The 284,435-nt window shown below is 47.3% G+C and overlaps 3 protein-coding genes and 1 long non-coding RNA gene across 9 annotated transcripts in view; 3 read left to right on the top strand and 1 right to left on the bottom strand.

Annotated features, from left to right (window-relative positions):
- The first annotated feature begins 51,680 nt into the window (after positions 1-51,680).
- GALNT10 (polypeptide N-acetylgalactosaminyltransferase 10) lies at positions 51,681-243,624 on the top strand. Of its 5 annotated transcripts, none has more exons than XM_036312544.1 (12): positions 51,681-51,804; positions 152,619-152,721; positions 155,274-155,412; positions 172,505-172,671; positions 215,318-215,503; positions 218,398-218,581; positions 222,113-222,230; positions 231,103-231,210; positions 236,297-236,518; positions 237,889-238,005; positions 239,154-239,303; positions 239,800-243,624. In XM_036312544.1, the coding sequence occupies exons 1-12, from the start codon at positions 51,781-51,783 to the stop codon at positions 239,956-239,958; spliced, it is 1,677 nt and encodes a 558-aa protein (XP_036168437.1). In that variant the 5' UTR covers positions 51,681-51,780; the 3' UTR covers positions 239,959-243,624. The 5 variants fall into 5 exon arrangements, with proteins under 5 accessions (XP_036168437.1, XP_036168436.1, XP_036168434.1 ...); XM_036312541.1 differs by lacking the exon at positions 51,681-51,804 and adding an exon at positions 69,817-69,975 and having other exon boundaries at positions 152,595-152,721; XM_036312542.1 differs by lacking the exon at positions 51,681-51,804 and adding an exon at positions 69,817-69,975 and having other exon boundaries at positions 239,800-239,958.
- On the top strand, positions 96,862-100,008 carry LOC118657863. Its single transcript, XR_004968134.1, has 3 exons — positions 96,862-98,477; positions 99,100-99,282; positions 99,918-100,008. It is a non-coding gene; the product is annotated as an uncharacterized LOC118657863 (long non-coding RNA).
- Positions 243,625-254,148: 10,524 nt separating the features above from the next.
- SAP30L (SAP30 like) lies at positions 254,149-268,415 on the top strand. 2 transcript variants are annotated; one of them, XM_036313136.1, is made up of 4 exons: positions 254,149-254,992; positions 259,321-259,443; positions 261,624-261,644; positions 263,239-268,415. In XM_036313136.1, the coding sequence occupies exons 1-4, from the start codon at positions 254,795-254,797 to the stop codon at positions 263,365-263,367; spliced, it is 471 nt and encodes a 156-aa protein (XP_036169029.1). In that variant the 5' UTR covers positions 254,149-254,794; the 3' UTR covers positions 263,368-268,415. The 2 variants fall into 2 exon arrangements, with proteins under 2 accessions (XP_036169029.1, XP_036169028.1); XM_036313135.1 differs by having other exon boundaries at positions 254,150-254,992; positions 261,624-261,722.
- A 13,041-nt stretch (positions 268,416-281,456) lies between these two features.
- Positions 281,457-284,435, bottom strand: part of HAND1 (heart and neural crest derivatives expressed 1) — a 3,329-nt gene continuing 350 nt past the window's right edge. The window contains exons 1-2 of the mRNA XM_036314115.1: positions 284,018-284,435; positions 281,457-282,423 (exon numbers count right to left, since the gene is read on the bottom strand). The exon at positions 284,018-284,435 is cut by the window's right edge and continues 350 nt beyond it. Coding sequence (XP_036170008.1) covers positions 282,319-282,423; positions 284,018-284,435 — 523 coding nt within the window. The 3' untranslated portion in view covers positions 281,457-282,318. The remainder of the gene's footprint in view (positions 282,424-284,017) is intronic.

Genomic DNA, 284,435 nt, shown 5'->3' with positions numbered 1-284,435 from the left:
CGTGCTTTAACTCAGCGGTTCTCAACCTGTGGGTCGCGACCCCTTTGGGGGTCGAACAACCCTTTCACAGGGGTCGCCTAAATACATCCTGCATATCAGATATTTACATTATGATTCATAACAGTGGCAAAATTACAGTTATGAAGTAGCAACGAAAATAATTTTATGGTTGGGGGCCACCACAACATGAGGAACTGTATTAAAGGGTCGCAGCATTAGGAAAGTTGAGAACCACTGCTTTAACTGGAGCCAAGATTAAATTAGACTTGTTAGAGATCCATCCTTTCAAATCCTGTAAACATAGAGGACTCGGCACCCCTGTGTCGCTCCCTCTTAGGGTGAGCCTATTAATCCCCACCTAGATTACTGCAGAAAAGGTGGAGAGACAGATGCGTAGGGTGCAGGATTCAATTTGTGCTTCTGGCCTAGAAATTAAACAGGTCCAGCTTGGTCCAAGGCATTTATCAGGAGAAAGAGAGGGTCTCTGACGTTTCCTCATTCATAGTTATCCCACCAGGCCCCAGCAGGAGTGGCCTGATGGGGTTTCTCTCCCTCCGGAGGCTGTGTCTGTTTACCCAGAGACACTGTGGTCATAAACTCGTGATGGCTGGAAGGAAAAGAGGATTCTTATTAGAAAACACAAGATGCAGCATTTCAGTGGGGCTCCGAGTCTATATGAAAAAGAACCTGGCCAGTACTGGCAAGAGCAGGAAGACCCATTCTTATCTTTAAGGAGACAGGGGGTGGAAGGGTGGCCGAGAAGCAACCTGTTTACAGCCTATTGATATACTTAGTTCTTAACCTGCCCACCCCCCACCCCCCACCACCACATCAGTTCTGAGAGGGTTATCAGCAACATTAGTAATTTTTTACACTTTATTATACAGATGAAGAAATTAAGACCCAGAAAGGTTGCAGTTCCCTCTCACTTCAATACAGTCCTATAAGGGGCAGGTATTATTATTATTCCCTATTATATATGTAGGGAACTTGAGACTTAGGGAGGTCAGTTTACTCAGCTAGTGACCTGACTCTCTCTCTCTCTAAGTCTTATCTCTGTGCTTCCTCTCATGCAGGCCTCAGGAAAACTGTGCTGTGCCTTATTGCCTTCTAGCACTTAGCAGGAGAAATGGGGAGGAAAGAGAAGGGAGGAGAGAGAGAGAGAGAGAGAGAGAGAGAGAGAGAGAGAGAGAGAGAGAAGAGCTTGATTCCAATGGAGATGATAAGCGAAAACAAGGAGAATTTCCCCCTTCTATCATATCCTCATAAAGGCATCTCCACTCAACAACATTGTCATTTTTCATTTCTCACTGTGTGTCAAGAATTCCTATGTGGTCGATATGATGCACATTTTTCCCAGACATCCGTGCAGATTTGAAACCATCTGTCAGTCCTTCCCAATGACAGCTGATAGAGGTATCTGTGGCCAAAAGCCACCTGGGTCCCTCCCACCACTGCCTGCAAGGAACAGGTTAAGAGTCACGTTGTCTGTCTTGATTAAATTCCCCCTCTCCCCCATGGGCTCATACTTAGGCTCTGTGCACAGTTTTCTGAAACCCCTGTCCCCAAGGAGTCTCCATCTGTAGTGGCCCATCCACACTGCACCCCTCTCCATTTCTGGGATCCCTTGGACAGCTTTGGTGCTCTGCTCCCAATGGCTCACCCCTGTGGCTTCCTCCAGAGGCTACCCTTGGCTGCCAGGTCTGCTCTACCCTCACGTTCAGAGAGCCGGAAGTGCTGGGGAGCCAATGACTGGCCAGGGAAGGAGTATGAACACCCAGCTTCCTTGCTTCAAGTCAAGGCCAACTCTAAGTTGTCCTTTTAGCTCCAGAGCTGTCCCTGGGAGGAGGCCGGGATTGAGCCTGAGATCACACCTTGGCTAGGCCTCTTCTCTACCATGTTTCTACTTGGAGCACTCCCTTAATAAACCACATGCAGATCAGTATCATCTCAGGGTCCCCCCCTGGGGAATCTTCCCAGACACCATCTCTCATCCATCATCTACCTTCTCTTCCTCCATGTCCACAGATTGTATTCCCTTCACCAAACATCCCCTCCCCATCATTTCCTGAATCAGTCTCCCTTATGGGAGGTTGTCTTATGAATATAAACATAGTAAGTGGGAACATCACTGATCAAAGTTATCCACTTGATGGGTCAGCAGATTTCTAGGCAACAATCTGGTAGTGTACATGTCCATCATATGTGTAAAGCCTTTTGGGTTTCACTACACATAATGGTGATCCATCCCATCTCTTTATTAGGAAGAAGTGAATAATTTAGAGTTGAGTTTCTTCTGGTCCATCTACTTACTAATCTTTGATAAATGAACTAACCTCTATTTTCTTTTTTTTATAAAAGCAAAAGGTTTTTGCCAATCCTTTCTTTTATGCAGATATCCTAATATATAAAAACCCTAGGTCCCTCAAGACTGGAGGCTCAACCAACCAGAAGTCAATCCTGCAGTCAGCATTGGGTTGCCATGGTGACCTAGCACTGACTGCTGAGGGGGCTGCAAATCAGGCCCGGAGAGAAGCCTGAAGAGAGAAGCAGGGTCTGATTCATAGCCTGTGTGGCAGCTGTTGATCAACACTTGCTTCTCTCTCTCTCCCAGCGGGGCCAACAGCTGGGCCTCCATTTCTCTCCAGGCCTCCACAGAGGCTGCTGATCAGCCCCGCCTTTCTGATCAGGCCCCGTTGATAGGCCCAGAGATGCTGACTGACATAGAAACTGACCAATTAGAACCAAATCTGGGTGAAGTGTGAGGAACCAATGGCTGCCTAGGAGGCGGAGCTTTTGACGCTGACTGGCATAGAAACCAACCAATCAGAACCAAACTGGCTGGCAGAGGAGGGCAGTTGGGGGCAAGATCAGGTCAGCAGGGGAGGGCAGTTAGGGGTGATCAGGCAGGCAGAGGCAGTTAGGGGCAATCAGGCTGGCAGAGAAGAGCAGTTGGGGGCAAGATCAGGCCAGCAGGGGAGGACAGTTAGGGGCCATCAGGCAGGCAGGCAGGCAGAGAGGTTAGGGATGATCAGGCAGGCAGGCAGAGGGGTTAGGGGCAATCAGGCAGGCAGGGAGAGGCAGTTAGGGGCAATCAGGCAGGCAGGCAGGTGAGTGGTTAGGAGCCAGCAGTCCCAGATTGTGAGAGGGATGTCTGACTGCCCTGTGGGATTGGGCCTAAACCGGCAGTGGGACATCCACCAAGGGGTCCCCGATTGGAGAGGGTGCAGGCTGGGCTGAGGGAAACCCCCCTCTGTGCAGGAATTTCATGCGCCGTTCCACTAGCTCTTAAATAATTGTGATATAATTAGTTGTGCCCCCTCATCTGGTTTTCTTCTCCTTGCAGGTAATAGAACAATTATACTTCCTTTCCCTCTTGATATTACACATGGTCATGTGACTTGATTTGGTCAATGAAATGTGAGCAGTGTATTTAAGAGCCGATGTGTCATTCTCTATGCCCTCTTCCCTTGCTAAGATGAACCCTGAAGCTTCAGTTTGAGCTGGTGGCTACTCCATCAGCATGGGAACCTGAAAGTTATGATAACAGAGCCCCCTGCCAATCCAAAATGGGTGTGTAGCACATGCAAGAAATAAACTGTTGTTTTAAGCCATTAGAATTCAGTGCATGTATTAGTTTGCTATGGCTGCTGTAACAAAATACATCAGAATCTTATCATTTCACAGTTCTGGAAGTTAAAGATCTAGGATCAAGATGTTGGCATGGCTTTGTCCCTTCTGAGGGTGGTGAAGGAGAATCTGTTCCAGGCCTCTCTGCTAGATTCTGATGGTTTACTACTCATTCCTTGGCCTGGGGAGGCATCACCCTGACCTGTGCCTTTATCTTCACCTGGCATCCTTCCGGTGTGCACATCTGTGTCCAAAATTCCCCCTTTCAGTAAGAACACTAGTCCTATTTGAATAGGGCCCCCCCTAACAACCTCACCTATTTAATCATGTATGTAATGATCCTATTTCCAAATAAGGGTACATTCTGGTGTCCAGGGGGCCAGGACTTCAACACATGAACTTTCAGAGGACACAGTTTCCCCACAATAGCAGATGTTTGTCACAACAGCGTATCTTCGCCTAAACTGGCCAATGTCAGGATCATCTTTCCCATGGTGCATTTTAGCCTCTTGTTTTCACTTTATGAGGGTAAATAACTTGCCCGTCGTCTCAAAATCAGCAAGAGGGAGAACTAATCCAGGTTTCCTGATTCAGTAAACTGTGCTTCCAACTAGTCTCCAGAGGGTGGTCCCTGACAGTCAAGAGCTTTGCAGTTCACCTCAGTCCCCACCACTCCCAAGTCAACCCCGACACTGAGGGTAAGTGTCGTTCGCCCTTATTTATATTCCTTGTTTTCCCTTGTGGACACTGCGTTTACAACCTTGCACTATGCTATACTTCCTCTGTAATAAAAATTAAAAGGGTAAGTCATGCCCTTTTAATTCAACCTCCAGGTCACCAAAAACCTGAGAGTCATTAAGACCATCTGTGCCACTCACCCTACACTGCATCTGCCCCCAACTCTCTGCTCCCACCTTCTGAGCACAGACCCATGGACTAGGTCCATCTTGTACTTGTTTTCTGCCAAGCAAATTTCCCCCACAAGGAACAAGCCAGGGATAAAAATATTGGGTTGATTAAAGCAAATGGGTTGTCGGGAAATGGCAGCTCCCCCCGGGGTACATCCTTGACGAAAGCATCTCCCCGTTACAAGGGACGCGATCAAATGGCAACTTTCTCTCATTCCTGACATTCGCATCTCACAGCGCAGATGAAAAAAGAAGCCCCACTTTGTGAAGCTTATGCCCAGGCAAAGATTCAGAAGCTCTTCAATCATTTATTGATTTTTCCCTCTTGCCATTCCTATTGAGCATGATGTCTTTTTTATCCCACACCGAGGGGCTTTGTGTGTGCGCTGCTCCTCGTTAATGTGATCACAGAGGGCAGATCTAAGATGTGATTCGAGTAAATGAAAGCTTCTTCAGAAGCCATCCAGGTAGAGGCATTCTTTTCTAAGCCCTCGCTCGTGCCTTTGAATTCATTAGCTCGGAGCACACGGCACCTCCAGAGAGGCGCGTTGGCCGCGTGTACATACCCCTGAGAGCCCGGCTCTGCAGGCTGGCACCGAGTCACCTTCTCCCAACCTGAGCAGACAAGGCACGCATTGTGTTTACTCCAACTTTCTCATTAATTTTGCTGGCTGCCTGACAGCTTCTGCCTCCTCAGATTAGATTTCTGGAATTAGACTGATCTTAGTGCTGCAAGAAAGATGCAGACCCAGCTCCCTCTGTCCAGGCAAAAATTCCCCGTCCCCATTTTGTAGATGAAGGCGGCTGACACTCTGCCAGGAAGGACCTCTCTTGTCTGGCAGTGCCAAGGAGAGGCCTCCCTGGGCAGGGCAGGGCAGGGCAGGCGACCTGCCTCACCAGGAAGCAAACCCCGCCCAAGGGCCGCCTGCCACTCTGCTGTAGCGTACAGCGTTGGTCCAGGATTTCCATGGCGTATTTTAACAGGCAGCACTTACCCTGAAGGATTGCTCTAATAATCCATTAATGCTTTAGTGCAAATGAGCTCGACTAAATTGACTCTAGCCACCTAACAGGGTCAGGAGGGACACAGAGAGATAAATTCTAGCAAAAGAAAGGAATTTAAAAAGGCAGCAGAGGCAGGACCCGGGACCATCAAATGGGCATTGGGCACCAGGTGGGGGGAATAAATGGAGCAAGGCCAAGGCAGCACAGGGAGAGAACTCCTAATCACCCAAAAGTCTTAGGGGGACTTGAGATGACGTCAAACACATTTTTTAATATCTAAGCTGTGTGACCGTGAATGAGATTCTGACCCCTTTGCAACTGTCAAAAGCAAAGAATAATGGCTTATCTCCCCAAAGGCAGAGGGGTGAATCAAAGGACCCGGGAGAGCCCTTCCTCCAGGAAGTTTCTGTGAAATACAGGGGACTCCAGTCAGTGAAGAAAGCCTCGGGTTTAACCCTTCGCAGCCTTAGCGTCATCGTCAAAGCCAGATAGACTTTGTTTTAATGCTGAGCTCTGCCATTGCACAACTCACTGAGCAACCTCGGATGAGTCCCTCTACCTCTCTGGGCCTCAAGTGTCTTGTCTATAAATAAATCATAAAACCCACCTCACTGGGTTGCTGGGAGGTTTCAATAGGACAATGTATGTGAATCATTTAGCACAATGTTGGGCACAAATTAGTGCTTAATAGTAATAATAATTTAGCTGCTGCGTATCATCATCATCATCACCACCACCAGCAGCATGGCACACCTACCAGTGATCTTGTGCAACACCATGGTGAAGGGGACCGGTCCTGGGGTCTGACCATCCTCTCAAATATGAGTTCTTATGGGGACCAGGTATCTTACCTTGAACAAGTTATTTATCTCAACTTTGGTTTCCTCATCTGTAAATGGGAATGATAAAAATACCTATCTCAAAGGTGGGACCATATAAATGAGTTGCTGAGGGTGGTGCCTGGCACACAGTGAGAGTGTAACACCTGGGAGGTAGGGACCCCAAAACACCCTTCCCCATCCTCTGTCTTCTGCTTCTGCATCTCTTGCTTTTGTGACAGACGTGATCGAGTAGGCTTAATGCAATCCAGTTCTGTGGATGATCAGAATAGACGCAGAAACCCACTCTCAGCCAGAGCGGCGAAGGCCCTGAGAGCCAGCTCAAGGAGCAGCTCTGGTTTCTTTCGGGTTTCATAGGAGTCGTCTAGCCTTTGGGCTGTGGTGCAGAAGGATTGCTTCCCCCGATGTTGTCCCCATCAGAGTAGAGCTGGGGAATGGAAGAGTGGCTGAGAGCTCTGAGCAGTGGCTAATCTCCCATTTCACGCTGCCGAGAGAGGTGATAACAGGAACCCGTTCTCAGCAATAAGCATTAGGGAACCGCAGGGTCTGATCAATGTTTTCGGAACCCACTCAAAGCCCCTGGCTCTTACCTTGTTAAGTTTGTGTTTTCCTCCTGGAGCATTACCTTCTGACCCTCTCCTTTGTTGTCCTCTTTTTTTTTTCTTTCTCTTCCCCCCTTTTTCTATCTTCCTGTTCCCTTCTGGCTTTCAGAACTCCCAAACCCCACTCCCAAATCTTCCATGTCTTTCTGTCATCACTGCCCTAATATGGGGAGCATGCAACCATTGGGTGTTCCTTTTATTTATGAGACATTTACTGAATACGTACTAGGGGCTGAGGTATAGAAAAGAATCAGACAACCTCTTTGTTCTCAAGGAGATGGGCTAACAAATAGTGGACATGCTTCCAAACAACTGCAATTGCTTCAGCAAGTGCTTTCCCAGAAGTGCACACGGAGTGGGTGTATACAGGAAGTGCCCAATTCTGGTTGGGTGGGGCAAAGAAAGCTGTTCTAGAGGAGCAGATGCTGGGCCTGAGGCTGAGGGATAAGTCTAGGTTTTCAAATAGTCTAATCATTCAGTCAACCGTCATTTTGAGTCTTCATTCAAACAGCTGTGACTTAGACATGCATTTATCAAACAAGAACCAACATTCCTCAACTAACCAGGTTGTTTCAACATTTGTATGACCCTCAGTCTCCCCCCACACACACACACACACACCCTCCTGGTGCCTCAGTGATCCAAGAAGGAAAAAGCTTCCCCTCTGGGGCTCCTTAATCCCAGCGGGTGACTAAGGTGGAGGTGAGTGGGGAACTGGACCATGGAATTGGCCAGGGAAGTCACTAATAAGGTCCTCACTCATATGTGAAGAATGAGGATTCTGTGCTTTGCCATCTCTAACGTTTATTCCTTGTGATTAAGCCAAGGTTTTCAAAATAACCCAGTGCCTTCCCTCCCCCATCCGTCTGCAAGGCCAGAGCTTACAAGTATGAGGAGCCTGGACTTGAAAGCCAGACCTCTTCCTACCCAACCATTGATCTGTCCTCCCTCTCACCAGATCAATGGTGGGAGCAATTTGTGAGTGACAGCTCACAGAGATAGCATGTTACATTTAAGCCATTTGGGGTTTGAAGCCTTTTACATCCTTCAAAACAATGCCATACCCTGCTGTGTCTCTGGCATAATAACAGGCTGAGCAGGGCAACTCTTGACTCAACTTCCATGTGACCATGTGAATGTGTGGGGATTAAAGGAAAGAGTTCTTTTATTCTTTCTTTTATTAATTCTTAGCAAATATAGGGACCTTTTGACCCAGTTTTCCCTCTGAGTTGATGCCATGCACCAGTAAATCTGGATCTGAGAAGGACCTGGTTTATCTTGAAGTGTTGAGGATTTAGTGAAGCAAAGAAACTTTACTCCCAGGGTATAGAGGAAGCTACATATCCAGTTACCTCTATGAAGGTGGGGACCACATTTGCTCTATTCACTGGTGTATTGCCTGGCTTTGGTTAGTGCCTGATGTGTAGTAGACATTCAAGAATATTTGTTGAAGCAATCCATGTTTTTAACAACACCATCTTCCACCCCTATGCCATACAAGCTTTCTCTCCACTACTTCATTCCTGGTAATGTTGTCATTCATGGCACCTCCTTGGGTTTCTAGGGAGCTACTTTGGATGTTCCATTCTCATTGCATCCCTGAGTGGATTTCAGTCTTGCAGCTGAAACCATTCATTTGCCAATCCTATCCTATATAATAAAAGGCTAATATGCAAATAGACCAAACAGCAGACCCACCAGCCACTATGACATGCACTGATTACCAGGGAGCAGACGCTCAATGCAGGATCTGCCCCCTGGTGGTCGGTGTACTCCCACAGGGGGAGCGCTGCTCAGCCAGAAGCCGGGCTCACAGCTGGCGAGCGCAGCAGTGGTGGCGGGAGCCTCTCCCACCTCTGCAGCAGCACTAAGGATGTCCGACTTTGGCCCACAGGGAGTGGGCCTAAGCTATCAGTCAGACATCCCCTGAGGGGTCCTGGACTGCAAGAGGGTGCAAGCCGGGCTGAGGGACACCCGCCCCTCCTCCTCCCGGCCCCAGTACATGAATGTTGTGCACCATGCCTCTAATATTTGTATGAAGGGCCTATTTTGGTCAAGCTTCCAATTAGTGACACAAGTACAAAGATAAGAGACATATGTGAGATGCAGTTGAGGAGATGCCAGTTTAGGAGAGGAGGCAGGGTGATAGACATCTGAAATCAAGGGCACAAGCCGGGACAGAGATGAGCAAAGATGGACACAGGAAAAAGAGGACAAATTCTCAAGGCAGCCCCATCTGAATTCAGAGAAATGAGAGGTGTCTAGTTTGTGGGGTTTGGTAGTTCAGAGTGTGGAACAGTGAGAGAATTCTAAAAGGAGTGGCTTTGGAGTTGGGTACGTGGGTTGTCTGGCAACTGGCTGGCTAGAACCAGGATCCCTCCCATTCACCCAGCTGGAGGGTCAGTACCCAAGCCCAGCTTTCCACAAGGACCATGGCTTCCCTCCTTTGGCAGGGAGGACTCTAACTTTCTATGGACATCCAATGTCAAGTATGGGCCAACTGGTGTCCCCCAAACTATTCCTGTAAGTTTGGACTAATGGCACCAAGTAGTCTGTGTATCCCTCTGTCACTTTTTCCCTATAAATTAGAGAAGAGCAGGGCCCCTGCTGGAAATCAGACTTCACTGTGGGCCCAGCAGTGGTTTCTCTCTGTGGGAATGGAAGCACCAACTTTGTATGGTTTCCCTTCCCCCAGTAAAACCTATTCCTTAACTCGTGCAATTCAACCCAAACCCTGACGCATGACAAGCAGAGACCAGGAAGGTGTCCACGTGACATGGACATTGGGACATGCAGCAATCAGCAGAAAGAGCATCCCAGAGTGAGCAGAGCATAAACTGGAAGAAACTGGGGGATATAGTGAAGAAGAGGAGACAGTGTATGTTGGGAGTCATGGGAAATGGCCAGCAGCCATGGCTGGAACCTTGTCACGCAGGGCCTTTGAGTAGACAGCTGCTGCTTTGTCAGCCTGCCTGCCTTCTTCCCTGTTTCTGGTAACAGTGAATGTTTATTGGCGAAACCTGCTTCCCCATACATAGCATGAAATCCTGTGGACCTGTCAATCCTGGCCATACACTGGCCAGGAGGGAGCAGATCTGCACCATCAGGATCTCTCAGGGGTTTAAATCCTGAGCAGAATGACACAGGGACAGAAAACCTCAGCACCAGATGTGGTCCTGAGGCCGTGAGTCTGTTTCTGCCTGGATCCTGCAGTTCCTACTGCTGGCCCTGCCCATTGTCTCCACTTTTCCTTTGCTTCTGTCAGCCCCACAGACTTCCATTAAATGCCCCCTTGGGCCTGAGTTAGCCTGAGTCAGTCTGGTGGCTTGCAAACAAAAAACCTTAACACAGTGATTTTCAACCTTTTTCATCTCATGGCACACAAAGTAATTACTAAAATTCTATAGCACACCAAAAAATATATTTTTTGCTGTTCTGACAAAAAGGTATAATTTTGATTCATTCACACCAGATAGCTGTTGTTGTGTTGGCTATTGTTGTGTTGGCTATTGTTGGTTATGTTTTGTTTTGGGTTTTTTTTATTGATTTTTAGAGAAGAAGGGAGAGGGAGAGAGAAAGAGAGAAACATCAATGATGAGAGAGAATCATTAATTGGCTGCCTCCTGCACACCCCACTCTGGGGTTTGAGTCCGAAACCCGGTCAAATGCCCTGACCATGGAATCGAACCCATGACCTCCTGGTTCATAGGTTGACGCTCAACCACTGAGCAACACCAGCCAGGCTGTTGTCTTTTTTATTATTATTATTTGACAATCTAAGAAAAAAGCGGTCAGTGCCCCTGTCTAAGTAGTCAGGTATGTAATGTTCTAAAAATTCTTGCTGCACACCAATTAAAAATCGTTGCCTTAACAGGACAGGTGGTCTTGAGCACCAGACTGAGGCAAAAGAATGCCAGCTCAGGGCACAAGTAACATCTAAATCCATGCCTTCTGTGTGTACGGTGCTGGGCAGTTCCTTCACCTTTGGCACCGTTGGAGCATTTTGCCCTCTAGAAATACTGAAAATTGAGATTCCGGGAATTGGGGCCCTCCAAGCTTACCATGGTGCCCTCAGTCTCCTGTGGGGGATGTTCAATTAAGGAGAGATGTGTGTGTCAGGAAGGGGTCTTCATCTTCTCCAATCCACCTCTGAAGCCTGATAAAGAAATGAAAGTTTCATGTGCACTATGGGTGTGTGTGTATGCCGAGGTGTTCCGAGAAGTCATGAAACTTATTCCACAGTGTCATTTGCAGCCATTGCTCTTACTGATAAAATTCACACCCACCGCATCATCCAGAGCCTGGTGACAACCATCCTTCCTGGAGCTCTGCCTGGGATCAGGCTCTCCCTGACTCTGCTCTCTGCTTTTCTCAGAGGATCCTGACATGGGAAGATGGCTAGTGTGGCCCTGGGACGAGGCCTCCCAAGCAGAAGCCCTTAATCTTCAAGTTCACCTGCCTGGAGGCCACAGGCCGCACACACATGCCGATCCCCTCCCCAGATTTTACTTCCCTGGGTAGAAAGAAGGAAGAAACTACAGGAGATGTTGATTTCAACCTCTTGAGGGAAAGGGCAAACTGAGCGCCCCTGGGTCTCTAGCCATCTGATTGCTAAGCCTCTCACTCCTTGATGGTGCACATAATCAGCAACAGGCGACCTGTTCCTTGCCACGGAGGCTTTGGCCATCAAGCATAGTTGTCTTCAAGCCCAGTTTCAGCTTCCCAGACATGCTTTCTGTGCGATGCATGCTGGGCAAGGAAATTAAATCTAAATCCAGGCGAGGGAAGACAACTTTGGTCTCTTGCTATTAAATATATGGTCTGATTAATGAGGAATTTCTTATCATCTTAGAATCTCAGAGCCAGGAGCAATTTTAAAGGTCATCTATTTCAAACCTTCGACTAATCCCCTCAAGTTAAAAAACATGTATACATAGATATGTGCCTACTGAATGCTTCCAGGCTCCGTGCTAAGTATTCTACATGCATTTCTCTCATGAATAGACTTTGAATCCTCACAACAACCCTCTGCAGTAGTTAACGGCGTTCTCTCCGCCGTCCAGACCAGGAACCTGACGCCACAGCTTTCTGTCTTTCACTGCAGGTCGTGAAGTGAGTAGGTAGCAGAACCTCTTCAAAGGTGGTGGCCTGGCAGCCCTTAGCCAAACCTTTAGGTGTATGCTTTAAAATTTTTCAATATATTGTTAGTAGTTTGAAATTGGGAGTTGGACATTTAAAAATAACCAGATTTCCAGTTTTCCCTGGCTGGCCATCCTCAGCCATATGCACGTTTCTCCATGGCAAGTATGGGCTGGAGCTGAGTAGTGGTCACCCCTTTGGAAACAAATCACATCACATTAGCAACCAGCTTTGGCTTTCCAGTGGCTCCTAATCACACTTGGAGTAAAATCCAAAGTCCTCACCACAACCCACAGCACCCACGGGTCTGGACCCTGCTGTCTGCTCCACCCTCCCCTTGTCTGCTCCCTGTGCTCCACACCTTGGGGTTCCCCGCAGTGTTCAGGCTTAAAAAGCTCTCCCCTTGGGGGGGCTTTTGCCTTTGCTGTTTCATGCACCAAGAAAGCTGTTTCTTCTCTTCTCATAACTGACTTGTGCTGAGTCTTTAGTTCAAATATTACTTCCTCAGAGTGGCCTTCTTGACCCCTATTTAACTGTTTTCTGTAAACACTCAAAAAGCCATTAAAATTTTATTTTTATTTTCTAAAGAATAGTTTATTGATTTTTTAAAAATTATATATATATATATATATATATATATATATATATAATTGATTTTTTACAGAGAGGAAGGGAGAGGGATAGGGAGTTAGAAACATCAATGAGAGAGAAACATCAATCAGCTGCCTCCTGCACACTCCCTACTGGGGATGTGCCCGCAACCAAGGTACGTGCCCTTGACCAGAATCGAACCTGGGACCCTTCATTCCGCAGGTTGACGCTCTATCCACTGAGCCAAACTGGTCAGGGCTATTGATTTTTTTAGAAAGAGGAAGGGAGTGGGAGAAAAGGGGAGAAACATGAATGTGAGACTGCAACATCAATCAGCTACCTCCTGCATGCCCCCTACCCGGGACTGACCCTGCAACTTGGGCAGGTGCCCTTGACTGGAATCAAACCCGCAACCTGCTGGCGCATGGGACCACACCCAACTATCTGAGCCAGCACCAGCCAGGGCAAACCATTGAAATTTTATATGCTGGGAAGCTGCTGCTCAAAATTACCTGTCTGCAATAGTCTTCAAATAGCAACTGCCTACAGAATAGATTGGCATACAGAGAAGTTAGAGGCAGGAAGATAAGTTAGGACCTTATTTCAAGAAGACCTGCCAATAGAGAAGGAGGAGAGGTAGTGACGGGGGCAGTGCTGATCAAGGGGGAGTAGGGATAGCGGCCATGGGAGGGGAATTGGTACCTTGTGTAAAGACTGGAAAGGTGAGGGTGGAGGGAGCCATCACTGGGATATTAAACCGGTCAAAGGATGGGCTACAAAACTGAAATTGTTAGCCTCTTCATCTGGTGGAAAGCCGTCCTCATGTCCAACTGCCACCAGAGAACTTTACATCATTTCCCTGCTCCAAAGCAGAAAGTGGATTTTTACACAGAAATTTACCTGCCAGCTGCACTGAAGCCTTGACATTTTAAGTGGTACCTGCTCTTTTGTGTCAGACATGTCCCACGAATAAGAAAGCGACAAGCTTCCCTAATGGGCATTCAGTGTTCAGTGGGGAAGTCTGGTGCCTGTGGAAAACAAAGGGAGCATCAGCAACAAATGTATTTTGAGCCATTATCTTCAGCCCTCCCACCCACTGTCTCTGTGCTCAGCCAAGCAAGGTCTTCAGGAGGAAGGCTGAGCAAGTGGGTGCCTCCTCCCGCCTCCTGCTGAGTCACTGTAGTAAATTGCAGCAGGCACATAGAGCTACCTTGCAATCAGTAGGATCAAGCCCCCCTTGAGCACAAAGTTGGCCTTCTAGATTTGAAAGCAGGTGCAAAAACATGTTGGCCTCAGACTCTCCTAGGAGGAAGAATTGTAAAGGTCACATGAACTCTAGCCATCCCGTGATGGAATGAATCCCTTCTAAGGTGATTTTGTTGGCATGTACTTCCCTAGCTATGACTCAAGCTTACTTCCAATAGCAGGGAGCTTACCACTAAACCAAGACTACCTGGTCAATTGAGGCCTTAGAGTGAGCCCACTAATTCAGCTGGGCATTTCAAGGCCCAGGTGAGAGAAGTGACTTTCTCTAAGTAACCTATTAAGCTGGAGGCTGATCTTCCTGGGTCTTCTAGACCCCAGTCCTGAGCACATTCACTGGGCATAACATGGTGGTTTAAAGAATGGTCCTGGGGTCAAAACCCAGCCCTTGCCTTGGGTCAAGCCATTTTTAAAAAAATATATTTTATTGATTTTTTACAGAGAGGAAGGGAGAGGGATAGACAGTTAGAAACATCAATGAGAGAGAAACATCAATCAGCTGCCTCCTGCACATTCCCTAATGGGTATGTGCCTGCAACCAAGGTACATGCCCTTGACTGGAATCGAATCTGGGACCCTTGAGTCCGCAGGCCGACGCTCTATTCACTGAGCCAAACCGGTTAGGGCAAGCCATTTTTTTTTAGTTCCAGTTTTTTTGGGCTAAAAAAAAAAAATAGGGACAATAGTAGTACCTAACTTAAGGAGTTATTGTAATGGTTAAATGAGGAAATGGATACCTAGTACTTGGGACAGTGCCTGGCATATAGCAATATGGAATGATTTTAGCTACTAAATGTAATTAACACTGATTCTTCCAATGTTTACCTACAAGCCTAGTTGAACATTAGAGAATCACATATACCATCCTGACTCTTGACTGCTCACTATTTGCTTCTGTGTGGATTCCAGGATCTCAGAGAGAGCCGAAATAGCTCTGGACTTCCAAAAAGACATGCTGACAGGAAAGGACTCAGGGTGGCTATGGATATCCCCTCTCTTCCAACCTTTACAGCTATGCACTCAGACCACCAACCACCCATCTCCCTGATTACACAAGGCAATCTTTGAGCTGGACCAAGACTTCTCTGAGATTTCTGTAAGAATACCATTTATCAGCACCTTGGACAGCATACAAATGAGTGCAAATATCAGGGAGGTGTCAATTCCTTGACAGTGCCAGGTGGATGGCATCTATAATATTTGGGAAGAAGGGTACAGCAATCTTATTTCCCTGAGGCAAATTCCAAGAAAAGTTTTACAGTGGAATAAAGCAAGCAAACCAAGAATAAAACCTTCTGGATGTATGGCATTCATTTTCCACTTCCCACAGAAAGCATCCTCCCTCCTCACACTCCCCTTCCCCCAGCCCCCTGCTCATTAAAAGTGTGGGATAGAAAAAAAATAAATAAATAAAGTTGGAACCCATTCCAAGGAGAGGGATTGGAACAAAGTAGGCACATTTCACGGGGCTGGCTGATTTGCCAGCTCCCGCTCTGCGGCATTGTTACAATTACAGCTATTCTTGGGGATGTAATTCATTATGGAACCATTATTCCCAAGAAGCAGAGAAGAGCAAAAATCAAAGGTTTATCATCTGGCTGCTGTGCATAGAACACAGCGGGCTGCCTACTGGGCACGTCCTGGGTGGCAAACAGAAAGCTCGGGGACAGATATACATTCCACTGAGCTCCTCAATCTGCCTGGATGAAATGATCCTATTTTCATCAAGGAGAGAAGGCTTCTGGCCTCTTGGTTGGCCTTCTGGTTTATTTTCAGTCAGTTGGCCAACAGAGAAGGACTTGCTGCCTGGAAAAGAGAGGGGGGTGGCCGCCATCACTCCCAATTACCAGTTGTGGAGCTCCCGCTATGTGCCAGCATTGTGCTAGACACCTTATGTGTATGGGAGAGATAGCATTAAACCCAAGTTAGCAGATGACAAACCTGAGACCTCAACTAACTCAAAAGTCTAGGGGTAAGTTGGTCTTCAAGATATCATCAGCTGACTGGAAGGACTCAAAGGTGCCATGGCTATATATCGCTTGTCTTGGCTTTCTTCCATATTGCCACCACCCCCTGACAGGCTTTTCCTCTTGGTTGTCAAATGGAGACCACAAACTCCTTGCTTCATCCTTCCAGCCTAGCAACCCCAACAGGGAAAGAGAGCTTCTCTTCCTTAATAGTTTCAGCAAAAGTCCCAGAACTGACACCCATTGGCTTGACATGAGTCATGTGCCTAGCTCCAAAGCAAGCCCTGTGGTCACGATGATGGAGTACCCTTGTTGGCCAAGGCTGACTTGAGGGCTCACAGTTGGATCTGAAAGAGAACCCACCCCTCAAAAATCACACAGACCGAGAGGTAGAGCAGGAATAATTCCTGATTAAAATTTGACTTGCAGCACCAAGAGAGGAAGGAAAAGATACAAGCAGGCTACTGACAAGTGGCCACTTTCTTCCCATTATCATGTATGTAAATCTCTCATCACACATCATGTGCTATATCAGGCTGCCACCCCGGAGCCATGCTGCATTTCTAGCAAAGATAATATTTTATGTTCCCACTGGGTCCCAAAGGAGAGGACCAGGAAATTATGGTAGGTCATCGAACTCCAAACTAACACCTTCTCAAAAATCAACTATTTCCCTACTTGGGGTGATTGGATGACCAGGAAGAAAGCCATCAGGGTTCTTCTGTGGAGAGGAAACATTCCTTACATGTTTCCCAAGGAACTCATAAAAATATGGGTGTCTACCATATGTAAAGCTTTATATAATGGACTGAGAACAGAAATAAATATAAGACATAATAAATAAGGTGTAAAGAGCTAATTAAGCCATTATTCTTGCCATCAAGAGTGTAGGAAATAATTTTTAAAAAATTTTATACAATTGCAATTGTTAAATTTGTACCAAGTGATTTATACACGTGGTTTCATTTACTCTTCACAACAACCCTGTGAGGTGTGTAATAGAAAGCAGCCATTTGATCCAGGCTTAGAGATATTAAGGGGCTTGCCAGGTACCTACAGCTAGCAAATGACAAACCCGAGATTTGAAGACACGCCTCCTGACTTGAAATTAGTGTTCTTGACAGAAATCTATAGGCACCTCCATTCTTGCGAGGAGATGAGGTACATTTCTTGTAAGAGGAAACACTTGAGTGGTGTATCAGAAATGTTTGGTTATAAACCACAGAGATCACATTCATACTGTATTAAACAGAAGTGTAGGATATTTTTGTCTTATGCAGTTGAAACACCCAAGGACTGTCGTGTACTGATCCAGGGGCACATGTAATGTCTGCAGGACTCGCTCTCTTCTGAGTGAGCTCTGTTCCCAGGCAGTCTCTCCTGTCAGGGTGGTAAGATTGCTGCCAGCTGCTCAAGGCTGGCATTCTCCTAGCTTAGCCACCTTGCAGGGAAAAAAAAGGCATCATTTTTCTAAGAATTTCAACAAAAGTCCCAGATCTGAGGCTTGTTGGACTGTGAATCATGTGTCCAGCCTGACAGCCAGGGATACACTAATTGACTGTCCCTAGAATCTGAGGAGCAGGTTGAATTAGCTTCAACAGAAGCATGTGCATAGACCAAGCATGGAAGGATGTTTATCAATATAAAATCAGGTTGTTCTTATTAACAGAAAGGGTAAGAGATACTAGGCTGATAAGAACAACTGATGGTTGTATTTGATTATCTATTGCCTACTCTGAATAATATCTGCAAAAGGAAAAAGGTGAAGTTCACACCATTCAAATCCTGGCTGTTGCCATGGAGTCCATCCAGACACCAGCAGGCCGGCAAACTCTGGCTGCCTTTGCAATGGAATCAAAGTGGGGGAGGTGGGGGGTAATCAGCAGGGGAGCAAACTCTTGTTTAAATGCAAATACCTTTGAGAGGAAGCAGTTGAGGGAAAAGAAATGATGAAAATGAAAGAACAGAGTTGGGGCTGAGGCTGCTAAGCCAGGGTACCCCAGCATGACAGTCTCTGCTCCATCTCCTGCCAAAGTGGGAAACACGTTTCTAGAAGTGATTTGCCGATGGTACACATTCTAATAAGGTTCTTAGAATGAAGCAGAGCAAGCTTCCTGATGGGCAGAGTCTGTCCTAGAAGACAGGCCATTTATCTGTTTTGCTGGTCATTTTGTCTGCAGTGCCTGGCCCAGCACACAACATAAAGTAGGTGCCAAATAAACATTCATTGAATGAATGAACATCTGACTTCAAAGCACATGCACTAACCACCATGCAAAGTAGAAAAGGCAAATGTTCATAAATGATTGTATCAATGAGAAAATAGATGGAGGACTGAGCAGCCACAAGACACCAGCTAGGAAATGTGGAGGCCCAACAGGCTGCTGGTTCACTTTTAACAAGTAGGCTTCCTGTTTGGCAAGAAAGAAAATGATTTGGCTTTCCACTTTCCCTTTTTAGTAACTGTTTGGGAACCCATGGCTGGAGCAGCCATCAGCTGCAAATGCAAGAGCAGGCCAGCTCAGACCAGAAATGAGTATTTATGGACATCACTATTACTTCCTCCCAAGCACTTCACCCTTGGCTTCTTGGAAGAGCTCCTCTACCAACCCAGCCCCTGAAGTCATGTGGAGGGCAGTCTATGTTTTTTCCCCAAATTGGGTTTTCAAACTTGCACTTAAAGGAAAATGGAGAGTGGGAGGGTATGACCTGAAGTGACAGAAAAATCAATAGTAGGGTTTCAAAGTCATTCTGGATGAAAGGCTCAGAGGCCATATGATAGGAAGGGAGGGGACAGTGGGGGAATCTCTTGTGGCCTCCCAGGTCTTCTCAAAAGACACACTCCGTTTCCCCTGGGAGTGGGCAGAAATGGGCACATGCAGATGAAGAGTCACTGGAGAGAACCCAAGCCTAAAGCTTGGATGTAGTCTGGCCTAAACAAACAGGAACACATGCTCTCACTATTCTGGGGCCACAGTCTGAAATCAGCATGTCTGGGGCTGTGCTCCCTCCATGTGCTTCAGGGGAGGGTCATTCCTGCCTCTTCAACTTCTGGGGGCTCCTGGCCACATCTCTTCAGTCTTCATGTGGGCCCTCCTCCATCCTCTCGGGACATCTCTCACATAATCACCTGCCCCTGCCCCACTCTTCACCTGCCCAATTCTGGATGCTCACAAGCCCCTGCACCCATGTTCTTGAGCCCACTTCTGGCTGATCACCTGCCCCCACCCCCCTGTTCAGGTGCCACTTCCAGCTGCTCACTTGCCCCTGCCCCCTTGTTCAGGAGCCTACTTCCAGCTGATCATGTGGCCATGCCTCCTTGGCAGCTGGTAGAGCCACCTGTCAGCTGGGCAGAGTTGAGGGGGAAGTGGGCCAAGGCTAAGGACCTCTGCTCCCCCTCTCTGAGCCTCAGTTTTGGCATCCAGAATCTGGGCACAAAAACCCAGTTGCTGGCTCCTGTCAACCCGGGTGCTTTAGCAAGGGGAGCCCTAGGCTGGACTCATTAGGGGAAAGGCCTGGGAGGTAAGGGTGGGGCTTTGGAGTACCCTGCATCATCTTACAGCCTGGGGCTCGGCAAGCGAAGGAGTCCCTGAGCCAAGGAAACTGCACTTCCCACCAAGCAGCCTGCCCTGGTGTGCCCACTGAACTGTCACAGCCGAGGAGTCCTTAGGGGTAGGGAGGCGGGAGACAGGGCCAAGGCACAGACACAGGGATGAATCTCCCTGTGAGCCCCTGCTGTCTCCAGAACCTGGCCAAAGCCCCAAAAGGAGGGGCAAGCAGAGATATATTACCTGAGGCTGCTGCTCCGATGAATACAGACTGGCTTAAACAAACAGGAACACATGCTCTCCCATTCTGGGGCCAGGGTGAAATCAGGGTCTCTGGGGCTGTGCTTCCTCCATGGGCTTCAGGGGAGGGTCCTTCCTGCCTCTTCAGCTTCTGGGGGCTCCTGGCCACATCCCTTCAGTCTTCATGTGTGTTTCAGTTAGTGTGTGTGTAGATATGCATAATGTGTATGTACTAGTAAAAGGTGGACATGTGGGTGTGTACATTTATATACATGATGTTATGTCTGATTGTGGGTAAGTTAATGTGTGAGAGGGACGGAGGGAGGAAGAAAGGAGAAGGAAGGAAAGGCTGGAGAAAGGAATTAGGGAGAAAAGGGGGAAGAGGGAAATGAGGCAGCACAAGACTGGATCTAGCTGTTCTTTGCAGAAGCCTCCGCCAGCTCCAGGAAAGCCGGTTGGATTTGCTTCTGACCTCAGGGACTCTCTCTGGAGCCTGTCCATCTGCTGGCTTCTCTGTCCCAGAATCACCTCTCGGCACTTAGACATTTTCCAGGAGGCTGGGACTGAAGGGGGGCGCAGTCAGAGTGGCAAGGTGCATTTCCTCGGCCTTCCCATGGGTAACAGACTGCTCAGTCCCTGGATGCTTTGTCCCTGACTACCAGGACCACCCCCAACGCCTGGCCCCCTTCTGCTAGCTCCCTATGATTTCCACAGCAGCACTCTTGCTGCCTCCCTTCCTCTGTTCCCCTCCATTCCACCAGGCCTCCCTGCACACTGCCACCAGACTTGCATTCATAAGATGCAGGGTGCCCATCACCCTCTGCATGGCTCTGGGCTGGGCCTGACCCTCTGATTATCCAAGCTGGGCTCGAATAGCCCCTCCTCAGAGAGGTCTCCTTCAACCTTCCAGTCTACAGCAACACTGTCCTCCTCCCCCAGCTATTCCATTAAAATTTGTACTTCACTTTTAGTTGTGAAAAATAACACACACAGCAAAGTACATAGGACATAGGTACCAGCATGGTGGGTGATTCTAAACCAAACACCCACGTGACTCCCCAAACCCCAAGTAAGAAATGAAATATTGCCTGCACCCTAGAAAGAAGCTCTCCTTCATCCCTAAATGGTTCCTCCCAGGCACACCCTCTCCTTCCTTCCTTAAGGTAACCACTACCTTCCCCTTTTGGTAATCTTGTCTGTGCTGATTAACAAGCTATTGCCTCCCTGCTTCAAGCCCACTGCTGTGATCTCCACATTAGGATGCTAAGGCTGGGACCCTGCAAGCCACTTTTCGCCTCTACCAGCTAGCTTCCTCTTCGATGCTGCCAAGAGGGAGATAGCGAGCCTGGAAGAGTAAGAAAGGACTTGCTTTTCCCTATTTGCTTTCTGTGCTTGTCAGCGTCACCACAGCAAGGCAGTTCGTTCCAGTAGCAGAGGTTGACTCCAATCTGTAGTTTTTCCAGCACTCACAGAAACAATCTCATGGTGCCCCTTCAGAGACATGAGCACCTGCCAGCTGGCCAGCACCCCCTGCTCACAGGTGCCAGTCCCAGCTCTAAGCTTCTAAGGTTCAATCATTCCAACCTCTATCCTCTGTTCCCCCAGAGAGCTGCTTCCTACAGTTACTACCTCTGTGAACTGCTTTTGCCTTTTCAGGTCTTGAATACCTGATGCGTGACTTTTAAAATTCTCTGTTAAAATTACTTGTGTGATGGTGTTTCTGCTTCATGAGTAGGCCCTGACTAATACAATTTCTTTGTTTTTTAAAAATATTTTTACTACCTAAGGATGCATCCCTGAACACTAAAATATGGTTTTGTCTAATATTAAACTTGAGCTAAACAGAATCATACAGCATATACAGCTTTTTTTCATTCAGCATGTTTGTTGCATGTGTTGTATTTTGGTTTACTCATTTCCATTGCCGTGATATTCTATTGGATGGACATGTCATAATTTGTTTATCTAGTTTTCTCTTGATAGACATTTGGATTGTTTATACTTTCTAGCTCTTATTAATAATAAATACAACCATGAATATTCTTATATATATGTAATGGTACAACTTTGCACAAATTTCTTTTGGACATATATGCGGGAAAGGAATTGTTAGGTCACTGGGTATGTCAATAGAGGTTTTCTAAAGGAGTTGTACCAATTTATACTCTCATTAGGAGTATAGGAGAGGTCTTATTACTCCATATCCTCATTAACTCTTGGTAGTATGAGTCTTTTAAAAAACATTAGCCATTCTGTTGGCTATACAGTGGTATCACGTATAGTATATGGTACTATTGCATTATTGTATTAATTTGCATTATCATGACTGATGAAATTGAGCAGCTTTTAAAACATTTCTTGGCCATTCACTCAACCTCTTTTGTGAGATTCCTGTTCAAGAATCTTGTCTGCTTTTCTATTGAATTGACTTTTATTTATTGATTTGTAGCAGCTTGTTGGGGAGCATATGAGACTTGGTTGGAAAGTTGTAAGGAGGACATTCTGAAAGAAAAGAAGTGTGTGGAAGGCCACCTGCCCTGTTTAACAGAATTCCGACTTAGGGGAGACTTAGGGGAGTGCCGAAGGCCTGATTATTCCTTGACCTTCCCAAGCAAGCCTGTGCATGTGCAGACTCCCGGGTTTTTACTGGAATCCTTATGCTTAATTCCTGGATGCCCTTTCCTAGAGGACAATGTAAACACATGTGTCCTCCCAAGATTACTCACCCTACTGATTGTATCTAAAAATTCCAATAAGAGCCTAATGAGACAGGCAATCGAGGCTGCCTGGCTTCATCAGCTGGGCCGTCCCTTAGCCTTCTCTTTCACAGTGAAACTGTGTCAGAGTAATCTGTTCATCTGTCGCTCAGGGTCTGCTGGTCAGCCCCAGCTGCAGCTCTTTATATATTCAGAATATGACCCCTTGACCAGTTACACATTTTGCAAATTTGTTCTCTCTGCAGGGCTGGCCTTTTTACTTTCTTAATAATATCATATGATGAACAGAGGTTCTGAATTTTAGTGTAGTCAAATTTTTACTTTCCCCCATTATGATTATTGCTTTTAAAAGTATTTTTAAATGATTTCTTCCTCAAAGAAAAATATTTTGTTATCTTTTGAAAACTCTGTTGTTTTGTTTTTCAGATTTATATCTGTAACCCACCTGATACTGATTTTTATATATTGCTGATGTATCAGTGGATTCCTATGAATTTTTTCATAGCAAATGTGAATTATATATTTTTTGTTCTTTCTTTTATTTATTTTGTTCTTTTTAGTCCTATGCCTTTAATTTCTTTTCTTACCTTACTACTCTGGCCAACATGTTCAGTATAAAGTTGAATAGAAGTGGGGATTGCAGGCATCCTTGTCATATGCACATCTGAAAAGGCATGTTCTCAGCATTTCATCATAAAGTAAGAGATTTCCACAAAGGTGTTTTTTTTTAGATATCTTTGATCAAATCAAGTAAATTCCCTTTTATTCCAGGTTTCCTAAAAGTTTTATATCATAACTAGAGGCCCGGTGCACAAAAATTTGTGCACTCAGGGGGGGGGGGAAGGGGGTCCCTCAGCCCAGCCTGTGCCCTCTCGCAGTCTGGGACCCCTTGGGAGATAACGACCTGCTGGCTTAGGCCTGCTCCTGGGTGGCAGAGGGCAGTCCAATCCCTAGATACAGCCCCTGGTTGGGCTCAGAGCAGGGCCAATCAGGGGGTTGGGGCGCTGCCCCCTGTCACACACAGAGCAGGGCCCATCAGGGGGTTGCAGCGCCACCCCCTGTCATGCACAGAGCAGGGCCAATCCGGGTTTGGGGTGCTGCCCCCTGTCACTAACAGAGTAGGGCCGATAGGGGAGTTGGCACACCGCCCCCGTCACACACAGAGCAGGGCGGATCAGGGGCTTGGGACGCCACCACTCTCACACTCAGGGCAGTGCCGATGGGGAGGTTATGGCTCTACCCTGTCACACACAGAGCAGGGCCCATGGGGGGGGGGAGGGGGTTGAGGCGCCGCACCCTGTCATACACAGAGCAGGGCCGATCAGGGGGTTGGGGCGCCTTCACCTGTCACGAACAGAGCAGGGCCGATAGGGAGGTTGTGGCCCTGCCCCCTGTCATGCACAGATCCGCAGGACAATCAGGGGGTTTGGGCGCTGCCCCCTGTCACACCGATCCTGGTGCCAGGAGGCCTCTCAGCTCCACTGATCCCGGTGCTTGGAGGCATATTACCCTTTTACTATATAGAATAGAGACCTGGTGCATGGGTGGGGGCCGGCTGGTTTTCCCTGAAGGGTGTCCTGGATCAGGATGGGGGGTCCCCACTGGGGTGCCTGGCCAGCCTGGGTGAGGGGATGATGGCTGTTTGCAGCTGGTCACACACCCTTCAGGGTGGGGGTCCCCACGGGGGGGCCTGGCCAGTCTGGGTGAAGGGGCTGAGGGCTGTTTTCAGGCTGGGACTGAAGCTCCCAACTGCTCCTTTTTTTCTTTTTTTTTTTTATTCTGGGCCAGCTTTAGCTCTGAGGCTCCAGCTCTCAGGCCTCCACTCCTGAAAGTAGGTATCTGGTTTGTTTCAGTTCTCAAAACTCTGTATCAACTCCAGCTCTGAGATCCCAGCTCGATGAAAGCTGGTTTCTGGGTTGTTGTTTTTTTTAGCATCTATATTTGTTACAATGTTTGAAACTGCAGGCTCAGAGGCCTGCAAGGCAGGTGGGGAACGTTGGAGTCCTCTGTCACTGAAGCAAGCAAGCCTCATGTCAGTTTCAAGCTGCCTGACTGCCGGCCGCCATCTTGGCTGACAGTTAATTTGCATATCTCCCTGATTAGCCAATGGGAAGGGTAGCGTTCGTACGCCAATTACCATGTTTCTTTTTTATTAGTGTAGACTAGATATTAAATTTTATCATATGTATTTTCTATATCTACTGTGAATATCATTTGATTTTTTCTTCTTCAGTTAATAATAATAATAATATAGTGAATAGTATAGGTTAACTTTTCAATGTTATACTAACCTTGCATCGAGGAACAAACCCAATTTAGTTAGCATGTAAATCCTAGTTATATGTTGCTGGGAATCATTTTCCTAATATTTCAATTAGGGTTTTTGCATTTATGTTCATAAGTGAGATAGGTCTGTAATTTTCCTTTCTGGTATTATCCTTGTCAGGGTTTGGCATCAAAACTATATATCGTAAAATGAGTTGAGAAGTATTTTGTCTCAAAAAAATGAGTTGAGAAATATTTCCTTTTTTTCTATTCTCTTGGAGAGTTTGTATAATACATTTGATAGAATCTGCCTGTGCAGCCATCTGGGCCTAGAATTTTCTTTGAGAGAGAGTTTTAATTATGAATTATGAATAGCCTTATTCAGATTTTCTATTTCTTCTTGCGTCTGTTTGGCAAGTTGTGTTTTACACAAAAAATGTGTTCATTTTACCTAATTTATTTCAAAGTTATTGGTGTATAATGTTGATACAGTTATTTTTCAATATTTTTAATTCTGTATATTATGTAGTGATATCCCCCTTTTCATTGGTTATTTGTTCCTACTCTCTCTTCTCCTTTGATTAGTCTTTCCAGCAGTTTATCAGTGTCCTCAGTTTTTTCAAGCACCAACCTCTGACTTTTTCCTGTAAAACAGGAGTGAGCCATTCTCATTGACTGTCCTGAGTATTGAAGTCAGGAGCCTAGCACATTACACATGGTGAGTGGTCCGAAAATGGGAACTCCTATTAGTGCTGTTATTACTGTTGTGAGTTGGTCCTGTTCCCATTGGACTTCTCCTTTAGGCCCAGTTGTTGGGAGGAAGGAGCAGGCCTCTTGGATCCACAGCCTTTGGGCAGTGAGCTTTGGGTGAGGGGAACAACGACCAGCCTGAGCCATAATCAGAGGCAGATGAGGAAACGGAGAATCAGGAAGAGAGAAAGACCAAGGAACAGAGTGAGTATGGGACAAGAGGCCCAGACAGCTCTCTGCCCTGAGCCTCTGACCACACATTGCCTTTCCAGAATCAGCCACAAATGCTCTCTAAGAAAGTCCCTCCCCCTTTTCCCCAGTGACCTCCAACACGCTCTCAGCAGGCCTCGTTATATTCTATATACTTGAATTTTATCAGAGTGTCAGTCAGTGTATTCTTGATCAGCTGCCCTGAAGTCACGCCGAGGCCAGTGAGGTCTTGCTTTGTGATCCTGTCTCGTTCCCTATCTGTGCCTCCCCAAGTGCCCTTGGAAAGTCTGATAACCTCGGAGAGCTTTCCGGAGCCTGCAGAGTCCTGTCAGAGCCCCGTGGAGACTGGCAGAGCAGCATGAGATTGGCAGTCGCCTTAGCAGGGAAAGTGGGTGTGCTCCCAGCTTTTTCACTCTGGGAAGTTTCTGCTGCTGTTCAGGCCACAAACAAAGCAGCAGTAAGTAAGCGGGCAGGCAAGACTGTGCTTTGTGGCAGTTTGCTTTGAGTGACTGGCCTGAGCAAGCCTAAGAGCCAGGACTGCGTGGGAAAGTCCAGGTGTGGGCTATCCCCGAGGGCCAGCGTCATCCAAAGGCCAAGCCACGGTGGTCCCTGGCACCCTCTGCATCTCTGGAGTGCTTATGGATCAATCAAGCCCTGGTCACTCCCTCCTGGAGCACTGCACTGCATTTCCCAGGTAGAGTAAATGGCCCATCAATAACAATAACAGTTTACACTCGGCAAACAGTTATTTAACCACACGCTGATTTCATTAAGGCTGGATCACAGTGATCCTCCTAATAACAGATAACAGTGTATGCTTCCCTCCGAAGAGAACATGGTTTGAAAGTGCAGCCCTTGTTTGATGGGCTGGCGGTTGAGTTGTGAGCTATTAGCTTTGTCATTTGGAGGAGGAAAGAAAAAGGAGTTGGGCAAATGTTGGATTCAAAGGACCATGCCATTATTCCGATAAATTAATTAAATCATTTATTTGCCAAATATTTTTGAGTACCTACCACGTGCCATGCACGACTGGTTAGATGCCAAGGATGTAGCAGCTGAATGAGACGCACTCTGGATTCATCAGCTATTGCCACATAACAATATTACCACGCATTTAGCAGCCTAAATAACACGCATTTGTGATTTCAGAGTGAAACAGGAATTTTGGGGGGTGAAAAAGATAGGCTTTAGGAAATTTTAGAAATTAAGGGGACCATGGAGGAAGCACAGGGCTGCAGAGCAGCAGAAGGTATATTTCCATAGAATAGGGAAGCTGAAAAGCTGCAACAGGTATATTTCCATAGAATGAGGGAGCTGGGAACAGCAAAAGGTCTATATTTACAAAATAAAGAAAAGGAAGCCCTTCATCCAGAAGGAGAAGAAGGAAGCCCAAAGGGACTAGGAAAACAATAAGGAAGAGGTGGGGAGAACTTCACATGTCCCATGTGAGGTTCCACCTTTGAGCCTAGGAGTTACAGTAGTAACCAGTCTATGGGAAGAGTGACCAATCAGAGGAGCACCAGGATCTGCAGCCTTTACTAGTATACACTATAGGGAAGAATAACTCAGTGGGACCCTTTTCCCCCTCCCCACGTGGGAGTCCATTCTGTGGGACTCTTTCCCTCTCCCCACGTAGGAGTCTGTACTTGTTCTTCAATAAATCTCCACCTTTGCTATACTACCCTCTATCCGTGGATTCATTCTTCGACTCTGGCGGACAGAGAATCCGGGTTCTAGTCCAAAAATTATGTTTCAAGAGTTTCTATGGGTCAGGAGTCCAGGCACAGCTTAGCTGGGTCCTCTACAAGATATCAATCAAAGTATCAGCCAGGGCTGGGTCCTCATCTTGAGGAGGAAACTGGTCTTGCAAGGCCTGCCAGGCCATAAAAACTGAACAATGCACTGCCCTTCGCGGGGAGGGGGGGGGGTGTCATTATCCTGGGAACCCCCAACACCTGGGGGCCTTCCTGTAAGCCCACAAGAGGGTGGAACGATATCTGCAAGACAAAGACCCCAGCGGTATATATATAGACAGGCTCTCTGCATGTTTCTTCACTCTGATTTGGAAATTATTCCGGGAGTCTGCCGGTGTAATTAAAACAGTGTTCCTCCACTTTAAAGTAAAGCATTGCTTGGTTTTTCTGGGGTCTTCTGAAACAATCTGAAGGTTTGGAGAAGGATCTATTTCTAAGCTCATGTAGTAGTTAGCGGACCCAGGTGCTTGCAGGCTAAGAGTAAGAGCATAAATTCCTAGCTAGTTGTTGACTAGAGGTAGCACCTTGTTCCTTGCCATGTGGCCCTTCCCAACACAGCCACTTGCTTCAATCAAAGCCAGCAAGATGGGAGGTTGTGTTGTCAATTGAGAGGAAGGAAAAGGCTCATCAAGAAGCCCAGATGGCCTGGTGACCTTCCTCAGCCTTCAGTGACCTTGCCTGAGAATGACACAGAGCTGAGTTGGGATGAGGCTGAAGGAAGCCACAGGACCTGGACCAGGATGTGGGTGTCCCCACCATCACAGTTCATGAGTGACAGTCAGGACTGTAACCAAACCCCACCCTCTTCCCCACTCCAGATTCAGGGCTGTTTCCCTTGGTTATAGGCTCCCATGACCCCATAGGAGGTGACCACTTATTAGAAATATTAGAGATACCCAGTGAGACATGGGGGCTAGGCCTGATGATCACTGAATTTCCCCTCTGGAATTAATTAATTATTTAATGCACTGAAGTTTAGTGACTAAACATTTCTTATTCTTCAGATACCCTGCCAAGCATTTTCCCCCAGACATTATTTATTTGGTTTACAAAGGTGTGCCAGATGCTGCTTATACAGTGGAAAACAAGACAGAAAAGGCCCTCACTGTACAGCCATCCCTACAGCTGGTTATGGTTTTCCCCATTTTATAGATGAAGAAACTGAGGCCCAACAGATTAACCGGCTTGTAAGTGGTGGAACTGAGATCTGAACCTGTCTGTCACTTCAGCATTTGGCCCCCTTTTGTAGCCCCCAGATTTATTCAGAGAGAAATTTGGTTTGGCTCTTTATTCCCAAAGCCAGACTCCCCCACAGTGTCTGCCCATGTTCCCATTACCAGCCAAATGTCACCTCCTTGCCATCAATTCTCTTTTTCTCCTGCCAGACTATCTCTGCATTTCACTCAGGTTGCTGTGAAAAGGTGTGATGTCACACCTTTCCACTCTTCCCCTTAGCACCACTTGCTTCTGCCAAAGTCTCCTTCCCTTCCCTTCCCTTTTCCAGCTTCAGAGTGTCTAGTCGTTTTTTAAGACTCAAGTCAGCCGCCCCCTTCTCTGGGAAGCCCCCCTGGATTCTCTGAGGCAGAGACTGTCCTCTGTGCTCCCCAACTCCTACCCCTTTGGAGCATTTTTCATGGGTGTGTTGGCATAATCACACACGTCTGTCTCTCCCACGTGCCTGTGAATTCTTTGGGATCAGGACCACCTACATAGCTCTTATTCCTGCCATATCCATAGTCCCTGGATATGTAAATGTGCTCAGTAAATGTCTGTGAAATGAATGCGCGAGGACAGCATGGCCTCTGTCTCCCCTGGTCTACATCCCAGCTACAGTCCAGCTCGGTCCTCACCCTTTATCCCAGCTGCTGACTCTGGGTTTAGGCCAGGGGTCCTCAAACTACGGCCCGCGGGCCACGTGCAAATACAAATATTGTATTTGTTCCCGTTTTGGTTTTTTACTTCAAAATAAGATATGTGCGGTGTGCATAGGAATTTGTTCATAGTTTTTTTTTTAAACTATAGTCGGACCCTCCAACGGTCTGAGGGACAGTGAACTGGCGCCCTGTTTAAAAAGTTTGAGGACCCCTGGTTTAGGCCTTAGATGCTTCATTAACTAATAATAATGAGTCACTGTACTAGCCTCGGGACCATTGGAAACGATACAGTGTCAGGAGAAGGCAGTGGGACGTGGAATTTCAATGAGGCTGGCATGGTTCTTGGAACAGAGGAAATGCCACGTGCAGCCTTTTTCTCCATTAGAGCTCACGTCAGGCCTCACACACTAACTTAGACTTATTCCTCCAGCTTTGATTCTAGGCTGATTGCAGGGATTGCAAATCGGTGTCATACATATGTCAGGTGACGAATGGGCCCCCCAAGACCTCCACTGTCCTAATCCCCAGGGCCCGTGACTGTGTTACTTCATATGGCAAAAGGAAAAGGGATTCTCTCCTCAGGCTTCCAGAGGGAACCAGCCCTGCCCAGTCTTTGACATCAGCCCAGTGAAACTGACTTCGGGTGTCTAACCTCCACAACCATCAGGGAATAAATTTGTGTTGTTTTAGGCCAGATTAAGTAATTTGTTACAGCAGCAAGAGAAAACTAATACATGAATCTGCACCCTCTTCTGGAGACCCTGATAAAATGCTATCCTAATTTGTGGATGTAGCCTCAGAATCATTCTTGACACAATACATCGGGCAATCGCTAACAACTGATCAAGGGGGGAACGGAACCCATTTAGTATTTTGTATTTGAACTGGTCCAAATGGAAGCCCAGAGAAATAAAGTCCTTTCCAAGGACAGGCAGCCCATTAGCGGCAGGACTATCTCCTGCATGCCCAGTTTTCCCCCCATGTCAGCCCCTTAAAAGCCCAGGTTGCTGGCAGAAGCATCAATGGTGATACAACATTGGCCTGAGCCCTCCTGCAGGAACCGTGCTTTTATTGTGCATTCAGGGCCCGGTAAAGGAATGGTCCTGCTCCACTCACTGCCCTCTCCCGGAAGGCTAGGCTCTGCAGCACAGGTTCTGGCAAGGACTGGCCTCTCATGGCAGATTTATTCATCAAAGCTTTCCGCGGAGGTTCCGGCCACCCCGCTAATGACTTACCTGGGGGATCTTTCTGCTTTGCTCAAATCTCTCCCTCGGGAAACCTAAGCTTATGAAATGAGAGTCCTTAGGGGAGATTGCTGTTACCTGAGAAGAAAAGATATCGGGACATTAGCCTCTGCAGCAGGTGGGGGAAGTTACGGCTTCAATGAAATGATCGCTTCTCTACCCAGATTTATTAGCTGGGTGTCGCCAAGGGTTCGGCTGTGGCTGAGCAGGTCGCTCCCTGCTCAAAGACCCGGAGGCTCCCACTGCCTTCCAAACAAAGGTTTGCTCACTGGGACGGTCCCAGTTCTGATTGGGCTCCTCCTTTTCTTTCCAGTCTTACCTGCCACTACTCTTCCTTTATGCTACAGGGAAATTCATGTTCTCTACAAAGAGCAGTGGGGAAATGGCTTGAGGCAGTGCTGAGGCCAGAGCGAGAACGCTTAAATCCTACCGTGCTTTCTGTCCTGCCTTCCACCACACCACGGGGCAGGGGACAAACATGAATGACATGCAAAACCTTAAATCCACGTTGTAGTCTTGTTGGTGTTTTAAATATATTTTTATTGATTTCAGAGAGGAAGGGAGAGGAAGAGAGTGATAGAAACATCAATGATGAGAGAGAATCATTGATTGGCTGCCTCCTGCACGCCCCCTACTGAGGATCAAGCCCACAACCCAGGCATGTGCCCTTGACCAAATCGAACCCAAGAGCCTTCAGTCTATAGGCTGGCACTCTATCCACTGAGCAAAAACAGCAGGGCTTGATTTTTATGATAGCAAAATCCCATGTAAACTAGCCTCAGAGTTTGGCTTTGTAAAGGGTGTCCCAAAATTCACGCAAGAAGTAATTTTGATAGAAAACACAGGTTTATAATTAAAAATTGTTTTATTGATTCATAAAGTATACAGTATAGGGTTATGTATGGAATAGCATATCGGGTAAATGGCCTCCACGGCTTTGCTAGCAGGCACATACGCACTCTTTTGTTGAAATTTTCCATGACCGTTTTGCTTAAATGTGGCTTTTGGGCCAGGAGGAGGGGAGAAGAGAGGGAAGAGCAGGAGCAGGAGCAGTGCTATCCTATACTTCTAAAAATAAACCTACGTTTCTATGAAAATTGAAGCTTGCTTTTTTTGTTTGTTTGTTTTGTTCTGTTTTTGCGGCCCACATAAACTTAAACCTTGTTTATTTGGCCGATATTAGCCTTTGAATTTGACATACTTGGTGTAGAGGAATAATATATGTGTGTGCATGTACTGATTGCTTCAACAAATACAAGCACCTACCATGTCAGGGATTGCTCTAGGCCCTGGGAACCACAGCAAAGAAGCTGTGCTAGGTTCTTGCATGCATGGAGCTTACAGTTTGTGTGTGTGTGTGGGCGGTGGGGCGGTGGGGCGGTGGGGGGGTGGGTTTAAGGTGAGATATGGGGATGGAAGGCACTGGGAGAGGGCGTATGCAGATAGGAGCATTCATCCCAACAGAGATGCCTTGCCCTGATTGTTGCTCCCCCAGCTTTGCTTCTTGATTTGTTCCCATAACCCACCCATACTTTTGTGGACCAGAGGGAAAGGCACAGACTCCTGGGAGCTGCCGATGGCTCAGAAGTCCCAGGTGCTGCAGGGGATGCACTGAGAATGAATTGCTTTGGCTCATCCTTCCAGGCTGTTCCCTTCTGGTGTGGATCTTTTATCTACTAGCTCAGTGCTGACAATCGATGCTAATTCAGTCTTCTGGGACCAAATGAAACAGCCGGCATTTAAAGGGCTCGAGCTCTCTTTTCTGATTACCAAACGACCTATGTAATCCCTCTCACCCCAGTCCGCGCGGGAGGCACTGTCCTTGACAAAGCCTGACCAGGCACTCTCTGCTGGGAACAGGCTGACTTCTCCTGGGCTTGCCAAATGGAGAGGGACATGGGGAGCAGATGCCTGGCCAAGAATTCCAGAACCAGTTCTTGCCCCTGATCTGTCATTAACTTCCTAAGTGACTCTGAATTTTTACCCCACCACTCCCATCCTCTGAACCTCAGTTTCCCCATTTGTAACACAAGGAGGTTAAACCAGAGCATCTCAGAGGTCCCTCCCCACTCTGAGATTCTAAATCAGATGCCAGATTGTACTGCTCCAGCCTTCAACAGTCCCCAGGGACTTCTCTGGAACCCACATGACTCATGAAGTACAGTGGTTAGTAGCACAGTAATTTGTGTGTGTGCAGATATATACTGATTTGAACATTTCCAAGACATAGTAAGGGGAAAATCAAGTTGCAGAATGGTTTCTATGGTGTGATACCATGTGCACACACACACACACACTCACACACATTACACACATGCTTATACAAGCCTACACATGCATGGAATATCTGAATATCTCTAAAATGGGTCTGTAAGAGCCTTGTAACGGTGGAGGAAGGGAACCGAATGTCTAGAAAGGAGATTTACATTTCACCGTGCCTTTTCATACTTCTGATTATTTTAACTATGTGCATTGCTGCTTTGAAAATTAACGATTTCTGAAATAGAGTGTGGACTTTACCATCGATTCATTTATTCACTTAACAAATATGTATAAAACATCAATTATGTGGCAGGTACTGATATAGGAAGTGGTGACTAAGTCATCCCTGCCCTCAGGAAAACCTCAGTCTAGACCAGCGGTTCTCAACCTGTGGGTCGCGACCGCTTTGGCGGTCGAACGACCCTTTCACAGGGGTCGCCTAAGAACATCCTGCTTATCAGATATTTACATTACGATTCATAACAGTAACAACATTACACTTATGAAGTAGCAATGAAAATAATTTTATGGTTGGGTCACAACATGAGGAACTGTATTTAAAGGGCCAGAAGGTTGAGAACCACTGTTCTAGACTAATGACATCAAAATCAATAAACATGTAATACTAGAGGCCTGGTGCACAAAATTCATGCACTGGGAGGGGAGCCCCTCAGCCCAGCCTGTGCCCTCTTGCAGTCTAGAACCCCTCTTCCCCCACCTCTGCAGAAGGTGTGGCACGCCGCCTCTGCAGCCTCTGCGGAAGGGGTGGTGCTGGGACTGCCATGGCTGGCCTGGTGGGGCAGGCTCGCTGGCCCTGCCCCCTGCCCACTGGTTATTCTGGAAGGTTGTTCTACCGTCAGGTCTAATTAGCATATTAGCTGTTTATTATATAGGACTAGAGGCCCGGTGCACAAAAATTTGTGCACTCGGGGGGGAAGGGGGGTCCCTCAGCCTGGCCTGTGCCCTCTCGCAGTCTGGGACTCCTCGGAAGATAACGCCCTGCTGGCTTAGGCCTGCTCCTGGGTGGCAGAGGGCAGGCCCAATTCCTAGGTGCAGCCCCTGGTCGGGCTCAGAGCAGGGCTGATTGGGGTGTTGGGGCGCCGCCCCCTGTCATGCACAGAGCAGGGCGGATCGGGAGGTTGCGATGCCACCCCCAGTCACGCTCAGGGTAGGACCGATTGGGGGGTTGGGGCACCGCCCCCTGTCACACTCAAGGCAGGGTCGATGGGGACGTTGCGGCGCCACCCCCTGTCACGCACAGAGCAGGGCCAATCGGGGTTGGGGCTCCTTACCCTGTCATGCACGGAGCAGGATCAATCAGAGGGTTGGGGAGCTCCCCCCTGTCATTCAGAGAGTAGGGCCAATAGGGGAGTTGGGGCGCTGCCCCCTGTCACACACAGAGCAGGGCGGATCAGGGGGTTGGGACACCTCCACTCTCACACTCAGGGCAGGGCCCGTGAGGGGGGGGGGTGCGGGTTAGGGCACCACACCCTGTCACACACAGAGCAGGGCCGATCAGGGGTTGGGGCGCCGCACCCTGTCACACACAGAGCCGCAGGGCGATCAGAGGTTGGGGAGCTCCCCCGTATCAGGCACAGAGCAGGGCTGATCAGGAGGTTGGGGCGCTTTCCCCTGTCACACACAGAGCTGCAGGGCGATCAGGGGGTTTGGGCGCTGCCCCCTGTCACACTGATCCCGGTGCTGGGAGGCATATTACCCTTTTACTATATAGAATAGAGACCTGGTGCATGGGTGGGGCTGGCTGGTTTGCCCTGAAGGGTGTCCTGGATCAGGGTGGGGGTCCCCACTGGGGTGCCTGGCCAGCCTGGGTAAGGGGATGATGGCTGTTTGCAGCTGGTCACACACCCTTCAGGGTGGGGGTCCCCACTGGGGTGCCTGGCCAGCCTGGGTGAGGGGCTGAGGGCTGTTTGCAGCTGGTCACACACCCTTCAGGGTGGGGGTCCCCACTGGGGTGCCTGGCCAGTCTGGGTGAGGGGCTGAGGGCTGTTTTCAGGCTGGCGGGTGACAGAAGCTCCCAACCGCTCCTTTTTTTCTTTCTTTTTTTAAAAATCTGGGCCAGCTTTAGCTCTGAGGCTCCAGCTCTTAGGCCTCCGCTGCTGAAAGTAGGTATCTGTTTTGTTTCAGTTCGAAACAATGCATAACTCCAGCTCTGACTCCAGCTCTGAGATCCCAGCTGGATGAAAGCTGGTTTCTGGGGTTTTTTTTTAGCTTCTATATTTGTTAAAATGTTTCAAACTGCAGGCTCAGAGGCCAGCAAGGCAGGTGGGGAACGTTGGTTTCCTCCGTCACTGAAGCAAGCAAGCCTCATGTTAGTTTCAAGCTGCCTGGCTGCCGGACGCCATCTTGGCTGACAGTTAATTTGCATATCGCCCTGATTAGCCAATAGGAAGGGTAGCGGTCGTACGCCAATTACCATGTTTCTCTTTTATTAGATAGGATAATGCCAGGTAGAGTTAAGGTCTGTGAAATACGCAAGACAGACATGAATGTGAAGCCTGGCTTTCCAACAAATCGTTTGACCCTAAGTCAATTGTTTTACCTTGTTGGTCCTCAGTTTCCTCATTTATCAAGTGCTAGTAATAATAAGACCTGTTTCATGAAGTTTTTGTGAGAAGTAATGAAATTAATAACAGTACCTAGGATATAATAGATACTTAATAAATGTCAGTTATTGTTGTGGTTAATATTACTAGGGAAGGGGTCTGGAGGGGAGTGAACAGACCACAAGTTGTGTAATGCCCGAGGAAGGAGGGGGTGAGCAGACACCTGAGACAGAGAAGGTAGGGGAGCTAGGAAGAGGTGAACAAACTGGGCTGATTAGGAGTAGGGGTAAGATGATATGGAAGAAGATGGGCTTGAGGGACCAAGCCCAGAAGACCGAAGTGGATTTGGAGCCTTAACCAGCAGGAAGCCCGTGCAGCTCCCCCTAAATGCCCAGTTCAGCCAGGAAATGGGTGGCAGGTGGGAAAGGTGGGAAGTCCATCCATGCCACCCTCAGGGCCCAAGGGCACAGCCATTTAGGTGTGTTAGCAGGCCTGGGTCTGAGTGAGTAGTAGATATCTCCATGTTATGCTGTTGGCTGGGAGGGTCCATTCAAAGCTTCCATCCCATTCCCTATGATGATGCTACACTTCTTACTATTGGGTGACACTATCTGGGTAACACTGTCTGAAGGTCTTTGTCAAGACTCTAGTTGCAACCTAGAGAGGGAGGATTTCCCAAGCAGCTGGCCTTTGGACTCCCAGAGATTCCAGGACAGACCTCTGGACCTTGGTCCCTGATTGCTGGCTCAGTGACACAGCGCAGGGCCTCAGAAATGTCTCTTTGGAGGCCACACCACCATGCCCAACCAATGACAGCTGCTTCTCAGGCACATAGGGCTGAGAGCTTTTCCTTGCACCCCAGCCAGATCTTACAGTGGGCCAGAGTCCCACTCTGAGATCCATCTGTGATAGAAAGAACACAGTCACGTATTCATGGACTTAAGTTTGCTGGGTGCCCATGCATGTGCGAGTGTGTGTGTGTGTGTGTGTGTGTGTGTGTGTGTGTGTGTGTATGTGTGTGTGATATGTAGGAACAGGGAAAAGAAAGGAGAGCAGGTCTAGGGAAGGGAGAAAGCCAAAGAAGTGAAGTCTTTGCTTCTCAAGAGAAAATGAAATTCAAAGACAAAATCATTGCCCTGGGGGCTCTGTGAATCACTTGCATTCAGTGGATCTCATTCAGTGAAGGCTTTTATGCAAATCCACGCACACAAATTCTGGGCCCTGCTGGAGCCCTGGGAGGGCCGGCTCCCTTGCAGAAGCTGTGGGAGGAGGTGCATCTCGCAGGAGGCCCCTCCTGAAAGCTGAAGATAAGAGACTGGCCACGGCCCACAGGACTCATTTGACAGTTCCTGGTGATAGCTTCGTAGCCACACACAAAATATATATCTATGGGTTTTTGACGCAAACTCAAATGTCAAATTTTTAAAAATTCTTTTGAGCAGCAAACTCCCCTTTTGCCCAACGGAGGTTTTAAGTGGAACACTGACACAGGAAAGATAAAAAGCCAAGAGGCTCTGTTCCCAATATGGAAATGAGGATGGAGTCCAGTGCCCCACCCACTCAGGCTATGCCCACCCCGCTTTATCAGGCCTCTCCTCAGGCAGCAGAGGTCTCCGTGCACATTTAAAACCCTGTTGCTCCCTCACATTCTCTACTTCACAGGTGGAGAACCTTCCCAGTCCCCTGCTGCTGTGACTACATCCCTTTGTGCTCCACCGGGGCCAGCAGGCCATCACCTGGAGCTCAGTGCTGTCCTAGGCGGGAGAACCAGTTCATTCTGGAAAAAGGAATCTTAAATAGGCTGTGGCCAGCAGCTTGGGAGATGATGTACTCATTCCTGTTTCTATGATTGTGTCACACTGCCAAGGTCATAGGTTCTGAGGTCATAGGTTCAAATCTGACTCTGCTGCTGAAAGCTGTGTGATTTTGGGTAAGTCCCCTAACCTTGCTGAGCCTTTATTTTCTAGTCCATAGTTTCTGCATCATTGCTTTGTGTAAGAAGTGAAGGGGCTATCAATGTCAGGGGTAGCAAAGGCATATGGCCACCTGACCCAAGGAAGTAATAGAGATGAGTGATCATTACATGGGGGCCAGCAGGGGAGCACAGACCCAAAGGGGAAGTTGCCATTCAGATTCAGCTTCCCCTGGCTATTCCCTGTGAGAAGGCAGGCCCAGAGAATGGCATTTCACCAGTTTTCCAACAAAAAACAGAAATTCAGATTTTATGTAAAAATTCCCAATTTTTTAGACCTTAACAACTAATTCTGGTTTTTTTAAACACTGTGGGTCAAACAAAACACACCTGGAGGTCCAGGAGCTTGTAACCTTGGACATCAAGTAACAATAACTGGTACCAAGCAGTCACTCACTAAGCTCCGCAACGAGCATGCCTCCTCTTCCTTCTCCCCTTTTTCCTCTGTCCCGATCCATCCCATTGCCTGAGTTCTTCCTCAGAGAAGATCAAGAGATCATAAACACCCCCAGCTGAGCCTGGTCTAGAGACTGCAGGTGTCTGTCCTGCCCTCCCTACAACCTGGCTCGTTTCCCCTCAGACACTTCCCTCTGGTCCATGGATGCCTTAGCAACTCTTTGCAGGTGGTTAAAGGCAGCTTGGCAGCTTCAGAGTGTGTGTGTGTGTGCGTGTGTGTGTGTGTGTGTGTGTGTGTGTGTGTGTGTATGTGTATGTGTATGTGTATGTGTATGTGGGGTGCGGGGAGAGGGCCTTCAAAGGTACCATCTCTGCTTCCTGCCTCTTAAAGTAAAGCTGGCCTCTCAAGGAGCCAAGGGTCTTTGCTCTGGGAGCCTGAGCCACATTGCAGCAGGATTATCCATCTTTCATTAGCCATCCTCTCCAAGAGGAACTCTCCAGGCCTCTGATGACGTCTTTGGAAGATACCACATCTGGAGCTGGTCCAGCTGCCTTTCATGTTCCTATGCTGGGGACCGTGTGTGGGTGTGTGGGGCAGGATTAGGGACACAGAGGGGTTGGTCTTTTATTTTCTTCCTTCCTTCCTTCTTTGCCTCTTCTTTGCCCCCTCCACCCCCCCTTTTTTTCACAAAAGTGACTAGACTTTCATATAAATGATACATACGCACTGAAAAAATTTAACTCAGCAAAGTTCAAAGAAAAAAAGTAAAAAAGCAAAAATAAACAAAAACCTTGATTCTCAGAAAAGTCACTGATAACAACCTAGTGAGCATCTTCCCAGATGTCTCTCCATATGAAGGTGAACTGATACAGGAATGCGTGTTCAATTTTACATGAAATAGCTGCACAGTTGTCTCTCAAACAGCATGTCGGGGATGTCTTTCCCTGGCAAGGTACTCTGGTCTGCACCATCGCTGAGGCTGCAGAATGTTTCATGGATGCACCATAAGTTATTTATCAGGTCCCTGTTGAGAAGGTGAACAGACTCCCCTTCCAAGGGCCCCCAGAGCCTCCATGGATCCAGAACACACCATCCCACCCACAGACATCGGGACAGCTTCCTAGCTCGCCTTCCAGCTTCCAGCTCCCCCCTGACAATCCCTGCCTACACAGCAGCTGGAGCTGCTTGCAACCATGCCCAATAGTTCTTGTCACTCCTCAGAACACTTAAATCTCTTCCCATCACTCAGCATAAATCCCAGACCGCTTCTCATAGCCTAATAAGGCTACCATGCTCATGATCTGGCCCTGCCCATCTGGCTCCCTCTGGCCTCCTCTCTGCTAGTCCATGACCATTCATTCCAACCTCAGCCTCTACTCTCACAATTTCCTTTGCCAGCAACCCTCCCCCTAGGTCTTTGCTAACTAGCTTTTCCACCACTCTGGTCTCAGCTCAGAGAGCTCCTTTCCAATTTACTCTCCACCTCCCTTCCATGCAGATCCCCTTGCTCCTGCCAGCCATGATGCCATTACTCGGCTTTTTTATTTTCTTCACAACACGCATCACTTGAAATTATCTTATTCGTTTGTTCCCATGTTTATTATTTGCCTATAAGAGTAGGGACCTTGCTCCCAGCACCTGGACCCCTGCCGGATACCCAGTGGCACCCAGTAATCCTTTGTTGAATAAAGGAGCCAACCACCCAGCCTCCACAAACTCCAACACCCCTAAAATCCCCATTCCCTCTTTTCCCTGGGTTTTCCTGCATTTCTTCCTTAAAATAACTCTGCTTTTCGAAGTGAGCTCAAGTGTCTCTCGGCTCCTTACACCCAAAAGAGTCCAATCCAGAAGCCAGCTCCAGCCTCTTCTCAGCTTTATCGCCCACACATCTCTCCCGAACCCCACTCTTCAGTCAAACGGGGTTCTTGATCTTGTCCATACACACCCCCTCTGCCAGGAGATCTCCTTGAGCTCCTACTCTCTCTTGCTCTTGCCATCAGACTTGACCCATCCTCAGTCCCATTCAAATGTCACCACCTCAGACGCTGTCCCATCTTTGGCTGCAGCAATGATTTCTTCAGTGCTCACGTGACACTATCTTTTCCACCACCCAGACATAAGCATTTTATGCCTTCCAATACTGCCATTTGTATCCCTGGCTTTGTCTTGCCTACTAGATTAGAAATTTCTTGCAAGCAGAGACTAGGGCTTGTTTACCTTTTTATAAACAGAAAACTTGGAGAAAGTGTCTTGCATACATTATTAGCTCTTTTAATCCTCACTAGGGCACTTGGAGTAACCTTGTTTTATCGATGAAGAGGCTCTGAACGTTTAAGAAACTTGCCAAAGGTAACACAGCTAAGAAGGGGTGAGGCTCAGATTTGAATCCACAGCCTGAAGCCTTAACCGTGAAGCCAAAGCAGTTCATCTTGGTGCCTGTGGCAAAACCCCCTTCTGCTGTTGTTCTCTCTGTGCAGTAGCTGCAGGCCCTCAGCTCTCAGATTCTCCGGCCTTTGAAGTGAAGGACCTGCAGGGATTCTGTTAGTGTTAACACAACAAATCAAAGGCCTGAACTCTCAAGTCCAAGTCTGAGTGTCTGCCTGCAGGGCTCTGCATCATTACTCACTGATGAGTCGAGAGTCAGGCTTGGGGAGCCAGGCAGCGATGGGGGGATTTCTATCACACTGTTGTACTGAATTGTTTCTCTAAATGATGCCCGTGCCTCCATCACTCCCTCTTCATCCATCTGGGAATACATTGGGCAGCTTCTCTGTTTGTTTCTCCTCTCCTCTTTCCTGAAGTTTACTGCTCAGTGATCTCTCAATGAAAACCATTCCTGATAAAATATGTGACCTTGGGCAAGTCTTTACCCTGGACTCCTCAGCATCCAGTTCTGTCTCTTCTGTAACTGAAAAGGTCAGACCACTGAGGAGGAAGTAGTGGCCCAGAGAGCAGATGGGATCTGCCCAAGGTCACATGGCCAGTGGATTGCTGGCGCTGAACCTACATAAACATACAAGGAGTATTAATGAACCTTCATGTACCCACTACCCAACCCCAACAATTAGCAACTTGTGGCCAATCTCATTTCACGACTCTCACCCACTTCCTCCCCCCAGATTACTTAGAAGGAATGGTTTCCTATGGTGCTCTTGCTTGGGCTTGGCCCTTGAGCAGAATAATAAAAGAAAAGTTGGCCTTGGTGGTGGTATGTCTCCCTTGCTGTGTCTCCTTCAGGGCCACCAAAATCTCACTGCTACTTGGTCCTTTGCTTGTAGTGATCCTTTCCATTCTCCCTGGTCTCCCCTTGAGTCCTTGTCAAGGGACTAGTAACACAAGATATTCTCCCAAATCCCTGATATGTAGAAATCTCCAGATAAAAGCCAACCCCCTTAGGAAGGATTTTCAGACCTAGACTGTGACAATTTCATCTTTCATAGAGAACATCTCAAACCCATACAAAAGTATAATGAGTATTAATGAACCTGCATGCACCTACCACACAGCCTGAACAATTAGCAACTCATGGCCAATCTTGTTCCATCACCCGCTTCCCCTCCCCGAACGCTTTGGGACTCTCAGAAGTCACACATTGATATATATTGCTATAAATGAGCCAAAGATGGCCTCTGTGTATTGGCTCCTAGATTGTTTATTTCACTGCAGGCTAAACCCATTATTTTAAAAGCCCATAGAAGCCAAACTCAAATTTTTAAACATCCATTTGTTTAAAAAAAAATCCCAAATAAGCAGATTTTTAGCCACTTGGAGCCTGTCTGCTTTGCACATCCCGGAAACCTCACCCAGCATCTGCTGACCATTGATGAGATGGAGCCTGTGGTTATGAGACCCCAGGCTGCCCTTCTGAGTTCTCTGACCCAGCGATTTTCCACCCTATGGATGAGTGACAGATGTCATCTAGACACCTAAGGCCCCTCTGTGATCTCCCCTCTCCTGTGTTCCCTTGCCCCCTCCCTGCCCTAAGCTCTGGATGAGTTGTGATGAAATTCCCCTCTCACGAAACTATCACCCAATAAAGCTTGTTGTACATTAATGCTTCTCATGGTCATGTTTTCTTTGATGTGTCCCCAAATCCCTTGAACCCTTACAATGACTCCATCTATAAAAATTTCAGTATGTATTTCTAAAAATAAAAACTCTTTTAAAAACTACAGTATATTACCACATGTAAAAAACTAATGTTTCCTTATTACTAAAGTTTTAGTCAGTGTTCATATTTCCAATAGTCTCATAAAGTCTTTTTTTTCTCCATTTATTTGGATTATAATCTAAATATGGTCCACATATTTGGTTTGGTTGATATGGCACTTAAACCTCTTCAATCTATATAGTCTCTCTCTCTCTCTCTCTCTCTCTCTCTCTCTCTCTCTCTCTCTCTCTCTCTCTCTCCTTGCATTTTGTTTGTTGAAGAAACCAACTTGTCCCGTAGAGTATCCCATAGATAAATAAAGTTTATAAGATTGCATCCCCATGATGTTGCCTAAAATGTCCCTCTGTCCTCTAAGACTTGATCAGATGGTTTCAATTTTTTTCAACACAACTGTTTCACAGATGGCACTATGTTCTTCCACTAGAAGGTTCATAATATCTGACTGGCTTGCCTGGGATGTTAACCACTGTTGCTGCCCATTGCCAGAGTCATTAATTTGGGGGGGATTACAAAGTGGTAATATTCTTCAGTTATGAGCTAGAATGTTTCCACAAAAACAAATGTAGGATTTACCAGAGAGAATGTAGGATAAATGCTTGATTCTTTCTGTTTCTTCACCAATTTTCAATTTTTAAAAGTTGATTTTTTCCATTCTCCAGGGTGTCCAATTAGCCTTATTTTGTTTTAATACCATAATGAACCCATGAACATATTGAAAGTGTTTTAAGTTAACCCATTGAAGTTATTGTCCTTACTGATACTCCAATTATCCCGTTTTTGGCCAATGGGACCCTCTTGTTCAGATTGATTACTGAGTCCTTTTTGATGTCTTTAGTAGTTGTTTGTGGTATTCTTGTTACCAAAGTTAAGATGTTCTAGGCTCATCTTGTATATTTTTGAAAATCTTAACTCTGACCTGATCATACCTATGTGATGAAGCCTCCATAAAAAATCCTAAAAGTTTGGGGCTCTGAAAGCTTCCTGGTTGGTGAACACATCCATGTGCCAGGAGGGTGGCCCACCCAACTCCATAGGGACAGACCTTCATCTGACTATTCATCCATATCCTTTACAATAAACTAGTCAACATAAGTAAGCGTTTCCTGAATTCTGTGAGCTGTGCTAACAAATTATTGAACCCAAAGATGAGGGGCATGGGAACTTGATTTATAGCCATTCTCTCATAAGTACAGGTGACAACCTAGGACTTATAATTGGCGTCTAAAGTGGGGGAAGCCTTGTGGGACTGAGTCCTTAACTTGTAGAATCACCTGACACTAACTCCAGGTAGATAGTGTCAGAACCTAATTGAATTGTAGGACACTCAGCTGGTATCGAAGAATTGGCTGGCTTAGGGAAAACCCACATTTCTTGTGTCAGAAATATTGTGAGTGTAAGAGTAAAGGAAAACACAGTGGGTTGTCCCTAGACACCATCTGTAATCCCCCACCCCCACCTCAAAGCAGCCACTGCTCTGATATGTTTCACCATGGGTCATTTGCCTGTGGAATCCTATATAATAAAAGCATAGTATGCAAATTGTCCCCTCAACCAGGAGTTGTCCAGGAGGCAAGGCCGGCTGGGGGGGAGAGAAGGGGGCCAGCTGCCAAGGGGGCGGGGCCACATGATGAGGTGGAAGTGGGCACTTGTACGAGGGGGTAGGGGCAAGTGAGCAGCCGGAAGTGGGCACGTGAACAGGGGTCAGGGCTTGTGATCATTTCTTTTTCCTGCTTATGGTCTCCTTTTCTTTTTTCTTCACATGTTTAATAACTTTTGCTTGTATGATGGAGATTGTGAATGCTCTGTTGTTGAGACTGAGACTTTAAAGAGTTTTGAATTTTTTTCTCACAAGTAGTTAATTTGCTAGCGGATCAGCTTAGTCATTTAAGGCCAAATCTGAGGCTCAGAGATGGGGAGCAGAGAACCCCCTCCCCCTCAACTCAGTCCAGCTGACAGGAGGCTCCACCAGCTGCCAAGGGTGTGGGGCCACATGATCAGGCAGAAGTGGGCACCTGAAGAAGGGGGCTGGGGCAAGTGAGCAGCCAAAAGTGGGCACAGCCAGAGGTGAGCAGGTGGACAGGGGTCGGGCTTGTGATCGACCAGAAGTGGTAATAGCTGGGAGTGGGCACGGGAATGTGGGGGCAGGGCTGTGATTAGCCAGAAATGGCCACATCTGGAGTTGGGCACATGAACAGAGGGATGGGGCCACGTGTTCTGCTGGAAGTGGGCACAGCCAGAAGTGGGCAGGTAGACAGAGGTCCGGGCTTGTGATAGGCCAGAAGTGGTTATAGCTGGAAGTCGGCATGGGATCGTGGGGACAGGGCTGTGATAAGCCAGAAGTGGGCCCCTGAACAGGGGGCCAGGGACATGTAATCAGCCAGAAGAAGGCTCCTTAACAGAGGGGTGGGGCTCCTGATCACTAGGAAGTGGGCAGGTGAAGACTGGGGCGGGGGCAGGTGAAGAGCGGGGTGGGGGTAGGTGATTGTGTGAGAGATGTCTCAGGAGGATGGACGAGGGCCCACATGAAGATTGAAGGGATGTGGCCAGGAGTCCCCAGAAGTTGAAGAGGTAGGAAGGACCCTCCCCTAAAGCCCTTGGAGGGAGCACAGCCCTAAACACCCTGAACGGGCCCAGAACGGGGAGAGCCTGTGTTCCTGTTTGTTTAAGGGAAGAGCCTGTGTTCCTGTTTGTTTAAGCCAGTCTGTATTCATCGGAGCAGCAGCCTCAGGAAATTTACACCTCCTTGCCCCTCCTTTTGGGGCTTTGACTGGGTTCTGGGGACAGCAGGGGCTCACAGGGAGATTCATCCCTGTGTCTGTGCCTCGGCCCTATCTCTTGCCCCCACACCACCCCTCTGGGCTCCTTGGCAGTGACAGTGCAGTGGGCACACCAGGGCAGGCTGCTTGTGTTAAGTGCAGTTAACTAGGCTCAGGGACTCCTCTGCTTGCCAAGCCCCAGGCTGTAGGATGATGCAGGGTACTCCAAAGCCCCACCCTTACCTCCCAGACCTTTCCCCTGATGAGTCCTGCCTGGGGCTCCCCTTTCCAAAGCACCTGTGTTGATAGGAGACAGCAAGTGGGTTTTCGTGCTCAGTTTCTAGATACCAAAACTGAGGCTCAGTGAGGGGGAGCAGAGGTCCCTATCCTTGGCCCACCTCCCCTTCAACTCAGCGGAGCTTACAGGTGGCTCTACCAGCTGCCAAGGGGGCATGGCCACACTATCATGTGGAAGTGGGCACCTGAACAAGGGGGCAGTGGCTAGTCAGCAGCCAGAGGTGGGTACATGAACAGGTGTGTGGGGCTTGTGATCAGTTGGAAGTGGACATAGCTGGAATTGGGCATGTGAACAGGGGGAGGGGCCGAGGGAGGTTGTCTGCTGGACCCACCCTCCAATTGAGCTGGTTAGCTGGCTGCAGTGGGCTTCATAGCCACCAGTTGTTTCCGTCATTATGGCATTCTGGTCGTTGGCTTTTTATATATATAGATGCAGTAGCTTAGTTGATTCAATCCTGGAGAATTTGTTCCTGAAAATGTGGATGGGAGAAAAGATAGACTGGGGGCATGGAAAAGAATAGTTAAGTTCTACCTCTGCTCATCTCTGCTGCTTCTGTCTTCTGGGATCAATGTGGAAGAAGGAAAGTATAAAAGTGACTTGCCCCACTGAATTGCAATCTATTGTTCAATTTCTTGAGTGTTTTGTGTGTGTTTTTAATTCTGGGAAATTTTAAAAGAACAGTATATACCAAGTAACTAAGTATCCACTATCTAAAAATGACCATTTGAAAACGATTTGCCAAATTTCTTAAAAATGCAACATATAATTCATCTAACCACTTTGGTTCTCCATTCTAGATTGTATTTCCTCCTAAGCTCATCCCCCAGCAACCTCAGTCATTAATTCAGGTTATTTCTGCCTAATCCATTTTATACTTGCATCTATAAGTATGTGTTAAATATGTGTATCATGAGCAAATAAAAGTTAAAAATTGAGTTTATATAGAAGGTATTATACTGTACTTATTATTCTGCTCTCTGCTTTTCTCCTCTTTAAGCTATACCACTGAGAGCTCTTTAAAAGTTAAGAATCATGTCTTATTTAATCTCTGCATCCCTTGTGGCCTTGTACATTCTAAATGCACAATAAATCACCAAGGAAGGAGAGGGGGGGGGGGGAAGGAGGGAAGGAGAGAAGAAGAGAGAAAGGAAGGGAGGGAGAGAGGAAAAGAGGGAGGGAGGAAGGTCTTTTGAATAAAAACTTTTTGTGTGGCTCCCAATTAAAAGTGAGGGTAATTCAAAGGCCTCTAAGTCCTCCATGCCATGAGTTCCCATTAGAGCAGTCATCCCTCCATCCTTTGATCTGCTCACTATCCTGTTCTCCTGGGAAGACCCAGCCGTGGCTCCAAGAAGTTCCAGGCCACACAGCTGCCTCATGTGCTCAGCTCCAGTGTGGCCCAACTCTTGCTGGTCATAAATCAACCAGCCAAGGCTGAAGCTTGCATTATCTCAGAAATCCTCAAGGATTTGGGGATTTGCTTCCAGTTGAATTTGCTTCCACTTGTCTTTCCTCCTTTCCTTCTCCCACTCCCTCTCTGTCTCTGTCAACCACAGAGCACCTTTCTCTCTGCCTCACTGTCTTTCTGAGTAGCTCACTCTGTCTCTGATTCAGAATTATGCCTCTGTCTTCCTTCCTTCAGCCCCAGCAACTACCTTCCTGCATTTCTCTCTCCCCTCCCATGAATCTAGCTGTAGCCATAGATTCAGGATCCCAGCTGGGCCATAGATCTCTCCCTCTCACTTTAAGAATGCTTTTTATGGTGGCCTCTAGCACAAACAGCTGTTGGAACTTGTTTGAGAAAACCTCTGGGAGCAGATGCTCCAGCAGGCCTTTAGATTCTTCTTTCTTCTGCAATCTGAGATGGATTTGGGGAGAAACTCACTCATTCATTAACCCATTAAACAAATACTTATCAAACTTTTATTTTATGCTGGTCACCAAGGTGGATGCTGGGAATATAGCAGTATGTAAAATAGTCCCTACAGAGTTTATAGTCTCATATGGGGGGGCGGGGGGGGGCACAGTTTGCAGATGTAAATCTAATAGCCATTTAAATATCTATATATATAAAAGCCTAAGCCACCAAACCACCGGTCGACCGGTCGCTATGATGCTCACTGACCACCAGGGAACAGATGCTCAATGCACAGGACCGGGCTCCTGTCTGGATTGGGCCTGCAGGGATTGGGCGAAACCGGCTATCCGACATCCCCTGAGGGGTCCTGGATTGCGAGAAAGTGCAGGCCAAGCTGAGGGATCCCACCGGTGCACGAAACTGTGCACCCGGCCTCTAGCATAACAATAAATGATGATCAATGCTATGAAAATATGGTCCACAGTGTTCTAGTAATGGTTAACGTCTATTAAGAGTTTATATAACTGGCACTATTGTAGGCAGTTCACATACATTTATATTAACAAAAGCTTCCATAATTCTCTTTTACATGTGATGAAACTGAGGAACAGAGTGGTTAAAAAAACTTGCTCTTGGGCACACAGCTTGTGAGTGGGAAGGCCAAGATTTAAACATGCCATGGGGTTAGGGGAGCAGGGGGAGGAAAGCCTGCTCTGAGGCTCAGTTTCGTTCCGCGTATGAATAGAATTTTCTTTCCCAAGAGCACATAGAAAACAGGAGGCGGGAAAAGGACTATTCTCTGACCTCTTGAATCACATACTAGTCCAGTTCTAAGGTCAAGTAGACTAGAATGTGAAATCTGACTTGGTCTCTCAAGCTATTAAGCCCCATTGAGTTTCCTGGAAAAATAAAGAGAAGTATGGGGATGGGAAGACAGTAAGGAATAGACACCTCCTGCTAAGATGGGCATGGAGGGGTTGAGCCTCCTACCCTGGGACATACTTGGGGATAGGAAGGTCCTTGAAAGAAGGACCCTTGCGTTCTCTATTGTATCTCCTGCACTTCATACACTGCCTGGTGCTTAATCATCATTCATTGAAAAGTGAATGCATGGATAAGTTGAATTAAATCTAAGTAAATTAAGTGGGGAAAGAAGAAGAAGAACAGATGGAAACTTCGTGTTTCTTCCAAGCTAGGGGTTTATGGTTCCAAAACGTCATTTCTTTCCTCTCTCACTAGCACCAGCCAAGAGTGCGGAGATACTCTGCCAGGTATCTGGGTCAGTTTCTCCTCTTTCTTTTCAATCTACATGTCCAAAATGTTTTCCTTCTGTTTCATAAAACTCCCGGTTTAATTTTTTTTTTTTTTTCAGTTTTTGCTGATTCAATGAAGAGCTAAGTTTGACTTAGAAACCTTACCTCTTAAGTCTCTTTTGATAAAACAATACCCAGAGGACCTGTCCCTTTAAAGCCTCTTTATGAGTTTTGGAGCTGAGTAAAATGCCGACCACTTTCAGGATAATTACACTGGAGCAGACACATTGTTCTTGGAATCTGTTTCCCAATCTGAGTAAACAGAGCCTGGTCCTTTTTATGTTCTTATAATATGCTCTGCTTTCTCCTTTAATTTTTTTTTTCTGTCTGGAGAGCTGCCTGAGGCTTATTTAATCTCTGGACCAGAGAAGAGGGAAGGATTTGTTTGAGAAAACATCTTCTACAGGAAATTTGGCTATGACGGGACATTTGGCTGGGGGGCTGATTCTTTGCTGATTCTGGCACATTCGATGGCTTTCTCTGTCCCACGAAGAGGACCGGGAAGCCAAGAACTGCTCAGCAACCATAGAAAAGAGTGAAGAACCAAATGTAACCACCAATTCAAGAGACTTTAGGCTGAAACAATCAAGTAAAGCAAAGCCCGCTGTCACCACTTTTTTACACGTGATGTGTTGGATTAAGGATACACATGGGAATCAATCCAATGAGTTCCAACTCTGTCACTAAAATTAACTGCGTGGTCCGGGACATGTGACCTAAGTTCTAATACTATCAGTTTTCCTCTCTGTGTAATGGGAATAAGAATGGTATTTTTCTCAAATGCTAATTATAGGAATAAAATTAGATAATACCTTGAGAACAGTGTCTGACAAATGGTGATGATCTGTGACATGTGCATTTTCACAATCCTACTTGCATGTGGTCACATTTTCTTTGCTTACCCATTAGAGGACCTGCATCAGAACCATATTCTTCTGACTCCCAACCTCAATGCTCTTTTATTCTGGGCCATTCCAAAGGAATTTGACTTGTTTTCTATGACTCCCAAGACAAGGAAGTAGAAGCTACAGGAAGAGAGATTTCATTGCAAAATAGGGAGATTTATTTTTAAAGGTTAGACGTATCAAAAATGACAGCCTTAGAAAAGGAGTGTGTTTTCTGTCCCTGGTGGCAAACATACAGAGCTGGCCAGGATGTTGTAAAGGGAACAGAGAAGTTAGACTTGGTGGCCTTCCAATCCAAAAAATCTAAGTTTCTCATAAGAAGGGGAGTGTTTCTATCTGCCAGCCCTCTACCCCATACTCATTATTTTTCTGGGAAATCCCGTGAGGCTTGAGAGTTTATCTGCCGATTCAGCCCTCACACTCCAGCCTGGTCAACTTAAGAACTGGATTTCTTTGGGATTCAAGAATCCGGATTCTAGTCCTATTTCAGCTTCCTCTTCTCTAAGTGCTTCTGGGGGAGAAGATTCTGTGGTTTGTGCCTACCCACTATCAAAACCATTCTCTGGAACAGCCCTTCCATTTCTCTTCAGGGACCACTCCTTCCCTACTGTGGCTCTAGTGACATTGTCTCAACTTCATGGTCAGCCCATGACCAAAATCTAAATTATGGGCTTTTCCAGCCCCCTGGCTACTGTACGTGCTTCAGGAAGGGGCATCTGATTCAAGTTAGACCAATCAGAATCCATCCCAAAACTTTTGCTAAAACTGTTGACAAGGAGATGCTGCTAAGCTTGATAACATGCAAGCTTGGATTTTCTGGGGTTCCCCACGTGGGAAGAGCCTCCCCGAAAATGAAGTCAACATAGAGAAAAGCAAAGCTGAAAGGTGATTAGAAAAAATCCTGATGATTCTTTTCAATGCCTGGCTCCAATAGTACCTCAAGTTAGACATGCAGTTAGCATGTTTCAGTTACACTAACCAATAAATTCTGGTTGTGTTTGGTTTTTATATATTTGGTTATTGCATTTATTTATTTATTTTTATTGATTTCAGAGAAGAAGGGAGAGGGATAGAGAGAGAGAGAGAAACATCAATGATGAGAGAGAATCATTGATTGGCTGCCTCCTGCACACTCCCTACTGGGGATTGAGCCTGCAACCCAGGCATGTGCCCTGGACCAGAATCAAACCTGGGACCCTTCAGTCCGCAGGCTGATGCTCTATCCACTGAGCCAAACCAGCTAGGGCGGTTATTGCATTTCTTTCTTTATTTACTTACTTATTTCTCAGATACATTTGACTTGAATTCCAACCACCTGCAACCAAGAGCTTCAACAAACACCTATCACAGTGCGCTACTGAAGGTATGTCTTGAGCTACACTGGTCTCTGCATCAAAATATACCTAGTAAAATATAGTAGGAGCTGTTATTTAGTGTGTCACTCTACAGAGAAGCATTAGGGTTTCACCCAGAGCCATGGGTACCTAAACGAGAGTGGGATTTGGGACCCCTTCAATCCCTCTCATAGTTATCTCCCAGACTCCGTATGAATAACCCCAGTCTTTACTACCATTTCCAGGGCCTGCCCCTCCCCTCCCTATTTTAGTGAATGAAATGGTCATTTATCCACCAAATACTGAAAGCACCTACTATATGCCAAGTGTCATAAGAGATTATGTTTGGAATACAAAGATGCGTAAGCTGGCACCCGGTAAATGCTCAGTAGGAACAGTGGCCACTATTCCTAAAACTGTCCAAGGTCTAAGGATGGCGGGGGCCTGAGGAGACAGATTCCATAGCCTTGAGCGGAGGAGGGGCTCTGTCCAAAGAGGACGTGCTCACCTTCGGCCGAGAATTGGGTGTCCAAGGACATCTGTGGGGCTCAGGTTGAGGGGAGGGGAAATGCTCTCTGCTGGCTTTTCTAACCAGGCTCCGACATCTGGGGGAGCAAGCCTAGGGCCAGCCAAGGCGGGGGTGAGAGGCTCTCACTGTGGATGGGTGGCAAGATGAGCAGATGATACAAAACTAACCATCCTCAACAATGGGCACGTCAGCCCTTCCACTCAAGACCAATTATTGGCCAGGCCGCACTTGGAGAGAATGTCCTTGGGAAGAAAGCACAGCCCAGCCCCCCAGAACTTGGCTGTCAGGTGTACCTTCCCCCTTGGCCCCCTGCTGAGCTGGTTTGCTGCAAGGGCCCTCTGACAGCAGAAGGACAGCAGGATTTATCACTGTCCTAACTTGTCCATCTGTCTTCGCTTGGAGGGTCCCGACAGGGGAGCTTCCAGGGACCGCACTGAAGCGCACTCGAGCCCTTGACAGAGACACATGGCGGTGATTACACGGGACGTTAGGCACAGTTACCGCGAGGCTCCGCAGCGCCAAGTCCTCTCTGGAGCACGGTCTCAAACAGACTCTACAGCCTTTTTTGCTTCCAGCTCCTTTTATACCTTATGTGTAGGGGGAGGGAGGGAGGGAAGGCAGGCTCCTCTTTCCCAGGGGTGGAGACGGGGTTCCCTCTGCTGGCACAATTGATGGGGCAGCCTGGATGGTCTTGTTCATCCCCAGCTTTCTGTCCTGGGATGCCAGAGCATTCGTTTCTTTATCAAGCAGGAGACTCAGACCAAGACCTCCCTGGGAAAGGGAGCATGGCGATGCAGCCCGAAGCACGGGCAGAGCGTTTCCTAAGATGAAGAAGGGTAGAGGAAAAAGAAGATGGAATCACAGAGGTGTTCACAGCCATGGACTCCAACTCCTGCGCTAAGGTTTGATTTCTCTCTTATCTCGGACAACTTTTTTAAAAAATATGTTTTTATTGATTTCAGAGGGGGAGAGTCAGAGACATCAATGATAAGAGAGAATCATCTGTTGGTTGCCTCCTGCACGCCCCTCCTGGGGACTGAGCCTGCAACCCTGGCATGTGCCCTGACTGGGAATCGAACCGTGACCTCCTGGTTCATAGGTCGATGCTGAACCACTGAGCCACACTGGCCAGGCTCTCTGCCAGCTTTTTATCTGGCATTTGCTCACACGCCTTCATTGACAGGGGCCCACCACTTCTTAGGGCAGCTTATTCTATTCTTGGGCACCTTGGACTCTTAGAAATGTGCTTCGGATGGAGCAGGAATCTGCCTTCCAGTGGCTGCTCTTGGCCCAGCCTTTCAGTCCACTTTCCCAGTCACTGTTTCTCCCAGAGTTGCCTCTTGCATGAGGATCATCTGGGGGAACTCCTCAAAATGCATAATCCTGAGCCCAGCCCCAACCTGATGAAACGAACGTCTAAGGCAGGGGTCTAGGAGCCTGCATGGATAAGGATGCCTGATCTGTAAGATAAGAGTGCAGGCCCCTGAAATGAATCAGAAGGCTACTCACAAGCAGAGACTATCCAACGGAAAAGCCAGGAACCTGGAGGACAAACTTCTCCAATTTATCAAACTCTGCCAAGGGTGGGGCGGATTGTGGAGGAATCCCCATCAGAAAGGGATGAACTACTCAGGAAATCACAAATAACAGCTGGCAGGCACAGTCCTGTGTACCCCTTCCTGCGCAGGCACCGCAGTGACCTCCAGTGAGCAAATAAGGAAACTGAGGTTGAGAGCGGTGACTTCCCCAAGGAAATACTGGAAAGTGACAGGACTGAGGTCTGTCTGACTCCACGCCCCTGAGAACCGGAACCCATATCTAAACCCCCCCAGGTCCAGGCTTCTTCCTGTATCTCAATGAGCAGACTCAAAATTGCTGTCATTTAACTGTGGAACCAGTTTTCACCCTAACTCCTAGGAGGAGAGAGGTCCCTGTAGGCACTTCTGAGCACTAGCCCGTCCCCAGGAGGCGAGGCTGCTTGGGGCTTCCAGGGGATGAGTCTGGCCCTGGGAAACCACACAGACCCTCAGGGAGCAGTCTTGCTTCCCTAGGCTGCTCACCTCACCGGGTCACTCCTGTGGTGAGGCCCATACCAAACATTTGCAGGGTCTGAGCAAGGGTATAAATAGAGGCCAAATAATATTAAATAAGTAAGTAAAAAAATAAATAAATAAATAAATAAATAAAGGCCCACATATTGCATGTTTGAATAGTTGACAGTTGTAAATTAAGGTAACAAACTACAAAAAGAAAAATTCATGTTCTATTATTATCTTGAAAAAACAATCTTTCATTGTGACCTGGAAGGCCAAGTTCAAATTTAGAAAGTGAAGGAGCTCCTTCTTACTACATGGCAGTGGGGGAGAGCTGACCCCCAGCCCTGGCTCCTGGAATGGCCCCCTTTCTTTCCACCCAACTCTTCCCACCACCCAAAGGCCTCATGTACATGTGTGTGTGGACACCCATAACCTGCACATCCCAGCTCTGCCCACATACCCTGCCAACAGCTGCACCGTGCCACCCCTCAGGCTGGGCAGAGTCATTTTCAGGAGCTATGTCTTGCCCTGCCTGCTCTGGTCACGGCCCCTGTCCAGCTATCTCTGCCCCCTGAATCCATCTGCTGCTGCAGCTAATCATGGGGGCTGGGATGGGAGCGGGCTCCGGACACGGCAGCTCCTCAGGCCACCTGCATTAGTATGTCACTCAACCGCCTGGGGGCTGCAGTTCCTGCTCCCAGCCTGGCACCAGCCCTGGCAGAGGGGGCTGGGAGGCAGCCCCTTCCACAGCAAATGAAGCAGCAGGCAAGGAAATGAAGTACAGTATTGAGCTATTGCTCCAGGTTGCAAATGAGAGAGAGAAAGAGGGGAGGAGATAGAGAACCTTATACTTTCAGAAGGGAAGCAGGTCACCTAGATCATGAGGCCACATCTGCTTCACATCTCACCTGAGATCTACCTATTAAGCCTTATTGTCTTTGGAGTTTAAAAATACTGTAAAGGGGATGCTATCGGTGGCAATCCTACAGGTCATTGATTATCAAAGTGCTGTCAGGATCAGCAGCATCAGCTTCACCTGTTGTTAGACATGAAGACTCTCAGGCCCCGATCTGACCTATTGAATCAGACACTCTGGAGGGGTCCCGGACTCTGCTTAACAAGCCCTCCTAATGGTTCCAGTGCTCACTGGGGTCGAAGACCACTGACGTAGGCGATGCAAAGTCATTGATTGTTTCAGAGCAGAGTACCTACTCCATGAGAGCCCTGTTCATCAATATGTACTCATTCAACAAGCATTTACTGAGAGCCAAACACTGTGTTAGTTGCTGGGGATTCAATCTACAGCCTCCACCCTTGAATTGCTCACAGTCAGCTCAGAAACAGGCAAGTAAACAGATCACTAGGATGTGACAAAGGCTAACACAGGACAGGCGGAGAGCACTGTGTGGTGAGGAGCATCAGATAAGACTTCCCAGAGGCAGCTCTGCCTTCACGGAAACCTGGAGAGGCAGGAATTGGAAACCTGGAGAGGCAGGAATTACCAGATGGGAGCGGGGCACAGCAGTGTGCCCCCCGGTGACAAAGGCTCTGCCCTTGATCACAGTTTAGGCAGGCTCCTCTAAGGTCCTCTTCTCCACTGGGCCTTGACCTTGGCCCCCATCCTGTCATCCATCCAGTCCAGACATAGCAAAGAACCCTGCTAAGTTACCCCCTCGCCCTTAGCTCTGATCAAATGCTTCATCCCTGGCCTATGGTGTCTAAGCCCTTGGATAATTCTATCATTATCTTGACAAATAGGCTTTCATTGTGGCCTGGAAGGCCAAATTCAAATTTAGAAATTGAAAGAGCTCCTCCTTACTACATGGCAATGGGGGAGAGCTGGCCCCCAGTGCTGGCTCCTGGCGTGCCCTCCCCCTCCACCACCACCACCCCCCCCCCCGCCCCCCATGCCTTTAGCAAGAATCCTGTTAAGCCAGTTAAGCAAGAATCCTCTACCCTTGAAGCTCCTCTTAATAACTTTCCACCATTGACCCCTTCACTCTGTTCATTGGCTATCAATCCCCAGCTGTCTTCTTGTACTATGAGCTGAGCCCTATGTCTCTCCCCTATTACAACACCCCTATTATAATAGTCCTGAATGAAGTCTTCTCGGCTGGTTTAACAAGTGTCAGAGTGAACATTTCTCTGACACTGAACAGGGGAGCACTTGTGCAGAGAGGCCCAGAGGAAGGAGAGAACATGTCCTGTCCAGTTCGGGCCCTTAGTATGGCTCACATGTTAGAACAGAGCAGGAGTGAGGGTCAAAGAGGAGGTGGATCTGGAGAAGTCTACAGGACGTGTGAGGCTCTCTTGGAGGTGGGATTTGTCCTGAAGGCAGAGGGGTGTAGGGGGAAGTTTAAAGCAGAAGAGTGTCATGATTAGGCTTGTGTTCTAGAAAGATCTCTCTGGCAGGGGCCCACACTCTTATCTTACAGATCATGGTGAGTAGATTGGGGAGCCCTAGCCTGGGGCCCCAAGAGATTGGTGAAAAGATTGCTGTGCCCAGAGAAGTGGGGTAGACAGAACTGGAGTAGACCGGGGGGGGGGGGGGGGCGGGCAGTAGACCTCTTTGAGACCAATGTAGAGAGGGGGCTGCACATCAGAATCACTTGAAATAATTTTTAAAGCCTCCCTGGTCATTCCGTTGTAGCCAAGGCTAAGAATCACTGAGGCAGTCTATACTCGTATATTCTTCCAATAAAAAAACTTAACTATGTTATGTACAGTTTTTGTATACTTATCTGTTCAGATTCCTGTGTTTAAACTTGTTCATCTTTGAACCCCAGTGCCTGTGTTCAGTGAATGAGGGAATGAATGAATATATAACCTGCATCCTTTTGCTGTGGCTCAGCCCTTTGGTTGCTCAGAAGAAATAGAAACCAATTTGTCACTCTACGTGGATTAGTCAGTTTAATCAACTACAGGGTGGTATGATGTATTTACTGAGCTAAGGAAATACCAAAAAACAATTCCACTGTTAATGCTGTGTCGTCAGTGCTTTTATACCCTTATCTGCCTCACTGCTCATCCTTCCTGCACTTACTCTGGAGGCCACCTGGGGGAGTGGACTGGGAGGGAGGAGACCTGGATTCCAGTGCCCACTCAGTTTCCTCCACAAATTTGTGGAGTCTCCTCATCTTCCTGATGAAGGGCCTGGACCAGACCAGGGGTTGAAACTTCCAAGACCCACAAGTGCCATCGTGACAATTGACCACTCAACCCCTGCTTGGTGTGCAGGAAAAGAGGCCCAGTGTTGCCACATCTTGCAATTTTTAAGAGAAGCTGCAAGTGTAGGTTTTAGATAAGATGCGTGCTTTGAAAAAATACTGTGTGGGCCCAGGCTGTGAAGAATCAAGGGCTCTCATACATTCGACCCCTATGACAGAGAATTAGGCGATATCTTTCAAAACTAAAGGAGTGGTTACGCTTTGATCCAGCCAATCCTAAATTCTAGAAATTTCCCCTGAAGATGCACCTCCAGTCATCACAGAACAAGAAACGCGCAAGGCTATTTATTCACTATAGCATGATTTTAATAGCCCCAAATTGAAGACAACTCCAAATGACTGTTTGAACCTTGGTTTATTCACACCGTGGAGTACCTTGTGACTTGAGACAAGATTGGACAATCTCTATGTGTTTTTATGGCGTGGTCTCCAGGGTCATTTACATGATCAAAGCCAAGTGCAGCACGGTGTACAGAAAGCGCTCGTCAAACTGAGGACAGAGGGAATTTGCAAAGCCCACTGCATTGACTCTCTGCCCTGGAGGTAAGGGTCAGCGGAGCTAAGAGAGAGAGAGAGAGAGAGAGAGAGAGAGAGAGAGAGAGAGAGAGAGAGAGAGAGAGAGATTGAGCCTGTGTGCTCAGGCCTCCTACAGTAAGTGGCAGGGACTTGTTTACTGCAGACCTCCTACAGGGACGAGCACTGCCATTGGCAAACCCAGGGTCTCTTTGGGAAGCCTGGGTGAGTCACGCAAGTGTAACTTTGCAGAAAGAGTGCTGGACTTGGATTCCAATAGTATTAGGTTCTAATACCAGCTCTGCCCCTAACATTGAGGACCTTTCTCTTTCCTCCCACCTCATACAATTGTTATTTGTGTGCTCATTTTTTTTTTTTTTTTTTAATATATTTTATTGGTTTTTTACAGAGAGGAAGGGATAGGGATAGAGAGTCAGAAACATCGATGAGAGAGAAACACCCATCAGCCGCCTCCTTCACAGCCGCCACTGGGCATGTGCCCGCAACCAAGGCACACGCCCCTGACCAGAATCGAACCCGGGACCCCTGAGTCCGCAGGCCGACGCTCCATCCACTGAGCCAAACCAGTTAGGGCTGTGCTCATTCTTATAATGCCTTTTCCACCACTAGAACTTGGGTTCTGTGAGCCTGAATGATCTGATTGCCCACCATTGAATCTAGCACTTCCCATGGTGCCTGGCATGTGGTGGGTTCTTAATAAATATCTCTTGAATGAATAACTAAAATGAAAAAATGGACCATGTCTATAATGAAACTTAACATGGTGCCTAGGAATGGTTAAGTGTTCAATTACAGCTAGTAGCAGTTTACTCATTGTGAAGGTGTTGGTGATTACAAATTGTATGACTTGAGACAAATTAATGAAATCTCTGAGCCTTGATTTTCTCATCTGTGTTATGGATACAGTTTCCTCCTCTGTATTATGGTGTTGTAAGCATTAATGAGATAACGTATGCAGATCACTCAGTATACGTTTTGGCATGTAAGAGATAATACCTGGTGGTTATTATTAAAGAGAAATAGTAAATAATAAATAGGAGAAGCAGGCAAATCCCTTGATTGATGTTAAAATACGAGAGAGTTGCATGCAGAGACTGTGCCTTGCACCTCCTGCTATCCTCTTACATAGGGTAGTCATCATCTTTTAGCAAGTGTTGGTTGAGCAGATACTATGTGCTGGGCACCACACCAAGAGGAGCATCAAAAAAATGAGCAATTAATAAGTATGAGCTTCTTTTGGGGGTGACAAAAATGTTCTAAAATTGTGTGGTAGACTCACACAACTCTATGAATATCCTAAAAAGCATTGCGTTATACAATTTAAGTGGGTGAATGAATGGTAAGCCATGTAAATTATATCTCAACTAGAGGCTTGATGCACAAAGATTCGTGCAAGAATGGGCCTTCCTTCCCCTGGCTGCCGGCACTGCCTTCGCTCCACCAGGAGCCACCTTTCTGCCTTTGTTCCAGCCCAGAGCCATCTTTCCGCCTTCCCACACTGCCCAGAGGCCTGGAGCAGCTGGGGCGGTGCCGAATGCCTGCGTCGCCATGGTGCAAGCATCCTGTCCCACCCCCGGCTGCTCAGCACCTGTGTAGGCAAATTAACCCACCATCTTTGTTGGGTTGATTTGCATACTCACTCCTGATTGGCTGGTGGGCATTGTGACGGTATGGTCAATTTGCATCTTTCTCTTTTATTAGTGTAGATAAGGTTGCTATTGTAAAAAAAAAAAAAGAAAAGCATAATAAACCTGTGACTACCACTCCCTACCTGTCACTTCACCTCTCTGCTTCAGTTTTCTCTTCTGGAATATAGGAATAACAATAGAACTACCTCATAGGGTTTTGGTGAGGACTAAAAAAAGAAATGTTTGAAAAGTGCTAGTTTAGAGTTTGCTATGTAGTAAGAGCTCCATAAATGTTAGCTACCAATATCACCATCATCTTCATTCATATGTATTAGGTGATGAGATAGAACTTACACACCGTAATATGGAAAAAAAGAGGAAGGGGCTCTTCGTTCCTCGGGTGGGAGCATGAAGGAGCCAGTGAAGGAGTGAGGGAGGAGAAGATGACATCTAAGCTGCGTGAGAATTCATCCCCATGGGATGTGAAGAGAAGCCCTGAAAGGGGAACAGCATGAACAAAGGTACAGAGGTGAGAGAGAAGGGCCTACTAGCCCTTACACAGCAAGTACAAGGTCAGCAACTTGAACTTTATTGTGAAGACAATGGGGAGACGACCAGCAGGAAGCAATGTGGCAAGTTTGCAAACCAGAATAATCACTCCAGTGGGGAAGGTGAATGTTAAGAGGTGAAGGACGGACGTGGCAGAGGAGTTGGGAGACTATGGCAACAATTCGAGTGAGAGATGACTAAGGCTTTAACTTGGACTCTGAGATTAGGGTACCAAGGCCAGGGCTCCTCTGAGTGTAAGAGAGAGACTCAATCAGAACTCCAGGAAAAGGCCATAGAGTGGGAAACCTCCCTGAAAATCCAGGGTGGTGTTCCAGGCAGGCACCCCAGAAACCAGGACTGGAACGGGAAAACCAGGAGCCAAAGGGGTATCTTTCATCGTTTTCTGTCTCAGCATCTCTGCTCCACTGTTTTCTTTTGACTGATCCAGTTCCTGTGCTACTCATGGTTTCTGCTTTTCCCTGACCTCTCTTTACTGGTGGCTCAAGAGTAATCCCCACCCTGATGCTACCTTTAGGGGTCACCACCAGTTGCCTTCTTCCCTCTGGGCCACTTGGTTCCAATTTGGGACAGGATCTGAGTGGCTCCGCTCATTTTTTTAAAAAAAAATCTGGGTCATAGGTTAAGGGCCAGCCCATAGAGGAGGGTGGGGGCCGGCCCATGAGGTAGAGAATTTGGCTATTTGAGGTGGCAGGGTTCTGACAAGGGACTCTTTGTGGGCACCTGAAATACATCTCATATAATAGGCCTAGATGGGAAAGGATCAATTTTAAATTTATTAGGCAATAAAATCTGCATTATTAGGTCATTGTTTGGGCAAGGAAGGGGCAAGGACGGTGAGTTGGAGTGGAGAGGATGCCAGGCGTTGGCCGGGTAACTGGGTGGTACCCCGGCTCCACTTTCCTCTATGTTGGTGCTGTTCTCGGGTTCTAGGAAGCTTCCCCGCTTAATCAGGTCGGGGTCTCTGCAGAAAACGGGCGGCTGTCTCACACTGGGAAGTTTGAAGCGTTTAGTAAGAGGACCACAGGACAAGGCGTGGGATAAACACGGGATAGTGCAGCACATCAGGGCTAGAAAGAGTCGGGTGCAGTCCAGCCTCACGCCAGCGGAGGGTGAGGAGAGGGCAGTTCTCAGAATCCAGAGAGGGAGGCCTGCCTGACACAGCCAGCCTGTGGCGATAGGAAGCTGGGGAGAGTGACACCCTGCCCTGGCTCCCCCAGCACTAACCCAGCGGGAAGACGGAGAGTAAGGAAGCCCACTGATGTACTCCATGCCACCTCCCTGGGGCAGGAAGGAGGAGCTCCGGAGGAGAAAAGGCATGATGTCCATACACGCCTCCTGGTGGGGTTGTAGCCAGCCACCCCCCTCAGCAATGCACTCCCTGATAGCCTCAACCTGGAGACCTCTGTTCTAATTGGCTTGGGTAGGTCAAGTGTCCATCCTTGGCTGAGTCGCTGAGGCTGAAGGGGAGAGGGTGCTCTGTTTGGCTAAGCCAGAAGCTGCAGGTGCAGTCAGCTCTGATCCAACCTTCCGGCTGAGATGGGGGAAAAGTAAATCCCCAAGGAAAATCAGGATTTGTTAACAAACCAGATAAAAAGAGCAGATGTCCATACTGCCCATACAGGACTCGTAGGAGGCTTTTAAGTGAGGCTTTGTAGTCCCTGCTGGGTTGGTTGGGGGAAGAGACCAGAGTGCAACTGGTGGACGAGTGAGCCCAGGCACAGGGATGGGGCAGTCCCCTTCCTTAGCAGGGACGAATCTTAACATGCTATGGCTTCAGTGCTCACCAGCATGTTGTTAACCAGCAAGTGCAGCCTTCTCCTCAAGAGTGAAGACACCCTCAAAGCCAGGAAAGACAATCAAGCCTTGTTTCCTAAATCCATTCCCTGCAGTTAGACATACTAGTAGGTGAGACTGCTCGGCACCTACTGAAGTTTGCTGGAAGGTGCCACCTAGTGGAACATCAGATGACCTGCTACTTAGACAAAGAGGAAAAAAGAAAAAGAAAAAGAAAAAAAACTGAAGAGAGTTTTCACATCCCCAAAGCCATTGAGCAATGGTTCTCACCTGATTGAAATTGGAATCCCCTGAGTATGGCCAAGTCCTATCTCCAGAGGTTCTGACTTAAGTGGTCTGGGGTGCCGGGTGGGCATCCAGAGTTTTAAAAGGTCCCCAGGGGATTTGGGGAGCAGTCAGGGCTGAGACCACTGGGTTATAGAGTTCCCACCCTTTATTTTGCAGAAGTGCTCACAGGTGGGAGTCACTTCTCCAAGAGTCTCAGACTCCCAGGAAGCCCCCTTCCCTCTGCACCCACCACCTCTCTATTGCGTCTTTGTACAACTTTTTTTTTTTGTCCTTTGTGCAACAATGAAAACCTTTTTGAAGAAATAATGACAGAAAACTTCCCCTACCTGGTGAAAGAAATGGACTTACAAGTCCAGGAAGCGCAGAGAACCCCAAACAAAAGGAATCCAAGGAGGACCACACCAAGACACATCATAATTAAAATGCCAAGAGCAAAAGATAAAGAGAGAATCTTAAAAGCAGCAAGAGAAAGACAGTCAGTTACCTACAAGGGAGTAGCCATACGACTGTCAGCTGATTTCTCAACAGAAACCATGCAGGCCAGAAGAGAGTGGCAAGAAATATTCAAAGTGATGAATAGCAAGAACCTGCAACCAAGATTACTTTATCCAGCAAAGCTATCATTCAGAATAGTGCCGGGAGCCGGTCCATGCTTGCTGTTTCAAGGGACCTGGCATATATGGCATACTGTTCTTAATATGTTTGCTTACCTTCTTGGCACTATGTGTTTTAACCAAGGTCTCTGAGAAAGGTTGTTTCCCCAGGTAGGGATTTTCCCCTGAAGTTAGGGAGGGAATAAAACCTCTTAACAAGTGCCAGGCGGGTAGTTAATCACTACAAACAATCATGCTTAAGCTACATAATCTTTACTCCCTGGAATGGAGATAAGAAACGCCCTAGCCTTTGTAATAGAGATTGATAGGATTGAATCAACTGGTATAAATACAGATGTAATAAGACAGCAGAACACAGAACTTAGAACACAGAACTTAGAACACAGAACTTCGCTGGAGAGAACATGGCAAAAGATCCTGGACTGAACCTGACTACAGAAATGGGCAAGAGAACCTGACTAGAACCTGGTGACTGAACCTGGCTGGAGAACCTAGCAAGAGAACATGGACACAGAACCTGGCTGGAGATCTGAAGCAGAACTTCGCTGGAGATCCAGACCAGAACTTGGCTGGAGATCCTGGCTGGAGATCCTGGCTAGGCTGCTGATCAACTGAACACCGTCTCCGTGTCATTCCTTCTTCGCCGACTCCATCCACACCTTTGGGGACCCCTGGACCTGCTGGGGTTGGACCCCGGCAGAATAGAAGGTCAGAGAAAGAGCTTCACGGATAAGAAAAAGCTAAAGGAGTTCATCACCACCAAACCAGCATTATATGAAATGCTGAAAGGTATTCTTTAAGAAGAGGAAGAAGAAAAAGGAACTCTTACCATTTGCCACAGCATGGATGGAACTGGAGAGCGGATAAATACCACATGATCTCACTCATTTGTGGAATATAATGAACAACATAAGCTGATGAACAAGGACTGATCCAGAGACGGAGAGGCATTGATTGGACTGTCGGGACTTGGAGGGAAGGTAGGGGAGGGTGGGGGTAAGGGGGAAAGATCAACCAAAGGACTTATATGCAAGCATATAGGCCTAATCAATGGACATGGACAACGGGGGGGTGAGGGCATGAGCGGGAGTGGGGGGGTGGGGGGTAGAGGGTAACGTGGGGACAAGGACACATATGTAATATCTTAATCAATAAAAAATATATTAAAAAAAAAACAATGAGAAGTAATGAAACAGGACGCACTCTTGTTTCCCAAGCCCTGATATTTATTTTAGTGGCAGTGCCAAGAGGAGGATGGCTCCCTGTACACCTGATATTTGCATCTGACCCCTCTGGCTAATACTCTGTTTGAGATGTACCCACCCAGTGACGTAGTATATTTACTCTTTGAGGTGTATGGCCTTCTCTGTTTGCTCTTTTAAAATGTGCCCTACTCAAGGCACCTTCCACGTCCACTGTCTTGATTCAATAGCATTCCCTTATAGTTGGCAGGATTGGCTTTAATTGGCATCTCACTGTGGAAATGACAAAGTAGACGCCAAGAGAGAGACAGGCAATTTTCTGTCTCGAGGTCATTTCAAATAGGCATCCTGCAAACCCTTTCTTTTTATTCAAAGTAGGAGCTGAGATGCCACTAAATGTGCACACTGGATTGAATCACCAGGGTGGCATTCTATGTCTGGCTCCCTTTCTCCATTCTACTTGCAAGCTTGAGTTTCAGAAGTTTATTTATTTATTTTTATTGATTTTGGGGAGAGAAAGAGAGAGAGAGAAATAGAAACATTGATCAGCGGCCTCCTGCATTTCCCCTACTGGGGATCAAGCCCGCAACCTGGGCATGTGCCCTGACGGGTAATGGAACCATGACCTCCTGGTTCATAGGTTGGTGCTCAACAACTGAGCCACACTGGCAGGGCTGAGTCTCAGAATTTTAGAACTAAAAAGACCACGGAGAACATCTGGTTCAATTGCTTTATTTAATGCAGCCATATTCCATATTTATTTAGACATCTCCTGTTTCTGCTGCCACGTACACTCATGGACCTATACGTACATGATAAACCTGATGCTCAGAGAATCTGAGCAACCTGTCTGACGCCACACAGGAAGTTATGGGCAAAGTCTGGACTGATCGAGGCTGAACCGAGCCCGGTGGGGAAATTTCAGCTCCCGGACTTTTTTTCCCCTCTATATTAGAAGTCTGAGCCTTGTTAAATGTCGAACCTGGTAGAGATAGCAATTTGGGTCATTATCACCAGGGTTAACGAGTTTCCTGAGTGTAGGTTTTAAAGAGGTGAGTGCTTGATTGATTATTTAATTGATTCAGTTCTCAAATGTTTGCTTGGAACTTCTTTGGGGCCAGGTACTGTACTAGGCATTGAGAATGTGTGTGTGGGGTGGGGTGGGGTGGGGGTGAGGTGAGGGGAATGGTCTCTGTCCTCATGGGGCTTACAATGAGGTGGAGGAAACAGATACCAAACAATCCTCTCGTAACCATAAACACTGTGGCTGTTTAGGAAGGGCATTGCTAAGAGGTCACATAACCAGGAAGCTCAGCATGTTCCCAGAAATCCGGCAGCCTTCCCTGAAAATGCCTAATGATCTTGGTGATCTCCAAGGACAGGAGAAGCAAGAGGCGCGAGGCTTGCAGCAAACTCCTGAGTCCAACACCTCTAGCTTCTCAGGCTTTGCTTCGGGTCAAGCAGACCTCTCTCTCACCACCTTGGAAATCGTGTCATTACAGAGTCACGATGATCCCCATTTCACAGATGAGGAAATGGAGACTCACAGCAGCTAAGGGACTTGGCTAAGTTTAGAGTGTTAAAGGTAGACTGACACACAGACCAGCACCTCCTGACTGCTGATCTGTTCTACTCTCACACTCACTCCGTTTTGGGCAAGGCCAGATCCGCCTTGGGGGCTAGCCCTTAACAAATAGGGTTAGCAATAACAGACCATAAGAAAGGTGAGGACAGGGAGTAGAGATAGTTTTCATATCCTCATCAGGAAAGCTAAAGGGCCTGCACCTGTCACCTATTACCTTTCCTCTATTTGACCCTTCTTGGAAAGTGTCTTTTGGAGGATACTGAAAGATATGCCTGTTACTGATGATAAGAGTGAGAGAATAAATAGCTCCCCCTTGCCCCCTAAAAGAGACAGAGACAGAGACAGAAAAAGAAAGATGTGGAAGTAAAGATGGGAAGATGGGAGAAGATAGGAGATACTCATCATTCATCAAATGTACGTATTAAACCCTTTCTGTGTACCATGAAAACAAGTAAATAAGCAAATATATAAGATTTTAGCCAAGAGGAAGATGCACTGTGAAGACTACATAGAAAAGGTAAAGTATGATGTCACTCATATGTGGAATCTAAAGAACAAAACAAACAAAACTGAAACAGATTCATAGACACAGAGAGCAAACTGGTGGTTGCCAGAAGGAAGGGGCCTGGGGGACTGGGGGACCGAGGTGAAGGGATTAAAAGGCCCAAATTGATAATTACAAAATAGTCATGGTGACTAAGTACAGCATAGGGAATATAGTCAATAATATTGCGGTAACTATGGTATCAGTTGGGCTACTGGAAATATCGAGAGGATCACTATGTAAAGTATATAATTGTCTAACCACTAAGGCTTAGTGAGTAAGCTGTATGCCTGACACCCACACAAAATAAAGTTTAAAGAAAATAAAAGTATGGAGAGAGCACTGCAGCTGGGCAGTCAGGGAAGGTCTCTGTGAGGAGGTGATAATTAAGCTGAGATTTGAAGGCCAAGAGGGAGCAACCAATGGGGGAAGAGCCAGACAAACAGCGTTCCTGGTCCAGACAAGGGCTAATGCAAAAGTCTTGGGGCTGGACTGAACATAGTGCCATCAAGGACCAGGAAGTGCAAGTGGCTGATTTGGAGCGAGTGACAGGAGGGTGATACATGAGGTTGGAGGGCAAAAACCCAAACCCAGGCCACAGCCCAAGCAGCTGAAAGCTTGTTTATCCCTCCTCAGCATTCCTCTTGGTGTTTGACTTCCATTTTGGCCATAGTTACTAGTTTCATTAGGCCCACATCTGCAGTGTGCCCTTAATGCACATTATCTCATTTAAGGCTCACCATAGGCCAGGACGGCTCAGTCTGAAAGTAACATTTCTTGTTTAATTCAGTCGATGACCAGATCAGTTTTCCTAGAGAAACAGCCGGAGCTAATGGTCTGCCCGCATGTCTCAAATGGCATTGCCTCAGTGAGTGGGATAAAGCCCCAGGAGTTTCCTCCCCCTAGCATCCCACATTGTAAGAGATCAGAGTCCAGGATGAAAGCTGGGCTAATGGGTTAGAGTTTCCACTGGGGGGCCGACCAGGCCGACCAGCTTTGATTAACAAATCACTCAGTAAGACACCAGGAAAAGCTCAAATCCAATTTTACACAGAATCCTCTAGGGAGCTGGAAGAAAGGATGGAGAGGAGAGAGACATGGAAGGTTTTCTTGTGTATAATCTCAGCTGCTACACTTCACTCAACCATTAATTACTGAGCATCTATTGTGTTCCAGGCCTGGGATGGGGGCCGGGCTTAGTTTCTTGTAGTTGAGCAGGAGTATGAGCTGAAATCCATGTGCCCTGGCTTAGCGCCTGCTGCTCTGGCCCAGGGAGAGGGGTCACCCTTTTGGCAATTTCCTCTGCCTGGAAGGAGCATGGGTTTTCTAATTTGAAAAATAAAAGGAAATCTGTGCTAGCAGAGGCAGGACAATACTCTACAGGACAAAAAGATTACAAAGTTCCCCCTTGCTTGGAGCTCACAATCTAGAGGAGGAAACCAAAATGATACCTGTTCTGAAGAAAAATCAAGCAGGTGGTGGTGATGGGGACACTCATTGATATTTTAGATGAGTTGGCTAGGGAAGCACTCTCTGAAGCAGGACATTTGATTTGGTAGCTGAAAGATGGAAGGGAGAGAACCAGGCAAAGGTTTAGAGCAGCGGTTCTCAACCTGTGGGTCGCGACCCCTTTGGGGGTCAAACGACCCTTGCACAGGGGTCACCTAAGACCATCGGAAAACACATACATAATTACATATTGTTTTTATGATTAATCACTATGCTTTAATTATGTTCAATTTGTAACAATGAAAATACATCCTGCATATCAGATATTTACATTACGATTCATAACAGTAGCAAAATTACAGTTATGAAGTAGCAACGAAAATAATTTTATGGTTGGGGGTCACCACAACATGAGGAACTGTATTAAAGGGCTGTGGCACTAGGAAGGTTGAGAACCACTGATGTAGAGCCCCGTGGCCTGTGGCAAGGATGCTCATAGGTTAATGTAACATAAAGGGAAGTCACACGTGAATTCCCAGGATCAGAGTGAGCTTCATGTTTATAAAAGGATCATCCTAGCTACTCTGTTTCTAGCATTGTGCTCCTGATATGGAGGCACGTGAAAGAATTCTGCAACATTATCTTTCCCTCTAGGAACTTTCACTTTTGTCAGAGACAGGATGGAAATTCAATTACATAAATACTGTGTATCAACTGTAGTGTTTAAAAAGGGGGTGTTATAACAGCATTCTTCACAATAGCCAAAAGATGTAAATAGTTCAAATATCCATGAATGGATGAATGGATAAAAAAAAAAAAAACTGTGGTATATACTTACACACGAATATTATTCAGTCTTAAAAGGGGGTGAAGTTCTGATACATGCTACAACATGGATGATCCTTGAAAACATTATGCTAAGTGAAATAAACCAAACAGAAACGGACAAATATTGTATGATTCCACTTATATGAAGTACCTAGAATGGTCAAATTCATAGAAACAGAAAGTAGAATGATGGTTACCAGGGTTTGAAAGGAGGAAATGGGGAATTAGTGTTTAATGGGTACAGAATTTCTGTTTAGGAAGGTGAAAAAGTTCTGGAGATGGGTAGTGGTGATGGCTGCACAATAATGTGAATGTACTTAATGCCACTGAATGGCTCAAATGGTAAATTTTATATTATGCATATGTTATTACAATAAGACAAATATTTTTAAAAGGCATTAGGTAAGGATCTAGGGATAGAAGAGTGAGCAGTCTAGGCAGATGTAATAGCAAGTGCAAAGACCCAGAGGTGGGAATGGGGAATGTGCCTGATGTTCTCTGATTAATACCAAGAAGGCCAATGGGTTGGGGCATAATGAAGAGAGTAAAGGGTGAGGGCTATTCATGTCTAGCCTTGTAGGATCTTGTCATTCTTTATAGAAATGCAGGGGGAGGCGGGGAGCCACTGAAGCAATTTTAGCTGAGGGGTGATGCTATCTGAACTTTGTTAAAACGGGATCACTCTGGCTTTTACTTTTCTTCATTCTGAGTCTCATTTGCAAATGATGATAAGAAAAGCATTTATATCACAGGGAAGCTGTGAACATTAAAAGAGGTGATGCATGTCAAGGGTTTAACATGGTGCCTGACGTAGCATTCAATAAAAGGTAAGCATTACTGTGACAGAAATCCAAAGAAAGACAGCAGCCCCCTGAGGACTTTTGGAGGACTTCATGGAGGAGATGGCAGTTCAACTGGACATGGAAAGATGCACAAGATTTCTACCGACATACATGGGGAAGAGGAGGGCTTTCTGGGTAGAAGGAACTAAGTGGTCAAAGAAAACAGCCAGCAATTGGTCAGGGCAGAGAGGAGGAAAGGATGTTTGATCTGCCCTAGCAGGCCACAGTGTGGGCTCTAGAGCCAAAGTGATGGGAGCTTTGAAGGTTCTGTAGCAGATGTCGAAATCTGTAAGCTTTGATTTCAGAAAACAGAATCGCCTGGAGCAGGAAGAACTGGGAAGCAGGAGTCAACAGGACACTGGTCCAAGTCTGGGGCTGCTAGGCAGCGGCTGGGCTGGAGGTGGAGAGAATCAAGAGGACGCTTTGGGGTGGAAAAGAGGAAGGCAACCAAGAGGGCGCGTGGTCCATGGGCATCAGAGGAAACTCCGTGAAGAGCACTGAGGAGCCGGTCACAGGCATCACCACCCAGCTCCGTGGCCCTCCGCAGTGCCCAGAGGGCCAGACTCGCTCAGAGCCCTCCCCACGGTCCAGACACACTCCGCCGTCTGATGCGATTATGTATCTGATGTTTCAGCTCCCAGATGTGGGGGCTCGAGTCTGTTTTCATTTCATCCCTGTGCCTGGCACAGTGTCCGGTACACAGTAGGCGTTCGCTAAGGGTTTGCTGAGGAGCTAACCCGAGCCAGAGACCGACAAGAGGTTTCAATAAAGGGCTTCATGAGCTGATTGCCTACTAGTACACGTGGGACTGGAGGGCATTCCAACCCCAAGGAGGTTGAGCTTTCATGGTAAAAGGTCCTGCAGAGAAACGCCGGTCGCCTCCCCGCCGGTTTGCAGGGTCAACAGACAGGTGGCAGGCGGGCACAGCACTCCAGTTGACACAAGGCGTTCACACCTAACGACAGGAGCTCCGAAAGGAAGAAAAACGAGGGTCCGCCGGCAAAACAGTGCGCGTGAGGCACGGGTGTCGCCCCATTTCACAGGTGTGGCCTGGGAACACAGGGTCCCCGGGTCACAGTAAGTCCGCAGGTTCTCTCTCGGAGCCGAGCCGAGGTGGGTGGGGAGCCCCAGCTCCCGGGGCCGCGGGAGTGGAGCATCCCGCCGGGCTCCAGCACAACCCGCACATCCCCGCGGAGCCCGCGGCGTGTCCTCGGGAATGCGGAGCGGAGGTTGCCGGGCCGGGCTGTGGATCCAGCGCGTCCCAGCGCGCGAAGACGCTCAGAAGCCTCCCCGCACCAGTTAGCGCCCAACTCCCCAACTCCGGGACTTTAGCAAACCTCCTGAGGGCGGGGGGCCCGCCGAGGAGCGGACCGCACCATCGCGGCCGAGAGGGGGGAGCGGTCTGCGCTCGGTCCCCGCGGCGCCCGGGCGGACCAGGAAGAGCCGCAAGAAGGTTTCTGCTCCGGCACACGGTGTTCGGCAGCCGATCTATCGGAGGTCGGCGCGGAGCGAGCGGGTCGCCGGGGCTCGGGACCGGTGGGGCCGGCGGCGACCCCCCCCCCCGGCGGCGGCGCGGTGGCCCCGCCCGGCTCCCCGGCTGGCGAGCAGCGGAAGTGCCGCGGAGTTGGAGCGGGGCCGGCGCCGTGGCCGCTTCTCCTCGCCGAGCTGCTGCCGCCGGGCGGGCGGGCGGGCGGGCGGGCTGACGCTCGGAGCTGGGGGCCGCGCGGCGGGACCGGCGGGACCGGCGGGACGCGGCGGGGCTGACCGGCCCCGATGAGGCGGAAGGAGAAGCGGCTTCTGCAGGCGGTGGCGCTGGTGCTGGCGGCCCTGGTCCTTCTGCCCAACGTGGGGCTCTGGGCGCTGTACCGCGAACGGCAGCCCGACAGCACCTCCGGGGGACCTGGGGCTGCGGTGGCCCCGGCGGCCGGACAGGTGAGTCCTCCAGATGTTTGGGGGTTGGGAACACTTTCTCCCCTAATTTACTTCTAGCTTTCGGTTCCTTCCTTCGCCTTCCGCTGCCTTCTCAGCGTCAGCGCCGGAGACACTTCTCTTCTTTCCATTTTTTTGGATGGGAGATTGAGGTTCAGAGAAGGACAGGGACTTGTCCAGGACCCCGCGCCCGTCAGAGGCAGAACCAGAACTGGAAACCAGGAATCCTGATGCCCAGTCTGGACGTCTGGGTCTTACCGTAGGTTCCCGTCCTTCTTTCTGCCCATGTGTGGGTACCACCTCGCCCCTTCCAGCATCTCTCTTTTGGAGGATCCTGTCGGCATGCCGCATCCCAGGATCACTCCTGGAGATCCCGGGACTTCTAGATCAGTGGTTCTCAACCTTCTGGCCCTTTAAATACAGTTCCTCATGTTGTGACCCAACCATAAAATTATTTTCATTGCTACTTCATAACTGTAATGTTGCTACTGTTATGAATCGTAATGTAAATTTTATCTGATATGCAGGATGGTCTTAGGCGACCCCTGTGAAAGGGTCGTTCGACCGCCAAAGGGGTCGCGACCCACAGGTTGAGAACCGCTGTTCTAGATGTTGTCCTGGTCTTTTCTAATCTCCCCCCACCTGCTGATCTCGGTGTTCCCTACTCAGGTCAGCCCCTTTCCTGTGTTCCCATCTGTTAGGAGGTGGGCCTCCCACCTCTCCCTATTTGCTCATCCTCCCTCCAGATCCTGTGGGTTCCTCGGAGGATGCAAAGATCATGCTCCCCTGGGAGCTTCAGCCCCTAGGATGGGGAAGGGGGTGAGCTCCTGGTCCTTGAGGGGCCTGCTGTTTTTTCGACCTTCTGAGGGTCCAGAAGTGGGGGCTCTGGTAGCGAGATCCCCAAAATTTCCCAGAGGCTATTTGTGCCCGGTGCCCAGAAGATGGAATATCATCTGCCTTCCTTGTCCCTTCTCAGAGTACCATGACCCCTCAGAACTTGTTCAGGCTAATCAGGTGTGGTGTTTCCTGCAGCATAGACTAGGATTTTAATTGTTCTGCCTCCTCTGAACTTACCCATGTATGCGTGTGTGTGTGTGTGTGTGTGTGTGTGTGTGTGTCACACATACTTTAGACTGATAGCAGAAGCCCTGTCAGTTTGCTCCAAGCCTTCCAGCCCCTGACTCAGTAGCTGACAGTGAGCGAATGCATGCTTGACAAATGTTTCACACAGTGGGATATTTCAGGTTTGTGAAGGGATTTCCTTGTTCCATGGGAAGCGGATGATTTGTGCAGCAGGGTCAAGTTTGACTGGTTGTTGGCAGGATGAGTGAAGAAGCTGACTTTTGAAGCTGATGGTTTCCCTTTCGCTTCCCAGTATCAGGCTGCTGTCTGGGTAGTGAGAGTGGCATCTTGAGCGGGGCTCTTTGCAACAGAACTGGCCAATTTTGAGTGTAGCCTGTCGCTTGGTAATTGTTGTAAACCATCCTGCAGGGCCTGGTTGATCTTTCTGGTAGAGCTTACTGTTGGGACACGAAGGGCCCTAACTCCTTTCCTAAATCCCTGGCACAAACCCTGACAGCCAACTTAGACCCCTCTCCCTTAAATTCTGTATTCCTGTGGGTGTTTGCTTCGTGAATTCTTTCTTCTCTTCCCGTCCTGGGCCAGGGATAGGAGGTCAGGCTTCTAGCCTCAGCCCTACCATTAACTTGCTGTGTATGTCCTTGATCACCTCTCAGGTCCATCTCTGAGCCTCCCTTCCTCCTTATGTAAAATGTGGTTATTGGTCTAGCTCCACCATTCTGTAGTACCGTCAATGAATCAATGAGGAGTACATTGACCACTTTTTTTCCCTGTGGCAGGAGCCCCTTGTAGCTAGCATCCTTAGCTGTGGGGGCACCATACTGGACTTAGCCCCGGGTCATGGGGGGAGTGCCCTGCCCAAGTGCAAACTCTCCTTTGGAATAGCTCTGGCCGGTTCTAAAATAGCTCATAACATTCTGCCTCTGCCTGGAGAAAGCCCTCGTATTTCATTTGCTGTGGATGGCAGACATCCTGATTCTCATTTTCTATAGTCCCAGATGTGTAGAGAAGGTCAAGGTTAACTGCCAGTTTGGCCTGAACTTTCAAAGTAAATTACTCACTTGTGCATCAGGGAATTGATGGAGGAAGGCAGCCTTTTGGGCAGAGAGAGGGGGAAGCAACAGCTGGGCGCTGCTCAGAGCCCTTAACTGAAATGGACAGACAAGCACATCTGGGAAGGTCTAGTTCTCATTCATTTCTTTTGCTCTGCAATATCATGAAGACGAGGAGGAGGAGGAGGAGGAGGAGGAGGAGGAGGAGGAAGTGGTGAATGGGGTCTGGTGGTGGTGGTAGCGGGTGCCAACTGATTATCCTTTCTTTAAAGGAAATGCCTTGGCTCCCTGGGAGCAGGAGAATGGAGCTGTTTCCCCAATGACAAGCTCTTCTAGGTGCTATAGGATTCTGCATTCATCCTCTGCCTTTCAGGAACACGCTGCCAAATTTCCACACAGTCCCCTATTTGTTCCGCTCTCCTGCAGATGCACAGCGCTGGGCTTGGCCCCCGGTCCTGTGTTTGAATGTCAGCTGGCCTTGAGGGAAGAGGCTGACTTCTCACAGGGACGGTGCTCTGCCCCTCATCCCAGAGTACCGGGATGTGCACGGAACGCGCCAGGCCGCTGTCTGGGAGATCTGGCCTCTTGAGCACACGGAGGTTCTTTTCGACAGGGTTGACCAGTTCTGAGCTCAGCCTGTCACTCCTGTAATGGTTGAGCGTGATCTCAGGGCACCTCGTTGATCTTTCCGGAAGAAATAACTGCAGAGGCTATGGAGGGAAGTCTGACAGGACTTTATCCAAATGAAAAATATATTCCTTGTGGGTGTGAGAGAAGTTTCTTTGAGGGTAACAAATGCACTGTTGTTTGAGCGGTCCTTTAACTCCTTGATTTCTCCACTGGATTGAAGAATACAGAGTTTTAAATTAAGAGCATTTATCATCTGCTAGAACTTAAGTCTATACAACTGTCACACTGGCTCCAGAGGGTGCTGGGTAGGGCAGCTGATTTATAAAGGACACAGAATGCTTTTAGGATTTCCAAATCCATCTGGTCAGACAGCTCAGCTGGCTGCTGTGAAAGCTGCAATACCAAGCAAGAAAAGCCAGTCTTGAAGCCATCTTCATTTTAATTTGGGGTTCCCTCTCATTCCTCGCCCCCATCTGCTTAACATCTTGGTTTGATTCTCCAGTCTGTTTCATATTCCGGACTTGGGAACTGGCCATGAAAAACCCATACTGGGAAATACAATGCAGTTCCTCCCTATTTCTGAGCCATAATCTCTTGTGAGAAATGACTTCATTGGATACTAGCGACTATGAGATAGAAACTGGTGGGTTAATGGAATACCAGTGACTTAAAGTTTCAAGTATCAAGAGTTTTTACTCACTGTATCTTTATTTTTCATTGTGAACTTTACTCCTAAAACACCCAGAAATTAATGCCTTTTCCCCCTTTGTTTGTCTTCCTGGTGGCAGAGCCTTAGCAATTGGAAAGTTAAGTACCATAGAAATGTAGCCTTGGAATGATTTCCTTAAATTCCCACAGAGGGGCTGGCTGGGATCCTGTAGATGGCTAATCACTTCTCTGCCTGGTGCCAGGCTGAAACCTGATGCCACAGGGGAAGGGTTGTTGATTTACTTGAACAAATCTTGCTCCCCACTTGCTTTCTCTTATCCTGGGCTTGCAATCTCTCTAGGAGCCCAGCTGAGGAAGGCCTTGAAAGAGAGGCCTGGGTTCTAGTTCTCTCTCCTTCCTTAAACTTACTGTGTGACCTTAGGAAAGTGGTTTAACCTCTCTGGGCTTGGATTCCTCATCTGTGAAGTAAGGGCTTAGATTCAGAAGGGGAAAAGGTCATTGTGTGTTATAATGGTGCTTCCCCTCTCCTGGCCAAGGCAGACATTGCTAAGCGATCTCTTTCCCATTAAACCCAGACTTGGCCTCAGACTGTTTGTCAACACTGCTACTCAAGTGGCGTCAATGGCATGTTGAAACCCAAATGCAATGTAGGGGAATAGATACTGTTAGGACTTTTTCAACTCTAACATCCTGGAGTTCTGTGAGTTTGTCTGGAAGCATGTACTGGAAAGGCCTGGATAGTAGCAGTGTGTTTAAACAAGCTTCCATATTTAACTTGTGAGGAGGCCACTACTTAGAGATATGTTCAAACTCAAATGCCTTCTCTCAGGCTGTAGTCTAAGGATGTTCAGCTTGTAATCTGCTGGCTCCGGTGACACGATAAAAACTAATGGAACAGGAATGAAAAAGCAAAGGCCTGTTTGAAAGATAACCATCTAAGCTTGCTAATTGCACCTTGTCCACAGTCAGCTCTTCCACAGAGATGGCATCAGGATCTCATGGCTGAAAACTCCTGGAGGCAAACTTGGCAGCCAGAAGTATGTCCCGTGACAGCTAAACGCTCATGACGGTGTTAGCAGTGGGTTTTTTATTTTGCATGTATCTGACCCTCTGCATTCCATCTTTGTGTCAGAGCCAGTAAAAGAAGAGCTGATAGATAAGGCTTGGCCCCCAGGAAGACTGAAATAAGAGTCCTGCTTCTCCGAAAACCACTGTCCTCACGCCCATTGAAGTGGGGTGAGGAGGTAGCCTCTCCGTGCCTGAGTTTCCTGTGCCCCTCCCCCCCCGAAATGTCTTAAAGTAGGAACCACAACCTCTTCTAGCACATTGCGAAAGGCTTATAAGAGAATGTTTGGTCAGTTATGTTGTATATCAGCAGGAAGGGGGCTCCAGAAGTCATCTAGTCCCACCCCCTTGTTTTGTAGATATATAAACTGAGGCCAGGAGAGGAGAAATCAGTTCACAGAGAGAGGCATGCAGATCGGAAGCCAGTTCTTCCCTCCAAGTTCTTACTCTGTTTGACCATGAATATTTTCCCCTCCACATGCTAATATTTGATCCTTCTCCTCCATTATTTCCTTCATGAGCCAAGAGTATCACTCCCAGTTTTGGAGGCCAGCACTTACAGAGACCAGCTCTCTGCTGGAACTTACCTGGCTTTTACACCCCCCCCCCCCCCCCGCCCCACAAATGTTTATAGTTTTAAAGCAAGTCAAATGGATTAAATTTTAAGGTGGCAAAGGGATCCAGTAGGGGAATTAGAGGAGTTAAAAGGATGCATCACATGTAGCATCCCAGGTGACACCATCACTGCTATCCGTGGTAGATGGACTAATCTCAGCTTAAGAGCCACCTCAGATTCTCTGTCAGTTGCACGTAACAGAATGAATTAAGCCACGTGGACTGACATGAGTCAGGGAATTTATTAGTTAGCTCCTGTAATTGCAATTGACTTCAGGTGTGGTGTGATCCAGAGGTTTCATGTCCTGACTGAGCCCCCATGGTAGAAAAAAATGGTTGCAACTCTTTCCCATCTGATATTCACACCCAGATCCTAGAGGAAAGAGTCTGTTACTTCTGATAGCTTCTGGAGAAGAGAGGAAACGTCTTTCCTATGAGCCCTAGCAAGGTCTCCTCAGGTATTATTGGCCCAATTTGGATCTAATGTGCTCTCTGGACCATTCACAGTTGATGCTGACAGACTTAATCCACTCTAGAGCTACTGGTCGCTTCAGGCCACCCAAATCCTAGGAAGAGCAGTTGGGAAAAATCGGGTGGGGAGGAGGCGAAATGAAATCTGGGGAAGAAGCCAGCAAATGTTCCCTTCAGAATCCTGCTGACACAGGATCCCAGGCAGTTGAGGGATCAGACGTGGTCCTCGAGATAAAACCCCTTGGCCATCCTGGACTCAGTTTTGATCCCTGAACCTGCAGTCTGGAGTCTGATTCTCATTCTGCCCCACCCTTGGCTGAGAGGCTTCCCTCTGTGGGCCTCAGTTTCCTCCTGAGGGCGGCTTGGTGCAGATGCTGGCCAGCTGGAGTAGAGGGTTGAGCCGAGGAGCAGTTGAAAGCCGCCTTTATTTCATCTTACGTGTGAGTGCTGCTGCTGCCTTCCTTCCCCCTCACAGGCGTCCTGAGAGCTGCCCCCGCCCCTTCGCACACACATTAAAAGTCAGTTCATTGAAAATTTCTCTCAAGCTGAAAAAGAACTTCTGTCTCTTCAGCTTTGGCCCTCTTAGCTGGAGGAGGCGGAGTGTTCATACTTTGGAAGCTAGAGGAAGCTAAACAATTCCGCTTGCTGGGGTGGGTGGGTGTGTATTTATGAGTGTGTAGCTTTCTCTCCATGTGTCTCTCTTCTCTCTTATCTTTGGATGGTTCCTGTTTGGTGCCCTCTGCTGAGTATAGATAGAAGAAGAAAGCAGGGAAAGCAGGCCCATTTGTTTCCTTCCCTTTGGTTTTGAGAGAAGTCTGAGTTTCAAAAGCTGAATTCTCTTTAGTTTGGTGATAAAAGCCACATCATAAAATGATGCTAAGGACAATGATGCTGAGCATGATACTGTTAATAATAATAATAGCAGCTACCATTTATTTAGCATTTCTTCTGCTAGGCAGTGGATTAATAGGCCCTTTATCTGTGCAGCTTGTCAGATAGTCACAATCGTTCACAGGTAGGAGCAAATGAAGGAGCCAGTCCTCCTAGATTGAGACACTGTGAGGCAGTGTGTAGTGCCTGTGGCCAAGGGAGGGAAGGATGCCTCCGGTGTCATTTAGAAGGTCAGCCATCCCAGCATAGGTGGTTGGCCCGATAGCACAGGGTTCAGAAGTGAACCAGGGCTAGACAGTCTCTCGGGATCAGGTGTGGGGAGGAAGCTGTGTATGCACAGGCAGTTCTTTGTGTCCCACTCCCCGATTCTTTGATATCTGAGGCAATCATTGGGGGGAGACCTAGCTGCTTCCCACCCTGGGAGAGAACCCAGATCCTCTGCTTCCTTCTAGGAAGTATTCTTTGCCGCCTCCAGGAAGCATGCATGGGCCACTCCAGCCCTCGGCTTTCTCACAGGTCTCAGATCCCCCAAGCTTTGATTTTCTCGTCGGCCTACTTCGATCAGAGGCCTTCAGGACAGCACAGCCTGGTGTTTCTTTCTGCTTCTCCCTTCCTGCTCCTGCTGGTGTGTTCTACGTGCCTCTGGGACTCCACACACACGGCTCCCTTGCCTCTGGCCCACTTCTTCCCTGCAACCTCCCTCCTAAACCTGGGGCGACCTGGGGTAGCAAGGGTGAGTCGGGGTCTCAGAGCAGAACCCCACATGTAAATGTACCTTGCAGTGTAGTAATCATTTTTAATCTGTCCAGACTGGCTGCTCCTGCAGGCAGCAGCTAACCTCCATCTTGGCCACCCACTCTTGTTTGCCCCAAACATTTGATGATGACTGAAGAAACAAGCGAGTGAATGATAGGGTTGGTACTCAGTAACTGCTGGCCTAGTGCAGGCAGCTTAGCCCGAGGAATGGTTCTTCTCGAACTGCATGGCGCTTCAGAATCCCTGGGGAGCCCGCACCCCAGGAGCCTGATGGGGCCATTATGGGTGGGTCAGGGGACCTTATATTTAACAAATGCTATTGAGAGCCCATCAGGGAACTCTTCTCTCTGCCCACATCCCCAGCTTGCCAGCACCCCCAAGAGGCAGACCTCGCCTTCTCCAGGGGCCCACTCTACTTTCCCCAGGAGCACTTGAGGACCTGCCTTTGAACTTCTATTCCTGGAGTTGCCATCCAGCACTCCCAGGGGAGCCCTGTGGAACCTGTTAGTGGCACAATATTAGGTGCAAGCAGCTCAGAGTCTGGATCTTAGATCTGGGATAGTCAGTGCACTGGGAAAATCCCTCCGCCATGGGCTGCAAGGACTCTCCCAGGCCCTATAGCTTCCTTTTCCTCTGATGTCCGTGGTCTGTTGCCCTCTCAGGATGGGTGCTCTACCATCCTGTAGAATGAGGTGCCATGGTGGGAGAGAGCAGTGCTACTAAACTTGGGGCCTCTTGGGAAGGGGTAGCATTGAGGAGACCCTAGCAACCTCTCCCTTGAGCTGGACAGAGTGTGGGATCAGGAGCCAGGCCTAGCTCTGCCCAGCCTCTGGAGCTGCAGTCTTCTCCTAAAATGAGCATAATCATCAAAGCTTCTCCTCCTAAAACGAGCACCGTGACCGCTACTGCACAGTGCCGTGGAGAGGATCGAGTTACATTAAAGATGAGAAAAGTGAGGTGCAGAGGGGTTCAGTGATGTAACCACAGCTGGAAAGTGATGGCAACAGGATTCCAGCCCCAGTGCCTCCTGCAAGTGGAGCCTACAGCCCCAGGCTCCTTTCTGCTGCCTCCCCACCCACTGGGCCTGTGACCTCGGTGAGCCCACCCCCTTCCCCTGGACAGGAGGCCACGGTGGGAGGTTATCGCCCAGGGCCCCATGAGCCTGGGCTCTGGAAAGCTCTTCCCTCAGTTGCACGCGCAGACGGCCGTGCCAGGGCAGATTACAGCAGGCCCACGTGCCTCCTGGGCGCCTCCCTGGGCAGCCTCCCGAGACTCCAGTTAACAAGGTTGTGTGTTTGTGTGGGTCTCCCCCATGGGTCGCAAAGGTGAGCCTCCAAGTGGCGGGCTGCTGAGCAGAGGGGACCAGTGGGGGCTGGAGGGAGGTGGCTTCTTCAAGGGAATAGGTTGGAAGCAGCCACCGGGGGAGTGTGTGTGAAAATCACTTCCTGCGGCTAAAGCACATTGTACGTGCTCAACTGAAAACTGTTATTTTTGCATGTTTCCTCCTGAGTATTGATCAGAGTCAGCTGCTGACAGTTAAAATGTGTATATGTGTGCACATCTATTTGTGAAATAACCAATTTCTACATTTGGCACCTGACTTGAGTGAATAAAGTTGGTGTTTCTATTCTTGGGGCACCAGGGGCTGTGGTTTGGATTCCTGGTTATTTTATTGATAATAAACCCTAATGGCTGTCTCCTTCAGAGAACTCCTTTTATTACTTTATTTGACCTTTATATTATTTAAAACCCTCATGTGTACTTTCATGGAGGTTGTAAACTGGCGGGTATGTTTTTTATGGCTCACCTAGTGCTGGCCCAGGGATGATTGGGTGTCTTTATTTTTAAATGTTAATAAGTTATCAGTACCTAAACATCGGAATATTTCACATTTTAAAAAAATTCTAATTTCTGCCTTTTGGGGGGAAATGGAAAAGTCTGGCACCAGGGCCCGGGTTCCAGTATCACAAAAAGTGGCTGGGTCTGGGTAGCAGCTGCCCCCTCTAGGCAGGCCAGATCTCCGGGTGGCCATGGTCCCAGCTATGCTTTGTGTCCCCAAACCTGGGTTCGGCACAACCAGCCTGGCCTCTGGAGACATTTGGGTTGGGGAGCCCTGCTTCATAGCCCTGTCCAGGGTGTTCTCTTTATATCATGGTGGAGGCAGGGTGGGGCCTATGGCCTGCACTTTAGAGATGAGGAAAAACAAGGTTCAAAAAGCAGAAGTGGCCGAAGCCAGTTTGGCTCAGTGGATAGAGCGTCGGCCTGCGGACTGAAGGGTCCCGGGTTCGATTCCGGTCAAGGGCATGTGCCTGGGTTGCGGGCGCATCCCCAGTGGGGGATGTGCAGGAGGCAGCTGATCGATGTTTCTCTCTCATCGATGTTTCCGACTCTCTATCTCTCTCCCTTCCTCTCTGTAAAAAGTCAATAAAATATATTAAAAAAAAAAAAAAAAAAAAAAAGCAGAAGTGATAGGAATATTCACAGAGCCAGTTAAGTTGGAGCTAATCGTGCTGTCAGCCTAATGTACTTTTCAGGAAAAGAAAAAGAAGACGGTTACTTGGAAATATAAATATATAAACCACAGGCTCTTGAACAAACTCACTGAAGTTTATATCAGCTCTTCCTGCTCTATCTGAGCCCAACAATCACTTCTCTTGCTTCTCTGAGTCTGTAGGTGTCTGAGCTTGAGGGCTGCCCTCTCTAGTAAAGTTTGCTCCCGCTGTGTCAGGGGCTGCGGTAGGCTTGTTGGAAATGGAGTGCATACAGGGTCCACTTTGTTTTCAGCCTCATGCTTCCTGGCACGTCAGGAAACCCCAGAATGTGCATTCCTGTTGGGCGGGGGGCGGAGGGGGGCAAGGGGGGCGGGGGGGCGGAGGGGGGCGCTAGGAGTCTGTGAAACGAGAGGAAAGATGGCTTTCCCGGCAGAAGTGGCACTTTCCGAATTCTCTGTGGGAGGGGCCTCAAGGGCCTTCGGGCATTTCTGGAAAAGAGAGAGCCTGTGTGAGAGTCATTTGGGGCCCCCACAGATCACTGGGTGAGGCAGTTCAGCTGCACACAGCCAGCTTTGCCAGGACAGGAGTGGCTGCGGCTCCATCCCCTTCAGGAACCTTCCCGTAGAGGTTCTAGGTGGCTGCTGGTGTGGCTGAGAGCCAGCCTCTCTCTGAGTCCTGGCTCCACAGTGATGACTGATAACTTATTGAGCGGTTGCTGCAAGCCACGCACTGTGCCCATCTATTTCATTAGAGTTATAACCCCAGGAGGCAAGTGCTCTGTTTTGCATGTGGTTAAAGTGAGGCTCAGGAAGCTTCAAGAACTTCCAGGAATGCAGAGGAAATAAGTAAGTGGTGGGACGGAAACGCATTCTTACAGTGCTCCTCTGTACTGATGCCTGTGGCAAATCATTTAACCGCCCTTGGCCTCCATTTCCTCTCCCATAAAGTGGGAATAGTACCTTCCTGGCATACAGCAGAGTACAGATAACTCTTCCTGTCCCTCCCCCGCCCCCCCAGACACACACACACACACAAACACACACACACACAAACACACACACGGGCCATTGTCAGGTACTGCTGTCTGCTGTGAGGCAGCCAAGGGCCCTGCCAGGGAACAATGGGGCACATTAAGAAGGCTGCTAGGTGCCAAGCCAGAGGTATTAAAGGGACATTTGATTAGTTTTAACCCTAATTGTCAGGCTTTTGCTCTCTTTTTTTCTCTGTAGCTTTTAGGAGAGGAAAAAAGCCTAGTATGGGTTTGTGTAGGCTTTTTTTTTACTTTGAGTGTGAGTGTGACTCTTTCACTCCTCTCCTATTCTCAACCCTTTTCTCTCCCTGTCTCTGTATGTCTCTCTGTCTCTCCCTCTACTCCTGACGCAAATACGATGACAGATGAGACGAAAGAAGCCACTACCACTGTGGAACCCACAGTTCCAAGGGGACAGTCTTTCACCGTGTCCCATCTCCCCAACCTCATCCCTTCCAAATGGTCAGCCGTGTTTGGCTTGAACACCTCCAGCGATGGGGAACTCACTCCCTTTAGTTCAGCAGAGTGCTAGGTAATATGTTACAGCTCAGGGTGACTTAGAGGATTTCTTGAGTGCTCACTACACATCTTTTAGGCTCCTCTCAAATCTATCCTTTCCCAGAAAGTATTCTCTGATCTTTCCAGTTAGAATTAATTTCTGTCCCTTGGAAATGCTTATAGAGTGTAATTTGTATAACATTAGTGGCATGGATGATAGAGTGCTGTGTTTTGCCATTTCTCTAGGCAGAAGGAGGTAATGTGGAAGGAGCCTTCTCAGCCAGACAGCCCCTTAGATGAGATTCCAGCTGGAGAGAAAGAACCCTATAGGACTGCCACCTGGGCCTAAGCTTCCTCTCTTTTCTAGAATGTCCATCTCCAAACTTGGCCAGTGTATTTCATCTATTCTTTTAGACCAGGGGGTATTTTAGGTCTTGTGGACCATGTAGGCTCTGCTCTGACTACTCAGCTCTGTCATTACAGTGTGAAAGCAGCCAGAGACAGTACATAAATGAATGAGCGTGCTGTGTTCCAACATAGCTTTGCAAAAACAGGCAGCAGACTGGATTTAGCGAGCTGCAGCTTGCTGACCCTGTTGTCATCTCTTCCTGGTGGAGGAACCACCTTGAGTTGCTGTGTGACCTTGGGTAGGTCCTTCTCCCAGAACCACATCTCCCATTAAATCAATGAATAGACTGTTATGGATTGAATCACGTCCCCCAAAAAGATATGTTGAAGTCCTAACCCCCAGTACCTCAGAATGTGACCTCTGGCAATAGGGTCATTGCAGATGTATTTAGGTAAGATAAGGTCATACAGGGTTGGCCCTTAATCCTATGGGACTCACTAGTGTCCTTGTAAGAGGAGAGACACAGAGAGGGAGATGGCCTTGATAAGACTTAGGCAGAGATTGGCATAAACCAAGGAAGGCCTGGGGCAGCTGGAAGAGGCTTTGGAGGGAGCATGGCCCTGCCAACACCTTGATTTCCACTTCGCAGCTTCCAGAACTGTGAGACCATAAATTTCTGTTGTTTTCAGCCTCCTAGTTTGTGGTACATTTTTAGGTAGCCCCAGGAAACCAACACATGGAACATCTCCCACTGTCTCATCACATTGTTTTGTGTGTGTACATGCATGTGGCTCTGTGTTGTGTTTGGGCGGAGTGGGTAAAACACTTTGCAAAGGCAGGATAATTGTCTTAATCTTCTAGGGACTTCGATTCCTTTTTAATTCATGGGGAAAATCCTCTCTTCCTATGGAGGATTAGCATATTATCCTGCACATATGCATTCTTTATAAAGCCACTCTCCTTGTTAAGAGATCAAACTCTTTTTTTTTTTTTAACTTGGCTAATAACCTTGAGTAGCAATGAGTAAACACATGGTGCTGCCTTTACTTAACGGTGTTATCTTTCTTTTTCTGAGTTCCAACGACAATGATTTCAACAATTTATTTTTATCCTGTGTCCCCAGGTAATTGATTTGGGGGGCTAGTATGTGGTAGGTACAGAAAGCAGCTGCTGCCTTCAGAGAGCTCCTTGCTACAAGGGGACATGGACAAGTTCATGGTGATGTGGTGCACAAGGCAGAGAGCATCCTTATATCGCAGGAGCCGGCCAGGTGCTGTGGGTGGAAGAGGAGGAGATTGCACTGGTTGAGGTCGGATGGACTTCTGAAAGGTGGTCACTTTTAAGGCCCTGAGAAAAGTTAGGAATTTACAAAAGTGTTCATCCCAGGATTGAGGGCTCTCGGGTGGCAGAAAGGAGAGACCCTGTCCCCGGAGCAAGCCAATCACTGAGCCTTCAGATGTCTCTTAGAGAGTAACTGTGGGAGGTGGGGGCTGGAGCACGGGGTGCGGCAGACTGGACATCAGGGCACTGGGAAGTCATCAATAGTTTTACAGAGAGGACCTGGTCAGATGAAGGCCTCAGAAAAGTGGATATGGCAATGCAGGAGCCGTCCAATGGAGGCCAGCGGACCAGTTTGGAGGCTGTGGGAGTTAAGAGAGAGGATGAATTCGTTCATTCATCCACATGCATGCTGTGGTCCAGACACCTTGTCAAGTAGTGAGGCCACCCAACTAGGTAACTTGCAGCCGCTGAGCTTCAGACACTCTTAATAGTAACTTCTATGCAGGTTGCTTTGGCCAGTCACAGTGTCAAGTGCCTTACATACATCACTGTTCTTAATCTTCACAGCAACCCAGGGGCATGCTCACTATAAATATCCCCATTTTACACAGGAGGGCACTAAGCACCAGGGAGAGGCAATGTCCCACCCAAGGGCATGCAGCTGGGCACTGATAGAGCTGTGACTGCCCTGCAGTTCTCAGCCTTTACCTGTGCCTTTGGCTCCACACACCAGACAGGTCCAGCTGAATACAATGGGACTCTCTCGTAGCTGCAGGGATCCCACTGTGTGAGCACTTAGAAGAGTCACTGTTATCATGTCAGGTCCAGAATCCCTTAGACCAGATGGGCAGGGCAGTTGGAGCAGGAAAGGCTGTCTGAGAGGGGAATCCTGACCTCAGGCTTTGAAGGTGAGTGGGCTGGTGCAGCCAGGCAGGGAGAGGGCTGGGGGCAGGGTGGGAGCGCAGTCCCAAGCCCAGAATGGGCAAAACAGCATGGTGTGCGCAGGGTCTCCCAAGTTCAGCCCGTGGACCTGGCCCCTAAAAAGTAATGTCGGGAGTGGGCCTTGGAGAGGCAAGAATGCTGGTGGGGCCAGGTCCACGGGCTGAACTTCACTTGCGGTTCCCAGAGACGTGCTGGGCAGAGAAGTCGCGGGACCAGGTTTGCTTTGTGAAGGGTCCTGGAGTTCAAGAGTTGAAAGAAACCCAGCAGGTCATTGTGTCACCACTGTCAGATGTCTTCATGGGAGGCCAGGTGAGACAGGAGCTCCCAGGACAGGACTTGGGGCCAGAGCACACACAGCACAGGGTGTGACTAGGAGCTCAGCCCATCGTTGAGCTGGCGTTTGCGCCTGAGGTTCTGCTTCATGCAGTGTGTCGTTCAGCCTGCAGCTTTTGACTGAGTACCGAATGTGCCCAGGCTGGCGCTCTGCTAAGCACTTGACATTCCGGCCGGAAGGACGTGGTCTCTGCCCTTGAGGACCAGCTGGACCACTGGGCAGATCGTTCAAGGGCTGTGAGACGTAGGCAGTCAGAGGAGTGGGCCCTGCACCCCGAGAGCATGGGAGAGGACGAACAGTAGCCCTCAAGCTGATGTCCCTGCTGCCACCTCTCTCCTTGCCCCCTCCCCACCTCACCCCTAGGGTCATAGGGCCACAAGTTTGCCTGGGTCTGAATCCCAGCTCTGCCCTTGACTAGCTGTTGGGAAAGTTCCCGAATTTCTGTCTCCCCATTTCCTCTACTTTAGAATGGCCATAATAGGAGCACTTGAGAACTTGCTCCCTGGTATGTCTTTAGATTGACTCAAATAAACTCTTATGAAAATTCAAAAATAAGTAAATCAAATAAAATGGGCATGGCAGTAGTACCATAGGATAGTTATCAGGATTAAATTGGTTCGTACACACACAGCACCTGGGACAGTGCCTGGCATATAAGGAATGGTTCATAGACACTGTTATCATGTCAGGTCCAGAATCCCTTTGCCTCAGCCCTCTGTATGAGGCACATTTTAGGATTCAGAATTATGTTAGTCAGGATTCAATCAGGAGAGAGAAACCACCCATGAACATGGAACATCTGATGTAAAGAATTATTAATTAGGACAGGAGATTGGAGTAATGAAGGACTGTCTATGACAAAGTAAAGGGAACTCTAACTATGATCTAAAGAATGTGGGGCCCGACCGGCGTGGCCCCGCGGTTGAGCATGGACCAGGAGGTCACGGTTCAATTCCCAGCCAGGGCACATGCCCAGGGTTGCAGGCTTGATCCCCAGTAGGGGATCTTCTGTGGGAGGGGAGTGCTGAGCTGCTCAGCCAGCCTTCCTTAGCCTGGGTGTCCTCCTCTCCACTTCCCCCTTTTTTCAAGCGGTGATTTCTGAGCCAAAGCCTGAATGCATGAAGCTCGTCCGTCTCCAGACTTTCATCTGATTTCTTTTTTAGTTTAATAACAGGGATGCTGTCATCCAGGAATGTCGTCCCTTCCGCCCTAAAACTATGACTTTCCTGTCGTCTGCTTGCATGTTATCTTATGAAAATCCCATGTGGTTCCTCTTTTGGTTATATATTGCTGTATAACAGTTATCTCAAAATTCGGAAGCTTATCACAACACACACTGATTACCTCACAGTTTCTGTGGGTCAGGAATTCAGTACTTAGCTGGGTGGTTCTGGCTCATGGTCTCTCATGGGATTGCAATCAAGATCTTGGCCAGGACTGCAGTCATCTGACGTCTTGACTGGGGTGGGGGATCCGCTTCCAAGATGCTCACTCACATGGCTGTTGGTCTGAGGCCTCCGTTCCTTACCGCCTGGACCTTCCTCCTTACCGCCTGGACCTTCCTACAGGAAGCTGAGTGTCCCTATTGCGTAGCTTTTCCCAGAGCAAGTGGTCTGAGAGAGAGCAGGCCGGAAGCCACAATCCTTATCTGACCTAGACTCCAACATTGTCATGGACACCCCTTAAAGCGAAGAGTGTGAAAGAACTTGACATTTAAAAACCACCACAGTCCCCGAGGGCCTTCTGTGTGCTCGGCACTGCAGGTGGCTCAAGGGATCCCAGCTTACATCTGCTTGGGGAAGCAAGATATGCCCCAAGATTTGTCACATGAGCAGAGATATCCCATGGAAAACTAAGTCCGGATGGACAACAGAGGAGAGCCATTCAGAGCAGGTTATTGACCCTGATTATTGGCACTGTCCCACAGGATCGTGAATCCTGATGCTAGCATTTAGCATTTTCACCGTGATGGGCGCTGTGCACATCTCCGTTTGTGGACGGTATCCCTTAGACTTGTGCAATGCGTAGTCCTGATGCCAGGTGCTTCACTTATGTTATCTCATTTATTGCCCTGAACTGCCTTATGGGTCACTGTTATTATTATCCCCATTTTACAGATCACAAAAGTAAGGTGGAGAGAAATTAAGTAACTTGTGCAGGCTCACACAGCCAGTAAGTGGTGGCGAAGGGATTAAAACCACAGGCCCCTGTAGGTTTAAATCCCAGCTTCTCTACTTTAGCACTTTAAAGCTGTAAGCAGGCGACATTAACAACTCTGTGCCTCAGTTTCCTCATCTGTAAAACGCATGTGAAAGTGTTCAGTGTTCTCAGCCCAGTGCCAGATTGTGCTAAGCGTTAGCTACTACTGCTGCTGTTACCGGCTCTGAGTCAAACACACAGCTGTGCTGTCCTCAGGTTCTTTGCGTTAGTTTGTTATAATGATTTGAGATGAGAGAAGCCCAGATGGTGGCTAAGCTGGGGTTGAGGAAGCAGAAATTGAGTTGGCAACTTTCTTTGGAAGTGCTTTCCCTTTTAGGAAGAAAGGGACACGAGACTGAGTATCAGTCTGGATGTAAATCTGTGCCCTGTGTCCTTGAGCCAATTATTAACACTCTGGGCCCCAAGGACCTCTTTGACAAAAGGGGCTTGGCAACATCCCTCCTCCAGGGTTCTCCATTACAAAGAAGAAAGAAGATGCAGAGGGTGTGTTTTGAAAACGATAAAACTCTGGCGTTAGGCTTTTCCTCCCAACTCTTTGAGAAATTGTGGCTTTTTAAGCAATTGGAACATAGAAAGGCTGATGGGAATCACTCCTCCCTACCACTGCCACCCACACCCTCTTTGCTAAAACATTTTGGAGATAAATCAGTTTTGATCTGAATTCTGAGGATCAAAGCAGCCTCCAAACAAAATTAAGAACCAGGTGGTTCTGTTTTTGAAAATTCAAATCTAATAACCAATTTGGAGGACATATCATTTAGAATTAATCATTGTTGTCTTCTTTAATGAATTGACATTTGTCTTCTGTGCCATTTCATTGTGGAATTCATCGGAATGTTTCATTCAGTGTGATCTCAGAAGCTGCCTGCACTCAGTCACACCCTTGGGAATAACAGAACCTTCTTTGCCAGGCGGGGTGTGAGGGGGTGGGATCTTCCTCCTTTCATTTCTTCACTTTAAAGCACTTCCTTGTTTAAACTTAAAAAGGGGACTAATTTTTTTAAATTTGGATGTGCATGAACCTATCTTTAAAAAAATGATTGCATATCTTAGTATATTCATTACCCACCGAGGTTATGAGTAGGTCCTCCCTGATTCATCTCGTGGTACAAAGTGATGGGAGGGGATTCAGTCAGGTACCTGTTTAGGATGCTCCTTCTCAGTATGTTCCCTCCATTTTCCCATTGTTTAACTGTGGTTACCAGAAGACAAAAAGGGGAGAAGGGGAAGGAAGAAGAAGAGGTGGAGGAGAAAGAGAGGAGGAGGAGGAGGAGGAGGAGGAGGAGGAGGAGGAGGAGGAGGAGGAGGAGGAGGAGGAGGAGGAATGTCTGAGAGAAACCTGGCACTGTCTGTGATTTCTGCTCTCCAGCTAGTCTGACCTCAGAGCAATTACTTAAACTCAGAGCCCCTGTCCCAGCTCTAAAATGGGAATAAGGACAGTAATAGCCATGTTGCAGGGATGATTATCTGAGAAAACACGTGTGGGAAATATGCCTTGTAAATGTCATTATACCACTGTTGGTACTGAGATACGACTGCGTACATGTGTAATTTGTGTGGTTATAAAAAAATAAATTGTAAAAGGATTGGTTTTATTTTTAGAAACAGAGTTTGAATTGGAAGGGAACTATAGGAATCATTTGTACGTCTCACCCTGGGGAGGAATCCTCTCTGCAGCAGCCTTCAAAGGTAGTCTAGTCTTGCCTTGAATAGCTCCAGGGACGAGGAGGTCACCACCTCTCCCTTTTCTTCTTTCTCCTCATCATCCCAGCCCTTCAGTTCTTCTGGATATAGGATAGACCAGTGATTTTTCTTTTCCCTAAGATAGACAGCAAAAGAATAATGTCATGGTTGAACATGAATAAGCATGCCATAGCATGCATTATGCAGATCTGCTGTCTGTACATGTTACTGCTGCAGGTATGTTAGCTGCTCTCCAGAGCATTTAAATTGCTTGTTCAGGGGGATCTGGTATTCTCTGTACCAGAAACTACTGAGTCGCAGGACTCAGGCTGCACCCCTGGAGCAGGAGGAGGACCTGGTGGGGCCTCTTAGCTCTGGGCATCTGAATACCTTTCTCTTTTCCTGCTGGTGGTTTTTCCAGCTCTAGGTAGACTAGTACATGGATTTATCTGAGAAGGTGCTGTGTGAGGCAGGAATTATTACCTTCTCTCCTTCCCCTCCCCAGTTTCCCCCTGAATTGGGGGTGGCGAGAAATAGGTGGAAAGCCCCTTTGCTTCAGGCCTGCTTCCGCCACGGGAGTTTTCATTCCTTTCTGTTCAAGATGTAGTGGTGAGGAGGCGGGGCCAGCCTGGGGGCCTCGGAGACCATCCCAGCCCGCACTTCACAAACGGTCTGTGGAGGTCCAAGTGGGTGCTTCAGGGTTTCTGTAAACATTGTTTCAAATGCTGTTAACTCTTCTTAAAGCTGTAATAATAAGAAAAAAAATTTAAAAACCACTTCTGTGTGTTCTATACCGCGGACGACTGGTGGTCCGTGAAGTCCAAACGGTTGGCGACTGCTGTTCTATACATTTTTACATGTTGAAGGTCACCAGCTAATTCTTCCAGCGTCTGTTTAATTGAAGAGAATCCTGAGGTTGTAGGGCAGGCTGTGTTTAAAAGAAATGCATGTACTTATTTGTCAAATATAAATATTATCCATTACATCGGAAAGGTTTTCTCAACGTTGGGCAACTAAGGCAAAATAGAGAAATTGTACTTTGAAGCAGATGTAAGCTGCAAGCTCCATTGTCTTTAATTCCTGAGGTCAAATTATTTGTTGATCAAAACAACCTTATTGTCCTCATTGATTTTTTTTTTTTGAACCTACACTTCTTTTTTTGTTTGTTTGTTTTGTTTTTATTAAGTCTTTATTGTTCAGATTATTACATTTGTTCCTCTTTTTTCCCCCCCATAGCTCCCCTCCACCCAGTTCCCACCCCACCCTCTGCCCTTACCCCCCCCACTGTCCTCATCCATAGGTGCACAATTTTTGTCCAGTCTCTTCCAGCATCTCCCACACCCCTTCCCCCCCCCCCCAAGAATAGTAAGTCCAATCCCTTTCTATGTCCCTGATTCTATTATAATCACCAGTTCATTCTGTTCATCAGATTATTTATTCACTTGATTCTTAGATTCACTTGTTGATAGATGCATATTTGTTGTTCATAATTTGTATCTTTTCCTTTTTCTTCTTCTTCCTCTTCTTAAAGGATACCTTTCAGCATTTCATATAATACTGGTTTGGTGGTGATGAACTCCTTTAGCTTTTCCTTATCTGTGAAACTCTTTATCTGACCTTCAGTTCTGAATGATAGCTTTGCTGGATAAAGTAATCTTGGTTGTAGGTTCTTGGTATTCATCACTTTGAATATTTCTTGCCATTCCCTTCTGGCCTGCAAAGTTTCTGTTGAGAAATCCGCTGACAGTCGTATGGGTATTCCCTTGTAGGTAACTGAGTTTCTTTCTCTTGCTGCTTTTAAGATTCTCTCTTTGTCTTTTGCTCTTGGCATTTTAATTATGATGTGTCTTGGTGTGGTCCTCTTTTTTTTTAATATATTTTTTATTGATTAAGATATTACATATGTGTCCTTGTCCCCACGTTACCCTCTACCTCCCCCCCCCCCCCCCCCGCTCATGCCCTCACCCCCCCCCCCCGTTGTCCGTGTCCATTGGTTAGGCCTATATGCTTGCATATAAGTCCTTTGGTTGATCTTTCCCCCTTACCCCTACCCTCCCCTACCTTCCCTCCAAGGCCCGACAGTCCAATCAATGCCTCTCCGTCTCTGGATCAGTCCTTGTTCATCAGCTTATGTTGTTCATTATATTCCACAAATGAGTGAGATCCTGTGGTATTTATCCACTCTCCAGTTCCATCCATGCTGTGGCAAATGGTAAGAGTTCCTTTTTCTTCTTCCTCTTCTTAAAGAATACCTTTCAGCATTTCATATAATGCTGGTTTGGTGGTGATGAACTCCTTTAGCTTTTTCTTATCCGTGAAGCTCTTTATCTGACCTTCTATTCTGAATGATAGCTTTGCTGGATAAAGTAATCTTGGTTGCAGGTTCTTGCTATTCATCACTTTGAATATTTCTTGCCAGTCTCTTCTGGCCTGCATGGTTTCTGTTGAGAAATCAGCTGACAGTCGTATGGGTACTCCCTTGTAGGTAACTGACTGTCTTTCTCTTGCTGCTTTTAAGATTCTCTCTTTATCTTTTGCTCTTGGCATTTTAATTATGATGTGTCTTGGTGTGGTCCTCTTTGGATTCCTTTTGTTTGGGGTTCTCTGCGCTTCCTGGACTTGTAAGTCCATTTCTTTCACCAGGTAGGTGTGGTCCTCTTTGGATTCCTTTTGTTTGGGGTTCTCTGCGCTTCCTGGACTTGTAAGTCTATTTCTTTCACCAGGTAGGGGAAGTTTTCTGTCATTATTTCTTCAAATTGGTTTTCAATATCTTGCTCTCGCTCATCTTCTGGCACCCCTATAACTCTGATGTTGGTACGCTTGAAGCTGTCCCAGAGGCTCCTTATACTATCTTCTTATTTTCGGATTCTTTTTTCATTTTGCTTTTCTGGTTGGGTGTTTTTTGCTTCTTCGCATTTCAAATCTTTGACTTGATTCTTGCGCTCCTCTGGTCTGCTGTTGGGAGTCTGTATAGTATTCTTTATTTCAGTCAGTGTATGTTTAATTTCTAGTTGGTTCTTTATCATAACATCGAGGGTCTCATTAGATTTCTTGTAAATCTCAATAACTTTATCGGCGGCTTCTAGACAGTTCTTGAGAGACCTTAAAAGTGTGGTTCTGAACTCAATATCCTCCACTGACAGTTTTGTCCTGTTTCTTTGTCTCCGCATTTTTTATGCTTTCTTGGTGCACCCCCTAGTGGTCTTTGTGCGCAGTCTTGTTGTAGTTAAGCCTTGATTATTGTAGTTAATACTAGGGGGATTTGACCTCCAGGCCAACTGGCTGTGAGAATCTGTCCTCATTGATTAACTTACAGTAAAGAATGTTATTAATTTGAAAGTTTTAAATTTATAATAATAAAATGCAATTTTCTGGGGCTTAGACTTTACTCACTGAAAACCTCCCAGCCTTCTGAAGAACAGAAAGGTGGCATCCCTTAGAGTGGTTTGGGACCTGCTTCTGGTCTGTCATTGCTTCCTGGTTAAACCATGTTCCAGGTAGATTGGATAACAGCCTGGTATTTGCATTAGAAGGTTTATCTACTGGGAACTACATTTATATTTTCATGTTCATTTCCAAGTAACTGCTTTTTGCTTGTGAGTGGACCCTGGCAGATTTTCCCTGCTAGATTTTGTTGATCCATGAAAGAAAAAAATGTTCCTCTCCTATCATCATGAGTGAGAAGTTCTTCTCTCTGCCCAACCTCAGGTCATCATGCTTCAATTATAAGACCATCATCTCTTCCCTGCTGTCCAGTTTTTTCCCATGTGCTCAGAGGCCTGTTGGGCAATTGGCCCATAAAAATCACTCCAGCAGCTATGGAGCACCTAAGATGGTACATAGATCACCCTTAGGCCTCCTTGAGGCTCAGCAACACCCCTTTCCTTCCTCTTCTTTCTCTCACTGGATCTCCTGCCCACCCACCTCTTGCAGTCGGTCTGGCAGACCTCACTGCCTCCACTCCTATCCTTCCCTGCCTCTGTGAACTACAGTGGCTTCAGGCTAAAGCCTGCTCTCTATCCCAGTGATGCTGATGGCGTCCCGATCAGCCTGTTCTATGAGCTCTAGCAGGTCAGGCGCCCCTTGTGGAAAATGAGGATATTACCACGCTTTCTGCTCATGGCAGCACAGTGGTGGTTGGTATGAGCGCTCCAATGCTTTGAGAATGTGAGGGTCTGCTTGCTGCCTCTTTCCTGTGGAGGTGTTGCCTCTGCTCTTTAACCTTTTAGTGCCCCAGCCATGTCTGCTGGTATATTCCTTTCTGTTCCTTCCTTCCTCATCCCAAGAAATCAGGTAGGAAAGGAGATGGAGAGTTCCAGCTTGCCTTCTAAATGAAATAAAATTAATGCAAGTTCACGCATACCGGCAGAGCATTCCTGTTTCCCCCACCATCCAAACAAACTTGGTGAGGGGATTTCTCTCTCAAACACCACACCCTCCTTAAGCAGGACACAGGCCCAGCAGTCAGAAGGGCCTGGATTTGGATCCTGGCTCTGTTGTTTGTCATAGTTGTGTGAATCTTAAGGAAGATGCTTAATCAATTTGAGTCTCAGTTTTCCCACCTGTAAAATGGAGATAAAGGTTACCCACTTCATAGACTTAAGATAAAGATTCAGTGTGAGACGGTATAGGCGGGGCTTGTGCCTGGAACTTTGCAAGGGCTCAGAAATAGCTCTCTGTTTGTGATAGTGGTGATTGGAGACAGATTTCCTTTTGACAAGTAAACTATGAAGTTTAACTCACCTGGTTTGCCCTGGATAGAAATGTTGTGGATGGGGGTAGAAAAGATGGAAGCATCCTGTGTGATTTGTCCCCTCTACTCCTGCCAGCGCCCTTCCCCACGCCAGCCTGGACCCTCCTGCTCCCCTCCTGCTCCATTGGACCCTCCTGCTTCCCAAGAGCTGAGAAGGGCCTCAGCCCACAATCTCCACCTCCTTGGCGTGGGCTTCTCTCAGCCAGGGATGACGTTTCCTGGTCAGGCTGGCGGCTCCTTCTCCCTCCCCACCTCGGAGGTCCCTCTCTCATTTCAGATGAAACACTTCCACACTGGGCAGGTCGTTTTCATTGAATTCTCCAGTACGCTGTCTTCAGTGGTGAGGAGAGACATTTTAATTAATTACAGTCCCCGTGGGCTCAAGGATCAATAGCGGCAAAGAGCTGTGGAATGAATTCCTCACCTCTGCTGTTTCCAGCTCTCTCTGTGACCTCGCATCAGGTGCTCAAGCCCTCCGGGCCTCAGTTTGCTGCTCTCTAAAGTGGGAGTGCCCATTTCCCAGGGGTGCTGGGAGCCTCCCAAAAGGTTTGGTGATTGAAAGTGTTGTAAACGGTGGAGTCCTGGCTACAAGTAAATGACTATTAACACTGCATTTATAGCCCCAAAGGGCAAGCACGAGGGATGTTTCTCTTCTGAGCCATTTCTGGAATCTTCTTGCTTTTGCTTCTTGATACCTTAAGATCAGCTGTCAGGCTCCATCTCCCTTTCTGAGAGAAGCAAGCAGAAGGAAGCCAGCGGCCCAGAATTAAGCAGGTGGGTGTGTAGGTGAGGACAGGTTACTTGCTCTCCCAGCCCCACATTTCTCCAGCGAGGAGAAGTGACCCTTCTAGTGAGACCCGGGATAAGAAGCCAAAGGCTGGGTCCCCAGTTGTTCTGACGTGCACTGTGCTGACCACCTTCGGCACTGAGCCTTCACAGCCTTGTTTATTCCGGCCTCTTCTGCTCGCTGCGGTGTATTCTGTACACAACCGAGTTCTCTTTCTGAAACAAGTCTGGGCCTGTCCCTACCCTGCTCAGAGCCCTTGCCTTCAGGATAAAATCCAGAGTTCTTGGTGTGGCTGCCCAGGCCTTGCATGACCTGACCCCTGCCAGCTTCTCCAGCCACCACCTCCTGGTCTCCCTCCAGGTCCCTTGGCTCCAGCCACAGGCCCCCCCAACTCCCGATGCGGTTTTCAGGGTCCCCGGGCTTTGGACATGCTTCCGCTTTAGGCTTACCTTAGCCAGGGCCTCTGCATGCTTCAGCCCTCTGCCGAGACCGCACCGTCCCAGCAAACCTTCCCTGACTCCTCGGCCTTCCTCAGTTTGGGTGAGATCACGGACCTGTCCACAGCCTTGGCCGCCTCCCCTCACCTACCTGCCCCCCTCTCTGATGTGTGAACTTCCTGAGAGCTGTGTCTGTGTGACTTGCTCATTGTCACAGCCCCAGGCCCGTAGCATACCTCCTGCCACAGAGTGCATGCCAAATACTGGAGTGGAGGGATGGACGTAGAAGGTTAGCACCGGATGAGAAGCCTGGAGTGTCAGACTCTCCCAGGCACCTGCCAGACACCAGCTTCCTGGCCCTCCCGCAGCCCTCTAGACGCAGGGTTTCTGTGGGTGTGCCAGGGAATCGCATGTCTAACAGTGTGCACATCAGGTGGGCTTCTCAGTGATCTAGTCCAAGCCTTGCACTTTACAAAACAGGAAAGTGAGATCCAAAGACAGACAGTAAGTGACTTCTGCAAAGTATCTCTCTCCTCTCTCCTTTCTTCTCTCTCTCTCTCTCTCTCTCTCTCTCTCTCTCTCTCTCTCTCTCTCTCTCTCTCTTTCTCCCCTCTATCCTTCCCTCCCACACACTCACACAAACGCACATTTTTATGAAACAAACACCCAACTCTTTTTCCACTCCCAAAGTGGAAAAAGCCACAGGAAGCACAGGAGAGATAATTTTTTGTCCTTGTTTTAACCTTGGGTCTGAACTGGGAAATCTGGGCATATTGTTTATTTCCTTTCCCTAAAAAGTACTTAACCTCAAAATATGCACTACTTATTTTTAAAATTTGAAACAATGACTTTCACTCCAAGACTTACATAATTTTTCAAAACGTGGGAAATCCCTGATGTCTCATTTTTCTGTTTCAGAAATGCTTTGTAGAGAGTATGAATTACCCTGCCTGATGCCTTGAGGTCTATTTTTATCAATGTGAGACTAAAACTGACAACATATTTACTCTTGCTCATGGTAGTGCCTCTCTCTAAAGCCCATCCGAGGAGAGAAGCCTGTAGGAACGTGTGCTGGCAATTAACTCGACTTACTAGGACAGAATGGGAAGGAAGACACCAGCTCCACGTGTGGCAGATAAAGTAGAGCAAGTTTAGAGGAAAGCCAGGGGCGAGGACATTGCGTCCAAAGGGAAGGGCACCGGAAGCTGGGTGGGTTTCCATAGAGCAGTGGTTCTCAACCTTCCTAATGCCGTGACCCTTTAATACAGTTCCTCATGTTGAAATTATTTTCGTTGCTACTTCATAACTGTAATGTTGCTACTGTTATGAATTGTAATGTAAAATATCTGATATGCAGGATGTATTTTCATTGTTACAAATTGAACATAATTAAAGCATAGTGATTAATCACAAAAACAATGTGTAATTATGTATGTGTTTTCCGATGGTCTTAGGCGACCCCTGTGAAAGGGTCGTTCGACCCCCAAAGAGGTTGCGACCCACAGGTTGAGAACCGCTGCCATAGAGGAACCAGTGGCCTGAGATGCTGGGATGTTGGGTGTGGGGGTGGCATTCAGGTAACGCAGAACCGGGATCGAGGGCGGGAAGACCTTCCACTGGGATTTAAGGAAGAACTTTCCCGCAAATGGAATCTTGCCAATGAGTGTTCTCATAGGTAATGAGCCCCACATCTAGAGAAATGTTCAAGGCTGGGGCTGTCTTATGGGCTTGGCACAGGATGTCGAGGGAGGAGAAGTCTGGACTAGATGAAGTCCAAGCGCCCTCCTCACTGACTGGAGAGCAGACCCAAGTGCCCACAGCCTCAGGCCAGTGACCTGAGTGAGTGAAGGGTTCTCTGGTGGGGGCTGGGGGCAGGGGAGAAGGGGCTCCAGCTCCTTGCTTCCAAATATGGGTCCAGTGAGGCCAGATCTTTGGGTTTTTTAAGAAAAGACAGACTTCAGGATTTTTTTATGTAGACTCTCCTGAGTTTTCAATATTTGGGAGCCAAGTAAAGCCATCTGTGCCTGCAGTCTTGGCCACGGCCTGCCAGTTCAACCCCTCTTTTCCAGAAATCTCAGGGGGATGTGAGCTCAGCCCTTCAGGCAGAGGGTGAAGTGGGCAGGACAGAGACTATCTCTCTGTCCAACAGATGGGGAAACCAGGATGCCTTAAAATACGGTTTGGTGAAGGGAGCAGTGGGAAGGTCTGGAGCAGGGAATTTGGCTCCAGGCACAGTGGGAGGAGGAGTGCTTCCCTTCCCCCCTGCACCACATGCCTCAGGGTGACTGACTGGCATCCCCCCCCCCCCCGCGCCCCCCCCCCCCCCCCGGGGTTGTGCTGCTCTCAGTCTGCACATTCATGCGGGAGCCATTCCAAAGCTCTGCCTCTCCTCCCCCAAGGATCCATAGGTGAAGGCTTCTCGGCACCCAGGAATCGCTTTCGAAACGCACACAGGAAGAAGGGCCGCAGGGATGCAACCTGACATCTGTCTCAGGTCCAAGTATTGGCCTGCCAGGGGTTTGGGCACTGAATAAATCAGCTTTGCCACAAAGCCAGCCTGGAAAAGCCAGTCCTATCCAAACCACATCTCCGGTACTCCCCGCTGCCATGTGAGGCAGCTGCCCGCTTCCTGCCTCTCGGCCTTCCTGGCACTCTTTTTGCTGAGACCGCGCTTCCAGGACCAGCTTTCAGACCAGTGAATGGCTTGCTGGCTTTCTTTTATTTAGTTTTAAAGTTCAGGTTTTTTTTAAAAAAAGCATCAGTACTTTTTTTCATACAACTTTGTTGAGGTATATTTGAAGTATCGTAAACTGCACATTTTAAAAAGTGTGTAACTTGATCGGTTTTAACATAGGTATGAACCTATGAAACTATCATCAGAATCAAAATAATAAACATTTCCATCATCCCTCAAAGGTTCTTGTGCCTCTTTGTAACCCATTCCTCCCTCTGTCGCCACAAAACCACTGACCTGCTTTCTGTCTCCCTAGACGCGTTCTCACTGTCTAGAAATTTATGTAGAAGGATCCACTCAGTCTGTGCTCCTTTTTGCCTGCCTTTTTTAGTAAGCATGGTGATATTGAGATTCACCCACTGTTCTTGTGAGTATCAATACTTGTTCCTTTTTATCGCTGAGTAATATTCCATTACCTGGCTATTCTGTAATTTGTTTATCCATTCATCTGTTCATAGACATTTGAGTTGTTTCCAGCTTTTAGCTATTCCAAATAAAGCTGCTATGAACATCTGTGTACAAGTCCTTGTGTGAATGTGTGTTTTTGTTTTTCTTGGGTAACTACCTGTAAAAACAATGGAGTGTCTGGCTGGTATGGTAGGTGTACATTTAATTTTTTAAGAAACTGACCAATTGTTTTTCTAAGTGTTCAGTTCCAGTTGCTAAGCATCCTTGACAATGCTTGCAGTGATCAGTCTCTAATTCTAGCTATTCTGCTGCTTGTGAAGAAATGAAATTTACATACGCACATGAAATTTACATGTGCTCATGAAGAGCGTTTCTTCATGTGTTCCCTGGCCATTTTGTATCTATTGTGAAGTGTCTGTTATAATCTTTTAGCAGTTTTTAATTGGGTTGTTTTCTTAATATTACTGAGTTGTGAGAGTTTTAAAAAATGTATTCTGTAATAACAAGTCTTTTATCTGCAAATATAAATATATTCTCCCAGTCCATGGCTGTGCCTTTTTGTTCTAATAAGGTGTCAGTATCAACAGTCAAATCTGGAGCGTTTGGGGTTTCTGTGCCTAGAAGAACATTGAATATTTAACAAATGCAGCAAACTTAAGTCTCTAGATCCTGGCTGTGGTACCATCATGAATGAGAGCATAGTGATACCATGTTAGCTCTTGGTTTGGAAATGATTTAGTATATTTTAAGAAAAACACTGTGTGAAGCAACATACTGGGAGCTAGAGGAGACAGAAGGAAAGGTACAGACATCACCAGACATGGGCAGTGTTCTCAGAGGGCTCACATCTATGGAAGAGGGGGCAAAAGGCATGCATTCTGATCATAATGATGGGATGTGCTGTATGCTTTATTGGCATGACCTCATTTAATCTTCAGCACAGCCCTCTGATGTAGATTTTCTCCATTTTGCAGATGAAGAAATTGAGGCTTAGAGAAGTCAGGTAAGTTCCCCAGTTCATATAGCTAGCACATGGCAGACCTAGATTCAGTCCCAAGTCTGTTTGACTCCAAAGTCCACGTACTTAGCCTTTAAGCTAAATTGCCTCTCAAGTAGATCATAAGATAGGATGTGTTAAGGATTATAAGAGAGTTAGAAACAGAGTATTATGGACCAAGAAGTGAAAAAGTTATTTTTGTCTGTGCCTGACAGCAGCATGAAGGAGTTACCATTTGAGTTGGGCCTTGAAGGATGTATGCAACCTCGGTAACAAAGATGGCAGAAGGGGAATGGCAGTTGAAGGGAACAGCATGGCCAAGGATGCAGGGGTGAGAACGGTCTTAGCATCTACTGCCTAAAGCCCAATGTTTTTCAGGGGGAATGGTGAGAAAGGTGATTAAAATCTCTCAATGGACCTTGAAAATCAGCCTAATTTGATTCCAGAAGGCAGTTGTGATCCCTTGATGCATTTGAGCAAGGAGTGGGGTTTATGATATGATGGCTGTGTATCCGGATGGGATGAGATCCAGATGGACAAGGAAGTAGAGGAGGGACAGAGACCAGTCAAAGATCTCATGGCTGACTATGGGTATTGAGGGCCCAAGTAGGGCATTGGCCATAGGAATAGCTAGGCAAGGTTTAATAAGTAGAAGCTACAATTTTTATTCTCCGAACTTTTCTGAATCTGGGACTAATTTGACCCAGTCTTTGCCGCCTCCTCCTTCATTGTCCATCTGCATTTTACACACTTCATTGCTTCCAGTGGCCTGGGAGAAGAGAGAAACTCAATTTGTCCTGCCCGTAATTTGTTGGCTAATTCTGATAAATGAAGTGGTGCCTGGAGAAGGCTGAAACTTTGGGCCAAAATAAAGCTTTATAGCATTCATACATGCACCTATTCATTCAGTTAACCAAATCCATTCATTTATTATTCCGATGTGTTTTTTCCAGTACACCAAGCAATTCTCCAATTTTCAGCAGACACTGACTGGAAGTCCTACAGATTTAACCCAATTCTGACACTTAGCTACCTGGAGTTAGTGTCAGATCCCACAGGTCTCAGTCCTATAAGATGCCCCTACTTCCGATGCCAGTCATAAGTCCTGTTTGTCACCTGTCCTTCAGAATGACCAGGTATAAATCAGAGGTTCCCACGACCTCCTTCTTGGGTTCAGTTAACTTGCTAGAGTAGCTCACAGAACTCAGAGAAACCATCAGCAGGAGGCAGTTGATTGATGTTTCTCTCTCATCAATGTTTCTAGCTCTCTATTCCTCTCCCTCTCTCTCTAAAATCAATAAAAAATATATTTTAAAACTTTAAAAAAAAAATAATCATTTTACAAGGAACCTAGTGAACACCTTATCTTTGAGCAGCCCTAGCCTGATTTACATGCTATTATTGTCATGTATGTTAGTTACTTTTAATTCCATAAAACTGCACTATTGTTATTTTATGCAGGCCCTTCAAATGGAATCACTTTCCTTCTGCCTAAAACATATCCTTTGAAACTTCTTTGAGGGTCTGTTGATAGTGAACTCTTAGGTTTTGCTTGCGAATATCTTCACTTTGCTCCTGTTCTTGCTGGGTATACAATTCTAGTTTGACAGTTGTTTACCCTCAGTACGTTCAATATGTTATTCTACTGCCTTCTGGATTCTGTTACAGCTGTTGAGAAGTCAGGGCTCATACAATGATTATTTCTTTAAATTAAATCTGTCTTTTCTCTGGCTACTTTTAAGATTTTATCTCTGTTTTTGATGTTTTGCAGTTTCATTTGACGTAGATTTATAAAAACAGCTTTATTGAGGTACAATTGGTATGCAGTAAATTGCATGTGTTTAAAGTGTATAATTTTGGTAAGTTTGATGTATATATGTCCATGAAACCATTACCACATCAGATAAGGAGTATATCCATCATCCCCCCTGATTTCCTTGTGTCCCTTTGTATTTGTGAGCCCTCCCTCCTGTCCCTCCCTCCTTCGTTCCCCAGGCAACTGCTGATCTGCTATCTATCACTATAGATTAGTTTGTATTTTCTAGAATTTTATATAAATGTAATCGTACAATATGTGCTCTTTTAAAAATCTGGTTTTCTTGTACTAACCATGATTATTTTGAGGTTCATCCTTGTTGTAGCACATTTTTTAAATGATTTCAGAAATGAATGAAGAGAGAGAGAGAGAGAAAAAAAAAAAATAGAAACATCAATAATGAGAGAGAATCACTGGTTGGCTGCGGCCTGCACGCCCACACTGGATATTGAGCCCACAACGCGGGCATGTGCCCTGACCAGGAATCATAGGTTGACGCTCAACCACTGAGCCATGCCCGGCCAGTCGCATGTATTCATACTTCATTTCTTTTTTAATTGGTTGGTGGTATTCCTTTGTATGGATCACATTTACCTATCGATGGATATTTGGATTGTCTCCAGTTTGGAGGATAGTACAACGTTTTTGTGAATATTTATGTACAAGCCTTTGTATGGGCATGTTTTTATCTCTCTTGGGTAAATACCAAGGAGTGGAATGGCTAGATATGTTAGGTGTATATTTAACTTGTTAAAAACTGTGTTGGTACTATTTTATGCCACCAACAGCATTGTATGAGAGTTTCAGCTTCTCTGTATCCTTGTCATCACTTAGTATGATCAATGTTTTATATTTTAGCCATTCTAATATGTGTTTTTCTGGTGATTAGTGATGCTGAGCAACTTTTCATGTGTGTACTTATCTGCCTTCTGTATATCTTCTTTGAGATGTGTCTGTTCAAATCTTTTGTCCGCTCTTTAAAAATAGGGTTGTTTGGCCCTAGCCGATTTGGCTCAGTGGATAGAGCGTCAGAACTGCGGACCAAAGAGTCCTGGGTTCGATTCTGGTCAAGGACACACTTACCTCAGTTGCAGGCTCCTCCCTGTCCCGAGCCCTGGTCAGGGCATATGCAGGAGGCAACCAATTCATGTGTTTCTCTGACATCCATATTTCTCTGTGTTTTTCCCTCTCTCTTCCACTCTTTCTAAAAATCAATGGAAAAATATCCTCGGATGAGGATGAAAAAAAAATGGGTTGTTTATGTCTCATTATTGAATTTTGAGGGTTTTTATATTCTGGATACAAGTCCTTTAACAATATATGCTTTGCAGTATTTACTCCTAGTCTGTGGCTTATCTTTTTATTCTCTTAACAGTGTCTTTTGAAAAGCAATCATTTTAAATTTTGGTGCAGTTTGATTTATCAATTAGTTCTTTTATGGATCGTGCTTTTGGCATCGTAGCTAAGAAATTTTTGCCTAACCCAGACTCACAAAAATTTTTTTCTTATGTTTCCTTTTTGAAGTTTTATAAATTACATTTTACATTTACAAATAGATCTAGGATCCATTTTGAGTTAATATTTATATGTAGTATAACATATGGCTCAAAATTCTGTTTTGCATATTAATGTCCCGTTTTTCTAATATCATTAGACTAGAGGCCCAATGCATGAAATCCATGCAAGAGTAGGCCTTGCTTCCTCTGGCTGCCGGCACTGGCTACCCTCTGGCACCCTGGACCCGGGCTTCCCTCACTGCCCCGGCTTCATCTGGAAGGACGTCGGAAGGATGTCTGGTCTAATGAGCATATTACGCTTTTATTATTATAGATGAGTAGGCTGTCATTTCTCTACTTATGTGCCTTTGCACACTTGTCAAAAATCAGTCGCCTATATATGGGTGGGTCTATATTTGTACCTACTGTTCTGTTTCATTGATCTATTTGCTTTGCCACATTGTTACTGGGATCACTTTATGCTAAATTCTCAGCTTGAAGTTTTTCAGACCCCCCAGGTACTTTGGTTACAGACTATAAACCTGTACCAAGAGCTGAGAATTTACTCATTGCCAAAATGTGAGCCCGTGCTCTGGTGAGTGAGGTTTATTTCTAGTTTCTTCTTCTTTTTTTTTTTTTTTTAATATATTTTATTGATTTTTTACAGAGAGGAAGGGAGAGGGATAGAGAGTTAGAAACATCGATGAGAGAGAAGATCAGCTGCCTCCTGCACACCTCCTCCTGGGGATGTGCCCACAACCAAGGTACATGCCCTTGACCGGAATCGAACCTGGGACCTTTCAGTCTGCAGGCCGAGGCTCTATCCACTGAGCCAAACCAGTTAGGGCTCTAGTTTCTTCTTATATTGGGGGTGCAGGGAGTTGCAGCTACATGTGAACGGTGGTGTGAACTCCTATCAGACTCCCACCTGGCGTGCACTCCGGCTTTGTCCTCTGCATCCTGTGCTCTCAGAGGATGTGCAAATCTGCACTTGTGTCAACCTGGTTTACTAAACGCCGCAGACAGAAGCCAGTGTCAGGTCTCTGGGTTCCCATTTTCACTTCGTTTTGGTCTCTGATTATTTTTTACTTTCTTGAAAGCTTATTGATGCATAAAAAAGATGTGATTTTTTTTTTTCTGTCGTTGCTTTTTATTTTGCCCTTTTCGTTGTTTTCAGCTACTGGTTTTCACCATTCTGTTGGAAATAGAGGTTGGGCCTCAGACTTTATGGTGTGGCTGTTAGAATTTGTTTCTTCTGAGGGATTAATTGCCTTTTATGTCAGTTTTTGTTCCCATTTCCTTTGGTAAGCACGAGAGAACCAGGGGAGTAAGGAATTTATTTTTCCTATATTGGTGGTGTGTTCACTGTGGTATTACGACCACCTAATGAGTCCCTGGGCTTTCCATTGCTTCCTTTGACTAAATCATCTGTGCCAGTACAGAAACGGTTTTGTTTTAATGTGATTAAACTGCCTGCACTCCGCCGCATCGGGAGTCCGTCCCTTATTATATACTCACATACTGTTTCCTGTCTCTCCTTTAGATTATTTATTACAGGTAAAGCAATGTGATTATTTGTATGACTGTTGGATATAAAATCTGTCTCCCCTGCTAAGAACTTAAGTTCTATGAGATCAGGGACCAGGACAGTCTTACGTCTCATAGATCACCGTTTTCTAGCACAGTGCCTGGCATGTAGAGAGCATTTGGTTTAAACAAAATGAATGCATGAATGACAGCATTTGCCAGACTACATTGAGGAAGCAGAAATTTGCAATAACTCAGGTTAGTGCCACAGCCACCTCTGGACTCTGACACTGTGTCATTCTCCATGCTGGGCACATTGGGAGGGTGCAGAGATGAGAGAAACCAGGAGTCTCACCCTCCAGGAACCCATAGTCCAGTGGAGAAAAGGCAGCGTTTCCGTTATTGGAATTTCCAAATTCAAATGGTAAAGACCATGTTGGGCTGTGACCTCACTGTTGATGAACTATCCAGGGTTAAATACTGTGTTCCTGTGTATACACAGTTTTGTATCCCCCAAACAATCCCAGATGGGCACCTTGTGCTGAGACGGCCAAACACCTGTCTCAGCGTCTTTTTAAAAAAATATATTTTATTGATTTTAGAGAGGAAGGGAGAGGGAGAAAGAGATAGAAACATCAGTGATGAGAGAGAATCATAGATTGGCTGCTTCCTGCATGCCCCGCACTGGGAATCAAGCCCGCAACCCAGGCATGTGCCCTTGGCCGGAATCAAACCTGGGACCCTTCAATCCACAGGCTGACGCTTTATCCACTGCAATCCAGCTAGGGCATCTCAGCCTCTTTTTAGCTCAGTTAACTACTGAGTGCTTCTCTGTGTCCAAGACTGTATCAAACAGTATAGGGAATTACAAGTTTAAAATAATACCTTGAGTCCTACCCTAAAGGAGTTTATTTGTTTAGGAGGATGGAGATCATGGGCAGCAGCTACTGGTCCTGCTCATAGAAGCTCTAAATGGACATAAATAGAACATTCCTAGGCCCTTCAGCATAGGACACAAGTAAGGGGACCCTGCCCTTGGTGCCAGCTATGAGTCCCTATACAGGCCTCGAATCTGCACCTTAGGCCTCTGTGTCTGGCTTGCCGAGGTGCACGTGGTCCCAGAGGTTGTTTTCCAGGTGTGAAGAGGCGAGGCTCGAGTTCTCTGCTTCTCAGACCTTGAATGTTTCTTGCATGGGGCCACCTAGATCCCTAAATTTGCCTCTGAGGAAACACAAGGGAGTGGGCAACTGTGTGACCCCTGCCTCCTTTCCTCCCAGGCGCCTCTTCCGCACTGCTTTCAGGCGGCGGCCGGGTCACCCAGCGTTAAGTGACTGAATTTAATCCAAGTTCTAATTCTCACTCTTTCTGGAACCCAGTCCAGCCCTGCGTGTCTGGCTTAGCCCAGCAAGATAAGGTGCAGCCTTTAGTAAGTGAAGGGAAGTCAGGCTCGCTTGGCATACCCGTGCACCTGTCTTCCAGGCACTCACCTCGCACACACCTCGTGGCTCCTCACTCAGGGCCACTCAGCAGCTTTGGACCTTGGGCTTTGGACCTTGGGCTTGGCTTTTCCTTATTTGTACAGAAGAGGGGTGGGCTGGATTTATGATTCCCAGTCACTGGCCCACAGACCTGGTCCAGCTGTTAAAATTGTCAGCAGTCCAAGGTAAAATAAAAGAGAAAATGAAGAGAGAGAGCAGTGAGTTTTGTCAAAGAGCTCAGTGAGTTACTGATCCCGAGTGGATGTCTTTCCAACTTGATATAATGCGTCCTTTATTTTATGAAATATGTTCTTATATGTCCTTCGTTTTATGAAATGATAGCAGACGGTGGGTTGTTTGTCTTCTTGGCTGGTTTCAGTATACTTACTGAGCAGAACACAAAGCTGACAACACTGTTGTCTCTTCCTAACATTTTTTTTTTTTTTGTGGGGAGGTGGGTGGTCTTTTCAAATTCATTGAATTCAGAAGTCATAGGGTCTCCAAGTTAGATTGAGATAGAACACCCTCAGCTTTTCCAATGTGTGTATTATGGGGAGGGGGAGAGATGACTTTCCCTTTCTTCTTAGTAGCAGTAAAGTGGGGCTTTGATTAATTTAACTGGGGTTTATTTTTTACCACGGGCATGTGAGAATGAGAGTGAAGCCTGCTCTTTGGAGGAATGAGGCCATTGTGGGGAAGCATCGTGGGTCTTCTTTCCAAGGTTATGCACGTGGCTCTAGGTCATGGCTTTGGTTGGAGCCTTCCTGCCAGCCTGTCTCTGCCTGTCCACCTGTTATCTTTCTGGGATACAGATAAGCCCTTTGACACGGGCATGCTTGCCTCTGCTGAATCTTAGAACCCAGGTTTTTGTGCCCATTCACTTTTCTGGTGTATGTGTGGGGGATTCTGCGTACATCAGGTGTGGATTAGCTTCACCCTAGAGAGCCTGCTAATTCATATTCCCTTGCAGTACGGCAGCTCAAAGAACGCTGCAGGCATGGCTGGTTGAGAGGGAGAGCCAGAGGGTTCAGCAAACACACAGTGAGAACCTTCAAGGCAGTGGGAAGAAACTGAAGGAAAAATATTTTAAGCAGATTTTTATAAATTTCGACAGTATTAGAAAGCCAAGTCACAGGTGGGTTCAAAGCCCAGCCCCATCTCGCATTGTTTTGTGGCTTCAAAACCACTTAATTACTCTTCATTAATTTCATCCTTAATAAAAATAGAAGACTGCTATCTGTCCTTCTCCCTTTATTTGATTATTGTACGATTATTTGGCTCTTGTATGTAATTTGGTTCTTATAAATGAATACTGTGGGCATTGACAATGGCCAGACCCAAACCAGATTTAGTTTTTCATTCAGTGCACTTACTACTATGTGCCCACTATGTGCAAAGCATGGTTCTGTGGGGTAGGGATACCAGACCCTGCCTTCAGGAAGCTTCCATTCTAGTGAAAGAAACAGACAAGCAAACCAGCAAACTCATGAATAAGACAGTGATGATGGGGCTGTAATGAAATCAATAGGCTGGTGTAAGAGGGAGTCAGAGGAAGTCTTATGAAGAAATGGGGGTCAACCTGTGACCTGAAGGTTGGGAAGAAGCCAGGAGAAGAGTGTCCAGGCAGAAGGAACGGGAGGTGCAGGGCCCCGAGGCCCCAGAGACCGGGCTTGCTTGAAGACTAGAAGTTAGTGCAGTGTGGCTTCAGGGCTGTGGCTTATACCTAACATATGGTTAACTTTTCAAAAGGTGTGAAGTAGCTTCAACTTCCTTTCATGCTTTTCTTTTATTTTTAAAGCTCTTTTATCTTGGGGAACAAAAATTTATTTGCAGATATGTTCTGGATATTAAAATCATTCTTAAAAATAACTTTAGACTAAAGAAGGGAGAATACTGTAGGGTAGATGAGAGTGTGGGCTGAGTCAGTCCCGTGTGTGTGTGTGTGTGTGTGTGTGTGTGTGTTTCTGCCTCTCCCCATTCCCCATCTCATTAGTTCTCTGACCTTGGACAAATTACTCAGCCTTTCTGAGCCTCAGTTTCCTCATCTGTAAAATGAAGATTATAAACCCTGAACTCCATCCCTCAGAGGATTGTTATGAAAATCAGATTTCTTAACAGTAAATTATAAATGTGGAAATGCTTGGGATGCGTAAAGAGCATTATTAATGGGAAAGGCTGTCTGGACTCCAGGTTGGCTCTTGGCATCCTGGGCTTGCTTGGCTGTCGATAATTGGATGCTGTCAGACAAGATTTGCCGCGTGGGTTCAATCAGTGTTAGCTCACAGGTGGGAAGCCTGTTCCAGGGCCATGTCCTTCACGTGCAGCAGCAGTGGTATCACACGGAAATAAATGAATAATAAATGAAAGGCTCCGAAGTCAGGCTGTTCCTGCAAGATTTCTGTGCCCGGGAAACTCAGCAAAAGGAGATGGCCTCATTGCGCTGTCTGCGGGGGGAGGGGAGCTCTCTGCCACAGCATCGGCAGAGCCAGAGCCGAGGCTCTGTGTGTCTTGCGCTGGATTGCTCAGTGGGGTAGTGGCAGTGCTGGGCTGAGTGCCACCCCAGTGCTCGCTGGACCCCAGCCTCAGCCTCAGCATCCTGAAACAGTCATTAACAACACCTGGTGTTGCTTCTGATCTACGTACTGTGCTTGCCCTGGGAAGCAGGGGAGACAGGGCCGCCCTTGTTGCACTCACAGCCCAGCTGGGAGACAGACTTAAGTCTGTGATGTCAAGAAGGTGACAGAAGTGCTTTCGTGGAGCAAGTTAGGGGTGCAGTGGGAGTACATGGCAGGTACCAGACAAAGATTTGTTTTCATTTGGGGGGGTCCAGGGAAAGCTTCTTGGGAGATGGTGCCATTGAAGTGAACATCCGAAGGATAATTAGCCAGGTTGGAGGATGGGATGGCGGGAGGGTCCAGGCAGAGCACCCCGCAGAGCTGTGACTTATCTGACTGGGGCTTGGCCTTGAAGGGCCAAACAGTGAGATCTGGGACCAGAGAGGGTGGGGGGTCCTGGGAGGAAGATGTGCTCCATGGGGAAGAGTTGAGATTTTATCCCAGCGGCAGTGGGGAGGGTTTACATGGTCATGTTTGCATTCTGCAGGGGTCACCACAGCTGCTCTGTAGAAACTGGCCGGGAGGTGCCAGGGGTGCCCGTGGGGCAGCCATCTGGGAGGCCTCGAGGTCCAGGCCATGGAGGGAAGTAGACACATTCAAGTGACATTGAAGGATTAGCTTCAACAGGACTTGCACCGGCTTCTTTTTCCCACTTACTGTTTTATCCAGTCATCAGACATCATGCACTGCAGTGCTGACCTGTGTCCGATTTACCATGAAGCTTCTGAGCCCCTCCCTTCTAAGGCCCTGAGAGAGACCCCAGCAATACGTTCCACGGCGCATGTTCTCTTAAAACTCGCAAAAGCGAGATGGTTTAATCACTCCCAGGTCGGACTGCTGCCTCTCAACTCTGACTTCCCTTCTGGTTGGTGGTATTGGCCATTTTTCAGATCCTGTGCAGGGAAAGTGGAGTTGGGACTACATCTAAAAATAACATTATGTGCATCTTTCACTTCTAGGTATTTTCATTAATAACGCGATTGTACAGCGCCTTGGGGTTTGCAAGGAACTTTTCACATATGTGATCTCACCAAATTGTCGTAACAGCCAGAAGGTGGTATCCCCCTCATTTTATTGATAAAGCAACTGAGGCTAAAAAGTCAGGCCTTAGAAGTACAAAATTTCATAATAATAGGGATCCTTTGTATTTTCTAGAAGTTTATCCTTTTGTTCATGGTGCTGATGACAGGTTCCCACTTATTTGTACTGAGTCACGCAAGGTCTGTCATCAGTCCTGGTCAGGATCTGTGCTCCTGTGGTCCCCAGACCTCTCTGGCTGCGCAAGGACATTTTACTGAGGTTTGGGGAGCCCCTGGTGGGCTGCACCTTAGATTTTTGTTGACTGGGGGAAAGCAGCAGGGACAGCTAGATCCTGAGCCCTGAAGCTAGACTCCCCCTGTTCCCAGCTCCACAACCTGTCCCTCCCCAGCTGTGTGACCTGGGACAACGACTTAACCTTTTGGAACCTGAATTATCTCAGGTAAAACAAGGACAATGATAGTACCTACTACGGGGAGCTTTGGTGATAGTTCAGTGAGATGACCCATGTACAGTGCTTAGCCAATTCCCGATCCACAGCCTCACTGTGGTTACCGTTATTCTACTTACTAGCACTTTCACACTAAACCTATCTATCCATCATCAAATGGGCCACTCACCATATTTTTTTGGCCATTGTACCTTTTTTATAAGCTGGTTTAAGGCATGAAATTGTAAGCTCTTCTGGTTTTCTTTTTAGCATCTCTAGAAGTATTTTTTAAAGTTCTGCCTGAATTCATGGGAGCCCCTGTAAATCCACTCGAAAGCAGATCTCATCACTAAAAACCCACAAAACACCTCAGTGGAAATGTAAGCGTCGGGCTGTAATTTACAGTGTCCACTTCGTGCTGCCATTTGGCATTTTGCAAACTGCCACTGCCATTAGCTGTCACTTTTGAGTATTTATGATCTTGCGGTCAGGGCACTTTCTCATAACAGAAACAGGGTCACACTTAGAAAATGTACCCTACGCTGAGCTGGAAAATTAGATCCCCCAGGGTGGCTGACGGATGGGGCCACACAGGGAAGTGTGTGGCCTGCCATGCGGGCTGAGATGTGCCCTTTCCAGACACCCCAACTGGAAGCTGTCTTTGTGTCTCAACCTCAGCCTGCCTGGCTGACTTTCTCCTTGGCAATGGCCATGGGGCTGGGGCAAAAGATGTGTCGCTAAATACGAAACCATTTTCCACACGGGTGCCTTTTACAGCCACAGGGTTGGCAACGATAAAGCTAGGATTTGGCAGGAATTCCTCTGTGGTCCTAAACTGTTTCTTCGTGTCCCAGGTAGTGAGCGAGTTTTGGATAATGCAAGTGAGCAAGCATGAATTAAGTGTGGCATCAACATCCTAAACTGGCATTAGGCATCACACCATCTTATACTTTGGGCCTCAGTTTTTCCTCTACTCAATGGGGGGATTTGGTCTTGGTGAGCTCTGAGGACCATTCTTCCAACCCATTGAATCTCTTGATTCCCATGAGGTGCCAGGCTGCCAAATTATACAGGATTTTTGGTCATTAGAAGTTGAGGGTTTTCAGAGGAGGAAGGAAACTGTGTCCAAGTTGCGAGATACTCACTGTGTATGAAAAGGAATACCAGCTCCAACTTTCTGTAATGTAGCAGCTGGCTCGTGAGAGTTTATCCGCTAGGAGATTCTGCAAGACCTTAGATGGGTCTCTTCTCTTCCTAGACCCCCTCTCCCTCTGTAGAGCGCCTCTGGATACCACTTACATGAAAGCGCCATGTCTTTTTAGGCTCCTCTTGGCTGGAACCTTTTCTCAGACTTCCCGTGTTTCTGATGACCTTGACAGTTCTGAGAAGTCCTGGTTGGGTATTTTGCAGAATCTCTTGGGATATGTCTGATGTTTTTCTCATGTTTAGACAGGGGTTATGGTTTTGGGGGAAGGAGACCACAGACCTGAAGTACCATTTTCATCTCATTATACCCGGGGCACACACTGTTGCCATGACTTGTCCCTGTTGATGTTGACCTTGATTACCTGGCTCAGGTAGTGTCTGTCCGATTTCTCTACTGAGAAGCTACTCCTCCCCACCCCATCCCCTGTTCACACTGCACTCCCTGGAGGAAAGTCACTGCATCATTTATTTTTCCATTACACTTTATTGACTTCTCTCTGCATGCCTGGCTGTGCTGGGGACCAAGGATATGGACCTATGTGAGACGTAAGATGCGGCCTTTGCCCCGTGGTCAGTGCAGTGAGGACAAAGGAGGTCCCCTCACACCAGGCTTTCCTCTTCTATGTTTTTGTGCTTTAAGTGAATTTTCCAAGTGCCCTCCATTTCTTTCAACCATAAAATTTTAAATTTTTTTTTAAAATGAGGCCAGCTTATTTCCTTCCCACACTCATCCTGTGGCTCCTGGATGTTATTATTTTTTAAACATTTGCATAGCATTTTTCATGTTGAAAGCATTTTTTTTTTTAGTCATTAGCAACCCACATTAATATGCAGATTGAATTCATCTATTTCAGGTAGAAGTCGGTCTTGAGGAAACAAAAAATAGCTTAAGTGTTATTCCTGCCCACTTGCATCTTTTCCTCCTCCTCCCCCACCCCTTGCTTCACCCGGATCATTATTAGGATTATAGCCTCGATTATTAAACGCTGATCGAGCACCGAGTGTCTGCGGTGCTTCCGAGAACTCAGGGGAGGCCGCGTCCCTGCACTCTGGACCCAGAGCTGCGCAGAGGCTGCCGTGGGAGACTCATTAGCGCTTGGAAACTGAAATTGGCCTCATAAATAGTCATCCTTGGGAAACAGTTTTCAACTCTTGTTTTTATTTTAGTTGCACTAAACGGAATGCCTTTTTGGCTCTGTTATTGTCTGAGGAGGTTGGCTTCTACCTTCAGAAAAAAGGGTGTCCTCCATAATAGAGCTATCATTTGTTGAGCTTGTACTGTGTACCAGGTCCTCAGTGTACCTTATATTGGATTCACAACAGCCTCCTGGGGGAGGCTCGTGCGATGAGACAGCTGAGGCTCAGTGAGGTGAAATCTCAGGGCTGGTAGATGTGAGCGCTGGGATGTGCACCCTTAGCTCTATTGCTCCATAGCGCAGGCATGTTAGTGCAGTGATGGCGAACCTGTGACACGCGTGTCAGAGGTGACACGCGTGTCAGAGGTGACACGCGAACTTTTTTTTTGGTTGATTTTTCTTTGTTAAATGGCATTTAAATATATAAAATAAATATCAAAAATATAAGTCTTTGTTTTACTATGGTTGCATATATCAAAAAATTTCTATATGTGACACGGCACCAGAGTTAGGTTAGGGTTTTTCAAAATGCTGACACGCCGAGCTCAAAAGGTTCGCCATCACTGTGTTAGTGAGATCCTAGTCACAGGTCAGAGTACTCAGTAAGGCTTAGCTGGACACAGTTTTGGGGACCTCTCAGTCTGTTGGTTTTATTTTTACAATGAGATGTTTAGATGCTTAAGGACATAGAGCATTTCTTTTCTTTCTCTCTTCCTTTTTGATTTCAGAGAGGAAGGGAGAGGGGGGAGAGATAAAAACATCAATGATGAGAGAGAATCATTGGTTGGCTACCTCCTGCATGCCCTCTACTGGGGATTGAGCCCACAACCCAGGCATGTGCCCTTGACCGGAATTGAATCCGGGACCCTTCAGTCCGCAAGCTGACGCTCTATCCACTGAGCCAAACGAGCTAGGGCTAAACCATTTCTGATAGTTTTTTTGTTCGTGTCCTGGCTTGAGTGTGCACCTCCCTTGTACACGGAAGATGTATACCCAACACCTAATAAATGCTCACTGATTGACTGAAATAGCAATTCTACTTTGTGGCTAGAGAATGGAGTCTGGGAAGTGGGGCAAAATCACACGGGGTATCTAGCTGTAAGTATCTTATTTAGGAATCTGGAATCCAGCCCCTTGGATGAGGAAAGGGAAATTCAAGGCCAGGTACACCCAGGTCTACAAAACCAGTCAGAAGATTTCGATTCACTGTGGTGGGTAGCAGTGTTAGACCTGGGGTTGAGTCCCTCTCAGCTACTTCCTAGCTATGTGAGCAAGGCAAGATATGGCAGAGCCTCAAGTGTCCTCATCCTTAATTTGGGAGAAAAATACCTGCCTTGCAAGGCTCTAGAGATCAAGTAAGATAGTGCTCAGAATACATTTAGCATAGCTTTCCAGTGCAGAGCAGAGCTTAAGTGCTCGGTAAATGACGAGGTGTTACTGCGAGGCGGCTCCTTGCCAGTACAGTATTCTGAGCCCCAAAGAATTCTGTCTGATGGATGTTCCATTTCAGACCCCTGTCAGTCTCCCTTTTAACTGAGATCTTTCTGGAAAAGCCCATGGAAAGAATGCCTCTTGCCAGTTAACGAGTCCCTGCTGGAGAGGCCCCACCTCGGCCCATGCCTGAGAGTGGGCGTTTGGAGTTTGGCAATTCCCGGGAATGCTGGGCCGCAGCCGGGGAGCAGAGCTGCCGGATTAGCCGGCCCAGAGTCCCTGGAATGGAGAGACTTTTGGGGTTGAGTGAGGATGTTGTAGAAAGCTTACAAAATACAGATAAGCATGAACACAAAAAGAGAATCCCCCAGTGATTATGACTGTCCAGAGATAACCACAGCTACACGTTCGTATCCATTCACATTTTGTTGTCATTGTTACGTGTCTTAGTTCAGGCTGCTGTAGTGAAGTGCCACGGTCTCAGTGGCTTACAAACAACAGGCATTTATTTCTCACAGTTTTGGAAGCTGGAAGTCCAAGATGGGTGCCAGCGTGGCCAGGTTCTGAAGAAGAACTTCTTCCATGTGGCGGACTGCCGACTTCTCGTCGTGTCCTCACGTAGATAGAGAGCCAATGTCATGGTATTTGGAGGTGGGGCCTTTAAGAGACGATTAGGTCACGAGGTTTGAGCCTCTTGAGTGGGTCTGTGTCCTGCCTGAAATGCCTTTAGACAGCAATACTCTTTTCCCAAGAACACAATAACTTAATTTTTGTCCGAGTGCTTACTCTGTGGCAGTCACCATTGAAGGAGTTAACTGTATTACATATTTTAGTCCTCACAATGACCCCAGGAGGTGGAACTGTTACCTCTTCTATTTTACAGATGAGAAAACAGACACAGAGTGGCTAAACAGTTTCCTCAAGGTCACACAGCTATTAATGAAAGACCAGGGCGTCCGATTCTGAACCGTGTTTTATTAACCACTAGGCAGTGTTGCCTCCTTCAGTTAAACCTCAAAGAGAGGGAAAGTTATCTACATGGGCAGGTGCTGAAGACTCCATGTCCGCCGGGCAAACAGTCCTGGGCTAAGAGTACCTGGGAAACACAGGAAGAGTCACCTCATTTGTCCAATGAAAACTGTATTTCTATCTGCAAAGTGTCCAGAAGGGAGTGGGGGTAAAAGCGAGAGAGTCGTGCCTGTTCTCTTTTTATAAGTGGCACTTAAGCTTCTGAGATGTTGGAGCTCTGAGCTCTAAAGGGTACCTAGAGAGCCTCTAGTCCACAGCCCTCATTTTACAGAAGAGGATCGGAGGCCCAAGCAGGAAGGGGCTTGCCTGGTCACTGTGAGCGTGAGTGGCAGCACCAGGACCCAGAGGCCAAGTCTGCAGCCCATGCTCAGGCCAGGGCAGCAGGCTCTTAGCTTTCGTTGCCATATTTCACACCAGTTGGGGATGAGAAGGCTCATTTTCTCCTAAACTGGGGGCTCTGCCCAGACTGGGCACTGCATGGCCACCTGGTGATGGATGGGTTGCATAGTTAGATATCAGTCAAATGGCCTGGTTTATTCACTGCATAACTCCGCCACATTTGTCTGAAAATTATTCTAGCCTGATTCAAAGTGAGATGAGATTCCAACCCCAGAAGGCTTTCCCAGAGAGCACCAGAGCAGGTGGTGTGTCTGTGAGCCGAGGGCAGCGCTAGGGCGGGTGAGCTTGGGGGGGTTCAGTGTTCATCCACGTAATAAATAAGTTCAGGACGCCTTCTCTATGCCAGGGCGGTGGTAATCCAGCAGACAGCAAGGGCGGCAGATGTGAACACATGTGAGCCCAGTAAAGTGGAACAGGTGTGGGAGAAGCCGGCGCAGCAGCCGAGAGGGCCCGCACAGGGGCAGTCACTTCTACCTGAGAACAAGACCCGAGGCGGCGCCTGCACTGGGCTGCATCCGGAAAATGAATGTGGATTTTCCAAGCAGATGAGGGTCCAGCATTCCTGGCAGAGGGAGAAGGCCAGAGTTTTGATGATTCCAGAAGTTTTTAGGTGTAGAGCGTGGGGTCAAGTGGGGGACATCCAGATGTAAAGTGAAGATGGGGTGCTGACCAGCAGGGGCCTCGTGGGTTCTGCTCAGGAGCTCGCACTCGACCCTGAAGACCAGAAGACCGTGGGGAGCTACTGGCGTTGGGGAAGCTCGCGCGGCAGAATGAGCAGCTCAGCTGTGCACTTAACACACTTCGTACCGCTCACGAGTGTTCTCGTGTTTCGCGCGCCATCTGTTAAGCACCGCTCACGAGTGTTCTCGTTTTTCACGCCCATGGAAAAAGGAGCGAATCTAGATACTTACGTAAATTTTGTTTGGTCCCTCTTCATAGAAGAAAATGTTTTACGCAGTACCATACGTTAAAAAAGTACTAGGAACTTTAATTGTTTAATTGTTTTTGTAAATAAAAATGTTATAATTATCGAAAAACAACACCTAAAGTGCATTATGATGATTTAAATAATGTGCAGTTTGCCCAAAAACGTGCGGTCCCTGGTGTATGTCTTAGAGATTTCTATGCGGTACGCAATGTGTTAAGAAAGCTCCCTGGGCTGTAAGCCTGGCGAGCAGACTGGAGGCCAGAACCAGTTTGAAGACTTGTGTGGTGATGCAGGGGGATGAGACGAGGACCAGAACTGCTGCCATGGTCATGGGGATGAATCTGCAAAGACGAGATAAGAGGCCAGATGTGGGAACCGTCACAGAGGTGCAGTCAACACGACTGGGTCACCAGTTGGACGTGGGGAGCAGAGGGACAAGCTGATGTTGAGGACAGCAATGACAGGTGGCATGCAGTGAGCACGGAGCTGTGTGCCAGGCACAGTGCTGAGCACCTGGCCTTGGTCATCTCATTTCATTTTCAGAGGTGCTGTCTCTATAAACTTGCTGTCTTCAGGTCTCAGCAGAGGAAACTGGCTCAGAAAGGCTAAAACTTGCCCACACTGACACCGAGAGCAAGTCAGGTAGCTGGGGTTGAGCCGAGGCAGTGTGCTTGCTCAGCTCTTGCTTTGGACCGCTCTGCCCCACAGTGGCGGGGGTTTCTGGCTTCAGTCACTGGGTGAATGTGGGCACTTTGCTCTAATGCCAGCCATACAAAAGAGTCAGAAGTGGGAGAGGGAGGTGCCCTGGTCTTACCATCTCATATTAGGAATGTGGGTGTTTGGGGTTCAGGGCTCCAGATTCATTGCTGGGAGGTATATAGAAATACTAGAAATGGTTACAAATGGTTATGAAATAGTTTGCAGTCGCTTTGCTCCCTTCCCCGATGCAACGGGAAAGCACTAGGTGAGAGTCAGACCCCGATTCCAGGTTAGCCTCTGCTCCTTTCCAGCCACGTGATCCCGAGTAAGTCTCGTTAAGTCCCTGGGCCGCCCTTCCCCTCCACCATGAGGTGGGTGTCTAGGCGTGCTGTGCAGGAAAATCAACTGGAAGGCTTTTTAAAACACAGATTTCCTGGACCCACCCCAGAGTTGTGATTCAGTCAGCCTGGGTGGGATCTAAGAATTTGCATTTCTTACCAGTTTCTGGTAAGTGCTGATGCTGCTGGTCTGGGAACTGCACTTTAAATACCACTGCCCTGGGCGCGCTCTCTGTTCCCTTTGAGCTCAGGGCTCCCTTTCTGTGGGCAGGGGCACACTGGGCAGATTTACTCCAGTATTAACACCAGAGAACATTCCTTCCAGGACAAAGAACGCTCCCCAAGTGAAAGGTGTGGCACTTTGAAATGATAACAGGGTACAATCACCCTATGGTCCACCCTCATATTCTTTTTAACCCTTTCCCACCTCAGTGACCCCAATTCCATACCTTTCCCCCAGGTAACTTTCCCTGCATGGTTTTTAGGATGGTGGGTCAGTGGAGGAGCCCTGCATACCACCCCTTGCCTGAGCAGTTGATGGATTGAAGACACCCAGGACAGGCACAAACTCCCTAGAGCTCAGGAACTCACCAGCCTGGGAGAGGAAACGCCTAATAGAGTAGCCAGTAGACTAACCTCCACCTTGGTTGCAGCCCCCTGTCACCTGAGTATTGCCATGGGGCCGGGGGGGGGGGGGGAGCCACATCTCTGTCTGCTCTCCCCCAGATCACCTGTCTTGGCCTCCTTGGCCTTCAGAGGTGATTAAGGGGAGGTTGTTTTCCTGACCACACTCCAGGCGTGAGCAACATCACGCCTGTCTGTGACCTGTGCCAGAGATCTGGTGAAGAAATTCTAGGGAGACAAATGGAGATTCCATGGAAATCAATCACTCGCAGCTGGTATTCTCTGCAGGCAACTGTTCAATTTTATTTCCTTTTCATTTTTCTCCCTATTCCCTGCGATCGACTCCTTTAAGAGCTTGACTTGTGTGTTGAAGTGGTAAACTTAAGCTGACTGCTGGAACCTTCTGTGTGCCCTACAGAACTGGGCAACTTATGGATCATGAGTCCTCCGGACCACTGAGGGCATGGGCCTGTTTAAAGGCATTTCTTGAAGTCTTACATATCAGTGTCTAGGTCAGGTTTTTAATTATTTTCACTTAAAACCCATTTATAATTGTGGCTGCTTTGAGCTGCAAGTAATAGAAGACCCAACTCATGTAAATGATCTGGAGATTTGTTATCTCCTATAACAAGGTCCCTAGCAGAAGGGCAGTTGTGAGATTAATTCATTCAGTGGCTCAGCAGCATCGCCTCAGATTCATATTCCTGCCATCTTTCTATCATCATGCTGCCATACTCAGCATGTTTTCCCCAGGTTCAAGTTTTTCTTTGTCACAAGATAGTTGCCATAGCTCCAGACATTCCATTTAGATTCAGAAACCTGAAGGATGGATAACTGAACAGAATCAGAGTTCTTGCCCTGGCTGAACTTTTTCCCAGTGGTTAGAGCATTGGCTCGAGGACTGAAGGGTCTCCCATTCAATTCCCAGTCAAGGGCACGTGCCTCGGTTGCTGTTCGATCCCCAGCCTGGTCAGGGCACATGAAGGTGGCAACCAATCAATGTGTGTCTCACATCAATGTTTTTCTCTCTTCCAATCCTTCCTCCCTTTCTCTTAAAAAAAATCAATGGAGAAAACATCCTTTGGTGAGGATTAAAAAAAGAAATCAGAGTTTGGTTAAGAAGGATGAAGGGGTTGGAGTGAGAAATGACCACTGGGTGGCTCAATCGAGGTATCAGATCTTGATAATAAACATTTACCCCTTTCTCTTCTGACTAAGACATTAAGTACAAACATCTTGTCCAGGCATAACGAGACTTCCATAGTGTGCTCTCAACTTACATTTCCTAGTTTTATCTCACACCACTCTCTGGTGGAGCCGTTGGGCAACTAGACAGGAATGAGGAGGTTGACAGAGAGCCTGCTGATAGTTTCCTGAGGTTCCAGATTTGTTACCCTACTCATGGGTAACAAATACAGATTCCTAATGGGGCTGGGAATCCAGAGAACTTTCTGGATTTTTAGTAGTTAGCAATATTCTAACTACTAAATGCCTGTGTGTGGTCCATTGTAGATTGGAGGCGACCTTAGCCCCCCAGTTTGAGACCTCTTTTCATTGATTTGATTTCATCTATTTTCATTCATTTCTTTCATTTCTTTATTATTTCACATCACCAAGTGAGTGAGGTTTTCCTGGTATGTTGCAGGAGCCATCTTTTAAAAAAACCTAGTACCAGATAAGCCCCCAGAAGTTCCATTAGTTGAATATAATTGTATTTTTAAATGTTAGGTGAAAGAGAGAGGGTGTGTGATGAGGTTAATAATCAGGTATCTGGTTCACATACTTGTCCTCCAGCACTGGCACACTGTTTGGGTGCGATCGCTTGCTGTCGCCCCTTGTCTCATAGTCAGCCACAGTTGGTGTTCTTCTACCTGGGCCTCAACAGCTGTCTCCCCAAACCCAGCTGCTCACGTCATCCCCTCCCATCGTACCTGCACCCCAGCAAAGGGAAGAAATGTTCCTGTTGCACTGGGCAGCGCTTCGCTGTTTCATCCGTGATCTCTTTGGCTTTTATACGAAGCATGTGAAGTAACCGCTCCCAGTTTAGACGCGTAGAAACTGAGGCTCAGAGAAGTTCAGCCATTGCCTACGGCCCCTTTTCTGGCCAGTTGCAGAGTCAATTTTGAGTCCCGTTTGCTGACTTCCAAACCAGTGTTCTGTTGACTTCTTTATGCTTTCTTGCCGTCAGGACTGTATTTTCACCTGAGTGGAATTGCCCAAACCCTGGATCTTAAAGCTGAATTTTAGAGGTTACAAAATCCCACTTCATCTCTTCTTCCTAATAGTTTCTATTTTTCAAAAAAGACATTTTTCTTAGGATGTTTTCAGTTACAAGTGACAAACTTCTCAAACTGGCTTATGAAAAAAAGGGGAATTTAGTGGATTATGTCACTGAAAAGATTGGGGATTCACTGCCTTCAGGCCTGGCCGGATCCTGGGTGTTAGAAGTCTCCAGGAATCTCTGATCAGTGCCGGTTGCTTCTCCTCAGACAGCCTTCCTCCTCATGGCACCAGCGGCCTCCAGTAGCCCCAGGCACCCTTCCTGCAGCTTCACAGCTCCAGTCACAGTCACCGAACCAATCTTCTGTGTCTGCTCTGGACCAAGTACTTGCCCCTGCAGCCTTTCATCGTGGTCAGGAGGATGCCTACACTTTGGTTTGTGGGTCAAATTTCCATTCATGAAACTGAGGGAGAGGCCAGCCCCTCTAAAACTCATGCACTGACAGTGGGAGAAGGCTGTTTCCCCAAGGCCAGGGTGAGGATTCTAAGAAAGCAAAGGAATGAAGGCTGGGCAGGCAATTGCCTGCTTTTTATGTTATAACAACAGGTATCTCAATGTTCACTGAGTGTCTCGAGGACCAAATAAATAGCCCTAACCAGGATCCTGGCTCTCCAAGAAAAAAGGACAAAATGCAGAATTTTACTACCACTTCAAACACAGGTAATCCCTTACCAGCTGTTCAGATATCCTCTTTAAAAGTAAAAGGGCTGTTGGAACATTTGCCAAACCCACACTTTTCATAATAGAAAAGGAAAGGGCAGGCTTTGTTTTCCCACGCATAACTAATATATGTACAATATAAATTCCCTAGGGTCTTAACCCAACCTCCTAGTAGAGCAATGCTTCATTTACCTGCCATCATTAGGGAGTAAGGTTTTCTGGATGAGAAGATTTTGCAGATATGTTTGTGCTTTTAAAATTTAAATTTGTTTTTTTAAAAATATTTCTTAAAACACTTGTTTGTACTAACAGAAACACTAATCTTATGAACATAAATATACATTTTTTAAAGTCATCTTACTCCATGCTTCTAGAAGTTAGGATATGTGTACCTCTAGGTATGAGAATCCACAGAATAAACATGGACATGACTTGAGTGAGGGGACTACTTACTTGACATTTAATAATATTTGTATGAAAATAAGCATGAATACATTATGGGATAGATTATAAGAATCTTAGGAATTTTTCAAATGAAACCTGAGTCAATTCCATTGCTAGCCAGGGACCCCACCCTTCCCACCTCTCCCATCCCTTTCTCCCATTCATGTCCATGTGCCTTTGGAAGAAGCAAACCTTGAATGTGTTCAGAGGCTCCTTGGGCTCTTTGCCTCTTCACCAGTGTCTTCTTTAGTTCTATTGTCTTGAGGTGTTCTCCATCACTACATGGTTTTTATTTTATTCTAGGGAATAATTGGGCATTACCCAGAGAAACTAGTCAAGCTTTTTAAAATGAATAACATTACAATTCACACATATACCTAACTTAGTAGGCTGGACAGGAATTCTATTATTTTTCTGTAAATAAATCCAAAGGCTATCGGACTTGCTCAATGTGGAGTCGCACCGGGAAGAGATTGATGGAGACTGTGGGATTGACCACCAGGTAAATGGGACATTTACTGGCTGGCTCACTGATTCCAGCTATGATCCTGTCATGTAGGAGGATGTGGGTTTTCTGTGCTTCTCTGGCATGTGTGTAGAATGGTCAGCCTGCTCATGTCTGTGAATGATCTTTATTTCCTGTCCTTTGGAACTTTTTCTTCCAGGCAGGTGCAGGGCATTACGGGCTGGCTCTTCGTGACCGTTCACAACTTACAGCTTTGATCGTGAATTCTTTGTGGGTTTTTCAATATTTTTATTGATTTCAGAGAGGAAAGGAGAGGGAGATAGAGACAAACATCAGTGATGAGAGAGAATCATTGATTGGCTGCCTCCTGCATGCCTCACACTGAGGATGGAGGCCGCATCCTGGGCATGTGCACTGACCAGATATCGAACCGTTGCCTCCCGGTTCATAGGTTGATGCTCAACCACTGAGCCATGCCAGCCTGGCTGATCATTAGGTTTAATTGTTGTTGGCCCCCAGCGAGGCTTGCCTCTGTTCTATGTGAAGATCAAGCCAAAAATCCAATTACATTTCTCTTGGTTGGTGATTTTTTTTTAACTTTATTTAATTCAGAATTTTTTTTAACTTTTTAATTTTGACATACTTTTAGATTCACCAAAAAAGTTGCAAAAATAATCCTTTATACCTTTCACCCAGCTTCTCCTAATGTTAACATCTCACACAATCATAGTACAATTATCTAGACCATGAAACAATATTATCAACCAATCTATAGACCTTATATGAACCTTGCCACAGTTTTCCATTAATGTTCTTTCTTCAGTTCCAGGATTTCACGTTACATTCAGTTGTCATATCTTCTTAGTCTCCTCCAACCTGTGACGTTTTCTCAGCCTTTTCTTTGTTTTCCATGACCTTGACACTTTTGGAAAGAGGAGCCAGTTATTTTGTAGAATGCCCCCTGTTTGGGTTTGTCTGGTGTTTTCTTGTGATTAGTTTGACACCTTTGGGCAAGAGTACCACAGAAGTGACATTGCCCTTCTCAGTGCATCAGATGGGAGGTACCTGATGTCTTATCAGCGATATTAAGGTGGCATGTGCCAGGTTTCTCCTGTGTAAAATTACTATCTTTCACTTTGCAATTATTAAGTATCTTTTAAGGAGATACTTTGAAACTATGTGAATATCCAATTGTAGAACATTTTTCTTCAATGGATGTTTTATGTGACACTCTAGCTTAGAAAACAGGTAGAAGTAAATTGTTTTTATTGAAATGGACATGAGATGGGGCAGCATCCCAGCAGCCTCTTACCCCTCCCTCCCAAACACAACCCAAGTAGTGAGTTGTGTCTGCTTACCCCTACACTCCTGTAGAATACGGTTTGAAAATCATAGCTCTGGCCCTAACCGGTTTGGCTCAGTGGATAGAGCGTTGGCCTGTGGACCAAGGGGTCCCAGGTTCGATTCTCGTCAAGGGCATGTACCTTGGTTGTGGGCACATCCCCAGTGGGGAGTGTGCAGGAGGCAGCTGATTGATGTTTCTCTCTCATCAATGTTTCTAACTCTCTATCCCTCTCCCTTCCTCTCTGTGAAAAAATCAATAAAATATTTAAAAAAAAAAAAGAAAGAAAGAAAATCATAGCTCTGGGCTGTGGTTTTGACTTTTGGTTTTCATGATACTTTCATGTGCTATAAGTTGCCGCACTGAAAATATTCTTCAAGATGGTACTCTTCCAAATTGAAATTAGCATAGTTAAATTTAACTTCAACAGGAAGTATACTGATGTCAATCAGCAAACATTTACTTAGCACCCTCTGTGTACTAGTCCCTGTGCTAATAAAACTAGGGAATATAAAATTCATAAAACACAATCCCTGCCCATGAACCCTGCATCTTTTATTTCAGAAAAGAGAGGGCTTTATAATCTAGATCCAAGGACGAAACATGAACACCCCCCCCAAAAAAAATTTTACATTTACTTTTGGGGGAAAGATATTTGAGGATATTTGGTTTGTGTTTTAAGTGAGTGCAGTCCCCACTTTGACCTAACTAGCCATCATGTGTTGGTCAAAAGCAGTTCCTTTTCTTCTGAGAAGCATATATACTTCAGAGCAGGGGAGGGGAACGGCCGCCTCGCTGGCCGATAAAACTCGAGAAATCATTTGGTCTGGCCCTACCAAGACACGAGGGGTGAGTTAATTAAATATTTGACCACATATAGCAGGCTAATTTTTAAGTTGATAATTTTGTATGGCCCACGAATGCTGTTATAAATATCCCAATGGCCCTTGGCAGAAAAAAGGCTCCCCACCCCTGCTCTAGAGGAAAAAACAAAGACAGACAGTTCTAACCACCCCACCCAAAGAAAGAGCCACCCTTTGGCGCCTTTGCTTCTCCTCCCCGTAGTTGAAAGACTCCAAGTTCTCGTCCTTCATGGATGAGGGGTTTTGCCTGTCCATAATTACATTACTATTCCAGACACTGTCTTGCGCTTCTTGCTGAGGAGGGAGGATTAGGCGAGGAGGCTGGAGCTGGCGCAGCCAGTCATCTGCCCGATCCTGGCAAAGGAGATTATGCCTCTGGAACGGTGTTTTCTGGCTGAGCCTTTGTTCCTTAATTAGTCTCCTGATTCTTTTCCCTTCCCGATCCAGGACGCACCCCCATTTGGATGAATGCAAATACCTCTAATGAAGTTTTTTAAGTGTTCATTTTAAACACATCAGAATATTGTCAAAACCACGGTAGTTGCAGGGAATTCAAGGGGAGGAAATAACTTTTCAAGGCATATGTTTCTCAAGGGAGTAAAGTAGCAAATACCATCTCTTTAAATTCTGTTTAACGTGAAGCCTTTATTGACTGCTCATGATGGTTCTGCACAATTTAATGCTCTTTTAAGTGAATATTATTTAGCTTCTTCACTCAAGTCAATGCGGCCTCGTGGATCTGTAAATTTAGATGCTGATCACAACCAGAAGTCAATGTATAAAATGGTTACAATTTAATTAACTGGTAATAGATCTTATGCAATGTCAGCTTAAAGGGAATGTATAAATATTGCTTTATGAACCGGCCTCTGCAGAAAGCATAGACACCAGCCACACTCTTTCCTCTGTCTCTCACGGGATGAGCTATGGAATGGCCCTATTAACTGCAAAAGTGTGAGGTGGGTCGGAAGTGGGGGAGGGGGAGGCATTATTTAAAGAGCTGTGTCCAGCCAATCAGCCTTGAAGAATTTGACGTCAGAGGTCAGTAAAGCTTCCTAAGGCTGTGAATTTCATTTTATGAGACACCATTGAAACGCATCAACTCGTGGTTTGTCTTTGGCTTTTCATGGAGAAAGTTAGAACATTTTGAAGGTTCATAAGTAGATTTGAGCTAAAGAGCAAGTGTTAGTTCATCCTATTCACAGAAGGGGAGGGGGAGACAAGGAAACGGAGAACCAGAGGAGAGGGACCTCACTCTTGGCGCTGTCCAGCAGCACCTTGCAAAGCTTCAGATCCCTTGGGAGTCTCGCCCTGACTTCTTGTGTCTAGGAGCTGAGGCCCTTGGGCACTGCAGTTCATTCACAATGTAGCTCTGATTCAGCTCCTAGGGAAAGTGTTCCATTGCCCTTCTCCACCAGCCAAGTGGGCCCCAGGAAAGAGTTTTACTCTTACTACCTGAGGCGTATTTCTCCCACAGCCCGGGAGTCCTGCCCTCTGTGAATGGCACCTGAGGCAGAACCCTAGCCCAGGTTAGGGGCCTCTGCATGGACTCCCTGCAGTTCCCCCAGCTTGGTGCTGCCTGCATTTTGTTGTCGCTTAATTGTCTTTCCTGCTCAACTGAAAGCTCAAGAGGGAAAATTTCTACCTACCTAGCACAGCGCCTGGCACACGGATGCTTCATGATTATTATTCAGGAATGAATGAGTTAACCTCAGATCTGCGAACCTCCATCTGTAAAATGAGAAGGAGACCCTTTCTACTCCACATGGGGCCAAGTAAGATAACACATGCAGAAGAGCCACGAGGTGTTACATAAATGTGAGGAGAGAGTTCGTGTGAGTTACTAGCAGGGTGGTGACTTCGGAGGCCTCAGCATTGCATTTAGCTCTTCTTCCTATGATTTCCCTTCGATGAGAATGCAGCTGAGTTGTTCAGCAACAGGAACTGACAGTATCCTGCACAGAACGAGAGACTCCTGATGTTTAAAGAAACCTCCCATGTGTTTCTCTCCCCCCACATTATGGATTAGGGAGAGGCCCAGAGACATTGACTTAACTGCCTGGCTTCCTGTAGGGAATCCGTGGCTACGCCAGGACTAGGTCCCAGGTCCCCTGACCTGTCCCCTTCAGCTCAGTGCGTTAAGTCTTCATTCCTGCGAGAGAAGCTGTGGAGTATTTAATTAGCTGCGGTCTGAGATGCGATACGTGTCAGAGCTCATTACCCTGGTGGGCTTTATTCTCCAGTGCTATTCCTTGTTGTAGTTCAGCGACCCCAATTAACTCCAGCACCCAGGACAGCCTGGCTGGGCCGGCGTCACCAAGGGCCACTTTGAGGCAGGTGCCCAGGTTCCCCAGTGCCCCTCAGACCTGCTCTCCTCCACTCAGCCTGACCCGCCGCCCTTCTCCTGAGCTCCCGACTGGCCCTGAACAGAAGCATTAGGATGTTGGGAGACATTCCCCAGTTAAAAGGCACGGCATTTTGCTTGGCACTAAGCTGGCCTCCAGCCAGAACTCTTACAAGGCTAAGGCGGTTATCTCCCTGGAGGCTACACTGTCAGCACTCCCAAGCTGTCTGTACAATGGACAAGGGAATGGTGCTGTAGGATCCACCAGATTCAGGGATGGATCTCTGCTCTGAACTAGATTCTTTTTTAAAAATATGTTTTTATTGACTTCAGGGAGGAAGGGAGAGGGAGAGAGAGATAGAAACAATAATGATGAGAGAGAATCTTTGGCTGCCTCCTGCACACCCCACACACTGGGGATTGAGCCCGCAACCCAGGCATATGCCCTGACCGGGAATCGAACCATGACCTCCTGGTTCATAGGTTGATGCTCAACCATTGAGCCATGCCGGCTGGACTCTTTTTATTCTTTTAATGTTAACATTAGAAAAGGCAAAAGAAGATTGGGAACTGGTCCTGATTAAAGAAACAAAAGCGAATGACAGTAAATGTCCAGAAACACTGATTAGATTCCGGTTTAAGGGGGGGAAACCAGCTCAGCAATAAAAGCAATTAGGAGACAGACAATAACAACTATTGGTGAGGATGAGAAGTCAGAACTCTCAGACATTGCTGATGAGCCTGTAAAATGGTACGGCTGCTTGGAAATACAGTCTGCAGTTCCTCAAAAGGTTCAACACAGAGTCACCATATGACCCAGCAGTTCCACTCCTAGGTGTACCCCCAAGAGAAATGAAAACACATGTTTACACCAAAACTCATACATGAATGTTCATAGTAGCAGCATTATTCATAGTAGACAAAAGGTTGAAACAACCCAAATGTCTATCAAATGATGAATGAATATACCAAATGTGGTATATCCATACCATGGAATAACACATTCACCCATAAAAAGGAATGAAGTGCTCATTTGTGCTACAGCATGGATGAACCTTGGAACATTATGCTACCTGAAAGAAGCCAGGTACAAAAGGCCACATATTATATGATTCCATTTATTGAAATGTCCAGAATAGGCAAATCCATAGAGAAAGAACATAGACTAGTGGTTTCCAAGGACTAGGGGAGGGAGAATGACTGATAATGGTACAGGGTTTCTTTTTGCGGTGATGAGAGATTTGGAATTAGTGATGAAGTTTGCATAACTTTCCAAGAATACTAAAAACCACTGGATTGTACACTTTAAAAGGGTGAACGTTATATTATGTGAATTATGTCAATTTAAAAAATAAATAAAAAGTAATTTGGCCCAAGCTGGTGTGGCTCGGTTGGTCATCAAAACGTTGCCTGTTCAGTTCCCACTCAGGGCACCTGCCCGGGTTGCGGGCTCGATTCCCCATAGGGCTCATGAAAGAGGCAGCCGATCAATGTTGCGCTCTCACCTGGATGTTCCTCTCTCTCCCTCTCCCTTCCTCTCTCTCTAAATATCAATAAACTGTTCTTTTTTTAAAAAAGTAATTGGAGGACAATAAGAAATTTGAATGTAGAGTGTATATTAGATAATACAGGGTGGGGCAAAAGTAGGTTTACAGTTGTGAATACACGAAAGTTTATTCTTGTGTTATTATTTATTAATTATTGTATTATTTTCCACACGAAGAATTGTCAACCTACTTTTGCCCCACCTTGTAGTTTATGTCGGCATGATAATGGAATTGTGGTTAGGTAGGAGAATGTTCTTTTGTTTGAGAGATGTGTGCTTAGTGGTCAAATATCATGACATCTGCAATTTATTTTCACATGATTCAGCAACAAAAATGTTTAGATAGGTTAGTGAGCAAATGTGGTAAAATAGTAATAATTGGTAAACCTAGGTGTAGAGTTTACTGGTTTTTATTATTCTTGCAGCTTTTCTAATGAAATTTTCAAAATAATAGGTTGGTATATAAGATTTTTGAAAGACAGTGAGATGGTGAATGGGGTTCCTGGACCCAGTTCCAACGTGTGTGTGTGTAAGCAAGCAGTGGCATGTGGAAGCATTCTGGTTCCCCAACATAGAAGCTCTTTTTTAAAAAAGGGCCCATTAGCTGTCCTGTGGGTTTTATGGTGGCTTTACCAAGTAGTCATTATGGACTAAGTCATTGATTCAACCTCAAACCCTTCTCCCCTCCCTGAAATGAGAGGGTGGGACTAAAAGGTCCAATCCTCGAACCACTTGGTAGGTCCACTGTCCATCAGCCTTAGGTGAGGTCTAAAAGTCATCTCAGTAACATAACAAGAGTCACCATTGTTGCTGTCATTATTTAGGAAATTCCAAAGGGTCTGGGAGCTGTGAGCCAGGAATTGAGGACAAAGACCAAATATATCTAAGATACCTGTTTTGGTCACCTGAATGACTAAATATATACATATGTATATATCTTCTATCGCAGGTGGAAATGTTAGAATACCAAGGGACAGAGACAAGTTGAAAGGTGTTTTGGCTTTCTACCCTGACCCTTTAGTCTCGGCTCAGGATGAGACTAAGCAAGTACTGTTTCAGCCTTCCGCAGAGGGAAGTAATTCCCTTTCTGGGCAGTACAGGACCAGTTAGCTGTTCTTAGGGAGTGCCGGAAACTCACAGCAAACACTGTGGGCCCATGTGTCACCTGTCTAACAGGAGGGTTTCTTTTGACCTCCAGTGAGCCTGAAATGACACAAGATGGCCACCAGTCCCAGCTCCCTCCTGACCTCATTCCTAGGGTGGGAAGAGGTATGGCAGTGGAAAACGTTCTCTCTTCTCCAAGGGAAACACTAAAATCGCCAGCAAGCATAATTTCTGAGGAGAGAGAGTTCTCAGTTAATTTTCTAAACCGTCCATGTCTACCTTGTTGACAATATTTATATTAGGGGTGGAGGTGTACAGAGCCTTGTCATAATTTGTCAAGTTCCTTGTTCCTTGTTCTGTTCTCCCAAGTATAGAAAAATCAGCAAGGTCTCAGGCAGTCTTGAGACATGAGGGAGGCCTTGACCACATCCCTTCCAGAATAAATGGTAAAACCAATCATTGAGAATGTCACACCTGGGAAGGACCTGGAGCTACGTTGTTTTCATGATGTCCATGAGGGAAACCCGCTGCTCTCACAGCCTGTGCCACCCAGGAAATAGAGTCAGGAGCATTGGCAAAAGCCTTCGAACCAACTGCTTTTACGGTCTCTGGGCTGATTTTTCAATGCGCAGATTTGCTATGAATTTATAGAGTGTTTTGACTCTAAATTCACAATGCGCATCTTTAATGGCTCCAAGTTTGGATAATTTCATGCTGTTTATATCCTAGCAGCAATGGTTTATGCATATTTCCCCAGTTATTACCCTCCTAGGAAAAGAGTGAACAGCCTCCTTTGACAAAAGACAGTCCCATATGTCCTGGTTTAGTGCGTCTCTCTTCAAAAATCATTTTGCATTGAGATGTGAGGAAAGCATGACAGCTGGGTGAGGCCCCCACCACAGTTTGCAGGCAGATGGGTTTGTGGGTTTCCTGACCTCCTTTTTAAAAAAATCTTTATTGTTGAGATTATTACAGATTATTATAGAACCGCCAATACCCGTTCTAACCCCACCCCAGGCCTTCACCACCCTATTGTCTGTGACCATAGGTAATGCATATAAGATCTTCGTTTTTTAATATATTTTTTATTGATTTCAGAGAGGAAGGGAGAGGGAGAGATAGAAACATCAATGATAAGAAAGGATCATTGATTGGCTGCCTCCTGCATGCCCCCTACTGGGGATCGAGCCCACAACCCAGGCATGTGCCCTTGACTGGAATCGAACCCAGGACCTTTCAGTCTGCAGGCTGACGCTCTATCCACTGAGCCAAACCAGCTAGGGCTAAGATCTTTCTTTAGTCTCTTCCTTCCCCCTCACTCCCCTTTCTTCTGAGAATCGTCAGTCTGTTCCATTTCCATGCCTCTGATTCTATTTTATTCACCAGTTTATTCTGTTCATTAGATTTCTTGTTTGTTTATTTTTAGATTAAATTGTTAATAGGTATATATTTGTTGCCATTTTGTTGTTTATATTTTTTATCTTATTCTTCTCCCCCTTCCTCTTAAAGAATACCCGTCCACATTTCATGTAATACTGGTTTGGTGGTGATGAACTCCTTTAGCTTTTTTCTTGTCTGTAAAACTCTTCATCTGACCTTCAATTCTAAATGATAGCTTTGCTGGGTAATCTTGGTGGTAGGTCCTTGCTATTCATCACTTTGAATATTTCTTGCCACTCCCTTCTGGTATACATAGTTTCTGTTGAGAAATCAGCTGACAGTCATATGGGCATTCCTTTGTCAGTAACTAACTGCTTTTCTCTTGTTGCTTTTAAGATTCTCTCTTTGTCTTTAGCCCTTGGCATTTTAATTATGATGTATCTTCATGTGGTCCTCTGGGTTCTTCTTGTTGGGGACTCTCTCTGCTTCCTGAACTTGTAAATCTATTTCAGCTGGTAGGGGAAGTTTTCTGTCATTATTTCTTCAAGTAGGTTTTCAACACCTTACTCTCTCTCTTCTGGCACCTACCCCCATAATGCGAATGTTGGTACACTTGAAGTCCCAGAGGCTCCTTACACTGTCTTCATATTTTTGGGTTCTTTTTTTTTTGCTCTTCTGGTTGCGTATTTTTTGCTCCCTCATATTTCAAATCATTGTTTTGATTCTCAGAATCCTCTACTCTACTGTTGAATCCCTGTATATTATTCCTTATTTCAGTCAGTGTATGCTTAATTTCTGACTGGTCCTTTTCCATTTTTTTGGAGGTGTCTAGAAGATTCTGAGTAACCTTATAACTGTGGTTTTTGAACTCTATATCCAGTAGTTTGCTTCCTTCCATTTCTTTCATTTTTGACATGTTTCTTTGTCTCCACATTTTGGCTGCTTCCCTGTATTTGTTTCTATGTGTTTGGTAGAGCTGCTATGTCTCCTTGAGTTGGTAGAGTGGCCTTGTGTAGTAGGTATTCTATAGGGCCCAGTGGCTCAGCCTCCCCAGTCACCTGAGCTGGGACCTGACCTCTAGGTGCACCCCTTTGTGGGCTGTGAGCACAGTCTTGTTGTAGTTGAGACTTGATTGCTGTTGGTGTCACTGGCAGGAATTGACCTCCAGGCCAGTTGGCTGGGAGGACCAGCTGCAACTACAGTGGGAGAGCTGCTGTGCAGGAGACACCACTGTGGAGCAGGACTTGCTTCAGTGGGGCTTTAGTGCTCACTGAGTCTGCCCCATGAGTGTGTTGCTTATGGATGTGTAGAGTTATAATATGGTATCATCTGTCACTGACCACTGGGTACACTGGCTCTTGGGTCTCCAGGGAGGTGCAAGGTCAGCCACTGTCTGGGACCACCCAGCAGGAGCTACAGAGAGATCTGCAGATTCTTCCTCTTTTTATCAAGTTTAGAAGTGCCCAGATGAGGCCCAGCTATGCAGCAAGGTAGGCTTGTGCTGGTTCCAGGTGTTGGGCCTTTTATTAATAGGTTTGGGGCTCCCTGACTCAGCTGCAGTTGTTTGAGAGAGTTTAGCCTGAGCAAGGACAGGCCATTCATATGCAAAAGCCACTGCACACAGCTTGGGTGGGGTTGTAAATTGGATGAGGCAGGGTCTTAGGGAATCACCAGGGCAGAGCAAACAGAAATGGCTGCCAGTCAGCCCTGCAACCAGGGAAGCCCCAGCATAGGAACAATGATCCCTGTGAGCACCTCCATCTGGGAGAAAGCCGCCCCCAAGTTCCCATCCCGATGCCAGACAATCCAGTTCCTCCTCGTATATGTCTGTGTCCCCCAAAGCCTTGCCCTGGTGCTGGAGCTCAGAGGAAGCGGGACCTGGTAAGTTCAGTTCATGGTGCCGGCCTTTTAAGAGGAGCAGCTGGGTTTCCAGCAGCCTCTGTGTCACTGAGCCCAATCCGCACTGGTCTTTACAGCCTGTAGTTCTTACTGCCCATAAGGACTTCTTTTCCCAGCTCTGGGACCCTGGGTTTGGAGTCTGGTGTGGGGCCAGGACCCCTTGCTCCTCCAGGTGGCCTCCACAGAGACAATCTCCTTCCCAATTAAAAAAGAGGCCCACGTGGGTGCGGACCTGCCCGTTCCGCACCTCCGCACCTCTTACCAGTCTCAGTGTGCTTTCTTTACTTCTCTAGTTGTAGTTCTTCCATTCAGCCAACTTTCCAGCAGTTCTTGATGATGGTTGTTCTGTATTTTAGTTGTAATTTTGATGTGGTCGTGGGAGGCAGTGAGTACAGGTGTTTACTAATGCCGCCATCTTCTGCGCTTTCTTTTTTCTTGGACCTCCTTGCCTTCTCCCAGATGGTCCTGTACTTGAAAATCACCAAATAGGCACTTTGCAGTCTCCTGGAGTTTTTCTATGGAGATATTTTCCATCCTCATTGAACAACAACAACAAATGTTGCCCACCTCTTTTTCCCAACAGGAAAGAATTTTTTTAAGGTGCAATGAAAGCCTAAAAAAAAAAAAAGAAAAGATCCAGGAATTTTCTTTCTGGGAGTCTAGCCTGAGGAGGTAGTCAGAAATGTGAGATGTTTATTGAAACTTAAAAAGAAAATTTTTATCATATTTAAATATGTGTAACATGAAAAAAATTTTAATAGTGGAAAATTGGAAGCAATTAAACGTCCAGCAGTAGGGAATTTGATTCATCCATGTATTAGAATATAATATACCCTTTGAAAATACTTTCAAAGAACTTTTAATAACGGCAAATTTATCTCGACACAATGGTAGGTGAAGAAAGCCGGTTCCAGACCTCCATTTAGGTCTTCAGATTGCAGACATGCCCATTGAAACAAGATAAAAAGGGTCATCACATAATTATTAACAGTGGCTATGATTGGGTGCTGGGATTATGGAGGATTTTCTGAATTATTTTTTTTATTTTAAGATAATTGCAGATTTCACATGCAGTTGTAAAAATACTACAAAGAGATCCTGTTTACCCTTTACCCAGCTTGCTGTAGGGGGTTTAAATTTTCTTCTTTGTGCTTTTCTCTTTTCCAAATAACCTATAGCCAGGGAAAATAAGGATAAGGACTCTCATTAAAAAAACAAACACACACACAAAAACCTTACCCATTTTCTGGAGAACCTTGCTCCAAATTGTAATTGATATTGTCTTTCCTTGCCTGGCCTTTTGGTCCCCTGTTAAGAGCATAGCATCTGCTAATATTGTAGTTAATTGGATCGTTGCCTGTGTATGTATGAAAGCTCATCACCATCTTAGTGATTTCACATTCTCAGAAGATGGTGATGAGCTTTCATACATACACAGGAAAGAGACGTTTTTACATTAAAATACAGTTATGTCCAGCCGGTGTGGTTCAGTGGTTGAGTGTTGACCTGTGAACCAGGAGGTCATAGTTCAATTCCCAGTCAGGGCACATGCCCAGGTTGTGGGCTTCATCCCCAGTGTGGGGCGTGCAGGAAGCAGCAGATCAATGATTCTCTTTCATCATTGATGTTTCTATCTCCCTCTCTCTTCTTCTCTGAAATCATTAAAAAAATATATTTTTTAAAAAATAGTTAAAATCAGACATCCGTATAATAGAATGGAAAGTAAGACTTGAGATATGAGTTGAATATTTAAGATAAAGATGCTGAAGAAATGCTTCTTGACTTGACTTGTGCCATCTGCTTCTTCAGTGGCTTCTTGTTCCAGGGACAGGTGTCAGAAGCACACAGCACTGAAGGGAGTCACTGGGGAAGAGGAGGACAGGAGCCACTCTCCTTAACTTTTAAAAAAACTACTTGGATTTTCTCTCTGCCATAGGGTCACATCCTGCCTGAATGCACACTACAGGCAAGGCAGGGTCTCTGGGTTGGAATCTTGACCCCAGTATTGACCTGGCCAGCAGCATGAGATGTTTAGACCAAGATCATCGCTAAGGACTCTAACTCTAAGATGCTAAGGTCAGGCAGCCTGAAGGTGTGACATTCACAGGCTTCCCAAACTCCTTCTACCTAATTGAAAGTGCACGCTGAACTTGCAAGGATTTTAGCCTCCTTAGAAGTTAGTCTTCATTGATTTGGTTATTTCTCTGCCTCCTGGTGAACCTTTCTCTCAATACTTCTCTTTTGTCACACACACACACAAACAAAAAGGGCTCAAGAGAAAGAAGATTGTAGAAAGGGATTAAAAGGATACCCTCCTTCTCTCTCTTTTTTCTTTTTGTTTCCCCTAAAGATTATCTTAGGGATGTCAAAAAAGCAATTTTTATAGGCAGGTTGGTCTTTTACAAGAGATGTGTTTACCAAGCATGAAATTAACATTTTTGCACAGAGCCAAATAATTGCTTATAACATGGTGACTTTAGTAGGAAGTTTGCAGCTTGAGCAGTTATTAGCAAGGTCAGATGGCACATGCAGTAGTGCGATTGGCAGATTCCATCACCAAAGCAAAGTTAGCCAAGCACCTGGTGAGGGAATAGGTTCCTCCCCCTGGGGATTTTGTTCATGAGGTCATTTCAGAGGCTGGGAGCGGTGCCGTTTATTGGCATTGCGGCCCACCGAACACTGCAGACTTCTTTTCTAGCTCCAGTCTAGTTGTGTGACTGGATAACAGTTATAGACTTAACCGAACTTAGCATCATTTTGCCTAAGAACAAGGGTCAGGCTGGTAACGGCCTGGACCCGAAGACGCACCAGGCGTTTTACTGATAAGATGGGCAGAGTGATTTCACATCCTCAGAAGATGGTGATGACCGCTCCCACCTGTCCGGCCCTTCATTGTCACAAAATGTTTTCATGTTCACGGTCCTTTCTGAGCCTCTGTACAGTGATGAAGTCGCCCAGGCAGCCATTATCCTCCCCCTTCTTCAGATGAGGAAACTGAGGCCTGGTCTGCTGAGGGTCACATGTGAAATCACAGCTCCTGGGACATCGAGTGGACACTGGGAACAACTTACGTTGCTCACTCTGTGCCTCTAAAAACCGAAAGACAGGAATAACTCAGAGTAATGGTGTGACTGAAGAAACAATAGCCTGGACAGATATTTTAATTCCTGTAAATGAGGGTGGGGCTCTGTGTAGAGAAGGTCGTGCTTAGTGTGGGGTTTAACAATAGAGTCATGGGCTTCTTTAGATGATTTTGCTGCACTTAAGCCTTCCAAGGCCAAGGGTGTGTGTGGGAGTTCTGACTCTTTTGTGTGTCCATTTCTCTCTGGCGAAAAGCTGAAATTAATATGCCTGTAAATTTTGTGTTCTTTGAGCCCTGACAATAACTCAGTAAGGGCCTCATGTCCGGTCCTGTGTGACTCCTGTAGGAAACTAAAACACACGCCACGAGAGGAAGGAGTTGAAAGGCAGAAATGCCTGTAGAGCCCATGCTCAGACTCAGGTCAGCTGACAGAGCATGTTTCTTAGAACTTGAGCCCTCGCCCAGCCAGGTTAAGCATCGACCTATGAACCAGGAGGTCACAGTTTGATTCCTAGTTGGGGCACATACCCAGTTTCCAGGTTTGATTCCCAGTAAAGCGGGGGGGGGGGGGGGGGGGGCAGTCGATCAATGATTCTCTCTCATCATTGATGTTTCTTTCTCTCTCTCTCTCCCTCCCTCCCTCTCCCCTCTCCCTTCCTCTCTGAAATCAATAAATATATATTTTTTTAAAAGAAAGAAATTGAGCCCTCTGCACTATGAAGACCAGCTTCATCACTCCTCTGCCTCCTTCTTGTGTAATTTTAAAAAATATGAAAACTGAAACGGGCCTTTCACATATGAGATAGCTGTTTCCTCAGGTCTCACGCCGTCCGTTGGGATAGCCTGCATCACACACCCTGTAATTATGCCCTGCCCGGTGGCATATTTTTGCCTTCTGAGTGATAGTTGAAATTTCTTGGCAAATGAACACCATTGACAGCAAGGCTCTCTTTTCACACCCTGATTCCAGGTAGCCCCTCTGTGGCCGTCTTCCTGACCACACTGGCCTCCAGGGCCACCTGCCTGCAGTAAGTACTTCAGTCATTTCACATGGGGGCATGTGGAAGTCTGTGCACCCCTGCAGAGGGAGCCAAGCTAATCTGATTAATTAAGGTAAACAGGGGAGTGTCGGCAGTGGCTTAAGCTCCAGGCAGGTAACCTAGGCAACGGCAGGGAGTCTGCACCTCTGCTGGCAAGTAATGTGGGATTAATTTCTTCACAGACCTAGGGCCTTCTCTTATGCTCAGAGTCCACTTCAAGTTGGATAATAGGGAGGGGAGTTGCTAATAGCTGCCTGGCTTACAGCAGGTGGTTTGTCTATTCAGGGACATGATGTGGGCAGTGTAATGGGCAGGCGTGACATCAGAGGCCTCAAGGTCAAGAGCAACTCCTCAGCTGTAGTAACTTGAAGAATTCCCTCCTCTGCCTTGGGTTACCCAGCTCCATGTTCCTGTGCCAGCGACCACTTCCTATTTGGTTTTCTCATCTATAAAATGGGACGATGATAATAGTTCCACCTTCGAGACTTATTGTGAGGATAAGGCCTGTAAATTGCCTAGCATAGCCTGGCTCGTAGGAAGCCCAGTAAATGTTGGTCTGCTGGGCCTTCCCTAGGAGAGAAGAAGGCTCTCGGTGCCCTGTCCTCTCTGTACTCTCTGACCACCTGCTGAGCGCGCACTTTCGCAGCTGCTGCTCCTGGCTTGAACGCTGGCCAGTGGAGAACGTGATTCTGGTTTCTCCGCCATATGATGCAAAGGCCATGGGGAAATATGGTCACACGGAAAAGACTTGACATTTTCCTGTTCAGTGAGCGAGGCCAGAAGATGCATAATGTGTGGTTTTTCGCAGCTGCAGGTGGATTGGGGAGAGAGTTTGCAATCTGTGGAAACATTTAAGACTTGCAAGTTCTAAAGGAAGAGAGAAATGTCTGAAGCGTAACATCCATAAATAGGCCCGGCTGAGTAATCTCAGACAAGCCAGCCTCAGGGGCTCAGTTTTCTTATCAGAAATTCTGGAAGGAACACGCAAGAAACTGTTAATAGTGGGTATCTCCAGAGAGCGGGACGAGGGGCTGGGAGTAAGGAAAGATTTCTTTTTCATGGTATACTCTTTTGACTTTTTGAAACTTTCACCATGTGCCTTTATTACTTTTAAAATTGCAAATCAAAGTATAGGTTTGTCTTTAAAAAATACAAGGAATGGGTTGGCTGAAATCATTGATTTTCAAACTTTTTGTTTTTAAGCACTGGAACACTTGTTACATAATCTTACTTGAAAGCCTAATGAATGTATGACAAAGAAGAAGTCGGAGCCCCTCCTGCCAGGACTCCCAGCCCCCAGTTGCAGCATCAGGAAGGGATCCATTGAACATAGTTTGAAAATAGCAGAATTAAGTGACTTCTCTCAGGCCCCTCCCACTTCTCCAGTCCTTTGCTTGCCTTCTGTTTAGCAAAGGGAGGAGGGAGGAGGGGTCTAGTCCTGTGGCATAGGCTGCTACTGTCACCACTGTAGCTGCACATACCCTGCCCTCCTGTGGGGCCAGCAGTTGGGAAGGATGAGCTATGCACCGGCTGAGTGTCACTCAGACTCTGGGGGACGGGAAACAGGCCACTCTTGGATTGCTTCCCCTGGGTTGAATTGATTGGGAAATGTTTCAAGGTGGATTGTGCAGCCATTTCAGGCAAAACTGAACCTGGGGCTTCGATAGGCAGGATGCTGAAGGGACAGTGAAATGGTATGAGCCGGGAGAAGACCCATTCACCTTGTAAAAGTGTGGTTATGAACACAGGCCCACTGCCTGTCAACGCTGTGATCCTGGCAAGTTACTGAGCTTCTCTGAGTCCCTTGCTGAATCCATAACATAACTGCCTAGCATTCCTAGGACTGGCTCATCGTATTCACAGGTTCCACCCACACTCGAAGGGGAGGGGCGTGTAAGTGGATGAGGGTCACTGGGGCTCATTCTTAGAATTCTGCCTACCACAATGGTTTGGTTTGCAACGAACGGGAAATTAGAGCAAAGTGGTTCTTCATCACAGATAGTTTAAAAGCATTGGTTTAGAATCCAGTAGAAAGGAATGACATGGATACAAATGGCTATAATTTGAGACCGTAAGTGCTAACTTCCAAAAAGAGAAGGGGAGAGAAAGTGCAGTGAGAGGTCAGTGGGAGGAGAGATGATTAAGTGGAGGGGAATCGAATTAGGGTTCTTGAGACTATAGTATTTGAATGAAGCATTAAAAGGCAGGTGCAAGTTGGATATTTAAAAAATGAAGCAGGCCCTAGCTGGTTTGGCTCAGTGGATAGAGCGTCAGCCTGGGGACTGAAGGGTCCTGGGTTCGATTCCAGTCAAGGACACATGCCTGGGTTGCAGGCTCGACCCCCCAGTAGGGCGCATGCAGGAGGCAGCCGATCAATGAATTTTTCTCATTATTGATGTTTCTATTTCTCTCTCCCTCTCCCTTTCTCTCTGAAATCAATAAAAATATTTAAAAATGAAGCAAGAGAACAGGGTTCCAAGTTGTATTTCTATTTTGGTGCCTTTGGGTGCAGACACAGAACTAAACTGAAGTCTCTGAATCTTCTCCAAGGTCATTTTGTTACTTCTTATCACCATAAACAGTGCTGCATAACAGACTGTAGCTGTAGCAACACTCAGTGGCTTCACACAATAGCCATATATTTTTGTTTATGGGTCTACAGATTAATCAGTTGGGTGGTTTCTCTGGTCTGGCTGAATTCTCTCCTGCATCCCTAGTCAGCTGTGGTGGATGAGGTGGCTCTCCTGGCCTTGGCTGGGCTCTCTCATATCTGTCAGCTGGCTTAGGATGACCTCGGTTCCCCATGTGTCTCATCTTCCACTTGCCCCTCACATCTTGCTAGCATACCAGCTGAGGCTGTCCCCTTAGAGGAGACAGAAGAACAAAAAACAGGGTGAAAGAGTCCAAGTCTCTGGAGGCTTAGGCTCAAATCTGACACATTGTCACTACTGCCTCATTCTTTTGGCCAAAGTAAGTCATGGCCTGCCCAGGTTCAGAAGGTGGGGAAATAGACCGACCTCTTACTGAGAGGAGTGCATGATTCCATAGCAAAGGACATGGGCACAGGGAGGGTTGGAGGACTGGAGCCACTTTCAGTCAACCCAACCCAGTCATCCTGTGAAATCTTCCTAAATTCTCTAGAATAGAAAAAAAGAGCCTCCCTCCCAACTTCAAATGCATTGTTTCCCAAACTAAACAAGGGTTTGGGGGAGAAATTTACATATGAGAAACCATTAAAAAATATGTAAAGTGATCTGTTAACCACAGTTATAAGAAGCAATGATTATAATAAAAAAAAAGTCTGTAGTCTTGTATGCAAGTAGAACATAAAAGAGGAATATTTCTGGGCGACATATCGCCTTTGCTCATGTGGTGCCCTCACCAGCCCACAGGATGCTCATCCATCAGTGTTCAACCCAGTGCCTTCTGCAGAACCATCCCCAGAACAATGATTCTAGGAGAATAATTCGTGGTTCTTCTCCCAGGTCCCAATAGCAATATTAGAATGAAATTATCTCAAATCTGGCCTGTATCCTAGACAAACTCTGTGTCCTGTATGATATTCTCTAAAGCACCTAACCCAAGGCCAACAAACAGTAGTTGCACAATAAACATTTATTGGATGGTTGGTTGGGGGCGTAGACAGATGGATGACATGTGCTTCAGCAGTTGACCAAGACCTTCCCTTAGAAAGATCTTACATTATCATAAGCTTTATTTGTCTCCTTCCACATCAGTAGGTCAGCTTGAAATCTTTGTGTAATTGTTCCATGTCTGTGTGCTTTAAAGAAAACAAAAAACCAGTTGTACATTGCAGAGGGGAGGACCTGTATTGTGTTCTCCCTCATAAACCCTGTCATTATTAGCATAACATTTCAAAACGAGGTCCACGAGTTTCCTAGGATATAAATCGTTCTCTCGTGGGTGGGGGAACTTCTCCAATAAATTTGTGAAATGCTGGTTTAAACAAAGTTAGGCAGCTTTCTTTTCTATGAGACTTTGCAGACCATAAATATGTTAATATACTTTGTGAATCTCCAAGAGAGCATGAGAATATGTACGGGTTGAAAATTGGAAGGATTAGCTTTCTCGGGAGTGAGGAACAATATCAAATCTTCTGATCCATAAACATGATACATCTCTCTATTTAAATCTTTGATTTGTCTCAGCAGTGTTCTGCACATTTTTTGTTAAATTTACCCATCAAATATTTAGCATTTCTGATGCCTTTGTAAATGGTATGTTTTATTTCAGTTTTCAGTCTTTCATTAGAAATACAATGGATTTTTATATGTCAACCTTGTATTCTGTGCCACTGCTAAACTCACTAATTACACTAGCTTTTTTGTAGAGTTCTCATCATTTTCTTTTTGTATAGATAATCATGTCATGGACAGATATTATTTTGGCCTGCATTGTTCAGTTGGAGAGTGGAGTCGTAGAAAGACAAGGGACTTACCCCCTGTCCCGCTCTTTCTGAATACAGAGCCAGGAGTCTGAAAGCTGGGCCTTCAGGGTCCTCACCACCACGCCAAGTGGCTTCCCAGGTTTTCCGACTTCAAGAGACCACCTGTATCCGTTAAGATTATATTTGAATGGCTTACACACCGGAGCAGTTCATTTGTCTGTCACACAAGAGTCTGGAGGTTAGCAGTCCAGGGCTGATATGACAGTCCTGCTCCATAAAGTCCTCAGGAACTTGGGCTCCTTCCCACTACCAGCTTCCCCATCCCAAGGGCATGGACCTCCACCTCAGAATCCAGCATGGTGGCGTTTGCATTCTAGGCAGCAAGGTAGGTGGGATAAAGAAGAAGGGCAAAGGCGCACACCTGTGATTTCTTCAGGTAGGTCCCGTGGACTGCCTCCACACCTGTACTCACAACTCACTGGATAGAACCCAGTCTGACCACATCTAGCTGCAAGACTGCCCGGGAAATGCCATCTTTATTCTGAACAGTCATATTCCCAGTAAAATCCCTGTTACTCTGGAAGAAAAAGAGAACAGCTCCTAGGGGACATACAGCAATTTCTGCGCGAACCTTAAGGAAAGGAATGCACAGTTTGAAATGAAGGAAGGAAGAAGGTAGAAGAGTTCAAAGTCTGTTGCATCTTTTAGAAATCATTTTAGGATCAAGTGAACCGGCTCTCTTTTAGAGTTTTGTAGCTCATTAACTTGACCTGAAGCCATTTAGTCAGAGGATAAAGTTAATCCTCAGAACCCCTTTCTGGTGTTAAATCCTTGTGACTGCCTAATCATGGATGACTTTCTTTCATCTAGAAAAGATAAAACAAAAGATGTCTCTGTTCATTCATTCATTCAACAAAAATTGCCATCTCCCACCCTCATGGAGCTCACAATTTGGGGACAGTAATAAAATCATCACCCAAATGAATGTGATGTCACAGAGGAGCAATAAGGATGCTCTAAGGGCCCACTTGGGGACATTGCCTAGTCAGGGAGGCTCGCCTGAGAGTGTGGAGCCATTCCTGCAGGAGTGTCTAATTTCATAGAAGAATGGTGTTCTGAGAAAGCCATCCTGCCTGCTGTGTGGTTACACTCGTGGGGCAGCGTATGTCTAAGAGATCATTCTGTGAGAATAAGAATGCCAGAGTGAGACTAAGGTGTGTGTGGGGGGGGTGGAGGGCAGCACCAGAAGAGGGGATGCCATCAGTCACTGCTTCACCACCCCACCTTACCCCGCCTTGGGGGGACCATCGTAAGCAGTAACAGCCTGCCAGCTTGAAGATCTGTTGTAGAAATCAGCCCGTGGATGTCAGCCTGCCAGGTGTACTTGGGAGTTCACTCTTCCAGCTCAGGCAACACTGACGGAGTGGTGAGGGCCGCTGGGAGCACGGTGCTGAGAATTCTCAGGTGTCCGCAGGAAGAATGTTATGCCAGGTCGGTGATGCCTGCCTTCATCCTTTGTGACTGTAGCAAAGAAATGGGATAAAATATGTGAAAGTGCTTTGTAAATTGCAAAGTACCATCCAAATAATAGCTAATAATTGTAGCGATGATTTTTAGTGTTTTTTAAATACCAAACGCTGCTAAGAACTTTGACTTGCTGTCTGTCACTTAATCCTCACAATAACCTTTATGCTAGATACTATTAGCCTCCCTCCATCCCCCCCCCCCCCCCCCCCCCCGCCCCCTCCCCCCCCCCCCCCCCCCCCCCCCGTTCCTGTTGGGAACCCAGGCTTGGGAAAACTGTGACTTGCCTAAGGTTGCATAGCTGGTAAGCAGCAGAACTGTGACTCCCGGTGGGTCTTTCTGACTCTGAAGCAAGTGCTCTTACACACTTTGTTTTGCCGTCTTCAGGATGTAGGGCAAGCATGTCAAACTCAAAGGCTAACGGCCACATAAACAAGGTTTAAGTTTATGTGGGCCGCAAAAAAACAAAAGCTTCGACTTTCATAGAAACGTAGGTGTATTTTGAAAAGTATAGTATAAAAAAAAAAGAACAAGGGCAATGGTAAAATTAATGTTTTCTTCCTGACACTTGGCATCTCTTCTCTGCTACTATCTTTCCTACTTCGGGGGAAATCTTGTTCGCAGTGATTACTTTCAAAACTGACCCAAGGTGAATGTCAGTAATTCTGGATCTGACAGGAGATTGTAAATAACTGCTCACACCATTATATTGGCTGGGCTGCAAAAATATTCATTGTGGGCTGTGAGTTTGACGTGCTTGATGTAGGCGGTGATGATTGTAATTATTACTATCAATGGAGCAGTGACTCTGTTGCTTGGTGGCTCAGTCCCAATTCCCCAACTAGAAGACTCATCGGCTGGGTTTGCAGTCATTTTTTGGTCCTTGAAAGACTTGGAACTTGCCTTCTACTCATCGTGCCAATTCTGCCTGCCTCTCTCCTGACCCATCCACGTCTGCTCTACAGAGCAATATAATGGCCCTCTGTTATGCTCAGCTCTAGCCTCTGGAAAGAACACTTGTTAGAGGGTTTCCTGTGGCTGATCACACATCAGAGCCTCTGAGACTTTCCAGACCCTGGTGACCAAGGTGCAGAAGAACGATTCGCTTCAGCAAGCTTTCCTCTCCTGGAACAAACGTGTGCCTGGCCACTTGCTAGACACTGAGATGTGGGAAGGAGTGGGCGGAGGTGGGCGGTGCGGATTATCAGCTGCGATGATTACACTCGGGTGGTGGCTGGCACTTTGCAAAATATTTTTCATATCACTTTTCTCCCCGAGCCTCAGTTTGGTCGTCTATGAAGTGGATAGAATGGCAGTAATATAGTCAACTTTCATCTTGTGAAAGGGTTGGGCTATAATAAACACACCACTTTAGGGGAAAATAACATAAAATCAGTACTGGCCTTGACAGTCATCCATGGAATATAAAAATAAACCACCTCTCTAAAGTCCAGTGTAGGCAGTTTTTCCTCCATCCTTAAAACCGATGACTTTCTTTGGTTGGAGTCATCACGGTGCCTTCTGAGGTAATGAGTTAACGCCTAATCATACTCTATCTCCACAGGGAAGCCTTTACTGACCTCCCTGAACAGATGAGATCACCCTGATCCGATCTGAAAGAAAGGGACTTTCTTTGCACCACGTACCTTTCTATTAGATACGAGCCACTGTAACTATTTTATTTATTTGTGGTTCTGGATTAAAGTCTACAACCCCCTGCCACACACAGTACCGTAGGCTCTATGAGTCAGGGCCCTTGACTCTCTTGCTCTCCAGTGTCTCCTGGACACTTCACACAGAGCCTGCATGTGCTTGTATTCATTAAACATTAAAATGGATGGATGGATGGACGGGCAGACGGATGGATGAATGGGTGGGTGAGAGACTCAGATGAACATTATCAAATGATCAGTCAGACACAGAGGTCCTCAAACTTTTTAAACAGGGGGCCAGTTCACTGTCCCTCAGACATTCCACACATGCGCACTGCGGGCCCGGGACGAGTCAGCTGCTAAGCAGGACAGGCAGTGGGGGCAAAAACACCCGGCGGGCCGGATAAATGTTTTCAGTGGGCCGCATGTGGCCCGCGGGCCGTAGTTTGAGGACCCCTGAGTCAGAGTATTGTTGTTTTTTCCCCCAGTGATAAAACATTTAGAAACTTCCTCAAGAAAATGGTTCAAGTTGCCATTGTCTTTTAAAATGGAAAACTTATTATAGGTTTCATTTGCCCTTTAGATAACAGACACTGCAAAATGTCTTGGCTTTTTTTTTTTCTTCCTCCTCTGGTGCTTAAAAAAGGTACTTTAATGAGCATTTACACCTTACGTAGGAAATGACCTTTTCTAGAATCATCTGTACAAAACGGTGAATTGGATGGTGGTATGGCTCTGCCCTTGGAAGTACAGCAGGTCCTCAAATAATGTCATTTCGTTTAATGCTGTTTCACTATCATGTTGACAAGGGGTGGAGGGGATAGACCCTGTGGGGTTTGCACGTTCTCCTACATGTGCATGGGTTTTGTCCAGTTCTTCTGGTTTGCTCCCACAGCCCAGAGATGTGCACGTTGGGGAGTTGACATGTCTGTCTTGTCGCAGTCTGAGTGTGGTGTATGTGTACGTGGCAGTAGGTGTCCTGAGCAGGGTTGGTTCCCTCCTTGTGTCCTGAGCTGCTAGGATTGGCTCCAGCCACCCACGACTCTGAACTGGAATAAGGTTGGAAAATAGCGATCTTACTTGTTTTTATTAATCTTTCTTAAATGTATATATAGCTCACATTTATTCCAATGTTTAATATTAGAAGTGTTTTGGGTCTTTATTTAGAAGTTTGGTGATGTTTTTATGAATAGAAAGATGCCATAGGAACTCTTTTTTAAAAAATCTTTTAAAATTATTTTTTATTTTTCAATAACAGTTGACATACAATATTAGTTTCTGGTGTACATCCTCAGTGATTAGACATTATATAAATTACTAAGTGATCATCCCGATAAATCTCATACCCATCTGACATCATGCATAGTTATTAGAATATTATTGATTATACTAGAGGCCCGGTGCACGAAATTCATGCACGGGTAGGATTCCTTAGGCCTGGCCGGCGATCAGGGCCAATCAGGTTCCCCCCTCCCCACCTCCTCCTTCCCTGGCTCCCTCAGCACCCCGCCACCCGCCACCGCTGGTCGCCCACCATATTCCATGCCCCCCCCTTGTGGTCATCGCATGTCATAACGAGCGATAAAACTCCCAGTCAAACTCCCAAGGGGACAATTTGCATATTAGCCTTTTATTACATAGGATTCCCTATGCTGTACTTTATATCTCCATGACTATTTTGTTACTACCGATTTGTACTTTTTTCCCCCCCTTTTATTGAATTTATTAGGATGACACTAGGTTAACAAAATTATAGAGGTTATAAGGAGCACAATTCTGCAACACATCATCTGTGCACTGTATTGTGTGTCCACCACCCCCAGAACAGCAGCCTACTGCATAGGGGCTGGGTGCAGGTCAACCCCATTAGTCTAACGTATTGGATGCCAGGATGAGAGTGGTCTTGAGCCTACAAAGAGGGAACATTTCTTCCTAATGAAAACGATTATCTTTCTCCCTGCATCCCTCCCGAGAAGAGGAGGGTTCTTAGATTAATTGCAAGTGGGTAGGTAGTAACGTATTTTATTTTTTGAGTTCTACTCCAGCCTGTTTCTTGCTCAAACACCTTCTGTGGCTCCCACCTGCCACACAGCTCAAGTGTAAGGTCCTTGGATTCTGGTCCAGACTTCCTGCCCTCATTGCTCATGATTCTTTTGTGCCCCACTCACTCCAGCCAAATCAGGCCCCTTGCCATTAAATAAATATGCCTCTTACTTTCTAACCTTCATTTCTTTGCCCATACTTTCTCTCCAGATGGATTCTACCCATCCATTGCTAATAGTCCTGATCCTACCCATCCTTCCACGTAACTCCCAAAGACTCTGTTCCTACAAGAATTTTTCCCTGATCATTTCAGGTAGACTCTAACCTTTGGGTCTCACGATGCCCGTAGAATGTCTCTGTACAACTTTCAAGGCCCTTAGTTACAGTGTGTGTGTTTTTCTGTCTCATCTACTTGTCTCCTATGCATGATTTTTTATGAGGCCAGGAGCTATTTATTTCTCTTTGTCTCCCCACAATTCTTTGGCCATACCGGGTCCTCAGTTCTTCAATGACCTATTCTCATTTGTGGAATGAACGAATAAATAAATCAAAACAATCTAGCGTATGTCCTCAAAATTCATGAAAAAGTACATTTATCCAACTGTCCAAACTCCCTTGCTTAAAGTAACTTTACACCTTTGGCTAGCTTACGTCCCCCACCCCCCCCCCCCCGCCCTTTTTGAAGTATAACCTTGAAGGCAACCTTAAGGAATGCTTTGTTGTGAGGGTGTGTGTGTGTGTGTGTGTGTGTAGGAAGGTTATTAGAATAATCTACTTAGCAGATTACCAAATGTTTGGAATTATATAGAGTCATTTAAACCTCAAAACAAAATCATTTCAGCTCCTTTGTAGGGGTAGTTGAGAGGAGGGTCAGGGGAAGCCATCCTAAATTTGCAGCAGAATCTGGTCTGTAGTATGTCCTCAGACCCGGAATGAAACAGGCGACCGCCTCAGTTTTCCTTTCAGCTTTGCCATTTCAGAGCATATGGCTCTTTTCCCATTATCTTGAAGACACTGGCCAGCTCGGCCAGCTACGCGGATGTGCTGAGCAGCAGTTGCCGAGTCTGCAGTGCTGGGATTAGAGCGTGCACTGTAACAGGTCTTTCTTCTTGGGCAGGATACAGTTGGCTTGCTTTGCCACCTTTCTTCCCTCCCTCCAAAGGGTGCCAGGCACGCTAAGTAGTGATTAAACAAAAGATTAAAATTCCATTTTCGTGTGTGAGTGTGTGGCTGTTTGAACACTAATCACTTCTTCCAGGGGAACGTTAAGTAAAAGCACGCAGATACCAGGAGCAGTTATTTAGAGGAGCCAGTCAAAATCCATTTCCAATTTATTATTTACTGCGATTTCTACATTAATTCTGCCAGCCTCCCCCACCCCCTCTCCCTCTCCTCTCTTGCCATTCTCCTTCCCCGCCCCTTTGCTTCTTGTAGCAAAAGGACATCTGCAAACTGAGAAGAAGAAAAGTAGCAAAAGATGGTCCCTGAAGGAAAATAATCACCACTTTCCTAGACAAATCTGTGAATTAAAGAAACTTTAAATTACCTCTGGACTGAAATTCCAGGTGTAGGTTTTTTTTGTTTGTTTTTATGATATTAAATGACCGCTATTGCATAAGAATTGCTGTCTTTGAGAAGCATTGTCCAAGCCTTTCTTGTTGCTAAAGGTCGTGTGGCATTTGTTTCTAATGTAGAATGCCATTATTAATTAGGAACACTGGATTTCCACAGGGCCATATGACCTGTTCATGAAGACACTCTAAATCCTGTTATCAGCAATAGCCAGTTGAATTGGCTCAGGTGTGAAATAGGTTGCCTCTGCTGGGCTCACAGTTTTATTACTGGAGTCCCATCCCTTTCCTAGTCCCCCAAACATGGCCATCGCAAACATCGTGTCACAACCTTTCTCTGAAAAGAACATATTAATAGTAGCAGTCCTTTATTGGGAGGGCCTACCTTTGTGCCAGACACCAAGCTAGATGCTTTGTGGAGATTAGCTCAGTTCATCCACCCAACAACCCGCAGATTGTTCTGTTAGTTTCCCCTATTTTTCGGTCCAGGAAACTGAGGTCCATCTCCCCAGGAAGTAAAACCTAGGCTTTTCCGACTCTGGAACCAGAATGTGCTGAGTCATTAGACTACCTGTCACATTGATGAGCAAGCATTCATTCATTCACTCATTCCACTGAGGGCCTAAGGTGAGCCAGGTATCAGCCTAGGAGAGCACAGTGACATGCACTTGCCTGCAAGAAGCTCACAGTCTATCTCAGGGAGAGAACAGCCAGATCTGGTTTGGTTTGGGGGGCTGACAAGCTAAGGGATTTAGGACAAGTCTGTCCTACTCTGTTAGTCTCAGATTTTGTATCTGTAAAATAAAGCAGCTGGATTTAGACAAGTGTTTTTCCACCTTTATTGTGAATCAGACTCATATGGGGAATAGGTGTAAAAACACATCATCTTGGCTTCCCATCGCCAGATACTTTGATTTAATAGGTTCAGTGTGGGGCCCAGGAATTTACATCTATAAGGAGGTCTCCCAAGAGCCACCCTTTGAGAGAAACTGATCTGGCTATAAACTCCATGCCTACGTGAAATCTGTGTTGTCTTGCCTGTACTCCCAGTGCCTAGCACAGTGCCTGGTACTGAGTGGTTCTCAGTAAACATTTGGTGATAGTTTGGATGATCTATGAGCTTTCCATGGATGAACCTCAGAAACTCTTAAACCACCTGAAATTGACCGCAAATTTTATTAAGATTTGTGGATAGGGCCCTTTGGGCTCTAAATGCTCTGTTTTCTCCTACTGACAGCTCAGACCTATTATTGGAATATTTTAAACCCATATAGTAAAATTTGAGTCCTATATCAAGGTGATTTGGTGAGAACATGTCAATTTAGTTTCTTAAAACCCTAAAAGAGTTGCTATCCACATTCCGTGTGTAAATTCTGAAAGTGCTCAGGAGATACGGTTTGTGATATTTCTCAGTTCATCTAAAAGTATCCTTTGGGCAGGTAGTGCCATCTCCATTTTCCAGGTAGGAAAATCGAGGTGCCCGTGACTCCTGTAGCTTGTCCAAGGTCATATTGCAAGGGTTCTCTCCACTGAAAACTAGCCCCGGAGTCCACAGACTCTTCTCCTCTTGCCTGCTGGTGTGGCCTTGGGTAAATAGTATGGCTTCTTTGGGCCTCAGTTCCCCCATCTGTAAGATGAGGAAGGAAGGGCTAATTGTCTCTGAGAAGCTGCTTAGCTAGGATATTAGAGGACCCTCTACTACTACATGTTTAGACATGCAGAACCCCCCTGTGTCAGCAAGCTCTAAGGTCTCTTACTTTAGGGATGATGGGAGGACTCATGATACCACCTAAGCAGCACAGATCTTCTCTGCAGATCATCCCAGAGGGACATACATCTTTAAGGCAAAAATAGTGGAGATGGTAGAAGCCGTGGGTGTGAAACTTCTAGAATTTGGGGACCTTAATTCTCTACCCTGTCAGTTCAGCAATTCACTGCTCATCCTGAGAACAAGATTTAAGGAGTTTGCTTCTGTGAGGTCACAACTGTGAGATTCAACCCCGTGTCCCATTCCCAGCCGTGTGGGAAGACTTTCACACAAGAGGATACGGAGGAAACTGTGCCCTTCATGGAAACTTAGACTCTTAAAATGTCCTTTAAAGGTCACGTAAGTGTGCTTCATGGGCCAGCACCATCAGCATCACCGGGGAGCTTGTTAGAAATGCAGAATCGCAGGCCCCACCCAGACCTCCTGAATCAGATCCTGCATTGAACAAGATCCCCACGGGATTCTGCTGCACATAAAATGTGAGCAGCACTAGCCTAACCAGCCCTTGATTTCCTCCTTCATGCCCTGATGAACAGTTGAGCAGCCTATTCCTGGCCTCTTCTAACATCTTCCAAATGGTCCTGTTTCATCCTAGCACTGATCTTAGCACTTGGAATTTCTTTTTTTTTTTTTAATTAAATCTTTATTGTTCAGATTATTACATTTGTTCCTCTTTTTTCCCCCCCATAACTCCCCTCCTCCCAGTTCCCACCCCACCCTCTACCCTTACCCCCCCACTGTCCTCATCCATAGGTGCACGATTTTTGTCCAGTCTCTTCCCACATCTCCCACACCCCTTTCCCCCCCAAGAATAGTCAGTCCATTCCCTTTCTATGTCCCTGATTCTATTATAATCACCAGTTCATTCTGTTCATCAGATTATTTATTCACTTGATTCTTAGATTCACTTGTTGATAGATGCATATTTGTTGTTCATAATTTGTATCTTTACCTTTTTCTTCCTCTTCCTCTTCCTCTTCTTAAAGGATACCTTTCAGCATTTCACATAATCCTGGTTTGGTGGTGATGAACTCCTTTAGCTTTTCCTTATCTGTGAAGCTCTTTATCTGACCTTCAGCTCTGAATGATAGCTTTGCTGGATAAAGTAATCTTGGTTGTAGGTTCTTGGCATTCATCACTTTGAATATTTCTTGCCACTCCCTTCTGGCCTGCAAAGTTTCTGTTGAGAAATCAGCTGACAGTCGTATGGGTATTCCCTTGTAGGTAACTGAGTTTCTTTCTCTTGCTGCTTTTAAGATTCTCTCTTTGTCTTTTGCTCTTGGCATTTTAATTATGATGTGTCTTGGTGTGGTCCTCTTTGGATTCCTTTTGTTTGGGGTTCTCCGTGCTTCCTGGACCTGTAAGTCCATTTCTTTCACCAGGTGGGGGAAGTTTTCTGTCATTATTTCTTCAAATAGGTTTTCAATATCTTGCTCTCTCTCATCTTCTGGCACCCCTATAATTCTGATGTTGGTACGCTTGAAGCTGTCCCAGAGGCTCCTTACACTATCCTCGCATTTTCGGATTCTTTTTTCATTCCGCCCCTCCGGTTGGGTGTTTTTTGCTTCCTCGCATTTCAAATCATTGACTTGATTCTTGCGCTCCTCTGGTCTGCTGTCGGGAGTCTGTATAATATTCGTTATTTCAGTCCGTGTATGCTTAATTAAGTTTATCGGCGGCTTCTAAACAGTTCTTGAGAGACCTTAAAAGTGTGGTTCTGAACTCTATATCTTCCATTGACAATTTTGTCCTGTTTCTTTGTCTCCGCATTTTGTTATGCTTCCTTGGTGCACCCCCTAGTGGTCTTTGTGTGCAATCTTATAGTTAAACCTTGATTGTTGTAGCTAATACCAGGGAGGGTTTGACCTCCAGGCCAAGTGGCTATGAGAATCAGCTGTGTCTGCAGTGAGAGAACTTCTGTCCTCTAGGGAGGTGCTAATCTAGCCTTTGCCTGAGGCTATCCAACAAATGGCTCTGTGCAGGGCTTGGGCGGGGCGGGTCGCACAGGATCAACAGGGTGGGCCGGAGAGAGCAGTTATGGCGGCTCTCAGTCCTGTCCCCAGGGGCTCTGCCTCTCTGAGTCCCAGCACCCACTGCAGACCTTGGAGGGAAAGCTGCACTCACTCTGACCGAAGCCAGACAGTCCCGCTTCTCCCGTTTGAGTCTGGGTCCCTAGAGACTCGCCTGTATCTGGAGCTCAGAGTCTGCGACTCCCTCCCCATTGAAAACGCCAACCGCGCCCTCCGCCGCCAGCCCGCTCCGCGCACGCCGCACCTCAGAATTTGACTTCAGCACTGCGCCTCCTCTGAGTGTCCGTATGCATTTCTCTTTCCTCCTAGTTGTAGGACTTCCACTCAGCCAGCGTTCCTGTGGTTCTGGGTGATGTCCGGTCCGTGTTTTAGTTTCACTTTTGAAGTAGTTGTTCAAGGCAGCAAACTCCAGCGTTAACCTATGCCGCCATCTTGGTTCTCCCTCCTGGAATTTCTTCTCTATCCTAAACCAGCCCCTCAGTCATTCCATAACTTCTGCTATTAGCTCCAGGTGGTGCGAGTGCTGCTGTGCTGGAGACCACACTTGGAGAATCACTTCGAATTGCTATCTTCTGTTCAGGCTTTTGCAGAGCCTCTTGGGTTCCCCCAGTGACCTAAAGTAACCAACTGAAGTTCCAATCTTTGGGTAGCAGAAAGTGGAAAAGGCCTTGGGAAGGAGGGCTGGAGAAAAATTGCTAAATAGCTCACAATCGGTCAGTTGTGACATTGAGACATATTTATTTGGGCGGGTCCCTGACCCACCCCAAGACTCAGTTTCCCTGTCTGCGAAACATGGAGGTGGCCCTAGCTCAGTTTCCAAGTATATTTATTTGTTCACTTGTCTGGAGATTTGGTTGTCAATTTTGTTTTTAGCAGAGGACCATTTTAAAATGAAATCCCACCCAGATCCTGAGTACGGAAAACAGAGAGATGCATTGCTGGTCTGATTGGTCTGACTGACGGAGGGTCACGCTCCTGCTCTCAGCCCTCTCTCCCCCAGGAAGCACGGAGGCATTCAAATGTAGCTCAGCACAGTTGAAATGCACCGAAGGCTGAACTTCCAGCTCAGCCTCTGTGGTTTCTGTGAACCCCAAGAACTGTTGGCGGGCCCGTGGCCTCTGTTTTCTTTTCTTTCCATCCCTGACCAAGACATCCGGCACACCAGCTTTCAGAATTTTCTTCTTGCAACTCAGAGAGGCCTGTAGGAGGGACTATAACGGATTGTTATTATCATTAAAGCTGTTGTAAGGATATTGCACTGTTGTAGACAATCTGCTAACTCAAGAATCAGCCAGGGACTTAATAAACAGGCATGTGGACTGTTTTATCCCGGTGGCTTCTTTCTACGGCTGACGTTCCGGCACACCACACATTCAGGGCCTTTGTAGTTAATTACATAGGAAATAGGACTATTGGATTCTGCGTGTCACAGTGGCAAGGACTGTCATGCGGGAATTTTAACGGGCAAGGTGATGTGGAAAGCCAATCTCATCCAAGGGATCACGGAAGATACCTAAGCAGTGTTACCTTGGGAAGGTCTGAGTCTTTAGACTTCTCCATGGGCGTGGGAAAGCATCTGGCACCTCCAGGTGACCTCAGGCACTGGCATGCAGCCTCGTTTAATTAGGGAAACTGATTCTAATGGGTCCAGAGCAGTGGTCAGCAAACTGCGGCTCATGAGCCACATGCGGCTCTTTGGCTCCTTGAGTGTGGCTCTTCCACAAAATACCGACTTCTGTGCATGGGCCATGAAGTTTCAATCGCACTGTACATGCACGCCCACACGTGGTATTTTGTGGAAGAGCCACACTCAAGGGCCAAAGAGCCACAGTTTGCCTACCACTGGCCCAGAGGATGGGCTCATCTTCCCAGACGCATAATAAACAGCTTCAGAGCCAGGCCCGTGGGAGCTGCTCTCTGGGGGCTGTTGCATCGTCCTGTTTCCTTTCAGCATTCAACTTGTTTGTTCATACATTCCACACAGTCGCCCAATGTTCACTCTCCTTGTAACTTTAGAAATGAACACGGCCAGGCCTAGTTCTGCGACTCTACCACCCCTGGGAGTCTGTGCCCCGACCGTTTGCCCTGCCTGCCCCTCGTTTCTGCCTCTCTGAAGCTCAGCCCAAACGCCTTCATGTCACGAAACCTTCTCCAGTTCTCCCAGGTGGAAGTGAACTCCTGTAGCACTTTCTGCAGGCCTGTCATCTGAGGGCCACCTGCCCTGCCCCATCCATGAGGTAGCCACCAGCCACCTGTGGCTATGGAGCACTTGCAAGGGGCCTGAATCGAGATGAACACAAGTGTAAAATACACACTGGATTGTGAAGACTTAGTACAAAACAAAAACAAAAGTAAAGTATCTCAATAAATTTTTTACATTGCGTGGTGAAATATTTTACATAGAGTATATTGGGGTAAATAAGATATAGTATCAAAACTAACTTCCCCTGTTTCTTTTTCTTCCCAATGTGAATACTAGAAAATGTAAAGTTGCAAATGTGGCTCACATTTGTGACTCGTGTTGTTGTTATATTTCTCTTGGCAGCGCCACACGTACTGCTTTTTCTCAAGTGAAAGGAATGTTTGTCCATCTGGGTTTTTCTCCTGCTGGTTTCTGACTTCTAAGAGGGTAGACACTGTGCCTCTCATCGCCCTGACCTTTGTGTACCTGGGTGGCACTAACAGAGGTATACCAAGGGGGTTAATAAATGAACAGTTGACAGACATTCAATCAATACCAAAAGCTCCCTTGGGCAGTGTAATTTCTGGGTCTCTGTTATTAAACTTATTTTCCCTTTTTCTTTTTCACAGTTTTTGTCTTTTTCTTTTTTGAAGGGATCACACAATCAGCAAAAGAAGGTATTTTTCTTGGGAGATGGACAAAAGCTGAAGGACTGGCATGACAAAGAAGCCATCAGAAGGGATGCTCAGCGTGTAGGTACGGAGAGAGGTACCATCCACGGGTAGCCCTGTGGAGAGGGTATGCATGTGAGCTTGTGTGTGCTTGTGCGTGTGTGTGCGTGTGTGTGTGTGTGTATGTGTGTTTAATGGGGTGTCTGGACCACCTGTCAGCTCCTCTCCATCTGCCAGCCTCCACCCTCCCTTCCCCTGATTCTGGAATCCCCTCTTCACCTGTGAGCTGGCCCCGTCCTTTCTCCACTCACATCACCAGATCCACTGCTTTCAGGAATTTGCCTTGCCACTTTTATTGGGCGATAAAAAATGTATCCCCCTTATGAGATGTTTTACCACTAAAATGAGGAGCAGTAATAATAAGAGCCAACATTTATGAATATTTACAGTGAGCACGGCTCACGCTCCATACGGCACATTTTCTCGGTGAATCCCCACATCAACCTTTATGGCCCATTGGATGAGAAGGGACCTGTAGTTCAGAGAGGTGGGGTCATCTGCTCACTGGCACACAGTGAGAAAGAGGCAGGCTTGGAATTTGAACCCAGGTCTGGAGGGCAGAGTTGACCCCTACCAGCCCTACAGCCACGAGGCTGAATGAATTTATTGGGCTTCACCTAACGTTTTTGGCTAATTCATCTTTGGAGCATTTTCTGTTACCGCTGGGGAGTTGGGAAGGGAAGTTATGTGGAGGGTTGTTTGTAGAGAGCCTGGACGAGGAGTCAGGAGGGCAGCTCTGACACCCCTGTCAGCCATGTGACCATCAGTAAAAGTCCATAGTCCTTGAGCTCAGTTTCCCCATCTGTCCCTGGAGCTCATGCTTCCTGCTTCGACAGTCTCAGGGTATTGGTACGAAGTAGCTTTACACTGGAAAACACTGTAGAAATATAAGTGATTGGTATTTTATTCATTTTTATCTCAGTTAAAGGCACCCACTATTGATTTTTTTTAAAGTACATTATGACAAAACCAGATTACAACAGGCTTTGAATAGAGCTGAAATGATAACTGAAATTCAGGGAAATCTAAGGACGCGACATGCATTTTTCCGTGTGCCAGTAATTTAGAATGAAGTTAGGGTGGGGGAGGGCTGCTTAAATTAAAAAAGGAGACATCTGAAAGGAGCCGATTTTCCAGACAATTGTACCAGAGTTATTAGCACACCGGCCTAACTAGCAAGAAAGGAGTAAGCCCTGGAGAAATTATTCAGAATAATAATGACCAGTGCTAACGGTACCAAGCACCTTGCCTTGCATTACCTCCTTAATCATCACACTGAACCTTCTTATCCCAATTAATTCAAAGGCGACAACCAAGACACAGACAGGCGAAAGGCACGCCCAGGGTGACAGAGCTGGACTACAGCTTCCACCCTGCCCGCTCCAGGGCCTAAATATGAGTTGCTCCCCATCCTGCCTTCCTAAGGCTCCCGCCCCGAGAGAGCTGCTTCTGCTGCATCTGAGTCCCTTGTGGAACCCGTCCCGGGCACTGGCCCACTGTGTTTTACCTGGAGCGTCATACAGACAGGGGAGTCCTCTCCCTCATCTGGCAGGATTGGAGTAGCCACAGTCCTCGGGCTCCACCTCTTAGCTTGCACCTCCCCATCAAGCTCATGTTGTCCACATTCACTTTACAAACTGCATGGGACGATGCTCCGAGCATAAGCGCCAGAAGATGAGGTCCTGTCTGACCAGCCGATCTTACTGCCATTCCTTCAGGACCCTCGGCAATGTCAGATTCTTGGGCTGTTCCTGCAGGCTCGGTGTGGACATTCCTACTCCCATCTGCATCCTGGGAACCCTGAGGACAATTTCCTGGAGCATCAGGAGCGCTTTCCCCAGCTGGATTATGCAGAGAAAAGAAAGAATCGCACTTTATCCAACCAAGTCTGCGGCTCACATCAACACTTTCCGAGCAGTCCTGCCCGAGCCTGGGCAGACCTTAATTTGTTTGCTGGCTTTAAAAAACTCAAAGCATCTTGTATCGTTTGTGGCAATTTTGACTTACATATAAACTTTGCCCTGCCTGGAGAATAACCATGACATTTCCTCACATTTATATAGTGTTTTATAGTTTACAAAAAGCTCTCACCTACACAGCATCTATTGGACTCTTACCAGGCTGTGGGTACCAGAGCCAGTCAGCTGCGGTCAGAGAGGTGGTGTGACTGACCCAGGATTGATCAGCTCATATGTGAGCCTGGTCTTCCTCTGGGCAATTAGACCCTCCCGATCAGGGATATTTGGGGCTCCTGGCAGAGTGGAGGGAGCATGGGCTTTGGAACCCACAGACCTGGCTTATAGCCTTTCTGGTCCTCGTTTATCCATCGATAGGCTGAGGGCTCTCATGTTCACCCACATGCTTCCTGTGGAGATTACATGAGGACAAGCTCTATAAAGTGTGTGACTCAGCCGTGACTGAATGCTCACTCCCCTCCCCTCTGTACACTTCCCCCTGCAAAATCTGCACGGACACTGTATCCGGCATCCGATTTCATCTTTGTGGTTGAATCATATTCTTCATCCTTCTTCCCCACGCCATTCAATTAGCAACATTGACTTTGCTCTTTGCTCCCAGGAAATGGAGAACAAGGAAGACCGTATCCTATGACGGACGCTGAGAGAGTGGATCAGGCATACCGAGAAAATGGATTTAACATCTACGTCAGCGATAAGATCTCCCTGAATCGCTCTCTCCCTGATATTCGGCACCCAAAGTAAGTGTAATGTCTCTTATCTGCTGGGATGGAAGGAGTTTGCCCTCGGCTCTTGTTGAGAATTAAGCAGGTACATGAAGCGCTGCTGGAGGAGTCTCCCTCCTGTTACACGGGGCTTTGTGGGAAGGTTCGTGTGGTCGATGCTTCTAGAATGTAGAGCAGCTGTGGCAGAGGATGATGATGTCTCCCTAAAAGAGCCGGTCACCTTTCTGTGTTCAGATGGTGAGAACAGGGAACCTCTGCATTTCCTTTGGACTCTGGCCCATGGGGAAGTTCAGACCTCAACTTAGAAGACAATTGCAACGACAGTTTCAGCCTTTACTCTCCACTTTCTGTGTGTGGTGTTTCTTATTTTTAATCTTTATTTTAGCTCTCCTGTGTATATTTATGTCTTGTTATAAGCTACCTCAAATCATTTGAGAGGGGACATATGTAATGATTATAAAGGTAACTGTGGCTCCCAGCCGGCATGGCTCAGTGGTTGAGCATCGACCTGGGAACCAGGAAATCACAGTTCAATTCCCGGTCAGGACACATGCCTAGACTGTAGGCTTGATCCCCGGTGTGGGGCATGCAGGAGGCAGCCGATCGATGATTCTCTCTCATCATTGATGTTTCTCTCTCTCTCTCTCCTCCCTTCCTCATTAACTGGGAACAGAACTGTAACCTCCTGGTTCATAGGTCGATGCTCAACCTCTGAGCCTCGCCGGGTTGGGCTTAAAGTCATAATTCATATAAGGCCACAAGGTGAATAAGGACTGAGCCAGGTATTGGGCTCCAGTCCACCCAAAAACTATCCTCTAGACTGGAAGTCTTCTGCCTCCCGGGCATTTTCAGTAGGGTTACTGTGGTGGTAATGTGATTTTCTAGTAGAGCTATTGTCCTGAAACTGGTGTGCATTAGTAGTCTGGAGGGCTGTTAGAACACAGAATATTGAGCTTCACTCCTGTAATTCCTGAATCGTTAGATTTGGGTTGAGGCCTAGGAGCTGGCATTACAAATAAGTGCCCACAGGATGCCCATGCAGCAGAGCTGGGTCCACACTGTGGGGACCACTGCAAGGAGATTTCACGCTGGCTTCTCCACGAAGATAGTTCTGAGTAGAACTGGAGCATAAAGGGTTCTGTTCAGGGACTAAAACGTAGAGCCCAGGAAAAGATAATAACGGTTAACACTTAAAGGTTCTTACTGTATGCCAGGCATCATTCTAAGCCAGTGGTTCCCAAAGCAGTGACTCCAGCATTACCCAGGAGCTTGTCCGCATGCAGATTCTCAAATCCCAGCCCAGATCGACTGAATCCAAAGCTCTGGGGTGGGGCCCGGCACTCTGTGCTTTAACAAGCCTTCCAGATGATTCTGAGGCACACTTCAGGTTTAGAGCTGTGTTCTGGGCACTTTCAGTACATCAACTCGGCCAAACTTTCCAAAAACTCAACAAGATAGGTACCTTTATTGTCCCCATTTTACAGATGGGGAATGGAGGTACAAAAAGGTTAAATAATTTGCCTAAAATGACACAGCAGGTAAGGGCTGGTGCCAGAATTTGTATGCGGAAATTCTGACTCTGGATTCTGTGTTCTTAATCACCGAGCTATAAGGTCTCTCCACCTGTCAGAGCTCAATTGGTAGAATGCAATAATCAAGAATTAATCTTGGTAGCATGTTCGGCTACTCACAAAATGCTTTCAGCCCCATTTCATCCGCCAGTTCCTGCAACAGTGAGTTGGCCGTACTATTATCTCCACTTGGCAGGTGAGGAAACTTGCCTACAAAGTGCACGCTTGCCCAGAATGGGGCCCTTTTCGTAAGGATTTCTCATAGGGAGGGGAGGAAACGGGGGACCTCAGGGTGCTCCCCTGCGTGGTTTGCAATTTGTTTCATGGTCTGCAATGTCAAGCCTGAGAATTTTTTCATCCAAGTCTGAGAATATAGCTCAGATATTGCTAATGTGTCTGGATTCAGAACTGTGACCTGACTCTGAGGGTCAGAAACTCAATTTATGAGTTTAGCCCCTTGCAGAGTTTAGAATTCTGCACTAACATCATCTGTCCAGCTCTGGGAAAGAAGTTCATCTGGGAGGTTTATTCCCTCGCCTCAGCTGTTCCATGGGACTGTGGGCTCTCAACTCTGGCTGCGCCTGGGGTGTTTTTGAAAACATACAAAGGCCAGGACACCACTCTAAGCCACTGGGCTCTCAGTCTCTGGGGATACAGCCTGCGTCTGTATTTTCTAAAATCTTTAAAAGCAATTCTTATGTGTAACCAGGGCTGAGAACTGGTACAAAGTAGAAATATTTTTAGAATGAGAGAGAGAAGCTGAGTGTGGTCACAGCTTTCATCCAGCCATTTATCTGTTCATCCAGTAAATACAGAGTGGGGCAAACGTAGGTTTACAGTTGCTCGTTTGGAAAATAACACAGTAATTAATAATACAACAATAAACTGTGTTTCACGTACTCACCACTGTAAACCTACGTTTTCCCCATCCTGTATATACTTAATGGTCTTCTGTGTGCCAGGCCCTGTGCTTGACACCAAGAACAAAGTGCTAAATGAGCCCTTATTACTGCTTTGTGCAAGGGGCGGGACAGGGGCATACGGAGCTCATTGCACCACGGTGAGAAGACCAGTAACTGTGCTTGGCAGAGAGTGCTGGGAACCTCAGGGGACTCCCCAGCCGGGCTTTGCGGAACGGGGGAGAAACATTACAGGTAGAGAACTGCCTGGGCAAGACAGTACGCGTTCTTCAGCTTACGAATTACAAGGCTGAGTCTTTCCTATTAGAAGTGGAGCCAGGATGAGGATCCAGCCCTTTGTCCCCCAGCGCAGTGCTCTTCCCTGACAGCTGAGAAAGAGAGACGGCTTCCTAACCTAGAGCTCCGCGGTCTGGAGAGAGAATTCAGGGGAGTCTGTAAACAGAGGAGAAAAACATGGCTTTCTTTTTTCATTGACCTCTAACTGAAATGTGGTGCTCCCTTCTGTTATGACTGCAGGCAGCACAGCACCTGCGATGCCGTCACCACAAGAAATCATGTACTTTCTCATCACTTGCCAGATAGCCCTGAAAGGTGGTGGGCACCCATCACTACTTTGAAAGGAAGGTAGTTTCTAGAACTGCACTAGATCTTGTGGATTCCTGTGTTCCTCAGGAAGCACAGTTATTACTGTAGTTTACATTTTTTATTATTTTGATAACTATATTTCAGTCTAATTGGTTTCCTTTGCAGTCCTATATAGTTTATTTTATGAATTATAAGCATTGCTCTCAGAAGTGTCCATATGTATTACCAGCCTGGCAGAGGGTCCAGGACAGAAGTAAGGCGAAACCCTTGTTCTGGGTGGATGGGAACTGAGCTGCAACATGCCACAGGCTCCTGGTTACCAGCCACCCACCCAGCCAGCATCCACATTACAGCAAAAGATGTCACTAAACCCAGTGCTCCGGACACCCCCCTTTTTCAGAATCCCAGTTGTGGAAGCTGACTTTTCAGAAATGAGTTGACAGATGTCTTGAAGAGCTTTTCTTTTTTTCTGGGGGAGGGGAGGGGATGGACTTTCCTGCTCTGTGACAGCAGAAATGTGTGAATAAATGAGAGCAGTTGGGCTGCTCATTCCCTCTGGTTTCTTTTCACTTAAACAACTTTCCCAGCAGGAGCTGGGGTTTATGTTTGCCTTTTATTCCTTCGAATTGAATTTTGGCAGCAGCATGTCAAGAACAGGGTCGAGGGGCTGTTTGTTTGTGCCAGCTGCACTGGCTTTCCCCAGAAGCCACACGGGAGAACGTGCAGCCACAGAGAATGGAAACTAGAAAGTTCGCCTGTCTTGCTGGGCTTGCATGTGGGAGGCAGCCAGCTGGCTCTGAGCAGACCTGCCCTCTGCACCCCCTGCCCAGGGAGCAGAACAGAGGCTGCCTGGTGGGCTGGCCCACTTTCCCTGCTCCAGGGGGCTCTGTGGGCTGCTTGACAACCGCACGTGGAGGCCCCTCGGACACAGAGCTGATAGCAGTGGAGCCCCAGCTGCTAAAGTGACCCAGGCCTGAAGGTTCCTAAGCAGAGCCCTCTGTTGAGTGAACAGTTTCTCCCATGTGAACACTGTCCACAGTGGGAATGAAAACACCCTACAATCCTGACTGCTTTCTCCAAATTCAGTCCATGGGTGTAGCTTCCAGAAATGAATGAACCTGGATGGAACCTGTTGCAATAAAAGGCCCAGGTCTACCAGATTCCTGGTTCCATGCTCCCTTTTGCTTTTTGCTTTTCGTTAAATTAACATGGTTAATTTATGGTGTGTGCTGAATTTCCTGAAAAGAATTTACAAGTTCATACTACTATAATAGGCTAGTAGTATTTATTGAGCACCTTTACATCCCCAGCAGTTTCCAAAAGCAACAATGGAGGGAGTTATAGCCTAAGTTTGACAAATGTGTATTAAATATACATTCGGCGGATTGGGGGAGGAATGACAATTAGAAAGCACAGGAAATTAAAGCCAACCACATTTGTAGTAGTAGTAATAATATTAGTGCCCCAATGTGAATGTACACATAAACATTAAAAATGCTCTTTTCGGGCCAAGCTGGAGTAACAGGGACCAGATTTACTTTCCTGCCTAAAACAACTGAAAAAATTTTTAAAAAAACTCTGGACACCAGGAAGTGAAGGACAGTAATCCTAAAGGGACGGGAAACAAATGAGGAGAGCAATAAATTGTCTGAGCTTATTGCCTCGAGAGAGTTTTCAAGCCACGATACAGGGAGGGGGGACCCAGGTAGAGCCCCGAGGACTTCCTGAGTTCATCTGATGTTGCTGAGAGTCCAGGGAGACCAAAGAGGCAAAGAGCTCACAGGACAGTGCACTGAAGAGGAGAGAGCCGCACGGAGACTGAGCTGCAGATGCCTACCGAGGTTCCCTGCGTACTCAGCAGATTACTGATGAACTCCTTCCTGTACAAAAGCTACCGAAGGCTGAGAAAGGGATCGTCCAAGAGGATTACAGGCAGCAGTGTCTCGCTCTCATGCAGAGCCAAGAATAGTGCCTCTTCCCACCACTCAGATTAGGAAACCTTGTCATTTGTAAAAGAAAGAAAGCATAAATTATGACCCAGAAGGATCAAACTGTTTCTAAGTAACTTACCTACATCCCAGGCCAAACCTCAAAACAAAAATATTCAGAATTAACCAGGGTAAATCTAACCAAAGATTATCAGGCATGCAAATAAATAGAGAAACATGGCTCATATTGAGGAAAATACTCAAAACCAGCCCAGAGTTGACATAGATGTTAGAACTAGTAGAGGACACTAAAAACAGTTATTATAACTGCATTCTATGTATTTAAAAAGTTAGAGACATGGAAGATGTGATAAGACCCAAAATGAACTTCTAGAAATGAAAGCAACAGTGTCTAAGTTGAAAAACACAATAAATGGAGTCAGTGGTAGAACAGATATTGCAGGAGAAAAAGATTAGTGAACCTGAAGTTATAAGTAAAGAAACCACTTGAAACACAGGGAGAAAAAAAAAATTTTTTTAAATGAAGAGTATTAATAAACTGTAAGTAGTTGAATATTCATATAATTGGAGTCCATAAGGAGACAAGGGAAATAATGGCCAAAAGTTTTTCAAATTGAATGACAACTATAAAACCACAGATCCAAGAAGCTCAGTGAAACCCAATCTCAAGAAACAAAAATAAAACAACACCAAGGCACATCATAATCAAATTAATGAAAATCACTGGTGAAGAGGAAAGATTTAAAAGTAGAGAAATAAAGCGTATTACTGACAGAGGGCCAAAAATAAGGATGATAGAATTTTCATTGGAAACAATGCAAGCAAGAACACTGTGTAGCAACATCTTTCAAGTATTAAGAGTAAAGTAAAAGCTCTGCTAACTTACAATTCTGTGCCCCATGAAAATATCTTTCAAAAATAAAGGCAAAATTAATACTTGTCAGCCACAAAAAATGCTGAAAGAATTCATCACAACTGTCATGTACTATAAGAAATGTTAAAGGAAGTCCTTTCAGGGGGAAAGAAAAAGGTACCAGGTGGAAATAGAAATCTTTATACACAAAGAATGAAGATCACTGGAAATAGTAACCATGTGGGTAAATATATACTATTTTTCTAATTGTTTAAATCTTTTAAAAAGATATCTTACTCTGTAACCAAAAATATTAGCATATTGTTGAGTTTAAACGTAGTAAAAGTAAAATGTATCCCAACATAAAGATTAGAGGGGAGAAACGACAATATACTATTTTAAGGTTCTAGTACTACTTGTGAAGTGGTGAAGGTGGACTTTATAAGTTAAAAGCACTAAAATAGCAAAACAAAGAGTTTCAGCTAATAAGCCAATGAAGGAGATAAAATGGAGTCATGAAAAATAGTCAATTAATCCAAAAGAAGGCAGAAAAGGGGAACACAGATCCAAAAGGAGAAATCAAAAGCAAGTACTAAAATGATAGAATTTAACTCAACCTCATTAAAAATCATGTTAAATGTAAATGCTCTAATCATTTCTGTTAGGCAGAGATTGTCAGATTAGATAAGAAAGCAAGATTCAGGTACATGCTGCCTGTGACAAACACACTTTTAATATAAATATACAAATAAGTTACAAGTAAAAGGATAAAAAAGGTCTACCTACCAAGCTAACACCAGTCAAACGAAAGCTAGAGTGGCTGGCTATATGTTAATATCAGTCAAAGTAGATTTCAGGACAAAGACTATCACCAGGGATAAAGAAGGTAATTTCATCATAATAAAGGGATTATTCATACATGAAGCAAAAGCTCATAGAACTTCAAGGAGTTATAGACATAGCCATATATGACATTTCAGCACTCCTCTCTCTCTCAGTAATTCATAGAACAAGTAGACTGAAAATCAGCAAGGATATAGTAGACAAACAGTAGCACCATCAACTGATGTGACCCAACTGTTGTTTATAGAACACTCCACCCATTAACAGCAGAACACACATTCTTTTCAAGTGCACAGGGAACAATTACCAAGATAGGCCATATTCTGGAACCAAGAAAACAAGTCTCTATAAATTTAAAAGGTTTCCAGTGATACCAAATATGTTCTCTGACCACAGTGGAATAAAATTTAGAAACCAGTAACAGTCTCTTAAAATTTCTAAATGTTTGGAAACTATGTAACTAATTTATGAATAACAGATGGGTCAGAGAAGAAATCAAATGGAAAATTAGAAAGTATTTTGAACCAAATCATAGTGAAAAGAAAATAATATTAGATTTTGTGGATGTCACTAAAGCAGTACTTATGGGGAAATTTGTAGGATTCAAGGCCTATATTAGAAAAGAGTGGTCTCCAAATTGATGACACCAGTTTCTACTTTACAAAAGTAAAAAAAGAAGAATAAAGTAATCCAAAATAATAGAATAGACACTTTAAAAGATCAAAACAGAGATCAATTAACTAGAGAATAGAAAACCAATAGAGAAAAATCAATAAAACCAAAAGCTGGTTCTTTGAGATGGTCAATTAAATTGATTAACTTCTAACCAGACTAATCGGCACAAAGTATTGATATCGAGAATCAGAGAGGTGACATAACTACAGATTCTGTAGCTATTAAGAAAATAATAAAGGAATATTCTTAACAACTTTATGCCTGTAAGTTCAACAACTTAGATGAAATGGCAAATTCCTTGAGAGACACAAACGAGCAAAGCTTACTCAAGAACAAACTATTAACTTGAATAGCCCTGCGTCCAGCAAACAAATTGGTATTATAGTTAAGAACCTTCTCACAAAGATGGGCTCACTGGTGGGTTCTACCAAAAATTTGAGAAATAACACGCATTCTGTACACTCTTCCAGAAAATTAAAGAGGATGCCCTGCAGCCATCATGCTTGGCTTACAGAGCCCAGGAGCCCGGAGGAGAGCAATGAGAAGCAGGGCTGGAGACATGTCTGGGGGTGGTCACGGTGGGGTTTATCTCTTTACCAACATGAGTGAGATGGGAGCCTCTGAGCAGAGAGCAACATGATTTGATTTTCATTTCCAAAGAATCACTTTGGTTGCTGTGTTAAGTGTAGGCTGACTGTAGGCGGCCAAGGGTGAAGGCAGAGGAAGAGTTAAGGAGTGTATTACAGCAATGCCGGTGCCTCAGACCACAGGGCGGGGGGGGGGGGGGGGGGGGCGGGGGGGGGGGGGGGGGGGGCAGCAGAGAGATACATGCTGAAGAAGGACACGCCGAGATTTCTCTTCAGACAGTGTGGCTATGAGGAAACAGAGAACAGTCAAGGATAACACCAAGGTTTTTGGTCAGAACCACTGGGAGAAGGAGTTGCCATTTACAGGAAGGAAGTCTTTGGGAAGAGTAGGTTTTGGGGAAATCAGGATTTTGCTTTCAAAGTTTAAGACGTTATTAAAGATCCAAATGACAATGTCAAGTAGGCAGTTGAACGAATGATGCCATTTGTGTTGTGAAAAATGCAAAGAGTAACAGGATCCTTTGCTGAGTTGCTGTGTTTTTATTGTGGTTTTAATTAGCTTGCTTTCCTAGAACAGCAAGAAATGCCTGAGGCACACAGATAGTAAATCTAAAAAAGCCCCAGGATCAGCTGTGGTCTGTGGTATGGCCTGTAACATTTGTGTGCCGTGTTCAGGTCACAGTGAGGGCGGAGCCTGCCATCTGCGTGGAGATGAATGGTGAGTCTCCACCCAGATCCACCACCCCTCCCCCCTCCAACACACACACACACACACACACACACACGCACGCACGCACACGCACGCACGCACACGGTGCCATAGAGCAGAGCTAGGCTTGGGCGACATATTTTTTACATATTAGCAGTTTTTACCCGTTTTATCTTAAATCTCGTGGTGGAGTAAGCTTGTTTGACACTTACGATGGCGTACTTTAGTTTAAGATGAACGCCCCAGACATGCCCAGGAATGTGACTGATACAGACTCCCTAGTTGGGCAGGTTGTTAGCCAAGCATTTGCGTGGGAAGTGGGAAAGGGAGAGAAAGAGGGGCTGGAGCCTGAATGATTTGTGAGCTGGGAAAGGAAAAAAATCCAGGTTTGTTTGGGTTTGGGGTTTTTTGTAGCATCACCGACTTTTCAGGAGACTTCGTAAGGCTCTCTTAAGTTAAACGACTCCTTTCTGAACAGCAGTCGTTCTTCCAAGACAACAGTTATTGATCCATCAGACCTAGTATTGGGATTTAAAGGTGCTCATATGCCTTAAAATAAAATGGCAGCCAATAACATTTCTCAAATCGAAGTTGTTTTCTGTCATTTTAAAAATAGATTTCAATGAATTCAGCCCTTGGCTTGAAATTGCAGAGATAAATGGCTTACAAGCAAAAATGGCTGCCTGTCGACTAAAAATCGCATGGGCATGTGTCCCTACGATTTATGCTAGGTGGAAGCCAGCCCACCTCCACGTGCGCTGGTGTGTGGCCTGTGGTTCTGTTATCCCTTCTGCAAACAGATGCATTTTCTTGGTCTAACAGAAATGGAAGCTGTGCTCTCCATCAAGAGTAACGGCTCCCACTTATCAAGTGCCGTGCGCAGGCGTTGTGCGGAGTGCCCTACCAGCCGGGCCTTGCTCCTTCCCTCTCGGAGGTTTTGTGTGGTAACACGTTTCATCCTCTCTGCTTCGACATTACCTCCTCGTTTACAAAACATTATCACAACTCCCGTGCGATTCCAGCCCCTCCGGAACTGTATCTGAGGGGGCTCACTAGGTCCGTTTTACAGGTGCACAAGCTGAGGCGGGGAGAGTGCAGCTCTTTGCTGCGGTTCACACAGCCAGAAGAAGGCAAAGAAGACACAGACCTGGACCCAGGCATGTGCTCTTTCTGCCGCATCACACACAGACTGAGACCCATTCTTCACAGAGAAGGAGGGAGACATTCTTAAATTCTCACCCTTTGTGCATGAAAGTTCTGGGACCAGGCATAACAAGCAGGACTGGCCAGATAAACAGACACAACCAGCAGACGACTCAGGTTGCATTCCCTTACCTCGCTTGTCCAGGAGCAGATAAAAGGCACTCGGTAACATTGGCCGCAGAGAGGAGTTTGGTTGCTAAGTGGTATTGGCCTTGAAAGGATTTAAGGAAAAAGAGAATAATGACTGGAAGATAAAGGCGATTACCAATTCTCTCCCTTCATTAAGATGGTATCAAGGGCAGCATGATACGACAAGCACAGAGCAGCTTAGGTTAGGGGCACTCTTACCGAGAACAGAACATAATTCCCTCCTAATTGTAAGCCTCCTTTCCGCACTTTTTTTGAGTGGAGAAATCAGTAGTCACCCACCATATACACTCCTCTCTCTCTTCTTAAATCTGCCCAGGTAGTGGATGGTAACAGTTTAGCTTTCTATAGCTTTTCCTTTGCTTAGGCAACATGTATCGATACCTGAAGAGGTTTGGGGTTTTATTTTATGAAAATATGACTGTACTATTATATATTTTATTCTACAAGTAGCTTTGTTTGTTTAATATATTATGGTCACATTCCTAATAACTGTGTAATGTGCCACAGGAATCTAATCTATTTAACCATTCTTCTTTTGGCAGGCAGACAGGTACAGGCAGACAGCTTGTTTCCAGGTCTCTGCTTCTGGAAACAGTGGCAAAAACAGTGGCAAAGAACACGTATCTTTACCCTTTGTCTCTTCTTTTCTCTTTCATGAATCATTAAGAATCTTGATATTAAAGCCCATTTCTTCCTAACATTTGCCTGGCAGCTGGCACCTCACTGGGATCTGAGGTGTGGTCCTTACGGCCGTCCTTTCGTGCTGGCAATTCCAGCACCTGGACCTCACAGACCAGATTGACTGCCGGAGCCCCTCCTTCCTGCTGGCAGCCTGTGTTTAAAGTTGGAGCCCGTGGGATACACCGCCTATTTCATCTGTACGAGGGCCGGTTCTGTTATGTGGAACAGCTGGGTGAAGAAACTTGGGTTTTGCTGTGGGCTTTTAAAAAAAAATTGTTATTTTTACAACTGTCTTAAAACTAGATGTGATCTGAACAAAGGGTTTGTAAAATGTGAATTCAGAGGGGAAGAAAAGGCAGCACAACCAAGGTCCTTTAAATACTGCTTGGTCTGAAGTCCCTGGTGCCCTTAGGGGGTGCGAAATTGGTGATGAAGGATGGTGCAGAGGTGCCTAATTAATATTAATAAACCTTTGTGGTTCTCCTGCCTGTCTGTTGAGAAGAGGGAAGAGCAGGTGAGTGCAGCTGGCTGTCAGCAAAGCCTGACTGGAAAAGGACCTTCATGAAGATGTCTGCCTGGGCCAGGTTGTCACAGTCATCTTCCAGCTCCTCTGATTACAGCCAGGCTGTGCTAAAGAGGAAGCCAGTGCCTGGCTCATCCCCTCTCTAAGCCTCACCCCCTTACTTGGAAAACAAAAGGGTTGGACTAGGCCAGTGATGGCGAACCTATGACACGCATGTCAGAGGTGACACACGAACTCATTTTTTTGGTTGATTTTTCCTTGTTAAATGGCATTTAAATATATAAAATAAATATCAAAAATATAAGTCTTTGTTTTACTATGGTTGCATATATCAAAAAATTTCTATATGTGACACGGCACCAGAGTTAAGTTAGGGTTTTTCAAAATGCTGACATGCCAAGCTCAAAAGGTTCGCCATCACTGGACTAGGCCCTTCTAACTCCTATTCAACCCAGCAGCCATTCATCACCTACTCGCTGTCTGCAAGGCACAGGGCTGGGCATGTGGATGCGCCACTCATAATACCTTCACTACCTGTCTTTCCAGGCTGTTCTCAGTCTATCTTCATCTCACACTCATAGGCAATGAGGGAGAATTATAATCTGTTACTGCTTATGTTACTTGTCTGCTTCCCCATTTCACTCTGTATCCCATGGGACGGGGACAGCAGCTTCTTCCTCCCCATCATAGTCCCAGGGCATAGCATAGTGTGTGCCACATACTAGGCGCTCAGTGAACATTTCTTGAATACACAAACGATTGAGAGTAAGCAAGTGAGAATGTTTTGAGCCATGAACTGGCTGAAGTCTGGGGTTCCAAGAGTGGGATACATGTCTACAAGAGCAAATCTCTCTTTTTTAAAAAAAATATATTTTTTTTAATATATTTTATTGATTTTTTACAGAGAGGAAGGGAGAGAGATAGAGAGTTAGAAACATCGATGAGAGAGAAACATCGATCAGCGGCCTCCTGCACATCTCCTCCTGGGGATGTGCCCGCAACCAAGGTACATGCCCTTGACCGGAATCAAACATGGGACCTTTCAGTCCGCAGGCCGACGCTCTATCCACTGAGCCAAACCGATTTCGGCGCAAATCTCTTACTTAAGCCTTATGAAGCCTCATGCCCTGTCCTGGGATGGCCACCCCAGACTCCAGGAGAATTGAAGTCAGGAGCATGCTCTGCTATGAGTTCTCCACACTGACTACTGTCTCCAAGGACAGCGCCAGCTACTTCTCCCCCCACAGGGCTGTTTGGCTGTCATGACATCCTCGTGGTGTTACCATCCCCCTTTCCCGGATAAGGAAACTGAGGCTCAGCAAGGGATGGAACTCGTCCCTGGGTCTCACAGCTAGAAGGTAGCGGCCAGGATTTGAGCCCAGGTCCAGGCACACACAATGTCAGGTTTGTTGGTTGGAATTAAATTGTTTTATAGTTCCTTCGAACTGGTTGGGTTGTTCTACTTCAAAGTTGACTCAGAGGGAAGATTTTTGTAACGCTTCCCTTTGATTTTGACTTATTTTCTTTTATATTCTAGTGTTCCTGCAGTGAGCCCTGAGGGCGCATTTCAAGAGCCAGTATATTAATTTCATCTTTGTGTTCCAAGAGTTCAGAATCCTCTAGGGAATGTTAAATTGGGGGCCGCTCAGTCACAAATGAGCTCGGTCAGCTCCCAGTCCTCCGCTGCCTCCCGCCGCCCACCGCCCAGGCCGCTTTCTCCCAGTCAGCGAATGAGCAGAGCTCTCTTCCTGCAGCTGGAAAGAGAGGCTGCGCCTTCAGGTTGGAGACCACTCCCGGTAACAGGAGTTTCGGCCTCTGCCCTTCAGAAGCTATCATTAGGTCCAAAACAGATTCATTCGACTGAAAGGCTTAAAGAGCATCCAGTTGTATCAGCAGGGATTCTTTTAGTTACAAATGACAGAAACCTAACTCCAGCTGACTTAGAAAAGAAAATGTATCAGCTCATGAACTGAAAAGGCCAGAAGTAGACCTTGACTTCAGCCATAGCTGGGTTCAGGTCCCTAAATGATGCCAGCAGGAGCCCCTCTCTCCAGCTCTTGGCTCTGTTTTCTGTTCTGTCAATCATTTTAAGACAGGGGACAGTCTACATGGTGGTCCCAGGCAGACCACACTGATATCCTCGCATGCTGAGTCTCAGCAGAAAAGAGCTTACCTCGCTCCCAGTGTCTCAGCAAAGATTTACTCCGATTTGCCGGTGCCCATCCTTGAACCCATCTCTGTGGCTGGGGAGATGCAATGATCTGATTGGCTGAGCCACGCTCCCTTGCTCATCCTCAAGGAAAGCAAGGATCTCCCCCCAAACCTTATAGAAATGAGGGGTGGGAGATTCCCCATGGAAAGTCAGGACGTTATTACTATAAGACTAGGAAAACAGGAATAGGAGAGGGGATACGGAGCAGGCACACAGCCCTACCATTGCTGTGGCCCCCTTATTGACATAAGTAAGGCCCAGCAAGAAGACTGGCATTGTTGCATGCAGAGCAGACACTAGAGCCAGGGCTTCAGGCTCCTACTTAGTTACCTCAATTTTTGGCTTTGATCTGTTTGTTCTCTTTGCTTATATAATGAATAGCATTGACACATTAGCCCTGTACGAACATAATATGTATGAAGGGCAGATGGGTTTAAATCCAGGCTCCAGCCCTTACCAGCTATTTGACCTTAACAGATTACTTAACTTCTCGCTGCCTTGTCTCCTCTTTGTAATGGAGGCAATGACAGTCCCTGCCTCCTAAGAGCATTATGACTATGAAATGACATTAATCCATCCAAAGTGCTTAGAACATTACCTGGCATAATGGGAATCCTTAACAGGTAGTTTCTCTTATCACCATTGTCATCTTCCACCTTATTTTGCAACTGCTTATCAGTATTCTATAGTTTGAATTTTTGCATTTTTTGAAACTTTCCCTGTTGATGTACATTCACTTTGTACTACTTTCACTGCTTCAGTGTGTGGCGGGGAACACCCCCGATTGTGCCTTGTTGACCTCATGCTCTGCACCCCTAACTTAACCTGGCCCTGTCCGAGTAGGGACCTTACCAGGCTGTGTGTGACCCAGATGATGGCGGGAGTGCTTGTGCAAAGGGCAGAACGTTCTTCACGCAGGTCTTAGTTGTAAGATGCTTCTTTTATGGGGCCATCTGGGCCAGAAATACTGGGCCAAGAGGGCATCCAGATCGTGTGCTGGAAGGTTCCCCATGTCACTGCTTTGACCCTCTGCTCTATCTGATCCTGCCCAAGGATGGGCACAGGAAGCCACACTGCATCTGGGAACCCACAAAGATTTGGATGTCGTGTTGTAGAAAGGTATATGTTCAGAGAAGAGAGCAGAGGTCCGCCGCCGGTGTACGCGTTGGGCAGGATGCTGCTATCATTATCAGTTGTCCTTCAGCTTTTCTGTGTTTTCTAGGCTTTTACACTGAGCATTTACCACTTTTATCAAGAAACACACACACATATAAATGTTATTTTAAATAGGTAGTATCTGTATTTGAGTCCTAGATCCAAGTCACTTACCTTTCTGGGCTCTGTTTTCCTTGTGGGAAATGGGGTGAGCACTCCCTCTTCCATCCCCCTCCTTGGGGGCTGGTACCGATTCAGAGGAGAGAGAAGGGAGAGTGCTTTGAGAACCATCAGGCACAATGCACCGTGGGGAGGCAGAGGTTATTGTTGTCTGATCATAGCCAAACTGAGCCTCTTTCATGGGGAGCAGTGCCCTAGTTTCCCCTTCTTGGAGACCACATTCTCTGGGCTGATGTCTGAAGGCATTGGCGAGGGATGCTCTGTGTTTACCACACACAAAGGAGCTGGGCGTATGCCACCAGCCAGTGTTGAGGTCTCAATACACAGTGTGCAGACAGGTCTTAAAGGGGACTGCTACGTGGGGGTCACTGTGGTAGGTGGTGGCCTTCTATCCACCATCCCCAGGCTTCCTCTATCTGCTGGAGCTGAGGCCTAAAAAGAACAGGAGAAACGGGGCTTGTGGCAAAGGTGGGTGTCCGGGGCTTTTGGCAACAGAAAGGTGGCCAGTGGGCTGGGCTGTGGAACTAAGTTTCCTGCTGGACACTAGAGGGATTCATGTCAGCATGTCACACAAATATTTTTATTTAAACAAAGAGCCTCTACTAAGCTGGGACCAAACTACTGACTAGTGCCGATGGCAAAAGTCAAAATGCCATTTTTTGCCTATTTAGTAATTAAATGGATGCATGGATGGATGGATGGAGAGAAGGGGGAGAAAAAGAAAGGAGACCAAAAGAAGAAAAAAGGCACACGTTCAGGCTTATCATTCAAGCTGAGCCTTTTAGTTGAGTTCTGGGTAATCTTTAGTTCCAGGATTGGATTAGATTAGAAGTGAATTTAGCCTGTTGTCGCATTGTCTACTTCCCTTATTATACGGTGCTGTTCCTACATTACCTACTGGCAGGCTGTGGGGCCCAGCTCTGGGGTTTCAGAGAGCCAGGGCTCTCCACTGGGTAATAGCTCTATTGTATTTCACCCCTTGGACTCCAGGCAATGTATGACAGCTAACCCCCTCAGCCCGCCCCATGCCGCTTCAATCACACCAGCCTCCTGTGAAACTGGAGGGAAGGCAGGACCTTTTGTAGAAAACGAGATGTCACCTGTTTTTCTTGGCCACAGAGGACCCAGCTGAGTTAAGGGAAAGGGATTTTTTAAGAAAAAAGTGCTTCCGTTTATTTTTGAAGGCTGATAGAGTGAAGTTGGAGAAGGCTCCCGGAGAAGGCTGGCTGAAATGATCAAAGGCATGAGAGAGGCGAGGAAAGGGGAGGCGAGGGGCTGTATGAAGCCTGGATATAAAGAGTCCAGCCAGGTGGAGGAGCACGAGGGGACATGCAAGAATTCCAGAGTCCCAAGGGGAAAGAGAGGGGCTGACTTGTCCATCCAAACCGGAATTAGAGGAGTTCATTCACACAGCTGCAGCTGAGCTCACCGCCAGAGCCCAAGAGTTTAATCCTCTACCCCAGCCTCCCACGGTGCCTCCAGCGGAGAGAATTTGAAACTCATGAACCCTGACCCACTTTTCCTCCCAACATTTCTTTCTGAAAATTGTCAAACATACAGAAAAGTTGAAAGAATTGTATGCTGAAAGCTCAAGTTCCCACCATTTAGATTCTGCAATTTAAAAAAAAAAGAGAGACTTAGGAGACACATTAGCTAAAGGCAGAATATGAGCCTTGTCTTGGTGCTGATTTATATAAACCAACTGTAAAAAGACACAAGAAGATCCGGGAAATTTGAACACCAAGTAGGTATTTGATGATATTAAGGGACTCTGGTCATTCTTCTGGGTGTTATAATGATGTTAAAGGCCCACAGAGGCAGGGCCTTCCACCCTGGAGCTTACCCTGGGGCTGGTGGAGAGCAGAGGAGAAAATGCGCCCTTTCCTGGTAGAGCCCAGGGAGGGAAAGGGAGAGGCCCAGTTTATTCTTCCAAACTCATGCATAAATGGTTTGTCCTCCATTGGGGAGGAGTGTGCGGGAAGGCGGGCAGGGGGGAGGGGGGGCGCAGGGGCGGCACAGAGTTACTGACAGGCTGTCCTCCACGGGAGTCATGAGGATGGGCACCACATTCCCATCAGCATTGGCTGGCATCGTTTTGGGTCTCCTATACTTATCCCTGTGGAGTATGTACGCAGGGATTGGAGGCAGGACTTCAGGATGCCAGTAGGAGACAGTTTTGCAGTGACAAAGGTGTCTCTGGCTGTCACTTGTTCTCTAAAGGCTGGAGAAGAAGGGGATTTGCAGTTAGCCGAACCACAAGCCTGCGTTCTCTTGACAACTGTCCTCTTCCTGTCCCCGTGTCTCTCTCTAGCTGCAACAGCAAGCGCTACCTGGAGACGCTTCCCAACACCAGCATCATCATCCCCTTCCACAATGAGGGCTGGTCCTCCCTCCTGCGCACCGTCCACAGTGTGCTGAACCGCTCGCCCCCGGAGCTGATCGCCGAGATTGTGCTGGTTGACGACTTCAGTGATCGAGGTAGGGCCATTCACCCAGCTCCTGCCCCCCATGCTCCAACCAGTGACTCACTTGCCACGGGGGTGGCAGGTTTGCCCACCTTCAGCAGCACCAACATAGTCTCCACTTACCAATGTTTGCTGCGACTGGTACGTACACATTATCTTGTTGCGTCCTCGTGGCAACCCATGACGTAGGCTCTATCCTTATCCCATTGGTACCACTCTAGAAATGCATTAAACTGCAAACAACAGAAAACTTGATAAACAGTAGTTCAAACAAGTAAGGGGTTACTTCATTTATTTATTTATTCAATCATTCGTTTTATAATGAGATTCGGGATTGGTACAGCTGCTCAAGGTTATCATCAAAGAACCAACCAGGTTTCTCTTTCCGCTTCCTCATCCTCGTAGTCACAAAATGGCTGCGGTGCCTCAGGAAGAAGGAGGAAGAGTGAAGAGGACAAAGTCTCCTCCTTTCAAGGCTTTGCCTTCTTATTCAGGAGAGACATTTGGCCACAACTCTGGCATTGGGCACCCCTTCTGCCAGGGTGGCTGGGCCATGGGGGTGCTTTGGTTTGGGGTCTCTCTAATAGAGGCAGGACGGGAAGAAGTGGGTTAGAGAAGGTGTTAAGTGAGTCCCCTACAGCATCTGCCACACCATTTAACAGATGAGAAAACTGAGGCTCAGAGGTTAAGTGACTTACTTTTGGTCACACAGCTCTTAAGTGGTGATGTGACCAAACCATGTCTGTCTGTCCCAAGCATGTGATCTCAACCATTGGGCAACACTGCCCTGCAGCCAGTAGCCTCAAGCTTATTCTTTGCATCAGAGGTTTCACCAGTTGCAACAAATCACGAGAAATCCTTTCATCTGCTCACCTTCTTGTAGAAGCACTAATACTTAGTGAATGTGGGGGTGGGGTCTAAGAGCTCTCCAGAATAACTAAGCTGACCTCCCTGTCAACCCATTTTCAGTGCTACACTCTTAATTACGTGCCTTTAGCACAGAGGCCTCAGTGGGATGTGTGAGTGTGTGTGAGAGTGTGTGTACACACACACACACACACACACACACACCCCTAGACACACGTATCATAAAGCCTCCCCTAACTCTTGGCCTACACTCGTCCTCATGGGACCCTTTACTTTTCCTTCTTAGTGCTTATCACAGGCAGAATCAAATTGCAAATAAGTATTCCGTGTAGACATTATGTGTGTAAACATTGCCTGGTTGTATGTCTCCCCTACTAGACTGTACCGTCTAAGAGCAGGGGCCGCCACATTGGTCTTATTCACTCATCAAACATACACATTTGATGAATGAATGATCAGAACTCTTTCCCTCTGTTCCCTTAACACTTAGCCACCATGGTTACAGCAACAACTAGCACCTTCTGTGAGATTTACTTGGGTCCCTGAAGTGAGGTCCGTGAGTGCACTGAAGCCAGGGGTGTGTCTCCTTGTCTGCATAGCCCTGGTCTTTAGCAGATAGTCTGGCAGTAGTTACATCTTTGATCTTGTCCTTTGATTTATCAGATCTGTGAGCTTGACCCAGTCACCTAACTTCTGTGCTTCAGTTCCCTCATCTGTAAAATGGGACCACAACAGTACTTCCCTCTTCAGGGGCTGTGACTGTTCACTGAACTATATGTAAAGTGCTTAGGATGGTGCTTGGCACGTAGTGACCACTAGAAATAAACAAGCTTGGTATTGTTATTGATATTTATGTCTGGCTGTCGGGGAGGGAGTCGGGGGTAAATGTAGAGATGTAGAGGTGCAGGTACAGATGTGGAGGTGCAGGTATAGTCTTCCACTCTCTGTGGGTGAAAGGGCTTTGCGAATTGTAAAACACTGAACAAAGCTCTGTTGTGTCACCTCCCACCTAAACTGTCTCCTGCTCCTTCACCACTTAGGGGGCCATTTCAATGTGCCAGGCCCATACATCATCCTATTTATTCTTGGCAACAACCTCTGAGGGAGGCCTTGGGATGGTGAGTCTCCGGCGAGGGACTGGGGTTAAGTGTCTTGCCCAGAGTCCCACAGCCAGTGAGTGGAACACCCAGGCCTGTGGACTCAGAGCCCAGGACCCTTGCTCTGTGCTGTGTGCTGTTGAATTGGCTCCACCTCCTGGTGTTCCTGCAAAGGAGTGTTGTCCGCCATGCTCTGCCTACGGCTTCTCTCAGTGAGTCAGTTTGGCTCGCGATTGGTCTTCCTCCTTTCCTGCCGCCTTCTGTTTTTCCCAGCATCATTGTCTTTGCCAAAGCACCCTGCCTCCTCGTGATGTCCCCAAAGTGGGGCAGCTTCATTTTTGTCGTCTCTGCCTCCAGTGATGTTTCAGGCTTAATTTGCTCTGGGACCCACTTCTTCATCTTTCTGGTGGTCCCGGGTATCTGTAGAGCTCTCCTCCAACACCATACTCCAAATGAGTCACTTTTTCCCTGTCTGCCTTCTTCACTGTTCGGTTTTCACATCTGTACGTGGTCCTTGGGAATACGAGGGTGTGGATGTTCTCCACCACAGCCTTGTTCTCCCCCTCTTCTGCTTCCGTTTATCAGTCTCCTCTCCCAGCCTCACCATCTCCCCGTCTGGGCCAACCACCATAGGCCCAGGGCTTGCAGCCGGACAGTGAAAAGGAAAATAAGCGAGCGCATTGCCCACGTGATTACTGGATTCCATGCACTCTGCTGCAGCATAAACCGCCTCTGCGCCTTGGTTGGGGCGAGCACCGAGCCCTCCCTCAGGCGTGGCTGCCTGCTCTGAGCAGGCTCATTGCAGGTCGTTCCCGAGGACGGTGGCAGCCAGGGTTGCACTCACTCGCTGGCTCTGCCGCTCCTTGTGCACCAGACACAGCGGGGCTTTCTGTCCCAGAGCACGCCCAGCTCCTTCCTGCCTGGGGATCTTCCCGCGCTGCTCCCTCCACCTGGACATCCTCTTCCCAGCTCTTCCAGCTCTTCCCACGGCTGGCTCCTCGCGCACCGTCTTCAGTCAGGTCCCCCGTCACCACCACTAGTCACTGTGCTGCATGTGTGATCGCATGGCTATTTGTTGACCTCTTCATTGTCAGTCTTCCTCACTAGACCATTTGTGGTCTAGAAGCAGAGGATGAGTAACTGTTTGTGAATTAGTGAGTGAAATGAATGAATGAATGAATGAATGAATGAATGAATGAATGAATGAGGAGGGAAGGAGAGAGGAAGGAACTATATGGCAGCTACAGTCACACACACACAGCTAGTCACATCACTAGCCACAAGGTCATTTTCAGCCAGCAAGATAGCTGTGGCTGTGGAAGACCCAGCAGTTTCTTCTGTGACTGGTGCTAGCCCACATCTTGTGTTCCTGTCACCTGTTTTCTGAAGCATCAGCTGTCCTGGGGTTGGACCCACAGCACTTAACAGGTCCCTCTCTGAGCATCACAAGGCATCAGCGCTCCAAAGACAGAAGAAACCAAGCGTCAGCTAGATTAGAAACAAACATTTCTCCTTATTCGATGACAAAAGAATTTCAAGGTCATCTAAGCTACTAGCTGGCACCATGCACCTCAGAGCAGGTGAGGGCCCAGGAATGCCTCAGGGAGCTCTGTGAGGGGAAGGGAGAACCTTACAGGTGCAGGTGGGGTTCAGGTACCTCTCCCGGCATGGTCTGTATTTGGTTTCTGAAAAGCATTCACTAAGAGGAGCTCTGTTGCTTTAAAATGTGTGGAAATCACAGCTGTACCTCAGCCTGCTCATTTTACAAGTGGGAGACCCAAGGCCTGGAGCAGTGGGCAGGCTTAACTGCGAGCCACAGCTAGCTGGTTGCAGAGGAGACAAGACCCCCATCCGCAGGCTCCTAGAACAGCCTTGTCCCTCCTCGCCTCAGCTGGTTACCTGAAACATCTGCAGAAGTGCATCACTCCTCTCCGTCCCCACAGACACTTCTCAATAAATTACTTTTCCATTGTATTAAAGAGCAAACTTCCTGCTAAAAGGAGCTCATTATCCAGCACGGCCAGTCCTGGGCTCTAATGGTTTGCACTCCTAATATTCCAATTTCCTGAATGTTATCCTCAGGGATGAAAATAACATGACCCTCCCCCTCACCCCCATAAAAACGTTCTTGAGAAAGAATAGATAAATCTTATAAGAGTGACATTTCTGCAAGTGCAACTGTTTCTCCAGAGAGCAAAAATATTAACCCAGTGTGGTGCCATCCCTACACCCAATAAGGTAGAGAGGAGACCAGATACTGTCCCATTCCACCGATGACAACGAAGACCAGCGCCCCTGATTGTTGCCCCATGTTCTCAACGAATCACGCATAGAACCCAGAGGGGAACTCTTAACCTCCCTCTCCTCTGTCCTGCACATCGGCTGTCAGAGTTTGCAACCTGCATTTTTCAGAAAAGCAATCATTATTCTTGTTTCAAGAAGCAATTCTCAAGGCAGCTTTGGAAGAAAACTTACTCAGCAGTGATTGTCTTGAAAATGAGATTTGGGAGAAACAATTTCAGAATTACGGAGAGGCTTGTCTCAAGTATGGCAAATATGGGCCATCGCAAAAGACATTTCTCCAGGCCCGGTGAGCAGTGGCAGTTCTCAGAGTTGAAATGCATAGACACTAACTTCAGGCTGGATTGGAGCTGCCTAGCAGAAGGCATTTTCCTCTGAAATGAGTCTCCTCCCGGATCCTCAGGGCAACTAATTGAAATTCAGCTAAGGGTCGAGACCTTGGGTAGGAGACAGAATTGGAGCGGAAGAGTTCTTGAAAGAAGATCCAGAGCTCTGTGCAGGCAGCACTGGGGACTAGCGTGAAGGCCGCCACTGACACCGGAAGAGCCCTGGTTGTGCTTACAAATAGGGCACAGCAGACCCAGGGCCTCCAGAAGCTCTTCAAACGTGTGGGCTTTGCTTGAGGATTCGGAGGACACGGGGGTGTTTCTGCACTTGGGAGAGAGGTGAGGGTGTAGGGTAGCGGACCTGCCTCCAGGTTGCAGTGCCCGGATAGGAGATTTTTGTTAGGCAACACAAGAAAGCCCTTTTTTCATTTGTTTCTTTCTGTTCCTCTTCTTCCCCTCCCCACTTTTGAACAGAGTTGGTTTTCTAGAAAAATTGGATATGTAGTCACGGGAAGGGTCATTGTCTTCGGATGAGCTACAGGCTGCCTGGGATGATGAGGTACAGAAATGAAAGGCTGTGGTATAACAAGCTCACTGACAGCATTTTCCCCAACTCCACTTTCTGCCAACAAATAAACAAGCAAAAATGCACCCAGGGACGGGCTCCCTACAAGGAACTTCTTAAGCAGTTACTTGCAGAGCTCCTGATAGAGTGTTGGCACACAATAAATGCTCAATAAGTATTTGCATTTCAACAGCCACGCTTAACCTGCTCCGTAAGCATCCATTCCTCTGTTCTTGTCTCTCTTACAACCTCCGTTTGCTTCCAGTGTGACCCCTGCTGTTGGGTGGCCACTCCCCACGCTCGTTTTATTGCTTGGGTTCTTTCAACTTAAGGTTGCTTGTTTTTCTCTACATTTGTCCTGATTTCATTCATAGCCATGCATTCAACAAAACTCATGAAGTGATTCTGCTGGACACTAGGTGCTGGGGGTATAGCGGGAATAAAATAGACTTCTCTTCAAAGGCTCATACCCAGTAGGGCAGGCAGACACGGTAAGGCGCAGTCGTAAGGCCATGGTATACGTGCCAATCGGTGGAGGTCCAGGTGCTGGACCTTCCCAGAGAAAATTTCAGCTGAACTCAATCCTACATGATAAGTAGACTTCCTTCTTGGAGTAGAGGAGGGAGAAGAATGTTCCTGGCAGAGGGAACAGCCAGGAGTGCAGGCCAGGAACCAAGGAGAAAATATTAACATGTAGGCTTCCCCTCCACACACACACACAATGTTTGTATGTTTGTTAGACTATTTTTAGAGCGATTTTACCCCTCCACACTCTATGCACACATAGGCTCGCCCACACTGTCCCCTCCCTCATCAACGTCCTTTCCCTGCGCTAGAGTGGTACATTTGTTACAACCGGTGAACCTATGTTGACAGAAAATCCATAGTTTATATTGGGATTTACTCTTGGTGTTGTACATTTTAGGGTTTGGACAAATGTATACTGACGTGTAGCCACCGTTACAGTATCATACAAAATTGTTTCACTGCCCTAAAAATCCTCCATGCTTTGTCTACTCACCCCTCCCTCCCGCATAACCCCTGGCAACCATTCAGCTTTGTACTGTCTCCATAGTGTTGTCCTTTCCAGAATGCCTAATATAATTGGAATCATACAGTATGCAGCCTTTTCAGACTGGCTTCTCTCACCTAGGAATATTCATTCAAGGTCCCTCTTGTCTTTTCACGGCTGGCAGCTCATTTCCTTTCAGCACTGAATAATATTGCATTGTCTAGATGTTGCCACAGTTTATCTGACCACGCTTCTACCGAAGGACATCGTGGTGGTTTCTAAGTTTTGGCAGTTAAGAGAAGCTGCTATAACTATCTGTGTGCAGGTTTTTGTGTGCACATAAGTTTTCAGGTCACTAAGACCTGTATCCAAGTTGTGCAATTGCTGGATAAGAGTATGTGTAGTTGTGTAAGAAACTGTCACTCTGTCTCCCATCAGCAATGAACAAGAGCTCTTGGTGCTCCACACCCTCCCCAGCATTTGGTGTTGTCAGTATTTTGGATTTTTGCCATTCTAATACGTGTGTAGTGGTAGCTCGTCGTTGTTTTAATTTGCAGTTCCCTAATGACATTTGCTACTGAACATTTTTTTCACATGCTTATCTGCCATTTGTATATTTTCTTTGGTTCCCAGTGTCTTTTATTTCCATTTTCTTTTTCGTACACTCCTAATCTCCCTCTAGTTTCACCCCACCTGAGGTGACTGATGTTAACAGTCTGGTGTGTACAATTCTAGATCATCTGCATAGTAATACTAACATGTAACCCCATGTAACAAGAGCTAAGACTTACTGAGCATTTACTGTGTGCTTAGTGCATTCACTCATCCATTGCCACAGCACAACCACAAGTTCTATCATTCCCAGCATGAATACCACTTTTTCCTACTTAAAAAAGGTAGTAATATCTTCATCCCCATTTACAGATGAGAAAACTGAGATATAGAGAGGTTATGTGGCTAATGTGTGCTTAGCTCAAAGAGGCAGAGCCCTGATTTAAAACCATGCATTCTGATCCTAGAATCTTAACCCATAATATGTACATGCTAGTTCCCCCTTTATTGGGATTGTCCTGTACACATTGTTCTTTTTTTTTTTTTTTTTTTTTTTTTTTTGCTAATGTATCACAGGCATCTCTCGGGTCAATAGACAGAGAGCTAACTCATCTGTTTTTTAAGAGATAATATTTCATAATAGGAATCTACATTTAGTCCCTTTACATTGCAATTTGCGTAGTAGACATCCAGCCATATGTAACCTTTATAGCCTGGTTTCTTTCATTTAACTTTCTCCAATCATTTCCCCTTGTCATTATACAGTGACTATTGCATCTCGCTTCCTCTGAGCATTTACAGTGAAATAGAAATAGGAGTCCGATAACCCAGATTATAAGCTGTGTTGTTAGGCTGATCCAAAGAACACTACATGGGTCTGTTCTTCCCACCTCCTCCTGAACAAATTGACCCGGGAGAGGTGTACCAGCTGAGGGCGGAGCCTGCGCAGTGAGCACATCACAGGGAGGAGAGAATAAAGCAGGTCGTGCCGGGAGAATGACAGCTCACACTTCGCCTGCCCGCATCTCCTCCCCCTGCCACCCCAGAAGTGAAACATTGTTCCCTCTACGAAAATATGAGTGCGAGGGAAGCTGGTCCATCTTACAGATGACAAAACTGAGGCTCAGAGAGGTTGGTGCTCGGTGGCTTAAACTGCTTCCCTGCATTAGTCTCCTCCTGGTTAGTAATCCCACTTGACTGGAGGGATTGAGCTGCCCCACAATGGGTTCCGTTATTTTAAGAATCCCACATCTTCAGGATCAGTCTCTAGGGTGTCTTCCCTCTAAGAAAATCCGCAGGCTCTCAAGTCCCTTCCCTTCTCCTTTAATATCTCTGACATCCTCACACTTCCCTCTCAGACTCCAAGGAGAGAACTGCTAAGAAGATTTAACCGTTACAGAATATCAATTAGTTTATAATGAGGGGGGATCTATAAACCTTTTGGTGGAGAGCTGGCAGGAACACAGGAGGCAGGAGTCAATGTGTTTATAGGATATTTTGTGCATCTTTTAAAAAACTCAGGATTTTGTGAATCAAGGGCCGTATAAATGATTTACTGGGATAGCAAAATAAAAAATCAAACAAATCACTCAGATTGCACCTGAAGCATCAAAAGCTCTGATATTTGGGAAAGAATCGTTTCTGTGGTGGAAAATAGCTGTTATATTTTCAGAAAGGTGGCGCTTCTACCGAGGCAGGTGAGCCTTCTACATTTTAAAAACTTGGTGCAGAAAAACGGTGCTAAATTGCTGATACTCTGCTGGTTTTCTTGTGAGGATTGCAGTCTGACCTTTCCTGCTGTGTTATTGTTCTCTTAAAACCATAATGGGAGGAAGCAAAACCCACTGGAGCAGGTTATCGGAGCGCCTTGGAATACGGTCCCCAGCGAGAGGGTCACAGAGCTGCCCCCTCCCGTCATAGTCGAAAGCTCCTCTCTCTGCCAGCTGAGGGCTGGCGGAGTGAATTATTATTTCACTCAGGGTCTGGAGGGAGGTGGGGTTAGAGGCTGATGTAAAAGTAAGATCTAGCCAAACCGGTTTGGCTCAGTGGATAGAGCGTCGGCCTGCGGACTGAAAGGTCCCGGGTTCGATTCCAGTTAAGGGCATGTACCTTGGTTGCGGGCACATCCCCAGTGGGAGGTGTGCAGGAGGCAGCTGATCGATGTTTCTCTCTCATCGATGTTTCTAACTCTCTATCCCTCTCCCTTTCTCTCTGTAAAAAATCAATTAAAAAAATAAAATAAAAAATAAAATAAATTAATTAATTAAAAAAAAAAAAAAAGTAAGATCTAGTCCAAGCCGACCAAGTCCCTTTCCCGTCATTCACGTTTAGCTCGATGGCTGGAAGGCTGATATTCTCTGTATCACCGAGGGGAATAGAAATGGCAGCGATGATGATAATGATGCTACCTAAGGCCTATGTGGCACTTACTGTGTGCCAGGCACTGTGGTAAGCACTTTAAACACATATCTAATTTTATGGCAAGCCTCTGGTAGCCGAAATGCATCTCCTCTCCAGGCCCCACTGCCTAAATAAAACAACTTTTAGGTAAAAACCACAAAACTTTTCACTAAAGATATGAAATGCTCAGCCATGACCTCTGATACACACCCATATGCCTAACAGGTGTGTTCTGCTGCTTTCATTCACCCTGAATATTAGCCAGATCCTCTCCATACTGTTGGTTCTAGGAGCTTAGTGAAGCGCGTTGGCTCAAAAGTGGGCATTACCTCTACCCTGCTGCCCAGCACCCGGCCCACGGGCAGCTGCAAAATGGACCGATTGCACGGAGATACTTCAGGGCATCTTCCCGGTTCTCTGACGGGCCCTGGAAGGCTCAGTCACGTCTTTATGAGGCAGCCAGATTCCAGAGCCAGTTTTGGTTTGATTTGAATCCAGAGACACCTTCAGATCTGTAAACACCAGAGGCTTAAAATGTTACCGGTTTTCATAGCCAGAACAGACCATGCGTGACAAAGCCCTGAAAACAGGAAGGCCAAATCCACACGTTTCTCCATCACCCACTGATTCCAAAAATCAAAAGGAGGAAATTGCAGCAGTCAGGAGATAGAGTATTCCTGAGCATTGAAGGTTTAATTTCTCTTTTCTCTTTTTTTATTCTCTTGACTGTCCCAAATAGAAGAATCTCATGGAAATGTCCTTTTGGCATCATTCTGTAGAACAAAGAAACCGACCCGCGTGGAGACCATAGTAACATCCTTTCCTCTTGTGTAATGTAGGGACATTGCTTCCTATCAAGTATTAGCATGCAAACTGCCCTTCCCACCATTGGGATTCTTGTGTATAATCAACTTCTTCTCCTGAAAGACCAAAATACGCATTCCTCCCAGAATAATTTTTTAAAAAAATTAATTTTGCATGCTTCATGAATGCAGACCTCTTCAGAGATGCCCACATTATTTATGATCAACCAGGAACCTCAGATAGCCAATACCTCCCCCACCTCCTGTTTGCCCGCCGCTCCTGCGCCTGGTAATGGATGGGTTTATTGGGCATTGCTAATAATCTGCAGGGAGGGTGGAAGCAGGTGGAATTACAAGGCTATGTTTTCTGCCCACCCTTTCTCAGAACCTGTTAGTTGTTTTTTTCTGTACGCTATCAAAATATATGGTTTAGAATATTCTAAATAATAACTGCACGCCAGGCTCTGTTAATGGAAAACTCAAACTAACAATAACCTTCCCAGAACCTCTCCACAGCCGGAAGGATTGTTTTAACCCGGTGGGAGGAAAGCCCAGCTCTGACCTTTCCCAGAAAGCACGGCCCCGCTGCCACAGGCCAGAGGAAGTGGCACTTCAACTCATGAGTGGATGAAAATGACCATAAATAGACCCTCTTCCCAAGCAGAGGTGACTAAATATCCTCCTTGGAGATGCAGGCTGCCTCCTTCCAATTTTCAGGCTGAGGACCAACGGGGATGTAATCAGTTGGGTGAACGGCTCCTCGCCTGTCACCTGTTCCTTGTGATCCTGGGGGAACCGCCAGTCAGTAATACCACCCGGCCCTGAGGGGGCTCCAGCTGTCCGGCCAGTGGTATCCCATCCTCCTGCCATGGTGATCCACCCATCCAGGGGGCCGACCTGTGGTGCCTGCGAACCGGACCTAAATCCGGGTGTACTTCAGGCCTGTTCACCCCTGTCCTTTCCCCATCCCATGAACCAACACCTTCCCGACTTACGTAAACTCGCTGGGTTGGGTTTCCGTCACTCCGGCTTGGTCGGAGTTCAGTAAAGGGTCTTTGTGGCCGAAACCGGTTTGGCTCTGTGGATAGAGCGTCGGCCTACGGACTGAAAGGTCCCAGGTTCGATTCCGGTCAAGGGCATGTACCTGGGTTGCGGGCACATCCCCAGTGGGAGATGTGCAGGAGGCAGCTGATCGATGTTTCTAACTCTCTATCTCTCTCCCTTCCTCTCTGTAAAAAATCAATAAAATATGTTTTTTTAAAAAAAGGGTCTTTGTGGCTGGTGGTTACTATTACTGTTAACTGCAACGGGAGGATGAGCGCTGAGCTACCATCTACCTCAATGTCTTGTTAAGGGATGAGATGAAATTGGGAATGTGAAAGCCTCATGAGGTAAAACGTGCAGTAGGACAACCCTGGCTAGTGGCTCAGTTGGTTAGTGTCATCCCATGCACCAAGAGGTCGCCAGTTTGATTCCTTGTCAGGAAACATGCTTGGGTTGTGGGCTTGATCCCCAGCAGGAGGCGTGCAGGAGGCAGCCAATCGATGTTTCTCTCTCTCTCTCTCTCTCTCTCTCTCTCTCTCTCTCTCTCTCTCTCCCTCCCTCCCTCCCTCCCTCTCCCCTCAGACTTGGCAAACATTGGGTTATAGAAACCGCAGGCCACATATCACATATCCGTGTTTTGTGATACAGTTGGATGGATGGTGATTTCTTTATCTGTATATGCCCTGCATTACCTTAGTGCAGTGATGGCAAATCTATGACACGTGAACTCATTTTTTTGGTTGATTTTTCTTTGTTAAATGGCATTTAAATATATAAAATAAATATCAAAAATATAAGTCTTTGTTTTACTATGGTTGCAAATATCAAAAAATTTCTATATGTGACACGGCACTAGAGTTAAGTTAGGGTTTTTCAAAATGCTGACACGCCGAGCTCAAAAGGTTCGCCATCACTGCCTTAGTGCAAGCACAAGGCCCTGTGGAAGGGCGTGAGTTAGGATGCCTTCAGCCGCAACCCGACCCCTGCTTCCAGGATGCCTTGTCATAAACACTGGCCTGCTGTAACCAGCCTGTGTGGATTTATGGTCCACATTTAATTTCAACTGCTGTTCATTAATCCTGATGATCTCACTTAAATTATTGAACAGTCATATTCCAGTTTCGAGGGCACTAATTATATCCTTGAGGCTGTTACTATGTGGGAGAGCACAGACACTGGGCCGGCAGACACTGCTTTCCCCCCGCTCATCAGGATTTTATCCTCTTTCAGGAACTTCTTTAGTTGCTGAGTGTGTGTTTCGTATGACAAGCTCTCAGAGCTGAGGACTTAATGAAATAACCGGAACAGGGGTTCTCGGATTTTGGTGTGCGTAAGAATCACCTGGAAAGTATGTTTAACATGCAGGCTCCCAGGCCCTGTGCCAGTCACAGTCCGGGTCCTCAGTTGGGGTGGAGCCCAGGAATCTGCATGATGCCCAGCTCTCCGTTTTGTTTTGTTTTGTTTTGTTAATCCTCACCCTAGGATGTTTTTCCATTGATTTTTAGAGAGAGTGGAAGGGAGAGGGAGAGGCAGAGAGAGAAACGCCAATGTGAGAGAGACACATCAATTGGTTACCCACCCGCACAGGCCCTGACCAGGGCCAGGATGGAGCCTGCAACCGAGGTACATGCCCTTGACGGGAATTGAACCTGGGACCCTTCAGTCCTCGGGCCAACACTCTATCCATTGAGCCAAACCAGCAAGCACTCTGAGAATTTGATGCAAGTGGTCCTGGGAGCCCCACAGGGAAACTGAAGCCGGAGAGGGCAAAGGTGTCGCTCAGAGTCCCACAGCTGAGCCACAACCTACAGCTCTGCCCAGTTGTAAGGATCAAATGAGATAATAGATGAAGAGCACTTTGGAAAGTATTCAGCACTATAAATATGAGGAGGCACTATTATTTTCGAGCCGGAACGTCCTTGTGACAGAAATGGCCTGGTACTTTCTCTCTAAATTACCATAATCACCTGTTTGAGGCCGCATCCAAGCCCATAACTCTAAATTCACCAGGCATGGAATACATTCATTCTGAAATGTCCAATAGAAAAATTTTTTTTATGTGAGAATGTGCTTGGGCCCCTGCCTTTTCTGTTACTGATCCTTCCTATTCTGGGGTAGGCCAATATCTCCTCCAACCTGGACCACCTGATTTCAAAGGCCTGCTCTTCAGCACACAGATTTCTGGGGACATTTAAAACACATCTGTGAACATTTTTGCCCCCAAAGCGCTTCCTCCACATGAGCCCATTTCTAACCACTTTCATGGCTTTGGAAATAGAAAAAGCTCAAATCAGGGCACCCGGGTATTGGTTCTTCCAGCTCATTGTGCTCACCTGCTTATGTTTGCTGCCAAGTTTCCCATGAGGCGAGATCGGCAGTTCTGGCGGCCACCTCGGGGTGCCGGTGCCACATCTGCTCTGTGCCACATCTGTCCTGCTATGTCAGGATCAACCAGGCAGCTCTAAGGAGAGCGATTCCTGATAGCGAATCAAAACCCTCCTCCCTGCCACGTCCATCAATGGATGTCTGTCTGTCCTGATCTTCCTATGACTCCCTCCAGGTTTCAGAAGACTCTGTTTGTATCCCCACCCCCAAGTTCCTTCCACCGCAAAATAAATTTCTAAAAAATGTGGTAGAGTAAGTTCAAGAACAGACACTCCGGTTCTATTCACATGTCAGCTTTTATTTTTAAATATTTCTTCCACACTCCCACGGATCCTATCCCTTAGCGCTCTCCACGTGCAAAAGCTCAGGTTCAGGCGCTTGCAAGCTACCCACACACAAAGTCTATTTTTAAAAATGGAAGAAATCGAGGCTTTCCACTGTGTTCCAGCAGCACGACTTCAGAGCTCGGGGCTTTCTGCACTGTTTCCAGGAATCTCCCCCAGCCTGCACATTTTAGGGATGGGAAAAGGAGAGACCCATCAGGCACTGTAGTCATATGGCCGGCTGAGGACAAAGCCCTACCCCCATCCAGGGAGCACCCGTGGCTGGCCAGGTGCCTCCAGAAGTCAGATACACAGGCATGCAGTCATATCCCAGTCCAGGCTGTCCCCATGGGGTATATGGCTGCTGGCAGGACCACCCATGGTGCCCAAAGGGCAAGACTGCAGCAGCAGGTTGAGATACCGGTTATGTCCTTTTTTATCAACCTTGGCTGACTTAATATGTGAGCCAAAGTTCATCGGTGAATAAATCCCCCAACTAATGCAGTCAGATATCCACCCTATCCTAACATTTTAGCTAATCACGAACTCAACAGGACTGAACATTTTTAGTCATCTAACAAAGACATTTCCTCTCTTGACAGTTTCTTTGGATGTTCGCCAATGTCTACAGCCAACTTCATTACAAAGGCCTGCTTTGGCAGTACCAGAAACCAAATTTTATGACCACCAATTCCTCTGTAGATCCTACTGTTTTTATAATAGCATAAAATTAAGCATGTGCAAATTATTATTTTTTTTAAACCTCAATGTAAAACTTAAACCTGAAGTTGTCTGGGCTTTGAGTTCTTGGCTTCTGAGAACCCCAGCTTTAGAGTCAGAAGGTAGAGTGACATTGAACTGGTACAAAAACCTCTGTGTGCCTCAGTGAGTAAAACTGGGCTACTGCCTTAAAAGAGTTGTGCAGCTTAACGGAGACATTCCTCATAGAGGGCTTAGAAGAGTGGCTGGTTCAGAGTAACCATGGCTTAACCCAATGCCATAACATTCCTTGATATGACACTCTCTGTTCCTCCCTCCTCTTTTCCATTTCCCCCCCTTCCACCTCCTTTGTAGCTATGCCTTAGAGACCCCAAAACTTAAACTATCTTTATTAATAACTTATAAAAACAATAATAAATGCCACCATTTATTAACACTTACTGAATCCTATGAGATTGGTATTATTGTCCTGATATTACAGATGAGGAAACAGAATTAGAAAGATCCAGTTCACACATCAAGCAAGCGGCAGAGTCAGGATCCAAGCTCAAGTTTATTTGGCTCCAGAGTAATATACTATTTATTATGTATTACTTCCTCTGTGATGCAAGGAATAGTGTGTAAGGATTTAAGGCTTTTTATTTTCCACAGTTTTTTCTCAAAGATCTATTCACTGCTGGCTCTTTGGCTTTGAAAATCGGGGGCTAGGTTGAGCTGGAATGAAATATCTACTTATTAGGACAATGAATGAAAAACTGGGTTTTTTTCTGCCAGAATTCCCACAGTTGATTTGCTGAGGATTTTTTTTTTTTCTCCCTCTACAGCAGAGTGTGATTTTCTTTGCCTTCAACCTTCATGCCACTGGAAATTTTTAAATTATTCAAGACATTGAAGGTTTATTATCCGCTGGAAGGCTGTAATGTAATTGCAAGGTGTCATTTAAAGAGCTGTCTGTCTATGAGCCACCACCTTGTTCTGAATACTTGCTCCTGCATAGAGCGAGAAGATGTATATTTATCCACCAGTGGTGGTTTATAACTGCCTTCGATCAATCCTATCCTTCTTCCTCCACGGCCCAGGCCCCAAAATAAATGTCTGGTGATGAGCGGAGCGTTGAAATCATTTGTGTATCACCGGTCGTTTATTTCTCTACTGTCATTTGCATCATGATGGACAGCCGTGTGTTTGGGGGATATCATTTTCATTACAGTCTTTGATCCCATTGTCTGTGTGCAGTACCGACTTGGATATTAATCACCCCAATTAGAGAATGCCCTTTCAAATATTTTATCACCCCCACGTCGTGCTATTCACACCATGTTCATCATAAAGATATAAATGTCTGCTCTCGTTTTCTTCTTCTTCTGACACCTGTCTCGATATAGAGAGGGATCCTTTCCAGTGTTTATCTTCAGTGACAAGAGAAAGTATCTTTCTGAAGGGGCTTGGGGAAGACACATTATCTTTTCCTTCCTAAATGCCTCATCAATTCGATGGCAATCTGGAGTAAAAAGTTAATTGAGCAACTTTTTCCAGGTATTGGGATGAGAACAAGTCGGCCAGTGTTGGCTCCAGCCCTGCCAGGAAATAGCTTTGTGACCTTGAGCAAATTACATCCTCCTTTGGGCTTCAGTGTCTGCATCTGCAAAGTATGGATGGCTTCTGAAACCCCATCAGGCTCACCTCCTAGAACTTAGGATGGCTTTTCTCACCCCTTCCCCAGAGTTTCAAGTTTAGAATGCGATGCATAGTAGTTGCCCTAATGACTATCAGTTATTCGATCTGGCACGGCTCTCGAGGACGACTGAGGTCTGGAAAAGTATCACCCTTGCACAAAATGTTCTATTGGCTCCGTTTTTAGAACCCCAGGTTTGCTACTTATACTTTTATTTTCTCAATCTTCTCCTTTATTGCATTATTCTTATATATATATTTTTTACTTCTTGTCACCTACATTGTGTCCATCCCTATGAGCATTTTTCCCCTTCTAATTTGCTACTTCAAATCAGCTTTGAAATAATAAATCCAGTGTTAAAGTTATTCAAATAGAGGTTGTTTTATCTAAAATTGGGGTTGTCCATTTTCGATAAATGAATAATCAAGGAGGGCTTCCTAGAGGAAGTATTGCCTAATGAAGGATGTTCCCTGGGCTAAGGGAATAGCCTAGGCAAAAGCAGAGAGGCAGGGTGGTTTATCAGATAGAATGATAGTAGACTAACCTCTGGCTTCTCTACTGAGCTGGGAGCTCAATATTTCCCAGTCCCTAAGGGGGCATAATTTGACAAAGGATTCCAAGTAGGAAATTCAGTCTAGGAGAATGTAGTTTAAATTCTGCAATATCAGAATTTCTAGACATTTAAGAAATTGCAGTATGTGAATGTGTATGGGTCAGTGGGAACAGAATATTTGAAATCCATGCTGGTGCAGAAAATGCAGGATCTCTGATCACCATGATTATCAATTACATAAACCACAGTCCCTCCCAAGTCTCTAGAGCTGCTCTGTCTAATACAGTAGCCACTAACCACGTGTGGCTATTTAAGCTTAAATTAAAATTCAGTACAATTAAAAATTTAGTTCCTCAAGTGCCCCAGTTGCATTTCATGTGTTCAGTAGTCTCATGTGACTAGTGGCTACCACATAGGAGAGCACGGGAAATTCTAGGGGATAGGCGACTCCAGAGGGCCAGTGAATCTTGTGAAACAGCAGTTAGCATTCAGTCCCACAGAGCTGGAGGTGGGGGAAGGGAGTCTGGGGGTGGCATTTGGGATAAAATGTTAGCATTTGTCCTGTTCTTTAGCCTAGCTAGGTGCTGATGCAGAATCCTGGGCCCACAGTCCATAACTCGAAAGTCCATCGTAACCATGCAGGGAAATAAACATATTCTTACTCTGCTGATGGGAGTATAAGTTGGCAGTGTTATCAAAACTCCTTTAAAATATCCTTTAATCTAGCGATTCCATCTCTGGACATTTTTCTAAGGAAACAATCGAAGATGAAAAATAGATGTACGTGCATGGATGTTCGCTGTAGTGTTGTTTATAATAGCAAAAACCAAGGAAGTAGCCTGGCCAGTGGGTTGAGTGTCGATCAATGAACCAGAAGGTCACAGTTTGACTCCAGATCAGAACACATGCCCAGATTGCGGGCTCCATCCCCGGGGAGCAGCCAATCTGCTTCTCTCTCACCATTGATGTTTGTATCTCTCTCTCCCTCTCCCTTCCTCTCTGAAACAATAAAAATATATTTTTAAAAAACTAAAAACAAGGAAGTAAGCAGTCGTGTGCTCTGAAAGTTAACAGCGATCTGGGGTGAAGGCAAGGAGCCCTGATGTGTAGTATTTGCTGATTCCTGTGGTGTAAAAACTCCCTCCATGGCTGGTTTGAAACTACCAGTGTAATACAGACTTGGGAAGAGAGGCTTACAGTTGCCTCTCCTGAGCCTGGACAAGCCACGCCAGCACACCAACAGCAAATGGTCTAACTGTCAGGGGACATTAACTTTATCATGTAGACGATGCTGTGACGCCGTTGAAGCCAGTGGTCCATTGAAGCCATTAAGTGTGCATGAGAATCACCACAAGGCTTGGGCCCCACCTCGGCGTTTCTGATCCACCGGGTCAAGGTCCGACCAAGAATTGGTATTACTAGCAAGTTCCTGAGGAGGACTGATCCCATTTGCCCTGAGTCACTACTTGGAGTACTACTGTCATAGGAGAAGATTTGATATGACATCATTGTTACCAAAAAGATCTATTTTGTGCATAAAGTAGTGTGCAATGTGTGTATGCATAGTAATAACAGTGAGAATTATAACAATAGCTGCATTTATTGGGTCCTTATACTGTGGTCAGCACTGCTAGGCATTTAACATCATTCTCTTACTTAATCCTCACAGCTGTTCTCTGAAGAAAGTAATGTTAATATTGTCCTCATTTCTCGTACAAGGAAACTGAGACTTGGAGAAGTGAGGCGTGTCCCCTGGGGTCACACACCTGGTAAGAGGTAGGACTGGAGGTGCTCACCTGTGCCTCACCTGTGGCAGCACAACACTGAACACAACCCAGTACCTGTGATTATTTCCACATGATGGATCATAGGAGACGCCTGTGCTTTTCTGTGCGCTTTTATGTGTTTTCCAAATTCTCTACAGTGCAATATTTTTGTCATCAGAAAAAATATACAACGTAGTAAACAGAAATAAGAAAGGCCACTGTACCCCTGGTTCACTGTGCACACACCTTGCCCTGATGGCCTTTGGGTGGGAGGCCTCCATACGCCTGTCGCCCACATTCCAGCGGGGCTCTGCTCAGCTACCAGCACTTGGTTACCGCTTGAGAGTTTACAGAGTTCTCACTTCGGGCAACTTGCCTGACCCTCACCCCAATCCTATGGGTTAGGTCACCCGACTGTTCCTGTTTATAGATGAGGCAGGTGAGGCTTAATAAGTGAAATGACTTGTCCAAGGTTACACACCTAAATAGAGTGGTTCCCTTCCATTAAGACTCGTTTACTTTCTGGCTCCTTCTCCTAATTCATTGTGTAATCCAGAAGGTGCCCTTTATTGAACACTTACTTGATGCCAGGCATTTTACTTACAGGACTGTACTAACTTCACAACAACCCTGAAGGAAGAAACTATCACATTTTTAGAGATGAAAGTGAGACTCAGAGAGGCCAAGTGCCATGCACAGGGATACGCAGGCAGTTCTAGGATTCCAAAGCCCATTGATTCATTTGGAGAACACTTATGAAGCACCTACTATATACCTGTTCACCTGATACCTGAATTTCTGACATCAGCCATTCATGGCCTCACCCTTGCACCCAGCGCCCGCACCCAGGCCCCATGGACTGTTTCCAGGCAGGACTCAAATGAGGAGAGAGAAAGGGAGAGGAATCCGACACCTCCACTGACTCACTGGCCTCCCAGCAAGCCCTGCCCCTCTCGGACCATAGTTTCACCATCGGTAAAAGGAGGGAAATGGCCGACATTCATGATTTTTCCAACTTTTCCTCTTTTTTCTATAGTGAAAACTTTGTTCAAAAGAATCTTAGCCAAGAGCCTGATGTAGAAGGTGATTTAAAGCATGCTTCTCCCCTGAAGGTGGGAGGAGGAGCCCGTTCAGCTCCATCACTCCAGGCCGCGTGGGTGAGAAACCAGTGCCCTCTGTGGTTTCTAAGCCCTGGGCCTGTGGAAGGCGAGGCCCCAGGGAGGGCCAGGCAAATGGAGCTTCAGAGGCCGGCCTCGGGCGCACTGTGGGTTCCCAGGCACCCGTCATTGTGCCGAAGGACCGGTGTTTCTCTAATTGGTCCAAGATCCGAGAGTTAGCCAGGAATTTTTTTTTATTTACTTTTTTATTTTGATTTTTAACCTTTTAAAAAACTATTGTACCCACCTAAAGGCTTCTCCTGGCTTCGAGAGTTCACACTTGGAAGTCAGAAGCCTTGGTTTCCTTGGTTAGTGTTTCTTAGATATCTAAGTCCGAGGGTGTGTGTATGGAAGAGGCCACAGTAGCTTTTTTCTTGTAAGAGGGACTGTTCATTCCTTAAATTTGGGAGACACTGGCGCAGTCTGTCCCAGAAAAACTGGCGAAGGGGCACCTGTGACCGAGAAGAGGGTTTGGTGAAAGAGAGTTGCCTGAGGAGGACAGTGATGTAAAGATGACCCCAGCAGAGGGTACGTGCAGGGAAACCAAGGCTACGCATTGGAATGCACATCTGGGCCCAATCCTATTAAATATAAAAACCAAGCAGAACGTCTGTAACCACATATATATTTTTCAAATGCTTGGACGTGTATAGAGAGCAACATGTTAATAGAGGGTGGTGGGATTGCACATGGTTTTTATTGCCATCTCTTTTCTGATCCATTAAACTTCTTTGGTCTTAGAGAACTCCACGTGGTAAATTACTTCCCCTTTGCTCCAGGTCATAAACTTCCGGCTTTGAACAGTTTATGTTCCTTTCAAAGTGCTGGATACAGCCCCTTGACCTGCTTATTTGGCCTTCAAAATGATTTTTTAAATCTGACTGAATTGCCAGTATTTGAAGTTGAGAGAATGCCCATAAAAATCTGGTGCTCTGGCTCTCCTGATAGCTCTGGGCCCACATTCCCACGTGACCCCAGTGGGTTTGAAAGTTTCTTTCCGGCCCATTTCACACACCCCTCAGCTGCCTGGTCCTAGGAGCATGTGCCCTACTCCTTTTGCTTCCATCCTGGGGGCCCTGTAAGTATCCCATAGGGTCTGCTCCTCCTGTGAGCTGAGGTGCAGACTTACCAGGCTTACCCAGGGTGCCCCAAAATTGAGGGTTTAGGAGTAACAATTGGGTTGGAGGAGAAGGCTTCAAGGCCCTTTTTGTCAGCACTTTGCATGAGATGAATAGGAGGGGGAAAACAAGAGTGGCTGGGGGAGACTCCTCTGACTGCATCCCATTAATTACTGAACATTAGACCAAAATTAGCAACAGTGAAGTGTTGGTACCACTACCGAGCAGTTCCTATTTCTAAATAGGCCAAATGGAAAACTGTACCATTTTTCTCACTAAATGACACTCCTGGAACACTGGGAGGGAGATCTGTTTAGGACAGTCAGGTGCCCTTGGGCCTTGATTAAGCAGGAGAAATGGAATTTGAAGTGTTCTGTTTGGGGGGATGTATCTTTAGAAACTATAAATTGGGGAGGTGGGCTTTTCTTGGGGACCCCAAGACTGATGTCATTGTTCCTAGCGTGGTGTAGCAACTACAATAATAATACAATAACAACAACAGTAACCACAGCTGATGGTAGTGATGCTCAGTCTGCCTCAGACACGGCTGCTGAACACTCTGCATTCCTCATCTCATCTCACCCGAGCACCACCCTAAGAAAGGAGGGTCTATATAATCCCCATTTTCCAGATGAGGAAACTGAGGCCTGGAGACTGAGTAACTTGGCAGAGCTAATCTGTAGGAACGCGAAACATGCGGCCTCAGTCTGCCTGATTCTGCCTGATTTGGGAGCCCTGCTCTTCACCACTGTGCTGCACCCGCTCTCCTATCTCTGCGCCCCCTTTCATTTTCACCACTGATGATAGTAATGATGTTCCCATCGTCTGCATCTTTAAGCACCCTCCTATACCAGCGCCCTTCCCGACAAGCAGGAAGGGATTACTATCTCCATTTAACAAGGAAGAAAGAAACAGAGGCGCAGAGAGGGAAGGTGACGCTGGTGGGGTCACACAGCTGTGTAATCTGAAGGACTCGGCGCATTCCCAGGACATTCTCCCCACGGACCGGGGCCCTGCTCTCCCCGTCACAGGCCTGCAGAACTTGTTTTCACAAGCCTCTGCCTCATTAGCTGCGCAGTCAGTCGTCAGCGTTGGGTTTTTCCCCCGCTTTCCGCCCGTGTGTCTATGAGCCTTGCCACAGGAGCCTTATTAATCATTTGCAGTTGAAGGTTACCAAGAAAAATATGCCAGAGTGTGACAGGCCATTAGTATTTGTGTTGTAAGGAAACCAGTAATCATCTTAATTGGTGCACACTTTGGAGCAGAGCGGGGCTGCGTGCTGAAGGCTTGTCTCCTCCTCCATATACCACTGATGCATTAAAAGCCACGGGCAACGCGCCTTCCTAACCACCACTGTCTGCAGAGGCATCTGGCCCCTGAAATTCCGGGCCATCCAGTTTAGATAAGCCTCTATACTCAGGGCACCTGGGTCAGAGTATTTGACCCTAGAGAGCATTATGAGGTCTGTGAGCAGCCCGGCCTCTGGCCCCAGGCCCCAGGAAATTCATGTCCAGTTCTGTGGTATTGATGGTGACCAATTTGCCTCCTAAAACACAGGTGGCCCCAGAGACCAGGAGCAGCCCAGGGAAAAAAAGCATGTCCTCCTATCCCGGCCCTATTCAGTGACCCTCACCTGGATCCTAGCAGGACTTTGTTTTCCCCTTTTCCTTTGTGTGTGTGTGTGTGTGTGTGTTGTTGTTGTTGTTGTTGTTGTTGTTGCTGCTGCTGCTGTTGCTGTTGTTGTTAAGCATTTACTTCCCTTTTAAAAAGATGCACATTCTATTCTTTTCCTTCCCGTCACCAGAGATTCTTGGAGGGGTAGGGCCTGGCATGCTCTTTGAAAGCCTTCCATTTGTGTATCAGCCCAAACCAAGGTTTTGTCCAGCTCTACTTTATCTAGTTTGTATTATGAAAACAGGAGCTCTTTTTAAAAAATTATTTTATTGTATTAAATATGCCATTTAAAATATACCCTCTCTCCACACTTCACCCACATCCCTTTCCTTCCAAGATTCTCACTATTCTTAATAGAAACTGCTGGCTGAAGGGACTAAAAATTGGGAATTCCACTTTGGAGAGGGCATTTTGGGAGTATCAGAAAAATCTTAACATGCATATTCTGTAATCCAGAAGGTCCATTTCTCAGTGTCTCTTCTAGAGAATTTCTCACCACGCTTAGCATGAGGCATATGTGAGGGTGCTCAGTGCAGCAGTGTAATAGTACCAATGAGAAATAAGCATGAGTGGGGGGAGGGGCACACAGTATGGCATATCCCTAATATGGAATCTGATGCAGCCATTAAAAACAAGGCACTAGATATTGTACAAGAAAACCCTAGAGACTCTGTCAAAAAACTACTAGGCTTAATAAATGAATTCGGCAATGTAGCAGGATACAAAATTAACACCCAGAAATCTATGGCTTTTTTATACACCAATAATGAACTCACAGAAAGAGAAACTAATAAAACAATCCCATTTACCACTGCAACAAAAAAACTAAAATACCTAGGCATAAACTTAACCTATACTTGGAAAACTACAGGATGTTGAAAAAAGAGATAGAGGAAGAAATAAACAAATGGAAGAATATACCGTGTTCATGGATTAACATCATTAAAATGTCCATAGTACCCAAAGCAATCTATAGATTCAATGCAATCCCCATTAAAATACCAACAGCATATTTCACAGACATAGAACAAAGTCTCCAAAAATTCATCCCGTATAATAAAAGCCTAATATGCTGTGTCCAATTGTCCATTCAACCAGTCAAAACGCAATATGCTAATGATATGCTAAGGCCACTCAACCTCTCGCTATGTTGTGCACTGACCACTGGAGGCAGACAGTCGCCTGGTCGACCAGTTGCTATAATGTGCACTGACCACCAGGGGGCAGATGCTCCAACTGGTAGGATAGCTTGCTGCTGGGTTCCAGCCGATCAGGACTGAGCGAGATGGGCAGGACATGCCCTGGAGCCCTCCCTCAGTCCCTCCCCGGCTGGCCAACCTCCTGCGTCCCTCCCCAGTTGTGCATCTGTGGTGTCCCTCGGCCTGGCCTGCACCCCGTCTCAATCGGGGACCCCTTGGGGGATGTTGGAGAGCCGGTTTCAGCCTGATCCCGCAGGCCAGGCCAAGGGACCCCACTGATGCACAAATTCGTGCACTGAGCCTCTAGTTTAAAAAGAAAAGCATGCGTATTATTTCTCATTTAATTAAAAGAAGAAAGCTGTCTTGAAGCAAAGAAGATGGTTGGCCCAATAACTTATTTCCTGTAAGAGATTTTGCATGTTTCTTGGGGGAGGGGGAGCATATTTGTGTCTTAATCCTTTATAGGCTCAATTTTTGTTTTCTTAGCAAAGCCTTTATTGGATACTCATACGTACTTAAGAAATGCCCCCTTTCGATTGAAAGAAATCACGAATTACTTCCTCATCATTTAACAAGATTTATTGTTGGACTCTGTCTCATTCCCTGGATACTCCTTATTTTGAGGCTCTGTTTCCTTTCCATGGGTTGTTCTTTCTGCCTAGAATGTCCTTCCCTACCTGACCACCCTGATGGTGCCATAGAAACTCTCCTTGGGAGACCTCCTCTCTCCTTGGTCGCCTCCCCAAAGTTAAATCATTCCTTAAGTCCTGCTGCTAATCTTTGCATATGCTTCCCCTCTTAAAGAAAAGTATGGGGTTAGGAGCACAAGGTGGCCTGGATTCAAGTGCCTGCTCTGTTACTTACTAGCAATACCATATATAAGATCCTCTCACCTTGTAGGATCGCTGTGGGCATTGAATGAGATACTTGCAGGATGCTTACTTAGCACCATGTCTGGTTCAGAATCACTCTTACTGCGTGTCAGCTGTTCATGTCATTCTTGTAGCAGAAATATCTTCCTCAATAGACCTGGAGCCAGAGCCTGGTTGTCGTGGTTTCTAATCAGCTCGCTCCATCCCTGGCAGATAATGGAGGCCCCATTCAGTGTTGTTCTGCATTGAGTTGTGCAGTAAGGGACATGAAGGTCCCCAACAGACCATAAAGTGAGTTAACTGCTGATGACTGATTTACTTTTACGTGTCTAATTTTCAAGAATTTCCAAAATAAGCATGTTTTGTGTAATTTTAAATGCCCTTCCCCCCAGAGGGAGGCAGTGGTAGCCCTCAGGAATGGGGTCACCAGTGGGAAAAAGTCAAGTACCGTGACAGACCAGAACAGAAAAGGTGCTGAGGTGCTAGGGGCATTGCTGGCTTGCCTCAGATCACCACCTGATTTCTGGGCGATGCCAGTAGCCGGTGGCGCCACAACTCAGCCATCTGGGTGCCTGAATGGGAACAAGAGGCCTATTCAAGGCTGAGAACCCCTCATCACAGCGGGCCTAGGGGCTGGGGCTTTCTGTTTGGTTTTAAGCTTATGATACCCCAGCTATGAGCAGCTCTTCCTGTTCTCACAAGATGTCCCAGCAGTAGGTAGTAGAGGGTGTGTGTGTGTGTGTGTGTGTGTGTGTGTGTGTGTGTGTTTGTGTTTGAGCACGAGTTCACAAATCTGACTACATGGGTATCAAGTAATTCAGGCACCAGAGGATTGGAAAAATCTGCCCAGCACCGCTCCAGTTTAATGCTCAAAATGCCCAGCCCACGTTGCCTCACACATACCCACGGTGGGGAGTTCCCTTGCAGGCAGCCCTTGACAAATAAAACCAATACAACATTGAAAAGTAAACGATGCTCACATCTGGGGCTGGGAGAAAATTACAGGGGTAGATAAAATAACCTAGAGCTTATGAAAGGAAAACCACGTTCTCTGTATGCTCATTACTAAACGCATCTCAGAAGGTGCTATCGGGTTAACGAATTAGGTCCTCAGAGCTAGAGGACGCTTCTTCCAGCCAGTGTATGGTCAACATACCATCTTGGAACCACAGAATCACACAATCCCAGGGCTAGAGGGGGCCTTCAAGGCCATGCAGTCTAATAATTTCTCTAACAGTTGAGTCTTTCTATGGTTTGCCTAATAAGTTCAGCCTCTGGTTGAAGTCTTCCTGTGATTGACAACTCACTGTCTTGAGATAGCCCATGTCTTTGCTGGGCAGCTCTTATCTCATTATAAAGTTCTTCCCTTACCTTGAGCTGAACTATAACTTTCTGCAGATTTCGTCTTCCGGTTCTGCTTTCTCTGACAGCAGACAACCTGGCGTCAGAGACAGGGCGAGAGCTGCAGAGTCCGAGAGCCCGCTCTTCTAACATGCCCGTTACTGACTTTGGACCAAGTATTTCACCTTTCCCAATCTGAGTCCTGTGTCAGGCGAAATGGGGCTACTTCCCTCAGTTGGGTTCATTGGAAGATGGAGTGAGATAGTGAAAAAAATGCACATTCTAGAGCTACATGTACTGATATAGAAAGATAAGATAGCTGTGGCATTTTGTTAGATGGGGAAAAGCAGATTTCAGAAGAAATAAGTAAACAAGGACACATTGGAAAATTGGGTGAGGAGTACACCAAGCCAAGAGTAGCCATCTCTGGCGGATGAGACTAGAGTGGCTTTTGTCACTCAGATGTTACATTCTTCCATGATGGTTTAAAAAAAAGAGTTTACAACAAATCACATTGAGAATCATAAAAAATAGTGAAGATTTTCCCATTTTAGAAAGAAAATAAGATGAAATGTTTAGAACACTTTATATCTGCAAATGGAGTCCACCAGTGTCAGTTGTGTTTCTTTCTTGGCAAGCTGTCTGAATCTCTGAAGCGTGTCCTGGCAGGATTGTGCACAGTGTCCACCTACAAGAAAGGGCCTTCACACCTACCAAAACAGCAGTGACTGCGGTCGGTCCTGCCCACCTGCCTCAGGGCCTTTGCGTTTGCTCTTCCCTCTGCAGCAGCCTGGAATCAGTCTGTGTCATACTGCTGGATAGCCACACCTGAAGCACAGCCATCTCCCCAGCAGACTCGGGTGTGATTGGCAGAGATGCGCCTTCTGCTAAGTGGGGAGTGGTGTTTGAGCAGGAATCTCACGAGTGGGCAGTCCATTCGATAAATATCCTGCTGTGAAAGTGACTTTTGCTTCCTGGCACTTCCTCCTACGTTTAGAGACTCACAAGTAAATACCTGGATGACAGCCACCCCACACTCAACATGCTTGACATCGTCCCTGGGTGACATGCTGAGTCCTCTGGAAGAATGTTGTGTGCATAGACTTTCAAAAATAAAAGCAGCAAATGACAAGCAAAATTTATCAACTTCACCAGACATCCGTGAGCATCCGCCATATGCCAGATGCTATGAGGAATGGGGAAATGAACCACTCTCCGTCCTGCCCTCGAGAAGCTTGCTACCGGGCAGATAGACACGAGTCCCGAACTGGAATGTGCAGGGGATGCAGTAAGAGCTGAGGTGGGAGCCTGTGCTCCACTTACTGGGCATCAGAGGAGAGCACCGTTCATGCGGAGGGTGGCTCGGGGGCACTGTGAACTGAGCCTGGATGGAAGAATAAGATTCTCTGAGCCAGAGAAGCAGAGAAGGATGCTCTAAGCAAGAGTAAAGGAGCAAAGGCAAGAAAAGTAGTCAGTTGGTTTGCAGAAAGAGGATGGGGTACAAGGTTGCAGAGAAAGGATTGGGCGAAAGGCTGCGATGAGAGGTGGGTTTGGAAAAGTGGGCTCTGGACGTTTCTGAGAGGCCTGAAATGTCAGCAGATGACATCAGCAGGCTTGTGCTATGGCAACAGGGTGGATAGGATGAGAGGGGAAGGATGAGAGGCCAGACCTATGTACCCAGGTTAATTCCTGATGTGGAAGTTTCTGTACATACTGGTAACTGCAGAACCCACAGTACTCACTCTGGCACTAACCAGTGAGGAAGCAGAGAAGGAAGAAGCCCCGATGAGAAGGCTGCAGGACCCCACAAAGCAGAGGTTTCCAGATAGTCAAGGTTGCATTGGGTTGGGTTGGGTAGCATTGGGTTGGATTGGGTAGCGTTGGGTTGGGTTGGGTTGGGTTGGGTTGGGTCGCATTGGGTTGGGTTGGGTTGGGTAGCATTGGGTTGGGTTGCATTGGATTGGGTTGGGTTGGGCTGCATTGGGTTGGGTTGGGTTGGGTAACATTGGGTTGGGTTGGGTTGGGTTGGGTTGGGTTGGGTTGGGTTGGGTTGGGATAGGATGGGTTGCATTGGGTTGGGTTGGGTTGGGTTGGGTTGGGTTGGGTTGGGTTGGGTTGGGTTGGGTTGCATTGCGTTGGGGTGGGTTGGGTTGGGTTGGATTGGGTTGGGCTGCATTGGGGGTGGCAGTAGTTAAAGGGGTTGGTAAGGAGAGCTCTGACGGTTGGGCTTTCTGCGCCTGTGCACAGAGCAGGAAAACTTCCCCAGGAGAATACCTTTGCCCTTTAACAAATACAAAACTGACAGGTTGACACTGTTGCTGAAGTGAGAGACTTTTTTTCTTTTTTACCAACACCTTAGTGGAAGCGGCCTCCTGAATGAAACACATGTTGCTCTCCAGCACCTGACAAGCTGACATAATTTAAGAGCAGCTACCAGGAGCCCACACTGGAATTGCCCATGAACCTGCTCCCCTGGAGGGGCTCCAACTGGGTGAAAAAGTGGAGTGGACTGAGTCCAAGGGGCCAGGGCTTCTCTTCTCATGTGTAGCTGACTCGTGGAGAGTCGCTTTCCGAGAGCAGGGATGGCTGTAATTAACTTGATCGTGTTGGTTTCTGGAGTGTTGTTATTTGTGGTCTGATTATGAAACAGATTTATGGCCCTGCCCACCCGCTGAAAAGGGACCTGGGCATTTAGTTGAAATTAAAAGTGCAGATAAGACCGCCTGTTTAGATAATCGCATATTTTTAAATAGATTACTCATCTTCGGTGAAATAAGGGAGAGGAGTTAATTTGTGTGATGAAGTGCTTTCTATTTCTGGGAGCTGGCTGGTGGATGTGATTGCCTGAGGAAGGAGCGTAACTCATTCTCAAAGTCACCACAGGCACGTCCAGGCCAAACAGCTGCCCTCCGGGGAGAGGGGTAATTCGTAACGTGGTGCCACAGAGCAGAGGGGCTCGTAGTTGCAAAGCAAATGTTTGGGGAAGGCGTACAATTTGTCTTTGGAGGCCACATTCCCATTCGTTCTCAGAAAAGTGCCAGAGAAATAAACTGAGCACGTTAATCTGCGGCCACCAGTTGTAAGGGGTGTTGAAAAGAGACAGACTGGGGCTGGAATTCTGAAGAAACCACCACTGGTGGTTTCCATAGGTGTAGCCAGATGGAGTCTCAATTTCTGCCTCTGTAGCGTTAACCCCATAAGGTAGCAGTGAAGGTTGTGTGTGGGACGAAGTCGACCAAGTGCCTCGGACAATGCCTGGCGCCCAGTGGGTGCAAGCCAGAGTCAGCTGCCTCCCTGGCTTCTGGCTTCTGCTCCAGCGCTCACCCGAGAGCCCTTGAGAGAATCCGTGTGTGTCCAAGTATCAGGGAGGACTTGAGACTTTCCTGAAAACTTGATGGAAGAGGGAAGGAGGGGCTTTATGTCACAGACTCCATAGCAACCCCCTGACAACTCTCCTAGACATTCCTATTTTCCCCCAACCTCTGGGCCACACACACAATGCCCGGCCTCACTAGTTCCCCTCGCCTCCTCCCTCAGTTTCCCTCCAGAAAAGTATTTTATTAGGAAATATGCCCATGAGCACTTCACCCAACCTCCTCCTTTCTCACCTCCCCCGTTCCCCGCCCCCACCGAAAACAGTTTCCAGTCACACGCAGCGTCTCCCGAGGGTCAAGGTGAATTCTCTCTCCTCCCCAGGGTGCCCCTGTGCTGCCTTTCCCAGGAATCCCTGTGTATTGGCGGAAGATTGTACTTGTTGGGCTTGGAACCCCACCAGCAGCTCACTGTTCTAGGAAATTACATCAACAGTAGTGCTGCTCGTGGTACCGGAGTTGCCAACCCCCATACCTGTCCCAGTCTGTACGGTGAACTCACATGTTTTCCAGGATATGACGTGTAGGTGCAGGCATTTGGCTACATCTCCGTCTTCATGCAGTCACCCCAAGCATTTGCGTTTTGAAACGTGTTATTGTGTTATTTCTCCTTTATATCACAGTGGGGCAATACATAGATTTTTATTTCAAATTGGGTCTTAAGCAGGTTTTATTGTTTACAAATTATATTTTAGACTATTAAAGGGGGCCATACAAAGTAACTGTTACGTAAAGGGACATTGAGTAGGACAGGGTTGGAACCCGAGTCAGGGATGTTGGAGCTGTGTTGGCTCTTGAACTTGGGCTCAGTGCCCTCTGATCTGTGGTGTCCTTGACACTTCCCAGCTGCTGAGACAATAGGCCCATAGGTGCCAAAGCCCCGATGCACACCTTTCCCTGGCAGCTCTTGTGGGGAGAGGAGAGACACCTCCTAGGTGCTCTCTGGAGTCTTTGGCGGAAGGAAATTGGCCATTTGGGAGGAATGGCTTTCTCCACCCATGCCATGTTCCAGAGATCTCAAGCCCACACCCGGGACTTGACTGTTTGTACGCATGATTGTCGAGGTAAGCCAGGCAGCGACCGTGTTGTTGGCAGAACTGGGCCTGGTCTGTTTTGGTGCATCCTCAGAAGCCTGATGATAACAGCAGCCACAGCAGCGGGGGTGGTGGAAGGAGAGCTGTCCTCAGGCCAGGCCCATGGCAGAGGCCCTCCGGGTCAAGTGGGGCATTGGTTAACACTGTAGGTTCCAGACCGAGCCCAGACCCGGGTTTTCCTGATGGTGGTAGGCCCATTAGAGGGTTATGCAATCAGTTTCTGAGGTCATGACCAGCTTTTTAACAAAAACGAAAAAGAAGAAGATAGAACAGAAGAAGCATCTGAGCCACATCACCCCTTACCTTTCTGTTATACATGCGTGTAGTATATTTCTTTTTATGGGTCGTAGTTGGAAGAGTTGAAGGCCACTGTTCCCCAGTATATAGACGTCGGACTCGGAGGCTTCCAGGCGTGTGGGCATCCTTAGGGCTGAGGTCTGAGAGTCTTGCTATGAGCCTATCGGGTGCACCGTGTGTCAGATCTTCTCTCCCTTGGAGGGGAGAGGAGTCTCCGGGAGGGAGGTGGGGGAAGGCAGGCCAAGTGGGACCTCTGTGAGTCTGAGGAAGAGGAGGATGAAGGGCACTCGAGCCAGCACCCGTCCCCTTCCCAGGTTTGCTGGGGGCCAGCAAGTCGGCTTAGAATCCTTGCAAAACTTCCGTTTTCTATTATTCTAGCACAGCGGTTCTCAACCTGTGGGTTGTGACCCCTTTGGCAGTCGAACGACCCTTTCACAGGGGTTGCCTAAGATCATCCTGCATATCAGATATTTATATTATGATTCATAACAGTAGCAACATTACAGTTATGAAGTAGCAACAAAAATAATTTTATGGTTGGGTCACAACATTTGGAACTGTATTTACAGGGCCAGAAGGTTGAGAACCACTGTAATCTAGCAGGAAATGTGGGTTTCTATTTCTAATCATTTAGAGATTCTAACATGGTCACAACAGCTTAGGTTTATTTCTCTGAGCTCACCTTCTGCATTAGGGCAGATCAGTGTTCTCGACGGTTACCACGTGTCAGAATCAGTTAGAGAATTGATAAAGTCCAGCTCAGTGGGCCTTAGCTGTCTGATTCAGTAGGTCTGGGGTGAGGCCCGAGAGCTGGCATTTCCAACAAGGTCCCAGGTGACGCTGATGCCAGCAGTCTGGGGACCACACTTTGAAACCCACTGTGTTAGAGCAACAGAAAGGACTGTGGCCACATCATGCAGGCACACAGCAGGCGTGCAGCGAATGCTTCCTTGATTAAACGGCTGAATCTCCAGCAGAAAGGCCCTCGCTTGATTCCCCACTCTCAGCAGTGCGAGGAGCGGCTGGTTGACATGGACTTGTGTGAATTGTATGGTACGTGAATTATATCTCAATAAAGCTATTATCAAGAAGAAGAGGAGGTTGGGGAGGAGAAAGGGGAAAAGAAATGGCTCGTTTCTGTTACGCCTTAGATTGTCTTACAGAGAGAGCCCAGGTCAAAGGAGAATGAAAAAGGTCTTCGAGCTGATCTCGGAGGCCCCTTTCAGCTCTGCCAGTCTCTGAAGTTCCTGCCTGGGACTCAGGGCCAGAAAAAGTACGTCTCCTGAAGGGCTGGTCTGTCTTCCTTTTCCAAATGGAAAAGTAAATGGTGCTTAAATGCCTGTGCGTTTCACCTGCCAAACCCTTCCTGGTGCAATCATAGCTTTCCTTCCTGACCTCGCTAACTTCCCCGCTATTTATACTTACCTATCTGTCAGTATCTGTCAGATTTCCAAGCAAGTGAAAGCCCAGGACATCCCAGGGAATGGGAGATAAGGTGGAGATTATGGGACTAAAAATCGGTACCCACCAGGCAGAATGGAGAGACCATCAAGGGATGGTATAGTTTCCTGGTTCATAATGCCAGTGTGGGATCAAAACACCTGCTATCAGCTCCTGGCTGTCATCTATGAGCTGTCTGAACACAGGTCAGCATAGAACTTTCCTGAGCCTCAGTTTCCCCTAATAGCATTGTCATGGTGATGAAATGAGACAATGTGGATAAAGAACAGCATTTAGCACAGGGCCCGAGCACACCCTGGCATAATTTTATGGTTGGGTCACAACATGAGGAACTGTATTTAAAGGGCCAGAAGGTTGAGGATGAGGGTCCATCTCCTCTTAACAGGTTTCTTTGGGCTGGAAAAACCTGAGTATCAAAGCAGGACACTTTTTAAAAAATATTTTTTATTGATTTGAGAGAGAGAGAGAAACATCGATGTGAGAGAGAAACATTGATGGGTTGCCTCCTCTATGCACCCCAACTAGAGATTGAACCCGCAACGAAACGGCGATCACCACCCCGGCCACGGCAGCACAGGATGACACTTTTGACTGCTGTGTGCCCTCCCTCCTACAAATGGGTTGGCAGTGCTTTAGAATACACTGTCTAAGACTTGCGAATAATAAATCAGTCTGGAAGCAGATGAGCTATGACACTTTAACAGCCAGACGCTCGGCAGAGCTGAGACATGACAAGACCCAGAACGTCCACAGCTCCCAGAAGCCGCCCGAGTGTGCAGAGGGCAGCCTCTCCCGCCGCAGCCTCTGCGTGATTAACAGCCCCCTGGAGGCCGTTGTACCCCACTGACGCTGGGACTGTGCTGATCTGTCTGGTCTGGGACTTCCTTCTCCCCTCCCTCGCTGGCCTGTCCACAGGGCCCTCTCCCACATGCCGGGGTCCTGCCAGGGCGTGGGACACACAGGGTGCCTTCGTTTCTGGGGCTCCTGAGCAGGTATCTAACAGCCTCAATGGCAGCAGAGATTGAAACTCTGGTATTCCACTTGGGAATTAGTTTGATTGCACACAGCAGTAGATTTCTGAACAAACCAAACTGGACCGGAGTCCTGTCTTCACCACTTAACCTACTGGCTGTGTAGCCGTGCACCAGAACAGCGTCTTCTGAACTTGACTTTCCTCGTCTTGAAACGAGGATGATGAACCGTGGCCTGCTTCCCTCTCAGAGAGGTCAGATCACATGGACAGGGGGAGGAAGGCGTGTGGATTTAGCAGGGTTCGGCGGGAGCCTCAGCTCTGCACTAGGCACGAGGGGATCACTGGTGGGCAGAGTGTTGTCAGAGCTCACCCTCCTGGGGCTTAGAATGGGGGGAGACAGAGTCCACGAATGCAGTCGGGTGAGCTGAGCTGAGTGGCGTGAAGGACAAGTTCCAAGGCCCCCTGGTCACCTGCTGAGTCTTGAGGGCAGGAAAGGCTTCAGTGATGAGCTGCAGTCGGAGCCGAGACCTGAGGGAGGAGCCGGAGTTAACTAGGGGGAAATGAATGGAGGGGCTCGGGATTTCAGAAAGCTAGGCAGAAGGACCAGCAGTGACAGGAGGAGACATTATGGGCCCTTGGACACCTGAAAGCAGATGGTGGGGGCGCGAGAGAGGGGAGTGCATAATAAGGAAGGGAGGGCAAGATGAGGCTGGAGAGGGGGCAGAGACCAGCCATGCACAGCCTTATGGTTCCTGGTAAGGATTTTGGACCTTCTTCCAGGAGCCATGGGAAGCCATGGAGGGGTTTTAAGCAAGAGAGTGGAAGGGTGACAAGCGCAGTTTACTTCTAAGAGACCACCCGAACTGCTATGTGCAGACGAGGCTGAAGAGGGACAGCGTGGAAGCAGGGACAGCAGTCGGCTGTGACTGCAGCGGTCCAGACAGGGACAGTGGTGGCCTGGACCGGGTCCAGGTTCTTGCTGCATCGCAGTTACATGCCAATGCATGAGGGCCCCCCTCTGTCTCAGTCCGAGGGCTCCCATAATGAGGCGCTATAAACCATGTGACTTAAGACAGCAAAAGTGGGTTCTCCCACCCTCTGGACACCAGAGGTCAGCACCAGGTGCTGGCAGGGCTGTGCTCTCTCCGAAGGCTCTCGGAGCAGCCTTCCTTGCCTCTTCCTACCTTTTGGTGTCACCAGCAATCCTTGGTGTTTCTGGGCTTGTAAACAAACACATCACTCCAGTCTCTGCCTCCGTCGGCACAAATTTCTCTCTTCTTTTAAGGACACCAATCATCAGATTAGGGCCCACCCTAAACCAGTAGGGCCTCATCTAAACGTCATTACGTCTGCATAGGCCCTATTTCCAAATAGGTTCGCATTCGCAGATCCTAGGAGTTAGGACTTCAACATACCTTTGTGTGGGGGGGGGGGGGGGGGGGGGCGGGGGGGCAGGGTGGCCGGGGACCATTCAACTCACAGCAACTCCTTAGAATGTAATAACCTATGCCACAGCCTGCGAGGTAGGCCCATCCTCGAGTCCTAGGTGCCCTCAGAGCAGACAGTAGGGAGAGGCTGCCTTTCAGTGCAGGCCCAGGGAAGCCTCTGTGTGTGTGTGTGTGTGTGTGTGTGTGTGTGTGTGTGTGTGTGTTCAGGTGGGATATACAAGAGCTGGAGAAGTGCAGGTTCCTCACTTAGACCCCACCAGCTGAGAGATGTGGGGCAAGGCCTTCTTTTCCCCAGGCTTCAGATTCCTCCCTGGTAACACCGGAATTGATGGAACCTGCCCCGCCCTCCGTGTAGGGAGTCCCCTGAGATGGTCAGCAAGTACTCCTAAGACACTTGTGTTCGGCGTTGAGGTAACTCACCCGGAGTGCTCTGATGAAAAGGACAAGTGCTAGTCCCATGGGTGTCATGTGCTCCCATGTTACCCCCTGCTCTCCTCTCCCAGTGCAGCCCCAGTATCACCCAATAGGTGGGGGTGGGGGTGGGGGTGGGGGTGGGGGTGAAACAGGAGTGACCAGCAGTTGACAGTTTTTGAAGCTGAGTGATGGGTCAATACGGGGTTTATTATTCTATCCTACTTTCAAAAATGTGTTTGAGAGGATTCTTAATTTTTTAAGAAGTTTAGCAAAGTTCCCAGCTCGGGTGGCTCAGTGGTTGAGCGTGGACCTATGAACCAAGAGATCATGGTTTGATTCCTGGTCAGGACACATGTCTGGGTTGCAGGCTCAATCCCCAGTGTGGGGCCTGCAGAAGGCAGCCAATCAGTGACTCTCTCTCACTATTAATGTTTCTCTCTCTCTCTCTCTCCCTTCCTCCCTGAAGTCAATAAAAAATATATTGTTTTTTTAAAAGTTTAGCAAAGAAGATTTTAGACTCTGGAGCCAGACTGACTGGGTTTAAATCCAAGACCTGCCACTTACTGTGTGGATCTAGGGAAAGTACTCGTTTCCTCCTCATAGGGACACTAATCGTGACCTGCCTTATGGAGTGTCTGTGAAGACGAGATGAGTAATTCGTGAGAAGTCCTCTGGTTAGTGCCTGGTATGGGTGAGCCTGAACCTGAGATCACCATTATTTATAGAAACTGGCACCAGAGAACAATGTGTTGATGTAGGGAAGTCATGAGACCACAGAGTCGGCTTGGTAGGTCCTCCAGTCGTACCTGCTACCTGGAATGTGTCTTCGTGTGGGTTTCCTAAGGCAGAGCCCAAGTCGGAATTTGAGTACAAAGTAGTTATTTGGGGAGGAGATTTGGGAGAACACTAGTGAGAGTGTGGACTTGAGAACAGGAAGGGGAGGCAGCCAGTAGGTGCCTGTGACAGAAGGGCACCACAGCAGCAACTCCACGTGATCCCACTGGGAGCCCTGGGAGTCAGCCCCGTGCACTTGTCCGGGGTCAGTCCACCAGAGGCAGCAAGGGTGCTGGGGTGATTACCCACCAACACCACAATCCTTGGTTGAGGTTCGCCATGTGGGTGCAGAGAGCCCCAGGCAGAGGCAGGTGCTGGCGGGTGAAGTCAGGCAGGCAGTGAACGGACACCTGTGAGCTCTCTGATGCGTGCTCTTCCAACACCTACTGAGAGCCTGACAATGATGGGGCTCACCTTCAGAATCCGCCTCCTCCTTGTTGGGTGGCTCTGGCTCGTCATTAAATTCGAGGGGTAATAAAAGCAATTCTGTATTGTTTTCGCAAACAGAGCAGCCCTTGGAATAGGAATGATGCATATTTGACATTAGGGCAGCTGCCTCCCTGCTGCTTCAGGGCAGACATCTGTTCTCAGCCCTGACACTTTCACCCCAAGCCAGGATATCGCCGCAGAATCTTTCTTAACACAGCTGTAGGTCTCCATTATAAACCCATGAGCATGGCACGTTGGAGAAGGCTCTTTTTTCCCTGCCCTAGTGTTTATGAAGATGGGGGGCGGGGGAGGGTTGGCATCCCAGGGTTAACAGCACTGTGTCACAGACTCACTATATGATTCTGAGGAGGACTTTTACCTTCTCTGGCCTCCCCGGGCCCCACTGGGTAGGATGAAAGGACTGGCTGAAGAACGGCCGAGGGAGAATTGGGTGCAGTAGGAAGAGCCTGCTCATTTGCAGGCAGGCAGGGTTGGGTTTTACACCTTGACTTCATCTTTTATAAACTGTTCCTTGGGCAGGTTACATGGCCCATGCCAAGCCTCATGGCATCTTCTTCTCTGAAATGGGGCCATAGCACCCTATGTGATGTATGTGAAGCAGGGAGCTCCGTGTGCGAGCGTGATCATTGTCAGAAGCACAACCATCATCTTCTTCACCTAATGTCCCTTTCGGCTCTAAAATTCTATGACTCTATGGAATGTCCTCGTCCAAGTGGCAAAAGCAGACAACAATCCTGATTTTGTGTAAGTGCACTTTCTAATAAGGACAGGAGGACCATAATTGCCCCTAAATAATGGCTCTGACGTTACCACAAGCTGTCAAAAGCCCTTAATTGCTCGGTCTGTAATGATGCAGCCATCTGCGTTCGGGGTGATTTCAGCCGTGGGGCCTGCCCAAGCGGGGCCCTCAGTGATTAGAGCTGGGCCGGTGATATTTCTAATTCTGAGGGGAGTAGTGGTGTGCAGTAAGGGAGATTATCTCCTCCTCCAGTTAATGACTTACCAGTTGAACCCAGCCAAGAAGAAGCACTTGTCACAGTGACTATGGCTTTTTTTTTTTTAAAAGACAGTTTTTCTGCCCCAACAGCAGCCTATCTGGAGAGTGATCATGCCTTTTGCTATCTTGTCTCAATGCCCAAGCAAGTCTCTTTTGGAAAGATTTAGTCCCTCAATTAGGGAAAATTGATTTCTGTTTTCTACAGAGTCACTGTTCCAAGGATAAGTGGGAAAGGGCGGGAGAAGCCATATTAATCTTTGCAGGCGAGCAAGAAGGCATCTGGGATCTCAGTTTTCCAGCCTCCGCTGTATGTGTAGATCATCTTCTCTCTGTTTACCTTTTTTTAAAAAATATATATATATATGTTTATATTGATTTCAGGGAGAGGGAGAGAGAGGTTGGAACATCAATGATGAGAGAGAATCATCTATCTGCTGCCTCCTGCATGCCCCCTACTGGGGATCAAGCTCAAAACCCAAGCATGTGCCCTGACTGGGAATTGAACCGTAATCTCCTGGTTCATAGGTTGACGCTCAATCACTGAGCCATGCCAGCCGGGCAAAGCGAGTTGCTTTAAAAAGTCTAAGTAAGTTGTAGTAGGGTAAGTAGAAGAGGCACAAATCATGCAGCAGTAGATGACTGTCGGCGTTGGGAAAACACGACTGGAAGGGGAGAGCATAAGCTTCTACAGGGAGCCCAGCAACTTACTGGCTGTATGACCTCAGGCTGGTTTCTTCTCTTCTCTGAGCATGAATTTTCTCATCTGTCAGATGCAGAGTATGATTTTATGAACCAAGGGAGATAAAATATGTGCAGCTGCTCTGCAAATCATAACCTTCCTTACGAGTGAAAGTGATTCATTTCTTTCCTGGGTTAGAAAAATAAAAGGTTCAGTAGGTTTTGGACACGCAGCCAGGGGATCCTGGCGTGAAACAGAGCTCCACTGCTAACTGTGCCGGGGGTGGGCCCTTCCCTTCTCGGGACCTCAGCTCTCTATGAAATGAAGAGACAGAAGTGCCCCAGTGGGTTCCAGGCTGGCTGTGCATCGCAGTCCCGATTGTGGTCAAGTAAAGCCAAAGATGCTGGGTGCTACCCTCGGTCTATCATATCACCGTGGCCTGGGTGATGCCCTGCAGCCTTACTTACAGCCCGCTCACAGGGTGGTTTGGACACCCCTCCCCCCGATTGGGGGGCGGGGAGGGGCCTTCCAGTCTGAAGCCTGATGGAGGGAAGTCAGAGCAGGGTTTGGGCTTTGGTGAGGGAAGGTGGTCACCCCAGGGGCTGGCAAGAGCTCTGTGAGGCCTGGGCTCAGGGCCATTGAAGACCTTCTGGTCCAAACTCTGATTTCAGAGACGGCCCAGAGGAAATAAGTGATGGGCTCACTGTGCCAAACCGGGGAGCACAGTCCAATTCTCCGGGTCCCCAGTCAGGGACACTTCCACTACACTCCAGCTTCCCCAACCAAGAGGATGTGTGTTTTGACCAATATATTTTATACTTGAGCTCAAAGTTACAAACAGTGAAAAAAATGTACAGATAGTATGAGTATACAGTTCCATGAGGTTTAACAAATGTATACACCTGGGAAAGCAGCACCCCAATCAAGATATAGAAATTGCTTCATCCCTTGTGCTCCCATTTTTTTAAAAAAAATTCTCACCAAAGGATATTTTTATTGATATTAGAGAGAAAGGGGAGAGAGAGAGAGGAAAAAACCATTGATGTGAGAGAGAAACATCAGTCAGTTGCCTTCCGGGGATTGAACCTACATCCATTTGGTATACGGGACAATGCTCTAACCAACTGAGCCACCCAGCCAGGGCTGTCCCAAAGCTTTTTATCCACTTATCTACTGATGGGCACTTGGGCTGCTTCACTAGCTTGGCTATTGTAAATAACGCTGCACTAAGCATAGGGGTGCATATATTCCTTTGGATTAGTGTTTCAGGTTTCTTAGGATATATTCCCAGAAGTGGAATTGCTAGGTCATAAGACAGTTCCATTTTTTAGTTTTTGTGGAAACTCCATACTGCTATTCACAGTGACTGCACCAGTCTGCATTTCCAACAGTGCACAAGGGTTCCTTTTTCTCCACATCCTCTCCAGCACTGATGATGGCCATTCTGATAGGTGTGAGGTGATATTTCATTGTGCTTTAATTTGCATCTCTCTGATGATTGGTGACATTGAGCATCTTTTCATATGTCTGACCATCTGTTTCTCCTTTTGGAAAGGTGTCTATTCAGGTCCTTTGCCCATTTTTTTAACTGGATTGTTTGTTTTTTGGTGTTGAGTTGTTTAAGTTCTTTTTGTTTGTTTGTTTGGTTTTGTATGTGTGTGTGTTTTTAAGGATCCGGGGTTTAATCGTGGTCCACAGGTTCCAGAAGCGAACAGAGAGTAGAGGCAAAAGCGACGTCAGTACCTTAGCACGTTATGGACTGCACTCGGGGAGGGATCTGTGCCAGGAAAGTCTGTGCATCCCGCAGGAGAGAAAGAAGCAGCAGGGCTGCCTACCGGGCAGTCTCGGGGTCCCCAGGGGTGCGGCTCCTCGAGCTGTTGGCCACCTTCCGTCCGCTTCCTGGGGTGCAGCTGGGTGCTGGGCGCTGGTGCGGGAGGCTGGGGCTCAGCGCGGCGCCAGGGACCACAGGGCTGTGCGGCCCAGCGCCTGAGCCTCCCCTCGCGGGGACTGCGGGTCCCAGCCCGCGTTCCTGGCCCCTCTCAGCTCCGGGACCCTCCGCATCCCAGGGGCGAGGCTCTGGGAGCCAGAGGCGGGGTCGCAGGAGGGGCGGCTCAGCGCAGGGAAGTTGTCCATGGTCCAGGCCCAGGCCTGCGCGCGGTTCAGGCCCGGCCGCAGGGTGAGCTCCGGGCACACACACCGCCAGCAGGACGGGTCTCCCAAGGCGGATGGATGCGCTTCCATGGCTGCAGCCTTCTGGGCAGCGGAGAGGGAGGTGGGTGCAGGGGAGGAGGGCATCGAGTTGTATAAGTTCTTTATAAATTTTGGATATTAATCCCTTAACAGATGTACCATTGACAAATATGTTCTCCCATTTAGTGGGTTGTCTTTTAATTTTCTTGATGGTTTTCTTTGCTGTGCAACAACTTTTTAGTTTGATGTAGTCCCATTTGTATATTTTTTGTTTCCCTTGCCCAAGTTGATATATCAGAAAATATATGGCTACAAGAAATGACCAAGTTTTTACTGCCTATGTTTTCTTCTAGAAATGTTATGGTTTCAAGTCTAACATTTAACTCTTTAATCCATTTTTGAATTTATTCTTGGATATGGTGTAAGAAAGTGATCTAGTTTTATTTTCTTGTACGCATCTGTCCAATTTTCCCAGTACCATTTATTGAATAGACTATCTTTACCCCATTGTATATTGTTGCCTCTTTTGTCAAATATTAATTGACCATAAAGGCACGGGTTTATTTCTGGGCTGAGAACTGGCTTTAAATACGGAGTCTTTCAATCTATAAATATTATTTATCTATTCATTTATTTGGGTCTTTATACATGAGACTACTACAAATGCTATTTTTGTTGTACTTTCCAATTGTGTTTTGCCAGTGTATAGAAATACAATTGATTTTTTTTAGAATTTAACAGCCTTATGGAGATATAATTTACATTCCATAAAAATCACCCATTTTAAGTCTGTAGTTCAATGTGTTTTTAAGTGAATTTATGCAGTTGTGAAACTCACACCGTAATTCATTTTTAGAATATTTCCATCACTTCAAAAAGTTCTTTTGTGCCTGTTTGCAGTCAACCCCCACTCCCAACCCAGCTTCAGCCAACCACCGATTTCCTTTCTGTCTCTGTAGTTTTACCTTTCCAGAAATGTCACATAAGTAGAATCATATATCTTGTCTTATATGTCTGACTTCTTTAACCTAGCATAATATTTTTAAGGCTCGTCCATATTATTGCAATAGCTTGTTGCCTTCTTTATTGCTGAATAATATTCTATTGTATGGGTCTTCTACATTTTGTTTTCCGGTCACCATTTTTTTAAAATATATATATATATTATTGATTTTTTTACAGAGAGGAAGGGAAAGGGATAGAGAGTTAGAAGCATCGATGAGAGAGAAACATCGATCAGCTGCCTCCTACACACCCACCACTGGGGATGTGCCCGCAACCAAGGTACATGCCCTTGACCGGAATCGAACCTGGGACCCTTCAGTCTGCAGGCCGACGCTCTATCCACTGAGCCAAACTGGTTAGGGCTCTGGTCACCGTTTGATGGACATTTGGATGGTTTTCAATTTGGGGCTATTATGAATGTTGCTGCTATGAACATGAGTGTACAAGTTTTTGTGTGGACATGTGTTTTCATTTCTCTTGGGTGTATGCCTCAGAGTGGAATTGCTGGGTTATAATTGTGTTTAACTGTTTGAGGAACTGCCAGATTGTTTTCCTAAGTAGCTGCACCATTTTACATTCCAGTGTATGAAGATGCTTATTTCTCCACATCCTTGTTCACACTTGTTATTATCTGGCTTTCTGATTATATCAGTCCTGGGGCATGTAAAGTAATATGGTGTCACATACTACTGATGACTTTCATTTTCCCTGATGATTGATGATGATGATAAGCACATTTTCACATGTTTATTGACTATTTGTATATTTTCTTTAGAGATGTACCTAATTTTACATCCTTTATCCATGTTTTTAATTGAGGTAAAATTCACATAAAATTAACCATGTTCAAGTATTCAATTAAGTGGCATTTAGTAGATTTGCAGTGTTGTGCAACCATCTCCTCTATCTAGTTTCAAAATATTTTTATCATCCCAAAAGGAGACCCCATACCCATTAAGCAGCCGCTCCCCATTCCCCAGACTCCAGGCCCTGGCAATCACTAATCTGCTTTCTGTCTGTATGGATTACCTATTCTGGAATTTCATACAAATGGAATCATACAATATGTGGCCTTTTGTGTCTGGCTTCTTCTACTTGGTATAATGTTTTTAAGATTCCCCCATGGTGTAGCATGTATCAGTTCTTGATTCCTTTTTATGACTGAATAATAGTCCATTGTATGGATATATTCTATATTTGTTGATAGCATTCATAAGGCATTGGAAACTTGGGCCATTTCCACCACCTGACTATTGTGAATAGTGTTGCTATAAACACTCATGTATAAATAATAAAAAGATTGTTTTAGCTATTCTGGGTCCCTTCATCCCTTGCATTTTCATAAATTTTAGGATCAGCTGTCAATTGTCAATTTCTGCAAAGAAATCAGCTGTGATTTTAATCACGTTGACCCTGTAGATCAATATGGGAGGTCTTATCAACATCTTAACAATATTAAGTCATCTAAGAACATGAACTGCCTGTCCATTTATTTCGGTCTTCAGTTCCTTTCAATAAGGTTTTGTCGTTTTCAAAGTATACAGTTTGCACTGGAAAGGTGCAGTGAGGCAGTGGCCAGAGAGCTGTGTCTCGCTGTAAAGTGCAGTGCACAGGTAAGGGAGAGGTCACAAGAATAAGATTACTGAGCAGCTCTTCTTACCTACCGTCCATCTTTCCTCTTCTGTCTCCCTCCCAGAGCACCTAAAGAAGCCACTTGAAGACTACATGGCCCATTTCCCCAGCGTGAGGATTCTCCGAACCAAGAAACGGGAAGGGCTGATAAGGACCCGGATGCTGGGGGCCTCAGCGGCAATAGGGGATGTCATCACATTCTTGGACTCACACTGTGAAGCCAATGTCAATTGGCTCCCCCCCTTGCTCGGTAAGGGACTCTCCCAAGACAAGGTAGACGATGTGGAATGAGCCAGCCGCCACTGGCCCCAGACACAAAGGTTCCCTTGCCTGCTGAGGTGCACCCAGCATGATGCCAGGTGCACTCAGAAGTTCAGGAGTGCTCAAAGGGACCTGAGCAACCCATTCGGTCCTGTTCCTTCGTTTTCCAGAGAAAGAAGCTGAGACTCAGAGAGGAGAAGTGACTTGCCCAAACTCATACAGCACATTAGTTTCTAGTGACATGGTTGCTCCCCCAGATTACTTCAAAGTTTCTTAGAAAGCAAGCCAAGACTGTCTACCATTAAGAACCAAACTGAGAGCAGTTACTATTGACGGCACGGCTTCTATGAGCCAGCAAGGTTGCAAGCATGGTCTCTAACGCTCACAAAACTATGCCAGGTCAGACGTATCCCTTTTTTATAGTAGAAGAAACTGAAGTTCAGAGATATTGAATGATTCACTTATTCCCTTGGGCCGTAAGTATAAAAGTCACCATCTGTCTGGCTCCAAAGTCTGTCTTTCATGATTCCACATTGCCTCCCTAAATTCAGTCCTCTTTGGAGAGTTTATGACAACTACGAGGGAAGGACTGTAGATGCAGGGCAGCGTGATGCAGGAGTTGTCTACCAATGCTTGGAGGACAGAAGGGAGACACGAGGATTGGATGCCGGTGTCTCCTTGCTGGTTGGAGAACCAGGCCTGCGTCCCCAGTTCTCCGCTTTGATAAAGGCAGCGCGCCGGTGCGGACAGTTGGACATTGAAGAGGAAATGTCCCACTGGGACTGGGAGTCAGGAGAGGGATAGTGATGGAGGCAGATTCGGGGAGAGCTACCAATCCAGAGAGCAAGCAAACCCCTCAGAAGTGGAGGGATATGCTCTCCGTAACAGAAAGCTTAGGGAGCAAAGAGGACTGGAGTTTAGGGCAAACGTGAGTGCGCCTCAGAATCACCTGGAAGACTTGTTAAAACGGAGTGCCAGGCCCCACCCCAAGGTTCCGATTCGGGGGGTCCAGGGTGGGGCCTGAGAAGCTGTATTTCTAATCAGCGCCCAGGTGGTGCCAGGGCTGCTGTCCAGGGACCACGCTTTGAGGAGCACTGGTTAGGCCACCGTTCAAAGGAGAGGACAGAACCCAAAACCCACACAGCTGAGTGGGATAACCAGCGTGCTAGGTCCCAACACAGATCAGCATGGACCTTCGTGTTAGATTATGCACTTGTGTGTGGTTAGGAAAAGGATATAACCCAGATTCTCTGGTAAACAGTTGATTTCATTAAACCAAGAGGTCTGCTTCTGCCTCTCATGACTGAAAGAGAACAAAAAACAAAAAAGCCTCACCATAAATCTCCTAATTGATAGTCCTGAAGGGACAACCAATTTGTTGGGTCATTCGGTGACTCATAAAGAGAATGGAGTGGTGGGGCAGGAAGCTGAACTGGTCATCTAAATAGCCCTTAACTCTGTTTCTATGGAAATACATGAAGGTAATTTTCATAATCTGCCGACATACACGGAAGAAGCATCCCCCCTCTTTTTTTCTTTCCTTTTTGCAATAGAAATGTGAACCACTGGTGTAGATTTAAAAGTCTGCCCTGCTAATATGATCAGCAGACAGAGCCCATTATGGCTTTTGTCTCTGAAACCATTTACACCTCTGAGCACAGCTCAGTCTGCCTTCTTTGGAGAGCAAGCATTTCTGAGAGAGAAGGAATCAGCACCCCAAAGGAAAACTGCTGTTGATCATCATTTCCTCCATCATTATCATCATCATCATCATCATCACCATCATCATCTCATGGCTCTGCTAGTTTCCTAGCTTTCTAGGCCACATCCCCATTTGAATTTGATGATTCCGTGGTAGAACAAGCAGGCCAGGCATTATTAGCAGCATCTTGCAAATGAGAAACCTGAGGGGCAGAGAGAACGAGGGAGATGCTCAGCCTTCCAGTGCCTGCTTCTGAGCTTCTGTCAGCAACCCTGGTCACAGACGGCGTCGGGAGTACTGATCACGTGCTAGGCGCCTTGGCCTCATTGTCTCTCAGTCTTCAGAGACCCCACGAGATAGGCGCTGTCTTCCTCCATTTTGTCGGCAAGGAAACCGAGACTCAGAGGCATCGCATGACCTTTCCCAAGGTTATACCGCTAGTAGGTGACAAAACCAGGATTCGAACCTGGGCATTCTGTCCCCAAGTGAGCCCAGCACTGAACGCTGCTGCGCTGCTGCAGCCCCTTGGCCTCTTACCTCTCACAGTCAGCCAGTACCCAGCAGAGCTCAAACCCTCCCCTGAAGTGAGATCCCCTGAACGGCCATGAATAGTGAGGAAGGGAGGCCTTCTCTAGCTCCTTCCCTGGAGAAGGGTGTTCTGCTTCATTAAGAATCCCCAGGGAGCCTGTCACAAGGTTGCTCCATCTCAACCCTCAGAGATTCTGCTTCAGTAAGTGGGGGAGGGGTAAACACACCCCAGGTGGCAGATGCCCACCTACTCTGACCCCCCACCACACTCCTCATTCCAAGTCTTGAATTTGACTCCTGGCCCAAAGCTGGGAGACACACACACACACACCCCGCACAGCCCACTTGCCCCTCGCTGGGAGATATTTGCCCCAGCAGCTCACTGGCACCCCCGGAGGAGAATGCTGGGTCTTGGAGATGTTAGTTATGTAGCTGGACCAGGTCCCCTGTCTTAGGCGTCAGGACTGGGATAGGAGCCCTGGTCCATCTTTTTTAAAGCTTGCGCCCTCCCTTCTCCAGGATTCTCAAGCTCAAATGTTCAGATAATTCACCCAGGGAACACATTAAAAATTCAAATAAGCTTCAGAACAGGGTCATGCACTTAGCTGCTCCCCCATCCTGCCTCCCTAATGGGCATCTCTCGGCTTCTTCAGACCGCATCGCTCGGAACCGCAAGACCATCGTGTGCCCGATGATTGATGTGATTGACCACGATGACTTCCGGTATGAGACCCAGGCGGGGGATGCCATGCGGGGCGCCTTTGACTGGGAGATGTACTACAAGCGAATCCCAATCCCTCCAGAACTGCAGAAGGCTGACCCCAGTGACCCATTTGAGTAAGTATGAGTCACCAGGCTGGTCCCAGTAGCTGAGCTGACCCGGTGACCCCCTCCCCAACACACACAACTCAGGATCACCAGCTCCCCCAAAAGTCCAGTGCAGAGGGGCCAGGGCAGATGTCCCCAACCAGAAGCACAGTCCATCCCAGCGTGTCAGAGCCTCAGCTCATGGACCACCAAGCTGGTCACCTCATCCTTGCCCGCCTCTGTGCAGTTTGCTGCCATTGCCAATGGGGGCTGAGCAGAGTTGCTCATGCTCCCTCCCTCAAGCCTCCGGTTGTAATTATCATCGTCATCACCACTTATTGAACACTTTCTGAGTGCAAGGCACCGCGTGCTGAGCACATCACAACCTGATCGTCTTTAACCCTCTCAACTTTTATTTAAATTAATATTCATGTTTTCCAATGTGGACATCAGGGTTACAGTAAGTTACCTAGGTCATACAGCAATGAAGTGGCAAAGGCGCAGAGGTGGGCTTCCCTGAGGAAATGGAGGGGCCGGGGCGATGGAGCTGCGTGAGCAGAGCCCCGGTGCCTCTTCAGCAGGTCAGACGTTTGTTCTTTTCCTGACCTATGTCCTCAACATGGGCCAGCACTACTAGCAGAGTCAGAGTCAGAGAGGAGGCGACACCTGCCAAGATGACACATAGTAGAGGCTGAGTCAGAACGGGCTGCTCCAGGAAATGGAGTTTTCAAGGTAACCAGAACCCCCTGTATGGTTTGACCCTTTGCCATGAGCCAATTCATAGGCTCTAAGATTTGAAAGGTGCATAGGGTAGGGCTTGGCCTGTTCACCCTCCTCACTGGGATGAGGAAAGGGCACATTCAGGTCATGCAATTGGTTAGTAGCAGAGGCCCAGCCAGTTTCCTCTGAGGGCTCAGTCTCCTCATCTGGATATTGAAGGGTTGGCCCAACCCCAGAGCAGTAGCTCTCAACCCTGGGTGCCTATTGGCATCATGTGCAAGTCACCCTCATCCCACCCCCAACCAATTACTCCAGAGTCTGGGGGTGAAATCTGGACATCATTTTTGTTTATTTGTTTGTTTGTTTGTTGTTTGTTAATTCTCACCCAAGGATATTTTTTCCATTGATTTTTAGAGAGAGTGGAAGGGAGGGAGGGAGAGAGGGAGAGAAACATTGGTGCGAGAGAGACATCAACTGGTTGCCTCCTGCATAAGCCCCAACTGGAGCCAGGGATCAAACCTGGGTTTGTGCCCTTGACCAAGAATTGAACCTGTGACCCTTTGGTGCTCAGGCCAACACTCTAACCACTGAGCAACAGTCGCCAGGGCTGGACATCATTGTTTTTTGAAGATCCCAGGTGATACTGATGTGTGGCCAAGGTTGAGAGCCCTTCCTGAGGGGCTCTCCCTCCATTGTGTCCTCTGATTCCTTCCAGAAGTCTCTCCTCTATATTGCACTTGGACAAAACCCAGGGGAGAGGCTACAAGAGAAATCCTGGTCATTTTCTGCACACCTCCCCATGGTGCCAGCAGACAGGCGATCTGTAGGCACAGCGTGGTGTAATGATGTTTGAAAAACTCGGGCTTTGGTGGCACACCCCGGTGTGAATTGCGGCTCATCCACTTACTCCCTGCATGCCCTTGTGCAGAGTATGTAGCATTTCTGAATTTCAAATTCCTCCATCTGAAAAGGGGCCTAGTGATAAGGCTTTGTGAGAGCTGGAGATAATGTCGGTCAAGTGCACGGCAGACACTAGACACTCAGAATTGTTGTTATTGCAGAAAATAGGTCGGGCTAAAGGAGAGGCTCCCTCTGGAGTCACAGCCTCAAGCATCCAAACACCGTAAGGCCAATCGCCTACCTGTTGTGAGGCCTCCTCATGAGGCAGCTCCTTAGCCAGGCCCCTGGCTACCGGCCAGGCTGGTTTTTGAGTGCAGAGTCTTGAGTTTGATTTCTCATGAATACACCCCTCTGAGCAGCGTATTTAAGAATCCAGCCAGAAAACCCAAACCCACAATCTTCCGAAGACAGGAGAGAGTTGATACCATCGCCACCTTATCTTCTTATAGTCCTAGGTGCTTTCAGAAATACACTAGCAAGGTGAGCTAGGAAGTGTCGCTGTAGGTCTGCTGTGTAAACAGGACGCAGCCTCATTGAGGTTAAAATCAGCACCGTCCAGCAGAAATGCAAGCCACATATGTACTTTCAAATCTCCTAGTAGCCACATAAAAAAGGCAAAGAGAAGCAGGTAAAATTCGTTTTGGTAATATATTTTATCTAAGCTGGCATAGCTAAGATATTCCCATGTTAGCATGTAACCAACACTGTGAAATCACTAATGAGATTTTTGTGAGCTTTACGCTTGCATCACATCTCAATCCAGACCAGCCACATATCAGTGCCCCATACCGGGCAGCACAGGGCCCAGTGGTTAAATCCCTCATCGCAGACACACCGCAGGCAAAGGAAAGCCCAGGGTGCAGTGAGGGTTTCCCATCCTTTCACTCAATTGCCCCTTCTCGACTGCCCCTCCCTGACAGGAGGTGGTGTGCTGTGGCCATGAGGGGTGTGGTCTGTGGCCATTTAGAGGGTTAAATCCTGCTTAATGGCTGTGAAGCCTTGAGCAAGTTACCGCTGTACCCTGGTTTCTACCTCCATAAAAGAGGATCGTAATGATGAGGCCTACCTCCTGGGGTCTACGTGAGGAGTGAGGTCGTTTCATTGCTAAATTAGTTCATTACAGCACCTGGGATATTCAAGCCCTTGGTCATAGTCAAGAGGACCCCTTTTATTTTTGTGTGTTTTTTCATTGAGATTTTAGAGAGGGGAAGGGAGAGAGGGAGAAAGAGAGAAACATCTGCACTCCCAGAGGCCCCTGTGACCCCACCTGTCTTCGGGGTCCTCTGTCCTGAGGCGCTGCCCCGCCACACTGGCATCCCTGGGCCGTCCGGCTGCTTTACCTCCAGATGCCTCCAGCACCTGCTTCCAGCCGGCACTGGGCGAGCGAACTGAGGAGCGTGGGCGAGTGGAGTTCACCTTAGCCCCGTGTGACAAAGACCAGAGGCTGCGGCTTCTGTCACCTCTCAGCAGAGCAAGTGTGTGCTGAACGGACAGAGGCCTCACCGGAGCAGGTCCGAAACGCAGGTCCTGAGGCTCCTTCCCCATAGATGGTTTTGTAGGTCTGGGGGAGGCCCAGGAAGCTGTATGGTTTTCATCGCTAAGACAATTGACGGCCTGGTGGGAGGACTGGGGGGAGAGAGAGAGAGATGATTCAGCTACAAGGTTCACGGGGAGAACACGCTGTGATTTCATTTCACAGGGATTCCCTGGTGTTAAACGTGTATAGGAACATTGGGTCCACTTGGTTAAAATGTAGCATTTATGAAGGGAAGTGTAGGCAAGGAGGACAAAGGCCTGGGCCCTCACCCAGAAGGGCCTGGGATTCCCTGCGGAACACATGGGCTGTGTTCATGGATCAGCGAGACCACCATTGCAGGGGAACAGCGGTGTCCGCGTGCTCTCAGGTCCACGTCTTCACACCACGCTCTGCTTCCCTGACAGGTCTCCCGTGATGGCCGGTGGACTGTTCGCCGTGGACCGGAAGTGGTTCTGGGAGCTGGGCGGGTACGACCCAGGCCTTGAGATTTGGGGAGGGGAGCAGTATGAGATCTCATTCAAGGTGAGCCAGCTCCTGGGAGCCCCCTTCTCCTGGCACAGCCCCTTGGCCGCTGTGCTGGCATGTCGCCCACCTCCTATCTGTCTGAGCCTGGAAAGAGAAGGCCGCAGGGCTCCTAAGGCGAAGGAGTCACAGTCTCCCTTTCTTTGTGGGACTCTTGGTGGGCCTCAGGTGAATATCAGGTCTCTCTGAGGGGAAGATTAGCCGTGTGGTCAGCCAGGACTTGCTTCTCGCATCCCCAGAACCCCTGGTAAGGTGTCTCCCCAGCTCAGAAGGGATGGCCAGCGGCATTATAGCCAGGCCAGAAATGGGCACGTCTGTGTTCTGAGTTCTCACCAGAATGTAAACTTCACTGGGGTAGGGATCTTGGTGTGTTCCACTTACCGCTGTATCCCAAGTACTGGACACGTGTCTGACACAGAGAAGACACTTCATACATGTGTTGGTTGAATACTCAGAGCAGGCCTGTCACTGGCCAGAGCCACCTCCTTGGGCAAGGAGTCCCCCTTCAGAAACTCACTTTGTGGAGAACAGTGAATGGAGAAAGATTTGCCCAAAGGACTTCCTAAACCCAAAATGATTCCATTCTGTGTGTTTTTTAAAGGCCCGTCTAATGATGCTCATCGGGCAATTACAGCACTACAAATGGCATTTTCTCCACACAGTGTATTTACAGAGGCCTCGGTAATGAAGCCATTTTGGAAGTCTGTCACGGGGAGGCGGGAGGAGGCTGGTTCCTGCTCCCATTTGATCCAATTATGTCCTTCACCTCGAGGGAAAGAAGACGGTGTAATGAGGAGGCTCCCTTCCCCTCTCCTGGCTTTGCGAGCGTGAGTTTCCGGATCCGTAGCAGCCCATCTGCCAGTGCATTGTCCGAGGCCCCGTGGACAGCCCTCCACGGCGCCAAGCGGACAGGAGAGCTCGATCCTCTGCTGGCAACGCCTCCCTGGAATGCCAGCTGCTCCATCCCCGGCCGAGCGGGCATTTGCAAAGGGCCAGACTCCCTCTGATTTATCTCTGCTGCGGCCCCGTTTCTTCTTGGTGACGGAGAAGAGAGACGGGTATGAAAGGCTGAGTGTATTTTCAGAAACTAAGACAAGTTGATATGTGCCAACAGCACTGATGGATTAATAATTTGACTCCAGTTCCAGACTAGACCATCTATCCTGACGGGAAAACCTCAGAAAAGATTCCTAAAGGCTCTGAGATTTCTAGAAGAGTCATTGACCCTTTTCTTGCCCTCTTTCCCATCCTCTCATTTCTCTTAGCCAACAGAGATTTATTTTTCCCCAAAAGGCACAGTCACGCTATCAGCACCTTGTCCTCCTACCCCATTGCATTAGTCTGGACTCTTGGTTACAGGTGACCAAAATCCTAGTTGAACTGATTTAAGTGAAAAGTCAGAATCAATTGGCCCACACACTGGAATTCCAGGTAGACCCTCCAGGCCCGGCTGGATCCAGGGACTAACTCGTCCCAGTCTCTGTCCCTCAGTCCCCTGGCTGAGGTTGGCTTCCTGCGCAGGCAGGCGTTCTCTCTGTGGGGAGTTCCTCTCTCCCATCTTCCTGTCCCCACGTTGTGTCTCATTGGCCTGCTGGTCCCTTACCTCCCTGAGCAATGTTCGTATTGGTCAGCTACAGTCACATGTCCATCCTGGAACCAGGAAGATGGGCTGGCTCCCCAGAGGAAAGTCTGGCCACTGTATCCAGAAGGGGGAATAGATGTGGAGGAAGGGGAACCGTAGATGTCCACCTCCCCCAGCCCGACAGCACTGCTCACTGGCCACAGGCCCATCTTTGGAGGCACACACTGTTCACTCTTTCCTCAGGCTGGCCACTCCACACTCAGCCTTCTGGGCTCAGCTCTATAGATGGCCTCCTCTCCGCCTCACCTAGCTCCCTGGGTTCAAATACCTCGAGGTGACATGACCCAAGGGTTGGCCTGTCTTCCCCACTGGACTCTGAGCTCCCTGGAGGCTAGGAGTGGGTCTTGTCCCATCTCTGTACCCCAGGGCCTCGCCATCATAGTGTTTTAAATAACTGTTACTGGCATTGATTCCTATCTGATTATACTGTTTTCACCCTGCCCTCCCCAGACTTACATCACCATCTCTGGGTAATGGTGGTGTGCTGGGAAAGGTGTCGGTGAGAAGGCAGGGCGCTGGCCTCACGTCCCAGATGGTGCTGAGGTACTTTTCCTTCCTCCCCCACGAGGTAGGATTAAACAAGATGCTCTCGCACAGGCGCGAGGGTAGTTTGGGCTGGACGTGGCGGTGGCAGGGAGCAGAGAGGGGGCCGCACAGTGTCCCCAGGAGGCCGGGTTAGGGCAGCCTCAACTCTGAGACCCAGAGAGAGAAGGAAACACACGACAATGTGGCTGAGCAGGCGTAAGGAAGACGTGGGCTTTGGGGTGATGCAAGTGGGTATTTCTCTTATTAAGAGCAGTTTAGCAAAATCTGTTACATTTCACAGCGAGTACGTTCTTTGACCCAAAATTCCATGCCCAGGAGTTTACCTGAGAGACAGTGCATAGATGAGCAAAGATTTAGGTAGAAGCTATTTATTGAAGCGTTACTTACAATAGGGGAAGATTGAAAATGACCCAAATCCTCGGGGGATAATAAGGTAGCGCATATCCCAACAGTGGAATACTCTACAGAGGGTGACTTACGGTGGTTCTGCTGTTACTTTAAGGTGGTACGCAAGCAGCAAGCATTCGGGAGAAACCGTACTGAGATTTTGAAATGTGATCTTTTCTTGGGCTGGTGGTACGCTGTACAATACTCTCCATGGTGCTGGGCAGCGGCAGCCACAGCTCCCGTCAGCCACGCACATGGTCACCAGGGTGCACAACCGAATCTCCACAGTGGATCCACTGTGTTAGGTGATCTTGCCCACCTATAGGCTAAAGAAGGAAAACATATGTAGGTTTTCAGCTTTCTGGGCCCATCTCCTCTCCATGTATATCCCAACACTTGGGCCATTTGCAAGTTCAGGGCTAGGATTTCCCACGAGAAGGGAGTCCAGGGAGAACAGAGCCCTGAGTGCGTCTCCACAGGGCGGCTCTGGGGGCAGAGATGTGCACAGCCCTGGGAGGGATGGAGCAGGGAGGTGGTCTGAGGGTGCCGTACGCAGATTGGGAGAGCAAGGTGGTGGTGGAAAGGCCCGGGAGGGCCAAGGGAGAGCCATGTTCCACCTGAGAGGGAACCCATCACATCTGAGTAGCTTAGAGGCCTCAGATGAGTGCTGTTTGAATTATTTGACACCAATATCCTTACCAAAAGCCAAACTGATCCCAGACTGGGCGGATTTAAACAACAGAAACACTCAGGTTTCTTTTTCATAAAGCTCACTGCATCCTCAAGAGGATGAAGTGAAAATCGAGTGTGTGAAAGCAGGTAGATGCACCCAGAACCTGGTCAAGGGTGGCATGGAGACTGGTGCCCTAAGTGGTTAGGGGACGAGGCCAGGGTCCCTTAGCTAGACAGGGGCAGAGCCAGAGCTGAGTGAGTGACCGAGGACCTTGATTGCCAGCCAAGGGTGACCCCTGTGTTCCGCAGGCACTGCAAGTGCTGATAGGGTCTCTGCGGAAGACCATGAGGGTCAGGATCCGGCTTCAGAAAGATTAAACCTCTCCCTGGAGGCCTCTGATCTGCCTGGTTCTGAGGACCCAACCCCGATTCCACCCGGGACTCTGCCATGCGTGAGCTCAGGAACCGTGGGGAAGGCACTGCCCCCGGCTGAGCCTCGGTTTCCTCACGTGTCACGGTGTGATGGTCACTCCTCCCTGGGTGGTTATGCGTGTGCTGTCTTTCCAAATACAAGTCAAAACCTAAAGGATCCTGGAGCTTTACTGAATTTGTTTATTAAATATTTAATTTATTTAGATACATATATGCTTAAAGCCTTATATAAAATAATGCATTAATTTAGAAGTAAATTCAAATGGTTTTTACTAGTAAATATAGTAAAATTGTCTTCCCTACACTTTTTACCAACAATATCCAGTAACCATTATAAACAGTCCAAACTAACATGAGTGAGGTCCCAGAACAGCATCTTGACATTCAAAACAAACTGATATATTCACAATCATAGGAACTCCGGAAGACATGGGTCCAACGCCCTCCTTTTCTGAGGGGAGCTGCGGGCATACGTGCAGTGCCAGTCACCGGTGCAGTGCCATGTGTCCAGGTGGCACCACAGGGGTGGCTCCCGGTTCTCTGTGCTTCAGAGTTACCTCCTTTCAGCCTCATCGCAACCTGGGAGGTGGGCACAGTAATTCATCCTGTTTTGGAGATGAGGAAACCAAGGCTTTCAGACCCACAGAACTTGCCCGGATTGTGAGTCTGGGGAGGAGCTTGGATTCAACCTCACTGAGTTCTGTCTAACTCTGGAGCCCAAGCTCCTGACGCTGCCCTCTGTTCCTCCCACGCACACAGATCATGCAGAGTAATCGGTGGCGATTATTACCTTCTGTTTCCCCAAAGGGCAGCTGGATAGGATTTGAACTCCATAGGGGTCCGCGGCCAAGATGCCAACAGCAGAAGATGGGGCTGGCTGCCGCCTTCCCCCCAGTCCCATCCCTGGTTGGCTTCCAGGCAGCCGTTCCTTGACAGAGAGAGATTTCTCCCCAGCCCCTGCCCAGCCCAACCAGCCCTTCCTTCCACCGCCCTCTCTCCAGGCCCCATTGTGTCTTCCTGATGCACATCGCCACTCGTCTCTCCTCCTTCGTTTAGGAGATAAGAGCAAGCAATTGTCTTTTATAGACACTGTAATGAAGCCTGTCATCACACAAAAGAAGTTTGCTAACAAAATAAATCAAAGCAGCAATGGCAATGAATGGGGAGCAAGCTTTTACAGTGAGATTTGTACTCGTCTTGTGGCATGACGCTTCCAGTGAGAAGGCTGTTCCCCGGCACCCAGCTGACGGGCTCCGTGGAAACCTTCTGGTGAAGCAAGGCTCCCAGAGCAGGCAGGGATGGGGTGGGGGCTGGGACAGGGCAGGGAGGGAGGGAGACAAGAAAGCTGACAGCAGAGAGGGGCTGCACAAATGTCATCTCAGTGGCCTGTAAATGCAAATATGATGGGGTCCAGTCAAACATGCTGGCTGTGGCCGGCACTGCAACTCCCCGTTCTCTGCCACCAGCTGGACTCCTGTGCCCGTGTGTTACCAGGGGCGGGGGGAACACACATGGTGCCCCGTGATTGTGTCCCCACCCCCACCCCATCATTCTCCTGGTCAGTTGCAGGTTCTGCCACCAACTCAGAAAAACTACTTATTCTCTCTGAGCCTCAGTTTCTCCATTTAGAAATTGGACCATAGGACAAAAGATGTGATGGCGTTGGGCCAAAGGGCAAACTCCAGCTGAGGACAGGGCGGCTCCCAGGTGGCTGCCTGGCGTGAGGTCATGAGCTGGCATTGGGACCGCAGAGTGGTGTGTGCCGTGGTGTTTGTGCGTCTTGAGTGGCTGCTGCCCCAGCTGTGAGGGAAGTGGGGCAGACCCTTAAAGGTACACAGGTAGGTACCAGCGCCCCAGCCCAGGGCGAGTTGTGACACTGCTCTTTGCCTCCAGCTTTTATCGTGTCCTTGGAAGGAGGAACCCCTCCAGTCTTGGGGCCCCTCCTTATAACCAGTGAGCACCACGGTGTTGATGCTGTGTGAGGTGTGTTCCTGGTGGCAGAGTGAGGCCTGAAGGGTTGGGTGTGCCTCACACGGCCCTTCTCAGGCTGCTCAGGTGCGCACAGGCCTCACAGGGGTAGCAGCATCTTTACTGAACAGGTGTGTCTGACTCTCTAAAGGCAAAGGCAGTTCCCACCCTGAGCAGCCTCAGTGGCTCGTGTCGAGGGCAGGGAAGCCGTGGAGTAAAGCCATCGTCCAAAGCAAGGACTCCTCTGGGCTCCGGACATTCCTCTCAGCAGATCAAGGTCACCCCAGTCCCTCAGGAACCTTCAGGCTGGTGGCCAGCACGGTCAGGGCCAAAGAAACCCGAGGTCACAGCAAAGGACAGGATTTGGAAATTGATCATCTCTGCATTATGGAAGGTTCCTTGCCAGGCAGAGCGGAGACACAGCCTCGTTAGCTAATGCGAGTTTAATAATGGAGTTGAGAGAGCTGGACGCCAGCCTAGCCAACTGCCCAGGGGACTTTCAAAAATAGAACGAAGGAAGGTGTCCCCCACCTGCTCGGGGGCTCCACCTCCTGGAAGGCAGGGGCCGCCAGGCAGCGTCCTGGGCAGTCTCCTCCGGACAAAAGCATCCCTTCGACATCCATCACTTTGTGTAAAAGAAGAGTTATTGTTATGGGATCCTGGCGCCTGATCAATATCTCCTGCTTTGCAAATAAACTTCTTGGCTTGGCCTTGACATTAATCTACCATCAGGAGCCCATTATCTCAAGACCAATGTTCTGTTCTATTGACTTGCTCGTGGTTTTTTTCTCCCCCAAGATCAGAATATAATTGCACTTCTCCAGGCAGCACGTCCGCTAATTGCAGCCCCATACACACGTAGCTCCTTGTGGAAAGCCCAGGACAGGGCACATCTAGGGTGGAAAGAGAGAGTGGCTGGCGGGGCGTCCAAGGGGACCGAGAACCCTCAGGCATGAGGTAGAAGGAAGAATGGCCCTTCTAGAATTAATCAAGACATTAGACAAACCCCCAGTATCCCACTGAGCAGTTCAAGCTGAAAATGGTTCTTTGACAGAATTGATGGTGTAGGTGTACCCCCTCCTACTCCTCATTCCACAAGTGAAGGCATATAGTGACAAGATTAATAATAATGTCCCCAATCCAGCTGTGTCCCCCCATCGCCACAGCCTCCACACCATGACCGAAACCGAGAACCACAAACCAAAGCCTTGACGGCCTCATACCTGCAAGGGCCTCCCAGGCCTTCCCTCCCCAAGCCTGCACCCTTCCGGCCATTCTGTTTGTGAAATAGAAATTGGATTGTGTTGTCTCCCTCACTGACAGCTTTCAGCGCAAACTCCCTATTCTGCCCTTTAGGACCCTTATGCTTGTCCCCTCGCTTGTCTTTGACCTCCCCTCCCATCACTTCTCCCTCTGCTCCAGGCCTCTGGCTTGCTTTGTTCAGAGATTATGCCAAACCTGGTCCTACCCCAGGGCCTTTGCATTTGCTCTTCCCGCCACCTGTTCACTCACCCCTCAGATCTTTATGTTACTTTTACCTTCTCATCATTTAAGTCTTGCCTCAAATATTCCCTGCTAGATGAGGCTTTCCCTGACAGGTAGAGGTGACAGAGCAGCCCACACATCCATTCAGTGAGTCTATCCAGTGACCTCATTTTGGTTTCCTTACAGCACATATCACCACCTGAAACTGTCTCCCTGTGTTAGTTACCTACTGCCACGCGGAGAAAAGTACCCCCAAAACATAGCATCTTACAGTGGTTATTACTGAAAGTTTGTGTGGGGCAGGGATTTGGGAGTGGCTTAGCAGGACAGTGCTGCCTGGGGCTGTCTTGAAGTTGGAGTCAGAGCATCAGCCAGGGCTGCTGTCATCTGAAGGCTTGACTGGGGCTGGAGGATCAGCTTCTAAAACCGCTCATTCATTGACTGGCAAGTTAGCACTATTAGCAGAAGGCCTCAACTCCTCAGCCCTGGGCCTCACCATAGCGCTGCTTGAGTGCCCCAAAGCAAGTGTTCCCAGGGAGTAAGGTGGAAGCCTTATCATTTCTGCAGTGTCCTGTTGGTTACACAGCTCAGTCCTCATGTGACCATTCTGGGAGAGAACTAACATGGGGTATAAATACCAGGAGGTGAGGGGGTCATTGGGAGGACTGTCTTATAGACTGCACCCCTCCCCCCCCCCCCCGAGAGCAGGAGTCCTGGCTGACTTATTCACCACTGTATGTGCCCAGCACAGTGTTTGGCACATAACAGATACTCCATAAATATTAGTCAGACGTATGAATGAATCATGTAACACTGCTGTGTCTGTGTGCCAGTCTGTGCTAAGCACTTTCCATGCACTGTGTCATCTCCAGGCCCATCCCATTTCATCCTTTGCAGATGAGGAAACTGAGCCTCAGAGGAGTTAGTACCTCGATGGAAGTCGCAAAGCTGATACGTGGCTGAGGCAGGATTTGAACCCAGGACTGTTGAGGAGGGTCTGGTTAAGCTGGGCCCCTCAGTGGGAGTGAGTCAGCATTGATTGTACTTAAACATTCTCAAATCGCAGCCAAACCCAGGAGCTCTTTGTGATGCCAAGCATGGAGGGAGAACCATCAGGCCCCTCACTGCAGCGATCCCAGCTGCATGGCTTAGCCAGCCAGACTGCGGGGAGGCGAGGGCAGGGCACCTGCTGCCACGGCTCAGGGTGACCCAGCGAAGAGGCCGACATCCAGGAGCAGCCTCCAGACCTGTGTGCCACCCTGTCCCCTTGCGTCCCTGCCCCAGGCCTCACTAAGCGGTCTCCTCGTCCTCCCCACTGAGCCCCCGTGCCACACCTTGGGATTCCTCACAGCAGCATCCAGCATCCACGTCCTTTAGAGCTCAGATTCCAGAGTCGGCAAAAGCCGAGTGTGAATTCTGGCGCCACCTCTTGCTCACCCTTGACCTTAGACACGCCTCTAGCTTCTCTGAGCCTCGGTGTCCTCATCTGTAAAACGGGGCTCTGTCCCCACCCGTGTTCCAGGTGTCCTGACGAGGCTGCAGTGCAGTTGTGCACACGAAGCTCGTCGCGTCGTGTCCGGCCATGGGGAAGCACTCAGTGCTGTCAGCTGTTTGTGCTGCTGTTACACGCTGCTTTCCTCCGTCCCTAGTTCTATAAACGGGGCTTTCGTGGACAATCCAAGCTGATGCTTTCGATGAATTGGAGACAGGAATATCATCTCTCTCCCTTTCACCCTGCAGGTGTGGATGTGCGGGGGCCGCATGGAGGACATCCCCTGCTCCAGGGTGGGCCACATCTACAGGAAGTATGTGCCCTACAAAGTCCCCGCCGGTGTCAGCCTGGCCCGGGTAAGCTGGCGGCTTCGCTGGAGGGGGTGCGAGGGGGTGGCCTAGCCCCATTAGCAGAGCAGAGATCCTCTAAGGCACCTGGGGCCGCAGGCCAGATAATCCCTAGGTGTGCCCCCACCATTCTCCAGGAGAAATCCGATGTTTACCCACTTAGTACCTACCTGTGTGACTTTGGGAGGCTAACGTGATTCCTCTGAGCCTGTTTCTGCTTTTGTGTAAAGGAAGCTAATTTTTCCCAACTCTTCCTTAGCATTGCCAGGAGAATTAAGGCGATGGCACCATTTCCCAAAGTGTGACGGACAAGATGATTTGAGGCGGTAGATACAGGAACATTTTATTTACATGTGTTTAAATTAATGTGGACGAGAAATTAACATGTATTCGTGTAGCAAACTTGTGATGTCACAGACATCGCGACTTAGAGTAAAGCTAAAGCGGGTGCAAAGTTAAAGAAACCTGTTAGGTAAATGTTACTGCAGGCTGAGTGGTGTGCTTGGAGACACGTACTTAAAACTTCCTGGCACAGGGGCCGTTAATAAAGGTCAGTGTCTTTCTCTTCTCCCCACCCCTCCCCACTTTTATTGCCAAAGATTCTGTCAAACTATTTCATGCCTTCCAGTGGGTTGTATTGATCATTGCTTGAACGTCATTGGCCACTGGCGACCAATGTAAATCCGTTGGCCAGAGGTTTGGGGGTTTTCGGGGGAGGGATATGAGTGATAGTTCGCTAAACTTTAATAATACATTTTAAAATATTAAGTGTCTTGAGAAAATGAATCAAGGTGACCACAAAAGAAAACCGAAGAGAATGGGGTGTCCCCCGAGGGTAAAAAGGGTCACAGGGAGATTTGGGGGAGCTGGAAAGGTCACCGGCACAGCTTTGCTCGTGGACAGCCCACCCCACTCCTCCACCAGACAGCGCCCCTTGTAAGCCTGATTGGCATCAGCCTCGTCTGCCCAGGCCGCTGCCACCCCCTTCCTGATCACCCGATAGTTGAGGATGTGAAGGATTGTAGCCCCTGGGTCCAGGGAGAGCCTCTGTCCTGCAATTTACAAGAAGACAGATACCCAGCGCAAGGGTCCCACCCATTCCTCCCCCACCCCCACCCCCCACCACACACACACACACACACACACACACACACACACACACACACACACACCTCCATCCGAGGCTGGTGGCTATCTCAGAGGCGGCTGGCTAGGGCCTGTGGAGCCAACATTGAGGGAAAAGAGAGCCGGCAGCGCTCTCTAGTGGTCAAAGGGTGAAACAGCAGCCGCACCCGCCATCCGCGCTTTGGGCGGCTCCCCGTGACGCAGGGATGGGTTCTAGATTCAGCAGAAGAGGCAGGAATCACAATTCCTCTGAAATACCATTTGCAATCTCAGAGAAGGTGTCAGGCACGAAACAGCGCAGTCTCTCAGCAAGCCAAGACCGACTCTTCCAGCTCTTAGGGACGGCGGGACCATGGGAAGCCCCCCTGACCCCTGAACAGAGCCGTTCCCCAGAGCATCCCTCTCCCTCTGCAGAGCTATCATCTATGCGATCCGCCGGGCAGAGAGGCACTACCGCCTCCGGCCTGTGGAACTGTGGATGGATTCAGTGGTAACCGCTAACTGTAGTAACAAAAACTTCCGTGAGCTAGGCAGCTTGCAGAACATCTTACATATTTATCCAACTTAATTCTCATTTGCTTTTAATCCCCATTTTAGACATGAGGAAGTAAAACAGAGACATTAAGTCCGAAGAGTCAGAATTCAATCCCACCCTAGGCCTGTCTGGGCCTGAGGCAGCATTCGTCCCTTAAATAGCGACTGCTAATGTTAGTGCCAGCTTTCATGTCAGCATCAGCTGCAGCAAGACGGGAAGTGTACTTCAATGTTATCGGAATTCTGTGTTTATATATTTTCATTTATTTTTGTCTGTACTGGATCAGTTTCCTGTGCCTTTCCACCAGTTGACAGTCTGCGTGGCGCCCATGTAAGTTTGCGGGACCACAGAGCTGCCTATGTAAGCTCCCCTGGCGTCCGATCCAGTGTCTGATACCCTCATTTAGTTGCAGATCAGATATTAAATGTTTGCTCCATGTCTTAACAACCAATTCCTTCTAGAGCATTATCTCTGGGAACATCATTTTGATGGATTTGAGGAGAGAGACTCCCAAAGCCCTGAGAGGGACTGATAAAGAGGGCAGCCGAGGTCTTGCTGAAGTTGTGCCGACTCCGGGACAGGCAGCCAGACGGCAGAGGAGATGCGGAGCAGGGAGGAGGGGCTCACCTCCAGCTCGCCTGCCTCCGGAACAAGCAGCCACTTGGTTCACGAATTTGCTAAAAGCCTTCTCTCTGCCTCTGGGAAAGGGAAGGCAGTAACGGGAACCCACTCAAACTTGGCACAACAAAACTGGAGACTTATTCCAAGGGTTGAGCAGATCTCTGTGATCCCGGCACAAGAAGAGCAGGGCTGGGACCCAGAACTAGGAAGGTGTTAGGAGGAGGGATAAGAGGGCCGCACAGCCCACTAAAACCCCTGGGTCCTTTCCAGGGTTCTCATAAGTGGAGATAAGGGGATAAATGTGAAGTCCTTCACTTCGGTCCAGACACTCAGCTGCACACAAGTTCAAGATCAGGGAGAAAAGGCTTATTAAGTTGTGTCTGGAAAATGCAATATTCATTAAAATAGTGATTTTTTTCTTTTTTCCCTTATTTTATTGGATTTATTGGGGGTGACATTGGTTCACAAAACCATACAAGTTTCAAGTATACAACTCAAAGAAACATCATCTGCACACTGCATCGTGCGCCCACCACCCAAAGCACAATCTCCGTCTGCCCCCCCTTCCCCCGCCCTTTGCCCACCTCCATCCCCCTTTCCCTCCAGCAAAAAAAAAAAAAAGTAATTTAAGTATATCAGCTAAAATTTAAATATATGTGATTTGCTCCTGTAAGAATAACACTGGTGAGTGTCAGCACCTTGCCTTGGTCAGAGTGGCCACCCTCGCCCGCAGCTTGAGCACATTAGTGAGCAAAGGACCTGGGGCATGGGCAGCCTGGGAAAGGGAGAGTCAGCCCTTCAGGCCTTCAGCTTCCTCTGGGCACAGTCTTAAATTAAACCCAGCTTTGCCATGCAGGGGCCGCGCTGTCCCTGACCTCTTTTCTAACCCACTGTTGACCTCTTCAGCACTCAGGAAGGAGGCGGTGGCAAGGAATTGCCTTAGCTTCCTAGTCCCAAACTCAGAGGCAGCACAGTTGAGGAGTTGGTGAATCTTGTGTTTGGTACCAGGGCCTCCTCCTATTGGCTTCCTTCCTCCTCACCCGGGAGTCATCAAACTGTTTTCGTGTGGCCCATGAGCTAAGAATGATTTTTACATTTTTAAATAGTGGCGGGGGGTGGGGGGGGCAGTGGACAGGGGGTCAAGAGATTATTTTGTGACACATGAAAATGAAATTTCGGTGTCCATAAAGTTTTATTGGCACGCAGCCACACGCATTCATTTACACAGTGTCTCGGGCTGCTTTACAGCTACATCATCAGAGCTGAGGTCATATGGCTTGCAAAGCCTAAAGTATTTATTACCTGGCCCTGTACAGAAAACATCTGCTTCTAGAGCCGTCCTTTACCCTGAGGCGTGAAAGACTGATCGCAGCCTGCGTGCTGACTCTCTTGCACCCTTCAGAAGAACATTTGGATCGCAGTCGGAAAAAATATTTTTATGATGGAGATAAAGCCTGGAGACTTAAATGTGTGTGTTGAAGGGGAGAGGAGATTTCTGGCAACAGCCAGGGGTTCGAGGGCAGGCGCTGTTGGAGCAGGAACTTCCCCCGACCCTGGAGTTGCACTCTTCCAGAGCAGCTGTCAGATGCTCAGCAGGTGGAGTCTGCCCTGCAGGTGGGACAGGAACGTTTGTCACTCCTCTGTCCCCAGGTCTGCTCACTAACAGGGTGCCTCCTCACCGGCTGCCTCTACTTGCCAGTAATGTGGTTGTCTTTTTTTTTGTTTGTTTGTTTTTTTGATAATCCTTGTGCTTCATAATAAAAGTAGCAGAACTATCCCAGCTCAAAAAAAACTATTTAAAATTCCAGCTGCTGAAGGGATTCTACCTTTTGGTCTCAAATTATAATTTGTTTTTACCATGCAACTCGGTCAGCACTTTTGAAAATGACAGAAACCCAACTCAAACTGGCTTGAGCAGAAAGGGAATTTACCGACTGGTGTAAACGGAACGTCCTAAGGTGGTTTGGGCTTCGGGCATGGCTGGATTCAGGTGCTAAAAGGAGGAATGCGGTCCTCCCTCCAGCCCTCAGCTCCGCTTCATCCTGGGTTGACTTCAGCCTTGGACGGGCTTTCCGTGTAGCCCAGCTGCCCTGGTTGGCATCTTACCCACCAGAGTAATCCACGCAGAAGCACAGTGATTCTTCCCCATAGTTCCAGCAGAAATTCCGTGGCCAGTAAATGCCTGTTGATTCTGATTGTCTTGACTCAGATCACGGGTTCCCTGCTGACCAATTCCTGTGTCCAGGGCTGTCTGTATTCCCATTAGCCTAGCTGAGTCCTGTGCCACATGAGATAACAGTGAAGCAGAGGTGGGTCCCCCTCCCCCCCCCAAAAAAAAACCAGGAGGAGGCCATCCCTAGAAAAGTGGGGATAGAAACGGGCCGGCAAAACAACAGCAGCCTATTACTCAACCATAAGCTGTAGAGTCCTTACAAACATGTAGATAATAAACATAGAAGGTTGACAGACATGGTAGGGCTGAGGTCATTGATGCAACAATGCAGCTGGCATGGCTCAGTGGTTGAGTGTCGACCTATGAACCAGGAGGTCAGGGTTCGAGTCCCAGTCGGGGCCCACGCCCAGGTTGCTGGCTGGATCCCCAGTGTGGGGCGTGCAGGAGGCAGCTGATCAATGATTCTCTCTCATCATCGATGTTTCTATCTCTCCCTCTCCCTTCCTCTTTGAAATCAATAACAAATATTTTTAAGAAAAAAAAGAAAGAGTGGCCTCAACCTCCAGAACCCTTTGCACCCCACGCCCCGGCCTCGGCCCCTCGGAGTGCCTGAGCCTTGCACCTGCCTGTCGCCCCTCCAGAACCTGAAGCGCGTGGCCGAAGTGTGGATGGACGAGTACGCCGAGCACATCTACCAGCGCCGGCCCGAGTACCGCCACCTCTCCGCCGGGGACGTCGCTGCCCAGAAGAAGCTCCGCAGCTCCCTTAACTGCAAGAGTTTCAAGTGGTTTATGACCCAGATCGCCTGGGACCTGCCCAAATTCTACCCGCCCGTGGAGCCCCCGGCCGCAGCATGGGGGGAGGTGAGTCGAGGGCAGAGCCAGCTCCAGTCCTGGGGCCACTGCAAAGCGCTCACTCGGACCCTGTTCACGGGGCGGGGAAACATGCCATCAGGGTATCAGTTGTGAAACTTTCTCACCTTTCTCCAGCTTTGTTCCTTGTTTTTGGTTTGGGGTTTGTTTTGTTTCTCGGTATGTGTATTCTTCTGTTTAATGACCCACGTAGAGGAAAATCAGAACGTTAAGTGATTCGCATAAATTTTACCCTTGACCGTTATATTATGCACTGCTGGCTTTAAACGCACATAGTAAGGCATGTAAGGCATGGTAGGATCAGTGACATTTCAAACCGTGTACACACCTGTGTGTTTCTTACCAAAACAGTGGAAACACTGCTCAAAATGAACTAAGCTGATAGATAAACACTGTCTCCCGTGGCCTCCTGATGAGTGAGGAGGAGCTGCAGGAAAAGGAACTCTGGGTGACCCCACCTCCCTTTCCTTCTGAGTTGTTACCTGCTGCTTAAGTGACTGCCTGATCCAGGGAAGTAACACGGTGACTGGATTATCAGACAGAGCACCTGCTCCTTCCCCTTGTCTGATAACACCATTCAGCGGAGCAAGTTCTGGCTGGAAAGGAAAGCTGGCCTCCGGGCCTGCTAGCACCCCACTTAGCCTTAGACGACAGCACACGCTCCCCTTGGGTCTTCCTGACTCCCCCCGGCATGTGGAACCCCAGAATTCTGGGCACCGCAGACATGTAGACAGGTGTGGAGAGAAGAACATGGATGATCCTATAGCATGTGTCACCTCTGCTCTCAGTCCGGCTCCGTTGTCCCATCAGATTTCACTCACAAGTTCAAAGATAAATTATTAAAAAACTTAAGATGGAGACACAGAGCTGTGATCCAGCACAGGCCCTCCTGAGCGAGGGGCTCTGGGCCACGACCCATGTCACACCCCACGAATCCCGTCCTGCTGGGGAGGCGGGCAGTCTTCCAGGGGCAGCGCTCAGTCGCCGGCTCCTGACTCCTGGGTCTCCGAGCTCACAGGACCCTCTCACTTGTACATGGATGTAGTGGAGCCTGGGGAGAGGGATCAAATTCCCTGAGAGTGGGCCAGGGAGCCCTCCTTTCCCACCGCTCCCCTCAAACCCCCTCCCCCCTGCCCCGGGACTGTGTGCTCTAAGACAGCAGGGTTTAGAGGAGCCCCTCTCTGTGGGCTGAGCATCCTTTCCTGAGGGGCCAAGGCACTGCCACAGCCCGGGCTCAGTTAGGGCCGCTCAGAGCCCAGCCCATCTGAGTCTCTGCTTCGGTTCCTTCCTCCACCCCGTAAGGGCCCCAGAGGGAATCTTGCCGTGCCTCACTGTCTACTCTTTCCCTCTTTCTTGTCCAGATTCGCAGTGTGGGCACAGGGCTGTGTGTGGACACGAAGCATGGGGCCGTGGGCTCCCCGCTGAGGCTGGAGAGCTGCGTCCGGGGCCGCGGAGAGGCCGCCTGGAACAACATGCAGGTAAGGCCTCCCCCGGGGACTGGCACCAGGTTCTCTGCGCCCAGGTGTGGGGACTGGGAGGGACAGGCCATGGTCAATGCTGAGTGAGAGAGTCAGCCCAGGGAGCGAGTTAGAAAGGCTCCCCGAACACCTTGGAAAGAGGATCCCTCGCCCTGCAGTCCAGCCACAATGGGCACTGCTGGTCACAAGTCCCGGCGACGGCGCAGGTGGCCTTCACAAAAAGGGAGCTATCGGCTCATGGCACTGGAAAGTCTGGATGATGTCATCGGGATCTCTCCAGGTCTCACCTCTGCTCCCCTCTCTGTCGGCTTCCTTCAGAACCTGCCCCTCCCCAGGGGGTAGCAGATGTGACCCCAGCAGCAGAGGCCAAGCCCCCCGGGGGAAGGCACGTCCCTTCCAAGAGTTCTCAGTGCTGGCTCTCCTGAGCCGTCACAGGGGGGAACGTGATACTGTCCTCACAGTGATCAGGCCCAGGTCACACCTGCAGCCTGGGGTGTGGTCACCCTCACCGAAGAAGAGGAGAGAGAGGGTTGGTTCCCCAGGGGTCATTCCCAGGAGGTGTGCTCAGAAGACGAGGGTGCGAGCCAGCCTTGCCGGGAAAGCCGCCACCCTCGGGAACTGCATTCAGCTTCCTCGATCCGCCCTCCAAGCGGTCAGCCCCGTGTTAATTCACATGGCACCTTCCGAACCTGGGCTCAGGGCTCCTTCCTGTGGGTTTGTGGGGCTTTGGAAGCTGCACTGATAAAGCCTGTAAGGCGGGTCCTGTGCAAACACAGACGTCAGCCGGTGCGCTGCGAGCTCGCCGAGAAAGGACAGCGCCGCCTCTCACCCTGCACGGCGCCCCGCCTGCCCGTCTCTGCCCTCCCTCTGAGCGGCTTGCCGCTCCCCCTCGTCCTTTCTTGATGACAATTCTCATTAGGTAGTGGTTCTCCTTGAGGAATTCTTCTGAATTCTGCAAGGCCATGATGTGGGATTTGCTCCAAAATAAGGTGGGGGAAGGGGTCAAGTCATACAAGATTCACCACTAGGTGGTGGGAACGGCTGTGGCCAATATCCCCTTTTTCTGGACCTCTGTATTTAAACTTTCCATATTTAAAAAAATAAAGTGCCCTCGCTCTGCCATGTTGTCATGATGTCCGTGTGCACAGGTGTTCACCTTCACCTGGCGGGAGGACATCCGGCCTGGAGACCCCCAGCACACCAAGAAGTTCTGCTTTGATGCCGTCTCCCACACCAGTCCAGTCACCCTCTATGACTGCCACAGCATGAAGGGCAACCAGCTGTGGAGATACCGAAAGGTAAGGCAGGCTGGGGGTGGGGGGGAGGAGGGTGGGACAGGGCGACCCGCTTTAGAAAGAAAGCAACGTAGTGCCTCACTCCTGCCAGCAAAGCCCGCCCACTCACGCATGTGCGCCACAAGCCTACACGCCTGACGTTCAGACAATCGAGGGAAGCCCGAAATGCAGAGTTTATGTGAAATCTCTAGAATCCGAACTGTTGGTAACTGCGTCCATTAAACACACACACAGTGAGGACCAATGAAAATGGTCTAGAGACGGTCAGTGGTTCAGGCCCCGGCCCAGGAGTGGCATGCTTCACTTGTGCCCACAGCCCAGCGGGCACGACTCAGGCACACGCTAGGGAGGCAGGCGGTGTCTCGCTGTGCACTCAGCAGGAAAGCCACAAGGCCCGAGCCACTGGCCGGTCACTGCCTCGCAGCCCCTTGCTGTTCCTGCTGCTGCTGTTCGCTCGCATCCCCAGCGCTGCCTCGCTGATGACCTCCGTGTTTTGCAGGACAAGAGCCTGTACCACCCCGTCAGCGGCAGTTGCATGGATTGCAGCGAAAGCGACCACAGGATCTTCATGAACATCTGCAACCCCTCCTCTCCCACCCAGCAGTGGCTGTTTGAACACACCAACGCAACAGTCCTGGAGAAATTCAATAGCAACTGAGCCCACATGTCTCCGCCGCAGGCCTAGCGGGTCCTCCCTGCCGCTCACTGCGGCCTTCCTCTTCCCGGAGAGGCAGGGCCTCCGTGGGCACCGCGATGCAAAGGTGCTGGCCAACCGGCTCGGGGCGGAGCTGGAGCCCGGCGACTGCCTGGTCCTGAGGCCCTGAGCGGTGGAGGGGGTGTGGACAGCAGAGCCCACAGCGGCCCCATGCAGAGCCTGCTTTCACCCAATGGCACCGTGGAAGTCCAGGCGGGCCTCCGCAGCCTGGGCACCACGTTCCCTTGAGCATCGTGCGGGAGAAACGCCAGGGCAGCCCCAGGCCACTCACAAATGAGGCTCGTATATGACAGTCCTTTAGAAAAGGCAATTTTGCCTGTTCAAGGCAGCTGTTAGCACATGACCACCCATTTGCAGCAGGAGAGAAGGGGCTGCTGGTGTCTGCCTTGTAGTGCTTGCCGGTCGTGGGGGTTAAGTGCAGTTTGCTTCCGTTCTCTGTCACAGGCCCAGGGAACGCAGCCGGGCCCTCAGCGTGTTCAGTCCTGAACACCGGCAACTGCCAGGCCTGGGGTCAGATGCTGGACCCTCAGACATTCCTTTGCAGTGTGGACATACGGGGTGCCTCTCCTTGCTCTCTGGGTACTGGAAATGCCCATTTAGCGCCCTCCAGGCACAAGGACAGCCCAGCCATCAGTTTTTTAGGGCTGTTTCCGAGTGCCTTGGGCCCATGGGAGAGGCCTAGTAAGATCTCCAAACCAGAAATTCTAGCCGAATTTCCCTGGTCAGTACTTCCACTTCCCCCTCCCCCACCCCCTTCTCTCTCTCTGCCAATTCCTTGCCTCGGGAGAGGAGCAGAGGTGTGGAGTGCTCACCTCCCAAGTCTGGAGGCCTCCAGGGTAGACCACGGCCAGGATGCCTGGTCTCTGACCTCATTATGGTTCTAGTTCTCACGCTGAACTCTAGAATGTTTAAAGAACTCTGTAATTTGATCACAGGCTAGAATGTTACACAGGATCCTGGGATTCTGGCGTCCAATATGGCTTTCTAGAATGTTGTGATTAAAGGAGGCAGCCAGGTGTAATACAGTCATGGCCTGGAGACAGTCTGTGAAGCCCCACTCGTGGGGGAGGAGGGGGGCTGTGTCCATCAGCTCCTGCCAGAGGCCTTGTGACATGGTCCTCAGCCAGACCTAAGGCCCTGCGGCCTCCCACCACGTGTCCCAGGAACAGACGCCCCCCAGCTCCATGCAGTCCCTCCTGTTTCCCTTCTGCTTTGTTAATTATATGTCACACTCCCAGAGGGCCCCCTGACTAATAGGAAGCATTTCTGTAACCAGCCTGCCACGCACTGATTCAGAAATGGAAATGGCATTCCGCAACCTATGGCTTCCATCAGCTAGCCCAGGAAGTCCTGGAAATCGGTATTCCAATTAGAGTCGGGCCTCTCGATTGTATCATTTGCCAATTAAGTAACTGAGACGTAAATCTGGGAACAGAGCCACAAATCTGCCTTTGCGATGCCGGCTGATCTCAAGGCCATCAGTGATCTAGGGGAGGGGGGAGAAAGCATTCCGGGTCACGCCCACCCCCATTAAGCGTGCAGCTGGCAAAGCGTCACTCCTGTCTGCCCCGCACAAGCCCCGCTCTGGCCACCTCTCCGCCGGAGAGGCCGCCCTGTGCTGGCAGAGCTTGCTTGTTGAGCCCTGGTGTCTTCTCCAAATGAGCTTTGTCTGTGGAAGTGGCCCTCAGTGGGAAGGAGTCAAAGAGGAGGCCCCTTCCAGAATCTAGGATAACAAGGGCATTGCAGTTTGGAGAGTCGATTTAGGATTCCTCATCAGAGAGCAATGCAGCATCATTAAAATAAAAACTGTGCCTTTTAAAAATGCAAATGTACAGCAAATCCCTAAACTTGAACCATTTCCTAGTGCCTTGCTAGACAAACATAAAGGGGTAGGGATTGGGGGGGGATGTTTTTGGTGGTATGTGCAGTTCCTATCGGATGAGTGTGTGTTCCTTAATGTTGAATTTCAAGCAGGAGACGTTAGGCCTAGAGCAGGGTCTGAGATGGAGATGCCCCCGGAGGGCGAAGGCCAGAAGTTGCTCCAGTTAGTGTAACACTCCAGATTAAAAGAGCAGCCGGACAGCTCGTGTAGTCTGTGGCCTAGAGGGGCCTCCGCAGCCCCTGGGAGAGGCCCTGTTTGGAGGCCGTGTCTGCACCCCCCCCCCCCAAGCCCCCAGACAGAGTGCAGAGCACTGGCTGGATTTCCAAATGGTCCCACTCCAAGTGGATGAGTGTTCTCGGCACGACCAGGACTCATGTGGAAAGCAGGAGCAGCCCTACGCAGTCCTCAGCCTTCCTCTCGCCCAGCCTTTGGGTCTCCTTTTGGGTCTGGTTTCGTTCCCTCAACAAGTGATGGGCAGGTCCTGTGAGCATTCTGGCCTCTGTCATTGCTGAGCCCACATCTGTAGGTGCTGGTGGTTGACAACGTGTGTAATAGAGAGGGCAGGAGACAAGTTCGTTGCCTGGCTGACCAGCTGGCTGATGGCAAATACTGGCCACTCGTTGTTTTGGCCTCATTTATTTTAGACTGGCTGTCTTAAGGATTTCAGATTCCTGCTCACACCCCCAGCTGATGCCCAAATAGAACAGCCAGGAGCCTGTGGAGAGGCTGTCAGCCAGGTAAGGAATGAGAATGTGGGCCCCTTTTTTTCTAAAGGCTTTATTTCGAGCACGAGATCACAAAACAAATGAGTGGCTAAAAGGTATCATGACCATGTGGCCCACCAGCAGCCTTTCCGAAGGGGACTCTAGAAACATTTCAAAATACAAGCGCATCTCACTGTAAGTACAGGCCTTTGAAGGCGGCCAAGTGTGCCAGCACACGTGTGAAAAGCCATTGCCTCCCATGGGAGCTTGTTTCAGCTTTAAAAACTGCCCAGAAACTGTTGATGCTCCTTTTTAGGAAGAAATAGCTCAGAGGCAGAAGGGGTGCCTGGGCGGGGAGTCACCTTAGGTCAGGGGAGGAAGCAGCTGCTTCAGGTGGAGCCTGTGGATTCCCAGAGCCCACATTAGAGCCGTTTTTCTAACCTACCTGTGGAATTTCTTTTTGTGCATCTCCATTTTTCTAGTCTCGGGAGCATCAAACAAGCTGCACAGCACTTTACAGCTGTCAGTGGGAAATCCGGACTCCTTGCTTCCACAACCCCTGGTTTGTAGATTGGTGATCTCGTATAATTCCTAATAGACAATGCATTTTCAGCGTTTTCTGGAAATTTCTAAGTGTGGGAGAGGGGCAAGGAGTGTGGTTCTGTTCTGGGACTCTTCTCTGCTTTCAGCTGATGCTCTTTGTGAAAAATCCAAGTAACATTTTAGTTCAACTTGATCGTGAGCCGAGGCCCACTGCCACCTCTGGGCTGGGTCTTGGGCCTACATTCCAAGTGACAAGGTCCCGGGCCCGACAATAGGGTCAAGCTCCTGTTCTGTTTGGGCTGGAAAACTGGGGTCCCAAGGGGGTTAGGGACTAGTTGAGCAAAGTCAGACTGGGATTCCCTAGAGAAAGCTCGAGACCACCAGCCTCTCTTCTCCTGCCTGGAAAAGTGCGCCTTTGTGAAGAACTGACTTCATGTACAGTTGTGATTGTGACTGAGTAAAACTCCAGACTTTCTCTAATGTGGTCTCCAGTTCATTCCTGGTCATGCGCCATTCCCTACTCTACCTTCTCCCCCCCGCCCCCCACCCCGCCTCACTCAGTATCAGTACCCAGGCCCTCTGCTGGGCACTGAGCAAACTCCCGAGGGAGGCAGACCTAAAGCAACTGACCAAGATGATTTCAGATGTGAATAGGGTGAGGAAGGATATAAAACCAGATATTTGAGAGGCTGGAGTGCCATACTTACTCAGAAACAGATTTAGAGAACTTGGCAATTTGCTCAGCATTGGGAAGGATGGTCAGGCGGTGCCTGTCCGCAAGAGCGGGGAAATATGAGGGAGTGTGAGCCAAGAAGCAATGCGGGAAGAGAGTTCTAGGCTAAAGTGAAGAGCCAGTGCAAAGGCCCTGAGGCAGGAAGGCGTTCCCATGTTGGAGGCACAGAGGAGGTGAGCTCACAGAGGTGAGCAGGGTGGCCCACGACAGACTACACCCAGGAGCGGAGGAGTTCAGGAGGACAGCGACAACATGACATAAGCTTAGCTCATTTCGGATGCTCACCCATCAGCCAGAAGTCTACTTACCAAAACATTGTGATACTTTGAGTATTAGGTTTGTGTGATACCATGTGGTGGGAAGAGCACTGGCTGGCCCGGCTCTACAGCAGGCTCACTGAGATCTGGTGTGTGTCCTGCCCACTTTCTGGCCTCGGTTTTCCTCAGTAAAAATGAGACATTTGGGGATCCAGCTCCACCGATGTTCCTGTGGTTGAGTCTTGATGTGGAGCTGCAGGGGACCATGAGCCGTGCTTCCCGCTGTGCTGTCATGCAGGGCCCACCAGAGGGCGCCGTGGACCACCGCTTGGAGAAGGCTGACACCAGAAACGGGGAGTATTCACTGGCCACTGGCAGGTTTAAGCCCTGAGAGGATGGATATTTCCTTTTGTAGCTTCCATTATCTTTTGAAAAGTCTTTTACCACCTATGACATGATAATTTTCCTCAAAAAATTGTAAAGGGTTTCTTTAAAAAGCTTAAACTCTTACTAGGAATAAAAAAGAGGAGAGGGAAGGCATTCCAGGTGTCGGAGGCAGCAGGATGCTGTGGAGGGAGATGACAGATATGCAGGTCTGTGGGGCCGGAGCAGAGTGGGAGAGAAAGTGGAGACAAGAGGCAGGAGGAGCCATGTTAAGGAGTCCGGTCTTGATTTTAAAAGCAGAGGAACCACGAGAGGGTTTTAAACTGGGCAGAGTGAGGGCATCCGATGTGCCCTTGGCTGATGCTGGAGCCAGGAGGGACTTGCTCAAGGAGCTGGGCACATAGTAGGCCTACAGGGTGAGAAACAAATCCAAGCAGCTGGCCCTGGGGGCCTTCTCCAAGTCACCAACCGCTGGGGCAGGTGAGAGGACAGAAAGAGGGCATTTCTCATCCTCCCGAGCCCTCCGTGAGGAGAAGCCAGGTATCCAAGGGGTCGGCTGCACAGAGTGGGAGCTCTGGATACCTGTTCCGAAATAGCTTTAGAGAACTTGGCAGTCCCCTCAAAGTTTTGAATCTTCTTTTCCTCTGTGTTTCGTTTGAGATGGGGGCTTTGAGGGTTCGTAGTAAGAGCCCAATAAGTATTGGATGGACAAATACAGTTCGAGTAATGTAGTTTCAGATTACACTTTAGGCCTCCCCTCCCTCCTCTCCCCAGCCCCCCCAGCCCACAGACCCTCTGACAGAATGCTCCCACATTTGTTACATGCAATGCGCCCTTCCTCTCCCTGGGCCTCCAGTTCCCCCTATGACACTGGGTGAGGGGAGCAAATTAGATCATGGGCAGCCTAGACTCATAGTTCTAAATCTTGCATAAGGATTTATTTTCCAACCTCAGTGAGGGGATGGGAGTGGGACCCCCTTCCGGTTCTGCTGGTGTCTCCCACCCCAGGGCTTCTGGCCTTTTGCTGAAGTGGGTCCAGGGTTCAGTATCCAAAATGTCCTTTCTGCAGCTGCTCACAGCTCTGCCAACCTCTGGCCTCAGGCAGCTGCCTCCTCTTGTTCACCCTCAAGGCCTGGGCTGCCTGGTTTGGCCATACCTGGGTGCCACGACCTGCAGTTCTTGCCCTCAAGTCTGGCTTGATTCATGGCAGGCCGGTGATGGCCTGTGGTGCACTCACTCACTAACACGCACAGTGCCAGAGAAACAAAGGACCACTCCGTGAACCCTTAGAAAGCAGGTTTCTTAGCAACTTTACAGCTTTTGTTCATGAGCTACTTTGACTTGAAGAAGCGTCTGATCTCCTGCCAGCTCCTGCCTGGGGATGGGGGGAAGGGGTGGCAGATCTGCCTTTGCTGGAGCTGAGAGCTGAGCGCCCCACCATTACTCTCTATTTACTATAGGTCATTAATTCGTTAACATTGAACTCAGGGCCAACAGCACTGTAACTAATGACTCAGAGAAACGTACTACCACGTCTTCGTGCCTATGAACACTAGACAGCACCTCGGCACTGCGCTTGAGGGGCATTTTAAACCACAATCACCAACAGAAAGGTGGTACAAAAATATGAAAAACGTGCCACTACACAGACCACAACGAGGACACTTGTTTACAGCGTGAGAGCTGACTCGACCTCAGCTGGGAACATGCATGTTTGAAGACTCAAATATTCTGGCACTCTGCCCGTGCACATGTCTGTAAATGACCTCGAAGGTGCCACCGGTGTTCATTTTGAGGTTTCAAATACATTTTAGTGAGTAGGCACAGTCACAAATACAAAATCAGTGAAAAGTGAGGATCTTTTCTTTTATTCATTCATTCGTTTAGTGTCTTTCTCCTCCACTTAATTTCCGAGGACAGGGCTCTTCCTGTACCCATGTCCACCGTCTTTCCCCCGGTTCTTAGCAGAACTGGCTTGGACCTCAGACATCGTTGAGCTTCTGATGAACCAACCACCTACCTCTTGTTAACGTAAAAACCATTGAAACCTGTAAAGAATTTTGTGAGTTTATTTGAGCCAAACTGTCGACATATGCCGGGAAGCAGAACCTCAATGAATTGGGATAATGCTCCGGAGAATGGCGGGGTCACATTTGTATTTATACATTGCAATCAAAGGAGGGACATAGGTGAGTTACATGAAATTCAATTAACATGATAGTGAAGGAATTTGTCGTCTCTGTCCTGGGGCCCAGCACATTTGGTTGTGCCCCAGGGGCTCCAGAAAAAAAGGGAAGTTACAAGTTACCCAGACATTTCAAGGGTATGTTATCATAGATGCAAAAAGACAGATAGGCTCAGTTAAGGTAAAGGTTGACCTTGTCAGTGAAGATACTGGCCTAGGACATAACTGCCCACCATAACTGCTTTAGTTAAAGTTTAATTTCAGACCATCCTTTGTGGTTACTTTAGGTCTCTGAGTCTGCAAGACTGCTATGCAGGCTTCCCCTGAGCTTGTCAGGTCAGCATGTGGCCCCTTTAGTCCACACTCTGGAATTTCAGTTTTGCAAAATTTATTAACAATCCTTATTACTTAGGTTATCATTAGCTACATAATCATCTTTTCAGGACTGACTTTCCCTAACCAAACTCGCAAAAGACTGACAGAGAAATGAAAAGTCCATTTTTTCATGGGCATTAGTATTGTCTAGTGACCCAAGTAATTGTGTACACTCTCCTACTTACTATCAGTTGAGTTATAATTTAGAAGTTTGCTTGGTGCTCTGCCATTAAAGAAGTGGCGAGGGCTAAGGGCTGTTTTTTGCATTCCCGTGACAGTTTCACACGCCCCTATTTCCATACCTAATTGGTTCCTGAAAATGTGACTAATGCCAAAAGCACAAAAGTCAAACAACACATTGATCCTGTCAGCAGGGCACATCTGTTCCTAGGGAATAAGGAATGGTATAACATTTCCAATTACAACTGCCTTTGTGGACATAATCTTCGATGATATATTTCCTGCCTTTCCTACTATATCTTCAATTTGATTATTTTCCTTCGCTAATCAAAAAAAAACAGGCTTAAGAACATCAAGTGGAGGCTAGAGATGCATCCCTTTCAACAAATCTAATGATTTCTTTTTATGTCAATTATAGTTAATGATATACATACTTCCTTTGTTGAGATATAATTCGCCCATTTAAAGTGTATAGTGTTCTTAGTATATTCACAAGGTTGTACAACCATCACCACTTCCTAATTCCAGAACATTTTTGTTGCCCCCAAAAAGAAACCCTACCCATTAGCAGTCACTCCCTACCTCAAACTACACACTACCACCACCCCGCCCCCAGGCCCTCAGCCGCTGGTAATTGCTAATCTGTTCTCTATGGAGTTGCCTTTTCTGGACATTTCACATAAATGGAATCACAATATGTGATCTTTGGGTCTGGTTTTCACTTAGCATATTTTCTAGGTTCATCCATATTGTTGCATATATCAGTACTTCGTTCCTTTCCATTGAAGAACACTATTCCATTGTCTAAATAGACCACATTTTGTTTATCCAGTTATCATTTGATGGATATTTGGGTTAGTTCCATCTTTTGGCTATTATGCATAATGCTACTACTATGAACATTCATGTACAAGTTTTTGTGTGGATGTATGTCTTCATTTCTCTTGGATAGACACCTAAGAGTGGAATTGCTAGGTCATATGACAACTCTTCGTTTCACATTTTGAGAAACTGCTAAACTGTTTTTTCCAAAGTGGCTACGCCATTTTTGCTTTTCTACCAGCACAATGCTGGTTTCATTTCTTTCCTATATATCCTCACCAATACTTGCTATTCTCTATCTGACTGATTATAGCTAGCCTAATAGGTATGATGTAATTTCTCATTGTGGTTTTGATTATATTTCCCTAATGACTAGTGATGTTGAGTATCTTTTCATGTGGATATTAGCCATTTGTATATCTTCTTTGGAGAAGTATCCATCATACCCTTTACCCACTTTTTTAATTGGCTATTTTTTTTATTGTTGAATTATAAGGGTTTATTATGTATTCTGAATACAAGTCCTTTGTCAGATATGATTTGCAAACATTTTCTTCATTCTGTGGTTTCACATTCTTGATATACACATACTTCTGATCACTCCTATTGGTACTTTCATTATTTTTTCATTCATACAACTTTATAAGATGCAATAAAGCAATCACTTACCCTTCCCGATCTTTGCTGTGCAGATGGATATGGAGATTGCCTATGTGGAAACTGAACAATTGGCAGTACTACCCTACCATCTTGCAATATGATGTCTTCTTCCATAACATGCAGAAACCTGAACTTGGGTACAATGGCAAGTGCTGGGTGTCAGCATGTGATGGATGAAATAACTCCTATTTATTAAACATTCACTATGTGCAAGACACTGTGCTAAGTGCTTTCCAAGGTCACACTTGATCCTCACAATAGCCCTTTGAGAGAAGTACTATTATCATCCCATTTTGCAGATAGAGAAAACTGAGGCTCGCATAGTTTTAAAAAGTTGTTGACGGTCCCACAGCTAGGAAAGTGGCAGAGCTTGGATTCAAACCAAGTGCTTCTGGGTCCCGAGCCTGTGCTCTTACCCACAACACCAATAACTACAGGGCCCATCCGGTGCCAGGCTGCACCAAGGCCAGAGGAAGCCGTCACAGCTCCTCTGTGGGAGGAGGAAAACAAGGACAACGTGGCGCTTTTCACAAAACTAAATTGATTCCATTTAAGTGACTGTCTTTTGTTCTGAGATCCTCCCTACTTTTTTGGCATTCCATATTTCCTACTTAATAACAGTGCCAAAAGATGGTTTCTTATTATTCTTATAAAGGCAACATGGGCATATAGTAAAATATCCAAACAGGAAAAAGGTTATAAAATTCCAGTTCTTCCTACCTTTCTTGTGCAGTCCCCACCATAGACATAACCACAATTACTAGTTTCTTAATATGTGTGTGTATGTATGTGTGCATAAAATTTTTAAGAAATACAAATGGAATTTACACTCTACAATACTGCTTTCTATCTTTTTTTTAATCTTAGTAAATACCTTGGTATAATTGGGTATATTTAAGTTAATTACTGAAAAAAAAATGTTTTGAGTCCCTACTCAGCTAGCTACAGAACTGGAGAACTAGTGTTTATGCACTGGGCTACAGCAATAAACAAGACAGACATGGCCCCTGCCTTCAGGGGGCTTAGATTGTAATGGGAGAGATATCACACAACAACAAGGATAAAATAGCATAATTGCATATTATGATGATTGCTCATAAAAAGACATTTAAGATAGGGAGGGGCAGGGGTGGGGGCAACCCTGTGGGGAAGAGGCATTTAAATGAAGACTTAAAGGATGGAGCCAGCCATAGGAGGAGCATTCCAGGCTGAAGGAACTACAAATGCAAAGACCTCCAGGTAGGAAAGAACTTGGCTTATTTGAGGAAACTCAGGAAGAATAAGTGGCAAAGAGATGGCAGCGGCACTGTCAGAATGCACTGGGGAATTGGTGAGGGGCTTTGAGCAGGGGGTGGCATGGTTTGCTTTGGGGAGATGCTCCCTAGAGAATTAGCGGGTTAGGGACTGGCTCGGAGGCCAGTGGAAGCACTTCAGGCACATGATGCTGGTGGCCTGATCTGGCTGCTGGCCATAGGAAATGAAGCAAACAGGACAGATGCTAAGTATTTATTGGAAGTAAGAGAAAATGTTTCAATGATGGGTCAGCTTGGAGCGGGGGAGAGGAAGGGAGAATCGAGGGTGGTACAGGTTGTATAGTTTATGGATTCAGTTGTCAGAGAAGATTTTAACTTGTTCGTCTTGGTCAGCAATACCTCTAGAGTACTCCAAGCAAAGAGCTGAATGTTGCTATCTGGAGCATAGAGGAGAGGTCTCAGCTACAACTGTATTGGGGAGTTATAGACCTGCAATTTTTAAATATGGGGGCAGGGGGGTTGGTAGGTTTGGGTATGGAAAAGAATGTTACAGTTACTGACTCAAGATGCCCATTTTAAAACCTAGCTTTTCTTAAAGGCTTTAAGTTCAACATATAAATCTATTATTCCATAAATCTAGTAACTTTTCATATGAAAATAAGAACAATTACCCCTACTTGTTTTTGATCACTGTTAATTCTTAAGTTTAGTAGATTCAGTCCTCTTTAAACATTTAAGACTTACGGCTTTAATTACTCAAATTTCCTTAGACATTCAGACTACAGTTACAAATTTAATGGACCTGATTTTCTAAAAACACTTTAAATGCCTAACAGGGCAGATTTACAAATCTAAAAAGCAACATCTTTTCTAAGCACTTAGCAACTGTTGTAAATTAATGACCTAGACTTATAAATGTAGCAAATCAGATTCTCTTGGCCATTTCAATAATTAAATCCAACACAAAGGAGAACAAGAGTCACAGAAGCTTCTCTCCTGTATTCACTTCTTCTTTATCTGAATATTTATATTTCCTTTCTGGAATTACAGATTTACTCCACCAGTAAAGGGATCTGATATTTTTTCCAAATATTGCTATTTGGAACCAATCTGCCTCATAACGTGGGGAAAGCTTTTGATTAAAACATTCCTTGAGGACTTCAAAAGTGCACATAAAGGATAGTTTAAAAGCCTGTGTCCCTGCCCCCCCCCCCAAAATATAGAGAGGCTAGGGGTATCAGTCAGGTCCAGCTAGGACAGTGGTTCTCAACCTTCCTAATGCCGCGACCCTTTAATACAGTTCCTCATGTTGTGGTGACCCGCAATTTCATTGTTACAAATTGAACATAATTAAAGCATAGTGATTAATCACAAAAACAATATGTAATTATATATGTGTTTTCTGATGTCTTAGGTGACCCCTGTGAAAGGGTCGTTTGACCCCCAAAGGGGTCGCGACCCACAGGTTGAGAACCGCTGAGCTAGGAGCAATCACACAATAATTTGGACAGGCAAAGGATGATATAAAGATGTACTAACTATAACAGGGGGCTGTCGAAAACGAGCCATTGCAGAGGAAGAAGTAAAGAGAACTCTAAAGAATACAGGCATAGCCCTGACCGGTTTGGCTCAGTGGATGGAGCGCCAGCCTGCAGACTGAAGAGTCCCAGGTTCAATTCTGGTCAAGGGCATGTACCTTGGTTGTGGGCACCTCCCCAGTAGGGGAGGGGTGGCGGGGGGGGGGGAGGAGGTCAGGAGGCAGCTGATCGATGTTTCTCTCTCATCAATGTTTCTAACTCTCTATCCCTCTCCCTTCCTCTCTGTAAAAAAATCAATAAAATATATTTTTTTTAAAAAAAAAAGAATACAGGCATAGCAGGTATAAGGAGAAGCCAGTACCCCAAGACTCAGATAGAGCCCCTGAGGAAAAGGGCCCCTGTCCCTTCCCCAACCTGCCCCAGGAGTGTTGCCAGGGGAAGCTGGGGCTGAAGAAGCTGCAGGGAGTGCAGTAGCCTGGCACTGGATATAAACGCTGTTTGAAAAAATATCTAAGTGCAAAATGTATGTAGAAAATGTAGAGTTCTTACTCACACCAATCAACTTTGGAACCAACATCACACACTAACTTGTACAGATACCCAGCTGTTTTCTGTGTATATGTCTGAGCTCCCTGCTAAAAAATATTCTCTTTTAAGACAAGAAGTATGCTTCACCCTCCTCCTGTGGCCAACGAAATGAGTATACACAATATGGCCAATAATTTACTTTTGAATAGATGAACCCTGAGGGAGGAATGCTATTAAACTGTGCCTTTTTTTCCATTCATTTTTTTATCCTTTTTTCCCCTACTATAAAAGCAACACATATTTATTGGGGGAAATGCAAAGCTAGAACAAAAGTAGAAAAATATTAACCATACTTCTGTTACCCAGAAATAAACACTATTAGTACTTTGGTGTATTTCTTACATACAAATAGGGTTTTTTTTCTTATTACTTTTTAAAACATAGATGTACATATATCTCATATCCAACTTTATATCCTGCATTTTTAACAACATAAAGCATTTCTCCGAGTCATCAACTCTTTGTTGGAGTCATGGCTGAAGTATTATATATGGAAAATGTTTACACTGATGTTGAAACTACCTTGAATGTTGCAAATATAAATGCAAAATATATCTCATTCTGAAGACGTTACATAGTTTACTGAACCACTTCCCTTGTGGAAGTTTTAGGGTATTTTTCCTATTATAGATAATCCCATAATGAATATTACTGTTTAAATTTTTCTCTGGTAGGCCAGTTTCCTAAAATGTCCCACATGTGACATCACTGCTAGAAGGTACAAACACATTTAAGGCCACTGAGGAACATTTAAGATCACAGGGCATCTACTGCTAAACATGGAAACTAGCAGCTTTCCATTTTTTCAACAGGATGGAGCCAGAAGCCTGTCCAAGGCCACCTGCTACTACCAAAATAGTACCCAGGCTCCCCTAACACTCCCTGACCCCTCCACCTCTCTTCCAAGAAAACGCTACTCAGCCCTAAATGATTGCTCGACTGCATGACCCTGGCTAGTCATTTGGGGCCTCCCGCCCTCACTTGTCCCCAAGCTGCCCAGTAGAGAGGTAGCCTGACTAGGGGCGCTAGACTAGAGGATTCCCCTATCGGCCCTCCTGGGGATGTGTGACACCCCAGGCACCGAACCCCACGCTCAGAGGCTTGGCAGGGCACTGTCACCTCGCGGGTAGACCGGGAAGCTTAAAGCCATAGAAGCCGCCGCTTACAGAGCTGCAGGAAGGCCCCAGGACAACCGCAGCCCCTCCCCCACCTGACACTGGCCCTTAATCCTCCACGCCCAGCCTTCTCACCACCTGCTCCGCAACCCCTGCTCGTCCTAAGGTGCATCTATTCTAACCCAACCTCCAGGCCTTATCCCGACTTCCGCTTCTTCCGAGAGGAGGGACCACCCAAGCCCCTGCGGGTCTCTCTTCCCCTCCCTTTCTCTCTCCGCGCGGAGCGAGCCAGGCCCAGTCTCTACAGAGGGGTCTCCGCCCCCTCAAGCACCCTACTACCTTGCAAGACTCGCCATCAGACCCCCATCATCTCCTCTGCACGTCTTCCCATGGATCTCCGAGTTTGTCCTGTCTTTCCCGCCATGACTGGCTTTCCGTCCTCTTTCACCCAACCTGCCTCCCACCGGTCTGTCTGCGGGTCCTCTGGCCCCGATCCTTCCGTTTTAGCGAGTCGGTCCCCCTCAAGACCGTACCTCCATCCCCCATAGGTCCCCCTCATAGGCCCCTCCCCGTGCCCCTCTGCGCCCCCGCCCACGTCCGTACTTCTGCCCGTCCCCTAATGTGATCCTCAGTTCCTGCAGTCCGGCCTTCCGCCCAGGCAGGTCCCGGGTCGCCACCTCCCCCAGGGCCAGGACACTCGGCGGCCCCGATCCCCTCTCTCATCCTGGGAACTCTTCCCTCTTCCACTTTCTCTACTTTGAACCCATCCCAGCAGAGTCCAGGAAGTAGCCAGGCCCCGGGGACTGGCGGCTATGCGGACCAATGGGGAGCGCCAGCGGCGGCGGAGGCCCCGCCCAGAGATCAAATGCCGCCAATGGCCGGGTGGAGGCGGGACTTCCGCTGTCCCGGGGCGGGCGGGGGGAGCGAACTGTTGTGGTGCGGAGCGTTGGGCGGGCGGCGGCCGGGCGGCCCAGGGGCTGCCGCGGGACTCGGGGAGCAGCCGAGCGGCTGCAGGGGTGGGGCGGGCCGGACGTGCTGCGGGGCCCGGGCACCGCGGGTTCGAGGCCGGGCCCCGCGCGTGGAGGCCGCGCCACCCCGAGGGAGCTGCCCGGCGGCGAGTTTGCTCCGCAGCCGAAAGAAGGCGGGAGCCGGCGGGGGCCGGAGAAACCGTCTGGACACCCGGGCCCGGAGCCCCCGGGGAGCTGCCCCTCCCTGGGACGCCCTCCCGGACGCCCCCGCCGAAGGGTAACGGCGCTGGGCTCCCGGCCGGAGGAGCCTCCAGGTGACCCCCGGCGGGGCCCTGCGAGCTCGGGAGCCAACCCCGGGGCCTGGAGCCGGGGAGGAAGGGGCTTTGCGGAGGCGCGGGGCCAGGGGCCGAAGGAGCCGGGACGCGGCGGAGCGGGGCCGGGCCTCCCGGGCGCGCGGCGGGGCAGCGCCTGCTCTGGAGACAGACTCCGAGACCCCCGGGCGCGGGGGCCTCCGTGACCGCCCCGCGGGCAGCGCGGCCGCGGAGCGGCCTCCAGGGGCGCCCACCCCCGGGAGCCGGCCCGGGACGGGGAGATGAACGGCTTCAGCACCGAGGAGGACAGCCGCGAAGGGCCCCCCGCCGCCCCCGCCGCCGCCCCGGGCTACGGCCAGAGCTGCTGCCTCATCGAGGACGGCGAGCGCTGCGTCCGGCCGGCGGGCAACGCCTCCTTCAGCAAGAGGGTCCAGAAGAGCATCTCGCAGAAGAAACTCAAGCTGGACATCGACAAGAGCGTGAGTCCCCCGGCCGGGCCCCCGCGCCCGCTCGCTCCCGGCGGCTGCCCCCGAACTGCGGGCGGGACTCCGGGGCCCTCCCCGTCCTGGGCCTCGCCGCCCTTGGTCCGCAGACGCGGAGCTGGACTCGGGATTTCAAAGGCCGCCTCGGCGCCGACCTGCTCTCCCTGGGATTCTGCCCAAATGCGGGAGGTTGGGCGGGGGGGCTCCGACGGCCCTTCCTCCCGGGGAAGATGGACAAGTTTTTAGCTCGTTTTCTTGGTTTCGATGGCGGAGCCGGGAGAGGAAGGCTCAGTGCGTTGGCCCATGGAGGAGCAAGTGCTGGGGAAGTGGTGATGAAGGCACCGGCTCTTCTCCAACTTCTCAGCGCCCTGTTATTCCTGCGGAAAAGGCGAGGTGGCAGCTGCTTCCCCGTCTGCCGCGGCCTCGGCTTCTGCAAAGGGTCAGGGAGCTACTGCTTCGCAGGCAGCTGTAGGGAAACGGGGTTTTCTAACGTGTGGCAGGAATACGGCCAAGGCCAGGGCTTCCGAGGTGGCCTTTGCAGTCCAAGGGACTGGAAGCAGGGAAATCCATCTTCTTAGGGGTGACTTCTTTAGGAAAGCCTAGTAGGGGTGTGTGTGTGTGTGTGTTTACCTTGACTAGAAACGCCCTGTGTTTTGTGTCTTAACTATAGGAAAACTTTTCCTGTGTGACTTCGCCTCCCCTAGTTAACAGTTCTGAAGACGTGCCTATAGTCAACCAGTTAGAAACTTTCAGTTTGACATCTGTTGCTGCAGCCTCTTGTTTAGGAGTTGGAAATGAGCAAAGGGGGTATTTAATATTCAGGTAGAACCTCCTAACATCCCTTCTCTTTTAGGACCAAAATTTGTCCAGTGTGGAGGGAAATCAGAGGTGGCTTGTTAACCTGAAAGGACTCCCACTTTTCCACTTCTGATTTTACAGTGGAAACTGAGGCCCAGAGATAGGCAGTGCCAATGCCAAAGTCACTCAGCACCTAATAGGCCAGTTAATTTCTTAACCCCATTATCTGATTTACTTCCAAGCCCCATGCTTAATTAAGTCTGATAAATTAAAAAAAAAAATTGGCCCCGTTCTTTCTTCCAGGCTCTTCCCTCCCACCCTCAATTTTTTAAAAGTTAATTATAATACACCTACAATTCTTGAATGGAAAGATGTTATTTTAAAATGGTCGGGGTGGACTAATGGCTTTATTATTACAAACCTCTATCAATGAATAAGTGAATGAATGAAGAAGAGCAAACAGCTGACTAGATACTAAGGTGGTCTGGATTAGGGCACATGTTGAAGTGAAATGCTTAATTCTAAGCAATGAACTCAGCCTCTTGAAAACACTGCCTACCTTCTGTGTAGTTCGTTGGGAGCCTTCACTTGAGCAGCTTATGATAATAATATTTTCCAATCCTTAAGAAAAAGAATTTTCCAGTTCTTTTAAACCTTTGGAAGCTGTCACATCTGAATGAATGTGCTGCTGCGATTGGGGCTCCATGTACCCAGTGACCCCACTGGAAAAGCCTGTGCTGGGCCATGTTGAGTGTTTCTTACACACTGTCCCGAAGAGAAGCAGCCTACGCCTGGCACTGCACTTCCCAAAAGGCAATGCTTCTGAAGGAGTAGGGTTTCGAGGTGGAATTGCTCACGATTCGTTTCAAGGTGGTGTAGAGACATTATTTCTGAAAGGGATTCTATTTCATTCTCACAGGCTTGGGCAGGAATTCAATTCTAAGGAACTGCTGTGTTACAGGAATGTTTAGCTGTTGTAGAAAATGAAATAGGAAAAATAAACAGTAGAGCCCTTGCTACCACCCTTCTTTCTCCACCCACCCCCAAAGGCCACTGAGCTCTGAAGTTTCTGAAAACCAGTATGTACTTGAAAGTGGTTAAGTAGAAATAATGACTATCTTTAAAAGAGTGTAGCAGGGAGCCTTTTTAAAGAATAGCACCAAAAATCCAACTTGGGCTTAACTCATTTTATGTAGACATTGGCAGTGTTCTGTGATTTATTAAGATACTAGAGGCCCGGTGCACTACATTCGTGCACTGGGGGGCGAGGAGTCCTCTCAGTCCAGCCTGTGCCCTCTCACAGTCCTTAGCGCTGCTGCAGCCCGCCACCGCAGCTGCACTCGCCAGCCGTGAGCGGCTTCTGGCTGCTTCTGGCTGAGTGGTGCTCCCCCTGCGAGAGCGCACTGACCACTAGGGGGCAGCTCCTGTGTTGAGCGTCTGCCCCCTGGTGGTCAGTGCTTGTCATAGCGACCAGTCCTTCCCCTATTTGGTCGATTTGCATATTAGGGTTTTATTATATGGGATAACATGCCTTTAAACAGTCCTCTAAATTGACATATTCTGGCTTTTTTTTTCTGGAGAAAAGTGGAAGTATAAAGAAATTGTTGGAGTAGGAAAGAAACATGTGCCAGGGTCAAAAGGCCTGAGTGGCCTTGGCCAGGTCATTTCCCTACTCTGGGTGGCTTCAGTTTATCCCTCTAACAGTGGTTCTCAACCTGTCAGTTGCGACCCCTTTGGGGGTCGAACGACCCTTTCACAGGGGTTGCTAAGACCATCCTGCATATCAGATATTTACATTACAATTCATAACAGTAGCGACATTACAGTAATGAAGTAGTAACGAAAATAATTTTATGGTTGGGTCACAACATGAGGAACTGTATTTAAAGGGCCAGAAGGTTGAGAACCACTGCTCTACAAAGTGAGATTGGGACCAGCGAGGTTGCACTGGTGATTGCTAAGTTTTCCTCCGTCTACTATTCCATTATTCTATTATCTTGACCTGAAATCTCCCAGCCACAACTCTAGGAAATCACCTCTTCTGCCTTGTACAAGGTTTGTCTCTGTGAATTTAAGGAGCAATTCAGTCTCTTAGAGTTTACATGTGGAACTGGCTAACAGGAGGCCAGCTTCCTAGCAGGGAAGTAGGGTATGCTGAGAGTTGCTCTCTTCCCTGATAATGTCCAGTGGTGTATAAATCAAGTAGATTCTTAGGGAGAGTGACACGTTGCTGTGTCTGAAAGACGTTTGACAAAGTTGAATCTGGCAAAGCTGTCCCGATTTGTAACCATATGTAAATGGTGACTTTTACTGGCCTAAACTGCTTTTAGATGCAAGGGATGCTTATGTTGATGGGACGGCTTTTATTGAGTACCTACTATCTGCAAGACACCATCATAGCAATAAAAAACGACTCGTGACTCACTAATCCAACCACATGAAAGTGGTAATTCATTGGAATAAAAGGCAGTTTTTGTTATCTTCTCCATGAAAAGGCCTGAATTAATTGATGCTGGTTTCTTATCAGCTTACTCTTTAAGAATTTAAGGAATAAACTGAAATTCAGAAGCCTCTCGAGAACATCTGTGCAGCATCTGTTTCAGTGTCAACAGCCCCAAGTCATTTCCACAGGCATTCGGTTTTTGTTAGGTTTTTGAATGTTTCCCCCAGTCAACCTGGTACCAACATTCTTAAATAAAAGCATATTCTTCACATCTCAGCTGCTGTGCCGCCTTCACTGATTATCCTGCCTCCAGTCTGTTTTAGAAAGTCAGCAGCAGGGGGCAGCTTCTTCTGTGTGGTTCCACCTTGTGAGAATGTCTGCCTCTCTCTCCACTTCTCTTTGTGGAGCAGCTGTGAGGTAATGCAATAATTAGAAGCGGATGCTCAGAAATAAAGTATTTCAGAGAGTTGTCATCCTGTTATCAATGTCAAAATAGTGTGTCCCATATCCCATTACCATAGTCCCTCTCCTGCTTTTTTTTTTTTTAAGTTCGCAACTCCTACAGGTCTGAAAATGTCATATCACTCCCAGCTTCAAAATCCTTGGGGGACTCTGTCTCATCTGAAGGAAAGTCAAAGCTGTTCTGATGTGCATCCCACCCCCCAGTTTCTCCCTACATGGGCAGTGACCTCCGCCTAACACTGTCTAATCTGGGGCTCCTTCACTCACACCTCTGTCATCTTCACCTGAAGCTCTAAGTCTTGGCTCTTTGCATCTGGAATGCTTCCTGTCTACCTGTAAATCCTCCCTTACAGTAGGGGACCTCCCCCTAATGATCTCTGCTGTGGGGTCTCTCCTTGCTGAATGTGGACCACAGGTTTTCATAATACACCCCCATGTGATGGTAGTATTCTCTTTGTGGATGTCTTGTTCTGCAGCTCAGTAGGAAACGTCTGAAAGTATGGCCTGCTCCTTGTTCTTCCTCTTCCCTCTCCAGTCCCTGGAAAAGGAGAGAAGCCCATTAAATTGACAGATGCTCTTTCCATGGAATTGGCAACTCTGACTTTTATTTGCTTCCCATCAGGTAAGGCACCTGTATATCTGCGATTTCCACAAAAATTTCATCCAAAGTGTACGAAATAAAAGGAAGAGGAAGACAAGTGACGATGGAGGAGATTCTCCTGAGCACGACACGGACATTCCTGAGGTAACGGTCAAAAACATCGGCTTGAGAAAGCTGGAAGGACGGGTTCTAATCTGGTCCTTACCTCTGGCCTGGTCTGCTTTTTTGTGCTAAAAAGTCATTTTAGTCCCTTTGTTTTGCTGTGGTTTATTTGAAAAGTGAATCACAGAATCAGAGTAATACTGAATCTGAGAGCTGAACGCTTAGAAATTGACTGGTCTGACTGCCCCATCATTTTACAAACAGGCACAAGGACCTGAGGTCACACGAACAGTTTGGGGGCTCCAGTCTAGTGCCCTTTTCAGTAGGCCACACAGCCTTTTTGTAAGAAAACCCTGGCAAATGATTAAATCCAACCATAGTGTCAAGTTTTTTCAAACTTTGTTTTTGTCTTAAAGTTGGAGGCTGAGTTTGTATGGTTTGGGGGAAGTCACTTCCCCTCTGTTTTCTAGGCTGCAAAACGAAGGCATAAGTTGTCAGTTTATCCCAGCTCTGATTTTCTGTCACTCTCCAATTCCTGGTCCAGGCTTGCTCCCAAGGATCATTCCAAAGTCATTATACTGGACCAGAGTTCTCAACCCTGGCACTATTGACATTTGGGGCCAGGTAATTCTTGTTGTAGGGGCTGTCCTGTGAATTGTAGGATCTGTAGCAGCATCCCTGTATTCTACCCACTGGATGCCAGTCACACCACTCCCTGAGTCATGATGATAAAAAAAATGTCTCCAGACATTGCCCAATGTTCTCGGGGTAAAGTTGGGGGACAGAATTGCCCCATTTTGAGAACCACTGCACTAGATGATGAGACCTAGGCTTCTCAAACCAGAGGCCGCCTTTCCTTCAGAGTGCCAGTGTCCATTAAACAAAGCTACAGGAAGGAATATTGGATTCTTTTTCTACTTAAATTGTTTTCACTTAACTCAGCAAAGAAGAACTGTTTATAGTATACATTGAATATTTGACGCATGAATATTTCATAAGGCAATGGCCTTTTAGCACTCAGTGGAAATGACTGTAGGAATAGAAGGAGTAGGTGGGCTTTTATCTGCAGATGAGGAAACCTTTGAAAATATAGCCCTTTCCCTCTGCCCCTCCCTATGCCCCCTTTTTAATATTGGTTTAATGTATCTTCCAATTGCCTCTAGCATTATTAAATTTTATAAAGAAATGGATGTATTCAATTTCTAAATGCTTTTCACAAAATAAAAAAAAGAAAAAGGTTTGAGGAATGTTTTGAAAAGAATGAAGGACTTTGGTCCCTCATATTGATCATTCATTTTGTTTTTAAGTGCTCTCCACCTGCCTGAAGCAAGAACATCTCTTTTAGAGGCAGGTAAAGGCAGCCCAACTTTCTGGGCCTTCAATGTTTCATGACTGTGCAGCTTTCCTCTCTTCTGTGTTAGGAGAAAAAGGGGGGGTCCTTTCCCCTTTGTTATCCAGTCATCTGCAGAGACCCTGACCCTAACCTGCTGATTTGTACACTCGCCACAGTAGCTTTTGAGCTTTCTCTGGAGGGTTGTTAAGGATTCTGATACCTGAAGGCTGAGCCTAGGAAATCACTATTTGAGAATAACAGTACTTCCCACTGTTCTTCACGCTTTTCTATCCAGTCTGCTGCCAAACTCTGGCCTGTCTTCCTTCAGGATGTCTGTCTGGTTTGACCTTTGCTCATGCCTGGTTTCCCCCTCTAGCATCACCACCCCTCCAAAGCTCTGCTTCATCATCTCACTTCTGGATCGTTGCTACAGCATCTCCCTCTGCCTGTCCCCGCCCATCAAACCACCTCTAGATCCATCTTCCTGGAACATCACCTGGCACGCTACCACCCAGTTTCACTCTTTAACCCCATCAGGATTGCCTATGACCCCCTAGCCCATCTCTTCATTTCCTGGCTTTCTGTGCTCATGATCTTCTCACTCATTCCCTACCCTTGCTCAGTTCCTCACTGCCTTTCTAAACCCTGCTCTCCTTAGTTAAGCTTCACTGCTTCCATCAGCCTTTTGGAACCAGCCTTCCCCAGCCAGAACTCGTTCCACTGTTATTTTTGTCCTCCCAGCTAGTTATTAGTCCTCAATGGACCATTTCTAAGACTTCTTTGTAGTCATATCCACCCCACCCCTAGTGTAGTGCTAGGCACATAGTGGGCTCTCAGTGAGTCATGGCTGCTCAGGTGATGCATAATGTGTTTCTCCTCTTCTCTCCAGGTTGATCTGTTCCAGCTACAGGTGAACACTCTACGACGTTATAAACGACACTACAAATTGCAGACCAGACCAGGCTTCAATAAGGCCCAGTTAGCAGAAGTAGGTAGACAAAATTGCACTCTCCGAAGAGAGAGCCATTGTGCCTCTGATGGTGACCTTGATTCTCCCTGCTCTGTTTGCCTGTGGATCATAATCCCCTCCATAGCTCTGGGAGCAGCTTTCTAGTCCATCTTTTGCACAATTTAGAATCCCACAGCTTGAAACTTAGAAAGGCTCTGATTTTCATAAAAGAAAATCAAGAGAGAGGAAAGGACTTGCTTAAACTCACAGCAAATTGGTGTGATTCCAGAATTGAGCCTGGAACATCAGGACTCCTGATTCTAAGCCCTGAGTGTTCTTTTGTTTGTTTGTTTGCTTGCTTGAATCTTGTTTTCCAAGATTCTTTATAGATATGGTCCTTCCTGCATATCAGATGTGTCAGATTAATCATCTCAGAACCTTCACTCATGTCCTATAGGATCTATTTTTCTTCTTTTTGTTTTTTTCCTTGATTTCTTCTACTCTGATGTTGGTAATGGAAATATTTATTACAAGAATGAAGCCCAAGAAAGGTTTCTCCTGCCCTGAGTTAACGTAGTTTGGATGGTAGAAAATGCTCCATTGGCTATTATTTTAATATAATGACAGCCTGGCTTGATACTTCTGTCCTGTTGGCACTAGTGTGGGTACTCTCTCATCCCCCTTTTCTGCTTATTGTAGAAAATTTGGAAAATGGAGAAAAGAAAAATACAACCCTACTATCCAGAGATAACCACTCTATAGTTCTTTCTCTCTCTTTTTTCTGTCCTAGTCACTCGGTCTATTCAGAGATTCCCTAAAGGCTCACAGCCCCACTGTTTTTGTCTTTCCTTTAGAGGTATCCTGCTGATCCATCATTTTTTCTTTAACTTCTCCTTCAGCAGCATCCAGATGAAACATAGGAGCACACAAGCCTTTCCTACTTTAAGACTGCATTCACCACTTGCCAGTATCCACCCCTGGTGGAAGAGATAGGATAAGGTGGGGCAAGAGGAGACCTGTTCTCAGGACTTGTAAAATAAAGCGAAGTTTCAGGAATAGAGAGTAAATGGTTCATTTTTCTTCAAATCCGGTGTGTCTTTCAAGATGAATTCTTGGGTCACACACTTACATCTGTTCAGTAGGCTACTCATTGGACATAATTTTTAAAAAGACACTTTTTTGCCAAGTACCAGAGCCTGAGAGGTTATGGTAGCAGCTGGCCAAGCAGAGCAGTCCCGGTCTCTTCATCTGTGGAGGTGACCTTGAGATCATGATGGGCAGCTGGCTGCCACTAAAATAGAAAGACTTGCATCTTGGGAGTATTGAGGATTATAGTCCTGCTTTGGAAGCCTGGAAACCATTCACCTAAACCCCAGGGAAAAAGGGTAGTCTGCATTCTGCTGCTCTGCAGAGTTCTGTAGTGATCTTAACCCCCTCCATAGCTCTGGCAGCAACTTCCTGGTTCCTCTTTTGCACAATTTAGTCTATGGCCCTGATTTATGCATGGTTTTTGGTGTGTTTTTTTTCTTTTCTTTTCTTTTTTGCCTCCATGTAGACTGTCAGTCGACATTTCAGGAACATACCTGTGAATGAAAAAGAGACCCTTGCCTACTTCATCTACATGGTAAAGAGTAACAAGAGTAGACTGGACCAGAAGTCAGAGGGCAGCAAGCAGCTTGAGTAAGGATGAAGCACATCTTCCAGGAATGAAGTATAATGTTTAATGCACAGGTGATATCTGCTACATTGAAGCCCATAAAGACTTACAAGTTTTATTATAAATAAAAATGTTTGAATGATAAATACTGTAAATCTTTTTGGTCAGGAGGGTTATATTCTCCTGATGCAGCATGTGTATATGAAGACTTTCTTTTAAGGCAACTACTGGGCTGAAACAAACAAGATTATAAAAAGAATGAAAGAAAAATTATGTATTGCAGCATTTAAAACAGCATTAAGTCAGTGCTCCTAGAAATGAGGGATACAAATATTTTGGTAATCACCTTATAATCCCACATTGCCACGTGTGAAATGTAGTCCCGTAATAGCGGCAGAGTACAGGTGATGGTGGAGGTGCATGAACAGACACAAACTGTGCTGGGGACGTGGGTGACCGACCTTGTTGCAGACTTTGATATTTATCAGCAAATCAGTTTGACCCTGGTCCCCCTCGCTGGCCCTACACCTTAGGCACAGTAGGCACTCAATGAGTATCTGTTGGCTAATTGAGCTGTCACTAATAGTGCCAGCCTTGTAACATCTGCTCCGCTCCTCCAGTTAGTGAGATCTCTGCCATTTCTGTGGTTTACCACTTACCTTCTAGAGTGGGGAGGAAATCCTGATGAGCCAACAAGAGGGTTCAGCTCAAATTAGTACTTCAGGGAAGTCGCATGTGCCGCACTGTATTTGTGGAGGTTCCGGAAATGCGAATGCAGAGACACTCGCAGGAGATGCAGCCTTTGGTACACGCCTCTACGCTTCACTCTTGGGGTGAAGTTATGCATTACGACTTAGGCCATTCTCCTGGGCCATAAATGCCATGGCAAACGGAGATGCTTAGTGGTTTAGGGCTCACTTTCAGAAGTATCCATCCATAGTTCACACTCACCGAGAAAGCTGCCAAGGACCATGTGATTCCTGCTCAGAAATCCAGCGCTGGGATAAAGTCTGACTGGCCTTGACGCCCTGAGCTCAGGGATCAGCAAGAAATTCTAGGTTTGAGCAACAAAGGTCAGTGCCATCTGATGCTCATTTTTATGAGCAATTTGCCTCTCTTTTAGGGAGAAAGAGTGCTAAAATGATTTTTTTAAGTATTATAATTACCTAATTTTTTCTTATGTTCAAAAACTCAGCTTCCTCTATCTATGTCACAGCCAAAGTATCCTTTGAAAACAAAGCTTTATATCCAAAAGTCTGCTTTTCCAAAATTTTCTAATCTATGTGTTGGGGGCATAGGGTGTGGACAGGGAATGGGAGAAAGGGAAGAAAAAGATGTAGATGCTAATTTCTGACCATCTTGACATACACTGGGATCAAAAGTATCATTTTCTTACTCGGTTTTAAATCTGAGTTCTTTCTTAAGCCTTAAATGCTAAAAGGAGTAGTGGATAGCCTGGCCTAGCAGAGAATTAAATGTCTCACAGATGGCTTCATCTGAGTAGCACCACAGAGAAGTCAGAATGGAAATCCCTACTGAGCAGGGCGGTGGATTCGGGTCTGCGGAGCAGTGCCATGCTTTCTGTGGACTGGAGACGGGGCCACCACTCACTAAAACTCAGTGTGCTCCATTGCAGCACGCTTTCACCGTGTTAAAATGCATGTCTAGCAGATGGCAGCCTTTTTAAATATGTATAAATGAATGTACATAGAACATACTCTAGACTGTGAGGGGTCTTATTTTAATACACCTGGCTGTGGATGGCACGTCAGGGTGCTCTGAGTGTTTTAGTCATTCTGATCCAATATGTATTTTAGACACCGTCTCATAGCTGAAGGATCAAGAAGGCCCAAAGGTGTGTGGCTTCTCTGGGTTTTATTCCTGAGAGGCTGAATTAGAAAGGCTTTGATGGTGTCCGACACCAAGCCCTCTTTGTCAGTGGGCTTTTTTTCTCATCAGACTGGAGTTTGAGGGCAGCCGGGCCCGTAGGCTAAGGCATTGGAAATCTGCTCTCTGGAAATGTCCCTATCTTCTTAAGAAGGTATATCTTCTGATGTTTAAACCAATGATGGATGTGTAGGTCACATCACTGTTCTTCTAATGGCAAATCTGTTTTCCCAGTTGAGAGAGACAGCGGTATACTTCTGTAAGAGCACATGTGGGTTAGGATGCATCTGTTCATGTGTCTGTAAAAATGCTTCTGTTCCAAAGTGAAGCCCAGGGAAGCTCCCCCTTCAGCCAGATGCTGTGTGCGCTTGGTCGCATGCTGTCTTTCCTCTAAAGAGAGCTACTTTTGGAAAGTGGAGATTGTGGGTATCTTTTTCACCTTGGAGACTTGTTGGGTGAAAGAAAAAACAAAGCTGTCCGAACTTCCTTTTGTCCTGTGTGCAGAAGTCTGTTCTGTCATCAGACCACTAAACCACTTGCCTTAGTCTCTTGTGCAGTCTCCATGGCTTTTCGTGGCAGGAGGCTCTGCCTGTGGAGTGGCCGAGCCCTCCAAAGCAGCTGGGTCTGGTTGCAGGGAGCAGTGGGTCTGGGAAAGCAGTGTTCGCCTTGGCTGCCTGCGTTTTCATGCCGCCTGTCAAGGACTCTTGCGCTTCTCTCCACCTGTAACATGGCAACATTGCCTTCTCTCCTCTTGGTGCTCCTGGGCAAAACTGGAATTGGAAACAGAACTGGAATTGTCTTCTTAAATCCTGCCTCAGTTCCGGCCTGGTGTGGTTCTTCACATGCCCTAACGTTGTCACACGGAAATGCCAATATCCTGCTATTCATGTTGCTTCATTTTAAGGTTTTTAAAAATCAAACAGAAAGCTCATTATTTCAATGAACAAGCTCTTAGGTTGGCAACAACACCTGACAGTGATCACAACTGAATCCCACGAAAGATTAAGGATTCAAGACTGACGTGAAATGAAGAGGAATTTCACTTATGTGTTCCAGCCGCCACGTTGCTAGATGTTCCTGTCATGGCTGGATATTCACTGCTGGCCTTTCGGAGACAGATTCCTAATTGTTTGCAGTTGGAATGTTGCATCTAATCTTGGCATTTCAGCTGTTTATTTTGTGGAAATTTTTCTGGTAATATCCTACAGACAACTGCCTGGTGGAAGGGAGAAGGTAAGAAAAGAAGCTCACTCCAGGGACATGGCCTATTGAAATAGGCTGTCCCAACCCAAAGTAGCTGCTGCTGGAAGTCATCTGAAGGCTCTCAATCATTACAATGAGAAGATCTAAAAGTTGGAAAAGGGGCTTTAAGTCATTCCATCCAGTCTAGCCATAGGTGCTGACATTCTGCCTACAGCCATCCCACCAAGGGTTTGAATAATCTGGGCTTAAACACCTCTGAGGACAGAGAACTCACTACCTCCTGGGGGTATCTGGTTCTATGTTTGCAAACCTCTGGCCTTTCTTTTGTTCTCTGTAACTTCCATCTGAGTCTCTGCCCAGTGGGGGCCACATGGAAGAAGTTGCTCATCTTGGTCAAGGATCTAATGGCTGGCACTGTCCCAGGGCATAACAAGTGTCTTGTGAAAAGGAGCAGGTAGCAGATAGACACTTGGTTGTCCTCACTCTCCAGCCCCCTGAGTATTGGTGCATTTAGTTCCTTGTTGGAGAATGTTGAGGAAATCCCACCAGCCTGGTTCGCTCACTTGTTCTTGCTGAAGCTGATCAAGGGCGTCAGCAAAGGCAGGGGTCCTATTGGCCTGATGAAAAAAACTCAAGACAGAGGAGGCCTTAGTTCTGTATTTGTCCCACAAAAATTGATGCTCACAGCACTTAGGGAAAACCTTACCTAGAAAATCTTAAAATATTGCTCTGTGTGGAGTTTAAAGTTTCTATGGCTGCTGAGGGCTTGTACCTTAAGATTCCTATAAGTACTTCACATACTGTTTTTACCAAGAAAATAGCTAAGGAACCTGGGGGAGTGGAAGCACCACATATCTCAGTGTCAAAGTAGTGCCATATTTTCAAGCTAGAAAGTCCTATAAGGTTGCTGTTGTCCAATTCATTTTTAGAGATGGGGAAACTAAAATCCAAAAAACTTTGCTTGAGTCACATGGCATTCTCTGGACTAACCTCTCGTCCTGCAGCATGACTGTAATCCAGTCTAAAGTGACCTGCCTCAGACTCTTGAGGCCTTGCAACTGAGTAGAGGTTCCCAAGACCAACCTGTAGAACTCAAGGTTGAGTGAATGATTAGGACTGAAGCACTCAGTTGAGTTTTGTAAAACGAATGGGAGGGGCGAATAGAACTAGCCTATAATTTTAAGACGAGGATTCAAAAGTCCTGGCAGGGTTTAGTGTTGTCCTAGACTCTAAATTCTAATTAAGTGGTCTTGCTCTGTCATCTGTTGGTCAGACCTCGGCCTTTCAGGTCGTTATTGGAGCTTGTGTGATTCACTTGGCGCTGATGGTACAGACAGCTCTGTGGCCCTGTGTTGCACAAGCATTCCAGCCCCTTTGTGGGCTGAACAGTTGAACTAAAGGACAGGTGAGCTCGGGAACATGCCCTGGGAAGCGTGGTGCTTTAGGGGTGCCTTTTTATTCCTTTCATTTTTATTGCTGTTTCCCATTCATGGTTAGGAAAGGTAAAGGTGATCTGATGTTTTCAGGTAGACTGGGCAAGGCGGGACCTTTTCTTAAGGTAGAATGTCTACAATTAGTTATTTCATCTAGCTTGCATCTTAAAACAAACCCTCAGTTGCTTTCACTTAGTGAACGCATCTTTGCCAATGACAGGGTTGTACAGGATCCCTGTTTTACATTTCTATTATCCGTTACGCCCATCAGAGTGTTGGGGGTGTGGGTTTTCTTTCCATTTTGTAACTGCCTTATTGAAAAGCAAGTGCCCTTCCATTTCAAGCCTCCTCATATTGTACATGTTTCCTGCCAAGCGTGGGGGATCATTTGTATTTTAATTTTGTAAATCTATGGCTCTGTACTGTTGAAAGGCTCTCAATTCTGTGGGGTCTCCTTAGTAATGTATGTGACTTTTCATGTTGCAATATCACACAGATGGGACAGCCCGACTTTCGCTCTTAATAAACGGTCTGAATGAGTAATGAGACACACTCCATTGTTCTCTTTGAATGTCCACATGAAATTCAGCTGCTTTCACTTTCTCATTCGGGCCCTGCCTACAAAGCACAGTGGTTGGTGATAGTGGTCTTTCCTCCCAGCTCCCAGTACGAGCTGCTCCACTCCCCCATCCAGTCCCAGGGCACACCGAGTGAGTGTAGATCAGAACATAAGACGAGTCCTAAATGCTGTGCAGCATACCAGACACCCTGGCAAACAGCTTCCCTCTCTGGGCCTGTAGTTGTCCATCTGTAAAATGAAAGTCCTAAGTAAACAGGATGGAGAATTGCAAATGGAAATTATGCAGGGGGCATGCTGCACACTGGAAAACTCAGGTCCCTTCGGAGGGCAGCCACTACCCAGCTCCAGCCCATTGTTGCCATGTGGGAATGCCAGTTCTTGCAGTTTGACAAGAGGAGCTGGAAATAGAGACTTTTATGTAAATAGCCCAATGTTTAAATGTCCCAAAATTATTTTTAACAGTTGGCACATCTTCTGAGTGCTTGTTAGAAATCTCTGTCTTCCTCCTCACCTGCCAAGCCGTCTACTGAACCAGAATCAGCCTTTTAATGAAGTCCCCAGGCAGGATGGGGTTACCTGACTGAGCTTTACTAGTGAAGGTACCCAGCCCTGTGGGATGCAGCCCTTGCCCAGCCAAGCCTCAGACTCTGGTCTTTCACTTCACATGTCACTAGTGCCGTTTTAGCACACCTCTGTCCTCAGTAGAATGAAAGGAAAGAAATGCAGCGTGTTTTAGCATATTACCTAGAAGTAATACATGTTAGCCCTAAAACTCTAACATCAAAATTTACAGTGTCTTTCCTCTTTCCTCCTTCCCTCCCATTCTACTCCCCCGTCAGTAGTGTGGAGGATGACTTTTCAGGAGACATTTGGGGGTAGGATGGGTTGGAGTCTTCGCTACCACAGGGATTGATGATGGATTGTTGCTGAAGGCCATCACTTAGAGCAGTGGTTCTCAACCTTCTGGCCCTTTAAATACAGTTCCTCATGTTGTGACCCAACCATAAAATTATTTTCGTTGCTATTTCATAACTGTAATATTGCTACTGTTATGAATCGTAATGTAAATATCTGATATGCAGGATGGTCTTAGGCGACCCCTGTGAAAGGGTCGTTCAACCGCCAAAGGGTTCGTGACCCACAGGTTGAGAACCACTGACTTAGAGGCTCCCTGAGTTGATTTCCTTCAGAAAGCAAAGGAAGTTCCAATTTTCATAGTGTGTTGCCTCTTCATTTGAGGTATAACGTAATTCATTGTTTCCACTCCCCAGTTTGCTGCCCTCCCATCTGTTACATGTCTAACCTGCCCTGTCCTCTAACCCATCACACACTGAACCTCTGAGAGGTGCTTTGTCCCCAAGCTTACCCACACAGGCTGAGTCCTGCTGGAGCCGACCTCTGAGGATCCACAGACATCAGTTGTCATAGAAGGATGAGCCCACATCCTAATGTACCACCCTTTTTTCAGAATAGACCTTTAGAATATTGAATATCAGATCATCTGAGGTTCAGGGTTTTTTAATGTGTGGCAGTTGCCACCCCATCAGAATCTCCTAAGAATTCTTACAATGCACTTCCTGGGCCCACATCCCTCAGAATGGAAAGCTCAGAGGCTGAAGTCCAGGAATACAAATTTAATTTGCCCAGGTAAGACTCAAGCCCAAACCTCGGCTCCAGAGGTTTCCCAGTCCAGCAGCTTCAACCTCATCTGGATTGTGGTTGAAAGTTCCCAGTGAGACCTACTAAATGAGACTCTCCTCAAGTGGGGCCCAGGAAACTATTTGTACAAAATCTGGGGAATCTGCATGTACATCCAGGTTTAGAGAGCACTGAGCCCAACCCCCTAAGTACCGTGATGGCAAACATGACACGCGTGTCAGAGGTGACACGCAAACTCATTTTTTGGTTGATTTTTCTTTGTTAAATGGCATTTAAATATATAAAATAAATATCAAAAATATAAATCTTTATTTTACTATGGTTGCAAATATCAAAAAGTTTCTATATGTGACACGCACCAGAGTTAAGTTAGGGTTTTTCAAAATGCTGACACGCCGAGCTCAAAAGGTTCGCCATCACTGCCCTAAGACCTAGGGAGAGAAAGTAGCTGTTCAACCTCAAACAGCTCTGAAGTGTCAGAGCCTGAGCAGAGTGACCTGCACAGCCACAAAGACAATCAAGATGAACCACTCAAATGGATGGTCTTCAGTCTGCATAAAACTAGAGTGAAAATACCCTGGCTGGTGTGCTCAGTGGTTAGAGTGTCAGCCTTCACACCAAAGTGTCGCAGGTTTGATTCCCAGTCAAGGGCACATACCTGGGTTGCAGTTTCAATCCCTGGCCCTTTCGGGGCGTGTGCGGGAGGCAGCCCATCGATGCGTTGTGTGTCTCTCTCTCTTCCTCCCTTCCACTCTCTCTAAAAATCAATTGAAAAAATATCCTCAGGTGAGGATTAACAAAAAAACCAGAGTAAAAATAATCCACAGTTTCCAGCACAGTACCTGGCATGTAGGGGGACACAGTTAATGTCTGCAATGAATCTTCCATTTATGTAACAGTTTTTTGGTTTCTAAGTATTTCATATCCAGAAATAATAAGAGCTGTAAGTGCAGTATGCATGCATGCCAGAGATGTTTCTAGTCTTACAGTTTGCATTGATTCATTCAATCTCACTACAGTCATATAAAATAGGAACTGTTATTAACTCCAGTTCACAGAGGTGTGAATGCAGAGGCTGAGGAACTTGCCCAAGTAGCAATGACAGCTAGAGGCACTCCGGGATCAGGACACTTGTCAACCCCACCATCAAAGAACTCGGGAATGTCACGCTTTGAAGCAGTGCAGCCACAACAGTCACCCCTGTCCCCCCATCAACTGGATTTACTAAACTTTAATGAGGGACTCCTAGAAGTTACTAAGACTATAGTTAGGAAATTTAATAGGGTTTAATGGAGGTTAACAAGGTACATCCAACTTCCCAGCCAGGTTTTAACTTACCAGAGCTGTACAGAGATTAACAAGCCCAGGAGGTGTGAAGGCACCTGCGTGATTTAATGGGGTTAATGAAACTGTCAGAGGTTGGCTGAGAGGGACAGAGCTGGAGCACACTGCTGTTAACAGTCAATCTGGTTGAAGTCAACATGTAGGAAACAGCTGAAGCCTGGCCTGCCCTGTCCTGGGTACCCAGGGTAGCCAGTAAGAGAAGGTGCAACCAAGATGCCAACCATGGCTACGTCTGTTGGTGGGATCTGGAGTTTGACTGTCTCCTCTGTGCTTTTTGGGGGATTGTCTAAATTGTTTATTATGGGCCTGAGCCATTTTCACCAAATCTATAAAATAGCAAAGCAATTTTTTTAAGTGCCTTCAAAAAACATACTCTTTGCTTGCACAGTTTAAGTTACATATTCCTAAAACCTGTAGAAAACAGTAAGAGCAGTAAAAGACAATAATACAAATCTTAAATTCGGGCAGCACTTGATTCCCTGGGTATTGTCACATGTTACAAAATAATGATACTCAGGTCACACTGGTGAGTGGGGAAGTCAAAGCAAATCCTCATCTCTGCCTCCCAAACAGTGCTGCTTTCTCACTGAGCACTGAGTATGTGGTAGGTATTGTGTTAATCACTTCACAGGCCTTAGGACCCTACGAATACAATTATGCTCTTTACACTATAAATACGGAAACAGACGTTTGTAAGGTGACATGGCTTGTCCAAAGTCACTAGAAAGTGGAGGGGAAGAAAGTCAAAGGCATGCCTATCTGACCCCAGAATCCACTGTGCCCTGCTGCCTTCTAATCGGATAAGCTGGCATCTCACGGGAGTATTGTTTACAACAGTGGTCGGCAAGCTCATTAGTCAACAGAGCCAAATACCAACAGTACAACGACTGAAATTTCTTTTGAGAGCCAAATTTTTTAAACTTAAACTATAAAGGTAGGTACATTGTTATTAACTTAATTAGGGTACTCCTAAGGCTTAGGAAGAGCCACACTCAAGGGGCCAAAGAGCGGCATGTGGCTCGAGAGCCGCAGTTTGCCGACCATGGGTTTAGAACAAGGAAGAACTGGAAACAACCTCAACTAATAGGGGACTGCTTTTAAAAAGATTATACTTTTACATTATATACTTACAATAATTACTATATATAAATTATATATTATAATACATAGTATTATAAGTATATATGTCAAAATTATAAAATAATATTTAATGACATTCTTAGTTTAAAAATACTAGATATGTATACTATATATGTATACAAATTATATTAATGAGTATATACGATGTGGATATGCATAGTTACATCTGTGTATACGGGGTGCCCCCCCAAAAAAAATGTATACACACTTTAACAGCTGATAGCTCCATTGATGTTTCTTTTCAGATTTAACTCACCATGCCTTTATAATTATTCAAAATGTGTACACATTTTTTGGGACACCCTGTGTACATGCACATACAGAGCTGTATTTAATGTGACTATGACCATATTGCAGGCATATCAACGCATCTATTTACCAACCCCGTGTACAGCCATACTATATCTTCTGTATCTATAAAATTCAGAGAAAGGGTAAAATAGGAAGGAAGAGGCTTTCTGAAAATCAAGAGGGCTTCCTGGAAGAAGAGGCTCCCAAGCAGGCCCTTTAAGGAAATGGCAGGTTAGGCAGGAGACTTAGGATGAGGGAAGTCCAGTCCCGAGCGGAAAGCCTCAGAGGCCAGAGTGAGGAGCTTGACCTTGGGAGTCACCAAACCTACAGCCATTAAAAACAAAGCCAGACAACGAAATGTGGCCAAGAAAATGCGTGTCCGCTGCGTGTCAGCTGTCTGCGGGGCTCTGCAAACAGCTTGTCCCCCAGGAGCCGGGAATCTCAGGGAGTTCATACCTAGACAGCGGTGGAAGCAGACCCCCTGCTCAAAACCAGGGGTCTGCGAGAAGGCTCGGAGCCCAACGCACAGGGGAGGCGTGCGTGCGTGGGCGGGTGCGTGCGTGGGCGCGTGCGTGGGTGCGTGCGTGAGTGCGTGCGCGCGTGGGAACGTGCGTGAGTGGGTGCGTGGAACGTGCGTGCGTGGGTGGGAACGTGCGTGAGTGGGTGCGTGCGTGCGTGTGTAAAGGGCTGGCCGTCTTAGAGAAGCCATGTCGTGAGCTTAGTTAAGCGACGGTGGCTAGGGCCGCTTCCTGAGGACGCTGGCCACCAGCAAGCGAGAACTCTGAGCCGCTGGAGCGCGTCTGAGCCCAGCCACGTGTCGCATGCAGGAGTGGACCAGGCTCCAGGGGGCACAGTCAGCGGGCAGGGGGCAGGCCCAGCCAAGGCAGCGAGCAGCAGCCTGAAGGTGGAACTGTGTCCGAGGAAGCTGTCCGAAACGCAGAGACGGAGGACGGGGGCGCAGACAAGACCCCAGCCTGCCCCTGGGGTTTATCTCCTCTAGACGAGGGTGAACGTGGCCCCTTTGAACAGTTCCACGGAGGCTCCACCCTCTGCCATGGTAAGGGTGTTTTATTTCTGGTTTCTAATACCACTTTTCAAACGAATTCTATTCCTATTTCGCCCTAGGAATGTTTCCAAAGCTGAACGTGAAAAAGTGCTCAGGATGACATCCCCGCAGAAATGATGGCTTTTGTTCGTTCAGCACCTCCTAGGTGCTGGACACTCTGCTAGAATATTTTTTTCTGTTCTGTTCTATTACTGTTTCTGGCAGTCATCCTCACACAAACCTGCAAAAAAGTGGTCCTCCCTAATGTTCAGGTGGGGAAACTGCGGCTCAGAGAAGTTAAATAGATAGCTTATTCAGGGTCTTATGGTGAGCCAGATTTGGGACCCGTGCTAATCCGACTCCGTGTCCCATGCAGCCTCTACCACAGAGGGAAGCAGATCCTGACAGTGTGGGAGATGGCAGGGTAGCGAATGCTGTTGGAATTCCGGAAGCCACCAGTCAGGTATTCGGGGCAGGGGGAGCCGCCCTCTGCAGGCCATGAGCCCAGTGCAATGGTGGCAAAAGAATTTGTAGTTACCAGGAGAAGATTGTGTTTTGTTCAGTGGCTCCCACCCCATCAGAAGAAGAAAACGTGTGATGCATTTTAGACTTTGTAATCCGGAAATACAGACTCCTACCCCAAGGTGCCTCTAGGGAAGAAAGCCTCAGAGAACTTGGATTGTAAAACCCATCATCCCTCAGGAATTTGCCGCCTTCCCAGGACTCCCGGCTCTGTGAACTTTCTGCGTCCCTTCTTTCCTGAAACTGCCAAAGAAAGTTAGGAAAAGCGGGCCCTGGGGCTCTCGAGTCACTGTGGAGTCGGAAGTCCTCCCTGGTTTCCCTACGGAACACAGAGGAAGGAGTATGTCCACCAGGTGGCGGCCTCCCCTAGTGGTAGCCCGAGGAGGCATGGGGAGGCTCAGGGGCATTTTTTGTCCCCCTCACAGATGCAATGTTATAAATACTATTCATTAAGCACCATTTACTAAATACTATTGTAAAAACCTAGACAGTCGAAGCAGAAAGGGACTTAGATCTCTGGTCCCACCTTCTCATTTTACAAATAGCACCAAAGTCCAGTCGGGGCAAGGAAATGCTCAAGGTCACACAGCAGGCCGCACCCCCTTCTCTTGACCTCTGGGTCTGGGGCCCTTTCCGCCACACTCACTGTTCTCACACTCCCATGAACACCCCCTCACCCCATTGGGCCGCCGGAATACTACCCTAAGCCAAGAGCTGGGGCAGGGGAAAGCCATGTCCCCTTGCCCTTACCTGCCATTCCCTATTGCTTCCAAAGCAGGCCCTGCAGCCCAGCCCCAACTACAACAGCAGCAGTAGTAATGGCCCATGTTTACTACTGTCTGTTCTGGGCCGGGCTAAGAGCTTTTGGACCTTCACATCTCTGAGCTACTCTGCTTTCCCTTTTACAGAAGAGGGCTTTGAGGCTCAGAAAGGATAATAAGCCTGCCCTATGCCACACAGCTTATCCAACCAGCGGATCTGGCTTTCCTATTTTTTTAAATTTTTTTTTAAATATACATTTTATTGATTTTTTACAGAGAGGAAGGGAGAGGGAAAGAGAGTTAGAAACATCGATGAGAGAAGCATTGATCAGCTGCCTCCTGCACACCCCGAACCGGGGATGTGCCTGCAACCAAGGTACATGCCCTTGACTGGAATCGAACCCGGGACCCTTCAGTCCGCAGGCCGACGCTCTAGCCACTGAGCCAAACCAGGGCTGGTTTTCCTATTTTAGCCTGACAGTTCCGTGAGTTGAGGAAAGGTATTGTTAGCCCATTTTAGAGATTAGAAAACTGGGGCTCAAGAGGATGATTGGCCCAAGGTCACCTGACTCATGGTCGACTTGAATCTGAAACCCAGGGCTCCACCCACTGGGTGCAACCTCCAAAGGTCCCTCCACATCTCACTGCACAACTACACACAGTTCCCAGGTGTCTCTGGAAGTCATGGAACTCAGCAGCTAAAAGGGCAGGTTTGGGAGACAGATGGGCCTGGGTCTATATGCCAGCCCTGCCGCTTGATAGTGATGTGACCATGAATAAATTCCCCTCTGTGGTTGTTAGGAGGGGTCAGTGAGCCCATATATATTGAGCACTGCTGCCTGAACACATTAAGTGTTTAGTAAATAGAGGCTATGTATTGATATGATTAACTAAAGCTATGTGTCTAATATTCCTGCTACATGAGCCTTAAGACCTGCATTGTTCAATATGGCAGCCATTAGCCACATGTGGCTATTGAACGCTTGCACTGTGGTCCAAACTGAGAAGAGCTTTAAGTATAAAACACGCCCTCCCCCCCGATTTTGAAGGCTTAGTATTAAAAAAAAGTAAAATATCTCATTAATAAATTTATATTGACTACAGGTTGAAATTATATCAGACATATTAAATAAAATAAATATTTAACATAAAGAATATAAAATATATTAAATTTAATTCCATCTGTTTCTCTTTACTTTTTTAATGTGGCTACTAAAAAGTTTGTAATTACATACATACCTCGTATTTGTGGCTTACGTTATATTTCAACTGTATAATGCTGCCTTATATAGTTTCAGAAATTCAACTGCTACTACCTACCTGCCTCTCAATTTACCTTCATGATTTGGAATGTGAGGGCTTTGAACCAAGAATGCACTCACTAGCTGTGTGCCCTTGAGCAAGTCACTGTTACCTTCTGGGCCTGTCAGAAATATGCACTACATTTCCAAAACAAGCAAACAAACTTAAATAAATTCTTAGTACCTCACAAGATTATATTAGGGATTAAATAATGTAATAAAGGTAGCTCTGCAGTGGAGAACATGCTGAGTACTTCACACACCTTATTCCATTCAGTGCTCATAAACCCCGGCAAGTGGAGGCAGTGATCTCTCCCATTTTGTAGATGAGAAAATTGAGGCTCAGTAACGTGTTCAGGGTCTCTTGCCACTGTATTGTTCTTTAACCTGCACTAGAAGTAAAAGGTGTTAAGTAAACAAAGGGAAAAGAAAAATACAACTTCCCATGTGACCTTGGGTCCGCTCCCATTGGGGCCTCAGTTTCCCCTTCTGTAAAATGAGAGAAATGTTTAGATCTGTGAAGTCCCAGTATTTTGGGGTGCTTTGAACATTTCAGTGAACATAAGACTTCTGGAGCTCGCAAGTCCAATGCCTTCTGTGTCCATTCTGTGGGGATAAATGTGTATTTCTGTTTGTTTTAATAACATTTGTAGGAGCTTTATATAGTGTCTATGTCTGCTTACATTAGACGCTGTGTATTATAGTTAAGAGTCTTTCACTGTTTCCCATATAAACCTTGTTTTTTTATGGGTTTGGGAGAGCTCAGCTGTAAAAACTCAGCTTTAAAAAAAAATTTTTTTTTTTCCAAACAAATTCAGTTTAAATCAGGAGACTGGTTTCAGACACTTTAGAGCTTGCATATTTTTTCTTCCCAGTCACTATTCATTTAAAAATGAGATTGGCTGATTTCTTAGTTTCGTTTCTTTTATGAGGATTTAGCAAGACCATAAGCTTAGCTGCTGGTTGCATGAAGAGAAAGGATGCATAGCCCTTTGCAAGAGAGCCCTGGGCCTCGTCTCCAGGCTGCCTTCTAATCCCTTGACTGGCTGTGTGACCCTGAGCTGGTCACTTCACCTCTCTGGGTTTTCCTTTCTCCTTCTATCCATGAGGAGCCATAATCCCTGCCCCTGCTTCCTTCTAGTTTCTAGGGAGGAAAATGTGCTTAGAGAAGTGAAGGTACCGAGGAAAGGTGAATGAGCTGTACAAACATCAGAGGCTGGGGCAAAGAATAACATTCTGAATTTTTCACCAGCAGAAAGTCGATTCCTGGATTCAGTGTTACAGCTGGGAAAGAATCTGGGGATCAAGAAACTCACCCCTTCATCACTATATACATGGATCCACTCTGAGTGGGGACAGAGGAAGAGGATTCCCGGTGAGTTGGAATCCCAGATCCTTTCCCAAAATCCCTTCTTTCTTTCTCTACCTTACTTTACCAAGGAAGATCAGACTAAGAGGCTGTATATGCACACACGTACGTACATCCTGGAGGCACTTTGAAATGTGGGGAAAAGCCAGGTCTCTGGAGACAGCAAGACCCGCCCTTTGATCCGAGCTCTGTCAGCCTTCACGGTCCATGTGACCTTGAACAAAAAGTCCTTCACCTCTCTGAGCCTCAGCTGCCTTAGTATCAACCTCACACAATTCTCATTAGGCTTAATGAAATAATTCATGCCAAGGGCTTCCATAATTTCCTTAATAAATTTTAGTTGTTGTTATTATTTCATGTATTAATAGGTTTTAAATGTGAGAGAAAAGTCTTTATTTACTGTGTAGGAGGAAAAAGCAACTCTTCGAGACAAATATTTACTATTGTATGTTAATTGATGGTGATTATATGGATTCTTTCTTACTCATTATGTTTATACCCACAGCTAGGTACTCAATTAACATGTACTGACTAAACAGTGTACACTGACAATCAGAGAAATTAGAAGGAAATTGCAGCTTACTTTTTTATTGTAAAACTATTCATTGTATAAAAGAAAGTAGATGCCCTTGCTGGTTTGTCTCAGTAGATGGAGAGTGGCCCTCAGACTGAAGGGTCCCAGGTTTGATTCTAATCAAGGGCATGAACCTCAGTTGCAGGCTTTATCACTGGCTGGCCCTGGTTGGGGCGCATGTGGGAGGCAACCAATCCATGTCTCTCTCCCACATCGATATTTTTCTCTCTCTGTCTCTCCCCTTCCACTCTCTCTCATAAAAATCAATAGAAAACTATCGTAGGGAAAAGAGTAGGAAAAAAATACGCAGGAGGAAAAATCAAAATTATCCTTATTCCCTCAACTCAGAGGTAGAGGTGTAAATGTCTTGATGTATATTCTTCCACTTTTTCTCCATGAATGTTTATTCATTCATTAATTTATTTTCACATAAAACAGGTCAGGATGGACAGTCTTCAGTAACCTGGGAGAGTCCCCCCCCCCCTCAACGTAATATATCATGAACAATCTCCATGTCAACCCTCACATTTTTTTCTAGTGGCTGAGTAGTAACCCACTGTACGGGTGGATTTCTTTAACCAGCTATAATTCTGTAATTATAGCCCATCTGGGTCCTCGCCTATTTTTCACTCCTTAGTAGACTAGTCCTGTAGTTAAAGGTTTGTAACACCAATGAGTATTTCCTTACGAGAAATTCCTGGAATTTACTTTTAAGTTCATGACCATTCCATTTTATCCCTAGATTTTTTTTTTTAAGGTGATGCCCTTAAAAATAATAATAACGGCACTGCTTCTGCCACAGCCCGGTTGAGGTAGGTTTCTGGCAAACAGCATTGAACCGTGGGAGAGAATATGAAAGTAAAGACCGGGTTCTAAAGCCATTTCACAGGAGGGGATTGAAGAAGGGTGAGAGGCTCGGTGAGAAGAGAGGAGAGACAGCGCAGAGACCGGTTTCTTGGAACCCAGAACTACTCCGTTCCTCTCCAGGGGTCCCGCTGTTCCAGTCCTGGAGTGGGGGCTGGGCACCTAAGCCCCTGGAATGAGGCTTGGGGAAAGTGGGAGGACATCCGAGTGACCCCCTCAGTGGGCATAGCCCGTCTCAACTCCCAGGTCCTAGGTCTGAGATTGGGACAGACGTGGCTGGGGCCGAATTTGAGGCTCCACCCGCTCAATGGGGGTTTGGGCCCGGGCCGCTGGGGTTTCCGAGGAGGCCTGGTTAGGCAAACGTGGCTGGGGCTGCGCAGGCGGTACCCCTCGGTATCCTCTCTCCTCTCACTGGACGGGACGCAAGAAAGGGGACCCGGTGCGCATTCTTCCCGTGCCTCGGATACTTTGGGAACTAAAAATAGTCCCCAGAGCGCGCTCAGCAGTGAGACTGAGGATGGTCTGAAAACCCAACTGGAGTCCTGGGTTCGAATCCCATGAGGCCCCCTGCGCGCTGGCGCAGGTCGATGGGTTCGCTCCCTGAGCCTCAGTGTCTCGGTGCATGCGGACCAGGATTTCTAAGGGGCTTTCTAGCTCTAGGAAAGGAAAAGAAAGAAAGAAAGAAAAAAAACCCGATTTTTGTTTTCTGCTCTGCCCGAGGGACCTTCGGGCCTGGGGCCGGGAACTGAGGCCGGGGGAGGGGTGTGCCAGGACGGCTCATTACCGCGAGGTGTTGCCCTAGTTAAATCACCGGCCTGTTTGATCTGGAGGCGGGTGGCGAGAGGGAAAAAAGAAAAAAGTAGGGGGGTAGGAGTGGGGAGAGGCTCACACCTCCCCCACCATTTCCTCACGTCCATAAAACACCTTTTATTAACTCCTTCGTGTCCGGAAAGGCCCGCGTGGCCGCTGGGCCCCTGCCACGGTGTTTACAGCCAAGACTAATGGGGCCCTATATTCACCCCGATGCTAGGACGAGGCGCCTGGACACACCTGGCCCCGAGCTGCCGGGGGTCTCCTTTCTGGACCCCAAGCCAGGGCCCCCAGCTCCCAGTGTGGGGCTAGAAAGCACCCAGGGACTCACGCTCGTGTTCCCCCAGAGGCAGCACCGGAGACCCGACCCGTACAAGCACTGCAGACCATGCGACCCTCAGGCAATCGGGGGAGCTGTTCAGAGGCATAAAAGCACGTAGCCTAGTGCCTAGCACAGTTGCGGGCAAGCAAAGCAAAACTAGTTCTCTGTACTCTATTATTCAGGGACATGTAACACTCTTTTTGCCCAACCCAGTTTAGCCCAGACTTCGCCAAAAATGCACCCTCTTTTATTCACCCCCACACCCAGCCCTGGGTGTGCATGTGGGAGCGCAGAGATGGCTCTCCTACACAAGTGGCGGAACTAGCATGCACATACCCCCACCCCTTTGCACAGTCCGTATGCTCTCACAATTATTTGTTGAGTGCGCTATTGCTGGAGAGAAACCTAAATGTCTCAATTTAACTATAAGCATTCACAATCTTATTTTGCTCTCGTATAAAATAATAGCTGTTTCGACTCGTCGAGCCCTTACTGTGTGCTGGGAGCTATGCTAAGCAGATTCTCGTTGGCCCTGGCACGGGCACTGGGCTCCGAGTGAGTTTCCGCACCATTACCTACACAACTATGTTCTTCATTTAATGTGGATGAACACCGTATGCTTGAACACATCCCTCTCTTCCCAGCTTCACTGCCCTTGCCTAATAACCCCACTTTCTTCATACGGACCTGGTGTTAGACCAGCCCAAATGCCGACCCACCTAAATCATAGCCCGACAATCTGGGTCTAATTCCTTTCTAGTTTTCCTTTCTGTGAGTTCACTGAAGTTATCCTGTCCCACAGTTATGTTCTAAGGAGAGCTTTGTTCTTCCTTCAAGGAATAAGTCCGTTATCTGCCCCTCCCTTTGACGTGACTTGTAGTTTGCTTTGGCATTTATCGAATAAAGTAGGAGCGGGAGGCTCTCTACCTAGCAGAAACAATGAAGCCAGGGATACCCACCAAGACATCACACAGGCTTCCTCCGATTTCAGAAAATGTTTTATTGGTCAAGAGCATAGATACTGCTTTGGCAAGGGGAGAGGGTGGTGAGTGGTCATATAGATTTGAGGTAGAAAAAGGGTGGGGATGGGGGAATAAACAAACACCTGAGCACAGCAGGCATCGTAGGTAGTTTAAATACATAAAAACTTTTCAACATTGGGAAAAGCTTTTATTTACAAATGAAGGGAGGGAGGGAACTAGGGGAAGGAAGGAAAAAGAAAGAAAAGAAGGAAGGAGAAAAGAAAGGAAAGAAGGAAGGGGAAAATGTGTTTCCCTTGGAGCTAAGTAGGAAGTGCAGCGACAAAAAAAATTAAAATAAAATAAAAACACCACTGTTTGAGGGAGATTAATAACAAAAGGCAGCCCTCCATCTTCCCGACCTGGTTCTCTGTTCTTGGCAGTAAACTATTGATTGATTCCTCTTATTGCATTTTAAGTAGGGAATTGAGCACTCAAGGGTTTTGATTGGAACCAGAGGGAATTAGAAAGAGAGCCAGATAGCACAGTGGGGAAGGTGCTGGGGGTTCCAAATTCGCCCCAGAAGGGTTGGAAGGGTGCATCTTAGCCACTCGTCCGGAGTCCCACAGTCTCTCCCTTTCATATATAGTGCTGCCAAGAGCCGCCCTCTTGGTTATGGGGGGTGGATATATATATTTCTCTTTCTCTTAATGTATTAAAAACAATTTCAAATGACATTGCACGTGCGATCCAAGTGTGTTGTTGCAGCCAGTGACCTGCCAGCACACAGCAGAGGCTCGGCAGGACGCGCCCCATAAGCCCCTGGTACCCAGAGCCTGGCGCTCGTCTCCTTCCTCTCCTCCCGGGCCTCTGGGGTCGGCCGCGGTGGTGGGGTCCTCTGCGCGAGCCTTGGCTCACTGGTTTAACTCCAGCGCCCAGACTTGCTGTGGCCAGCCTGTGCGCCCTTTAATCCTCTTCTCGCCTGGGCCCAGGGCAGGAGGAAAGCCTTCGTGCTGCTGCTGCCAGAGGACATGCACAAAAAAAGAGGCGAGAGAGACAGGTTTAAATTTTTCTGCTCCAGTCGCCAGAGCGTAGAGTGGGGTCGGGAGAAAGGTGTTGGGAGCAGTAACTGGGAGCCTTTAAATAAGTGACGGATTTCTGTTTGTGAAATAGGCAAACAAGCTCATAAAATTTGCCTTTATGCTCCAAGTCCGGGGGTGGGGGCAGTATGGGCTGGGCAGCTGCTGGGGGTTCCATAATGAGAATTTTCTGTGTCTAGTGAAATTGATGCGCCTAGGTTTGGCGTGATGGCGCCGGAGAGAGACTGCAGGGATTGGAATGGGAGGGGTGAGAACCCACAGTTTTCCCGCCCACGCTCAAGGACCTGCTCTCCCCACACAGACCCCGGGCTTTCCAATCTGGTTTAGCCCCTGGGCTTGGACACTGGGTTGGATCCCCACCCGCCCGCTGGTGCTGGGTAGCTTCAGACAGCTGGGCAAAGGGTACTCGGCCTGGCCTACTATCCCACACCCCCTTCCCCGCTCTCCAGCTTCGATTCTTGAAAGAGGCGGTGAAGTGTAGAAGGTGGGAATAATCCAGTAACTACTGCCACCGAGGCGTTGCTGGGCCTGCATCTCCTCTAGCTAAGGGCAGAGGTTTATGGACTCCATGCCTATCTTTCCCAGTCTCCCCAGTTGAGCTTTCCCTAGTTTGCTACAGCCTCTTCGGGTCAGACCAAACCCAGCGGGGCTCTCTAGTCAGCTTCCTCCGGCAGCAGCCTGAGCCGGAGCGGACTAACCTAGAGAAACTAGTTCTCTAGCCTGGAAATCTCCACCCTCTGAGGTTCCACAGCTCTGGGCTAGCAGAATCAGGCTTCAGAAAATGTCTCCCTCACTGGAGAGGATGGAGAAAGGCCAAGTAGAGGCTGTGATCTCCAAAGCCAAAAGAAGTTAGTGAGACTCTCCCTTGTTGATGTTGACACACCAAACCATCAAGGTCGCCCTTGGAACTAGCCCGTGGGAAGTGGTGCTCTGGACTGAGAGTAGAAGACCTGACTTGTTTTACCCCAGCTGCATCTCTGACTCCTCAGGTAGGTGGCCTTCACCTCCAGTCCCACTCTGGGCCTCAGTTTCCCTGTCTATAGGAGGATGGAGGTAGACTAGCCTCTCCAGCAAAGGTCCTTTGAAAACAGTAACTAAGTCCGTAAGCATAAATTCACACTCAGGCACATTAAGTAAGGAACTCCTACAGCATTCTTAAAGTGGCTTCCAGGAGAGCCAGGGGGAGCTAAGAACCCTCGAAATTGGAAGCGAAATATATGTGTATTTTCTCCGGGTCTTAAGCTTCCAATGGATTCTTAAAAGGGACTCCATAGCCCCTCCAAAAAAGTTAAGACTATGTCTTCGTTCACAGCCTTACAAACAGTATCCCTCATTGCGTTCATATGTTAATCTTTCTCCCTCACGCACACAATCCCACATTTCGACCATCTCAGAACTTCCCGCAGCCTCTCAAAATCTCGCACACCGCAACACAGGCTCCTCCACTGCGCGCTCGCCTGCCGGTGCCCACCGCTCGCGCCCTGGGCTGGAGCTTAGAGGCCCCCGAACTTACCAGCTCCCTTTTCCGCTTGCTCTCGCGACCGCCATCCACCTTCTTGATTTCGGCCTTGAAGGCCTCAGGGTCGCCGGCCTGTGCGTCCTTGGCCAGCACGTCCATCAGGTAAGCGATGTAGCTGGTGGCCAGGCGCAGAGTCTTGATCTTGGAGAGCTTGGTGTCGGCCGGCACGTTGGGGATGCACTCGCGCAGCTCCGCAAACGCGCTGTTAATGCTCTCCGTGCGCTTCCGCTCCTTCTTGGGTCCTGAGCCTTTCCGCCGGCCCAGGCGGCCGCTGAGGGCCTCCAGGCTCCCCGGGCTCTGGCCGGACCTGGCGTCTGGGACGTAAGCGGCAGAGGCCGCCGCTGCTGTGGGTGGTGGCCCGCCGGTGGGGAAGTCCGGAGCAGCGTCAGGGGGACTCAGCAGCCAGCTCTGG

This window comes from Myotis myotis, unplaced genomic scaffold (genome assembly GCF_014108235.1).
Source record: "Myotis myotis isolate mMyoMyo1 unplaced genomic scaffold, mMyoMyo1.p scaffold_m19_p_6, whole genome shotgun sequence".
In the NCBI taxonomy this organism is placed as follows: Eukaryota; Metazoa; Chordata; class Mammalia; order Chiroptera; family Vespertilionidae; genus Myotis; species Myotis myotis.
The sequence above is the reverse complement of the archived record's forward strand: the minus strand, read 5'-3'. Positions and strand labels throughout refer to the sequence as shown.

What these genes read in the sequence shown, in the direction of transcription:
- GALNT10 (XM_036312541.1), top strand. Translation starts at nt 69,817, where the DNA reads ATGAGGCGGAAGGAGAAGCGGCTTCTGCAGGCGGTGGCGCTGGTGCTG. An exon ending in CCTGATATTCGGCACCCAAA is followed by an intron (nt 155,413 to 172,504) that starts GTAAGTGTAATG and finishes GTCTCTCTCTAG; the next exon opens with CTGCAACAGCAAGCGCTACC. An exon ending in CCGGTGTCAGCCTGGCCCGG is followed by an intron (nt 231,211 to 236,296) that starts GTAAGCTGGCGG and finishes TCGCCCCTCCAG; the next exon opens with AACCTGAAGCGCGTGGCCGA.
- SAP30L (XM_036313135.1), top strand. Translation starts at nt 254,795, where the DNA reads ATGAACGGCTTCAGCACCGAGGAGGACAGCCGCGAAGGGCCCCCCGCC. An exon ending in AGCTGGACATCGACAAGAGC is followed by an intron (nt 254,993 to 259,320) that starts GTGAGTCCCCCG and finishes GCTTCCCATCAG; the next exon opens with GTAAGGCACCTGTATATCTG. An exon ending in ACGACACGGACATTCCTGAG is followed by an intron (nt 259,444 to 261,623) that starts GTAACGGTCAAA and finishes TCTTCTCTCCAG; the next exon opens with GTTGATCTGTTCCAGCTACA.